This window comes from Crinia signifera, chromosome 6 (genome assembly GCF_055691185.1).
Source record: "Crinia signifera chromosome 6, ASM5569118v1, whole genome shotgun sequence".
In the NCBI taxonomy this organism is placed as follows: Eukaryota; Metazoa; Chordata; class Amphibia; order Anura; family Myobatrachidae; genus Crinia; species Crinia signifera.
This window is the reverse complement of record NC_139222.1, coordinates 215,461,509-215,726,863: the sequence shown is the minus strand read 5'-3', so window position 1 is coordinate 215,726,863 and position 265,355 is coordinate 215,461,509. Positions and strand designations below refer to the sequence as shown.

At 44.8% G+C, this 265,355-nt stretch overlaps 1 protein-coding gene and 1 pseudogene across 3 annotated transcripts; one reads left to right on the top strand and one right to left on the bottom strand.

Moving 5' to 3' along the window:
• Positions 1-105,299: 105,299 nt before the first annotated feature.
• CEP131 (centrosomal protein 131) lies at positions 105,300-245,263 on the bottom strand. Of its 3 annotated transcripts, none has more exons than XM_083148808.1 (27): positions 245,034-245,263; positions 226,004-226,183; positions 225,780-225,862; positions 221,789-221,900; positions 217,797-217,912; positions 217,547-217,660; positions 215,568-215,717; positions 214,154-214,271; positions 213,871-213,987; positions 200,764-200,926; positions 199,612-199,706; positions 199,361-199,528; positions 198,616-198,816; positions 196,658-196,795; positions 196,230-196,355; positions 193,294-193,410; positions 190,765-190,794; positions 179,973-180,075; positions 163,864-164,065; positions 159,545-159,652; positions 124,206-124,323; positions 123,884-123,958; positions 119,464-119,606; positions 112,435-112,612; positions 109,274-109,470; positions 107,100-107,160; positions 105,300-105,577 (listed from the first exon to the last, which is right to left on the bottom strand). In XM_083148808.1, exons 2-27 carry the CDS (start codon positions 226,175-226,177, stop codon positions 105,506-105,508), a joined length of 3,279 nt encoding a protein of 1,092 aa, XP_083004934.1. In that variant the 5' UTR covers positions 226,178-226,183; positions 245,034-245,263; the 3' UTR covers positions 105,300-105,505. The 3 variants fall into 3 exon arrangements, with proteins under 3 accessions (XP_083004934.1, XP_083004935.1, XP_083004937.1); XM_083148809.1 differs by lacking the exon at positions 245,034-245,263 and adding an exon at positions 244,564-244,583; XM_083148811.1 differs by lacking the exon at positions 190,765-190,794 and having other exon boundaries at positions 245,034-245,262.
• On the top strand, positions 182,894-183,011 carry LOC146011699 (5S ribosomal RNA; annotated as a pseudogene).
• Positions 245,264-265,355: the final 20,092 nt, after the last annotated feature.

The following is a 265,355-nucleotide window of genomic DNA, read 5'->3' as shown; positions in this document are numbered from 1 at the left end:
CCATAGGGAGACAGGGTTAGGCTACAGATATGTATATATATATATATATATATATATACAGAATCGTGAAACCTGGCACTCTGACACCCCCCCCCCCCCCCCTTCCCTCTGTGCAGGAATGATAGCTGCTCGGATGGACAGCGGCATATATATATATAATCTAAAAAATGGCAGTACTGTAGCTCAGGTACTCTAAAAGTAGTGTGCCCTATGTACTGTGGTTTAATGCTGGAAGAAGACGTTGAAAACAATATTTAAATATTTAAACATTGATGTGTCCGGAGAGCCACCGTTTGATTTGAGAGAGAGAAAGAGAGATGATATGGCAGCCACTGGTTGTGGTCCAATACATGGCACCCCAGAAGTTTTGAAATGAAGGTGAAAAATGTTATACGCATACATACACACATACATACAGTATATTGTACACAGTATGTGTGTGCGTCCGTATACATATATATATATATATATATATATATATATATGTATATATAATGTACATAGTGTCCACACTCTCAGAAAAATAAACAACAGCAGGGTGTATTTAACATCAAATATCCAAATAAACAAAGAAGAGGGCACTCGCCAAACTATCCAAATAGAAAATTTTTAATCCATAGTTCAGATTATCAGGTCCTGATTTGGATGATTTGGCGAGTGCCCTCTGTTCTTTGTTTATAATATATATATAATGTATATAATAATATATATATATTATATACACAGATAACCGGACCAGCACTCTCCTCAAATCTGGGCAATATAGGGCTGCATGCCTTTGCTAAGATAAATACCAATCTGGGTCTCCCCTCCAGCAGGAATGGAAATCTGTTTCCTGTACCTGTCGATCGAGCGGTAGTAGCAGCGTACATTTTTTGTGCACACCCCCATGTACGCCCATGTTTACGCCCAGTTTCCCTCATTATTTTGGCCGCTCCACTCAACACGCCCCTATGCCGCCCACAGTGACCGTACTCTTGCGGACAGGTTTTTTCGCACGGAAAGACCCATCCGTGAGCGTTGTGGAGTCGTCGCGCCTGCGCATTGCGGAAGGTACGCATACGCAGATAAAAAAAAAAAACAGGAACGTACGCTTACGGCCCAGCCGCCCGAACCAGAATAACCTCCTTAACCCCTTCCCGACATTTGACGTACATTTACGTCATGGTCGGGATGTACTTCCCGACACATGGCATAAATGTACGTCATGCCATTTAACTGTCACCGCGTCTATAGACGCGGTGACAGAGGGACGATGTCTGCTGTCCCTGACAGCAGACATCTTCCCTCATTGCCCAGGGGGGGCAGCGATGCCCCCACCCATCGGCGATCGATGTGATTGGCTGTTCAATGTGAACAGCCAATTACAGCGTTTTCTGTGTACCGGCGAATAACGTTCGCCGGTGACACAGGGATCGGTGGTGATTGGTGCTGTTAAGTACAGCACCAATCACCACCGGGTGTAAGGGTGTCACTGGTGGTCACCCCACCTCACCCCACCTGCCCCCAAAGGCTGTGATTGGTCCGTCGGACCGACGGACCAATCACAGCCATTACACCTCAAATAAGATAACGCAGACAGCCCTGCAGCCGCCATTCCGGTCAGGAACAGCGTGCAGAGCGGTCTCCGTGCCCATCTGTGCCCTATACTGACCTGATCAGCGTTGGTGGCATCCGTGCTGCCAGCTACTGGTTGCTTCCTGGTTGCTCTTGCTTCCTGTCTGCTTGTGCTGCTGCTGCAGCGTCATTGTGTCAGAGATATAGATATTGTGTGATATAATTTTGTATCTGCTGCCCCCTGCTGCCCCCCTTTTGTGCTGATCAGTATAAACTAACTGATCAGCACCTTTTTTGGGGTGCAGGGTTTATTTTTTTTATATATACCCTGTCAGGTTGCACCCCACAGTTGTGTGCCTGCTGCCTGCTGCCCCTCACTGCTAATCAGTGTTGCATCACTGATCAGCAGGTTTTTTTTTTTGGAGAGTGCTGTGGGTTTTTTTTTTTTGTTTTTACACCCACGGTGCTTTTGTGGGTGTTCTGTGGCCGCTGAGCGCTGATCAGTGACGTACATCACTGATCAGCATTTTTGGCACAGGGTTGATCTATTTTTTTTTTTTTTATCAAATTTCTGTTGCCTTTGACTCATCAGCAGTTATTTTTAATTTTTTTTTTTTGGAGAGTGCTGTGGGGTTTTTTTTTTAAATTGTTTTTACACCCACGGTGCTTTTGTGGGTGTCCTGTGCCCGCTGAGCGCTGATCAGTGACGGACGTTACTGACCAACATCTGTGCTCAATTTTTGGCGCAGGAGCTTTTTTTTTTCTTTTAACTTACACGTGTTAAAGCACTACATACACACTACATACCCCCCGTGTTGAAATAAAGTTTGTACCCCCCCCTACACTATACACGTGTTGAAACACTACACTTAAAAATAATAAAAATGTCCCAATCATCGCAAAGACTGTTTTCAGCGGAGGAGGCATATGCCCTTCTTGCCTCTGACACTGACACAGCCAGTGAAGTAAGCGATGAATTGGCATTTGTCTTAAGCTCCTCTTCCTCCTCTAGTGATGAGGGACCCCCTCAAAGACGCCCCCGTAGAGCAGCTGAGACCCCCCCCAATGATTGATCTCGTATGGACCCCACCACCAGACAATTTTGAGCCCCAGGTTCCTGAGTTTTTGGCCAACCCAGGAATCCAATTTGATAGTACAGGCCTCAAAGAAATTGACTTTTTCAAAGTCTTTTTCTCTGATGATTTTATAAATTTAATGGTGGACCAAAGTAATTTATATGCCCAGCAGTTTATTGCCCAAAACCCCACGTCATCATTTGCTAGGTGGACCCCTGTAGATGCAGTAGAGATGATGACGTTTTGGGGTCTGGTGTTACATATGGGCATAGTTAAAAAGCCAGAAATTAGGCAATATTGGAGTACAGATGTTCTGTACAGCACCCCACTTCATCGTATGGCCATGACCCGGACTCGTTTTGAGACGATCCTTAAATTTTTGCATTACAACGATAATGCACAGTGCCCACCCAGAGATGATCCCACCTTTGACCGGCTATTCAAAGTCAGGCCGGTCATTGATCATTTCAGCGCCAAATTTGCTGAGATGTACATCCCCCAAAAATTCATTTGTGTAGACGAGTCACTTATACATTTTAAAGGAAGGGTTAAATTCCGCCAGTACCTTCCCAATAAGAGGGCAAGGTATGGCATAAAAATGTATAAGCTGTGCGAAAGTACCTCAGGGTACACCCACAGGTTTAGGGTATATGAAGGGAAGGACACAAGAATTGAACCGCCAGAATGCCCCCCCTCCCTCGTAGGTGTTAGTGGAAAGATTGTCTGGGATTTAGTGCACCCCTTCCTGGATAAGGGTTATCACCTCTATGTGGATAGCTTTTACACCAGCATCCCCCTGTTTAAGGCCCTTGGTTCAAGAGGTACAGCAGCTTGCGGTACTGTGCGCAAGAACCAAAGAGGCTTCCCAAAAACGCACGTTGCTCAATTACTGAGAAAGGGTGAAAGCAGGGGAATATGCACCGAAAATATGTTGTTCGTCAAATATAAGGACAAGAGGGATGTCCTTATACTGACAACAATTCACGGAGACAGTACCACCTCCGTCCCTGTACGAGGTACCAGTACCCACACCTCAAAACCTATTTGTATCCTAGATTACAATAAGTACATGGGCGGAGTGGATCTTTCAGATCAGGTACTAAAGCCGTACAGTGACCTGCGGAAAACAAAAATATGGTATAAGAAGCTGGCCGTGTATATCATCCAGATGGCACTGTATAACGCTTACGTACTATTCCGTTCTACCAGCCAGACGGGGACATTTATGCACTTTCAAGAGGAAGTCATAAAGGGCCTAATATTTGGGAACCAGCAGGCAGAGGGCCCCAGTACTTCTAGTACTGGCCCCAGTACTTCTAGTACTGGCCCCCGTATTGTATCAGGGCAGCATTTTCCTAACGAAATCCCCTCCACTGGGAAAAAAGGGCAGGACACAAAAAAGGTGCAAAGTTTGCTATAAAAAGGGAATACGAAAGCAAACTATTTTCCACTGTGAAACTTGCCCCGACAAACCCGGCCTATGTATGAAGGAGTGCTTTAAAATATACCACACATCTATGGATTATTAGGTTCATCATTTCACCGTGCTTCGGGGGTCTTGCTAATGCGACATAGCACCCACCATTCATTCCACCAGAATGTGTGCTGCAAAATCCAAATATCACTCCTTCCCTTCTGAGTCCTGCCATGCACCCAAATGGTATTTTTTGGTCACATATGAGGCATTGCCGTACTCGGGAGAAATTGGGGCACAGATTTTGGGGTACTTTGTCTCCTTCATTCCTTGTGAAAATGAAAAATTTTGAGCCAGAACTGCATTTTTGTGTAAAAAATTTATTTTTTCATTTTCACAGCCCAATTGTACCAAAATTGGTGAAACCCCTGGGGGTTTGAAATGTACACTATACCCCTAGATGAATTCCCTGAGGGGTGTAGTTTGCAAAATGGGGTCACTTGTGGGGGGGTTCCACTGTATTGGTGCTTCGGGGGTCTTGCTAATGCGACATAGCACCCACCATTCATTCCACCAGAATCTGTGCTGCAAAATCCAAATATCACTCCTTCCCTTCTGAGTCCTGCCATGCACCCAAATGGTATTTTTTGGTCACATATGAGGCATTGCCGTACTCGGGAGAAATTGGGGCACAGATTTTGGGGTGCTTTGTCTACTTCATTCCTTTTGAAAATGAAAAATTTTGAGCCAGAACTGCATTTTTGTGTAAAAAATGTAATTTTTCATTTTCACAGCCCAGTTGTACCAAAATTGGTGAAACCCCTGGGGGTTTGAAATGTACACTATACCCCTAGATGAATTCCCTGAGGGGTGTAGTTTGCAAAATGGGGTCACTTGTGGGGGGGTTCCACTGTATTGGTGCTTCGGGGGTCTTGCTAATGCGACATAGCACCCACCATTCATTCCACCAGAATCTGTGCTGCAAAATCCAGATATCACTCCTTCCCTTCTGAGTCCTGCCATGCACCCAAATGGTATTTTTTGGTCACATATGAGGCATTGCCGTACTCGGGAGAAATTGGGGCACAGATTTTGGGGTGCTTTGTCTCCTTCATTCCTTGTGAAAATGAAAAATTTTGAGCCAGAACTGCATTTTTGTGTAAAAAATGTAATTTTTCATTTTCACAGCCCAGTTGTACCAAAATTGGTGAAACCCCTGGGGGTTTGAAATGTACACTATACCCCTAGATGAATTCCCTGAGGGGTGTAGTTTGCAAAATGGGGTCACTTGTGGGGGGGTTCCTAACTTTTAGCATCTTATGGTGCCTAGAAACCTACATGGTGCCTAAAAAATAATCTCATAAAAAGGAGGCTCCAAAATCAAGTAGGTGCTCCTTCTATTATGAAGCCTGTGGTTTGGTCAAGGTGCACACTAGGGCCACATATAGGATATTTATGAAAACAAAAGAATTGGGGGAATCAATTTTTAGTCACATTTCTCTAGTAAAATCTACTGTGTTCCTTAGAAAAATGTATTCAAATTGAAAATCTGCAAAAAAAATGAAATTTTGAAATTTTACCTACACTTTGTTTTAATTCCTGTGAAACACCTAAAGGGTTAACAAACTTCCAAAATGCTGTTTTGAATACTGTGAGGGGTGCAGTTTTTGAAATGGCATCATTTATGGGGGTGTCTCACATACAAGTCCCTCAAAGTCACATCAGAACTGAACTGGTCCCTAAAAAAATCAGTGTTTGAAATTTTCTTGAAAATTTGAGAATTTGCTATTCATATATTAAGCCTCCTAGTGTCCAAAAAAATTAAAAGGAGGTTGAAATAATGATGGAAACATAAAGTATACATATGGTCTATGTTAGTTATTAACTATTTTGAGTGGTATGATTATTTGTCTCACAAGCAGAAAATTTAACATTTTGCAAATTGCTAAATTTTCAATTTTTTTACGACATTTTGGTATTTTTCACAAAAAAACACAGACTGTATCGACCAAAATTTACCACTAACTTGAAGTACAATGTGTCACGAGAAAACAATCTCAAAATCACTGGGATAAGTAAAAGCAAAAAAAAGTTATCCCCACTTAAGTGATACATGTCAGATTTGAAAAAAAGGTCTCTGTCAGGAATGCAAAAACAGGCTGCGTCGGTAAGGGGTTAATTACTACAGTTCGTTCATTAGCTGGCATGGATGGTAATCAGTAACTTAAGGTATTTAAGTAACTTACGTAACCTATGGTGAACTGAATACCACCCAGGGCAGCTAATGAATGAACTGTGGTAACCAAATACCTTTAAAAAGCCTCCATACAGCTAAAAGGATTATATCAAGGCATTCATATTGCAATCAATAGCCAATCATATTATTTATCATTTTCTAATTTTATTTCTTATGATTGTATGTATATTTATGTTTGTTTATTCATTCGGGCTAATTAAGTAGCTTGTGGTAAACTGAATACCGTCCAGGTCAGCTAATGAATGAACTGTACTAATTAAATACCTTTAAAAAGCCTCCACACAGTTAAAAGGATTATATCAAGCCATTCATATTGCCAATAATAGCTAATCATATTGCTAATACCCCTTTCACACCGCACTTGTTAAACGGTATATTGCCATTTTTTTCCCATTTCAAAACATTTAAGTCTGAAGTGGGAAAGAGCCAGAGTTGATTTACCGGTTAAAGATAACCGGTATTTTAAAACGTTTAATAAGTAGAGTCCTACACGTTTCAGAGCCGTTTTTTTATGCAATGAGAATGGCTCTGAAACGGTATTTAGTAAAAACAACAGATTCCAGAACTGTGATAGTATGTCTCCTGCATTCTGCCTTGAAATGTATTCAGGGAATTAAACGGGTTTACTGATATGAATGGTACTTAAACGGTATTTAAAACGGTAATCTACTGCAATGTGAAGGCTCAGACCCGTTTTAAATACCGTTTAAAAATACCGGTTTTTGAAACGTTTTGGCAGTGTGAAAGCGGTATTATTGTTTTCTAATTTTATTTCTTATGATTGCATGTCTACTTATGCTTTTTTTTTTTTATAAGAATGGTTTTTTTTATATGTATTATTAAAAGGGAAATTTCCCAAAAGTAATAAACTGTTGTAAATAGTTTGATTGAGTAGCGCTTCGTTCATATGGTGGAGTAATCCACTATAATATTGTTCATCTTTTAACCATTTGCCTGTCAGCAGTGAATGAACAATGACAGTCCTTAGAACCGAAGCAAGTGTTAAAAAAGTTGTCCAGCATCTGTTTTAGCCCTTCTTATGACTGAAAGCAGTTGCAGGTCAATGAGACTCCTAAACCAATGAAAGTGTTTATAAAGTTGTCCTGCATCTGCTTTCAGACCTTCTAAGTGCTAAAAGCAGATGCAGGACAACTTTTCTTTTTGTTATAAAGTACTGTATAGTTCTTCTGACGCTAGGAGAATACCACTAGTATGTATCATCTTTAGAAATAAGTATCATGCAAGATGAGTCATCACTGACACAGTCATTGATTACACCTTTGATTAGTTCACTTAGGTGCACAGACCAATTCTTTCTTGTTGCAACCTTCAGATTACTCAAGAATGCAGGGTCATTCATGCTGCTTCCGCTAGGAAACATGCGTCAGAAGATGCAGACCCTGGCCTCATCACTTACAGAAAATGGGGAAGCATGCCCCCATTTTCAGGAATGCTGCCCAGCTCCACCCACACCCAAACCATGGCAGCCTTCCAATCAGGCTGCAGTTCTGGATGCACATCCTGTGTATACTCAGGAACCGTACTGCACATGCTCTTAGATGCCCCACGTCCAGTAATCCATTGAGTTTATGTACAACTCTGAATCAACAAGGAGTTTTAAGTCAATACACCTTACACAGTCAGATGCATTCAACCGCAAAGACAAGCACTGATTTTAAGAATTCTGCATCTGCTCTTACTGGGTAATTGGACAACCATGGGAGAATCATCCACAAATTAATAAGGGTGGGGGCCATATCCAACAGCTGAGCCGGGGAACTGCAACTTTGCCTAGCCGTGAATGCGTTGCCTGCCCCCCCCCCCCCCCCTTTGGTTTAGTGCAATCCTTCATGGTATGGCCACCTCCGCATCTAATGCAAAAATGTCAAAATCGAAACCTTGCTCCTAGATTACACTGCCCGTTGTTGAATACAAAGCATTTTCCGTGGCCGGGTCTGGATGACCAGCCTGATTCCCATAGGGGCGAGTAGCAGACAGCCTTGACCAGTTCTTGTTGTCCCCTTCCTTAACCGTACCCGCAGACTGAGTAACCTCGACATATAGCTCAACATCCTTTTTTCCCAAAGCCATAAATCTTCCGGCCATGCTGCTTCCTCCTGAATTCCTCGTCATAGCTTCGCCATGCGAAGCCTTTGTACGAGGTGAACAAATGATGAACCAGGAATTGGTAGCGAACCAAATTCATGTATTCATCAGGATGAGTTTTCAAATAGGGAGAGGGGCCCTAAACTGCACACCCTGGACATATGAGGTGCTACCTACTGAGACCTGTAGTGCAGCAAGCAGGAGGAGGAGTTTGCAGGTGCATACTAAATATAAATGCTAGACCTTTTAATATCATTGCTATATTGCATTTCTGAGGTTATTAGCATAATGGTGGCCATTATTATCGGCTTGTCCACCGCGTCCAGGTTACCTCAATAGGAGAAGTCCCTAACACTACTCTGAGACAGGTCCAGGGCACAGGACCCCCCAGGCCATCCCAGCAGAACCACCCCATGGCATCACATTAGTGTGAAATTGAAGTGATAGTAAAAGGGATAGGGGAAATTATATGTGATAAGACTTACTTAGGTAAGAGGTAATAATAAATGTGGAGGGTGCTACATATATACTAAACAAACTAAAGGGGTGATGGAAAATGTATGATATGATGCCATGGAGCAGCCCAGCAACAGCAGCCCAAAGAGCCCTGCGCCCCAAACACAGTCCCACAGACTAACACTCAGCATATATGTATAGTAGGACTTACCCTCATAGTGCTAAGCAGAAGTGTGCAGTCTTGAATGTTGGACTCCAACCTAATTAAAAACAATCTGGGACAGGTGGTTGGGGTGCTAGTTAAGGAGGAAGGCATCTCTAGTTCCTTTCAGTGTGTATGAATACACAATATATAGTACATAGGGAGAGGGGTCCTAAACTGCACACCCTGGACATATGAGGTGCTACCTGCTGCGACCTGAAGTGCAGCAAGCAGGAGGAGGAGTTTGCAGGTGCACACTAAATATAAATGCTGAGTTTTCAAATAACATGCTACAAATATTAGCATACACCTGCTTGTTATAAGAATGGAAACTATCATTACTAAAAGACCCTTTTTTCATTGCGGCCAACAAGGCCCTTCTATCCTTGCTGGTAAGGGCATATATGTTTATGTACCAGCCCTTACGAATTCTGTCCTGAGCATGAGGGCATAACCCTGGCTTCACAGCGGTATTTACATAGTGGACTGAATCGGATTCCATGGACACATTGGAAGAGCCGGAACTGGAAGATCTGTGCCACCTTCATTTTCTCCATTTTACTTTGTGAATAACACCATTGAGGAAAATTCCTCTGATGATGTAGACATCAAAGTTGTATCTGACCGGAGTGGCTCGTCAAACCACCAGCTTCCGCTCCACCAGCTTGTCTATGATCCACACTGAAATTTTCCCTGGTCATTCTAGAAGTCTGCCCAGGGTTGGACACCCCGACTATGGCAGCCAAGGCAGAAGCTAAAGCTGGTGAAATTGAGACAGCTAAAGCTACCGTGTCCGCAGGATCGTCAGTGCGACCCTGTCCACCTGGACTGGTGATTAACAAGGGGCACCACAGCAGATACTACTGCGGCAGGGTTGGGCTTCCCATGCCCCTGTCAGCATAAGACCAACCTTGTAATCTTCTCTTTTTATCAGCAGAAATGCTAGATGTCACGTTACCTTCCAGTGAACTGTGACCCGCAGCTAAGAGTCTCCTCTCTTGCCGCCTGCTTCTCACGTTACCCCTCACAGCTACCTCTTCATCCTGGGGTTGGTTTGCTTCGATGGGTACGTTGACGTGCTTTGCCTTGCCCCTTCTCTTACCCCCACATTCTGCTGGAGCCAAAACTTTAGCCAGACCCCCAGCAGGAACACCATGATAATCAGTGGGGACCCCCATGCTAGCAGCATCCTCACTACAACTGCTTTCACTGTGTGCCTCTGATGCTGCAGAATTTTCAGAACTTTTTTCTCAGCTCACCCTTGAAACATCCATTTCCTGACCCCCTGAGCCAATTGCAGCAGTTTCAGCGCTCAGAAAAGGACTGCCCCTGCCATGACCCCTGATCCTAAGCTGCTGCACTGCCATTTGCACCATAAAACAACCCCCCACAAGACGGCCCCACGGGCCTGTATCCCCTTGCGCCGCAAGGCACCCCCCCTATTTACCATATTACCATGGCCCTGACAGACCGGGCCATGACACTCAAAGTGCTGTTTTTGTTTTTGTTACACCTACAATTAAGAAGACTGATGTCTTTGTTTTATGTGAGCATAATACAAACAAAAGATATCGGGTCTGATTCAGCGGTGTACGTACTGCCAATGTTGGATGTCATGGAACAACTGTTTGCTACTAAGCATGTGTCCCATTGCAGAGTCGCAGTTGAGGAGTGGCCATTCCTGGGTGGTGATTAGCACACACATGGGGATGGATCTTCTTATAAATGTTGCAGGTGTGTCACTGGAAGTGATTGTGTACACAGATGCTCACATAGGAGACCATACATGGATGGAGAAACTTCACCTACCATAGGTCTGGTGCAAATTGTGATGGTGCCACTGATAGTGCCTTCTAAGGATGCACCAACCAGTAATACCGCATTACCGGTGCAGAACGTGGGAATCTCAGTACAACAAGGCTTTGTGACAGTATTTACCTGAAGTCACCTTGTACATGCGTGCATTATATGGGAGGGGGACATTGGGAGACCAAGGTCATGCCTACTCCACCCCCTTTTTGGTGTTCTATAGAGACTAAAATCAGGAGGTATGTACTGTAATTTAGATTTATAAAAGTTACTATAATTACAGCTTATTTTATTCATGTAATAACTTCAGCTGCAGGAATGACAAGTATATTAGTCATGGGTATTGCAAAATATGGAAAAAGGAGAAGTCGGAATAACAGCCCTTCAAACAATAGTAATAATTAGAATACATTTCAGTTAAGAATGTCTGATTGTGTAATGTAAAATAAAAACACAAGAGTAGATCACTATGAGCAATCACATTGATTCTTAAGCCCTGTACACACTAGATGACCCGATGCACCGCTGATATAGTAACGACATCAGAATCGATGTGGTTGAACGATATTGAGCATTCACACTGAACAATATGGTTCATGATGTCACCGGGAGTCCGAGGAACATGCAGGTCATTGGCTACATAGCCAAAATTGACCTTCAGGAGCGCACTTTATTAATGATATTGAGTATAACAGAATGGCCCTTCCGAGTGATCTGTAAAAAAAAATTGAGCAGTGTATATGGAGCTTTATATCTAGTAAAATTCTCAACAGCAAAAAATAAACATTTAAAATAACATATGATAGATCCATATCTGCTGGAACAGATTATGGGGGATATTTAATAGGATGAGAGATTCAGAAAGGGAGAGATTTGGTAAGAAATCTCCAGGTTTTTTAAAGCGGCAATCAATTACATGGCAAAATCAGTTTGATTTTGCAGCGTAAGTGATTGCCGCTTTTAAAAAAAAGGAGATTTCTAATAATTTTTAGAGTCCAAACTTTGGCTCATACTGGAGTATGTCAAGTTTGATTCCCGTGACCACATATCATAAATAATGGTCTCCAAGAGAGATTAACCCAGGATAGAATTTTTGAATGAAAAGCTTTCAATCTTATCATCTTTTTTTCAGTTATGTGGAAACTTGTATTGGTAAACCCCCTTTCCACTGATAGTCCTTTCCTAGAGCAGCCTCAGTCTAAGGACAGAGAAATGGATGTCATAACAGGAAACTAGTCGATTGAAAAAAGAAGCGCTATTAAAGTGAATATTATCTAGAGTGGATAAGTGGAGAAAATATATTGTGATTAGGTTATCGTCTAAAATAATAATGCTGGGATACTGAATATAAGAATAAATGTGAGTGGTACCTGTAATGAAAAAAGGGGGTGGTTAGTTACAATGTTTACACCCTTTTGGGGATTTTTGCGTTTTTTGTTGGTTTTAAGTTTTTGTTAAAATGAGGGAAATACTCCGTGCGGCACTGTCCCTAACTATCCCTAGGTACCTTCGTTCCGTGTTGTTATAGTCTGCGGGAGATGGAGATGAGTTGTTTGCAGAAGTCTGGCTAACCACGCGTCCGTGGTAGCCGCTGTGATGTTTCTCCGTCTCTACCGTCAGCCGGAAGTTGCCGGAAATCCTCGCGGCGTGTAGTACGATGTCACCGCGGGTAGTGGGATCAGAGTGCCGCTGGAGATGGAGGTGCAGGGATTGTTCTCCAACGCGTTTCATGCGTCTAGGCGCACTTTTTCAAGGATGTCTTCTTTCTTGAAAAAGTGCGCCTAGACGCATGAAACGCGTTGGAGAACAATCCCTGCACCTCCATCTCCAGCGGCACTCTGATCCCACTACCCGCGGTGACATCGTACTACACGCCGCGAGGACTTCCGGCAACTTCCGGCTGACGGTAGAGACGGAGAAACATCACAGCGGCTACCACGGACGCGTAGTTAGCCAGACTTCTGCAAACAACTCATCTCCATCTCCCGCAGACTATAACAACACGGAACGAAGGTACCTAGGGATAGTTAGGGACAGTGCCGCACGGAGTATTTCCCTCATTTTAACAAAAACTTAAAACCAACAAAAAACGCAAAAATCCCCAAAAGGGTGTAAACATTGTAACTAACCACCCCCTTTTTTCATTACAGGTACCACTCACATTTATTCTTATATTCAGTATCCCAGCATTATTATTTTAGACGATAACCTAATCACAATATATTTTCTCCACTTATCCACTCTAGATAATATTCACTTTAATAGCGCTTCTTTTTTCAATCGACTACTCAATTAATTTATAGGAGCTGCTGAAAAAATTAGGTTAGCGCGGAACCACTTAACCCATCTATAACAGGAAACTAATTTACATTGATACAGAAACAGTGGGGCAGATTTATTAAGCTTGGAGAAGAGATAAACTGGAGATAAAGCGGAGAAAAGGTAAATGGAGATAAAGCACCAGCCAATCAACTCCCAACTGTCTTTTTCAAACACAGCTGATTGGCTGTGTTTTATCTCCAGTTTATCTATTCTCCAAGTTTAATAAATCTGCCCCAGTGGGAGCTAGTAATGCCCCAGGGTACAGTGGAAGAACTCCCAAAGACCAGTGAAGCATTAACCTCCAGGTGCCAGCGCCACCACTAGGCAGCTTTAGGCATTTGCCTAGGGCGCCGGCCATTGGAGGGCGGTAGTGAGCAGCAGAAGCAGCAGCAGCAACAGAGCTCCCACCGGCGCCCGAGGAGATCAAGAAGGAGAGGAGCAAGAAGAAAGCAGCTGGGACTGGAGCAGGTGAGTGAGTCATACCCCCGCCCCTGGATAGCCCCCTCACTCCACTGACCCCCCTAGAGCCCGGGTGGAGCTGCGGCTGTTATCGCCGCATCTGTAACTGGCAACAACCCCCTGCAGCATCTCTGGCAACACCCCTTCCCCCCCCCCCCCCCCGAGTGAAGTGGCGGCCGCATCTGTAACCACCCCCCAGTGGAGCAGGACGCTGCTCCCTCACTCTCCCCCCCCCCCCCTGGGAAGTGATGCCACTGCCCCTCCTGGTGCCCGGCCGGAGCTGTGGCTATCACTGCATCTGTAACCAGCGGCATGTTGCTGCATCTCCGGCAACACCCCCCCCCCGGAGCGAAGTGGCGGCCGCGGTGGAGAGGGTGAGGGCCAGAGGGCAAGCGCCCCCCCCCCCCCCGCCTAGGGCACTTTGGCCCTCGGTATAAGTAGATCTATCGGCTGACCGATGAGTCTCTGACAGTCGGGATCCCGGCGGTCACATTGTCTGACACCAACATCTATTCAACTGCCCCAGTAGTCGCAATCCCGACCAACAGGGGCTATTCCTTTCTCTATGGAGGTCGATAACCCCCATAGAGGGAGAATAGAACCTGTGGTGAGCAAGGGGCTTTTTTTTGCGCCCCCCTGTCAGCATACCGGCAGCTGGGATTTCCAATGACGGTATATAGACCGTCGACAAACATGCAGAATCAGATTCCTCTATTACAATTTATTATTGATGGCTCTACCTGTGGTTTTAAGACAGCCGCAGTCACCGGAGGTGGAGGCACTAGGAGCCTGGTGATTAAAGGTGCCGGCTAATGAAATAGAAGGGGGGTTGTTTAGCTGATGAGACAGAAGGGGAGAAATGCATAACTGTGCTACTGCGCCAACCGGGGGAGTGGGGTTGGAGCACTTCTGAGCATCTGGGATGAACTTAGCATAAGACTCAAAGTAACCCAGAACCTACTGTGAGTTGTAAATTAAAGAGATTCCTTTTTATTTTTAAACCTATTTGCATATACCTGCATGCTATTTTGTATAATCATAATGTAACCTTTCAGCATTGGCATAATTGTGCTCAAATTAAAATAATGAATTTGAGCTAGCTCTCTGTGTTCTTTAAACAAATCCATAAGCCTGTAGGTACATGCTACATGTGTGGAAAATTATTGTCTGAGCAAGAATTGTAGTAATGGAAATGATGGGTAGAACTCAAGTGTAGTGAACCCATACTGAATTAACCCTTAACCCGAGTACACACTAGATTATATTTTAAACAAATTTGCTAATAACAACATATGGTTACGAAAATGTCTTAAAATGCCTACGTTGTTAGCGATGCTCGCTCCCACGTTTTGCTAGTGACATGCAGCTCAATCGGTGGATGTCACTAGTGATACCAGGCTGTGGAATGCAGTATGGTCCCGCTCATCCCTGCCTGCATCAGCAAGTGGGTATGCCCAGAGCCGGCCCTAGCCTAAATTACGCCCTAGGCAAGATTTTGACTGTTGCCCCCTAGCACCACCACTAGTTCCGTCTCTGACCCTGCTCCCCTTTCCCAGCACCATCAACCCTCATCATAGCAGTCATCATTTTGGTGCCCCTATCCGCAATATTTTAAATAGAAACAGTGCACCCATTCGGTGCGCAGCCCAAACAGGGGTGTGTTCTTGCTGGGAAGGGGCATGGTCACACAATAGTACCCCCAATTCAAATTATGCCACAGTAGTAGTACAACTTTATTCACCATCATGCAATGGTGTCCCTTATTCACGTTACATCACACAGTAGTAGCACTTTACCTTATGTACATTACTCCTCATATTATTCACATTATACCCTTAGAAAAAATCCTGAGAAAATATTGTATTTTAAGCACCTCCATGGCCACACTGCAACCCAGCACAAAGCAGTGTGTGCTGGGCAGAGGAGAAGAGCTGCAGCTGCTGCTGTCACTTAAGCGGACGGGGCCCGGGGCCCCCACTGGGCCCTTCCATCAGACTTTGGCCTGGGTAATTTGTACCCCCTACCCCTTTCTCTCGGCACCCCTGATAATACCACACAGTAATGCCCCTTACACATGACACACATTATTAATGTCCTTATAACCATAATGCCCCTTACACATTATGCCAACCTTTATTAATGCCCTTCATACACAAAATGACACACATAATGCCCCTTACACATATGTTGCACATTATTAATGCCCTTATACACATGACACACATAATGCCTGTTACACATTTGTCGCACATTAATAATGCGTTTATACATGACACACATAATGCCCCTTACACATATGCCGAACACTATTGCACAACCAAGCCACCCGCAGACAGCACTCGCACAGCCGCTAACACTGTGACCTCTGCCTCTGCTTGGATACAGATGTTTCCTCATACATCTTGCCTCAATAGGCCATGCAGCTCCTGGCCAGTTCTGCTAACGTTGGGTGCCTTTTTTGCTGAAAATTCGTCTTATTTGCATTGTTATGACCAGCACACACAAGGAGCTTTCCAATGATTAAAATGATATGCAGCATGCCTATATTCTGTGTGCGACTGTGGCTGTGCCTGCATACGGAATGCTATGTTACAGTGATTTCTATGAATACACTATTTCATATGCAGATACAGCCTCACTCACACACAGAATATAGGCATGCTGCATATCATTTTAATCAGCAGAAGCTGCTGATGCCCCTAGGCATTCCAAATGCCCTAGGCAATTGCCTAGTTGGCCTATGCCTAAGGCCGGCTCTGGGTATGCCGGTCTCCGTGGTGACTGGGTAAACAAATCATGTAGTGTATACCCAGCGTAGTGGTTGCCACTTGTGATATTCATTATGACCATTATCACAGACTACCTTTTCAGATTAATGTACACAGGAACTGGCTGATCATGACACATCTGTATGAAACTGTGTCAAAGTATCCTGAAACAGTTTTAACTTTAATAGCCAATGGGTAATGTACATATATATTTCTGGCCAGGTTTCAGCTTCCTTATGAATAAGGTATTATCAATAGATGCATGAAGAGCTCATCGCTTGCCTGGGAATGCCGGCCTTGCTAGACTGGCTTTGTTCCTTTTGGAAATATTATGTATGCTGTTGTTTTTTTGTGTTTTTTTTTAATTAACCTATTACCCCTGCAGCTAATTTCCTTCAATATTGGGTTTGTCAATCTCCTCACTTTGGAGGTTATTCTGGTTGGTGCGTAAATTTCCGAATTATTTCGGAGCGGACCGCACACCACGCTGTGCAGACATCGTACGAAGAAACGCCCACTGGTCCTCCGCATTCGGACGGACTCACACTTTAAGAAGAGGGCGTGTTTACGGACGACATCCAAACCTTGCGTGTGCGGTGGACTCACACATATTCTGCACGGTCTTACAGCGTCTGCACGGTCTTACAGCATCAGAACAGATGGGAACCTGCCCGTACGCACCGATGCGGTGTATTAACGCAAAACTCACAACTATTATCTGAACTGGCATGTGCCAAATAACATGCTCTTAAAATTTTATGTTTTCCCTAACTGTAATAAATTTTTAATTTTATCCCCAAATATGTGCTGTTATTGGTGAATGTAAAAGTGACATGGATATTTATATTAGTGATAGCAAGTTCTGTCCATTGCTTGCAGTGTAAATGTGTGTAACAAATGCAGCCGTGCTTTCAGCATAGATTTGTGTGTTTTGTAACGGTCCATTTAAGCTGCAATTGTTTCAATTGAAGCAATGAAAAGAGTGTAATTAATGAGTAATGAGTAAAGGAGTGGATTGTATTGTGTTCAGCTGACATTGGTTCAGGTGCGCCCGTACTTTGGGCGTTCCGAATGCCTAGCGCATGACCGAGTGGTGTCCGCAAAGCAATACTTGCTTATGGAGACCGCATATTTTCTGCCTTTCAGTTCGTTTGCAGTCGGTGTTCAGTCCGAATGCACGCCTACCAGAATTAGTGCACTCCCTCGTGTACGCCCATGTTTACGCCCAGTTTAGCCCACTTTGAAACTACGCCCCTGTGTACTTCTGAATGACGCCCATATTACGCTCATATTTCCTGAGTGAATGCGGTGCACTTTTCTGTACGGTATTAGTGAGAACGAGTACGGAGACCGTGCGTGGCACATGCGCATAGCGTTGCCCACGCATGCGCAGACGGCTAAAAAACGCCATCTGAAAGAATTCGGAAAATTACGCATCGACCAGAATAAGGCCCTATATGAGTGCCTTCACTGGAATACTTCTTTCACACCAAAATCCCAGGTCCAACCTAAGATTAGTAACACAGGGGTAGATGTATGAAGCAGTGATAAGGGAGGAGAAGTGATTATGTGCCTGGTACTTTATTACCGGCCAATCAGCTTCTAACTGTCCTTTTTTAAACCCAACCTGTAACTTAAGTCAGGAGCTGATTGGCTGGTTATAAGGTAGCAGGCACTTTATCACTTATCCTCCCTTATCACTGCTTCATACATCTAACCCACAGTTCCAATCTGGGTCAGCTCTAGGACAGATCCCATTCATGCCTCAGCTAGTCACATGTTGGCGCTCTTTACAATACACATGGGTATGGTAACGTGTTCTGCTGCTTGCAATTGATATCATCTCCAAGGGATACTTACGGATGACCGGCGCCAGTATCCCAATATAAGGAACCCTGACTGAGGTCTGGTAAGTACTTACCCTACCCCTGCCCCCTTACCCTCCCTTCTAGCAGCCAAACTCTAACTTCCTCACACCCGCATGCCTGACCCTAAACCTCCCCACTGGAGCCTAACCCTAACTCCTCCCCGTCCTCTGCTAGCAAGTCCCACATATTGTCTGGCGTTGGGATCCTGATTTATTCGGAGTGCTGATACACTAAAAACCACATAGTGGGCCTTATTTTGGTTCATTCTTTCTGACAAAATCCTTTTTAGATGGACAAAACCATGTGCACTGCAGGGGGGGGGGGGCAGATGTAACGTGCAGAGAGAATTAGATTTGGGTGAGTAATTTTGTTTCTGTGCAGGGAAAATACTGACTGCTTTATTTTTACACTGCAATATAGATCTCACTTTGAAGTAAAACCCCACCCTAATCTAATTCTCTTGGCACATGTTACATCTGCCCCACCTGCAGTGCACATGGTTTTGCCCATCTAAGAAGGATTTTGTCAGAAAGAATGAACCAAAATAAGCCCCAGTGTATTAATGGTGATATTTTCAGCTCAGTTCACATTTTACTATTCTTCTGAATCAGCTGGAGGCTCCCAAACATTGGGCAGTGCTAACAGCCACACTGAAGGGCAAACAAGTCTTATGGACCCAGTGTCACCCACCCCCATCTCCACCCCATAGTTCTCCTTGAATGTGGGAGGTCCAGGTAGGCCTATGATATTTTGAGCTGAATTGCATCATCGTAGACCCATCCCCCACCACTGAGTGCTAGTAAACAGGGCATTAAATATTGTGGGGACTACAATGATACGATCATGCATCCACACCCCCAAAATGCCCATCTATGTTAAGGCCATGCCACCACTATTACACCGACCTGTCTGAACCCTCCTGCACTGGGGGCATAGGCTGTCACTGCAGGACAATCTGGCAGCCAATGGGGGTAGAGTTTGCCAGCAGTTTCACTTGTGGGGGCCCCCACCAGTCTTGATCTGGCCCTGGGGCTCAGTCTGATTAACTGGCGCTCCCCCACTCCTGGAGCTCAGCTAGACAGCCATTTAGGTTGTTATTGTGTTCTCAGTACCTGGAGCAAAGGACAGGTATCCATATCATCAGCATAACAGTGGTAGACCAGGCCATGACGTATGATTGGTAGAATGTATACTGCAAAAATCATGCATGTGGGACACCATGTAACAGTGGCGCTGATGATGATGAGTATACTCCAAATGAAACTCTCTGTGACCAAATATACTGTTTTAATTCTCAGCAATAAATTGCTTAATCCAGTTACATAAAGTCCATAACGTTTATCATGTGAATTTAAAACTGCTTGATGTAACTTACAAAGCAGAACATGTAAAAGGTCTTTATGAAGTGCTGCATTATCATCTTACCTATCCAAATGAGGACCATATCCCAGGAACCCAAGGTCTGTCAGCACACACATCATATATGTAAGAAGGTACCTTTGTGTCTACCCTGCTGCCAGCAGAGATCAGAAGACAGTGATTAACCGAATATAGTTTTGTAGGAAACAAATGCATTTTCTCCTGATTTAAGTATTATTAGAAGATTTAGCCACAGAGGGGGTATGGATCATTGGACAGACAGCAACTAGGTCGACACCACTAGGTCGACATGACTGACGGTTGACATGCAGGAAGGTCGACATGGGTTAGGTCGACAGGGTCTATAGGTCGACATGGGGAAGGTCGACAGTCAAAAGGTTGACATGGGTTTTTTTCCCCACTTTTTCTTGTCTAGAATGTCAACACAGTCGACATGTACACTGAAACGTAACACCTTGTCCCCTCGCATGGCTTGCTGCGCTCTCCATGCTTCAGGCACTATTTTATTCTCCCACCATACGCTAGTGGATAGAAGGACATGAAATACCGCCTGTTGGCACATGTCGGCTCAAAAAAAAAGTGAAAGACCCATGTCGACCTTTTAACTGTAGACCTTCCCCATGTCGACCTAATGCATGTCAACCTAATGTCCTTTTCAACCTAACCCATGTTGATCTTTAGTCATGTCGACATTCAGTGATGTCAACCTTCATGCATGTCGACCTTGTGGTGTCGACCTAATGCTTGTAGACCTAGTGACCGTATCCCCACAGATAAGTGTCCACTCCTCCTCAGCCAGACAGACCCCCAGATTACTCTCTCAAGAAAGCTGAAATGGCTCATTCTCATCAGTGGGCTGGACAGCTACCATGGAATAAAGATTTGAAAAGATTTCAGTCATCTAAGTGTAGGCAATTTAATAAATAAAAGAAGTAATTACTACTGCTAAGCTAAATTTCTCACTATTCACTCACAGGCCTGTGAATAAGTGAGGTGTAAAGTCCTCGGATATGTGCAAAAATCTAGTGATTCTCGCAGCGACCCAATGCCGCATATAGAGCTACACAGATCCTAGTGGGAAATCATGGTTTTGGCAAATGGTTATAAAGGGGATGGATAGGGCACCAGATTTATGTACAGTATTTGTCACATTTCGCCAAAGTGAACCGTACACATAGAACCACATGGAGCAATGCTGTGGAGGCCATGTAGAGGAACCCAGCTTGCTGATTTCCTGTCACTGCATTTCCAATGCCCACCCATTTCTTCTTTTTTTTTTACATCCCAAGTAAGTATGTTTGATACAAATTTTAAAATAATATTTTAAACTTCCTCGCCCCTTTTTGAGACAATCTTGACTCAACCCACCCAGGCCTGTCTCCTGCCTAATCTGCCCCATCAATAATAACCGGAATATAATGTGATTCTGATCTCTGCTCTAATAATATTATTTTTTTAGCCAAATACAGCATTTCCTTAGGTCACTACCAATTTCAATCCCAACCTTCATATTTTATCCTTTTGACACCTGCCAGGGAATAAAGATGGTACTTGAATGTTAGTTGGGCGCCCACTATAGTTAGTACGCTCATACCCCCACTATCCATGTTGGTATGGAGATGACTTTATATAGTGTGGTGAGCCACCATGCCCGAAGCGTGGCGAGCGTTGCAAGCCCCACGAGGGGATGCGCAAAACTAAGCAAATAGCTTAGTGGGCGCCCAACTAACATACCATAAAGATTCTCTAATCTGATATCAGACCTACAGTAGGCTCACCCCAGAGGAAGATTATTGGGAACTTCCAGCTTTATATCTTCAGCAAAATAATGTCTATAAAGTGTACTTTCATATGTACTACACTACTCAAAGATTTACCAAAATGTATCATTATGCCGCCCAGCTCCTCCTGCTGGAGAAATTGTAGTTAGGGAGGAACATTTTTCCATATTTGCTGAACGTGTTCCATAATGTTCAGCTTCTAGGTTAAGGTTAGAGGGTTTCCGACTAAGGGATGGTGATTCAGGTTCATTCACAAAGCTCATTTGGTTTGCTAATGGACAAAACCATGGCCCTTATTCAGATCTGATCGCAGTACAAATTTGTTTGGAAAATGGGCAAAACCATGTGCACTGCAGGTGGGGCAGATGTAATATCTATAGAGAAAGTTGGATTTGTGTGACTTGTTTCTGTGCAGGGTAAATACTGGCTGCATTAGTTTTACACTGCAATTTAAGATTTCAGTTTTCAACACACCCCACCCAAATTTAACTCTCTCTGCACATGTTACATCTGCCCCACCTGCAGTGCACATGGTTTTGCCCATTTTCCGAACAAATTTGTACTGAGCTCAGATCTGAATAAGGTAGAGGGGCTGATGTAACATGTGGAGAGTGAGTTAGATTTGGGTGAGGTGTGCAGTGCACATGGTTTTATTCATTAGCAAACCAAATGTGCTTTGCGAATTAACCTGAATCAGGCCCTTAATGCCTTGAAGCAAAAGTCTTGTCTCCATGGGTCCTCTTCACCTTCCATCTTTCTTGATAACTGTGTTGAGAAAAACTCATTAAATTTAGTCTAATTTCCTTATGCTCGCCTCATGCAAATTTCATAGCAGGTCAGATGCCTACAAACTGCTCCCCCCCCCCCCCCCCCCTCCTCATTTCCTGATGAAAGTTTATTACATAAAGTGAAATGTTTAACAGTTTGTGAGGTATCTGTGACCCTTCTTTTCTCCCATGAGTGCCACCACTTGTCCACACTATATCGGAAAGGCACCCAAAAAGTTGCATTAAGTGCCGTGTTAAACACCACTTCTGCATTGTATCCGAATTCTGTTTAACGAAACAAAGAAATAAATAATATGTTCTGTAAAACAGGATTGGAGGGAGCAAATTTAGACAGTTTCTGGAAAGTATCTGGAAAATCTGGATAAAAAAATCCAAATACAGATTAGCCTAGTAATCCTGGTCTGGAAGCCATCTGGGTATACTGTTAAATAATATAGAAAAGGTTTGCCTAGCCCACCACCTTCTATACCAGGGCTGGGCAATAGCGGCCCTCCAGCTGATGATAAACTACACATCCCAGAATGCCTTGCATAAAATTCAGCATGGCCACATAGCAAAACTGATGCAGTTCTGTGTAGTTCATCAACAGCTGGAGGGCCACTATAGCCCAGCCCTGTTCTATACCTCTGTAGATTACAGGTGGTGAACAGCGGCGTAACTATAGCACCGCAGCCCCCGCCACCGCGGGGGGGCGCTGTGCATGTGGGGGCACCGGGGGCTGCGGTGCTAAAGTTACACCCCCCCCCCCCCCCCAATCCCCCGCAGACTTACCTATCTGGTCCCGGCGGCTCCGTTCTTCTGCTGAGGACCACCACAAAATGGCCGCCCCCATATAGCGCACAGTTCTCTGAAACTGTCTGCTGTATGGGGGTGGCCATTTTGTGGTGGTCCTCAGCAGAAGAAGAACGGAGCCGCCGGGACCAGCGCGATAGGTAAGGCTGCAGGGGATTGGGGGGGGGGGGGGGTTGCATGGGCGGCGGGGCGGCAGGGCATTGGGGGTGCTTGGCGGGGGGGCCCTAACAGCGGGGGGGCGCCCAAAACTTAGTTACGCCACTGGTGGTGCACCTATGTTTCCTATCTTACCTTCAGAACCTACTGTACAACATAATTTGGTGCCCTAGTATCAGATAGGGCTGGTAGGACCTGCTCATCTGCACGTAGCGTAGACTATAGCTGTAATCACTGCATTCCTGCATAATAATGACTAGGCAAGTTTATTCAATTTCCAATAATGCTTTCTGTTTTTGTATAATGGGAGAATAATTGATTGTAAATAAGTCAGCAAGCATTTATGAATTTTCTCTTAATATTTATGTTACTGTGGGTGTATATTAAATATATACATGTGTAGCCCACAGCGAGAACATGGCTGACCTGTTGCCAGCAAAGGAACCAAACAGATTTATCTCAAGTACAGTATAGCAGAAATGGCCATTTCCATATTCAAACATACCATCTGCAAACAATTCCTTCCTACCCAGATAGATACCCCTAATGCAGACAATTTATTAGTAGGACTGCCAGCTGAATTCTACACACAGGTTTTCAGATGGTAAACTTCATAAAAGGAAACTCACATATAGGGTCTGCTTCATGCCTGTATGCTTGGCTGCATACACCCGCAGCCCAGCGAACAGGTCAGCGCCACCCCGTTGAACGTTGGCAGCTTTCTAACTTTCCTGAAAAGACGTATTAGCAGAGTTTAACGGATCAGTGAAAATTTATTTTAAGATCCTCAGAATCTCCTTCCCATCACAGGTATATAACCTTGGGTATTTTGCAAGATGATACGACGACGACAACAAGAGGTCAATCCCTGAGTCTCAATTAAATAACTTTCTACCTGGCTTACTGCCAAATCTATAAAATGTATACTGATGGAATGTAAACTTTTGTCTCCTAATTGAGAGACGTGGTATTTAAAAAAGAACATACTTTGTGAGTTTATACAGTATGTCAGGCTTCTATAGAGGGATTACATGCATTAGTCATCTCCACCTTTACATCAACGTATAATTGTGAAACAGCTTCATTGTACTGATTCACCCTGTAATAAGCGCTTTTGTTGGTTGTTAGATAGGGATTTCAAAACAAATAATAAAATGCATGGAAAAGTGGCTTTTTCATACACATAGTGAAGTGTAACTTACAGAACAGTTATGTAAGTGTAACTTACAGTTACAATGTAAACCTTAGCTTATCTAATGTTTTATCAAGACTCCTTCCACATCTAGAAACTGGGAATTAATAATAATAATCTACTCTGAGTAAATCTAATAAAACTTCAAAAAATTAAGCTTCTCCTTCAGAGTTGCCGGTCTCTACTCATCCTGTAGTCCTAGATGTGATTGGTGGATGAAACACGTAGAGCAGTGGTTCTCCACAGTTCATATTTTCCAAGTCCAGTGCACTGTGAACCACCAACTGTCACATTTCAAAAATCCACAGTTGACCTGCAAAACGTGACTTATTTGGGGTACTTGAGGACCGTGGTTGGAAACCACTGCCATAGAGGAATTCACTGCTGTTCCTGATGTTCATATAAGCTCTCCGTTCTAAACTGAAATGTATGGTTTAATTTGCATGCAATAAATTATGTTTTAAAAGTTTATTAATCCCCTGCTATTTGTCTCATATTCAAGCCATTGTCACCATAGGTGGGCCGCCGTATTAACTTGCTAATTTGCGGCTGCAGCACCCACATTGCCGGACCCGCCGCCTGGGAAACAGTATGCCAGGACAGCGGGAAGAGTGTATTCTGTCTGCGGAGCAATACGTGGACGTGGGGCGGGCCAGCCTGTGCGTGCTGTGCGGTGCCAGCATCTGACATCAATGCGCATTGACTGAGTGGCTCAGCAGCAGCCCACCTGCCCATGTCCAACCGCACTCCGCCTCCATTTATGTATTTGGCACTGTGGGGGTATTTATATACTTGCCACTGTTGGGGCAATTATATATTTGGCCGTAATGTGTAGAAAGGGGGACTCTGCTGCTGTAATGTGTAAACAGGGGTACTCTGCTGCCATAATTTGAATATTGGAGACAACTGTGGTGCGTAATATAAATTGGTATTTTTTTGTGGCCATGCCCCTTCCCCATGAAGCCACTCCCCTATATTTTTGGCTTTAGCACCCACCAGCAAAAACATAAATCGGCACCTATGATTGTCACAGTATGCTACAGGGATTGGGGTTGCCTGTGATCTCTTACTAAAAGCTTTGTTGGGCAAAAGGGTAATCATTTTATTTATATTTTTTTATATATATATATATATATATATATATATATATATATATATACAAGCAGTTAACTCCCTTGATGTCAAGAAAAAAAAAGAACCAGCACACGCAGATAGATCAAAAAACAAAAGTGTATTAGCGGTACATTACATTACAGTTAGAACGAGGTACACAGCGGCTGTCCCGACAGCCGTTTCAACTGGCAGCCAGCCAGTTTTCCTCAGGGGTATATATATAAATATATATATGCATACATACTAACAAGCTTGCTTGAAGCAAATGCAAGAAATTAATAATGTATATGGGCAAAATTACCTGCAAACCTGTATTGCGTATATGTAAACCTAGGTGTACAAGCATGTATGCATTTACTGGAAACTATGGGGGAAATTTAGTAAAATTGAATGGGTAAGAAGGCACCCATTTGTAACCATTCGATGTGTAAAACGTCTGTTAGCCACGCACCGGCTAATTTACCAACCTATGGTTTTTTTGTACGCGTTGCCGTTTATGCGAATGTAAACTTCGTCCCTACAACATCGATAGAACTCGTTTGTATTTTACCACACACTGCAATAAGTACGGCTAATTTAAAATTGATTTGTATTTTTGTTGACGTAGGTATTTTGGGCCTGATTCTACATCACTCGGAAGAGGCCAAATTCAGCCCCGTTTGAATGGAGGGGGGCATGCACGTACTTGCGCATGTGGAGACCCCGGGAGCGAACGGCTCGGTAAGTTTCTCATTAACCGAACCGTTTGCTCCAGCTTGGCGGGGGTGGACAGTGGGACAGATGAGGGGAACGCCCAGCATTTTATGGACGTCCCCATGAAAACACTAGGCATTCCTCTGGGAACGAAGGCGGATAGATGCCTGCTTGGGGAGGGCTGATTATGTCACATGACGTCAGCGCCAGCCCCCTCTTCGGCGGACACTGAAGGAAATAAAAGTCAGTCTAGACTCTAGGCTTTTATTTCGGAAGGGGAGAGAAATCATTCTATCGTTGGCCCCACTTGCTAAGCAGCGAAAGCCGCTGCTTAGCGAGCGGTCCTGCATCAAGGATTTTGTCTCAATTTGCCAGGAAAACGGCCAAAATCGTAGGGAAACACGAATGTCAAGTAGAGCATATTTTTTAGGTGTATTTCACATGGGCAAGTATGAATTTCAATGTGCAGCCAATAAACTCACAATCCACATCCAAGTCCATTAACCACAAACATGCATTTATTTATTTTTATTTTTAAATCGTCGCTTACCTGCTGTATGTTGCAGTTGTGACATACCCGATGTTCTGCCAGCAGTACTAAAGAAGACTGAACCTGATCAGCATGTTGTGCCGGTACTGCCGCAGAGGAACTTTGAGAAATAAGCATAACATGTCATTTACATTTCTGATGGGATGTTGCCCATATCAACCATCCTAATTATGGGTATGGATCATTGGATAGACATGAACTAGGCCGACAAGCATTAGGTTGACACCACTAGGTCGACATGCAGGAAGGTCGACATGCAGGAAGGTTGACATGACTGTAGGTCAACATGGGTCAGGTCGACAGGGTCATTAGATAGACACAAGCATTAGTTTGACATGGGGAAGGTCAACAGTCAAAAAGGGGACATGTTTTTTTTTATTTATTTTTGTCCCGAATGTCGACACAGTCGACATGGACACTAAAACGTAGCACTGCGTCCGATCACCATGCTTCGGGCATGGTGCCTTGTTATGATAGGCACACTATTTTGTTCTGCCCCCATGCCCTAGTGGATGGCAGGGCATGAAATACCACCTGTCGGCATCAGTGGCGTAGGGTGAAGCCAGGGCACCTGGAGAAAGCTCATGTCACAGCGCCCCCTCCCCCCATATATACACACACACAAAGATTGAAGATTTGGAGTGCAAGGAACCAAAATATATGTTAATATAAAACATTAATAGAGGCCACCCTCACAAATAAATATATAAAATACACTCTATATATACTGTAGCTCCCATACCTGACCCCCTCTCTGTACAGCCTGTCGGCAGCTCCAGTTCAACCCCCCGGAGCCGAGGTTGGATAGACAAGCGGGCAGGCGGCTGCGGCGGGCGATGACTCCCTCCATGGGGATTGGGTGAAAACCGGACCGCTGGACCGGACCAGCTGTGTCTATCTCTCTGCAGCCAGTGGCTGCTCTCGCAGTCACTCAGTCTGGGAGCAGCAGCAGCAGCAGAAGACAGCACTAGTCCGGGAGCAGATCTCAATCCCGGTGCAGCTGCAGCTACGGGGAAGGGAGGCAGACACAGCTGGTCCGGTCCAGTGGTCCGGTTTTCACCCAATCCCCACTCCATGCTCTCCCTGACTGGCACTCTACACAGGACACAGCAGGGAAGCGCCCTGCAAACTTTTGGCACCCGGAGCATGAGCTCTGCCGGCGCCACCATAGCTACGCCTCTGGGCGGCATATGTCAGCTCAAAAAAAAGTGAAAAACACAATGTCGACCTTTTCATCATCGACCTACCCCCCCATCGACACAATGCTTGTGTTGACCTAACCCATGTCAACCTTCAGTCATGTCGACCTTCATGCATGTCAATCTAGTGGTGTCGACCTTATGCTTGTAGACCTAGTGACCGTATCCCCCTAATTATATCTATTAACTTTTTTAAAGTGGCTTTTTTGGGGGGGTTTTAATTTTTAGCCCAAAGCAACATCGCATGAGAACTTATCTTAATATATATGGCAAATGATGCAATATAGTTAATTACATGCTGCCCTACTAATTTGGTTTGTTTTTATATATTAACAACAATAATAATGTTTTAATCAATTTTACATTACATTACAAATGTCTGTTTTCACCATTCAAGACTGACAAGGATTCTATTGTTTGTATTCCAAACTTTTATTTTGCATATAAACAGATGATTTCATCATTTATTTGGATAACTTCAACTGTAAAACGGAAACATATTTGTTTTAGTCTAAACAGGCAACAATACCACTATTTATTGGGTCCTCCTGAGGTGGAAGGACCACTGGGAGGCTGTTGGTCTTTTCTTGGCCATGCTGATCTGCGTTGTGGGGATTGTACTGATGTGGAACTGGGTTTTGTAATTTCTGAATTTTGTGACCCACCAGACCCGCAAGATTAAAGAGGTAGAGATCACGTTGAATTTGTCATGCCTCTGGTCAAATCCTGGCTGGAAGTAACCACAGATGTGGGGGCTGGCTGGTATATGAACTGAGGTGCCTTGATAAGGCTGCTGTGCATAACCAGGAGGCACCCAGGATAGTTAGCATAGAACAGTGATTTTCAACCTTTTTACCTTGCAGCACACAAAATAAGATTTTAAAATTGCCAAGGCACACCATGAGATCCCCACAGGGCAAAAAAACATTGGCCCCCACAGGAAAAAAAACAAACCTATGGACCCCCATATAAAAAAAATTTACATGAAAAGAAGTAAAAAACAGTTGAACTAGTGGTGGCTGTAAACTGGTTTGGAAATCTCTAGATCTGGGGGCACACTTGAGAACTGCTTAAGGCACAATAGTGTGCCACATCACAGTGGTTGAAAAACACTGGGCTAGATGAAGGACCACAATTGTAAAAGCACAATTCTATATTAAGCTCACAGATGATACAGGGATGATGAATGATAAGACTTGAAGATATGATGATATCACAATGGCAATGATACTGACAGGATTCAGATACCACTGATAATAGCATAAGCGAGGAGACAATAGGTGCAGCGTAGGAACGCTGCTAAAGTCTATGGATGTGCAGAAGTACAGGTTGAGTATCCCGTATCCAAAATGCTCAGGACCAGGAGAATTTTGGATAACGGTGTATTCCGTATTTTGGAATATTTTAATATTTCAATGATGTATTTTGAAGTATCTTGCATGTATGCTGTATAAACACATAAAATAAACACAAATATATTTTATTACCACATAAAATACACACAAATATATTTTATTTGTTCAAAAAACAAGGTTTCAAAACATGAAACAAAATTTGTGTAGTATCTCAGATATTGAATTTGAATGCCAAGCAATCATTGTCTTGTACATATATAGTGCCAGTTACATATCATGTCCTCAGTAGTGCTGTTACATATGTCCCCAGTGAGTTTTTAGCTAAACAATTTTTTTTCCCACTTTCTGGAATGTATGGTTTTCGGAATAATTCGGATAACGGATATTCGGATACGGGATACTCAACCTGTAGTAGCAGTTGTAGTTGTGTACACACTGATGGAGTCCAGACAGTAATACCAACGGTAATAAGGTGATATATTGGTGCCGTCTAAGAACACTGATGAAGTCCACATAATAACACACTAAGTATAGCAAGTAACGGATGCAGTGTAGGCACACTGATGACTGTATATGCAAAGTCAGAAACTGCAGTATGATGAGGGTGACGAGGTGGTAGTGACCCTTGCGAACTTTGAAGAAGCCGTTGGAATTGCGTTCAGATGATGGAACCCCGATGATTAATATAGATGCTGGAAGAGCACCGATGGTGGAGCACCAATGAAGCCATCAGATGGCGTGGAAGCCAAGGGAGAAAGGGGCTGACAGACAGGCATGGACTGGTGTTCAGCTGCAGTAACTACAGCGCTGGGATACTGCTGGATTGCTGTGGATACAGGTGCACTAGGAGAGTGCTGGATCTCTGAGCTGCGGCTGAGTGCACACAGGGCCTTATTCTAGTTCACTCTTTCTGACAAAATCCTTCTCAAATGGACAAAACCATGTGCACTGCAGGGAGGCAGATGTAAAATGTGCAGAGAGAATTAGATTTGGGTGAGTTATTTTATTCTGTGCAGGGTAAATACTGGCTGCTTTATTTTTACACTGCAATATAGATCTTACTTTGAAGTAAAACCCCACCCAAATCTAATTCTCTCTGCACAAGTAACATCTGCCCCACCTGCAGTGCACATGGTTTTGTCCATCTAAGAAGGATTTTGTCAGAAAGAGTGAACTAGAATAAGGCCCACAGTACTGATGGAAGCATGCTTTGGAATGCAGGGACAGTCTTGCCATACACTTAGCTGGTAAATACACCTGTATTAATACTCGGCCCATGACAGAATTTAGTTCTCTCGTGGCCTGGGCCTGACTCTCCAAGAGATGGTTTTGGGTGGCATGATGTTACCGGCGAGATGTACTAAGCCTTAAAAATTTATAAAATGGAGAGTGATAAACCATCAACCAATCAGCTCCTACCTGTCATTTTTCAACACAGCCTGTGACATGGCAGGGAGGAGCTGATTGGTTGGTGGTTTATCACGCACTATTTTATCACTTTTTAATCTTAGTACATTTAGCCCTATATGAGGTGGTTCTGATTGGCTTGACTAGTCAATAGCGCCTCCATGAGGGTTAAAAGCCTTGGAACTGGGTAAAATTATTGCGCATATCCATTAAAGTATGTTGCATATTGCGCCTATGCCCACTGAGCCAGGTTGTTGTCTTGTGGATTCGGTACGTCTGATGAGCCAAACTTTGTGTATTGGCACATTGTTGCATGTGTCACCTGCTGGTGTTATCCCCAGTTTTGAAGAGACTCTGCCCCAATCATGCCCGGCCTCTGCTTGGAACTAAATTGGGATGTTGTGGTCGGCCAACGATGTGGTTCCCTGTGGGTCTGGAACGGAAGTCAGATTGAGAATGTATGTCTCCTCCTCAACTTGATGAGGCAGCCTTTCCTGCTCCACGTGTTGCTCCACTGTAGAGATGGGATTTTGAAAGTTAGTGATGCGCACATACATAAAGGTCACTATGTCGTTTTGGTTAGTAAGCATTTCCTAAATTTGTTTGTTTATGGAAAAAATCTTATTTTTTTACGTAAGTATATGTTGTTAAGAAGTGTTTCAGTTTTACATAATATTATATAGTACATTCTCATGATTACTATCTGTGTATCTCATCTTTATTTCCTGTATGTCCCTTTTTTTTATTAGTTTGCCAAAAAATACATTTTTGGGGATTAATACTAGACTTTTGTGGTTTAGATGTATTACCAATAATGTCTATTTATTGTCTATAATGTTAATTGGAACAAATATTTCTACATTTAAATAAATCTTGTATTTATATTGTATCAAAGTAGATTATTTATTCTCAAACATTGTTTTCACTAGAAAAAAAACTAATGACTGAAAAAATGAACTGGCAAACCCTCTTCCTCTACGTCTCTTGTTGCAGAGGGGCGCCGCTGCGTTGGTTTGGCTTCTGGTGGCGCTTAAATAGTAGTTACAAATTTATATGTATTACAAGTAGTTTTGACTCTTACTATTTTTGCATAACTAAAATGCATTTTACACTTCTATAAAAAAAAATTCATTATAAAAAGTGGTTAATTAGGGGGTTATTTTGGTTCACTCTTTCTGACAAATTCCTTCTTAGATGGACAAAACCATATGCACTGCAGGTGGGGCAGATGTTACTTGTGCAGAGGGAGTTAGATTTGAGTGAGATCTATATTGCAGTGTAAAATAAAGCAGTCCATATTTTCCCTGCACAGAAACAAAATAACTCACCCAAATCTAATTCTCTCTGCATATTTTACATCTGCCCCCCCCCCTTCCTGCAGTGCACATGGTTTTGTCCATCTAAGAAGGAATTTGTCAGAAAGAGTGAACCAAAATAACCCCCTTAGTGATGCTTGATTGCTCTTAAATTGGCAAATTGAATTTGGCAGTTGTTGGAGTTGGAGTTGTTTATTTATGCTGACAAGTATAACATAAGCCATATTTGCACATATTATGATTTTAATTGGAATTTCCAAAACCATGTGAAATAACATATTTTTACACAGGATTTCACTACCATTAGTGTAAATATAGTTTATTTATTAAAAAAATACCACTTATTATGAATTACTTTTCAAAGACTGAATCATGTTAAAGGAAAAAAATGTATTAAGATGGGATAAAGAATTCAAAGGTAATGTTGCTATGGGCAACAAACTAAACGAGAATATTTCATTGTTCAAGTTGTAACATAAATAATACATATTTGTAAATTGATGCGATTGGCAAAATTACATCTGGATATGAAATTACATATATGTTTCAAAGTAAAAACATGTGCACATGTGGAACATACTGTACATGTGCATGTCAAACTGACAAATCATTGCACACAAACACATTAACAATGTTGCACTTGTTAGCGAGGATGTCCTAAGAATATCTGAGATCACCACTATTTTGAAGCCTGGACTTTGATATACTTATCCAACATGTCCAAAGGTAAAATTAACATTTATTGCACATCTAACTAAGGCCAACAATACTTATGAGATTGCCAAGAAAAACAGTTTCTATGAATACACACAATGTAATACAGCAGCAACCACACACAAGTCCCTATGAAGACATACTGTAGCAAACACATATTTAAAGAACAACACAACACATTTATTGGCAAGTTGCTCAATCAGATTGTGATGTCAATCAGGTGCTAAAAGGGAGGGGTAATTCTGGTTAGGAAAAAAACATTTTGTATCCCAATTGCATACTCCGGGCCTGATCTATCAAGCTTCAAAAAGTGATCAAGTGGAGAGTGATAAACAGCCAGCCAATCAGCTCCTACCTGTCATTTTTAGCCGCAAATATTAGTGCGTCAAGGCGTCTCTGTGTCACTGGGGGTCCCTAATACTGGGTATGGGTCTGGGGTGCGGGCCCCCATCATGCCGGCACAGACCAACCACTCCAGGGCAGCACACAAATGAAAATTAGTAGGGGTTAATAGGAAGCACATAAGTGCTATTTTAGGAGGTGAAAGGTGTGATTAAAATAATACAAAATATATACAATGTTATAGGGAAAATTATAAGTGTTAATAAAGTGTTAGGGTGTGCTGACCTGATGCAGACCAGCCATACCAACACAGGGGGCACCACATCCCCAAACCCATCCCATAAACATTAACATATATGCCTGGGTCCAGTGGCATAAATTCATCCCAGTTGCCCAGAGGCAAGGTAAGTACTGGTGCCCCCTAAATAGCTCATTCAGTAAGGTGTCTGTCTCCAGTAAGGTCATGGGTTTAATACAGGGTGTGACACTTGCAAAAATGATGTTAGAAGGGGGAGTAAGCCACATTAGCAATATCAACTGCTTTCAATTAACTGATTCAAACTCAAAGGGAAGTAGAGGTGCCCACTTGGGAGCAGGAGCCCGGCAGCAGATGACTCCATTGCCTCCCAGAGTTCTGCCTCTGCCTGGGTCTAATAGCCCAGTGTAAGGCCACATGATAATGGATTACAACATCTGGGAGCCAGCTTACCTAGAGATACCCCTGTCGCATAATCATGACCCATTGGGGTTTATTCTAGTTCATTCTTTCTGACAAAATCCTTCTTAGATGGACAAAACCATGTGCACTGCAGGGGGGCAGATGTAACATGTGCAGATAGAATTAGATTTGGGTGGGTTATTTTGTTTCTGTGCAGGGAAAATACTGACTGCCTTATTTTACACTGCAATATAGATCTCACTTTGTAGAAAAACCCCACCCAAATCTAATTCTCTCTGCACAAGTTACTGCCCCACCCGCAGTGCACATGGGCCCTTATTCTGATCGGTGCGGATATTCCCGCATTCTTACGGAGCGGTCCGCACGCCACGCTGTTTTGCCGCATGCGGCCATCGTCCGTAGAAACGCCCACGTGTCCTCCGCATTCGGACGGACTCACTCTTTAAGAACAGGGCGTGTTTACGGACGACATACAAACCATGCGTGTGCGGGAGAAACACTCCGATTCGGCACGGTATTACAGAGTATTACAGAGTATGCTCGGAAATACCGCATCCGAACGGGAGCCAAGCGGTGCTACCGCCCGTAAGCGGAGTATTTACGCCAAACAACCCACTATGAAGTATCTTCTGCAATACATCACATGACCCACTTATTCAATTACCTATCCTCATAAAAAACAGCTTATTTGGAATTGGAATCAATTAGATGCCAATATATCCTTACAAGCATGCCTAACACATCCATTGCACACATTAACCCTTACAGCAATGTAAGTGCAATGGTTTGTATTACACCCTGTGTAAAAGATTATAAACAATCTACACATATACTGTTTCAAGTGCAAATAAAACCAACAACTGTGAACTTGCATAAAGAATTTATTTAAAATCACCATTAACATAAAAAATAAAATATAACATATAATAAATTAAAGCAGCAGATCGCGGATGTCCTGCAGGTCTGCTAGAAGGAGCCTTAAATGTTGCTCCGCTCGCAGGACGGCCCCACGCACCCCCTCATCTGCCGGTGTGGTGTCATCTGTGGGCATGTCAAAGGGGCAAAAATTAGTCATGTTATTCATGCATACATTTCACATACTGCGACATAAATTGCACAAATGCTAGGTGACATGTGTGTATATATATATATATCTATCTATGTAGAGAGATAGAGACACACATAGATAAATAGATATGACACATACATATATACATACATGCTAACTTATTTACTACATACTGTCTTTTTTGGCCTCTACCCTTTACTCTGCAGAAGACATAACAGTCATATTGTTTCTTCTCAGTCACAACCCACCCATGACTAACCAATGACAAGCATGTCATGGCCTCCGTCAATAAGAACTTGTCACAATCTGCTCAGTCTAAGTTCAGTGATGGTTCGTGGCATGGGAGTTATGCAAATGTCAGGAATGCACAGTACACATCCTCAAAATCATAATTCTGTCTAAACCAACCTACAATTCTGTGCGGGCAAAAAAACAATCTGAACTACAGGGGGTGTTTAGGTAGAGGAGGCTCCTGGGACACTGGCAACTTGTGACTCCATTCCAAGGTAGGCCGGCCCATACTCCATTTATAGCATACATCCTATAGTTTAGAAATAACATTCACCAACAATATAGATTCCACTATTTGATGGGTCATAATCAACACTTGCAGCAGGTGAATTTAATCCACAAATGATCCACTCATCCCTTTACTCCAGGATCCTGTTTAACTACAACGGTTATGTGGCAGTCAAAATGGAGCTCCAACCCATCCCACAAACCTGTGTAATTCAGAGGTGTCCTGGATGAAAGGGATGCCTTGGACACCCCATCTAAGCCGTACCTGTATCTGTAGCTACCCACTTTGGGGTCTATATGAATAGTATGGGCCAAAAATTTGTTATCACCAGTGCTACATAACAAATACCAGTACAACTACTTCATTAATGATGCATTATGTTAACATACCGATCTGCTGGTACTCCGGGGCCTGGCACGCCTCCTCCCCCTCGTCATCAGACTCCTCCGGGGCAACCGTGGCCTCCTCAGCCCCCTCCTCCGGCAGCTCCTCTGCCACAATAACCTCCTCCTCCAACTCCTCCTCCACCTCCTCCTCCTCCACCTCCTCCTCCTCCTCCTCCTCCTCCTCCTCCACCACCACCACCACCTCCTCCTCCACCTCCTCCTCCGCCACCAACACCTCCTCCTCCGCAACCAACTCCGCTTCCACATCCTCCTCCACCACCTCCTCACGCACCTCCTCCTCCTCCTCCACCACCATCTCCTCCTCCTCCACTTCCTCCTCCTCCACCCTTGCCGCCACCTCCTCCTCCGGGTCTTGGGCCTCCTCCTGGCCCAGGGCTGCCTCCGCCTCTTCACGGGCCTGTCGGGCTTGGGCTCGTGCTGTGTGGTAGAAAAAAACATCATGGTCAATGTCGGGTCATTGGGGCACATGTATTAATCCATAACAAGACATACATGGAAGGGTGATAATGATGGCAAACGATGCAGGAAAGTAGCTCCTTACTGTTAATGGATTCCAAATTGTGACATGTAAATATTATGTGATTGTTAGTAATTTGTTCACACATTACAACCCAGGCATTTATCAATGTGTAACACATATTAGATCTGGCACATTGTATGCATCAGAATCCTCAATGCTATGGCATTACATATAAAAGCCACATGACTGCATGTTAACCAGGAAGAAGCACACATAACAGTCTATGGACTTTTAAACCCATGGACACCCACTTATCATGAAACACATTTTATTGTTTATATATGCTATGTTGTAAGTGCGAAATTTCATAGCTAAAATACTCACAATCAGCAATTTCGCTCCTGAGTTGCTGGAGCAGCTGGGGCTGGCGCCTGCGGAGGTCCGACCACCGCCTCTCAAGCTGCCCGAGGGACCTCCGCACCCGAGTGCGGGCGTAAATTCGGCGCCCTGCCGCAGCATAGGCCCTCCGCTTATGGCGGTTTGTGATAAACGGCCCCGCACGGCCCAGCCTTGTCTCCATGACGGAGACAAGAACCCTCAGCTCCGCATGTGTGAAGGGTTCTGCCCTTCGTGTCTCCGCCATGTTGACAATGGCATCTATCAACCAATCAGGTGGTGGCATTGGTTGATCACAGTTATTTGTGTTAATAACTTTATTGTTCATCTTTACATGAACAGCGTCTCTGCGCCAACACAAATGGTGACAAATTCGCATGCCTTCAAAACAGTAGTGTTGATGTATGGCAATGAACAAATCTGATATATATAAAACACAGTGTGTATGCACTTAGCAAATCCAATGACGCCTCGCTCCGCCAAGCAACGCGTGCTATAGCTTAGCAACGCATAGCTGTACTTAGCATTATTTACTCTATGCATCTATGTGTATGCGTACATTTATGTGTAAAAGACACATACACACACTTGCAGGTATCCTGAGACCAGCATTATACACCAGCCCTGCCTGCCTGCCTGCCTGCCTGGCTGCCTGCTCCTTGAAATGTTGAAACATGTGAATAAATTCTAATATCATATATATAGATATATATATATATATATATATATATATATCTGCAAACAAATCAGACATCAACACATGAAAAAATCCCAAACACATTACAGAATAAATCAATGTACTCACCAGTCATCAGGGATAGTATCAACTACAATAATGAAGATATAACAAACACATAAGATCCCTTGAACAAGGTATAATAATTAGCACCTATATTTAACTTCCCCCAAAACTAAGCACATATGATAAATATCTCCTATTTCTTTGCCATTAGGAGGGCAGGCTGGCTAATTTTCGTGTTGTAACACTGACAACTAACACACTGTACTTATTTGAAGAGGTGATTTTTACAATAATTGGTGTGTTCTGTCAACTCGATAACATGTACCTGAAGTATCTTTGCGCCACAGAGTCCCGCAGCTGGTATCCCCTCCGGCATTCAGGGGCGCGGGATGGGCGCATGGGCGGATCTTGCGGCTCAGATGGTACCTCCCACTCATCAAAGGGTATCTCACGCCGCACAGCAATGTTGTGGAAAAATATACACAGGCCCACGATCCTCGACACCATTTCAGGCGCATATTGTAAGTCACCACCAGTGCGGTGGAGCACTCTAAATCGACCTTTTAAAAGGCCAATTGAGCGCTCCACCACTTGCCTGGTGGCAACATGCGCCCGATTGAATGCCTCCTGTGGGCCCGGTGCTGGGTAGCTGTACGGCGTAAGTAGCCAGGGCGTACATGGGTAACCGGAGTCACCCAGAACCCACGCATCACGGCCTTCCAGCTCTTGGAGTCTTTGCCATATCCCGGTTTGTCGGATGACATGAGAGTCATGGGCACTTCCGGGAAACTTCGAGTTGAAGGCGAGAATCTCCATGGATGGGCCACATACCACCATCACGTTCAGTGAGTGGAACAATTTGCGGTTCCTATATATCTTCTCACTTCGAGATGGAGGCACAAATGGTACATGGGTGCCATCCACAGCCCCTATCACATTAGGGAAGCCAGCAATTTGATGGAAGGCCTGCTGGCTTCTGCGCAGGGTCTCGGTGGCAAATGTCATGGCCATGAAGTGCCCCTTGCGCCTGAACATGGCCGACGTCACACGCCTCAGGATTCGGCAGAAGGCCGGCTGAGATATTCCAGCAAGTACTGCCACTACTTGTTGGAATGATCCTGAGGCGCAGAAATGCAACACCGCCAGCAGCTGTGTGTGAGGCGGAATTGCTGTCGTGATCCCGTGTAGAGGTTCCAGATCACTCTCAATTAAGGTGAGCAGATCCAGAATTACATGTGGCGGTAACCGGTACCTAGTAAGTACCTCATCATCGGGCATAGCAAACAGAGTCACCCGTGTGCGATAGATTCTAGCACGTCCTGGCCTCCTTGGCCGACGAGTGGGGAGAGCCGCAAGTGCCCTTAGCCTCCTCTCCATGTAGCGCATAATAGCTTCAGCAACCTATAAAGAAATGAACATAAATACTGATGCACCTATGCACATAATGGGCATATCCCACTACAAATAGATTTGTAGCCTTCAATACGTACAATAGATGGCCGCCCCGTGAAATCCCGCAGATCCATTTGACTCTCTAATGATGACACAATAATATGAACTCAATACACACCGTCCAAAACACACAGATAAAGGTGTCAGCATTTTTTGCCGACATCATGTACTATGACACATTTCATCTATTGCTGGGACATGTTGTCCTGCAATAGATGAACCCACACAGGTTTAAGACCTGTGAGTGAAATAGTGAACATGTGACATGTTGCAATAATGATACACCCACTTTGCTGGCCCAACAATCTGTAGTCAGTGAGGCAATGGTGCATACATTCATACACTTACATTGTTAATGGATATCATATCTACAAGGAGCATGGAAGAGCTTACCTTAGACCCTGACAAGTCCAGATCTGGAGACAAATGATTCTAGCAGGAAGTCACTATTTATAGGGCTCTCACATGTGTGGTCTATAACAGTAGAGATGAGTATTGCATGACTTGTGGCCTGGATTCTCTAAGGGATTGGGCTACTTTTAGCTTGCACTAAAACGCCACAATACCACAGTAGTCATGAATCAAATGTCATGTCATGCTAGCAAATAGCATGTGTATTGTGCAATAGTCACAGGTGTATCAGAAGATTCTATGCAATGTTAGCATTGGTGACCAGTATTTCATGTAGAACTTTCGCCAGGTTTTACACAATGGAATTTCCGCCACCGTATGCGGCGCGAAAAAACAGCGACGTACGCACACGCACGGAACGCAGCTGCCGCTGATGTCCGCCAAACAGGATACACAAACAGTATATAAAGGTGTATTAGAAGGTGACAATGTTGTTGCTAACATGTCTGGATCACAACCAGAGGTGGACCCAGTGCTGCAGCAACTATTTGACCAGATGGACTCCAGCACCACCTATGTGCCACTGCACATGCGGCCAGTGGGTAATGAGGAGGCTGCTGGCCCTTCTACAGCAGGGGAACCTGCACCTGACCATTCTACAGCAGGGCAACCTACACCTGGCCCTTCTGCAGCAGGCCAACCTGCAGCTGGCTCATATGCACCATCAGCAGAATTGTTTGGAACACAACCGGGGACTTCACAAGGTAGTACCATGGCCAGCACTTCAAGTGCAGCGACACGTGACAGGGGGCATGGCCAAGGACGTGGCAAGGGGAGAGCCAGGGCAACAGAGGAACCAACTACAAGAAATAAGGCATATGAAGCACAGGAGCTTGCCATCCTGGTTCCCCGAGCACGTGATTGGATTGAGTGTCCATCGGAGAAGCTGACACACACACGCAGATGGAAGATTTGGGAACAGATAACGGCAGAGATTAATGAAGTAGCGCCACAAGTTCGTGAGACGGACCATGTGAAGAAGAGGCAAGTTGTTTTGTGATACATGTGGCCAGTAATAGCCAAGTAATGATTGAATTGATGCTTAGATGCATTTAGCAAATGGGCCGTGAGGTTGTTACGATACACATACATTATTGCCATGTTATTTCGTTGAGAGTTAGAGTAGGGTGATTGTGAATGTGTATTGTAACGGTTGATATCATAGTTGCATGTAATATTATATATGGGACATTAATCACATGTTGTAATATGTAGCACAGAGCAATGGCTGCAACAGCTAACATTGGGAGTGACATGTATTAATATGTCAACTTACATTGCAGGTGGCAGGACTTCAAAACCAACCTGAAGAGGAAGATGACCAAGCGGTGGGAACACAGCCAGACATCTGGGGCCGGGCCCATGCCATCAGGGCTAGAGCTCACCCCCCTGGAGGTGATGGCCGAGAGCTGTATATCAGTTGAGGAGATCAGGGGGGTGAGCACGATGGATAGCGAGGCCCCAGCTGAAGTGTTTGCGTCTTTTCTGGAAGGTAAATATTGGTCATGCCATAAACTTGTGCAAGTAATTATCGTAGAATGTCTCCTAATTGGGTTTATCTTTTCCCACAGACACCCCACCGCTTGGTGACGACTCTGCTCAGGAGGTGGAGGAGTCCGTGCCACCTGGCCCCAGAGGTAGGCCTGTGCAGCAGCAGGCATCGGCCCAAGCCGATTTGGCCGCCTTGGCACAGGTGCTTGGGGACATCAACCAGCAGGGAGACTTGGCATCAGAACGGGTGCGTAGGACCGAGGAGATCCTGGCGAGCTTGGTCAGCACCCAGCAGTCCATGGCTGCGAGCATGCAGGCCATGGCTGCAAGTGCTCAGGTGCTGGCCGAGCAAGCCACCCGCCAAAATGATCTCCTCCTCCACCATAATGAGCTTATGGTGGAGCTGGTTACCAGCAACAGGGTCCTAATGTCATCCGTTTCTGGTGCATTACCACCGGCAACACTCCCTGCTGGCAGGAGGGGTAGACCAGCCAACCCCTCCACATCATCTGCTCCACCTGCCCCAGCATCTGGCCGTCCACGAAGAGCTGCTGCACAGGCCAAGGAGCCTACCAAGGCCAAACGTGGTCGGAAATGAACTTGTGGCTGCATTAATCTCCGCCGTTATGTGTTCCCAAATCTTCCATTGTGCTGTGTGTGTCAGCTTCTTGTGTCCAATCACGTGCTGAGGGTAACCAGATGAGCCCTTGCTTCATATGTCCTTTGTGGTTCCCCTGTTGCCCTCTTTTGCCTGCCATTACTGTCAGCTGTACTTGAAGTGATGGCCATGGTACTATCTTGTGAAGTCCCCGGTTGTGTTCCAAATGATTCTGCTGATGGTGCATATGAGCCAGCTGCAGGTTGGCCTGCTGCAGAAGGGCCAGGTGTAGGTTGCCCTGCTGTTGAATGGTCAGGTGCAGCTTGCCCTGCTGTAGAAGGGCCAGCAGCCTCCTCATTTCCCACTGGCTGCATGTGCAGTGGCACATAGGAGGTGCTGGAGTCCATCTGTGTGCAATTATATTTGTTTTGTATTATTATTTATTTTGCTGCATTCCTGCCATGTTGTTTATTGTTTGTATGTATTATTTTATGGTCATTGCATCACACTGGCATTGACTGTGACATGAATATAAATAAATGTGTTTACTTTACCCTAAATGTGTGGTTTCATGAGTACATGTCAAATACACATGTGTATTGATAGTATTAATATTCTGTCATGTCCATTGTTAGCAGTTTGAAAGTGTCTGACAAGTACAGCATATGTGGGGGACTAGTAAGGTTTCCTTGAAGCAGCAATGGTTTCAATTAAAGCACTGACAAGCGGCCTATTAGTGAGTAATGAGTAAAGGAGTAGATTCTATTGGGTTCAGGTGTTAATGGTTGTAGTCATTAGGCGTACGTTCGCCTACCGCATGAACGAGTGGTGTCCGCAAAGCAATAGTACACTTGTGGACACCGCACATTTCTGCCCTTTTTGATCGCGTGCATTCGGAGTGGTTTCCGAATGTACGCCCCCCAACATAAGTGTACTCCCCCGTGTCCGCCCATGTTTCCGCCCCGTTTTGCCCACTTTGAAACTACGCCCATGTGTCATTCCGCATGACGCCCATAATACGCCCCTATTTCCCGAATGATAGCGGAGAACAGTTCTGGACGGGATTTGGCCGAACTGGTACCGAGTCAAGGCGTGGCACATGCGCGTTGCGTTCTCCACGCATGCGCAGACGCCGTAAAGACGCGATCCGAAAGTATGCGGTAAAGTCCGCGTCAATCAGAATAAGGGCCATGGTTTTGTCCATCTAAGAAGGATTTTGTCAGAAAGAATGAACTAGAATAACCCCCATTGTTACTGACACCATCCTTGTACCAATCCCAGCACTCTAATTTCCAATTACACATGTAAAAAACAAATGACTTCTTGACCTCAAAGACAGCAAGTAGTAGTAGTAGTAGTAGTAGTACGTATATTTATAAGGCGCCGCAAAGTGTCCGCAGCGCCGTACATAGCAAACAAAAAACAAATGACAAGGTAACGTACAGGGTGTGTTGAAAAATACAGTATAAATAGGGGTATAGCTGGTAGAAATAAAATCAGCATCAGTTCAGAAGTAGGTGTCAAAATTGTCGAGGAGACTGAAGATGAAGTAGAGGAAGGGAAGAACAGGACAGGAGGACAGGTGAGGTAAAGAGGTAGGGTGAGTACGTGAGGCAGGAGGACCCTACTCATAAGAGTTAACATACTAAAAATAGGTGGGTGGACGAATGAAAAACAACAGGATAAGTAGGACCAGAGGGGAACGGAGGCAGGATAGGAGGATCAAAAGAGGTTAGGAGGAGGGATAGGCTAGTCGAAAAAAGTGGGTTTAGAGGGAGCGCTTGAAGGAGGTAAGGGAATCAGAAAGCCTGATGGGTGGCGGGAGGTTGTTCCAGTGCAGGGGGGCAGCGCGAGAGAAGTCTTGGACACGGGAGTGGGAGGAGGTGATTAGGTGAGAGGTCAGTCGGCAGTCAGCGATGGAGCGAAGAGGACGGGAGGGAGTGTGGATAGAGATCAGTGAAGAGAGGTAAGGAGCGGTGGAGGAGGAGAGAGCCTTATAGGTGGTGGTGAGGAGTTTAAAGAGAACTCGGAAAGGAATGGGGAGCCAGTGAAGAGATAGACAGAGGGGGGAGGCGGAGGTAGAGCGGCGGGAGAGGAAGATAAGCCTAGCAGCAGCGTTAAGAATGGTTTGGAGAGGTGCGAGGCGGGTGAGAGGTAGCCCAGAGAGAAGGATGTTGCAGTAGTCAAGGCGGGAGATGACAAGAGAGTGAATGAGAATTTTGGTCGCGTCAGTGGAGAGGAATGGTCTGATGCGTGAGATGTTGCGTAGGTGAAAGCGGCAAGACTGTGAGAGAGCACGAATGTGGGGGGTGAAAGAGAGGGAGGAGTCAATGATGACACCGAGGCAGCGCGTTTGGTCGGTGGAGGTGATCTCGGTTTCACCAATGCTGATGGAGATAGTGGGAGAAGAGGGGATGTTCGGGGGATGGAAGATTAGAAGTTCAGTTTTAGCCATGTTTAGTTTCAGGAAGCGTTGGGTCATCCAGGCTGAGATGGCCGTGAGGCATTCGGAGACCTTGGACAGGAGTGATGGGGATAGGTCGGGGGAGGAGAGATAGATTAGGGTATCATCAGCATAAAGATGGTAATGAAAACCATAGGAGCTGATGAGGGTGCCCAGAGAGGTGGTGTAGAGGGAGAAGAGGAGAGGGCCAAGGACTGACCCTTGGGGAACACCGACTGGCTGCGGGGTAGTAGGAGAGGAGGAGCTCGGAGTGGAGACGGAGAAGGAGCGATCGGAGAGGTATGAGGTGAACCAGGAGAAGACCGTGCCAGTGATGCCAAAGGAGCGGAGGGTGTTGAGCAGGAGAGGGTGGTCAACAGTGTCAAAGGCTGCCGACAGATCAAGCTGAGGATAGAGAAGAGGCCTTTGGATTTAGCCGATAGTAAATCGTTAGTGACTTTGGTCAGGGCAGTTTCAGTGGAATGTAAAGGTCGGAACCCAGATTGGAGGGGGTCTAGAATGGAGTTAGCAATAAGGTGGCTTAGGAGACGATTATAGGTCAGACGTTCTAGGAGCTTGGAGGCAAAAGGGAGGAGGGAGATGGGCCTGTAGTTGGATGGAGAGTTGGGGTCCAGATTTGTTTTTTTGAGAATTGGGGAGACAAGAGCGTGTTTGAAGGAGGAAGGGAAGATCCCAGAGAATAGGGAAAGATTAAAGAGGTGAGCCAGGTGAGAGCAGACTGACGAACTGAGACGATGGATAATATTGGAGGGGATAGGATCGAGCGGGCAGGTGGAGGGAGAAGCGGATTGAAGGATAGAGTGGACTTCAGCAGCAGTGGTGGGGTAAAATGAGGACAGGGACAGCAATTAGATATCATTTTCTGGAACAGCTTCCCCAGTAAGTGCTAACGTCAGTGTTTTTAGTTTGTGCCTTTTCTTACACCAGAAGTGGTAGAATCATGTAGTTTGCCTCCCCACATTGTCATTGTGCTTGCCATAAGACAGTACTACAGGGCTGGTTGAAGACAAGGAAATGTTACTGTGCTGTTTAACTTTATATTTAGTCAAATACTTTGTCAATACCTCACACAATAGGACTGTTAGAACATTTGTACATGTTATTTACTTACTTAATTAAATATATATATAGGTGTGTAGCACTTAAGTGATTCTAAGCCCATCTGCTCTGCCATATGACAGATCAAAGATCGTGCATTGTTTGTTTATCCGAGACTGAAGTAGGGTTACACCCAGAACAATTTGTCTAGATTAGTTCATATTTTTATTGCAGCATTACATACGTTCCGAGCTCTGGGAAATATCCTGGAGAAGCAGGGAATGTACCAGCAATATTGCAGAATTCTCACGATACAATTCCTTTTTTACACCAGTGGTGTAGCTACACATGTGGCAGACCCTGCGGCAGCTTGGGGGAGCGGCACCAGCGGGGTCTAGGTGGGCGCCGCTGGCTGAACTGACAGGCGACCCAGACAGCAGTGAGCGCTGAGCTGGTTCCGCCCTGTACATATGTAATGAGCAGCGGGTCAAGCTCATTAAATATGGACTGCGGTAGGTCCCCACTCATTAGATATGCATGGAGCCGGACCAGCTCAGTGCTCACTGCTGCCTGGGTCACCTGTCAGCTCAACCAGCGGCGCCCGTAGTCCATCACCTCGCCCTTCTTAGGGGTGAGGTGATGGGGGGGGGGGGGCATGGGGATGGGTTATAGGGGGATGGGTTATAGGGTCGACAAGAGGAAGGTTGACATGCATTAGGTTGACCACTGAAGTCTAGGTCGACATGTCTGAAGGTCGACATGGAGTTAGGTTGACAGTGTCAATAGGTTGACACAGGCATTGAGTCAACATGGGCATGGGGTTTTTTTTTCCCTCTTTTATCCCTAATTTCGACACTAAAATAGTGCACCACATCCCCTTTCATGGCTCGCTACGCTCACACACTATTCTATTTTCCCACCATGCCCTTGTGGATGGTAGGGCATTAAATACCGCCTGTCGGCACATGTTGGTTTAAATAAAGGTGAAAAACCCCATGTCAACGTTTTGACTGTTGACCTAGCACATGTCGACATAATGCATGTGTCGACCTAATGACCCTGTCGACCTAACCCCATGTCGACCTTCAGACATGCCGTCCTTCATGCATGTCGACCTTCAGTGGTCAACCTAATGCATGTCTACCTTCCTCTTGTCGACTTAGTACCCGTATCCAATCAGCATAGGCTGTGTATTTATGCTTTATTTATGCGTTCCACAGAAACCGGAAGTTGGACGCGGCGTGCGTTCCAACGGCTGGAAATGGAGGGAATATAATCTCATGACTGCTTTTCTATTGTATGCCTTAGATGCCTTAGATTTATAAAATTATTTCTGCATTATATACTGCCTCCTATTGGTTATTATTATCTATACTATAGGATATGACTGTTTTTATTTGATATATATATATATTTTTTACCAATGTTTGAACTGACCAATTCGGTAACTGGGTGAAATTTCAAATGTTTTACTTCCTGTATAGGGGTATATAAACCCTGATCAGACCTATGCCATTATACCTTTGAAAAAGTTGCCTGTGGGCAACGAAACGCGTCAGGAAAGATGTTACAGTCTGACTTATTGGGACTCCAGACAGAAACCACTCTCACTTGGACCAACTCCCCACCAATTTCCCCCTTCTCAAGTTTTCCATCTGGGACATTTATACTGGACATCGCAAGGGACACCACCACCTGCTACTCACCGGAGCTTCCTAACAAGGACTGAGACCAATATTCCTACAAAATCAGGATCAGGCGTCTTTCTCCAGTCAGGTTTATGGACACCCGCCAATCCAGTTTCCCCCCCCCCCCCTCCCCCAAAACCATCTGGGAGTTTGTGCTCAATTCCATCTGGGAGAGTAACCTCAGAAACAAGTGAGAAACTGTCTATTGTTCATTTCTGTACCCCAATCTATGTGATTTATATCAGGCTGTACACCAGTATTTATCACCTTTGATATTAATTACATGCAATTGCTTTGAAATCGGATATATATAAATTTTTTACCAGTGAGAATAAAATACATTGTAATACCCAATTGGTCATATTTTTCTATATCATTTAGCGCTCCACCACCCCCTGTGTATTTGCATCTCTGTGTTGCAATATGCTGGAAGCTTCACACTGCATTGTATTTTTGGAACAGATTATTTGGATGTATTTGCACCTTGGACGTAAGCAGCTTGAAAACGTGCATCTCTTTGCATGTTTAAATGTGTATTTACATACATATGTTTCCACAATGTGTCCAAGCTATACATTACTAGCATATATGCCAGGTGTACGGCAGGAGAAACTAGTCTGCACAATTACGCCCCACACTAGCATACAGACAGCAGCAGAGATATGGCTTGAAAATATTAGTAGAAACTAATGTAATGTAATGGATGTGAGTTACATTTGTCATAAAATATAATTACTACATTCTATAAACATATGAATCATCTTTCCTCTTGCAGCCCAATTTTAAAATGAATGCAAATAGGTGGCTGCGTCATCAAGTAAATTACCACTGGCTAAAGTAAATTGTCTGGATCCAATCTCAACTAATGGGAAACTGCCACCCTTATTGCACCAACACACAACACAGCTCCTGATAGGCAGACCTGGATACAGATGCAAGGATAGGGGAACACACTTATACAATGACTAGGTGATTCATCGCGCCCTACGGGCGCTCTTCACACCGTCGTAAGGGGCTGTGCCCCCTTAATTTGTGAACATTTGTATATGAGAAAGATGGTTAGAATTGTATGAAAGATGCCCTGTATTGCAACTTGAGTTATAGGTGAAATGTGTTTAATAGAGAGCATATGATTTGGAAGGGGGTGTGTATTGTTTTGTTTAATTAAAAAGTGGTTACAGAGTAAGATGTACATTGATAGTGTGGATGGTAAAAGCGGCGTAACCATAGCACCGCAGCCCCCGCCACCGCGGGGGGGCGCTGTGCAAGTGGGGGCGCCGGGGGCTGCGGTGCTATAGTTAAACCAAAATGGCCGCCCCCATATAGCACACAGTTCTCTAAAACTGTCTGCTGTATGGGGGCGGCCATTTTCTGTTGGTCCTCAGCAGAAGAACGGAGCCGCTGGGACCAGCGCGATAGGTAAGGCTGTGGGGGATTGAGGGGGCGTTTGCGGGGCGGGGAGGGGGTAGGGGTGCTTGCCGGGGCGGGAGGGCGCCCCCCCCTAACGGCGGGGGGGCGCCCAAAACGTAGCTACGCCACTGGATGGTACAGTGACATTTGTGGGTGTGGGGGGGGGGGGGCTGTGTGTGCATGTTGTTTAGGTGTGTGTGTGTGCAATGGTATAGTAGGGTGTTTTTTAGTCAGCAGCTCCCCACTTGCGGAGGTCACAACACAGGAAAACAGGAGGCTGGGTAGTGATAGCGGTGTGTGGGCATAAGGGGGACTAAAGAGGAGGGTGGGAGATACTGTGCAGCTTCTGCCAGTGGGTGAGGGTCCAGCGTGGCAGTACAGGAGTACAGGATGGTGGTCCTCAGTCAGTGTCTCCTCCTACTGGGTGGGAGTTCGGGTGCATGAGAGCAGGAGGCTGGGCTATGAGGCATGATAGGGGCATGTGGGCAAAACAGCGTCAGCGACTCCCCAGTGGTGGAAGTTACGGTTCAGGAGAGCAGGAAGCTGGGTAGTGATAGGGGTGTGTGAGTATACGGGGGACTAAAGAGGGGCTTAGGGGTGCCGTGAATTGCGGGAGGGGAGCGGGGGGGTGCCGTGAATCAAGGGAGGGAGGGGGCGCAGGTATCCGCGAATCGCTGGAGAGGGCTGGGGTCAGCAAACCGTGGGAGGGGGCATGAATTGCGCAAGGGGGGGTTGCGAATTGCGGGGGGGTGCGCGGGGGTGACGTGAATCGTGGGAGGGGGCGTGAATCGCGGGAGGGGGGGTGCGCGGGGGGTCCGTGAATTGCGGGAGGGGGGGGGGCACGGGGTGCGATGAATCACCTAGTTGGTTATATATTCTTGTAGAAGGATGGTAGGATGTTGCTGTCATTCAGAATGCATTTACATAAACAGTAATAGTAGCAGTAAAAGGTCTGACTTAAAACACCTACAGTAAAACAGAACAGGTGTTATATATTATACAAAGAATTGGTTGATGATGTGTAGGTTGACGTGCACATAGCTGTCACTGAAAAAAAATTGCTACAAGAAAAAATCAACACAGAAAGTTCAACACATGTAAATGTTGACATAAGTGTGGCACTTCATTGGTGTCCATGTCGACACATGAGAATGAATATGAAAACATTCAAAAAAAGAACAATAAATCTTCAAAAACTCATGTCAACCTTTTTCATTGTCGACCATAGCCGTGCCAGTGTTTTGCATGTGCCATTTAATCCTGGGGTTGCCGTGAATCGCGTGCGGGGGTGGGGGGGGGGGAGGAGGTGAGGGGTGTCCGCGAATCACGGGAGGAGGGGTCGTAGGTGGATGCCGTGAATTGCGGGAGGGGGGGTCGCGGGGGGGGTTTGCCGCAAGGAGGGGGGTCAGGGGTGGGGAATCACGGTAGGGGGGTTGTGGAGGGCACTGTGAACCGCGGGAGGGGGGGGTTGGCGCGAATCGTGGGAGGGGGGGTCGCGGGGTGCCGCGAATCGCAGGAGGCGGGGTGTCACGGGGGGGTGCCGCGAATCCCCAAAAGAAAAAAGGTACTCTTTACCTAGAAGGGCGCCCATCGCGGTAATCGCGGGCATCGCGGGCAGTACATTAACGGCCGCGACGCGATGCCCGCGATCACCGCGATTTCCCATAGGGGTCAATGTTAAATTTAGATGTGACCGCGATTTTACATTCAATGCTTCAATGGCCGCAATTTGGACATAGTAATCAATGTTAAATGGGCTACAGAGCCCAAATAGGCACAATTAACCCTTAAATGTCCCCCCAAATTTTTAACGCCACCCCACGATCCACGCCAACCCGAAGCGTGGCGAGCGCAGCGAGCCCGCGAGGGGCGGCGGTACGCATCCTCCGACCTTTTCATGCCCTACTATCCACGTCGGCGTGGAGTTGAGAATAGAATAGTGTGGCGAGCGCAGCGAGCCACGCGAGGGGACGCGGATACCTTCACAGTTATACGCGTCCCCTCGCGGGCTTCACAGGTGTCCGTGGCGACGCGGACACCTGTGAAGTCCGCGAAGGGACGCGTTTACCTGTGAAGGTATCCGCGTCCCCTCGCGGGGCTCGCTGCGCTCGCCACGCTTCGGGCCTCGGTGGCTCGCTGCGCTCGCCACACTATTCTATTCTCAACTCCACGCCGACGTGGATAGTAGGGCATGAAAAGGTCGGAGGACGCATACCGCCGCCCCTCGCGGGATCGCTGCGCTCGCCACGCTTCGGGTTGACGTGGATCGTGGGGTGGCGTTAAAAAATTGGGGGGACATTTAAGGGTTAATTGTGCCTATTTGGGCTCTGTAGCCCATTTAACATTGATTCCTATGTCCAAATCGCGGGCATTGAGGCATTTTACATTAAAATCGCGGTCAATCAGCCTTTTAACATTGTTCCCTATGGGAAAATCGCGGTCATCGCGGGCACCCGATTTTTATGTACCCGCGATGCCCGCGATGACCGCGATTTTTTACCCCCGACGCCCGCGATTCCAATCGCGGGCGCCGTTCTAGGTAAAGAGTACCAGAAAAAATCAACACAGAAAGGTCAACACATGTAAATGTTGACATAAGTGTGGCAATTCATTGGTGTCCATGTCGACACATGCGAATGAATATGAAAACTTTGAAAAAGTGAAAAATAAATCTTTTCAACCTTTTTCATTGTCGACCATAGCCATGTCAGTGTTTTGCATGTGCCATTTAATCGTGGGGTTGCCGTGAATGGGGGGGGGGGGTGGGAGGGAGGGAGGTGCACACCTCCCAACAGGGCCCTCTCCAGGGCCCTTATTCTGATTGATGCGGACTTTACCGCGTTCTTACGGATCGCGTCTTTACGGCGTCTGCGCATGCGTGGAGAACGCTACGCGCATGTGCCACGCCTTGACTCGGTACCAGTTCGGACAAAGCCCGTCCAAAACTGGTCACCGCAATCAGTCGGGAAATAGGGGCGTATTATGGGCGTCATGCGGAATGACACATGGGCGTAGTTTCAAAGTGGGCAAAACGGGGCGGAAACATGGGCGGACACGGGGGAGTACACTTATGTTGGGGGGCGTACATTCGGAAACCACTCCGAATGCACGCGAGCAAAAAGGGCTGAAATGTGCGGTGTCCACAAGTGTACTATTGCTTTGCGGACACCACTCGTTCATGCGGTAGGCGAACGTACGCCTAATGACTACAACCATTAACACCTGAACCCAATACAATCTACTCCTTTACTCATTACTCACTAATAGGACGCTTGTCAGTGCTTTAATTGAAACCATTGCTGCTTCAAGGAAACCTTAGTAATCCCCCACATATGCTGTACTTGTCCCACACTTAAAAACTGCTAACAATGGACATGACTGAATATTAATACTATCAATACACATGTGTATTAGACATGTATAATAAGTGGGTCATGTGATGTATTGCAGAAGATACTTCATAGTGGGTTGTTTGGCGTAAATACTCCGCTTACGGGCGGTAGCACCGCTTGGCTCCCGTTCGGATGCGGTATTTCCGAGCATACTCTGTAATACTCTGTAATACCGTGCAGAATCGGAGTGTTTCTCCCGCACACGCATGGTTTGTATGTCGTCCGTAAACACGCCCTGTTCTTAAAGAGTGAGTCCGTCCGAATGCGGAGGACCCGTGGGCGTTTCTACGGACGATGGCCGCATGCGGCAAAACACCGTGGCGTGCGGACCGCTCCGTAAGAATGCGGGAATATCCGCACCAACCAGAATAAGGGCCCAGGTGAGACACATTGCTCTGTTTCTGGACTTTCTTCTTAATTTATGGATTACCATCACCTGTGCTTAAACACCTTTCTTATCAATTACCCTGTTTAAAACAGGTGATGACAATCATAAATTATCAATCATGTGAGTCAGAGGCTCCACCCAGCGTTACAGCTTCAGACACACTTTGAGTGACAGATGTAGCCAAATATATAAGAGATTGCCCTCCCATCCTTTCTTTCTGATCTTTCATCCTCTACAGCTGCAAGGAACTGGCTGCAGACCATACTTTTCTACTTTTGAAAACTAGTTTCAGGGAGATTTTAGTTGGTAGTAAAATTCTGCGCAGCGCACCATTGAGGGGGCGTGTCATGCTCCACCCAAAGGCCGTGTCTAGTTCCATATATGGGGAGACTTAGATGCATTGGTGTGTACTGCTATATCTAAGAGGAATCTTTATATCCAATCGTAGATGAGCCTCAAAGCAGTTAATATGAGCTACTATACTTGCTAAAGAAAAGTTATTGACTCATGTCAAGGATTGTTCATCGTTTGTGTCTTACATGTGGTTTCAACTAAATGTCCACAATAAATGCATGTAGCCAGGGGGATCATTGTGTTTTATCACCAATGCTGGGAATTGGCGCTGATGATTCAATGTAAATGTATCTATCTTTCATTCCTTTTTTCTCCAAAAGTGTAACAGCTACCTGTACATAATGTGGGCTAGGTGAAATGAGGGAGATTGCTGCTATTTCAGGGAGTCTCCTGCACAATGCAGGAGGGTAGGTAACTACAGTATTCTGCAGACATATGCAGCGGTGTAACTATAGCACCGCAGCCCCTGTCACCGAGGGGGGGCGCTGTGCATGTGGGGGCGCCGGGGGCTGCGGTGCTATAGTTACACCCCCCCCCCCCCTTCAATCCCCCGCAGATTTACCTATCTCGCTGGTCCCGGCGCCTCCGTTCTTCTGCTGAGGACCACCACAAAATGGCCTTCCCCATATAGCACACTGTTCTCTAAAACTGTCTGCTGTATTGGGGGCGGCCATTTTGTGGTGGTCCTCAGCAGAAGAACGGAGCCACCGGGACCAGCGCAATAGGTAAGGCTGCGGGGGATTGGGGGGGGGGGGGTTGCATGGGCGGCGGGGGGCCCCCCTGACGGCGGGGGGCACCAAAAACTTAGCTACGCCACTGGACTGTAAGTATATTATTTAGCGCACATGTAGAACTGTGTATTCTTAACCAATAAAAGACAGACCCTAACTCTACATGAGGCCCTTTACATACATTAATGCCCTAATGGATCCATCCAGTCTTAATAGTAAAACTGAAGAAACTTAAGGTCCATACACACTGGGCGTCTATGCCCAGCATGTATGGACAGAGATGATCGCTATCACTGGATGGCTTTTCCCCTGCCCGGCGCTGTCAGCGGGGAGAGGATGGCTTTGCATAGCCGTCCTCAAAGCCTCTCAGATGAACAGCTTTCCCGTCGGTGATGCAGGAGCACACAGCAGCGCTCACCGCTCATTGCCCGAGCATACACACTGGGCGGCTTTGAGCTGAAAGACACTTTTTGAGCAGCTTTCAGCTCAAAGTCACCCAGTGTGTATGGGCCTTTACAGCTGCTTCTAATAAAAATGTTTACAATATGACAGTGATGGTACTTGTATGCTAAAATTAACATTATGTTCTAAAATAGGCATGTCTTATAGTGAAGAGAAATAGAAAATTCTCTGGTAAATAGTCTACAAATACTCTGCCCTTCCTTCTTCCATTCCATGTGTTTAATTCAGCGACTCACCAACATATCTTGGGGATGATTCACAACCGTTCGGAAGGGGCCAACCATGAAATGATTTCTCCTGTTACCGAACACATCCCCTTGCATGTTTCTGATCGCCTGGTTGTTGTTCATGTAAGACCAGGAGTACCCAGAAAGCTGCTGCTGCAGAACATCGCATCCCAACATATTGTGACATAGGGGGGTATAAAAAATAGAGCAGCCAGTATTTACCCTGCACGGAAACAATAAAACACCCAAATCTCACTCTCTCTTCACATGTTACATCAGCCCCACCTGCAATGCATATGGTTTTGTCCATCTGAGAGTAATTGTGCCTTTCCGAGTAAATCAGAATAACCCCCATAGTTTGACCAGAGACAAATGTTAAGTCTGTCAGGGAATGCTGAATGTGTACTTCCACAGCAGCAGGAAACCTGCTTATTATCCACCTTAGTAATATACTGTAAGCAAATCAAAGTTATGTCGGTACTCTTTACCTAGAACGGCGCCCATCGCGACCATCGCATGCACTAAAAAACGGGTGCGATGCGATGCCCGCGATGGCCGCGATTTCCCATAGGGATCAATGTTAAAAGTGTGATTGGACGCGATTTTAGTGTTCAATGGCTCAATGGCAGCGAGCCACCGAGCCCGAAGCGTGGCGAGTGCAGCGAGCCCCGCGAGGGGACTCGGATACCTTCACAGGTAAACGTGTCCCTTCGCGGGCTTCACAGGTATCCGCGTCCCCTCGCGGGGCATGCTGCGCTGGCCACGCTTTGGGCTCGGTGGCTCGCTACGCTCGCCACACTATTCTATTCTCAACTCCAAGCCGACGTGGATAGTGGGGTTATGAAAAGGTCGGAGGACGCGTACCGCCGCCGCTCGCCACGCTTCGGGTTCATGTTGATCGTAGGGTGGCGTTAAAAATTGTGGGGGCCATTTAAGACTTCAGGGGGACTATTAGGGCTCTGTGGCCCATTTAACATTGTTTCCTATGGAAAAATTGCGGGCATTGAGGCATTTAACACTAAAATCGCGTCCAATCACACTTTTAACATTGATCCCTATGGGAAAATCGCGGTCATCATGGGCATCGCGTCGCACCCGTTTTTTTAGTGCATGCGATGCCCGCGATTTTTTACCCCCGATGACCGCGATGGACATCGTGGGCGCCGTTCTAGGTAAAGAGTACCGTTATGTCATCTGATGATTGTGAGGTAGCCTAGCACAGTATCTTACAAGTGCACAGCGTACAGAATGGTCTAAAAATACAATAAACAGTTTAGTTGTCAATGAAAGACTATTATTAATTATGGTAGTTTATTAGTCGCATATAGCGCCAACTGTATTAGGGTCCGAGTTTTTTGTGCCGGACAAACTCACGCCTTTTTGCACATTTAAAGGTGCAGGATTGTGCCAAAACTTGCCCAATGTAATAGCCTGTGAGTTTTTAAGTTCACGGCTGCTACATTGCACAATTCTGTGCGATTTTATTCTGGTATACAAACATACACATTATAGCGTGAGCTGACATTACAAGGTGCGGTTTTCTAGACCTGACCTCTGATGTGCAATTTTGTTGAACCCTGAGATCAGTCTACGAATGGCTTGCGAAAATCACAATCGGCGGCCAGCTGCAAATCCATACGCAGCTCACTCACCAAAAAATGATTTCTCCAGTCTGTGCGTAACCCTGACCCTTTCACAGTTCTGCAATAGAAACAGGCTGATCAGGGCCAGAGCTGACATCACACACCCTCCCTGAAAACACTTGGGAACGCCTGTGTTTTTTATGACATTCCCAGAAAATGGCCAGGTCAGCAGCTTCCTGTCAATCAACTTGCAAATGGTTTGCGAAAAGAGTAATTTCTGATTTTTTCCTGCTGTTTGGCATCACACAAGTGTGCTACAATCTCTATGCATTCGCAGTCTATCGATAAACGGTCCCTCTGCAAATTCAAAAAGCAGTGATTAGGTCTGAGGAACTCCCATAGATCAGTGAGATCCGTGCGAACATTTAAAAAAATAATGTGTTACAGTATGTTTGGTAATGTTTTAGGTGCAAGTTTACAAGTCGTACTCTTTTACATTGCCTGAATTCTATGTGCTCAATCCAAAACATCAAGGGCAGTACGGATGGTGTAATGGTTAGCATTACTGCCTCACAGCGCTGAGGTCATGGGTTAAATTCCCACCATGGTCCTGACTGTGCGGAGTTTGTATATTCTCCCCGTACTTGCGTGGGTTTCCTCCGGGTTCTCTGATTTCCTCCCACAATCCCAAAATATACTGGTAGGTTAATTGGCTTTGAACAAAAATTATGAGAATGAATGTGTGTGCGTGTACATACGGTAGGGAACATAGATTGTAAGCTCCACTGGGGGCAGGGACTGATGTCAATGTTCAACTATTCTCTGTAAAGCGCTGCAGAATATTTATGTGCTATATAAGAAACTGGTAAATTGTATTTATTTATTACCAGTTATTTATATAGCGCACACATATATATAAGAGGAGGGTTGCAACTCCCCCATTTTTTGAGTTACTATCGTGCTGTACATATAGCTAAAATAGTAGAGATGTCCAGAATTCCTTTTACTAAACAGTGGACAAATGCGTCGGGAGGTCAAGACCCTGTCCGCCCGCCCCCCCGCTCTCCCATGTGTCCGGCCACCCGCCCTTCAGCTGCGGCTGCCCCTGCCTTCCCCTGTCTGTCCTTCCCCTGCACACGGAGAGACAGATGCTAGAATTCATAGTTCACCTCTAGCGTCTGACAGGAAACACAGCTCTGCACTTCCTGGTAACGCTGCAGAGCTGTGCTCCCTGTCAGAGACGCTGGAATAGGGATGGCCATCGTTGCCTTTGCCATCGATGGTTGCCATCAATGGCAAAAGTGCAACTGGCCATCGATAGTGTATAACTATTCAATGGATGACCATCGATGTTTTTGTATATCGATGGTCATCCATTTTCTGTGATTGAGTGGCCTGTGGGCCAATCAAAATGCGGGGGGCGGGGCTTCGCGGGTGTCGGGGGCGGAACTATGCTCCATGTCCCAGCACTTAAGGGAAAAAGCAAAAACGAAACTATTCGTTTAAGCTTTACATCGATGGTGGGAAACCATCTGGTTCTCCCCCATCGATGGCAAAACTATTCGACATCGGCCATAAACCATCGATGATTTCTAATCATTGATGGTCGATGGCCATCCCTACGCTGGAAGTGAAAAATGACTTCTAGCGTCTGTCTCTCTGTGCGCAGGGGAAGGCAGGGTAAAGCAGGGGGCAGCAGCAGCTGACGGGCGGGTGGCCGGGCACATATTAACCCCTTGGTAACGAGCTAGAACCCCTGGCAATGGAAATAAACCCCCCTTGGCAACGAGCAAGAACCCCTGGCAAAAAATATTAACCCCTTGGCAACATTTAAAAACCCCTTGGCAATGAGCAAGAACCCCTGGCAATGGACATTAACCCCCCTTGGCAACGAGCAAGGACCCCTGGCAACGGACAATAACCCCCCTCTTGGCAATGAGCAAGAACCCCTGGCAACGGACATTAACTCCCCTTGACAACAAGCAATAACCCCTGGCAATGCATATTAACCCCCTTGGCAACGGACATTAACTCCCTTGGCAACAATCAGGTAATTTATAATGTATTAGAAGCCTTACTGTGGGGGGCAACCTGGTGTGGCATAGTCAGTGTGTATTGATTTTTGTGTGACATCCCATTTTTTTGGGACGGTCCTGTGGGAATTAGACACTGGCCATGCCCTCACAGCGACAAAACGGCGCCCAAATATTTTTGGCGCGTGCCTGCGGCAAGCACATATATTCCTTTCTCCACTGCCGTAGTTGGGAGGTATGCATTAGGTGTGAGGGGTATTGCAATGTGTGGCATAATGTGTCAGGGGCATTACAGTGTGCAGCATAGTATCAGGCATTATGGTGTGCTGCATCATGTTTCAGAGAAATGGCGGTGTGTGGCATAATGTATCGGGCATTACAGTGTGCAGCATATTTCGCTGGGGCATTACGGTGTGCGGCATAGTATTAGGGGCATTGTTCAAATTTTAGTAGCTCTCTGGGACTTTTTTTTTTCTTTTCTTGTCACAAGTAGCTCTCGCTCAATTAAGGTTGGAGACCACTGGACTAGGAGAGCGGGCATGGGGTTAGCTGTGTCCATGCACCAACTCACGCATTGGCATGTGCAGTCTAATGCCGGGCAGAGTCTGAGCACTCACTCAGACACTGCCCGGCTGTTCCCGACCTGGCGTGCGGCCTGTGCTGTGTGATTCGGTCATAGGTCACGCTGCGCAGGCCACAGCGCTGACCACCAGTGCCGGAACCTGCTTGCCGCCGGGCCTCCCACATCATACCCGACACCGGAACCTGCTCGCCGCCGGGCCTCCCACATCATACCCTACGCCGTAACCTGCTGATATTGGTGTACCGGCCCCAAGATTTCTGTTGCCATCCTTTACATAGAAATGACCTTCTAGACCTACTTTGTCTCTGTCCCTGCATCCCCACCATCTCTGTCCCCACCGTCTGGTCCTTCGTCACCACCGTCTCTGTCCCTGCATCCCGCTCTATGCACCTTTGTCCCCGCCATCTCTCTCCCTGCATCCCCACCATTCCTCTCACTCTCCCTGAATTTTGCCTCAATCTGTGTGGAATAATTTGAATTTTGTGTCATTCCATGTGGCATAATGTGAATTTTAAGACATTCCATGTGAATTTTGGCTCATTCTGTGTAGCATAATGTGTAAGGGGCAAGTATAAGGGGTCTACTATTGTGTTGCATAAAGGGTATATGGTGTGGTACACACCCCTATATCCTTTAATGGCCACACCTCTTTTCTGTTGCTTGTCACTCCAGGGGGGCCCCGTGACGCTGTTGTACCGGGGCCCAGGATTTCTCTCGGCTGCCCTGTCAGTATTCATACTAGGTATGCAGTTATATTTTTTTGTGATCTATTGATATTTTCGGTACTTGTTTTCGAGCAGGGCGCCCAGATTTCTTACGTACGCAAACGTAGTGAAATCGCATCTCATCGCATCACATGGTAGGTTTTTACCATGCGATGTGTGCGATGCGACGCAATATTAGATTGTACAAGCACCCATGCCATGAGATGTGATGAGTGCTTACAATGAGATGTGATGGGTGCTTACAATGAGATGTGATGCTATGTGATGTGTGCATAGTATGTGATGTGATGGGTGCTTACAATTATAAGCACATGCACCTGCACCTATCGCATTGTTTAGAGTCAACCCCAGTATCCACACCTCCCCAAAGCGTGGCGAGCGCAGCGGAACACGTCCTCCGATCTTTTCATACCCCACTATCCACGTCGGCGTGGAGTCAACCCCAGTATCCACGCCACCCTGAAGCGTGGCGAGCGCAGCGAGCCCCACGAGGTGACGTGGAATACATGTAAAGTTATCCACGTCCACTCGCCACACTATCTAAAATCAACTCCACGCCGACGTGGACAGTGGGGGTATGAAAAGGTCGGAGGAAGCGTTCCGCTGCGCTCGCCACACTTTGGGGTGGGGTGGATACTGGGTTTGACGCTAAACAATGCGTAGGTGCAGGTGCTTACAATTGTAAGAACCCATCAAATCAGATACTAACCACACATCACATCACATAGCATCACATCTCATTGTAAGCATCCATCACATCTCATTGCATGTACAATCAATATCGCATCGCATTGCATTTGGTGCTATTGTATAATCACTTAATTTTGCGAGCAGTCATTTTCGCGATAATGAAGAAATCGGCGATTTCGCGAGCTAAAAATTTCGCAAATAACTACTGTACCTGCTGTAAATAGAACCCCCCGCATTAAATGAGAAGGGGGGGTGGATATTTTGCGCGGCTTAAATTTTAGTGATTACGGGAGGCTCGTGGCAGCTCATCCTCTCCTGTGTCTTCAGTCTTGCTCCCTCATAGCTCCGCCCCCTCCTCCCATGTAGCCCTGCCCTCTCTGCCCATGTAGCCACTCCCCTTTTCGTGTGTACTGCTGACCTGATGTTTAGGAGCCTGGAGGGAGCTCTGTGCCTCTGGCGCTGCTGCGTGCCCTGCAGGGTGATAGGCGCAGCAGCAGCCGGCAGCCACAGAGGACAGCAGGGGATGCAGAGCAGGGACAGCGCCACTCCTGCTCAGCGCCTACCTACTTTGCATCCTCTGCTGAGCGGGTAGCACCAGCCCTGCCATGGCGGGCTGAGCAGGGTAACATCTGCTCCCCGCTCCGATACAATTGACAGCTTTCGAGCAACGCTGTCAGAGAGCAGGGTGCTGCTGCTTTGGCATACATGCAGCAGCAGATGTGTGATGCTCTCAGCCTCTCCTTCCTCCCCGGGAGCTAGGACTCCTCTCCTTCCCATTATTTGCTGGAACTGCAGAGTAATGGGGGCTGCTCCTCGGGAACGATCAGGCCAGGGCGCTCCCACATCATCGCCGGGAAAGCCACTCATCTGTGGTAATACCAGCAGATAAGTGGCTTTGAGGACGGCTTTGCATAGTGCTGCGCTATGCAAAGCCGTCCTCCCCCCCCGCTGACGGCGCCGGGCTGGGGGAAAGCGGCTCTGTCTGTAGCTTAGCGGCTTTCCCCCCAGCAATGATAGCGATCATCGATGCCCATACACCTTTAGAGTGCTGGGGCAATACATTAGAGATGCCCCCTCTCTCCTGCTCTCCCGTCTTCCGCTATTCCTCCACTGTCCCGTCTCCCGCTATTCCTCCTCTCTCCTGCTATCCCATCCCCCACTATTCCTCCTCTCTTCTGCTCTCCCACCCTTTCTTCTGCCACAGTGCAGCCCACCTTCCCATCTAACTTGAATAATCCCTCCCGTTCGGAGGACGAGACCCATCCCAGGTCTGCCCGGCTGCCATATTCTGTGTTACAGGGGGAATGGAGCTCTGGGCAAGGCCAGCAGAGAAATGATGAGGGAAATTTACTAAAAATATCGTATTCGTATTCTTATATACGGCCGCTAATACGAATTTGTACAGGCAGTCTGCGCGGATCGTGCAGGCTGCAGTGTGTAAAAAAAATGGTAAAATAAATAAGTAAACCGGCGTGGGGGTCCCCCCCACAGCCGTAACAAGCACCAGGCTGTAAGAGCCGGGGCTGGTATTAAAAAATCAGGAAACCCGGCAAATAGGGCTTCGCTGATTTTTTAAAACCGGCCCCAGGTCCGGGGCTGGTTCCCAAAATATGGGGGACAAAATGAGTAGCGGTTCCCCATATTTTTAGGACCAGCCCCAGGCCACACCAGCCAGCAGGGTAATGTCACAGCCAGGGGACACTTATTAGATAAGGTCCCGCAGCCAAAACATCAATCTACTGACCAGTCAGCCTGGCCAGGGGCCCTGGGGGAGTGGGTCCCCCCCCAATAAAGGGATCCCCCCCTCCAGGACTTACCTGACCAGGCTGAAGCCTGGTGCTGTCCCCGGTGAACCTGTGCGGTGGTCACCGGGCTGATCTTTGTGTAAAAATAAGAATAAACTATTGTTTAATACTGTGGAACTGTGAGTCCCAGCAAGCCTCCCCCCCGTGAGCTGGGACTTGGAGAACCACAAGTCCCAGCATGCGGGGCAATAAAGGGCCCGCTGGTAGTTCCACAGTAGTAAAAATAGTCAAATAAACACACACTGACACACACGAAAAATAAAGCTTTATTACATCCATTGCCCATACATACTGATACTTACCTTTCTTGAGCCCGTAGGTAGATCCCTGGGTCCGGGGCTCCATGGTCCAGGGGTCCGGCTCCAGGGTCCAGGGATCCGTCGAAATCCATAGGGGACCTGTGAAAGGAAATTCTACTCACGGGTCTCCTCCGGCGTCAATCGGTCCTCTTCTCTCCTCAGTAGTCCACGGCACTTGGCAAAATAACTAAACGATCAGCCGGTACCAGCGAACAGGAGAAGCGCAGATTGTTCATCTTCCGCGCCTCTCCTCCGAATGATTCTATTGGCCGCCTAGCGGCCAATCAGGAGCCGACTTTCTCGGCTCCTGAGACAGCGAAAAGATCCCTTTCCTGCACAAACTGTAATGTTTATGTAGTGTAGTGATGTCTTGCAGCATAGTGTGGTGATGTTGTCTACTGATGCAGAATTTATGGGGATGTAGTGTAGTGATGTAGGGAGTGAGGAACATGTTACTGTGGATGGGGCATGTTAGTAAAAGATTTGGGGCACGTTAGTAAGAAATTTGGGGCACACGAGGGGTCATGTGGGGAAAACGCTGTTAGGTGAGCACAGCCATTAGCAATAAGGTACTAAATGCTTTGTTTTTCTTTAGTGGGGGAGGGGGCCCAAAGCATATGCTTGCACGTGGGCCTACCAACCGCTAGTTCTGCCACTGATAGAAGAATAGGTACAGCCACTCCCCAGCTGTACTCCACGTCTACTGTATGATCTGCTTGTCCTTGGCCAGCTCTGCCTCGGAGTCCTGCCCCAGCAAGATAACGAACAACTACAATAAATGCAAAAATGGTAGAGAAACTGGATGACCTCAGGATGTTTTATTATGTATAGAAGGGTATATATGTGTAAACTGCACTACAGGGGGCATTAGAAGTGTAAACAGCAATAGTGGGGGCATTTTTTGTGTAAGAGGCACTACAGGGGGCATTATGTGTATAAGCATCACTACAGGGGGCATTATTTGTGTAAGCAGCATCACAGGGAGTAATATATGTGTAAGCGGCACTACAGGTGGTATTATATATGTAAGCAGCAATAGTGGGGCTATGATTGTAAGCAGCAGTACAGGGAGATATTATGTGTGTAAGCGCCACAACAGGGATAATAGTCTATACCACTTATTAGGTATTTGCCTCACCTGACAGGGGGTGACACCATGAGTTACTACACCAGGTGACACCAACCCTGGTGATGCCTTTGCACCAACAAACAGCACAGCTCCTGATAAGCAGACCAGGATGCAGATACATAGATAGGGGAACACACTAATACCATGCTCACCATCCCATCCTTTCCTTCCAATTCTTCCCCCTCTCTAGCTGCAAGGAACTGGCTGTATACTGGAGTATATTATTTAGTGCACATGTAGAACTGTGTATCTTTCACCATTAAGAGACAGACGCTAACTCTGCATAAGGCCAGGGCCGGCGCCACCACTAGACAGTTTTAGGCATTCTCCTGTGGGTACTGGAGCAGGTCAGCGGCGGCCACACCCTCCCCCCTGTCACGGTTTTTGACTCGGACGGGTGAATGCCAGACAGGAAATTGGCTTGACCTGACTCAGGGGAGCGGAGTCTAACCATACCGGTGGTTTTCGCCAGTGACCCATCCAAGCGGGATTTGGGCTTCGCTGCACTCGGTACGCCGGTCGCGGTCCCCTGGTCAGGTTTCCCACATGGTGCTGGTAAACACTGGGCGTAAGGCAGGGTAAGCTCTGGAATACTCATGGTCAGATTTGCCGGGTCAGGAACTTGTAGACAGATACAGGTACTGTAGGAGTAGGCTTGAACAAGAGTCCAAGTACGAGCCGGGTCATACACTGGGAGTCACAGGATGCAGTACACATGGAGCGGGCAGGAGAATGGTTACAGAACTAGCCAAGGTCATACACAGGATGTCACGGATGCAGTACACAGGGAGCAGGCAGGAGAATGGTCACAGAACAAGCCAAGTTCATACACTGGATGTCACGGATGTACACAGGGAGCAGGCAGGAGAATAGTCAGGAGAATAGCCGGAATCATACACTGGTAACACTGGATTTCAGACCAAGCACTGGGAACGCTGGAGCAGGTTAGTGAACCTTTACTCTGGCAGCTTCTGTCTGCCAGAGACTGCCTTTTTATAGGAAGCACAATTAGCTGGATACTCACAGGTGCTTTAATCAACGAGGGCTGATCATGGTCAGTTTACACAGAACTTCCTTGCAGGAGAGATTCACCAGGTGTTGTAACTAATTAGCAGAGCTCAGATCACACAGACTTTCCTGCAGCATGGAGTGGACCAGAAGCTGTAATCAGCATGTGATGTTCAACTATACAGAGCTGTCAGCAGCATGAGACAAAGCCAGCAGGTTTTTACAAGCAGGTAACACTGAAATACTTGCATATTGTGACATTACCCTCCCCTCTAGGGGTAGGCTCCGAACACCCCACATGGAAATTTTTAAGGTCGCTTGCGGCGCTTCTTTTTCTTAGAAGAACACTTAGATCCCTTCAAGGCTGGTGACACCTCTGGCTCTTCAAAATGGGCTCTGGCCAACACTAGACCACCCAGAAAAGGAGCGGCATCGTGTTCAGAATCATAATCTGAGTTGGAGTCTAGTTCTGGGGTGCAGATCAAAGATTTTTTAGCAGATGATTCTTTGAGACCATGAAGTGCTAAAGAGCCGACACAAATGCCCCTAACTGTTGAGTTCTTTGATTCAGATCTTGGCAAAAATTTTTTTGCAGAAGCTCTAGTACTCTCGGAATGCCATCTAGATGACCCATGGTTTTGAAGAGGCATGGGCAGACTTTTAACCAAGGAAGATGATGTTATGATGCCTACTATGGCACAATGACCTATGGCAGGTGGATGGGTGCAGGTGGTCAGGCGTGAGCCCGTAGCCGGGACCGCCGGTTAGGACGGCCACAGCGGAAGCTACTCTAACTCTATTGAGTCCCTGAGGCAGATGATAAACCCCTGCAGAGCTAGGCTTCACCTGTGGCCGCCGCGTCTGAAGGAGCGAGTTAGGCCCGCTCCGACCCCAATGCAGCCAGGTCTTATGTATGGACAAAGGGTAAACGATCGCCACAGGGTACCCAAGAGGACTGCTAACTACAGGGCCTATCTGGGAGTAAACCCCTGACTGCCGGCACCAGGCCAAACCGGGATGCGACCAAGTCGCAGGCACAATGAAATGGGAAGGAGGAGTCCCCAGCAGGCTACGACCAGGAACGGCGACTCCTCAAAACCAGGATAACAAACAGGGAATACTTCCTACCTGAAAGGATGCTAAGAAAGATAAGAAGGGTACAAGAAAGAGGGCAAAGAATAAGCCCACAGGAGGACACAGCCACGGCGGGCTACAGGGAGAAAGAGGAAGGTAAATACAGAATCCACGGAGGGGTACGGCCACGTCGGCCACGGGAGGTGTATGGAAATGGACAACGATAACCCACGGAGGGGCACGGCCACGGCGGGCCACTCACGGAAGAAGATAGACCGAGGCTCCACTGGAGCACTTACGTGACCCACGAGAAGGTGGAGACAGTGGGCCAAACGCAGGCTCAGACTGAAGCAGGTAGCTGACAGGACACTCCAGGGAAGGCTGGGAGAACCAGGCACTGAAGACACCAGGAGCTGGAACGCAGGACTGTGGGCTGGAAACCACAGGGACCGGAAAGCATGGGCTGAGGTAAGCAAAAGCTATAACCGGCGTCTGTGCCCAGCAGACGCCGGCTATTTTTTTGAATCTCGCGCCGCCTGACTGACGTCAGGCGCGCGCGTCATCTGCCGCCGGGCGGAAGCTCGGGGACGTTGCCTAGCAACGTCCCGACGCTCCGCATCAAAGGGAGGCTTGAGACGCTGCCGGGCAACGTCCCCGGCCGCGTCAGAGGGAGGAACATCCGCCGTTCGTCCGGGTGCATCGCAGCCCGGACGGCGGCGTGCAACAGTACCCCCCCCTTGAGGAAGGGTTAACAACCCTTTACCACCGGGTTTATTGGGAAATTGCCGGAAAAAAACCCTTTTCAGGTTGGGAGAATGCAAATCCCTATTGGAAACCCAAGACCTTTCCTCGGGACCAAACCCCCTCCAGTGTACCAGAAACTGCAGAGAACCTCTTATGAGTCTGGAATCGACGATTTTTTCCACACAGAACTCTTGCTGCCCCTGCACCATCACCGGAGCGGAGCCATTCCTCAGTCTGCGAGGAAATTTTTGAGAAAATACGACTGGCTTGAGAAGCGAAGCATGGAAGGTACTTGCAATTTTGAGGGACTTAGGTAGGGAAAGACGGAACGCTACCGGATTAACCCTCCTGACAATCTGGAAAGGACCAATGAACCGAGGCCCAAATCTTGCTGATGGTTGGTGAAGCTTTATATTACGGGTGGATAGCCACACCCAGTCACCAACCTTAAAACGGCAAGGACGTCTAGATTTGTCAGCAAATACCTTCTCTCTGAAAGAAGCTTCCTTAAGAGCCAAATGGACCTTTTTCCATATGACTCTGAGTCGAGAGGCAGCTGATGAAGAAGAACCGGGGGTATTAGGTCCCAAGGAGTTGGCTCGAGGATGGAATCCATAGACTGTAAAGAAGGGTGAATTTTTCGAGGCTGAATGATACGCGTTATTATACGCAAATTCAGCTAACGGCAGGAAACTGACCCAATCATTCTGCAACTTGGAAACAAAGACCCTTAAGTACTGTTTAAGAGACGGATTGAGACGTTCCGTTTGCCCATTGGCCTGTGGATGAAACGCGGACGTGAGACTGGTTTTAACTTTTAAGGTCGCACAGAACAGTCTTCAGAATTGTGCCACAAACTGTGGACCACGGTCAGAAACTATGTCACTGGGAAGTCCATGTAACCGAAAGATGTGTTGGAGAAACAACGTGGCCAATTCCCTAGCTGAGGGTAATTGTCTCAAGGCCACAAAGTGTGCCATTTTGGAAAATCTATCGATGACTACCCAGATGACCTGACACTGGGAAGAGATCGGCAGCCCAACAATAAAATCCATGGCCAGATGAGACCAGGGCCTGCAGGGAACAGACAGAGGCAACAATTCTCCTAAGGGTCGAGAACGCGGAACCTTATGTCGGGCACAATCTGGACAAGACAGTACAAACTCCTTGCTGTCCCTGCCCATACCTGGCCACCAGACCACACGAGACAGAAGAGCAAGGGTTTTATAAACTCCTGGATGACCCGCAATCTTGGAGTCATGGCATTCTGCCAAGACTCTGCGTCTTAGAGATGGAGGAACGAACAACTTGTTTTCTGGTGTTTGGGCTGGAGCTTTTCCTTGAGCTTGGCGGAGAAGGCCCTCCAAGGTTTGACTCACACCAGCGTGAATACAGGAAGTGGCAACGATGGGCCCTGACTTAATTCTACTCTCTTGTTGAGGGAGAAAACACCTAGAAAGAGCGTCTGCTCTGATGTTTTTAGATCCAGGTCTATATGAGATGATGAAGTTAAATCGCATAAAGAAGAGAGCCCACCGGGCTTGGCGAGAATTCAGTCTTTTGGCTGACTCAATGTATTGCAAGTTCTTATGGTCAGTCAAGACAAGAATCTGATGGGCCGCACCTTCCAGCCATTGTCGCCACTCATCAAATGCCCATTTAATGGCAAGTAATTCTCTGTTGCCTACGTCATAATTGGACTCCGCTTGAGAAAATTTTCGGGACATATAGGCACAAGGGTGGAACTGTAGTGTTTCTGGATCTCTCTGCGAGAGGACCGCCCCGGCCCCTACTTCAGAGGCGTCAACTTCTACCACAAATGGTAGATCGGGATTGGGGTGCTTAAGAACTGGAGCAGAAACAAAGGCCTGCTTCAACATCTCAAAGGCCTGTTCTACTTGAGGACTCCATAATGATGGATCCGCCCCTTTTTTGGTCAAAGCCACCAAGGGTGCCACAATGGACGAAAAGGCATGAATGAAACGCCTATAATAATTTGCGAACCCAAGGAACCGCTGGATCGCTTTTAAATTAGTGGGCCGAACCCAATCCACAATGGCTTGTAATTTCTTGGGGTCCATTTGGAACCCACGAGAAGAAATTATATACCCCAAAAAAGAAACCTGGGTCACCTCAAATTCGCATTTTTCAAGCTTAGCGAATAGCTGATTTTCCCGCAACTTCTGCAAAACCTGGCGTACTTGTGTCCTATGTGAGTCCAAGTCTCGGGAAAAAATTCAAATATCGTCCAAATAGACCACTACAAATTTACCCAAGAATTTCCGAAGGACGTCATTGATAAAATCCTGAAAAACGGCTGGGGCATTGGAGAGGCCGAACGGCATTACCAGGTACTCATAGTGCCCCGTCTGAGTACTGAACGCCGTTTTCCACTCGTCCCCTTCCTTGATTCTAATGAGGTTATAAGCCCCCCTAAGATCGATTTTTGAAAAAATGGTAGCAGATCGAAGTTGGTCAAAAAGAACTGTAATCAAAGGAAGGGGATAGGTGTTTTTCACCGTAATCTTGTTGAGAGCACGGAAATCTATGCATGGCCGCAGGGAACCGTCTTTTTTTCCACAAAAAAGAAACCGGCACTGAGAGGTGATTTAGAGGGCCGAATAAAACCCTTTGAAAGACTCTCTCTGATGTACTCATCCATAGCCTTTTAGTCTCCGGGACTGATAAGGCATAAAGCCTGCACTTGGGTAATGAAGCGTTGGGAACCAACTGGATGGCACAGTCGTATGGACGGTGTGGCGGCAAACTGTCGGCCTTGCCCTTAGAAAAAACGTCTAAAAAATCTTGGTAAGGGACGGGGACCCCTTCTAAAGAGGTGGATCTTACAGGGAGTGCAATCTGAAGGCACTGTTGCTGGCAAGTGGGACCCCAATGGGTAATTTCCCCCAGATGCCAATCAATGATGGGATTGTGTTTTCTCAACCAGGGAAAGCCTAACACGATGGGCACAGGAGGACAAGAAGTTATCAGGAAAGTAATCTCCTCCTGGTGAAAAATACCAATGGTCAACTGCAGAGGAGGAGTCTGGAATAAAATAGCCCCATTGGAGAGCACCCCCCCATCTAAACCCCGTAGGGTAATGGGAACAGGAAGCCGAAGTTGGGGAATCCCCAAACTCTGGGCGGTGGCAGCATCAAGAAAGTTACCAGCCGCACCACTATCAATGAAAACTGACCCAGCAAAATTGCATCCTTGAAAGGATATGTAGCCAGGAACTAATAAAGAATCTAGAGAGGAAAATAGCTGAAGGCCGAAGTGAACCCTCTCTTCGTTCACTTGGCCCGGCCTTTTACTGGCCTATTGGGACAATTTTTCAGAATATGACCCTTGCACCCACAGTATAGGCAAAGTCCTGAACTCAGTCGGCGAGCTCTTTCCTCCGGGGAAATGCGAGCTGCCCCAAGTTGCATTGGCTCCTCACTTTCCTCAGGGGTCACCGATACAAAGGGAACCACCCGGGTGAGAGAGCCCCGTTCAGACCTCACGGAGGCGACGATCAATTTTAATGGCTAATTCCATTAATTTGTCCAGAGTTTTAGGAGCGGGGTATTGAATGAGACAATCCTTAATTTCGTTGGCCAGACCACAACGAAATTGGCTGCGTAATGCGGGATCATTCCATCCGCAGTCATTTGCCCATCGGCGGAACTCTGTACAATAAGCCTCAGCTGGGTCTTTCCCTTGTTTAAGGGCCCTGAGATGAGTCTCTGCTGAGGCTTCCCGATCGGGGTCATCATATAACAACCCAAGGGAACTAAAAAAACTGTCAAGCGAAGACAAAGCTGGGCTGTCAGAAGGCAGTCCAAAGGCCCAGGTCTGGGGGTCACCCTGCAGTAAAGATATTACTAAACTGATACGCTGGGCCTCGGACGAGAAAGAGCGCGGTTTGAGCTTAAAATACAATTTGCAGCTCTCCCTGAAGTTAAAGAAAGTTTTGCGATCCCCAGAGAACCGATCAGGTAGGTTCATCTTGGGGTCTGAACCTCCTGACTCTGGGGGCCTCATCCTTTGCTCTTGTGAAGCCACCTTTAACGACAATTCCCGCACCATCTGAGTAAGCCTCTGGAGCTGATCAGAGAAAGTCTGGGGAGTGGTACTCATAATACGAAATCACCCAGAAAACAACAGGAGGACATATAAGACCAAATATAGCCTGTCTTTTAATTTTATGGCCGGTTATAATGTTATGATGCCTACTATGGCACAATGACCTATGGCAGGTGGATGGGTGCAGGTGGTCAGGCGTGAGCCCGTAGCCAGGACCGCCGGTGAGGACGGCCACAGCGGAAGCTACTCTAACTCTATTGAGTCCCTGAGGCAGATGATAAACCCCTGCAGAGCTAGGCTTCACCTGTGGCCGCCGCGTCCGAAGGAGCGAGTTAGGCCCGCTCCGACCCCAATGCAGCCAGGTCTTATGTATGGACAAAGGGTAAACGATCGCCACAGGGTACCCAAGAGGACTGCTAACTACAGGGCCTATCTGGGAGTAAACCCCTGACTGCCGGCACCAGGCCAAACCGGGATGCGACCAAGTCGCAGGCACAATGAAATGGGAAGGAGGAGTCCCCAGCAGGCTACGACCAGGAACGGCGACTCCTCAAAACCAGGATAACAAACAGGGAATACTTCCTTCCTGAAAGGATGCTAAGAAAGATAAGAAGGGTACAAGAAAGAGGGCAAAGAATAAGCCCACAGGAGGACACAGCCACGGCGGGCTACAGGGAGAAAGAGGAAGGTAAATACAGAATCCACGGAGGGGTACGGCCACGGGAGGTGTATGGAAATGGACAACGATAACCCACGAAGGGGCACGGCCACGGCGGGCCACTCACGGAAGAAGATAGACCGAGGCTCCACTGGAGCACTTACATGACCCACGAGAAGGTGGAGACAGTGGGCCAAACGCAGGCTCAGACTGAAGCAGGTAGCTGACAGGACACTCCAGGGAAGGCTGGGAGAACCAGGCACTGAAGACACCAGGAGCTGGAACGCAGGACTGTGGGCTGGAAACCACAGGGACCGGAAAGCATGGGCTGAGGTAAGCAAAAGCTATAACCGGCGTCTGTGCCCAGCAGACGCCGGCTATTTATTTTGAATTTTGCGCCGCCTGACTGACGTCAGGCGCGCGCGTCATCTGCCGCCGGGCGGAAGCTCGGGGACGTTGCCTAGCAACGTCCCGATGCTCCGCATCAAAGGGAGGCTTGAGATGCTGCCGGGCAACGTCCCCGGCCGCGTCAGAGGGAGGAACATCCGCCGTCCGTCCGGGTGCATCGCAGCCCGGACGGCGGTGTGCAACAGATGAAGGAGTCTTTAATCCAAATTTGTCAGAATGATATCAGATCTCGCAGTCGAGGATCATTGGCTTCAGCAAGTGGATTGACCCATTCTAGTGCTTCTCCTCGGAAGGATAAGATCATAAATTTTACAATATTAGCCATATTGACTCCGGAAGAGGGAACATGATTCATGGCGTCTAGGTAGTAATCTGCTAGAACCTGGTAATGGGAAAGATTACCATCAAAAGAAATGTCTTCAGATGACTCCTCAGCTGGCTTTTGTATCACAGACAACCCTGCTGGAACCTTAGACACAATGGATGTCTCTTGAACTTGAGGCAGGACTGAAGCCTCAGATAGGACAGCCACCTCCGATGAAATGGACAACTCTCGAACACCGGGTATGGCAGGCGAACCCTCTCGGATGTCCATTACAGTAGGCATTGGCACACTAAAAAAAAATTCTTGGTTGACATGTTTAGGCCCAGGAGTCATGGAAGCAGACCTGGAGACCACAGAGGTAATGGAGACAGGCCCGGAGGCAGCGGAGGAAGGCCCGGAGGCCATGGAAGTGGATCTGGAGACAACGGAGGCAGGCCCGGAGGCCACGGGGACTGGTCCGAAGGCCAAGGAGATTTGCCCGGAGGCTACAGAGACTGGCCTGGAGGCCACAACACACAAGTCCTCATGCCCAGGGGCAAGGGCAGGGTATGACCCTCCGAGACCCCTTCTGAGGTGAAGGACTCTGAAACCCTTCTTGGGGCTCGCCATTCTGAGACCCCTCTCGGAACTCGACACTGTAAGAGTCCACATGGGGTGAAACACTTTGATGCCCCTCTTCGGGCAAGACACTCGGAAGCCCTTCCTTGGGCAAGACACGAGGAAGCTCCTCCTGGAGCACAATACTCGGAAGACCCTCCTTGGGCAAGACACTAGGAAGCTCCTCCTGGAGCACAATACTCGGAAGCCCCTCCTTGGGCTGGACTGACAGGACCCCCATCTGGGGCTGGCTGGACAGAACCCCATTTTGGGGTTTGATACTCAAACTCCCCTCCTGGGGCTTGTGACCATGAACCCCCTCCTGGGGCTGGATGGACAGGACCCCTTCCTGGGGTTGGACTAATGGGACCCCCTCTTGGGGTGAGACTGAATGGACCCCCTCTTGGGGTGAGACTGAATGGACCCCCTCTTGGGGTGAGACTGAATGGACCCCCTCTTGGGGTGAGACTGAATGGACCCCCTCTTGGGTTTGGACCAACAGGGGCCCCTCTTGGGGTTGGACACCCAGACTCCCCTCTTGGAACTTGACACTCAGGTTCCCCTCTTGCGGTTTGACCAAAATGTTACTGTTTTTAGGCAAGAGGATCTTAGTTCTGGGTCCCCAGTGATAGCCACGAAACTCTTCCTGAGTGGGCACAGAAGCAATAATCTTATTCCTGGCCTCAGGGAGAGAGCAATCCCCAATCAAATGGTCCTGTACTCCACAATAAAAACATAAATTTAAGGACCTGCGCCGCTGGTGTTCCTCATCTGACAACTGGGAACGAGGCCGACTCAGGTACCTGTCCTTACAGGGCACAGATGCTGATGCCACTGGAATGCACGGAATGGCATCAGAGGGTCTTGCAGGCACCGGACCTGGAGTGGTAGGTACCTTGCTCCTGGAAAAGCTGTCCAGCAAACAGATTATTAGGGACAAGTTTTTTGTAAAAATTTCTTGTAACTGCTGGATCAGCTGCACAAGCTCCTTTAAAGTTCCTGAATCACATTCCACAGGGGTTATAGGAGTTGGAACAACGTTCTTCTGCTGTAACAGGGTCTGTAAAAGCTGAATTATCATAGCTTGATCCAGCTCTTGCTTGCTAACCCCAGCAAACGGTTGCTCCAATAGCTCCTTGGTTGGGCCAGAGTATTCTGTCACGGTTTTTGACTCGGACGGGTGAATGCCAGACCGGGAATTAGCTTGACCTGACTCTAACTGAGTCTAACCGTACCGGTGGTTTTCGCCAGTGACCCCTCCAAGCGGGATTTGGGCTTCGCTGCACTCAGTACGCCGGTCGCGGTCCCCTGGTCAGGTTTCCCACATGGTGCTGGTAAACACTGGGCGTAAGGCAGGGTAAGCTCTGGAATACTCATGGTCAGACTTTCCGGGTCAGGAACTTGTAGACAGATACAGGTACTATAGGAGTAGGCTTGAGCAAGAGTCCAAGTACTAGCCGGGTCATACACTGGGAGTCACAGGATGCAGTACACAGGGAACAGGCAGGAGAATGGTCACAGAACTAGCCAAGGTCATACACTGGATGTCACGATGTAGTACACAGGGAGCAGGCAGGAGAATAGTCAGGAGAATAGCCGGAATCATACACTGGTAACACTGGATTTCAGACCAAGCACTGGGAACGCTGGAGCAGATTAGTGAACCTATACTCTGGCAGCTTCTGTCTGCCAGAGACTGCCTTTTTATAGGAAGCACAATTAGCTGGATACTCACAGGTGCTTTAATCAACGAGGGCTGATCATGGTCAGTTTACACAGAACTTCCTTGCAGGAGAGATTCACCAGGTGTTGTAACTAATTAGCAGAGCTCAGATCACACAGACTTTCCTGCAGCATGGAGTGGACCAGAAGCTGTAATCAGCATGTGATGTTCAACTATACAGAGCTGTCAGCAGCATGAGACAAAGCCAGCAGGTTTTTACAAGCAGGTAACACTGAAATACTTGCATCTTGTGACACCCCCTTGGAGCCGGGTGAGTGGCGCCTGCCCCCCCCCCCCGCGCGCGCAGCCCCCCGTGGGGCTGGTTGGTGTCGGCTGCACCCCCTCACACCGTGGAGGTCGGCGGCGGACGCACCCCCATCTCCCGTGACCCATCCAGTATTAATAGCAAAACTGAAGAAACTTACAGCTGCTTCTAAAAAGTAAAATCTTACAATATGACAGTTATGATACTTGTATGCTAAACAACTTGTATGCTATGTTAAAAAAAAACATAGCAGTCAAGCAATAGTGCAGCAAATGCTGTGTGTTCTGGTCTGTGGAATGCACCACGGCAAATGGAACGCATAACGCCACTTCCAGCAAAAAATGGAAGTGCTCGCAACAACAATGAAATGCAAATTGATATTATGACAACAGAGCCTGAACCTCTACTTCCGGTAAGTCATGAACCGCCCGCGTAATGCATAATACTGTATACTCTGTATGTTACAGGGCGGCCATCAGGGGGATGCTATGGGGACAACTGTCCCAGGCCTGGCTGCCTTGACAGAGGGCAGAGCCTGGGCTACTCTGTCCCCACAGCCCGCCAGCACCCCCGCAACAGCCCCCTCAACAGCGATGTATCACACTGTGTGGCAGACTTCTGTGAGGAGCTCTGCTGTCCTGCTGTGCTTCCATGCAGGGAGGGAACATTGTGTGGCTGGCCACCTCTCCAACTGTGGAAGGTACAGAGCCAAATAATTATTATAATACACCAGGAACTGGGGGGGGGGGGGCATCTCTGGCTGTAGCCTGGAAAATAGTGTTGGCTGCTGCTAGCTCAGGATTGAGAGAGAGTGTGTGTGTGTGTGTGTGTGTGGCCTGCAGGCTCAAGCAGCTTCTGGTGAGATTAACATTTGCACATGCAGAGGAGGAAGGGGCCACTGATCTATCTATCTATAAATATATAGATGCAATGCTATATGTACAATGCAAATACAAATTTACTAGGCTTCTATGAGGATGTTAGCAAAAACCTTGATAACGCTGTAGATGTGGTCTTCCTAGATTTTGCTAAAGTTTTTGACACAGTTCCACACAAGAGGTTGATAAATAAAATGGAGGACCTGGGATTAGGGACAAGATTCTGTAGATTGGTAGGGAACTGGCTGTGTAATAGGAAACAAAGAGTGGTTGTGAACAGTGTCGTATCAAATATGATACCAGTACTAAGTGGAGTGCCACAGGGTTCAGCACTAGAGCACATTTTATTTAACATATTTATTAACGATATTGGGATGGGGTTACTCAGCAATGTATCCATCTTTGCTGATGACACAAAACTGAGTAGTGTTATTAAATCAACTGAGGATGTCTCTACGCTTCAAAATGATCTTGACAATCTAGATGAGTGTGAAAAAAGTGGAAGATGAGGTTCAATGTGGATAAATGCAAGGTCATGCACCTTGGGAGACATAACCAGTGTGCTAGTTATAACCTAAGCGGGGAGGTATTGGGTAATTCAGTACTTGAAAAGGATCTAGGAGTCTAAATAGATAACATACTGGGGTGTAGTGCTCAATGTCACATAGCAACAAAAAAGGCCAACAGAATTCTAGCATGTATTAAAAGGGGCATGGAAACTAAGGGCTCAAAAGTAATTATGCCACTGTACAAAGCATTGGTTAGACCTTACCTTGAATATGGAGTAAAATTCTGGGCCCAACAATATAAAAAGGACATCATAGAACTAGAAAAAACCCAAAGAAGACCAACAAAGCTAATTAGGGGAATGGAGAATTTAAGCTACGAGGAGAGATTGAGCAATTTTGGACTATTTACACTAAAGAAGAGACGTTTAAGGGGGGACATGCTCAATATGTATAAATATATCAAGGGCCAATATAAGGAACTGTCAAGCACTCTTTTTACTGCAAGAAAGGAATCTAGGACACAAGTTTAGATGAGAAGAAAGAAGATTTTGTTCCCTTAGAAGGAAAAATGTCTTCACGGTCAGAGCAGTCAAACTGTGGAACTCTCTTCCTAAAGAAGTGGTGTCGGCACACACAATAAATAAGTTTAAAATAAGGTTGGACATAGATTTATTGGTTAAAAACATCCAAGGGTACAAATAAGAATCATAGTCTGTCTTTAAAAATATCAGAATATACTATATAACAAGGAATAAGCTATAAAACCTAGGTTGAACTCGATGGAGGAAAGTCTTTATTCAGCCTTATCTTCTATGTAACTATTTAAGTTTACATCTTCCTGTCAAGTTCTTTCAAAAACCGTATGCAAGTGTACCTAGAAAAATTGATGCTGTTTTGACGGTAAAGAGTGGTCACTCCAAATATTGGGCCTAATTCTATATGACTTGCACTAGACTGCAGTTGAGAAAGCCGCCACCCAGACAGAAAGTGAAAATGCACCTTGTTAAATTGCAAGAGAATTGCAAATTCATCACTAATTTCGGTACTTATAATTTCTGTCACATTCCAGACCTCCTGAAGCACTTTCCTACCTTTTTAAGGTTTTCCTTCAGACCTATTCCAATGTGCACCTTTGCTGTATTCACACAGATCTGATTGCAGTACAAATTTGTTTGGAATATGGGCAAAACTATGTGCACTACAGGTGGGGCAGATGTAACATCTTGGGTTGCTGCTTCTGCCATCTCTTATGGGAGTGCAGAAGTTTGCAGAGATTCTGGAAAGGAATTGGGAGAATTTTGGTGGCATTGGGGCTCTCAGCTCAATATCTCTTCCCCCTGGCGCTTATTCTTGGGGTCTGGCCTACTGGTAAGGATTCATGAATGGATTTGTTTAGTTAATTGTAATATGGAGCACGAGAAATACATACATCTCTCTAGAAAGTCAATTGATAAATTTTTTGACACTTGGGATAAGTGGTACTACTCAAAATACCATAATCACTAACTTGCACTTGAAGTTTTGTTTATTTTTGGTTATTCACTCACTGATGTGATTGACTAACATTACACTTTTGCTTAAATTGCACTTTAATATACAAATTGTTACTATGAGGTTTGAAACGAATAAGGAAACAGGTTAAGAGTTAGTACTTAATAGAACTGTGAGTGGACACGACATTGATAAATATTGAGGTTTTTTTTCTTTTTCCCTCTATTTTAATTCCTCACATTTTTTAGCACTAGTATATCCACTATGTTCTGTTTCTTTTTACGACACATTATATAGTGTTGCCATTGGTCACTTTTAAACACTTTTATCCCCTTGGGGACGAGAGCCTGAGCCACCCAGGATCGCGCTCGGACTCTATTACCAGCACCGATCCACGGTGCCCTATTGAGGTTAGCCACCTGGGTATGCAATGAGAATGTAAACATTTTGGGAGAATGAAGCCTAAAGGGTATGCCACAAGAAAAAGGGAAGGATTAAGTTATGTCAAGGCGAAAGAATTAAGAGGCAAAGTGCTAATCGGTTGCTAGTGGGAAGGGATAACCTGAAATAAACTAGGAGAAATGTCTAATATATGTTCAACTGTATGTCTTGTCTAGTTGGTAATGTTTGTATTGTTTATATGTTCATTTATAAAACTTCCAATAAAGTTGAATATTAAAAAAAAAAAATTCAAGGATGTTTATGAGGATCTACTTAATGCAGGTGGCGGCTGTGGAACCTCACACCTTCATACTTTCCCTTTAGGCATACTTCCCTACTTTGCTGCCTCCTCCTGCTTGTGGATGGCAAAGGGGGGCCTCCAGGGAAAGCAGGGGACTTGCCCACCTTCCCAGGAGGCTGGGTGGACCATATCATTTTTGGGAGCATCCATGCCATACCAGATTATTAGGAAATTATGCCTTAAGGGGTTGCAAAGTGGGTATTGGTGGCAGTATGGGGGGGGGGGGGTGTACGTTGAAGTTTTGCCTAGGGTGCTGAGAAGCCTTCCACCGGCCCAGACTACATGATAAAAGAATTCAGAGATATTGGTTACATATATTTGCGCAAATTTATGTGTGAGCCATCGTCAAGGCTACTCTGTATATTGGGGGTCCCTAGCACTATATCTAGGTGCAGGGTGCAGCACCCCAAAAAAACAGCATAAGCTAGAAAGGGATTCAGTATTAAATCCCGGCGGTCGGGATCCCGGCGTTCAGAATCCCGATGCTGGAATCTCAACCGCCGAAATCCCGACAAGGGGGGGACGTGGATCGTCCCTTTCTTGCGGGCTCGCTGCGATCGCCACGCAGCGGGCCCAGTGCCTCACTACGCTTAGCACGCTAATTTATTCTCCCTCCGGGGGTGTCGTGGACACCCCCGGAGGGAGAAAGTGTCAGGATTTCGGCGGTCGGGATTCCAGCGTCGGGATTCTGAACGCCGGGATCCCGACCGCTGGGATTTACACTGCATCCCCTAAAAAGTCCAGAGCAGCACACCAGTGAATATACTTGATGACAACTTGAGGGCTTACACATATACTGTATTTGCGTAAATATATATAACCAATATCTCTGAATTTTATTATTATGTAGTGTTCAAGACTGGTTATTAATACCATTCAGCTGAGGGAAACCATGTATTACTTACTTTTAAAAAAAAATCTATTTATTGAGATTTTTTCAATCGTAAACAAACACATGGATACAAGGGAGAATTATGCCATGGACAGTAAAAGCATAATGTTCGTCAATGCAACAATAAAGTATTTTAAGTGCATACAGTACAAGTATGTCAAAACTAGATAAGGTTGCTATAAGAAAGGCACAAATACAAATAATACTGAAGAATAGTAAACCTTGCATACAGAAATAATGGACTGCTGATATAGCCGATATGAGAAAATCTATAAATGACATACAGTAGCTAGTATATAACATAATACATAGAACATAGAAGGGAAACTAATAAGGGAAAAGAAGGGAGAAGTGGGGGGGAGGGGGGGAGTAATGCGGAGTTCTTTCTAAAAAGAATTGTCGGCGCAAAAGGAATAGTATTGTGCAGGATTGCCATCATCCTTATAATTCCATCTTTTCTTTTTTACCATCAACAATACGACTAAGGTGTATCAGGTCGAGGACTTCACGCATGAAGAATAGTTTCTTTCCGGTGGCGACTATCGGTTTCTGTTGTTCTACAATGACAATAAATTATTGTCTTATTATCTTATCTTAAAAGAATAGAATATGCCGTGGGAACAACCTGTCAGCCAACATGAATCTTACATAAGGTTAAGTAAATTCCTGTGTATAGCCTATTTGGAAGTATCAAAAATACAGAAAATCTGGCGTTGAGTGTCATGGTCCAGTATGTCAATAAATCTGCCCCATTTGGTAGAAAATTTGATTAAACCATGTTCAGTATTAGCTGTGGAGGTCGTTTTTCTATCAAAATAGAGTAATTGTTACAATGACCTATGTAATTCCCAAAAAGTTGGGGAGGAATGCGAAATCCCATGTTTCAGGGTGGTTTTCTTTGCTACTGTAATGATTAATGTGAGTAACGGCAATAATTATTTGCGGTTTATACCAATATACCAAATGCAGAATTTGGCACATAGACAAGCTAGTGGGTCAGATGAGACATGGAGATGAAACATGGAATTAATGGTGTTTGATAATTTGTTCCAGAAGTAACGTATTTTACGACATTCCCCAAAAAAAGTGAAAAAGGAAGCTTTGGAAATAGGACATTTGGAACATTCATCTGTGACTGATATGTAGTGATACGTAGTGAGAAAGGTATGCTGGTGAGATATAGGCACGTTGGATGGTCTTAATGTGGACCTCCTGGAGGTAGGAAGAGCTTAGGATTTTTAAAGTAGATTCATAAATGAGAGCTTAAACAATTGGGAGAGGTCAACTGTGGGTTGTCAGACAACCATTGGTTGTATAGGTATTCCCATCTGGTTTGCAAGATTTCTGGAGTAAAAGAAGATACCATGGCTTCAGCCGGAAGGTAAGATGTCTGCATTTAGTAAGGAGTTGTTGGGTCAGAGATTAATAATGCAGTGACACAGGTCCAATGGGGTTGTAGGGAGTATAAATAGAGACAAACTTCTAGGTACATTAAAAAAAAGTGTGTGTGTGGCAGGGAGCATTCCTCACGGAGTTGGTAGAATGATTTGAGATGGCCTCTGGGGTCAAACACTTTTGTGGATTCGTAGAAGCCCTTGTCTCTCCATAGATAGAAGGTCACATTAGACAAGGAGGGGGGGGGGGGGTCGGTAAGTGATTTACTATTGGTTCCAGACAATCTCCTGAGCCTTCCTATAGCTTCCTAGCTTTTCCAGTGATCATACACAAGTCTCCAACTCACCATCGATTCACCATTGGTTCATTGTTTGATTCAATCTTCATGGCTTACTTATTTGCGTTACCAGTCATCACCCAAGTGCCACTCGCTTTTACCAGTCACCAGTCAGAGAGCATCCTTGATATTAGCCACAATCGGTGCCTCAACATCAATACTCTGTCATCATCGGCGAACTCCCATTGTGCCTGTGTTAGTGGTATCTCCAGTGATCTTTTATCTACTTACCTGCAGTATTCCTCTCATCATCTTATTATCCATCGTTGGTCTATATTAGAGACTTCTAGCTTTCATTCCAGTGATATACTGTCTCATTTCATTCGGTTCTAGATGATTCTTGCTCTAACCTTCGGTTCTAGTCAGGGCCGGCTCTACCACTAGGCAGCTTTAGGCAGTTTCCTAGGGCGCCGGGATCTAGGGGGGCGCCACCAAGTCTGCCTATCAAAAAATCAAGAATGCCTGTGAGGATCCTTGTTGCACTGTACTTAATTCAGGTGGTTGCTGTGGAACCTCTACGACCTCACCTCCATACTTTCTCTTGAGGTATACTTCCCTATTTTGCTGCCCTCTCTTCCTGTACTCTGTTGTGGGTGGCAAAGGGGAGGGTGCAGGGGGGGTCTCCAGAGAAAGCAGGGGTATTGCCCATCTACCTGAGGGGCTGGGAGGACCACTTAATTTTGGGAGGCTCCCTGCCATTCCAGAATGTTAGTCAAGTATGCATTAAGGGATTGGTTAATTGTTATTGGTGGCAGTATGGGTGTGTGTGTGGTGGGGGGCAGTAGGTTGAAGTTTTGCCTAGGGTGCTGAGAAGCCTTACACCGGCCCTGGTTCTAGTTCGACCACAGGCTCCTTAGGGCCCTGCTGATTCATAAACTTAGCCCTGGTCCCTGTTGACCAATATCTACTTGCTCTGTACTTCAGTTATCTAGCCAGGCACTTCGTCTCCCACTCCATGGTCCTATCATCTTTGAGGATGAGCCATAACAAGCCTCCTAATTTTATTTTCACACTGGCCCAAAAGCAAGGCACTTGAACAGGTCAAGTTTAACCCACAGGCGTAATAATTACTAACCTCTGAACCATTGAAGAGTTTTTGCCGTCTGTGGATAGGTCTGAGGCTTCTACTAATCTGGGACTAAGACAGCTGGAAGGTGTTATCGCTGGTGTCACAAACCCTTCTCAAAAACACCCGTGAATGCCTGTGGTTTTTTTTTTAAACGCACCCAGAAAAACACTGTTTTCCATCCCCAAAAGTCACTGTCAGCCAAACTCCGGTCACATTGCGTTTTAGATCCTTATGCAATTATAGTAGCTAAATCTTCTCATGCGTGCTCAATGTAGTCATTTGATAATCACTCAATTTGCAAATTCTCTGATTAGCAATGTTCTGAATTAGGCCCATTGTTTGATTTAGATTTCTTTTCTGTTCTTTCACTTTGTATTTTGTTATTTGAAAAAAAAAAAAAAATAAGCCATTAACACTTCTATTTTTAAAAGCAATCTTACTTTGCAGGATTTTTTTGCACATCCACCTAAAACTTTTGCACAGTACAGAATATAGCAATGCATATATTGTTTTTCAGTAAAACCTAAATAAAATACTTTGAAAAAAGAAAAAGAAAAAGCTGTGTCCTTGTGGTGCTTTTCAACTGTTATTATTGCCGCCTGGCATCACAGACGCTACCAGCACTGCTGTAAAGTGAGCTGCCGCCTTATGTATGGGTTACATAAACCCTGTGATTACATCAGCTGAACCTGGCTTACTTATCCCAGGGCTCACCGCAGTATTTTTTACAGGATTATTTTCAGTAATTTTAGTCAGATCGCATTTCCCATTACAGGTACGAAAAAGGGAATCAGGTTACTAAAAAATTAAATTGACCGGGTTTTTCACGAAAACTAGTCCAATAGAGTGTGAAAACACCCTAAAAACAATTGCAGGATAGCTGCCACAAACATTATATGCAGTATTGGCCCTTGCGTTTTCTCGGGCCCTACCTAGGCATTTAAATAGACCACCATATGTGCACAGGCTGTGCTGGGGGGAGGTGGTAGGTGGTGCCATTTGTGATCAGGGCTGCCGCTAGGAATTTTGGGGGCAGAGACTGATTTTTAGTCCTGGCCTGCCCCCTCTCACTTAACGCCCGGCTCTGAGTCTCAACCCCCTTCTGCCCTTCTCCCGGAGTGCAGGTTTCTTTGCCTCCAGATGCCGGTAGCCAATTAAAATGTGGCTAGTAAGCCAATCAGAGCTTGCGTACTGTTAACTGTACTGTCAGAGTGGCTGCCAGCGGTACATGAGCTCTGATTGGCTGCCGGGGTCTGGAAGTGAAGAAGCCTCTGGGACTCTGCAGGGGGAGAGCACAGGCAGCACAGCGGAGGTAGTGGCGGGGGTGCGGTGGGCAAAATGAGTTGCCTGGGCCCTTCCCTTTCTCTCAGAGAGGCTGGGCCCAGGACAGATTTACCCACAGCACGGCGGCCCTGCATGTGGTCACAAGCCTCTGCACCCCATCCTGGGAATGGTGAGTGCTGTTTGCACCCCATTCATAGGAATGGCAAGTGTGGTGGTGTCCTGTATCTACAGTATATATGTGGGTTAATTTGGATTGCACAGTGCCTACATATCCTTCAAAAAGTATATGTAGGCACTGTGCTATCCAAATTTGCCTCATTAACCTCAACAATCAGCCTAAATGTTATCTAATATCAGACACATTGGGCCTTTTTTTAGTTCACTCTTTGTGACAAAATCCTTTTTAGATGGACAAAACCATGTGCACTGAAGGGGGGCAGATGTAAAATGTGCAGAGAGATTTAGATCTGAGTTATTATTTTGTTTCTGTGCAGGGAAAATACTGGCTGCTTTATTTTTACACTGCAATATAGATCTCACTTTGGAGTCAAACCCCACCCAAATCTAATTCTCTCTGCACCAGTAACATCTGCCCCACCTGCAGTGCACATGGTTGGTCCATCTAAGAAGGATTTTTTCAGAAAGAGTGAACCAAAATAACCCCCATTGTTTCTATTGCATAAACCTTGTGGAGGCTGGTTCTGAAACAATCTTTATCTTTCCCAGGTTAAGCTACATACCTACATACTCTGTCTCCAGTAATAGACTGTGTTACTGGAGACAGGAGGCATTGCACACATACCAAAGAAAAATAGTATATTTATTTATTATTTATTTATTAGCAGTTTCTTATATAGCGCACACAGACACCATCCATACTGCCCCTTGTGTCACTAACACGATTTGTGGTGCATTACCCTAACAGGTGTTATTTGCTATACCATATGTTTGTTTGTGAGTCTATGTCTATGTGTATGTCTAGTGCTTGCTTTAAATGAATTATTAAAAGTTATATTTTAGTACACTCCTCTCAAACAGGGGCACATCCCTACTATCAGTGATGTTATTACTAGCACTCCATCTACGCAAACTAGGGCCATTTACGAGTTGGCTGTTTGTATTGTCCTACTCATCACCGCAATTTCATACATTAAATATAGAGATTATGTTACATAATCTTTACTAAAGAGTGCCCCCGAAAAAAAGAGTCTTTTTAAATATTTACCGTGGGTGCTCAGGCCCGGGAGCACCCACGGAATTGGCGCCTATGCTCAGAACTCCTCTGAGGACAGAAGCCAGATTCATGCCGGATGTCCGCGAACCAAACATATACACACATTATATATTTATGATAACAGGTGATGGGGGTTCCCCTGCGGTGAAAAACTACTGCTTGACGCTTTTGGCAGTATTGGGGGATGCAGGACCAGAAAGGGGAGGGGAGGTACCAGCCGCATCTCCACTCCAATCACAGCGGCTGCTATTTTTCAAAAAATGCAAGTAACAATGGCTGACCCCCCCTCTCATCCCTCGGAACTGCCACTGAAAAATTCTAGAATTTTTCTGTGATATACTTATGTGCTTTGTTTTTATGAACTGTGGTTAATTACTTGTGCTATTAGTGTTCATCTCTGCATTTTTCCAACAAAACATTTTTTTATTAGAGAAACAGTTTTATATGGGGTACAGAAGTAATAAAAAAAAGGGAACATTGGTAAAAAAGGGGGTGGGGGTAGGGATGGAGTGCATCCAGAAACTAGCAGTTAACATATTACTTTTTTTTCCCATCAATAATTTTTTTTATTAGAGAAACAGTTTTATATGGGGTACAGAAGTATAAAAAAAAAAAAAAAGGTGAACATTGGATCTCTGCATTTTTCTTGCCTTTGTGTCATACAATAGTTTGTTTGGAGGTGATAAATAAGGGTTCCAACAAGACAATACATGATTGGGTATATTCTGCAAAACTGTACTCATTAAAATCAGAAAAACGTTAAAAGACTATAGAGTATTATTTTAATCTTTGCTCCACTGCCATAATCCCATACATTTTATTATATCCTGTAAATGATATCCTGCAAGGTAGCAATAAAACACATCATTCATGTCAGGCAACTGGTTATCACAATGAACCTTTAACCCTGTAAAAACACTTATCTTAGAGATACAAAATAAGCACAGTAACATTTTGCAGAGATCAAAGGTTCCCTTTCCTCATTTTTTATTGTCAAACTCTACTATGCTTGTGGCTGTAATACAAAAATTCATAAGGGTATGCAAAAACTAGTTATATCGGTGTTAAAGATAGGGGTATTTAGGTATTTAAAAAAAAATTAAGGTTTTTATCATATTCACATTTGAGAGTGCAGAAAAAAATATTTTGGTCTATAGTGGAAAAAAAAGAAGTTTCATTTTTATTTACCTTTAGCAACATAAAATGTTATTCATTGATGGATCCGACAAAGCATGAATACAAGATAAACACTATAAAAAGGGTATACCGCGCCCTGGAACTGCAGCACAGTGTAAAACTCTGTTTACCACTCCAAACACATACAGTATATATTACGCCCTACAGGTGCTCTGCACACCGTCGTAAGGGGCTCCGCCCCTGTAACCTGTGAATGCCTTTATTGCGTGAAATATAGTTTGTGCAGGAGGGGCGGGTGGGGTGTTTTCTGTGGTGGATGTGGGGGTGCTGTGGGGTGGGTGGGAGAGGGCTAGGTGCGAGGGTGTTGTGGGTGGTGGAGGTTGATTGGGTGTGGTGTGGGAGTTGCAGATGGATTGGGTGTGGTGTGGGAGTTGCAGGTGGGTGGTATGGGTTGGTGGGGTGCACTGGTTAAGTGAGGGGCAGTTGCGGGGTGCTGTGCGATCAGGTCTGAATGGGGCTAATTGTCTGCTGTCCTATAGTGTACAATTCTGTAATGCACACTGCCAAGTAAATGTATATGTTATGTTGCATAGGCTGCAATGTTTATCATAACAGCAAGTTATATTGGTTGTACTGTGCAGCTTAGAAATATATAATTACCAGTGTTTGAAACACATATTAGAATAGACATGAATCCCTACAACCACGGAAAGGGCATATAACATATAAGCAAAGATAAGAGTACAGGAGGAAGAGATTGTTATAATGGGGTTATAACAAAGCATTAACCAGGCAGATTATGACAGCATTGAAGCTGGCATAGGAAAGAAGACAAAAAGCCTATGGGGGGCCCTCCAGATAATGTACTTTGCAGGAAGGCGGAAAAAAACAGGGAAATAAACACTTGGAAGGGGAAGAAGTGACTCAGAAGAGTGAATATTGGACCTGTCACCTGCAGGGGCAACCAGCCAGGTAATGATTCCTGTTGCATGCAGCGGCCATTGTTCCTGCGCAGAACAGTGTATGTGTTTTACTGTGCTGCCGCTGTGCTGGTTACCATCTGAGCTGAGGGAACTTGGAAGTAGTGGCACACGTGACTTGGCCGATGCCTTATTGTGAACAGCAGCCTTGGCTTGTGTGTCTCCATTCAGAGCCGGCGAGAAGGTAGAGGTGCGGGTAGGGAAACACACACACATACCCAGCTGGGTCAGCTGTTTAGCGGCAGCAGTGGGAGACTGGGGCTAGGTGGGGACTTGGTCAGCATAAAGGTTCTTGGAGCCCTGGACTGATGAGGCAGCACCGGCGGCTCTCTTGGTAAAAGCCACATTGTTCTTGGCTGCAGGATGGGGACGGGGGAGGAGGGGGTGGGTGGGCTGTCCTGGGTGGGGAGTGGCAGCGGGACTCTGATATTAACCGCCGCCAGCCAGCACTATAGTGCCTCTCAGTCATTCTGTGTGTGGGGGCGGAGTCAGAGGCTCTGATAGGCTATTAGCCTATGACTCTGCCCAGCGTTATACACACACTCACATAATGATTGATAGATGTAACTATATAAGAGATGGTGAACACTTATGCCCTGTTCCTGGATTTAGGAGATAATATAGCTACAGATGGCGCCGGCCTTATTATTGCCGCCTATGGCGATGTTTCCGACACACGCCATGGCGCATACATGTAGCGAATCGCCGTGGCGCTTCACGACGAGTGCAATATCACAGACCAACCACCAGATGTCACTTTTAAAAACCTCATTTGCGCATGCGTAAGATTTGTGCTTCAGCGCGTGCATGATGCGCAGGAATTACATGAACTTTATTATACGATGAGCACCTCTCTAATGCCGCTGGCACGAGCGTGATCCAGTCTCTTCAGCCGAGAGTGCATCATGCTGATGCGGACAGAGAGTGTCGTACATGTACGTCATGGCCGGGAGGTACTTCCCGACACATGACGTACATGTACGTCATGGCTTCTAACTGTCACTGCGTCTATAGACGCAGTGACAGTTAGGAGATGTAGCCGCACAGAGGCTAATGCGTAACATCAAACACCGTACTGTAGTTCTAAAGGTTGTACGACACGGACGCTATGCGTCTCAGTATACAGTACAGTATTGTTCTAAAGGCGGTCACAATATTGGAAACTTGGTCACAATATGGTTTTGCAGCATTACGCATGACGCTCGAGCTAACGGGACGCTCGAGCTAATGAGACGCTCGAGCTAATGAGACGCTCGAGCAGCAACGACGGTATCCGCTCCCCGTCGCTAGGCCCTGCTTTCCCCGTCAGCTCCTGACTGTTAAGCTACAGGCTGGGTGTAGAATCAGTCATGGTAGTATAGTAGTCATTACACTGTACAGTTCTTGGCTGTAGTGTAGTGGTTATCTGCATGGTGTTTCACGCCGGAGACCCGTGTTCGATTACGGCGTTAAACCTTTAATATTATAGTATCAAATTTTACAGTTTTAACTAAGATATAATTATTGACAATATACTGTGTGATTAAAATATAATTATTTATATTTACAGTATAGTATTACATTTTACAGTATATTGTATAAGTAATTTATTACAGTATATAAAAACTACTGATAAACTACTGATAAACTACTGTACCCACTACTCAGCGGCGGGCGCACAGAATGGGACGCTGTTCCGCACAGGACGCACGGCGCATAGCACGCACGGCGCATAGCACGCACGGCGCATAGGACGCACGGCGCACACGCTAATGCAGTGTACTGTAGGCGCCATTATCTGTATCGCTAGTATCTGTTCAGTACAGTATGTCGGACACTGGCAGAGTCAGGAGGGCAAGGCCCTTTGGCAGAGGGGAGCTCCTCACCCTGGTGGCTTGGCGGGACAGGCTCCTGGTCTCTAATCGGGAGATTGTGGAGGCCTACCAGGGGGCCCGTCAAGCCATCAGGGTGAGGTTCCATAGAGACAGGCCAGTTAGGAGCCTCCAGAGGAGATGGTCCGACCTGGTCCGTCGGGACCCTCAACTGCTGCACTCCCTCAGGCAAAGTAAGTACTGTACATACTGTACCTGTACAATGTTGAGTGCTATTGTATACAGTATTTTTTTACTTGTTGCCATGGTGGATTTTACAGTATACTGTACCTGTATTTTTTTTTAATGTGCTGATTGCTGTACAACTGTTCAGGTAGATTTTACAGAACTTGCTATTAGAATTAGAATTTAGAATTAGGGGGTGTGTCATTCTCCACCTGAAGGGTGTGTCTACAGTACTTCCATACAGTACACTACTGTACTGTACATGGAGATACTGTATTGTGTGGGGGGGGGGGGGCGCTGACCTGGACAGAGAGGTTTTTTGGACCGGGTCTGAGAGCGCCAGAGTCAGCTGTTCAGCAGTGGTATTGATACAGATTTGGGGGGAGCAGTATTAGACAGGTCCTTCTGAGCATTGTTCCGCTCTCCAACTCCAGGGCCTGGACCCCACTTCTTACATTCCCATTCCTGCAGCCACCAGACCTGGTTTCCAGCCCATGGTTGGGGTGATGTCAACATGTTAACCCCCGGAATCCATGGCAGATCATGTACTGTACAGTAAATTCTTTGCAATGAGCATGTTAATCCCTTCCATAGTGTGCAACACCTGGAAGACCAGGTTCATCCCATGGCAACGAGCATGTTAACCCCCTAATATGCAATGAGCATTATAGTGTGTGTAGTAATGGGTAATGGACATTATGGAATGTGGTAAAATACTGTACATACTGTACTGTAATACAGTAGGTACTGTACAGTATTTTGGTGTACAGTATGGCATAATGTGTAGGACTAATGAGAGAGAGATGGAGATTGCTGCTACAGTACTGTGCAGTATTTCAGGGAGTCTCCTGCTGAAGAGGGAAGGCAACTACTGTATGCTGTACAGTACATGCTTGTTGCCATGGGTGATTTCCTACAGCATTGGTTTTCATGACATACTGTACAGTACTGTACAGTAAATTGTGGGCCCTTACAAACTTTTGATATGGGGCCTACAAATACTGTATCTGCAGTAATTACAGTATGCCTTACGCACTGTATTTCTTATTTTTCCAGGTATCAGCAGGATGACGCTGCGGGAGAGACAGCACCGCCACTGTAAGTACAGTACAGTATACTGTATACAGTACAGAGCGGAACATTGCATATTGACTTTCAAACATGTGGGATACTGTACAGGACCACAGCATTTCATCCCTCCTGGAATGGGTCATTTTGGCAGGTACTGTACTGTACTGTACTGTACTGTTATGTACTGCACAGTACAGTATGTACTGTAGTGTTGATACAGTACCTTAACACATTGTACTTTATAGTAGTTTTTTTGTGTGCTTTTCCGCAGTCCCAGTGGATGTCGCAGCTCCAGAAAGCCTCCCAGCCGCCACCCAGGAGGAGAGGGCCACCTCTGCCCCCACCCAGCTGGAGGAGGAGTCTCTGAGCGCGGTTGGTAAGTATTGTACAGTATAACACCAGGGCTCTCACCATCTGTACCGGAAAAGTATTTTTGAACAGGCTCCAGCATGTACTGAGGCCCTTGTTCTTCTTCACTCTCTGACAAAATCCTTCTTGGATGGACAAACCCATGTGCACTGCAGGTGAGGCCGGTGTTACTGGACTTGCGCAGAGAGAATTACAGTATCTACTGTACAGTAGATTTGGGTGTGTCATTTTGCACTGCCTCGCCTGCTGTGCACATGGGTTTGTCCATCTACTGTGGGGAGGATTTTGTCAGAGAGTGAAGCAGAGTAAGGGCATCAGTTCCTGCTGGAGCCTGTTCAAAAATACCCCTGCTTGCACGATACACCCTCTTTATTTTGTCCTTTTTTTTTTTTGACATTTGCAGCTCCAGAAAGCCTCCCAGCCGCCACCCAGGAGGAGAGGGCCACCTCTGCCCCCACCCAGCTGGAGGAGGAGTCTCTGAGCGCGGTTGGTAAGTATTGTACAGTATAACACCAGGGCTCTCACCATCTGTACCGGAAAAGTATTTTTGAACAGGCTCCAGCATGTACTGAGGCCCTTGTTCTTCTTCACTCTCTGACAAAATCCTTCTTGGATGGACAAACCCATGTGCACTGCAGGTGAGGCCGGTGTTACTGGACTTGCGCAGAGAGAATTACAGTATCTACTGTACAGTAGATTTGGGTGTGTCATTTTGCACTGCCTCGCCTGCTGTGCACATGGGTTTGTCCATCTACTGTGGGGAGGATTTTGTCAGAGAGTGAAGCAGAGTAAGGGCATCAGTTCCTGCTGGAGCCTGTTCAAAAATACCCCTGCTTGCACGATACACCCTCTTTATTTTGTCCTTTTTTTTTTTTGACATTTGCAGCTCCAGAAAGCCTCCCAGCCGCCACCCAGGAGGAGAGGGCCACCTCTGCCCCCACCCAGCTGGAGGAGGAGTCTCTGAGCGCGGTTGGTAAGTATTGTACAGTATAACACCAGGGCTCTCACCATCTGTACCGGAAAAGTATTTTTGAACAGGCTCCAGCATGTACTGAGGCCCTTGTTCTTCTTCACTCTCTGACAAAATCCTTCTTGGATGGACAAACCCATGTGCACTGCAGGTGAGGCCGGTGTTACTGGACTTGCGCAGAGAGAATTACAGTATCTACTGTACAGTAGATTTGGGTGTGTCATTTTGCACTGCCTCGCCTGCTGTGCACATGGGTTTGTCCATCTACTGTGGGGAGGATTTTGTCAGAGAGTGAAGCAGAGTAAGGGCATCAGTTCCTGCTGGAGCCTGTTCAAAAATACCCCTGCTTGCACGATACACCCTCTTTATTTTGTCCTTTTTTTTTTTTGACATTTGCAGCTCCAGAAAGCCTCCCAGCCGCCACCCAGGAGGAGAGGGCCACCTCTGCCCCCACCCAGCTGGAGGAGGAGTCTCTGAGCGCGGTTGGTAAGTATTGTACAGTATAACACCAGGGCTCTCACCATCTGTACCGGAAAAGTATTTTTGAACAGGCTCCAGCATGTACTGAGGCCCTTGTTCTTCTTCACTCTCTGACAAAATCCTTCTTGGATGGACAAACCCATGTGCACTGCAGGTGAGGCCGGTGTTACTGGACTTGCGCAGAGAGAATTACAGTATCTACTGTACAGTAGATTTGGGTGTGTCATTTTGCACTGCCTCGCCTGCTGTGCACATGGGTTTGTCCATCTACTGTGGGGAGGATTTTGTCAGAGAGTGAAGCAGAGTAAGGGCATCAGTTCCTGCTGGAGCCTGTTCAAAAATACCCCTGCTTGCACGATACACCCTCTTTATTTTGTCCTTTTTTTTTTTGACATTTGCAGCTCCAGAAAGCCTCCCAGCCGCCACCCAGGAGGAGAGGGCCACCTCTGCCCCCACCCAGCTGGAGGAGGAGTCTCTGAGCGCGGTTGGTAAGTATTGTACAGTATAACACCAGGGCTCTCACCATCTGTAAAAAAAACATCATTTGCCTACTTACAGGTACTGTACTGAACATGTACTGTACAGTACAACTCCATAGAAGAAGGTCCTAATGGTGTAGATTGAAATGTCTACACACCATCTCCAAGCGGGCACCACCCACCTACAGTAGTGTACTGTACAAACAGGCAAGGCCCAAAGTCTGCGTGACACCCAGCGCAGAGCCCCCCCAAAGTGAAGTCCTACACCAAAGGCATTGTCAGTTCCTCCAGAACCACCTGCACTTCCAACCACTTCAACAGCTGACCCCCACCTCCGCATCCCACAAAGCACCCCCTCCACCGGACCACTGTACTCACTGCCTGGCTCCTGGTCCTCCTGCTGCTCCACCTCCTCCTCCTGTTCCTTCTCGGTGTCGAGGAGAACCGCCTCTTCTACCCGGGTGTGGCCTAGTGATGCTGCATTAAAAATAAAAAAAAATAAAAACATTGTAAACGTACTGTACTGTAAAGTAAATTCCCTTCTACTTTTAGAACTCCATAGAACGGTTGTGTCAAAGTCATGGCCCTCCAATTGTTGTGGAAGTACTGTACACATCCCACCCAGCATGCCATGCCACAGTTTTAACAATCCATCATACTGTACTGTATACAAAAAGTGGCATGCTGGGATGTGTACATATGTACTGTACAACCAGCAAAGGCCCAAAGGCTGCGTGACACTCAATGCAGTGCACCCCAAAGTGAATGCCTTCGCTGAACGGCATCTTCAGTTCCTCCAGAACCACCTGCACTTCCAACCACTTCAACAGCCAACCCCCACCTCCGCATCCCACAAAGCACCCCCTCCACCGGACCACTGTACTCACTGCCTGGCTCCTGGTCCTCCTGCTGCTCCACCTCCTCCTCCTGTTCCTTCTCGGTGTCGAGGAGAACCGCCTCTTCTACCCGGGTGTGGCCTAGTGATGCTGCATTAAAAATAAAAAAAAATAAAAACATTGTAAACGTACTGTACTGTAAAGTAAATTCCCTTCTACTTTTAGAACTCCATAGAACGGTTGTGTCAAAGTCATGGCCCTCCAATTGTTGTGGAAGTACTGTACACATCCCACCCAGCATGCCATGCCACAGTTTTAACAATCCATCATACTGTACTGTATACAAAAAGTGGCATGCTGGGATGTGTACATATGTACTGTACAACCAGCAAAGGCCCAAAGGCTGCGTGACACTCAATGCAGTGCACCCCAAAGTGAATGCCTTCGCTGAACGGCATCTTCAGTTCCTCCAGAACCACCTGCACTTCCAACCACTTCAACAGCCAACCCCCACCTCCGCATCCCACAAAGCACCCCCTCCACCGGACCACTGTACTCACTGCCTGGCTCCTGGTCCTCCTGCTGCTCCACCTCCTCCTCCTGTTCCTTCTCGGTGTCGAGGAGAACCGCCTCTTCTACCCGGGTGTGGCCTAGTGATGCTGCATTAAAAATAAAAAAAAATAAAAACATTGTAAACGTACTGTACTGTAAAGTAAATTCCCTTCTACTTTTAGAACTCCATAGAACGGTTGTGTCAAAGTCATGGCCCTCCAATTGTTGTGGAAGTACTGTACACATCCCACCCAGCATGCCATGCCACAGTTTTAACAATCCATCATACTGTACTGTATACAAAAAGTGGCATGCTGGGATGTGTACATATGTACTGTACAACCAGCAAAGGCCCAAAGGCTGCGTGACACTCAATGCAGTGCACCCCAAAGTGAATGCCTTCGCTGAACGGCATCTTCAGTTCCTCCAGAACCACCTGCACTTCCAACCACTTCAACAGCCAACCCCCACCTCCGCATCCCACAAAGCACCCCCTCCACCGGACCACTGTACTCACTGCCTGGCTCCTGGTCCTCCTGCTGCTCCACCTCATCCTCCTCTTCCTCCTCGGTGTCGAGGAGAACCGCCTCTTCTTCCCGGGTGTGGCCTAGTGATGCTGCATTAAAAAAAAAAAAAAAACATTGTAAACGTACTGTACTGTACAGTAAATTCCCTTCTACTTTTAGAACTCCATAGAACGGTTGTGTCAAAGTCATGGCCCTCCAATTGTTGTGGAAGTACTGTACACATCCCACCCAGCATGCCATGCCACAGTTTTAACAATCCATCATACTGTACTGTATACAAAAAGTGGCATGCTGGGATGTGTACATATGTACTGTACAACCAGCAAAGGCCCAAAGGCTGCGTGACACTCAATGCAGTGCACCCCAAAGTGAATGCCTTCGCTGAACGGCATCTTCAGTTCCTCCAGAACCACCTGCACTTCCAACCACTTCAACAGCCAACCCCCACCTCCGCATCCCACAAAGCACCCCCTCCACCGGACCACTGTACTCACTGCCTGGCTCCTGGTCCTCCTGCTGCTCCACCTCATCCTCCTCTTCCTCCTCGGTGTCGAGGGGAACCGCCTCTTCTTCCCGGGTGTGGCCTAGTAATGCTGCATTAAAAAAAAAAAAAAAAAACATTGTAAACGTACTGTACTGTACAGTAAATTCCCTTCTACTTTTAGAACTCCATAGAACGGTTGTGTCAAAGTCATGGCCCTCCAATTGTTGTGGAAGTACTGTACACATCCCACCCAGCATGCCATGCCACAGTTTTAACAATCCATCATACTGTACTGTATACAAAAAGTGGCATGCTGGGATGTGTACATATGTACTGTACAACCAGCAAAGGCCCAAAGGCTGCGTGACACTCAATGCAGTGCACCCCAAAGTGAATGCCTTCGCTGAACGGCATCTTCAGTTCCTCCAGAACCACCTGCACTTCCAACCACTTCAACAGCCAACCCCCACCTCCGCATCCATAGGCGTGCGCAAGGGGGGTGCCGGGGGTGCACAGGCACCTCCTAATCATAGCTGAGGGATGGGGCTTTCCAACGAGCCCAGCCCCGTGTCTCTAGCCCCCTGGGAACCGGAGATACTGCCAGGCAAAGCTGGAACGTTTTCCCTATAGGATAACATGGGACCCGCTAATTCCGACCCCCACCCAGTTCAATGGCTGCCAATTCCCCCTTCGGCATCACTGAAGCTCGAGGTTGATTTCAGTCGAACCCAAATCGCTGGGCCTTCAATCTGATACCAGGCGGATCCATATGGATTATTTGATTCCAGGGATATTGAGGTTAAACCGTTTTTTTTTGTTTGTTTGTATGTGTGTGTGTGTGTGTGTGTACACTATGTGTGCGGGCGGGCATTTGCCCCTGGGCACTTGGGGTACAAGTGTCCCGTGCCCGCTACAGCCTCCTTCCCTTTTGAGCGGCTGACCAGATGCTGCCTGCCGCTGACAGGTAAAGTAGCTTCAGTGTGCGGCGTGCAGCATCCGGCCAGCGGCTCAAAAGGGAAGGAGGCTGCGGCTCCGGTGGGCATCTTATAAGAAGAGTGCACAGCGCTACCCGTAAGTGCGGATTCACGGGAGCACTGGTGTGCAATGCGCACCCCCAGCAATGAGCATGAAACTCCCCTTGTCAATGAGCATTTAACCACCCCCTTCCCAGGGAGCATGTGACTTCTGGCAAAGAACATTTCACATCCCCCCCCATGGCATAATCTGTAATGGCCATCACAGTCTGAGGCGTAACGTGTAATGGGCATCATGGTGTGAGGCGTAACATGTAATGGGAATTACACGTACAACGTGTAATGGGCATTATGGAATGTGGTATACTATGTACAGTAATGGCTGTGTGATGTGTAATATGCATGTAAGTATGTGTTAATTTTTGGCGCGCGCCTTCGACGTGCACAGTCCCTATTGTCCCTGTTTTAATAATATTTTTTTTTAAGCCCTAACATAATGTGTAATGGGCATTACGGTGTGTGGCATGTGTGATGGGCATTATTGTGCGTGACATTATATCTAGTGTGTTTCATTATGTGTAATAATAGGAGATGATGAACACGCCCAGTAGATAGTGATGGACACGCCCCCTCCAATGGTGCACCCCCTAATAAAACGGGCTGCGCACGCCTATGTCCGCATCCCACAAAGCACCCCCTCCACCGGACCACTGTACTCACTGCCTGGCTCCTGGTCCTCCTGCTGCTCCACCTCATCCTCCTCTTCCTTCCTACAGTACACCGCATTGTTGATCCCTATTCACACACAGCCCCAATTGTTTATGGTGTACTGTACAGTACATGTACTGTAGGGTGTGGATTGAAATGTCGAATGACATAATGTCGAATGTCAAAATGTCGACACCACAATGTCAAATGTGTAAAAATGTCGACATGGGTTAATGTCGACATTTCAAAAATGTCGACTGCCATAATGTTGACTGGGGTTATGTCGAATTGCTCTTTTGGGTTTTTTTTGGCCCGAAATGTCAACAGTGTCGACATGGACACTATTGACATAGTGAATCGGACCCTCGCATCGCTCGCTTCGCTCGCGATGCTTAGGGCATTTTTACACATTTGACATTGTGGTGTCGACATTTTGACATTCGACATTATGTCATTCGACATTATGACCGCATCCCGTACTGTGAAAGTGCGCCGTTGATATGGTCTGCTGCCCAGGGCCCACACAGACCATATCGACGGTGCTCTCTAGAGCCGCCAACCCCCCCTCCCTGTACCCCCCTCGGTACAGTACTGTGCTTACAGCGCCTGATGGCCTGAAGTCTCTCAGGATCCCTCCTGACCAGGTCACTCCAGCGCCGCTCTAAGGAGCGGATAGACCGCTGACGGCCAGTGTCCCTAAGGATAGCCCTGCGGGTCTTTCTGTAGGCCTTCATTTTCTCCTTGTTGCTGGAGAGAGTCCTGTCTCTCCAGCGCACAAGGTGCCTCAGCTCCCGGGTGCTGTACGGGCCCTCTCTGCGCTCCGCCATTGTACTGTACAATGCAGTGGTGCACAGCATACAGTACAATAAAGCACAGGTGACGCAAAATTTCGGCGCGGGGGTCCTAGACACATGACTTTCATCATGCGCCCAAAACTTTATTTAAAAGAGTTTGGAGATACTAAATCGCTAGGACATACTGTACTGTATAGTTTTATTAAATATCATTCTACAAAATACTGTACACACTGTATTCCAATAGAAAAAACCCTGAGGATGGCCCGCCAGCTCTGGAAGCACGTCTGGCACGGCCCGCCCCTTCGTGGATTCTTTGCTCTGCAGGAGATGTTGAAGTGTAATGACCTGTATTAGCCGACCCCCTCCACCCCTGGGGGGAGGGGAGGAGGCGCTTGACTTCATTACTCCTTGCAAGAGACAATACAGTATTGCAGCGTGTGAAATAGGGCTTTCTTAAACCAGTCACCCCCGGCAAACCTCGCACTGGACGCTTCAACTCATACTGTAACTCTTGGTCCTCGCGGAGGTTCAGTCGCATTAGCGGCTAAATCTCCCGAGTGTACTATCTAGATTCGGACGCAGATGCGCCTGAACCTCCGTGAAGTCTGGTCTGTCAGGACTCGGCTTGTGAATCCTTCAGTACACATTTAGTGGTCTACGCTAGCTTTATTGATTACTGTGCATTTATAAATAAATAAATGAATGAATGAATAAATAAATAAACATCAAAATTATCTTACAACCCCCTCCCCTCCGTAATCGAACTCGGGCCTCCTGCTTGGATTGCCGCGCAGCTAACCACTAGACTACTGCACGGTCATGTAAACCGTGGCAGGAGGAGGAGGAGCAGCAGTTGTGATGGCAAAACCAGTACCCCTGCAGCCTCTGAGACGCCCCCCTGGCGAGAACCCCGAGGACGGCACGGCCCGCCCCTTCGTGGATTCTTTGCTCTGCAGGAGATGTTGAAGTGTAATGACCTGTATTAGCCGACCCCCTCCACCCCTGGGGGGAGGGGAGGAGGCGCTTGACTTCATTACTCCTTGCAAGAGACACAATACAGTATTGCAGCGTGTGAAATAGGGCTTTCTTAAACCAGTCACCCCCGGCAAACCTCGCACTGGACGCTTCAACTCATACTGTAACTCTTGGTCCTCGCGGAGGTTCAGTCGCATTAGCGGCTAAATCTCCCGAGTGTACTATCTAGATTCGGACGCAGATGCGCCTGAACCTCCGTGAAGTCTGGTCTGTCAGGACTCGGCTTGTGAATCCTTCAGTACACATTTAGTGGTCTACGCTAGCTTTATTGATTACTGTGCATTTATAAATAAATAAATAAATAAATAAATAAATAAATGAATGAATAAATGAATAAATAAATAAATAAATAAACATCAAAATTATCTTACAACCCCCTCCCCTCCGTAATCGAACTCGGGCCTCCTGCTTGGTTTGCCGCGCAGCTAACCACTAGACTACTGTACTGTCATGTAATCCGTGGCAGGATGTGATGGCAAAACCAGTACCCCTGCAGCCTCTGAGACGCCCCCCTTGCGAGAACCCCGAGGACGGCCCGCCAGCGTCTGATACCTGTAGTTCTTTCATGGATTGTCTGAGTTTGTCCTTTCATAGATTAGTGCTGTCATGTACTGTAGTACTGTACTTTATTTTAGCGCAAGTCGATACCGTCCAACTCTGGAAAGGCAGGAGGCACTTTGACTTCAGCGCCTCCTCCATTTGCTCACTTGTACTGTATTGTACGTTCACTAGTGTCTCATTTTAATTTACTTTACTGTACTGTACTGTACTTTATCATTTCCCACGAGCACCTCATCGTGCATGAGCGTCTAATCGCGCACGAGCTTCTCATACAGTATAGTAATACGGCGAATGGAGGAATCACTCCGACTGTATCTTGATGGAGCATTAGCCACCCAGTGGTGGCAGATTGTATTACATGGCGAGCAACCATGTCGCTTGGCGGACGCCAGCGCCATAAAAATATCGATGCGCCAGAACCTCCGCCATGGCGTCCAGGCGGCAATAATAAGGCCGGCGCCATCTGTATATCCCTTGTCAATTTTGATGCTCACTTCCGGGATGGATGAATCCACATCAGACTGGAGAAGGGGAGAAAAAAATAAACCAGTAAGAGGCACAGTCTTAAATATTGCTTTTGTACTGTGATGTATGACCTCCTTACTGACCTTTCCTTACACAGGGTTAGGGTTAAGTGTCTCATTACCAAAGACATGGCTAAAAGGAACTGTTATGGGAATATAGGGCCCTGCCTTAAGGTGAGATGCTTTCCTTATGTGTACAGAAACAACTAAGATCAAGTTGAAAGATACCTTTATATGCACATAGGGAGCTAAACAAAGTTCAGTAAGGAGGTCATACATCACAGGTCAAAAGCAGTAGACTGTGCCTCTTAATGATTCCAGGATATTTAAGAGAATAAAGGTAACATTGGGTGCCATGTGTGGTCATTTCCAACAATTCCTAACTTTTATTTTTTCCCTCAGGTGGAAAGCTCCATCAGTAGCATGTGCAGAGTCAGACTACTTGTAACCCTACTCTTCCGGACTATTGATGTTCTGATGACTATTTTGAACATTGTGGCACTTGGGTATATGATAGTACACTATCTGTGACATATAATCTCTGCAGTATATAGAGCCGTTTACTACTTTTCCCCCAGTTCAACGGATCCCTCTGCAATCATGGTTATGGTGGTATCATGAGTTACTGTGAAAAGTCAGACAAATAGTATTCCTTCGACTTCTTCTCCACCAGACACATCAGTGAGATATGCTGGGCTGAATGGTCTGATATGTTTTACGCTGATGGCAGTGTCTGCACTAAAATATTTGAAAATTAAAGTTTCCTAAAAAGTGCACCACAGTGAGTAATGATTGAAATCATGGTGTGTCTGTTTGTTGTATCATGAATCTCAAAGATTCGTATAGTCTTCTTTCAATGTTTACACCATGTTATTCTTGGTCAAATGAAAAATAAATAAATTATGAAAAATAAATGTAAAAATAAAGCGAAGGGAAATTAGGCATAATTAGGCAAGAGTGCATGTCCAAGATGTCGTGCGGAAGCACTTCTGTATTTGTTGTTTAGTTTCCTTTGGTAATGTGTCTATGTAACTTTCCCATATCCAGAAACAGTTTTGTTTGAGTTTCCAAATGGAAAGTTGTTTCAATCCATTCAAGTTTAAATATTTGAAATCATTTCTCTTTAAACATAAAAAATGAAGGGGGTGTGGCAGATATCCACTGCTGTAAGGAATTTATAATTAAAAAAAATTTAATTGTGCACATAATGTAACAAAATAAACATATAATAATACAACATTAATATTGCCCAGTAGGTGCCACTTGCATTAATGAAGATTTATGGATCCGCTCCTATGTGTACCACCATTCAAATAATGCAGAATGCAGGAAAGACCATTGTGTCATATTGACAAGATTTCCAACAGAGTGCAGAATGTTAGAATATGGCATATTTACAGATGCAGTTCACCTGGGGATTTTATCCAATTGTGGATTGCATTGCAGCAATATCCTCCTTTAGGTGGTTAAAACAAACCAAGTGTCCTGTTGGGTGACTTGAAACAAAGGGCGAATAGTCCTCCAAGATTCCAGCGGTTGGTAGGATCCAATTAAAGTGCTGAGTGCAGAAGTGGCAGTTATGGGCAAGGAATACTCAGCTCTTTTACGCGTTTCGCTGTCATGCAGGGCAGCTTTTTCAAAAGGTATGGAGCTGCTTGTCTGGTAGGGGTTTTTATACAATCTTGTCAATGTGACATAAATCCTCCATTCTGCATTATTTCAGTGGCAGTACACATACTGTAGGAGCAGATTCATAAATGTAATGCAAAATGGCACCTACTGGGCAATATCAATGTTGTTTTATTATATTTTATTGTTACATTATGTGCACTATTAAATAATCAATTTTTTAATTATACATTCCTACTCCTCATTGGTTAGCGCTACTTTCTTTCTTCTTCCTAGCTGCAAATAATGTATGCTTAGCAAATATACAGTATACTTGTTATATCTATACATTTTAACAGCATACCCTTGTTAAAGTGCGAAAGGCAGACAAAGTATAGGTAATAAATCTTTCAAATGATATCTCTTTGTTCCTTGAGTGTAATATAGTTACAAGAGTTTCCGTCTCCTAGTCTATCTATTTCCCGAGCTCACATGGAGCATAGTTTTTGTGTTATGCACTTTAAAAAGTAATCTGAATTAGGAGGATTCTACTGATGAATATCCTCCTGAAGTAATAAAGTTAATTAATTAATAGAAAAGAATGGGCGCAATGATTATTGGACTAATCCCGAGAGGAATTATATACAAGCTGCTCCACCCAGGTAATACTGGAATACTAAAAGACCAACATAATTAGGCAAGAGTGTGAATAAAATCCTAATTAGGAGCTCATATCTATTATAAAACATCAATCACAGTAATTATTATAAAATATCAAACAGCAACTGTATGGTATCCGGATGACAGGTTGACAGTGTCTTAGTCGACAGTCGAAAGGTTGACACTATATGGTTGATATGCTCTAGGTCAACATTGTTAAATGGTGGACATGTACTAGCCCAGCACTGACAAAGGGTAGACATGCCATTGGTTGACACATGTTTTCCCCTTTTTTTCTGGACCTTTTCATGCTTTACAATCCAGATGGTGTAACGGTTATGGGTTCTGATGGTGTCGTGCGGTTCTCTGGAAGCGAGGCGGGACCAGCAGGAGGTGGCATAAAATGAGCAGGTTTAATAAATGAACTCATACAAAGAATAATATAACTGGCATCAATACTTCTTAAATAGATGAATGATAAAAAAATAGCAAAGAGTCTCTGGTATATGGCAATAAACACAATAACAGTCTTTTGCATTGAAAGAAGTAAACAAGATGGCAGTCTTTGTAAAATAAGATAATCAGGATTGCAGTCCTTTGTATAAATAATGATACAGACACTTGAGTTAAATGATGAAGAATACCTGAAGACTGGATACTTGCAAGATTGGATGCTTGGATGATTGATGACTGAAAGAAGTGAAGCTTGGATGATTGAAGATGGGATGATTGAAGATGGGATGATTGAAGATGGGATGGTTGCAGATTACCCAGTAGGGTATGAGGATGAGCTGAGGAATAACCAGAAGGAAAGGCAACTGAAGTGTGTGGCTCACCGGAGACAGCAACCATGGGATCAGAGACCAGCAGGGACAACCAGCTGGAGAGCACAGTGCATAGGCACTAGGCTGGCCAGGAACTTCCCCTTGCTTGCAGGCTAAGGAAACAAGTTGTACTGACACAGATGGACCTAGGCAGCTCCCCTTTATACCAAGGGAAGGACTGCCATAGGCCAACTCGTCAGAATGGGAGGAGAAGCCCTGACCTGGCCAATACTGTTTACGCCCTCAACCAAGATGGCGGCACCGCACTCGGTGCCAGCCTCCTGACAGTCGGACTGCCGCGCCTCCGTTTGAATCCCTGCGCACCACTCACAGCTACACAACACCATCAATGCCCATCCGACCAGGACCCCAGCGGACACATGCCAGCCATCGGTGGGCACGGACGGGTGAGTATTGTACCCGACGTGCTAAGTCGCGGCGGCGCATGACAGTACCCCCTCCTTTCAGAGTGGACCCAGGACACTTACGAGTCTCGTGAGGATTTCTCTGGAAGAAAGAAGCAACAAGTTTGGGTGTGTAGATCTCTCTCACCTACCCACGAATTCTCCTCAGGACCATAACCGGACCACTCTACTTGAATTGAAGACGAGAGTTTCCATGGTGGCAATCTATGATTCTTTTAACCTCGAATTCAGCATCCGCCTTGGCTTTAACCAATGGAGGTTTGGGAACATGCTTCTGATATTTATTTAGCCGCAATGGTTTCAGGAGGGAGATGTGAAAAGAGTTAGAGGATGGCAGTTTCAGATGATAGGCCACTGGATTAATGACCTGGATGATGGGATAAGGACCAATAAATCGTGGAGCTAATTTCAGGGATGGCAGACGGAGTCGCAGATTTCAGGTAGATAACCAGACTTGATCTCCAACTTTAAAACCAGGAGTAGCACATCTCTTTCTATCTGCAGAACTTTTGTACCGCACTGAAGCTTTGAGAAGAGATTCATGCACATTTGACCAGATCTTATAAAACCGATGAAGAGAGGATGTCACAGCAGGCACTTCAACAGGAGGTAGATCAGTGAAATCTGGAGAACGAATATGTTTCCCATACACAGTGAAGAACGGAGTGGTACCTGAAGAAGAATGATAAGAGCTGTTCTGGGCGTACTCTGCCCAAGGAAGCAGTTCCAGCCAGTCGTCCTGTGAAGAAGATACAAAAAGACGGATGAAGGCTTCCAGATCTTGGTTTACCCGTTCAGTTTGCCCGTTGGTCTGAGGGTGATATGCAGTGGAAAACTTGAGTTTAATCTGGACTGCGGCATATAGGGATCTCCAGAACTTGGCAACAAACTGTACCCCTCGATCCGAGATGATCTCTTTTGGAAGTCCATGTAATTTAAAGATTGTTTTAATGAAAAGTTGTGCTAAGACTGGCGCTGAAGGAAGAGATTTTAATGGAAAGAAATGAGCCATTTTGGAAAATCTGTCCACGACAACCCAGATGACTAAATGTCCCTTAGAAGGAGGTAATTCGGAGATGAAGTCCATGGTTCTGCGGGTACTGGCAGTGGACGGAGTGACCCTGAAGGAGAAGAACGAGGTGTCTTGTGTTGATAACAATTCTCATGCAGGAGGTGACTAAATTGGTTACATCTGCTTGGATTGTAGTCCACCAATAGGAACGAAGAAGAAATTACAGTACTTGTGTAGTTTCACGGTGCCACTAGATAGGATAGATAGGATACTAGATCGTATAAGATTTAGTATGCGATTTGACATAAGATATCGCATAAGATATAGTATAAGATTTACTATCCATTTCATTACCCCACTATCCACTAGGGCGTGGAGTTAATGTTATATAGCGTGGCGAGTGCAGCGAGCCCGAAGCGTGGCGAGCGCAGCGAGCCCCGCGCGGGTACACGGAATGTTTTTTATGGAATTGCATGCAAATGGCATGCGATATTGGTGACTTGCTTTGAAACAACATCCGTGTCCCCTCGCGGAATCCCCTGAGAAAGAATAGCCGCTACCCCTTCAGAAGAGGCATCCACTTCCAGCTGGAAGGGTTTGGTGACATCAGGCTGCAATAGAATTGGAGCAGAGATAAAGGATTGCTTGAGTAGTTGAAACGCTTGGAGTGCCTCAGGTGGCCAATGGGCTGGATCTGCTCCTTTTTGGGTAAGAGCTGTGAATGGTGCTGCAATGGTAGAAAAGTCTCTGATGAATCGTCTATAATAGTTGGAGAAGCCTAAAAAACACTGGATTCCTTTGAGAGTGCTGGGAGCCGTCCAATCAACAACAGCTTTCACCTTTTCAGGATCCATTTCCAAGCCGGTACTGGACAGGATATGTCCCAGGAAAGGAATGGAGGAGACTTCAAAAACACATTTTTCCAATTTGCAAATTCGGAAGGCGACATAATACCTCTCTCACTGTACTTCTATGCTGAAGTAGATTGGAAGAAAAGATGAGGATGTCGTCCAAGTAAACCACCACAGAGGAATACATCATGTCTCGGAAGATGTAATTTACGAACTGCTGAAATATGGCAGGGGCATTACAGAGGCCAAAGGGCATTACAAAGTACTCATAATGTCCATCACGAGTGTTAAAAGCCGTTTTCCACTCGTCTCCTTGTCGAACGCGAATCAAATTACCTCGTAGATCAAATTTAGTGAACATGGTGGAACCCTTAACTTTGTCGAACAACTAAGTGATGAGTGGACGAGGTTATCGATTTTTAATTGTAATGTAATTTAAGCCACAATAGTCTATGCATGGTCTCAAGGACCCACCTTTCTTTTTGACAAAAAAGAAACCTGCTCCTGCTGACGAGGTGGGAGGTCTAATGAACCCTTTTTCAAGATTCTCCTTGATATAATCTGACATGGCTTTGGTCTCTGGGAGAAACAGAGGGTAAACACGACCCCTGGGAGGAGTTTTCTCAGGAATAAACTCGATGGGACAGTCCCACTGTCGATGAGGGGGAAGAGTATCGGCTCCACCTTTGCTGGGGACATCAGAGAATTGCTAATACTGTGGAGGTAACAATGACAAAGAAGATGATGACGAAGTAGATGATGACAAGGAAGAAGATGAAGGTGCTGAAGAAAGAACTTGCCGCAAAAGAATTGTTTGAGGAAGGCAGGAGGAGCAATGTGAACCCCATGCTTTGATTTTCATAGTAGACCTGATTACAATAAATTAATAATAAATATATGTTCCTGCTATCAGTATGTCTGATCGAAACTGTCTAGTAAGCTGTTTGGGCTATTGTGTCCATAACTCTGAACGGGAATCTTGTCATTTTGGGATAATTTATATCATGTGAACAGACTGCTACATCCAGAAAGCTATATCTTTTAAGACAATACTAGGATATTTCCTGCAGGATGGATATAAAGCCTAGAGACCTATACATAGTGGCAGTTCCTGAAGCTAGGTCTGTCTGCAGCAGACATAGATTTCTAATCCACCTCAGTGTAATAACTCAGTAGAGGACGTCTGGACTTTTATTCTTTAAACTACTTATCTGATGATAACCATCCGGGACAGATCTTAAAACATCTGAGATAAAAGCGAAGTATAACTTTTTACTTATTTGCATGTTTTTTTATTATTGTAACTTAGATGAATAAATCTTTGTTTTGAAATGTCCTGTGTCAGTCTCCATATTTAACACATTGTATCCTGGAACCTGGTCGCTTGAGTTATTATTTTCAACCGACAACACTGGATAAAAGGGAAACACCTAACAAAATTATCCAAAAGTCCCCATCTGAGGAAATCTAGCATCTCCACCACGCCTTTCTACTCACATATCCTCTGTATGGTCCAGTGCAAGTTTCTAAACCACTCTCCAAAAGCCAGGGTCTTCCCTCTATTCTCTGATGTACTAAACTCCTCTGAGTTCCACCAGTACCAGCAGATTAGACATTTTCTCCACTTGGTTGAATGCCTCTAGTAACTCGTCTAAGGGCCTCACATCAACATTTTATTCCACTCTGCCACTTGAGGTCATACTGTATTTTCAATCTCAATGAGATACTCAGAGGAAAGGGATGACATTGTTTAAGGGCATGGCTAAATCCTCAATTAATATCTTCATTACGGAGAATACCTACAAATTACTGTATCAACAGTATTAATTTCCCACCAGTGCATCAACCCAGGTGCCTATTGGAGGAACCGTACACAACTTGGGTCTTTTCTCATGTCTGGTGGTGCTGCCCTTAATTTCAACCTTTCTGGAAAGCCCTTTTATCATTGGTTTCACAAATCTTTAACTTCAGGATTCCCTAGCACCCAAAATACATCTTTCTTTATCAGCCTATTTCCATATAAAAAGCGCCATATAGTATGTGCTGCGACTGTCCACTTGCATCTTCTTGGAGAAGCCACCCCCTCCCTATATTTCTTCTGTATGTAATAAGTTATGGTATATTTAGAGAGTGGAGTATATTACAATATAATTTCACAAGGCATGGACCCCTTGGACATTGTGGTTTAACCAATCTCTTCTCAACATACTTATAATGATGTTTTTCTATGGTGCTTTTCTACAATTGGAGCCTTTAGGCTTCGGTAGCTTAGTTCTCGCATGCATGGCTAAAACCCTCTCAACACCTACCTACCCTCCCCCAATTTTCTTTTTTAAATCACCCTCCACAAGATTTTAATGAAAGACACTAGTCTAATCGTAAAAAAAACACATTATTTATTTTTAGTCGGAAACAAGAGGCACAAACAGAATGCACAGGCATTGGAACTGGGGTACAGCACAAACTGAAAATCCAGCAGTAGTGTCAGAGGGAAGCTCACACGGGCACACCAGGGAACTGGACCAGGGAACTGGGCCAGGGGACTGGGCCAGGGGACTGGGCCAGGGGACTGGGCCAGGGGACTGGGAGATTATCCACAAAAATTACTACTTTGCCAATAGCTGCTTTCGTTGCTGTTCCAGGAGAGATTCTAAATGATCTGCTCTCTTGACTGCCGCCTGCAAGACAAAAAGAGATTGTAAAACAAATTAGACGTCTGCACCTCCGCTCATAAGGCTGATTGCGTAATTCATGTGCCTGCAATAAGTATTTTTCAGAAGTTTCGTAAGTGGCATGGCGGGGGCCATTGGTGTGTTATTATGCTGCATGCCTGACTACACACCTAGTAAATACTCACAACCTCCTGGTATTGGAAGGTATTTTTATCTTGCCCCCTGGAGCAAGTAAAATCACTGTGGCATGAGGCACAAAGTCCTTTGTTAGCTGTACACAAAACAATAGAATATGAAAAAATGTATTCTATTTTTTTTAATGCAACTTATGGCATATAAGTGCTGTTTCTAATATATATATTTATAATGTGTAAGGTGCTAATTTTTATTGCTGTACAATCTTTTAGGATTGACCAATCGGGTGTGGTATAGCTCAGACACTGGGAGGAATGGAGGAATGCAGGAATACAAAAATGCATTATTCGGGTTTTTACTGCATTTCCGTATGTTCTACGCCAGAACAGCGCTGCGGAGGGTATACCCTTAGAGGCCTATAAGCTTCTCTCCGCAGCGCTGTATGAGGAATCTGGCATGGATCTCTCCCATCATGCCCTGCGGCTGGGGCTGTCACTCTGCGCCGCATCGCAAAGGACAGCTCTTATCGCAAGACCTGTCCTTTGCCTCACTAATAGCTTATGTTAGTGTATATGCAATTAGTAAGAATGCGGTAGCTGGCAGAGACAGGTGGCGGATGTTAGAACATCCCACCCAATGTCTAGTCAGTCAGTCAATAAGTCGACACCAAAATTTAGACATAATAATAATTTCTCCCAATAGAACTCAAAGCTTTGCATTTACCTTTACAGCACATAAAACAAAACAAGCTTAAAAGTAGATATTAGTGAAATGTTGAGAGAACATTTTCAGACTATTTTTGAAGAATTCTACAGTGGGGGCCACTCGCAATGCAGATCACAGTAATTTAAAGGTTTAGTTAGACGTGTAAAGATAGTTGGCGGCCGCTAGAGCAGAAGTAATGCTACTTAGACAATGCCGGCTGATCGGCGGGACCATAGTCTACTGACACATGGTCAAAGAGTTTTTCAGGATTTTTGGCGCCAGTCCACTTGGATCATTCTTTACTATCCAAGTGGACACAGAGTTAGAATAGAATAGAGTGCAGAGCATAGCGAGGCACTGTACCCGAAGCATGGCGAGTGCAGCGAACCATGCGAGGGGGACACTCTGCCTGGGGAGCCCTGTGGCATTCGGCACCAAAAAAAACTCAAAAAGTCCTGTCGACCATGTGTCAATTGGCCATGGTCCCGCCGATCAGCTGCCTGTGTCTAACTAGCGGCTGCCAACTATCTTTATGCATCTAACTAAACCGGGTCTACTAAGGATGGTCCATCACACCACGGTTGATCTAACCCCCGTCAACCCTACCACAACCGAAATCTAAAGCAATATGTTTCGATTCAAATTTCTGTGTAGCTCAGGACATTTATTATTCTAGATTTCCACTTACCTCACACTGCTTCCGCAAACTGTTCATTGTCTCTTCTTTCTTCACGATTGCAGACTTTACCCTGAACAAAAACAATATAACAAACACAGTCATCATGATGATTCATTTCACCCCTTGTTAAACTTCAAGTCTCTGAACAATTTCCTCAGGGTGCCCAGGAATCATTCACCCCCTGGAAAGAGGAGACTACATTACATCTCTGATCTGGAGAGATGCGTATTTCCATAGTTGATCTGTAGATTCAGCCAGGAGGAGCTGTGCACTTTAAATACTCAAAGCGTTCATATATCTAAGAGTTTATGGTTCATTTATCTCACCTTGTCTGGGAACATTATACAAACAATTTCTTATTTAGATACATTTGTAATATCCGAATTAGTTTGCAATTTGAAATACCTGTGTTCAAGGCCTTAGGGTGCCTAAGACAGGAGGTGTGGTGGTTTATATTAGATTGTGCATAGCTCCAAACGAGACCCATTCCAGGAGGGACAAAAGACCCTTCTTAGATGGACAAAACCATGTGCACTGCAGGGGGGCAGATGTAACATGTGCAGAGAGAATTAGATTTGGTGAGTTTTTTTGTTTCTGTGCAGGGAAAATACTGACTGCATGATTTTACACTGCAATATAGATCTCACTTTGAAGAAAAACCCCACCCAAATCTAATTCTCTCTGCACAAGTTACATCTGCCCCACCCGCAGTGCACATGGTTTTGTCCATCTAAGAAGGATTTTGTCAGAAAGAGTGAACTAGAATAAGGTTCATTACACTTGGTTGATGGGAACCTCCTGGACAGCTCAATGGGATGTTTCTGCATGGCATCTCCCTGTTCTTCAGCACATACCTTTGTGAAGTCTATAGCTTGGACACATTCACCTATAAAAGGGAGCTAGATTTGGGTGAATGGTGCTATGTACAGCATGGGAGCATTCCTTCCTTTAGGGACATCCCCATTGTCTGCATTGTCCCTAAGCCTTTTCTCTGATTACATGGGAGACATTGGACACCCTACCTGATGCATCCCTCAGCTCTTGCTCTTTTCCTCCCTAGTTGTTCCAGGTGATGTGTGGGTACTTGTGTATTATGAAGGCGACCCCGATTGCCATCGTAGGGCATTGTACGATGAAAAATCACGTCGCGATTGCACACGATTTTTCATTGTACAGGCACCCAGATGCCTGATTACCATGTTAAATGCCACCCCAGACCCGATTTTTAATTGTATACCCACCCTCATGGGTCAGGAGTATGTGAAATGCCCCAAATTGTTAACGCCACCCCACTATGAACGCCAACCCGAAGCGTGGCGAGAGCAGCGAGCCCACGAGGGGCGGCGGTACGCGTCTTCCAACCTTTTCATACCCCCACTATCATACCCCCACTACACGTGGATAGTGGGGATATGAAAAGGTCGGAGGACGCGTACCGCCGCCGTCGCTCGCCACGCTTCGGGTTGGCGTTGATAGTGGGGGGCCGTTAACAATGTGGGGGCATTTTACATATTTATTACCCATCAGGGTGGGTATACAAATAAAAATCGTGTCTTGAGGTGCCATTTAACATGGGACTCAATGGCAAATTGCGTTGCATCGCATCGCATGCCATTGTAATGGCATGAGATGTGACCCGATTTTAAAATTGTATACTCAGCCCGGAAAAAAGGCTGAAATTGGGTCCTTGGCATGCCATCGCCTACCTTAATTAGTGGTATGCGATGCAATGCGATGGGCGCCGTGATAATACACAAGTACCGATGTGTGCATGTGTGTCTCTTCTATTGTCTTCTTCTTCCGCTACTGTCCCTGGCTAGTCATTGAATGGGGTTGGGTGGGTTAGAAAGGGGTAAGAGCTTGTTCTATCAGAACTGAAACCATTTAAGTGCCCAGATTTCTCTAGCACATCTATATCCCAATAATTTTCTTAGTTCAAAATCACATTTCATAGGTTTTCTGTAGAATGATCTTATGATTCATTTTGATAAGTTGATGTATGCACTTCTTCTACTAAACAGAACCATTCTTTCATTGTGAAAAGCACAATACAACTTCATCAGTATGGTTTATTTACAGAGGGATTGTGTATAATTTGGAACTAACAATCCCACCAGGGATCTCTTTTAAAGTATGAATCCATCACTTCAGAAGTTAGGATTGTGATTGGATCTTATATTCACCTCTTGTGGACCTCCTCAAGCTCCTCCTCCTTTTCACGAGCCACCCTTTCTAGTTCCAGGCGATGTCGTGCATTTGCCTCAGATGACTCAATTTTTAAACGCTTATTTTCTTCCTCTGTCACTACAAGTCTGTCTGCAAACTCCTGACGGATCACGTCAGAAAGGCTCTTCCTTTCCTCATTCAATCGGTCAGTGATCTGTAAGCAAAAAATACATGAAATGCAGGTTTTTTTTAGAAACCTTAGTTATTTTATGCCCTAGCCTAGAACGCTGTTCTTTATATGTTTTTAATTTAAGGGAAAAGGGGTGCAGTATTGGTACATATGACCTGTAGAGTTGTTCAAGAAAAATATTCGGTACTTATGTAATATCTGGGCGCCCGATTTTTTCATCGCATCGCATGCAATATAGTGGCATACAATTCATGCGATGCGAATTTTCATTGTAAAGACCCGATTTTTAATTGTATAGTCACCCATGGGTGATTTCATACCCCCACTATCCAACTATGCATGGAGTTGATTTTATATAGTGTGGTGAGCGCAGCGAGCCACCGAGCCCGAAGCGCTGCGAGCCCCGCGAGGGGATGCAGAATACATGTAAAGTAATCCGCGTCTGCTCGCCACGCTTCGGGCTCGGTGGCTCGCTGCGCTCGCCACACTATACAAAATCAACTCCATGCGTAGTTGGATAGTGGGGGTATGAAATCACCCATGGTTGACTATACAATTAAAAATTGGGTCTTTACAATGAAAAATCGCATTGCATGCCTTAAGCAGTGGCATGAGATGAAAAAATCGGGCGCCCAGATAATACATAAGTACCAAAGATTCTGTATTGACTGATCATATTCCAACTGGCCCATATCATAAATGTGGTTAGAACATGCCTATATTTATGGGACCAATGTTTTCTCTTTATAAAGATTGTGCTATTGTCTCTTGCTTCTACAGATATTTGCAGCATTGACACCATACAGCCCCTCTCAGCACGCTAGCAGTGGGCATCTTTCTCTATTATATAGAATTTTTGTTTACCAAAAATCCATCTTCACAACACAATGCAACTAGGATGCACAAGACTGTGCTGTTTAATTCAATACATGACACTTGTATATCTGTGTGTGACCGAGTCTCTGAAGCTGTATACAAGTAATGTTCTGCTTAGTACACATACTCCGTCACATACAATATACAAGGGTTATATCAAATTAATAAGCACAATATCCTTGTGCGTCCTAGCCGCACTATGTTGGGGCTAACACTATTTTGTTTTGGTGGAAAAAAGACTACCCCCGATGCTAGCAGAGTTGCACGGTTCACTCACACCAGGCATTTTGTGCTACACGGTGTATTTAGGCTAGATGTAGCAGGACAGAGTACATACATCTTTTTCCCCTTTCACTTTCTTTCATATATTTATAAAGTCATTGGCATCCCCGCTGACCTGCACGGCAAACCAGCCTGGCGGACCATTGGAGGTTGTTCGAGTAGACACCGTTCCTGTGATGTGAGCAGCTTTGCCTTTGGCTTAATTGTCATATCTTGTGGTACCCAGTCCACAGCGATTATTTATTTGGTACGAGGCTCTTTTGATGTGTACCTGGGATACTGTGTTTTATCCTGATTAAAACTCCTTTTAATGCACTATGAAGCGCACCTTTCTTCTCATCTTTGCCTAGATATATATATATATATAAAACCAGAACTATTTGTTTACCCATCCATCTACTGTAACTGCACATACTGTAGGTGTAAAAGTGCAATAAGGGGCAAAAAAAAAATATGTAGCAGCTTTATTTGATAAAAGTCCCACCAATCCAACTTGTTCATGCTGGTCATTTAGTGGCTATAATTCTGAGCTCATGTGTTAAATTCCATATGATGGAATGCATGTAAAATGGTGGAGGTATTGTTCAAACTCCTAATTTGCAGCTCTGGGTGCCACTATTTTAACTGGTGTGTCATGTTTATGCTATGCTCAAGTGTGCTTGGGTGGAATAAGGATGTTGATTGCAAAGCAAAGTGTGGGCACTAGCAAGTTTATTCAAACAATCAGATTAAGAAGGTGCAATGATATGCAGCCATGGTAAGTGAGGAAGAAAAGTTGCATACTATACATTTGGCAACAGAGTAGAAGGACATTTTTTGATGATAAAATTAAAAAAACACACAAAAATGCAATAAGTGATATACACAGTTCAAATGTACTACTAATTGACAAATACAAGCTATAAAGAAGGCTAACATGAGCAGTATTTTAGATTACTGGAAGGTTGGCTCCCATTCAGATAGGCTGTTCTGATACCATAGGAATATTCAGAGGGCTATGTTTTTAGCGCTGTATGATTTATTTTTCCTTTCTATTATTAGACAACTGTAAATATTTCCATATTTTCTTAACTACTTAACTGGCAATTGTTTCTTATAAAAAAAAATCTTTAAAAGTTTTTTTTTTATGAATTAATTGAATTATATCTGTTTATATTTTGCCACAAATATTTATTACGATTATTTATTTACAGTTTTAATAGTTTCTTATATAGCGCACACATATTCTGCAGCGCTTTACAGAGAATATTTGAACATTTACATCAGTCCCTGCCCCAGTGGAGCTTCTATATTTCCTACCATATGTGCATGAACACACATTCACTCTAGGGTTCATTTTGTTGTAAGCCAATTAGCCTACCAGAATATTTTTGGATTGTGGGAGAAAACCAGAGTACCTAAAGTAAACCTACGCAAGCATGGGGAGAATATACAAACTCCGCACAGTTGGGGCCATGGTGGTAATCTTACCCATGACCTCAGCGCTGTGAGGCAGTAATACTAACAATTACACCATCCATGGTGTTATAGAAATCTGTTATCCCACTAAGCTCTCAGACAAGCGTCCCCCGCTCGGCTCTCCCCCTGCAGCTCCCCAGCGTCCCTCGCCCACTGACCCAGCCCACATCTCCCACTGTAGCTCCACGGGAGTTGCATATGATAAGTCACATGGCGATTTATCATATGCAAAACTTGGCACATCAAGTGCCTAATCATGTGTGACCCCTCCTGGGGAGCTGCTGGGGAAATCCGGTCCGACAAGTCGGGCTAATGTATGGGGGCCCTTACAGTGCATATGCGACCATTTAGGATATTGATCAATTTCCTCACCTTTCTGATGTCTTCCACTTCCTGTTCTCTCTGCTTCAGGAGTCCCTGAAGTCTGATCTGTCCTCCTTCCAGCTCGGCAACTCGCTCCTTTAATTGGTTGCAGCGTTCTTGTTGCTTCCTCTCAGATCGCTCCAACTCCTGCAGCTCAGACTCGTACTTTTCACGGATTCTTTTAACCCTGCAAGAAATTACACTTGTCTAAATTAGTCAGATTTGACTTGAAATGTTCTGTCAGTTATATAGTTTCTTTTGACTGACATTATGTACAGTTCAAGGTATCAAATGATTTCAGAAGCATATAAACTGTGTAAATAGATATTGAATAGAAGCCTTAAGACATCATTTTTATTCTTGTTCTGGTTAGAATATTATATCTATAGAACTCTGATTAACTCAGTATGGGCCAGAGAAGCCACTATAGCAGAACAATGTTTTCCACCAAACAGAAGGTGTAACCAGCAGAGTTGATATAATCTATAATATGGCATTTATAGGTTGAAGGGAGTTCTGAAAGAAAACAATGCCTCTGGATGCGGAGGGGATATGGGGCCAGATTCTCTATGCTTCAAAAGTGATAAAATGGAGAGTGATAAACAACCAGCCAATCAGCTCCTACCTGCCATGTCACAGACTGTGTTTGAAAAATGTCAGACAGGAGCTGATTGGCTGGCTGTTTATCACTGTCCATTTTATCACTTTTGAAGCTTAGAGAATCTGGCCCATGGTCATTGGGTCACCAGCAAGTTGTTAGACAGTCATTAGATTGACACCATTAGGTCAACATGCATTTAGGTCAACATGCGTCTAGGTCGACATTCAGGAAGGTCGTCATGAGTCTAGGTCGACAGGGTCATTAGGTCGACAGTCAAAAGGTCGACATGGGGTTTTTCGCAGTTTTTTTTTTAGCCGACATGTGCCGACAGGCGGTATTTCATGCCCTACCATCCACTAGGGCGTGGTGGGAGAATAAAATAATGTGCCGAGTGTAGCGAGGCATTGAGCCCGAAGCATGGCGAGCACAGCGAGCCATGCGATGGGACGCGGTGCACTTTAACCTGTGTCCATGTCAACTGTGTCGACTTTTGGGTAAAAAAACCATTGAAAAACCTTATGTCGAGCTTTTGACTGTTGACCTAACCCATGTCAACCTAATGACCCTGTTGACCTTCCTGCATGTCGACATTCCCGCATGTCGACCTAATGCTTGTCAACCTTGTTGCTGTCTATCCAATGATCCAAGAGCTGCAATGCATAAGCACCAGCAGCCGGGTGTTAGCATGGAGAGAAAACAGAGCACTGCAGCCACCATCAAATGATGTGGAAGGTCCACACATATTTAAGGTTACTCTCAGGTAACCTTAGATATGCGTGGACATTCGGCAGGAAGTGGGCTGCAGCTGACATCTGGTGAGGTCATCTGTCCGCCCCCCCACATCAAGGGCCGATTACCATAGGAACGCCCATGAAATGTTGGGCGTTCCCATGGGCGCGACTATCCGCCGCCACCACACACCCCCTGCTTCAGTCTTGGAAGCGTGCACCCAGCGCACAGTGTGTTGGCCATGGCCGCACGCACCCGGTGTATGCACAGGTGCAGAAATGCTAAAACCGGCGTAAGCACAGGTGCAGAAATGCTAAACCATATATTTTGCCATTACTTAGAGCCCCATTAAATTTACCAGTGTCGTCATTGTGATACACGTAAACACGCAATGGGTCATAAAGAATTAATAGGTCTTTTCTTTCCAAACATATAAGTAAACAAATAAAAAAGGAATAGGTAAAAATAAAAGTAGTGGTAATAAAAAGCAGTACTTTATGCCCAAATCTTTTGGTTTTTGAACATAACCAACAAGCATTCATTTTGGAAGGCCTATTCTATATTACATTTTGGACAAGGATAAAATAATGTTTGAGAACGATTAGTATATTATTGGAAAGCCCAGATGCAGGGTGTATTCAATCCGGTGTGACGACTGTCGGGCTAGCTCGACAGCCGTGACCCGGTCCGGTTTTCGGCCGGCTCAATGTCTGCTCGCATGTGGGATTCAATGTCCCGCCTGCCGATCGCCAAAAAGGGGGAGTGGCTACGAGATGCGGCTGAAAATTGTAGAGCTGCGGCCAGGAGCCCGCCAATTGCCGGCCGTTCTCGGCAGAACGTGCCTGACTGCTTGTAAAGTCGGGCACGTTCTGCCGAGAGCCCAGTTAAATGCTGTCGGGGAAGACAGATTACCCCCACAGTATGCAAAATATAAAAACAAGTAAAATGCTGCATTATCAAAACACACATTTATGTAACATTTACTTACAAATATAAAATACAATTAAGATTAAAACACATGGCTGCTGTTGAAATAAAAAATTACACAATATATAAAGCTCTCCAGCTATACAACACAATAGGTTATCATTTCAAGTTAATAGTTAGCCTTGTAATTGGCCAGCAATAAAATTAGTAATGCATGCCTAATCAGGTAAGGAATTAATGGTACAAATCTTCCAATGAGATGAGATATTTATTTAAAATAGATAATTAAAGTGATTTTGGCAGGCCTTTTTCACTGTGACATATGTAGATGGAACACTTGCATGGGAAATAATAATATTCAATGAGGCCTAACTCCCAAACTACAGATATTATAGGTTAGCCGGTTTAGTGCATTTAGTCCTTGCAGCAAAAGGCTGTACAACATAAAAAGAGGTTAGCAAAAAGCTTGTTTCCAAATAGCATAAGAAAAGTTGATTGATTGAAAGCCTTGCATGAATAACTAGCAGAAATAACTAGGTTACAATAGGTCTATATTATTACTTGTGGGAGAGTGTATCCCTTTCAGCCCACATAGTACTAACGTATCAGGTCAGTGTGTTCCTCCAGGCAATGTCTTTAAACGGGTTTCTCAGACGCTGGCATAATTGGTGGCTTCCTCAGAAAGCTTCATTGAATATTGCTTATTTAAATTTGTGCAAACTACATATGGCACATCAAAAAAAGGGCTGACAAACGTCTTCCTGGAAAATCTCCCTAGAAGACATTTAGGGGGAAATTTACTAAGATGCTTATTCTACTTCACATGTGATGTTGCTATAGGCAACCAATCAGATCCTGTTTACTATCTTCTAGAGGGTGCTAAATAAATAAGAAGTAGATTCTGATTGGTTGCCCATAACAACATCACATGTGAAGTAGAATACACATCTTAGTAAATTTTCCCCTTAATATCTTGCCAGATTAGGAATGCATTCTTTATTTTATAGCCAGCTAATTACAGAGGTGCTTAATGATTAGGTTGAGGTAATAAGTCTACTGAGATTTATTGTTGAAGAGCTTTTATATTACATCATGTTCATTTTTTTCAGTTGCGTATTTTAATCAGAATTGTATTGCATTAATTGAGAGTAGTTAAACGTGTATTTGACAGCCCTTCATTTTACATACTGTTTTTCTGTCATGTTAACCATGGGGTACTAGTATTCCCCACATTGGTATTAGAAGCTGTAGTCAAACATTGGGCATAATCGATGTTTTACGCAACGAGCGATAATCATGTAATGGAGCGTTTGTCAGCAGACTGTGTATTGCAATGATGATTTCATAAAAAAGTAATTGACAGGAAGTGACCATTTGGAGGTTTTATTGGGGGGTTTATGGGAAGTGGTTGGGAAAATGCAGTCTCCTTTTTGGGGCATATCATTGAAGACAGGTGTGCTTGTACATGCAAAAACATCACTAAGTCGCTAGTGCGGTGTCCAGCCTGCATAGCCACAGACCAACCATTAGGCCCCTACGTTCCGCGTTGATACATGTAGGTTGTGAATATGTACGCAATTGTGAATTCATTTGTGATGGGTATTTCTGTGTGGCAGCTTTGCTTGCTAGCCTTAGAAGCTCCAAGGCCTAGAAAATCACAATTGCAACTGTATTTGCATACAAACATAAATTATGATAATTGTGTATAAATGTTAATAGGTTCTGTCATTTACTTGCGAGGTTAGCAACAGATTATTTCTACTATTCTTCAATCAGATATGTACCTAAAAAATTAATAGTAGCATTGTTTGTAGGTTGAAATAGACAATTTATTTAAAATTTCTATAGACAATTATAATAAGGAATAAAAAATATATAATAAAAAAACAATGTGTGGTGAATTTCCCCATCAGAAAAAGTCCCTCAATAATTTAGGAGTCGGCACCTCAATAATAGGGGGTCCTCAAATGTTAATTGATAACAAAATCAGGCATTCGTCAGATGTGAAGCTCACTACTGTGGAAAGGTGGAATATGGCTGTATCAGAGGCCAGTTGTCTTCACAGATGTGCGGTTTCCAGTGCTGTATGGAGCTGCCACTAGAGGAATTTCTCTTAGGACTTTCAAAGTGTAGCCTTTAGAGGTCCACTCTGGAATGGTATAGAGGATTCCGAGGAGTGTCCTTGGGTGCTTGCTCCTATGCCCACGAACGCATTTCGCTGATTATTTTCACCCAAACTTTCATCGCTATTCTTTGACACTCAGCTACATTGGACGCTAACCACTGTTGACCTTGCGGTTTATCCCATTGTAGCAACATGTAAACTGGTAATGACACCAAATTTTTCGGAAGAGATGCTACCACAGCCGTATACACAGTGAGCTTAGTCCAGAACATGTTCAGCACCTCCTTATGGTAAATATTTATGGTAAATATTTCAATGGACAAAATTAGTGTAAAACCAGCTTTGGAAAACACAGTTTCTCTATGGTAGATTCTAAATGTTGATCTCATTATGCTGGTTTAACCCATGCAACTATGTGTTTTTACTGGTTATGAAGGGCTTGTGCGGCTCTGAAATGCTAGGAACATCTGTATCCTTTGAAATTCCTAGACACTTTTTAAAAGACATATTACTGGAACGCACAGAAAACTTCCAATTCCTAAAGACAGTATTAAAAGTCCGTAACCTGTGGTTACTAGAAGAGAAAATGCGGTACTTGTGTATTTTAGCGGCGCCCATCGCATCGCATACCATAAGGCATACGATGGTATGCGATGCGACGCGATATTGCGCGATGCTGTACAATGTCATACAATTTTTAAATTGTATGACATTGTACATGGCATACAATGCCATACAATGCGATGCGACGCGATTATACACTGTATAAGCACCCTAATGGGTGCTTACAATGTGAAATGCACCCCCACGCCACCCCCCCCCCCTATAAACGTGAACCCGAAGCGTGGCGTGCGCAGCGAGCCCGCGAGGGGCGGCGTTACGCGTCCTCCGACCTTTTTATACCCCCACTATCCACGTCAGCGTGGAGTTGAGAATAGAAAGTGTGGCGAGCGCAGCGAGCCACCGAGCCCCGCGGATACCTGTGAAGCCCGCGAGGGGACTCCGATACCTGTGAAGGTATCAGCGTCCGCTCGCCACGCTTCGGGCTCGGTGGCTCGCTGCGCTCGCCACACTTTCTATTCTCAACTCTACGCCTACGTGGATAATGGGGGTATGAAAAGGTTGGGGGACGCGTACCGCTGCGCTCGCCACGCTTCGGGTTCACGTTTATAGTGGGGGGGGGTGGCGTGGGGGTGCATTTCACATTGTAAGCACCCATTAGGGTGCTTTAAAGCACCCTTTATGGTGCTTATACGATCTTTCATCGCATAGGGGGCAAAAATTGCGTCGCATCGCATGCCATGCGACCCGATATAAACATCACGCGATGCACATCGGGGGCGCCGCTATAATACACAAGTACCAAAAATGCTTATAAATGAGTACAGAAGCAAGCCTACACAGTTTTCTCAAGGAAGAATTACTTCCTCAAAATGTTAGCAGCCAGTGGAGTAAACAGTTGACCATATAGGAGTCAATTTAGAAAAAATAAAAGCTGTCATTATAATTGTGCATTTTCAGCTAGGTACAGGAAATTTGCAAAGAGTATTTCCATGAAAGGAGTGTAAATGTGCACCAAACGCCAACAGTTCATGTTTTCAGGCAACCTTTGGATCTAGAAAATGTGTGTTAAAAATGAATGCAGCATGTTTCTAAGGGGGGTATTCAAAGTATTCAGGTATTCAGCATTGAATAGGGCCTGGGGAGATGGTCACTGGCGATTGAATACCACCCTAAATGTGACAGTTGGAATTGCTACAGCTGTGCAGCAGCTAGGTGATTTGGAAACCATGGACCGTTGGTAGATTTCGAGAACCGGTTTGGCCAGCCACGATTTAGGCAGCAAAACTTATGGAATTCGCCTTTGAGTATTAAAGAGACAAATAAGTGAATGTGCATGAAGCCTCGTGTTAGCATTTATACACATTTCTGAGGTTTAGATTATTTCTAAATGCCTTACAGACCATTTAAAAAAAAACTGCAATTTCAATCCTTTCTGGAATATTAATATGTTTTACTAATACAGGTTGAGTATCCCGTATCCGAATATACGTTATCCAAATTATTCCGAAAACCATACATTTCTAGAAAGTGAAAAAAAAAAAAATTGCTAAAAACTCACTGGGGACATTTATAACAGCCCCACTGAGGACATGATATGTAACTGGCACTATATATGTACAAGAAAATGATTGCTTGGCATTCAAATTCAATATCTGAGATGGTACACAAATTTTGTTTCATGTTTTGAAACCTTGTTTTTTGAACAAATAAAATATATATTTGTGTGAATTTCATGTGTTTGATGTGTTTATACAGCATAAATGCAAGATACTTCAAAATACATCATTGAAATATTAAAATATTCCGAAATACGGAATAATCCGTTATCCAAAATTCTCCTGGTCCCGAGCATTTTTAATACGGGATACTCAACCTGTATATATAAAAAGGTATGGGCACTTGTGGTTTCACTCTGACTCCAATTTGATTCTAAACCTAATTCGTTCTGCTGCTCCATATGTTGGAATCAGAGTGGAACAGTCAATATGGCCTATGTAAGATAAATTGGCACTTGACCCAAGCTTATGTACAGTAGATATACGTTTTTCTGCAATATGCTGTTTAACCCACTTTGCTGCAATAAATTAAGCACCTGTTTTCAGCAACCCGTTCACATTCTTCCCTTGCTGTTGACATCTCAGACTCTAGGCGCTGAATCACCAGTTCAATCTCTTTATCTCTACCCTTCCGGACTTCTTCTTTCAGATCTCTTTCTCTTGTAAGAAGCCAGGTCTCCTATAGGCAGAAGCCATGTAAAAGAAAAATGGTCTTTTTTTATACAATGAAATATTATAAATCACTAACAAACAGGAAACTAACATTTCAGAAATGAACCTTTCGGAAAGGGACATAATTTATACAACTTTGTGTGTATATGTATTCTTTGGGTATAGTGGGAATACCCATCCTTCACCTTGGTACACACCTGCCGACTCTGCTGTGTGCGCACTGTATAGGAGCTCAATTCATTCTTACCATGAACAAGCTATATGTATCTCACCTATATTTTCTTTCAGTGTCCGATACAGACAGCAATTTGTCCTATTAAACATTTTGTTATGACTGTCCTAATGCTGTGATTGGCTGCAGGTTGGAGTGTCATACACATTTTTTCACCACACTTTTAACCCAGGCTATTGCCAGGATAACCTGAATCAAGGTTTGGTGTTAAAGGGTCAGATAAAAATTGAACAGTGAAAAACAAATTTTGTGCGTGACTGAAAGTTTGCGCTAAAGATAAAAATGACCTTGGTTGAGTTATCTGGGAATCGGAAATACTGTGGTGTGAATGGTGCAACCCAGGTCATGCTAAAAAATATACAAAGAGCTGGATCACTGGTGCTTGAAGATGATGCAATCTCCAATTGCTGGTAGAACAGGCTAAATATATACAAGTGCAGACTGAGATGTCTACCAGCCAATATGCTGGTTTGTTTAACCTTGTGTGTGTTCTATTCCTAGAATTGACAGCATTTTTGGCACCATCCAAATATGGATTCCTGATAATACCCAGGGGTATTCCATACCAAAATTAACAGGAAGCAAAACAGAACAGATCAAGAGATCTATAGGGACAGACTTCAGCAATAGTTGCAGAGTAGCCTTAGCTGTGGAGTAGGGGGGCATGTGAAAAATTAAGGACCATGTTTGCCTGGGACGGAAAATTGGCAATGGTCAGCACTAAGAAATGGTGGGGGTGTGGCCAATGTTATGTGGGCATGGCTAGTGCATGTGGATGTGTGTGATGCAATAAAAAAGCATCATTTGGAGGGGGTCTGAATCTAAATAAGGGGCATGTGGTAGAATCAGCTGGCATATAACAGACATGTGAAGTAGGTCTGACGGCATGTGGGTAGGTTGGTGTGGCATTTAAGGGGAATGGAAAGGTCTGATAATTTGGGGAGGTCAGAGGGGCATTTAATGGGTATGTGGTAATGTAAAAAAGCATTTTTGGAGGTAGGATAGTATAACAAATATGTTATGTGCGTTCACTAAACAAAATTGATAAAAATTACAAAACTCGGTCATACAAAGGTACACAAAACAAATGCCAACATACTGTTATAAGGGTTAAGAAGGCCTACCAAGCAGAGATGACACATGAGGGCTGAGTGGGATAGTAATGTGGGTATAGCAGTGTAACTTGTACAGATGAGAACAGGATATGTTAGAATTCCAGATGTCTAAAAACGGAAAGGCTTGCGAAAGTGGGTGGGTGGGTAGATGCACAGCAGAATGATTATACACTGTTCAAAAAAATAAAGGTAACACGAACTAACTAAAACATCCTAGATCTGAATGAATGAAATATTATTATTAAATACTTTGCACTTGTAATACATTAATAATATAATAACTTTAATACTTTACATAGTTGAATGTTGAAGACAACAAAATCACACAAAAATGATCAATGAAAATCAAATTTATTAACCCATGGGAGGTCTGGATTTGGAGTCACACTCAAAATTGTGGAAAACACACTACAGGCTGATCCAACTTTGATGTAATGTCCATAAAACAAGTCAAAATGAGGCTCAGTAGTGTGTGTGGCCTCCACATGCCTGTATGACCTCCCAACAAGCCTGGGCATGCTCCTGATGAGGTGGCGGATGGTGTCCTGAGGGATCTCCTCCCAGACCTGGACTAAAGCATCCGCCAACTCCTGGACAGTCAGTGGTGCAACGCAGCGTTGGTGGATGGAGCGAGACATGATGTCCCAGATGTGCACAATTGGATTCAGGTCTGGGGAACGGGAGGCCAGTGCATAGCATCAATGCCTTCGTCTTGCAGGAACTGCTGACACACACCAGCCACATGAGGTCTAGCATTGTCTTGCATTAGTAGGAACCCAGGGCCAACTGCACCAGCATATGGTCTCACAAGGGGTCTGAGGATCTCATCTCGGTACCTAATGGCAGTCAGGCTACCTTTGGTGAGCACATGTAGGGCTGTGCGGCCCCCCAAAGAAATGCCACCCACACTATTACTGATCCACTCCCATACCAGTCATGCTGGAGGATGTTGCAGGCAGCAGAATATTCCCCTTGGTGTCTCCAGACTCTGTCCCGTGCTCAGTGTGAACCTGCTTTCATCTGTGAAGAGCACAGGGCGCCAGTGGGGAATTTGCCAATCTTGGTGTTCTCTGGCAAATGCCAAACGTCCTGCACAGTGTTGGTCTGAAAGAACAAGCCCCACCTGTGGACATCGGGCCCTCATACCACCCTCATGGAGTCCTTTTCTGACCGTTTGAGTAGACACATGCATATTTGTTCCCTTCTGGAGGTCATTTAGCAGGGCTCCGGCAGTGGTTCTCCTGTTCCTCCTTGCACAAAGGCAGAGGTAGCGGTCCTGCTGATGGGTGGTTACCCTCCTACATCTCCTGATGTACTGGCTACAGGAGAGCCCTGCTTGCAAGCTACAGATTATTTTAGAGTTTTGACCCTAAAACTTAACACAGCAATAATATCAAACATAAATACCAAGCATCTTGTACAATCCCTACTATTGGCATTTTAAATTCTGGGTTAATATTCACATCTAACTGTCACTTGCAAAATTAGCTATTTAGCTAGTCTAGCTTTACATTTGAGATATTTAAAGCACCAATGCCTTTGAGAGTTTTGTATTGTAGAGAGAGTATTGTGAAATGGATTCTTGGGGATATGGGGCAGCCAGTGTAGGGATTTGTAGAGTGTTGCATGGAATGTGAACTAGCAAGAGATGCGTATCGGTTGTGTGACGATGCCTAGCAGGGAAAATTGTAGATACTGTAGAAGGAAGTTGCAACAGCGGATATGATGAAAGAGTTTTAACTGCATCTTAATTACAACAAGGGTGCATTCTTATTTTAGCAATACTACGAAAGGGAATTGATAGTGGTAGGGCTTTACACGATGAGCTTTTGTTTGCCAGTTTGGATTTTTTAACCACATTGACCTTCCTAAAGAGAACTCCTTACAATCAAAACAGGACTAGAGAATTAAAAATGTGTTGGCAGATTACCCAATCTGCAGCATGTGCGAGATCACCAGTTGACATGAATGTGATTTGTGCAATAAGTGCACATGCAAGAGTGACGTCTACGAACTTATTTGAAAAGAATTGCATGAAAATGGTGAATAAATAAGACAATATTATAGAGCCCAAAATCCCATTAATATCTATGGGAAGATGCAGGTGCAGTGCACATGGCTAGGATTCCAAAGATGAAAAAACAAAGACAGAGAAGTAGAACATGTTCTACCTTTCCCCATTCCTGCTCCATCCTCCACTACTGTATACGTGCATCAGTGTCTCCCCATAGGGATCCATGATCTGTTAGCTTCCACCTCCCTATTCACATTCAAAATAGATTGGATGAAAGGTGGAATTAATGTCAGTGGGTCTGATTTAGAGTTGCACGCAATTCCGTCTGCTTATGGATCTCAAGTCTCAGCAGGGCTTGCATATGCATTTAAGAGCAATGACAGGCTATGGATCTCCTGACCGGGTGTATCCGGATGATCGTGGCCATTTAACAAGAGGATGGATGGAGGCGGTGTGGTCGGACATCGCATTTATATCTGAACATGTAACTGAATTATGCCCCATGTGGACAACCCATAAATTATTCCACAAAACTTAAGTATAGTAAACAAATACTGGACCTAAATTCAGCATAAACAACCGTAATCCTTAAATAAGCCTTATTCAGCTTCAATTGCTGATTAATGAAAATCGCTAATCGGCCATTTTCATCAATGCGCACATGCGCGCACGCCGTAGTGCACATGCCTGTAGTGATAATGCAGGTGTGTCCGGACCATTTGTGAGGTGTGCCACAATTGTAGTGCGATGTCACACACACCACCTGACACCCTAAACATATTTTGGTTAAAGCGCTAACCAGGAGAAAAAAAACCAGAAGACATCAGGTATCTAGGTTAGACATTTCACATTCTGGGAGCCACTATGAACAGGTTTTTAAGTACAAGTGCATGTCCATCACTTAATAAGATATGAGTATTTACCTCCTTCTTTCTATAGTTCTGTTCCCATGCCTGCTTCTCAATCTCTAAACGCTCTTTAATGGCATTAAGCTCTACCTGCAAAAGCACAATAAAAAAATGCACTGCTTTTAGGCGAGATAAGAACAGAATTTTTGTGGCAAGTTCAATACATTAAAGCTGTGGCTTCAAGCAAGAGTATCGGTATAGAGATTAATCCAGTGACACACTAGTTTGTCTGCACTCGGTCTCACTTTACAGTACGCAGCCTCTCTACTTTTTAATGGTTTATGACAACCGAGTGGATTCAGCTATAAGTGTATGCACTGGGAGAACGGTCAATAACCTGGTGCCTCCGTTCTTGTTCCTCTTTACTTTTCTCATATTCCTCCTTTAGCACTCTAGTGGCCAGAGCACAGTTGTCCTCCAGCTGTTTTCTTAATTCATCCAGTTCTGCTCTCTGCCTGTGTGATGAAACCAATGAAAAAATGTTACATATCTACTACTTATTTGGTGAATACATCATTTTATAGGCAAGGGGGTTGCCACCTTTCTAGAAATGAAATGAAATCGGGCGCAAACAAAATAAATCACATAGGTAATAAATTGTAAGTAGACTAATTATGAATAACTACTACCAATATATAGAAAGTCTCAATATAGAAAGTTAGATTGAATAAAATTGTATAAATATTTATTTTATTTATTAACAGTTTCTTATATAGCGCATACATATTACGCAGCGCTTTACAGAGAATATTTGAACATTCACATCAGTCCCTGCCCCAGTGGAGCTTACAATCTACAGTATATTCCCTACCACATGTACACGATAAATATGCACTTCTTTATGTGTGTTGCAGCTCCGAAAAGGTATTCTGGTAACCTCGGTAGACCATAAAAGGTAGCAATAACAGAGAGCGTCTCTCATAAATAAGTAATGCTTATTTTATTAGCATAAAACATTCATTTATAAAAATGTTTTACATAAATGTAAACATAAGCCACAGAATAACACCAGAATAAACACCAGAAAGGGATAATATATCTGCAGTCCTTTATGCCAACATAATAAGTTGTTATAAAAGGGGAGTGGTTTGGCATGCTAGGAGATGAGACATGTTCTGCCAGGTCTCCCAAGTTGTCGCTCTAACCTAACTCCTCTACGCCTGACAGGGCCCCTATTTCACCTCCATCTGTCCTACCTTGCCACCCTAGGTGGGTGGGTGTGAGCTGCAGAGCCAGGGGGATGAGTTTTTCCTCTCCCTGTGGAGTGCTGCCTGCATTCCCCCCCTTAAGGCAGGACCTCAATTACCGCAGCTCGTGAATCAGGGCCCACACACCAGTGCGGAGGCCCTCTCCACTTTACCAGTCCTCTCTGCCTGCCGGGGATGCAGGCCATCTTGGATGGATGCTTACTGCATCTCCAGTCCTTACTGCTCCCCTCAAGTCGGCTACCACAGCACATGAAGTTTTGCCCCTGCAGTCTCTGCCTGCCTCCTAATATAGGACTGGGCCATACAGCACAACTGACACCCAGGACATCCATCTGCTGTCTTTTGGTCTGCCTCTGGAGTTTGACAGGCCCGCCTACCAGGTGTTCGTCTGCCGCAACTGGTTACCTAGCTCTCAAGGCCTTACTCCTAATTTAAACCACCATGGGCAGTGCATCAGATGCGGATTCTGATGCTGAAGACTTGGCGGCTTCCTCTATAAAAGCTTACATTGCAGCTATCCTAGCTGAGATGTGGGGTATATGCCAGGCCACACAGGAGGAGGTACACAAAGCCATTTCTGGTCTTCAATCAGAGGTTTAGAACCTTTCTACTTAGGTTGATGCTTTGGAAAGGAAACAGGAGGAGATGTCCAGTTACCAACAGATGTACAGGATAACATACACCTTAGCCATGACTGTGTTATTGGCCGATAAGCAAGAGGATCTCGACAACAGGGGGTGTGGAAAAAAATATTCGGATACGCGACATTCCAGAATCTGTTGATACTTCTCACCTTGAGGATTTATTTATTGTGACTCTTACGTACTCTAGCTCATGCTGTACCCGATGATATGCTTCTTCTAGATAGGGCACATCGAGCCATTAAACCACGTTCTCAAGCCCCTGACAATCGAACAGATGTGATTATCTGTTTCCACTACTTTTGGGCGAAGGATCAGGTTTCCTCCCAAGCTTGTCGATTATCTGATATTGCTTATGAGGGGGCAAATTTTATTGTTTTCCTGCTTATTTTCCAGGATCTGTCACCCCTTACTTTGACTAACTGAAAAACAATAAAAGGACATTACTAAAATGCTGTGAGACCATAATGTTCAATACCACTGGGGTTTCCCTTTAGCTTACAAGTGAGATGGGATGGCAAAATGCTTACGGCAAACACTCCTGATGAGAGCCTTCGCTTGCTCACTCAACTACATCTCTCGACCCCTCCACCTGCTACCATCTCTGGGCCACCAGCAGTCAGCCCCAAACTTCAACCACAAAGAGCCCCACGGAGGGAAAGGCAGACAGCTGGCTCCCATTCCTCTCTAATGGCAGCGATCTGAATATCCTAAAAGCTCCAAGTTTTGGCTCTAACATACCAAAGTAAGACGTTTATGTTTTTTGGACCTATAGTCCATGTTAAGTTCTCTGTGTGGATACTAGAGATGTGCACCGGCCACTTTTCGGGTTTTGGGTTCTGATTACCTTGAGGTTTTGGGTTCTAATGGGTTTTGGCAAAACACCTCCTAAGTGTTTTGTGTTTGGATTTATTTGGGTTTTGGGTTCTGATTTTTTTGTTAAAAAAGCCTAAAAACAGCAAAAATTGCAGAATTTTGTGTTTTTTTTGCTCCTACACTATATTGACCTCAATAACATTCATTTACACTCATTTCCAGTGTATTCTGAACACCTCACACCTCACAATATTGTTTTTATTGCCAAAGTTTGCACTGAGGTAGCTGGATAACTATGCTAAGCCACACAAGTGTGCGGCACAAACACGTGGCTCATGTAAGAGTGGCACTGCAGCGGCAGACATGATGGCAGTTTAAAAAAATAGGCCCATAAAAGATACCTATCTGGCTTGATCATGCACTGTTTACCATGTGCAGCCAAGGAGCGGTGGGCATTTTGTGCAGCACAGAGTTTGTCTGCAAGTGTGTAACTGTTTCGATCACTTTAACATCCAACAAGACCCCTATCTGGCTTGATTGTGTGATAATGTAATCTGATTGTTTAATTTTGTGATTATTATTCATTTATTATTACCAGTCGTCTCTTAAATCATTGCCTAATGGGTGTAGGGGAGTGGGCTAATCAATTTTAAGGTGGCAGATGGAAGATGTAATGTAATGTAAACCATCACTAGCATTGGTTGCAGCAGTGGCAGTAACTAACGGACCCGGCTGTGCAGATAAGGAGGAAGCTGACAGCGATGATGTCAAAGGGAGAGCCAGCGAACTGTTGCTCCATGCAGCGCTGGAAAACTTCGCTGCCCGTCGTGATGCCATAGGGCATGCGTAACCATCACTAGCATTGGTTGCAGCAGTGGCAGTAACTAATGGACCCGGCTGTGCAGATAAGGAGGATGCAGACAGCGATGATGTCAAAGGGAGAGCCAGCGAACTGTTGCTCCATGCAGCGCTGGAAAACTTCGCTGCCCGTGGTGATGCCATAGGGCATGCGTAGGAAGACGTAGCACCCAATAGGGGTCATGAAGGCAGTAAGCATGGAAGAGGCTCTGTCCAGAGGGATCTGCCAAAACCCACACTTGGCAGAGAGGGACATTGCCGCCCATCTGGGAGTCACCCAGAGGACCACACAGCACCCAAGACAGGCAGTGGCCAGCCAGGAGTCGTGACCAGCAGGAGCTGGCAACTGCAGCTGATTGTTCAGGTACTGGGGTGTTGGATACCCCCACTAACAGGACTGCCTGTTTGCCTCTGATACAGGAGATTGCCCTAAGGGATGGGAATCTGCCTGCCCCTCTTAGAGAGGATTTTTGATCACTTTTGTTATACATAAAAGTAGTGTGCACACTAAGTTATGGCCTAATCACCTTGTGAGGATTTCCTTCGCGGGACCGTTATTCAAATTCAGGAACTGTGTTGTTTTGCACCAGGGACTACCGCGCAGTGTATATAGGGTGCATAGCGCCACTTGGCGGACATGTTGTGACGTAATATTATTCTGTCATATTGTTATTGTTGTGATGTAATTTATTGCGTAATCGTTCTCTCTTTAATCTGGTCATTGATTAGTTATAGCTTTAATTACTGAATGATATAAAGTGACTGTTTTGCATAAGTACGTGAGTGTATTGCAGCAACCCATTTACATATCTCCTTTAAATAAATATTTGTTGCTGCTAGCCGTAGTAGCCTTGTCTTTTGTGGGTTCTCCTTGGGTTGTGCCATTCCCTGCCACAGGTTCTCCGGAAGAAGCCGTGAGGAATCCAGAAGCTGCTGCCGTAATCAGCTCCAGATTCAGGTACTATTTTGCACCACACCGTTACAGGGGCACTGGCACAGGAGCGCAAAAGGAGAGGTCAGAGGTGAAATGAAACTGTGCCGGAGGAGGGTTTGCAGCAGCGTGAGAGAGGATGACACGTGCTTAGAGAGAGAAGACAGGCTGGGCACCCTAAAGATCCACAGAGAGGAGAGCAGCAGAGTGCGCAGCCTGGAAGCGTGCAGAAGTGAGACCCGCTAGAGAGGAGAGAGCCGGGCAGCGTTTCCTCCTTTAAATAAATATTTGTTGCTGCTAGCCGTAGTAGCCTTGTCTTTTGTGGGTTCTCCTTGGGTTGTGCCATTCCCTGCCACAGGTTCTCCGGAAGAAGCCGTGAGGAATCCAGAAGCTGCCGCCGTAATCAGCTCCAGATTCAGGTACTATTTTGCACCACACCGTTACAGGGGCACTGGCACAGGAGCGCAAAAGGAGAGGTCAGAGGTGAAATGAAACTGTGCCGGAGGAGGGTTTGCAGCAGCGTGAGAGAGGATGACACGTGCTTAGAGAGAGAAGACAGGCTGGGCACCCTAAAGATCCACAGAGAGGAGAGCAGCAGAGTGCGCAGCCTGGAAGCGTGCAGAAGTGAGACCCGCTAGAGAGGAGAGAGCCGGGCAGCGTTTCCTCCTTTAAATAAATATTTGTTGCTGCTAGCCGTAGTAGCCTTGTCTTTTGTGGGTTCTCCTTGGGTTGTGCCATTCCCTGCCACAGGTTCTCCGGAAGAAGCCGTGAGGAATCCAGAAGCTGCCGCCGTAATCAGCTCCAGATTCAGGTACTATTTTGCACCACACCGTTACAGGGGCACTGGCACAGGAGCGCAAAAGGAGAGGTCAGAGGTGAAATGAAACTGTGCCGGAGGAGGGTTTGCAGTAGCGTGAGAGAGGATGACACGTGCTTAGAGAGAGAAGACAGGCTGGGCACCCTAAAGATCCACAGAGAGGAGAGCAGCAGAGTGCGCAGCCTGGAAGCGTGCAGAAGTGAGACCCGCTAGAGAGGAGAGAGCCGGGCAGCGTTTCCGTGCAGGAGACCCGGCAGTGATGGACAGCAGCGCACACAGAGAGAGCCAGCAGCCAGCATCATGAGGAAGGCAAGAGGGAGGCCCTGCAGAGTGCCAGCCGTGACACCAGGGAGACGCTACCGGCCGGAGCCGGCAAAAGCAGCAGAGTACAAGGGTGCCCTACCCCCACTCAGCCTGTACCCTTCCTGCCCCAGCCCTGACTCCCCCAAGTCAGGGAGATCACATTCTCACCCATGAAGATGGTGACACAATTTTAAAAGAGGACAGAGAACAATCTCATGCACATGAGACCACTGTGCTTGATACAAGACAGACCAGAGTCCACCTAAAGGTGTCGGCTAGTACAGCATCCCTAAAAGTCTCAAGGCTCCAAAAAAAATTAGGCAGTGAGCCCCTGACCAGACAGGTACAGCAGTATTAGGCAGTGAGCCCCAGATCAGACAGGTAGATACGGCAGTATTAGGCAGTGAGCCCCAGACCAGACGGTAGATATGGCAGTACTAGGCACCAGACAGGTAGATAAGACAGTAGTACTAGGCACAAGACAGGTAGATACGTCAGCAATACTAGTATTGTGCACCAGCAGAATTTATAATAATTAATTTTCTTATTAGGTACTGCTTGGCCGTGGCACTCAGTGGCAGACGTCAGTGCACAAGCAGCATGGAATTCTTTTTTACAGTCCCACACAGCACAAGTATTATTTTTATTTTTATCAAATTAGATATAGCAGCTGTGTGGTTGGAGGAATATGGCCGACGTGTCGCTGGATGAACTGATCAGGAAACGGGGAATGTCCGTGGGCACCGGGATGTACCGCAGGGTCAGTAACAGGGGAGGTATAGGAAACGTGAGATCCAGACTTCAACCATCTGTGAACAATCGTCCACTTGCCACCAGTTTTCAGAGAACATTTGATGCTCGTCAGAAAATTGGTGTGACTGATGCACGCCAAAAACTAGGGATAAAAGATGCCCGTGAAAAGTTGGTGGCCAAAGATGCTCGCTTCCGCATAAGGGGTAAAGTGCAGGACGCCCGTGAAATGCTGAATTCGAATAAGCAACAGATCATGGCAGGAGACAAGCCTATCAAAGTGATGGACGCTCGTGAAAAGATTACTTTAAGAGGAGTGCTCCAACAGTGGTCGAAACCCCGTTTAACAACCTGGCTGATCCTGACCCTGATGTGCAGTTTGTCTCTGTGCTGAAAGATCCATATTTAAAAAAATGTGTGGCAGCCTACTACAGGATACCCCCTGTGCCCCAAAGAAGTTTAATTGCAGCCGCCCCCAAAGAAGTTTAAATGCAGCCTCCCCCAAAAAAGTTTAGCCGCCCAAAAAGATGTGTAACTAATTGTACCCAACTGGTCATCAAAAATAAATCAATCTTTATTGTGAAAACAAGGTATCAAGTGGCAAAGAAAAGGAAGCCAGTGATGAGAATTTTGTGAGCTGTGAAAGTATTATCAAGGAAACATAACTTTACTTAAGTTTTGAGGAAAGGCTTTATCGGACCATTTCATGAATAAAGAACAGTTGATGAAGAAATTAAAGAAGTATTCATCGTTCTTGTCATTAAATAAAAAGGAGAGAGATGCGAAGGTCAAATCATTACAAAGGTTATCTGATGAGGAAAAAGCAGTTCTCTCTAAAAGGCTATGCACATATGACAAATACTACAAAATGTTTGCAAATCAATTAAAAATTGAAAAGGGGGGCCAGAAGGTTTGTACAGCTTTATCTCCTAAAAAATTTCCAACAACTTGTTCCGAAGCAACTGTGTCTGTTAGTAGGTCAGCCTGTACAACTAACGGCAAAGAAAGTGACTATCTTCAAAACAAAAGGATTTTTGCCGCTTCAGAAACTGATCATGCTCAAGGTGAAGGCAGTCAGTGTACACCTCAGAATGCTAACCAAATACACAAAGTCCATGCAAAGATAAAGGATATTGTAAAAGAAAATTGCACTGACAAGTCTTCAACTTACAAAAACCAAGCTATGTATAAAACTGCAGTAACTGGAAAACTAAAAAAAACTTTAGCCGCCCACAAAGAACTTTAATTGCAGCCGCCCAGGCTTGATTCTGATTATGATTGATTGATTGATTATGATTGATTGATTAATTATTAATTATGATGTGCCTGATCCTGACCCTGATGTGCATTAAAAATGACTCTCAGCAGTGGGCACCAGACCAGACAGGTAAAAAAAGGTTAGCCGCCCAAAAAAAGAAGTGTAATTGAGCCTTCCTGCCCCAGCCCTGAGTCCCCCAGGTCAGGGAGATCACATTCTCACCCATGAAGGTGCAGCAATCAAGTGGAATGCAAACAGTTGTATGCATTGAAAAGACAAGTCCCACATATGAATGACTCTCAGCAGTAGGAATAATGAATGGTGATGCAAGATGGAATTGTCCTTGGGCCCTCCCACCCACCCTTATGTTGCGAAAATAGGACATGCACACTTTAACAAACCAAACATTTCAGCGACAGGGCCTACAAAACTGTGGCTGAAATGATTGGTTTGTTTGGGCCCCCACAAAAAATAAAACAATTCATAATATCTCCCTGTATAAACTGGCTCTACAGTAACAAGATGTCATCGTCACTCATCATCATCATCATCATCATCCTCCTCCTCCTCTGATTCCTCGCCCCCTTCAGTGTGTACTTCCTCATTCTCAGAGATTATCAATTCGTCCCCGCTGGACTCCACAATCACAGGTCCAGTTATAATCTCTGGAGGCAATTCCTGCTCTTCATTGAATAAGTGATAATTCATTTTTATAAACATCATTTTCTCAACATTTTTCGGGAGCAACCTCCTTCGCCGCTCACTGACCAGGTTCCCCGCCGCACTGAATACTCTTTCGGAGTACACACTGGAGGGGGGACAACTCAGGTAAAATAGAGCCAGTTTGTACAGGGGTTTCCAAACTGCCTTTTTTTCCTGCCAGTACAGGTAAGGACTGTCTGACATGTCTACTTGGATGCTGTCACCAAAGTAATCATCCACCATTTTTTCAATGTTGACAGCATCCAATGCACCGACAGTAGACATGTCAGCAATCGTTGGCAGGTCCTTGAGTCCAGACCAGATGTCCAAACTCCCTTCTGCCTGCCCTGCATCCCCGCCAGCGGGTTGTGTGGGAAATCGCAGCTGTTTCCTCACTGGCACAGGTGTGGGAGAAAATGAAGGAGGAGCTGGGGCCGTGTCACGGTCCCCGTCAGATGACAATCTCCTGACCAGCAGGTCTTTGCACCTTTGTAGACTTGTGTCCGCCGGAAACAGAGACACAACATACGCTTTAAACCGAGGATCGAGCACTGTGGCCAAAATGTATTCCTCTGCCTATGTCGTAGGTGGCTGTGTAGGCTTGAATGGCCTTTTGCTGCTCCTCCATCCTCTGCAGCATATAGAGGGTGGAGTTCCAGCGCGTCACCACCTCTTGTTTCAGCTGATGGCAGGGCAGGTTGCGGAGTTTTTGCTCCCGCTCCAGCCTTCGGCAGGCTGTGGCAGAATGCCGAAAGTGTCCGCAAATTTTGCGTGCCACCGCAAGCATCTCCTGCACACTCCTGTCATTTTTTATGAAATGCTGCACCACCAAATTTATTGTGTGGGCAAAACATGGCACGTGCTGGAAATTGCCCATGTTTAATGCCCGCACAATGTTACTGGCGTTGTCCGACACCACAAATCCCCAGGAGAGTCTAAGGGGGGTAAGCCACAGGGAGATGATTTCCCTCAGTTTCTCTAAGAGGTTGTCGGCGTTGTGCCTCTTCTTGAAACCGGTGATACACAGCGTAGCCTGCCTAAGAAGGAGCTGGCATGCAGGAGATGCTGCTGCTGCTGCGGAAGGTGATGCATCTACCCAGTGGGCTGTCACAGTCATATAGTCCTTAGTTTGCCCTGATCCACTTGTCCACATGTCTGTAGTTAAGTGTACAGTGGGTACAGCCGCATTTTTCAGGGCACTGAGGACACTTTTTCTGACCTCACTGTACATCGCGGGTATCGCCTGCCTAGTGAAGTGGAATCTAGACGGGATTTGGTACCGGGGACACAATACCTGCATCAACCGTTTAAATCCCACTCCATTGATGGCGGACACCGGACGCACGTCTAACACCAACATAGCTGTCAAGGCCGCAGTTATCCGCTTTGCCATAGGATGACTGCTGTCGTATTTCATCCTCATGGAAAATGACTGTTGGACGGTCAATTGCTTAGTGAAAGACGTAGCGGTCTTACGACTTCCCCTCTGGGATGATGACTGACTTCCAGGAGCAGCAGCAGCAGCGGCAGTAGTAGTAGGCGTAGTGCTGCACGATCCTCCGGAGGAATCTATGGAGTCATTCATGCAGGTGAGATGGACTGCAGGACTCCCCCCTATCCGGATCGAGGAGGAATTTGTCGAGGAGGGAGTTGGTGGTGTGCTTTTCAGGCATTTGGCTCCAAAAGGAGGACCAAGTGATTTAGGTGTCGCTGGACTGCTAGCCGCACTTTCTGGACTAAACACTGAACCATGACGCGTCTTTAGGTGACGTTGAAGGGAGGTTGTCCCTAGGTGGGCAAGATCCTTACCCCTGCTTATTGGAGTTTTACATAAGCTACAAATGGCAATACTTTTGTTGTCCGGATGCGGATAAAAAAAATTCCAGACCGCAGAGGTGGATTTATTGGTCCTTTGTCCAGGCATGACGATGGACTTTTTCATCCCATGGACAACAACTTTTTCCCCCAAAGGTGCCTCATTCCCCCCGGTGCGTCATTTAAGCAAACCAAGTCTCCATCCTCCTCGACAACTTCCTCCTCAGTGCCAGCTACATCAATATCCTCCTCCTGGTGTACAACATCACCTTCACTGATAAAATCTGGAACTAGACTGTGGGTGATCCTTCCAGCATATGCAGAGGGCGTACTGCAAATGGTGGAAGGAGCCACCTCTTCACGTACAGTGATGGGAAGGTCCGGCATCACAACCACCGCCACCCTCGAACTCTCCGTGGGGATTTGGGATATGTCTTTAGAAGGATGAGTTTTTTCCAGATTTATTTTCTGAATTTTTTTCTGAAATTTTTTCAGACTTTTTTGAGTCGGTGTCAGCCTAACTCTCTTTGATTTCCTATTGGGCGGGGAGAGCGGAGGAGGAGGACTTTCCTCGTCATCTGAAGCTGCACCACTAGTCATGAAGTTAGGCCATGGCCTTAGCCGTTCCTTGCCACTCCGTGTCGTAAATGGCATATTGCCAAGTTTAAGTTTCTCTTCCAACGATTTACATTTCATATTTTTATTCCTTTTACGGAAGTTTGGTTTCAATTGTACATGCCCTCTGCTTTCACACTGGGCATCGGCCGTGGCAGACGACGTTGTTGGCATTTCATCGTCTATGTCATGACTAGTGGCAGCAGCTTCAGAACTATGAGGAAGTGCATCTTCATCTTTCCTTTGTTTGTTAACCTCCATATTTTGGATCTCCATTATTATTGTGGAGTTATGTCACAGAACAGAACCACTGGAGTGCAATTATATATATGTCAGTGAGTATGCACCAGCAGGCAGTTATACAGATACAGCAGTATTAGGCAGTGAGCCACACACCAGACAGGTACGGCAGTATTAGGCAGAGAGCCCCAGACCAGACAGGTAGATAATGGTATACGGCAGTATTTAGGCAGTGAGCCCCAGACCAGAGGGTAGATACGGCAGTATTGGGCAGTGAGCCACACACCAGACAGGTACGGCAGTATTAGGCAGAGAGCCCCAGACCAGACAGGTAGATAATGATATACGGCAGTATTTAGGCAGTGAGCCCCAGACCAGAGGGTAGATACCGCAGTATTGGGCAGTGAGCCACACACCACACAGGTACGGCAGTATTAGGCAGAGTGCCCCAGACCAGACAGGTAGATAATGATATACGGCAGTATTTAGACAGTGAGCCCCAGACCAGAGGGTAGATACGGCAGTATTGGGCAGTGAGCCACACACCACACAGGTACGGCAGTATTAGGCAGAGAGCCCCAGACCAGACGGTACATACGGCAGTATAGCCAGTGAGCCCCAGACCACAAAGGTAGAGATATACGGCAGTATTTAATTATTTATTAGGCAGGCAGTATTTAATTATTTATTAGCCAGTGAGCCCCAGACCAGACGGTACATACGGCAGTATAGCCAGTGAGCCCCAGACCACAAAGGTAGAGATATACGGCAGTATTTAATTATTTATTAGCCAGTGAGCCCCAGACCAGACGGTACATACGGCAGTATAGCCAGTGAGCCCCAGACCACAAAGGTAGAGATATACGGCAGTATTTAATTATTTATTAGCCAGTGAGCCCCAGACCAGACGGTACATACGGCAGTATAGCCAGTGAGCCCCAGACCACAAAGGTAGAGATATACGGCAGTATTTAATTATTTATTAGCCAGTGAGCCCCAGACCAGACGGTACATACGGCAGTATAGCCAGTGAGCCCCAGACCACAAAGGTAGAGATATACGGCAGTATTTAATTATTTATTAGGCAGGCAGTATTTAATTATTTATTAGCCAGTGAGCCCCAGACCAGACGGTACATACGGCAGTATAGCCAGTGAGCCCCAGACCACAAAGGTAGAGATATACGGCAGTATTTAATTATTTATTAGCCAGTGAGCCCCAGACCAGACGGTACATACGGCAGTATAGCCAATGAGCCCCAGACCACAAAGGTAGAGATATACGGCAGTATTTAATTATTTATTAGCCAGTGAGCCCCAGACCAGACGGTACATACGGCAGTATAGCCAGTGAGCCCCAGACCACAAAGGTAGAGATATACGGCAGTATTTAATTATTTATTAGCCAGTGAGCCCCAGACCAGACGGTACATACGGCAGTATAGCCAGTGAGCCCCAGTCCACAAAGGTAGAGATATACGGCAGTATTTAATTATTTATTAGCCAGTGAGCCCCAGACCAGACGGTACATACGGCAGTATAGCCAGTGAGCCCCAGACCACAAAGGTAGAGATATACGGCAGTATTTAATTATTTATTAGGCAGGCAGTATTTAATTATTTATTAGCCAGTGAGCCCCAGACCAGACGGTACATACGGCAGTATAGCCAGTGAGCCCCAGACCACAAAGGTAGAGATATACGGCAGTATTTAATTATTTATTAGCCAGTGAGCCCCAGACCAGACGGTACATACGGCAGTATAGCCAGTGAGCCCCAGACCACAAAGGTAGAGATATACGGCAGTATTTAATTATTTATTAGCCAGTGAGCCCCAGACCAGACGGTACATACGGCAGTATAGCCAGTGAGCCCCAGACCACAAAGGTAGAGATATACGGCAGTATTTAATTATTTATTAGGCAGGCAGTATTTAATTATTTATTAGCCAGTGAGCCCCAGACCAGACGGTACATACGGCAGTATAGCCAGTGAGCCCCAGACCACAAAGGTAGAGATATACGGCAGTATTTAATTATTTATTAGCCAGTGAGCCCCAGACCAGACGGTACATACGGCAGTATAGCCAGTGAGCCCCAGACCACAAAGGTAGAGATATACGGCAGTATTTAATTATTTATTAGGCAGGCAGTATTTAATTATTTATTAGCCAGTGAGCCCCAGACCAGACGGTACATACGGCAGTATAGCCAGTGAGCCCCAGACCACAGACCGCCAGACTGGCAGATTCAGTGCAGGCAGCAGTGCAGCACCAGTGGACTATATATATTTATATTTATTTTAATATAATTAATAATTATATATATAATAAATGGCACAGCACAGCACCAGATGTATGCCCCAGCACAGAGGAGACAGTAGTACTACAGGCAGGTACACAGTTAGACTGTTCTTCTAAGCAGAGGAGAACATAGTATAGTACACAGCAGCACTGAGGGAGACAGCCCTAGCAAATAAAATAATTAATTACAGCACAGCTCACCAGAGGTAGACCGCACAGAGGAGACAGTAGTACTACAAGTACACAGTTAGACTGTTGTCCTAAGCTGAGAACAGAGTACACAGCAGCACTGAGGGAGACAGCCCCAGCAAATAAAATAATCAATTACAGGCAGCACAGCACACCAGAGGTAGACCGCACAGAGGAGACAGTAGTACTACAAGTACACAGTTAGACTACTACACAGCAGCACTGAGAGACAGCACCAGCGATTGCAAAAGCTCAAGGTCAAGCTCAAGTTTAAGCCCCAGCAGCAGCACCAACACACCCTCTCCCAACCCACTACTTGACTGGAGTGAAGATGGCGGGGCGCGGCAGCTGCTTATAAAGCCTCGCGAAATCCGACGCCGGGAGATGACGTTCTAATCACGCGGACGGACCGAGTCAGGCGGGAATCTCCGAGCGCTGCTCGGAATCGGGCTCGGAATGATGACGTCCGTGGGGGCTCGGATCTCTGAAATCCGAGCCCGCACATCTCTAGTGGATACTACTTAATGCTAACTTTTGTGTACTTGTCTACTACAAGTCAGATTCACACTGCAATAATTTTTTTAGCAGCTAATCTAGGTTATTGTTCACGTAATACTTGAAGTTATCTAAAGCTCTCTATACTTGTTGTCCCTTTTTTCCTCCCCATTCCCCCTCCTTTCCTTATGTGTAGAGAGAGATATTTTTTTTATTGGTGTTTTTTTTAAATGTATTTTTTTTTTTATTATACTTTAGTTTTCCTTCCCTCACCCTCAGTCTTTCCTGATAACTTCTTGTCATTATACCCTCTTCAATCTCTGTTTCTCATGCTGCAGCAGGACTTGGTCCTTTTATTTGTGCTACTTTCTTGACTAGTTCTCCCTTTCCTTGACTGTCTAACCGCACGCCCCTACACGGTCAATATGGCAGTCATCGGACAACCCTGGATACCATGCCAACTCTTTCCATGGGTCAGAAAAGTGAACGGTGCTCCTTCCAGTTCACAGACCATCTGTGGTTGATGTCCAGATTTTCTTGCACTGTGTGCCCTTCCCCTTATTTGTTTACATACCACTATTTGCTCTTTCCCATGCTCTATGGCTCCTGAAATCAAATCTTTTATGTTAAAAGTCGAGAACTCCCCACAACGACGTTCAACCCTATTTCATATCCTTCGTCATCTTAAAGGTGATATTATGTTCCTCCAGAAGAACCACCTCGCTGGCCCGTCACCCTCTGCTCTAAATACTTTACCTGGACATGCCACACTTGCGACTCATCTCGTAAAAAAAAAGGGGGGGGGGGGGGGAGACAGGAGACATAGGGAGGGCAGAGTAGGTGGAGATTTTAATACCACTTTAGATTCCCACCTGGACCCCCCCATCTGCTAGTATAATACGAGCTAACCCCACTGCTCACCAGATGTTTCTCTCTCAAAATCTTCTTTTTGATGCATGATGGGTGAAAGAACCTACAGCCAAAATATTTTACTTTTTGCATTCTCACATACATTAAGTATGCACTAGAGTGGATATGGTCTTCCCGAGGGCTGAATCTGCACAATTAATTTTGGGCGTTAAAATACCCCCAAGCACATGGTCAGATCATTGTCCATTTGTTTTTATCAAAAGTTTTGGCTCCCACGATGTGCATCGTACAGGGAAAAATCGAATCGCATCGCATGCGATCTGATGCGATGCGATGTCATTTTTCACAGAAATTATGGACATGAGTTGAAATCATGTAAAATGCACCCCAAATGTCATTTTTCGCACTGTACAACCCCCCTTATCAACGCCAACCCGAAGCGTGGCGAGCGCAGCGAGCCCGCGAGGGGCGGCGGTACGCGTCCTACGACCTTTTCATACCCCCACTATCCACGTCGGCGTGGAGTTGAGAATAGAAAGTGTGGCGAGCGCAGCGAGCCTGAAGCGTGGCAAGCGCAGCAAGCCCCGCGAGGGGACACGGATAACTGTAAAGGTATCCGCGTGCGCTCGCCACGCTTCGGGCTCGGTGGCTCGCTGCGCTCGGCACACTTTCTATTCTCAACTCCACGCCGACGTGGATAGTGGGGGTATGAAAAGGTCGTAGGACGCGTACCGCCGCCCCTCGCGGGCTCGCTGCGCTCGCCATGCTTCGGGTTGGCGTTGATAGTGGAGGTGGTACAGTGTGAAAAATGACACTTGGGGTGCATTTTACATGATGTCAACTCATGTCCATTATTTCTGTGAAAAATGACATCGCATCGCATCAGATCGCATGCGATCTCATGAGATTTTATAAAAAATGCATAAAAACACGGGAAAATCGCATCCCATCACATGCCATTACATATGGCATGCGATGGGAGCCGTGAAAGTACACAAGTAAAAAAGTTTTTATTGGAAAACTGAAGTAATAGTTCAAAGTACACAGTTCCAAAAGCAGTAAGCAATGAAAGACTACATATACCAGGTTATAGGAGGTAAACTATGGTATACATTGGTGTGCACCATACAAAGATTTAAGGACACGTCTCTCGAAGCCCAAACAGTGTGTCAACTAAATTGGTGGGTCATTAGCTATCAGTCGCGTTAGGTACCAGGATGTTGCTTAGAAGCATTTAGTAATTAATAGTTTTGTTGGGACAAGAAGGGTTGAGACTCTTTATGAAGGGAAGTTTCCATCCAGTCCAGTTTGCGACCACCTCGTGAGATTCTTTGGCCTTTAGGTATCATTCCGAAAATAGTCCAACTTTTTGGCACAATCACAGACAACGAAATAAGTCTGCATTGTCCACCTAACATTTAGGGCACCCATGACTTTGCGATGAACCCATCATGAAACTATGATGTGGACTAATATAAGTTCTATAGTGAATGTTAAAAAATAGTTCCCTATATGAACTTGCTGGGACAATATGCCAGGAGTCACAGATTTTTCAACAAAAAGTCTATGTTGACATCAGGAAAATGAGGCTTCCATTGGGGTATACCCAAGCTCAAGGGACTGTAATCTATTATTTATTATATTAGCAAAAAATGTTATAATGGTCTTGAAATCTCTTTACAGTCTGGGTTAAGATCAATCAAAACCAAGCCAAGGGTATTATTCCAATCTTTGTCTGTAAATTTGTGGACAACCTGACCCATGTAGTGCTGTGATTGGTAATATGCTAAAGGAAAAGGAATGAAAAAATCTAATTTTTCAGCTGCCTGAGTAAATGTAAACATTTTTTTAGAGAATTTATCTGTTAACTGGTAGAGGTTATGGGGGGAAATTTACTAAGAATACGAATACAAATAATTGTATTCGTATTCTTGCTATGAATGAATACGACTGCATACCTCGTATGCAAAGTCGTGTTCTGGAGGGGGATTTACAAAGCAGTCATATACGACTGCTTTGTAACCCTCCGATGTCGTATTAATTCGTATTAGCTGGCCGTATATACGGCCGCTAATATGAATTCCTACATGCAGTCTGCACGGATCAGTCAAATCCGTGCAGGCTGCAAGGTGTAAAAAAAAAAATAGAAATAAAAATAAATAAATAAATAAAAAAAACAGCAAGGGGTCCCCCCCACAGCTGTAACCAGCACCAGGCTGAAAGAGCCGGGGCCGGTAATTAAAAATCAGGGAACCCGACAAATAGGGGTTCCCCGACTTAACAACCAGCCCCAGGCTCCAGGTCCGGGGCTGGTTCCCAAAATACGGGGGACAAAATGAGTAGGGGTCCCCCGTATTTTAAGAACCAGCCCCAGGCACAACCTGCCAGCAGGGTAATGCCACAGCCGGGGGACACTTATTATATAAGGTCCCACGACCAAAGCATTAACCCCCTGACTGGTCAGCCTGGCCAGGGGTCCTGGGGACCCCCCCAATAAAGGGGTTCCCCCCTCCAGAACTTACCTGACCAGGCTGAAGCCTGGTGCTGTCCCCGGTGGCCCTGTGCGGTGGCCCTGTGCGGTGGCCACTGGGCTGATAAAATGGTGTTAAAAAAAAAGATTAAAAACTATTGTCCTATACCGTGGAACTATCAGTCCCAGCAAGCCTCCCCCGCATGCTGGGACTTGGAGAACCACAAGTCCCAGCATGCGGGGCATTAAAGGGCCCGCTGGGTCTTGAAGTTCCACAGTACAAGAAATAGTTAAATAAACACACTGACACCCCAGAAAAATAAAAGTTTAATACATACATTACACAAACACACTGATACTTACCTATCTTGTGCCCGTCGGTAGGTCCCTGGGTCCAGTCCGGTGGCTTGTTTCCGGGGCTGGTCCGGGGCTCCAGGGCTGAAGAGTCCAGGGTCCAGGATCCGTTGTAATCCAAAGGGGTACCTGTGGAAGGAAATCCTACTCACCTGGTCCTCTGGCGACCATCCCGGCATCTTCTGTTCAAGTCGCGCTGCTTCCGGCTGCAGTGGTACCCGCTACGCTCGGACACTTAGACTCAGGGATATTCATATTTCCCTGCCTCTACTCAGAATGATTTCTATTGGCCGCCTAGCGGCCAATCAGGAACCGACTTTCTCGGTTCCATAATAAACCAAGGTACTTATGTAGTAACTGGGCTGCCGATTTTGAAATCGGGTCCATCGCATCGCATCGCACCCGACCAAATCGCATGCGATGCGATGCGATGCGATGGACCCGATTTTTCCATAGGATTCAATGTTAAAATGGACTGAGTCCATTTTAACATGGAATTCAATGGGAAAAAGGGGTCCTTTTCATACCCCTACTATCCAAGTGGGCATGGAGTTGGATATAAACCTGTGGCGAGCGTAGCGAGCCACCGAGCCCGAAGCGTGGCGAGCGTAGCGAGCCCCGCGAGGGGACACAGAATACCGTCCCCTCGCGGGGCTCGCTTCGCTCGCCACGCTTCGGGCTCGGTGGCTCGCTACGCTCGCCACAGGTTTATATCCAACTCCATGCCCACTTGGATAGTAGGGGTATGAAAAGGACCCCTTTTTCCCATTGAATTCCATGTTAAAATGGACTCAGTCCATTTTAACATTGAATCCTATGGAAAAATCGGGTCATCGCATCGCATCGTATGCGATGCGATGCGATATCGCATCGCATCTGATTGTATGCCTTAACTTAAGGCATACAATCAAAAAATCGGCAGCCCAGATACTACATAAGTACCTAAACCAATTCTATGAAGTTTGTGATTCCAAACAAATTTAATAAAGCATGAGTTAATATTTTTAGATCATTGTCCATCTAATATAGACATCAAATCTCCTTACCTGTGTAGTGGCGTTTAGATGAGAATTTCTTTTTAACCCATCTCTTCGCTCGCAAATAAACTTTGACATAAGGAGCAATTTTATTCTCAACGCTAGACCCACTATCGCTCCCCAACTACTCTGGGAAGCCCACAAGGCGGTGATACACGGAGCCATTATCAGATCTACAGACCAAAGTCTGGTTCCGCTGGGGATCACTGCAAACTTGCGGAAGCCAGAGGTGAACTAAAGGTCCATACACACTGGGCGACTATGCCCAGCGTGTATGGACAGCAATGATGTCAATCACCGCTGCGGGGAAAGATGCTCAGTGCATACACACTGAGCAGCTTTCCCCCTGCCCGGCGCCAACGGAGGGGGAGAACGGAGTTGCATAGCGCAGAGTCATGCAAAGCCGTCCTCAACGCCGCTTATCTGCTGGTATAACCAGCAGATGAACAGCTTTCCCGGCGATGATGCAGGCGTGTGCAGCAGCGCTCACCGCTCATCGCTGGGGCATACACACTGGGCAGCTTTGAGCTGAAAGCCGCTCAAACAGGCTGTTTTGAGCGACTTTCAGCTCAAAGTCGCCCAGTGTGTATGGGCCTTAAGCCTCTTGCTCAAGGTAAAAGCAGTAACATCTCTCAGGTGGCTCGACCAAGGTTTTTATGAAAAGGTGAAAAAGCCGATAATTTAGAATGTAGTCTAGATGCCAGTAATCAATCACAGAATAATGTTTTAATGCTCAAATCATGCTCGGGGTAGGTCTGTCCAAGATCTTACTTGTATCTCAGAGGAATTTAGGAAATTTATGCTCAATTATACACTCTCTCTTCTTTGACCAGCCCTCCTCCCACTGAAGACATGTATACAGACTTTATTAGCCCACTGCCATTTCCCTAAACTTTCTCCCTCAGTACTAAACTTACCTTGCGCTAAAATAGAAGTTTCAGAAATATAGTATCTTCTGAGATCAAGAACTTTAAATCCAACAAGGTCCCAGGCCCTAATGGCTCTACAGCTAACTATTATAAAACATTTAATTCCATCCTCTTCCCCCATCTTGTGGAGGTGTTCAATGGTTTGATGTCTGGTAATTCCTTCTCTAAAGCGGCCTTTGAAGCCAGAATTATTGTTATAATAATATAATATACTAATTGTAGGCCCATCTCGCTGTTGAACTCAGATATCAAGTTATATGCAAAGTTACTTTCTAACTGTCAAAATGTGGTTCTTCCTGGCTTGATTCACTGTGACCAAGTAGGCATTATACCTGGGAAGCAAACCAGAGATAACACTAAGTGCCTGATTAGCCTCGTTCATTCACTTAAGTTTCCATACCCTGACGTGCTTTCATTAAACACTGAGAAAGCATTCGATTGGGTTAGCTGGCCCTTTAGGATACCTACTCTATGCGCCTCTGGCCTCCACTGTGACATCCTTTGCAGAGTTCAAGCTCTGTGCTCTTCCCCTTCAGCTAGAGTCTCAGTTAATGAGACTCTCTCACCTCTGTTTCGCATAACCAATAGTACAAGATCACCCCTTATATTGATACTGGTTATCGACCGGCTCGCTGCCCATATAAGCCTTAACAAATATATCAGAGGGGTGCAACTAGGTACTGAAATGTATAAAATACAGGTACACCACTGATTTTCCGGCAACCTTGCAACATGCCGGATTATCGATTTTACCGGATTAACGGTGGAAACGTTTATATGACTAATTTTTACTAATTTTGCACCTTCAGCACATTTCTAAATCGACAAATAGTAAACTATGCTACAGTATACAGTATAATATCACTTAATGAATAAAGACAGTAGTATATGCAAAGCTGTTTATTACAGTGTACTGCACACATCAGGTATGTTTTGAACAAACATTAACAGTAAGTGCAGTATGAATGAAACCGCTGTCTCTTGACAGCGGCTATCCCTAAACCTCCGGTAACATGACAGTACCTCTAACCCTCCCGAAACCCAACTCCCACTACAACCTAATCCTATACCTCACACAGCCCAATTGTAAACCTTCTACAGCCAAACTCCTATTACAACCTACCCTATACCTCCAAAGCCTAACTCTAAACCTCTCACAGCCCAACTCCTATTACAACCTACCATATACCTCCAGAGCCTAACTGTAATCATTCCACAGCCAAACTCCAACTACAACCTAATCATAAGTTTGGGAGAACAAGTAGTGCTCTAAGGCACATTCTTGGATAGCTTAAACAGAACATCAAGGCGAGGTTGTTTCAGAGTTTTTGACCTTTCCCTGTGGAGTTTATCTTTCATGAAGTGATAATGCATTTGTTCTTGTTTTGTCACAAAGTTATGTTGCTCTAGTCCATTGAATAGCTTACTTGTCATTGCCAGTGGGGATTTCAATAGTACTTTCTTCTTTACTGTAACCATAGTCACTTTCAGTGATTTTTACCGGAATCAGTACAGTGACAAACAGGTGTTTCAACTTCAGCCTCCATTCACTCTGCAGGATTTTCTTTGTTCAGCCTTCTTGACAGATTGTTGGCAGCAGTTCAAGTAATTTTTTGCATATTTAAGTAAATCAAGAACACAATGGCCCGTATTCAATGTGGCCGATGAGGGGGGTTAAACAGCGGGGAATCGCCGAAAACAAGCGACCCTCGCTATATATAAAAGGTATATGAAAGGGTTAACTGCAGCACTCCAAAAATATGTTTAAAGATATGTAGGATATATTTAGGATTGTTCCTTAAAACTCCCAAGGGATAACTTCAGAATTATGCAATTTCCACAACTTCCTTTTTAAAAGTCAAGACAGTCTTTTTATTTCCATATAGAAAAACAACACAAAATAATAAAAATGAACAAGTAAAAATAAAAAAATCATCAACCAGTTCCTTATTAGCAGAAAAAACTGTTAGCTCACCGGACCTCCTGGGGACGTGCTTTTAACCTTTAATCCACTGATTGTTATATATATCAGCGCTGCAGATAACCCTTTCATATACCTTTTATGTTGCATTTGGAAATATTATAGGATTGAACTTTTCTTTTGGGGCTCAGCAGCAGCAGAAAAAAAGAGCGCTTGAGACGGTTTGGACTGATCTTTTTTCTCAAGCGACCCTCGCTGTTTAACCCCTGTCCTGGCTGGTCACCCTATTTTACATTCCAGGGGAATCCTCACTGTCAGAGGACAACAAGGATTCCCCCAAATAGCGAGGCTTGCAGCTAATGCAGGGAGCCTGATGCATTTAGCCACAAGCCTCGCTGTTTTAGCAGCCTCACACCTTGTTTCCCTGTTGCTACAGTTGAATAATGACCATGTGAGCTGTGATATCGGCACTGCTCGATGTCACAGCTTGCAAAAATCATTGAATATACAGCATTCTTTGCCATTTGCTACCATGGCAGGCCACAACTTATACCACCCATTCTTCAGTGTTAACGAATTTACATTCTCTCAGGCACTAGCAACAAACCAAACTACATATTTCATGTTTAAGTCTTTGATCAACGACTCTATAGGCTTGCCTGAATTCACCACATCTAGCATGCATTTCATGAAAAGTGTGCAATGCTTGTCCTTCATAGAGTGCAATATTCCTTGATCTTGTGGTTGGATAAGAGATGAATAGTTTGGTGTAAACACGTTATTCTGGTGCAGCAGTTCAGTTATAGGGTGAGCTGAACAGTTGTCCAGTAGAAGAAGGATTTTACAGTCCTCTCGTAGTTCTACAGATGTGCAGTGTGCTCTAGCTTCTGCCACCAAATACTTTTCAAACCACTCTAGCATTAACTAGGTGGTATTCCATCCATTTTATTTGCACAATAAATTACAGGATACGCTTTAACATCTTATGAAGCCCTAGGACATTTACTTTTTCCAATCAACTCGGTGAGTTCCAGCAGCAGTGGAGCAACCTAGGACAGTTACTCTGTCCTTAGATTTTTTTTTTAAACCCTGTGAAAGCTTCTTCATCCTCCATTGGTAAAGTTTTCCTTTTCCCATCACCAATGCAGTGCAGTTTCATCAGCATTATACACTTGTTAGTCAGCCACAAGCTTTGCGAACTCAACCACATACTCTTTTCTGAAGTTTTGAAAAATACTTCCTAGTGCTCCTATCTAGTGCTGCCTTGGTGCCTTAATTTTGGTGTCCCTTACACCAATGGAATACGTGGATTTATGTGATTATAAAAAGGTACCAATGGCACACAAGTTTTTCTTAATTTTAAAAACAATTTTATTAGTATACAATATGAGCATAATCTGAATGGGGAATATGGCAGTCCCCTATAATTAAAATGTTATATGAAAAAAAAAAAAACACATCAGAGGGTTAGACATAGGATACAATCTTACCCAGGCTGGTTTGGAGCCAGAGGTGGTGAAAATCAAGGTACCTCCGGAAGTGAAGCACCACTGGCACACACCTATGTGCAGCAAGCAGCAGGTCTGTGTGGAGGTGGCGGGCAGTGGGGCAACTGGGGCGGGCAGCTCCTAGTGGCAGTCAGCAGGGTCCGTGTGGCGTGTTTCGAACAGCTGGTAGTGCCGGGCAGCGGGGTCCGGGACATCCAAGCAGTGGCAGCGGCTGGAAGCTGCCTTGTAGTGGCAATTTGCTAGGCTTCAGGGCGGGATGCGGCTGCTGAATATTTTGAATTGACTGGCCGGACGTTGATTGGCTGAGAGAATACTCAGTGACCTTCCATTTGATTGGTTGAAAGAATTCTTTCAGCCAATCAACGTCCGGCAAGCCAATTAAAAATATTCAGCAGCCGCATCCGGCCCTGAAGTGCAGCAAAATGTCGCTATACAGCAGCTCCCAGCCACCGGCGCTGCCCGCAACTATGAGCTGCCCACCCCCTGCCACTGCCAGCTCCCTGGGAGTTTTTGTGCATGCAATAAATTGCAGGCGATTTGTTGCATGTAAAAATGGCACATCAAGTGCCAGATCGCACGCGAGCCTCCTGGGGAGCTGCCAGATTAGGACAATTCGGGCCAGTGTATGGGGGCCTTTAGGCTGGGCAAGTTGCTAGTCCTTTTGAATAAAAGGCTGACACGTTTTGGGACAAACATTGGCTTTTTTCAAGGCAAGTGTCCTCATGACTTTAATGTATCCCAACACATCCCTCCCTACTCTCTTTCAGTCCTTAGAGGACTATGGCGCCCTATCAGGTTACAGGATAAATTTCTATAATATATATACACACACACACACACACACACACACACACACACATACAGCTAGCCACAGCAGGGTGCTGCGCTTCTATTGCACATTCCAAATTTGGCCTTATGACACAGCCTCTGGGAAGTGAAAGCTGTTTCCCCCCCCATTTGCCACGTAGCACCACAGGCCGACCTATTGCAGCTGTAGCGGCTCCAGCTATCTATTTGTCCTCTTTATTAAGGAGGACCTGGACTCTCTTTGCGTGAGATTATACAATGACACTGAAGCTCCATTGCTATATGTGAACTTTGTTCCCCCACTAAATACATACTGATGACATCCTAATCACGGGAGGTAAGAGCGTATCGCTTACCCAATCAAAAAGAATTGCTGGGGGCGTGGCCTGGCAGGCTCTAGGTTCGGACGTGTGTAGCTGGAGCTCCGGAGACGGCCTTCCAAAAAAAGCCCTTTTCCAGCACCATCCCCACTCCACCTGCACCTACCCTTACCCTATCCCCATCCCCCCGTGTCCTGACCGCTGCTGACCTTTGCCGCGGAGCCGGGGAGCACTTTTCAGTGCTCTTGCAGGTTGCGGCCTGGTCCTGCAGCTGAAGCCGGGACCTAGATTTCGGCGGAGGGGCGCGGCGACGAGCGCCCGGGGACCAGCGAATCGCGGCTCTGCCGCGGCGGCGACTCGCCACACCACTTCACCCCACCTGCACCTCCCGCCAGACTTGACCCGGGAAGGCTGGGGCCGCACTCGTGCCGCACCGGAGCCCCGTGCGCAGCCGGGACCGAACAGAGGGAGGCGGAGCCCTCACCCGACGCCCGCCACATCCACACGGGGAGACACAGCAGGTCCCCCGCAACAGCAGTGAGTACCAGAGGGGTGACTCCACGGCGGGTAGGCCCCGCGGGAGAGACTCCCACTACGCCACCACCGCCATATTGTAAATGGTGTCCCCCGGAGATCTGTGACTTCAAGGTCTGGGGCCACGATACCTCCCTGCCCAAACCCCCCTGGGAGAGACTTTCCCTGCAGACGCTCCACAAAGATCCAGCCCTGCTCTGATTTGTCTATAAGACATAGAGACTGCAACTGGGACATTACAACACCCTGTGAAGAAGTGGGAACTGCAGCTCTCATACTCCCTGCACCTCTAACCCACATGCTTGTGTGGGACAGACATCTTGCCTGAAACCTCTGGTCCCCTGGGGTGAGGTGCTTCCCCTGTCCAGATCTGGCAGGCATCCACTCTTATACAGACCGCACATCACCTCAACTACAAGTGCCCCTGGCTCATAGCCCCATTGCACCCACTGAACATAGGTGACTTGTGGACTTTGTTCCTAATAACATTAATACAAGTGCAGCACATACCCCATCTCCTGGGTGCTGAATCCTCCATAGCTAGAACTGATCCCATTTGTTATATATGACTGCCCTCTAGTGTCTGCTGACCTAACTACAGACAGCTTATTTAACCAAACCTAGCAGACCAGGCAGACAATTCACATTCTACTCAACTGAAGTGCCAGAAGAGCGCCCTACAACCCACAGTCACTGACAAATAGGCGCAGACCTGTGCTTAGTTGAAAATCGTGGAAGGCCTCCCCTAAACATGTTTCATCTCGATTGAAGATGCCTTCTTGAAGCCAGGCCCATGGGAGTCACCGCCCAATGTGATAATGCTAATTTGATATAATCGCAGTCGCAATCTGAGACCACCCAGCCAGACCCAAGAATTCTCTTCATTGCATTCGCATGCTAATTATGGTCAAAAACAAAAAAGCTGCTCAGAAAGGTACTACTCCTCTCCCTAAAGAAAACATGTCTCAGACAGATATGAGACCGTTCCTGCAATCTACCCCCTCCAGACAAGCAGATGAATCACCAAACCCCGAGTCACTTGACCCCCCACCAGCTACCCCGGCCTCTTTGCTGTTAACGGAATTATCCGAAATCAGAGACGCCCTGTCTTACATGAAGACCCTACCAACGAAGCAAGACATTCAACACACCTTCCGTCAAGAAATAGCCTCCATCCGACAAGATCTTACCCAACTCTCCCATCGTACATCCACCCTGGAAGTACGCCAAGATGAAACATACACCTTTTGTAACTCCCTCTCGGAGATTGTTACCGCCCAATCCGCAGAGATCCGTGCTCTTCAAATGCACCTGACGGACTTGGACAACAGAGGGAGGAGAAACAATCTCCGCATACGAGGCCTCCCTGAAGATATCACCCAGGATGGCTTACCAGATGCCCTCACTAAGATATTCAATGAGATACTGGGAAATGACCCCTCTGAGAACATTCTCTTCGACAGAGCACACCGAGCACTTAGACCCCGAGGCTCCCCAGCAGACCGCCCGCGGGATGTGATCTGTCGATTACACTACTACACACAAAAAGAGAATATTGTACGCAAGATTCGTCAACTAGACGGGGTAAACTTCAACGGCTCCACTGTACAAATCTACCAAGATCTGTCTTGGCATACCCTTCAACAGCGGAAGATACTAAGACCTCTTACATCAGAACTTCGCAAGCGGCAATTGAAATACAAATGGGGCTTCCCCTTCAACCTCCAGGTGACCTCCGCCGGGAAACTGCACTCTCTACATTCCCTCTCCGACCTCCCCTCGTTTTGCACAGCATTAGGCCTCCCCAATCTTGATATACCCAACTGGGAATTCACACATCCTGAACTCCCCCCCCTTCGACGACCAGAGCAAGACCAGCCCTGGCAAGAAGTGCGCCACTCCAAGAAGAGACAAGGACAAGATTCCAATGCTCCAGAGGCCAGCCCCACCTGAACACCTGCGAAGATGTCCCTGCTGGGACCGCTCTCAACGCTTTGTTCAAAACAGGGACTGGTGAATATACCACTATATTTGATTACTGAGTTAACTGTTCAAATGTTATAACACATTTCCCCTACACGTCCCTAACTGGAGGGACGTAGTTTACTTATGCCTTTTAGTACCTTTATAAATGTATTTTGTTTAGGATATTTTTATAGAATGTCTCATTTTGACTGCATTCACTTTAATATTTTTCTAACTATATTATATATATATACTATATATATTCTGTTTATTGCGGTGACTCCCTCACCCCATACCCGCCTTAGGCTATACTGCCTTCTGGGTCGCTGGCCGGCCTTACCGCCAGTCGCCCCACAGCGGGAGTTTTTTCATTAGTACTGTTGTTGTTTATTATGTTTCCATGTATACCTTTCCCTCATGTTTCCCTCTCTCTCCAAATCCCTCCCGCCCACCTGACCTTTCCCGAAACCGTGACAATGCCATCACATCTCACCACATATGACCACATCAGGTAAACTTAAGATCCTTTCGATCAATGCAAAGGGCCTTAACACCCCAGAGAAGCGTTCTAGCCTACTCAGGACCCTCTGGGCTGAAAGGGCAGACATCGCCATGATTCAGGAAACCCATTTTAGGCTGTCTTCCCAAAACCCATCGATTTCCAACCGCCGCTTCCCCCTCGCCTACTATTGCAACACACCCAACAGCAAATCTAAAGGAGTAGCCATCCTGTTCTCTAAAAACCTTCAACTCTCCGATATTTTTGTACAGAAAATAGTCCCAGGTAGAATTCTCCTTATCAAATGTAAGATCTCTACACAACCCTACACATTTGTAGTAGTCTATGCCCCTAATCAGGATCAGTATGCATTTTTTCAATCACATATCACACGCTTAGATTCCTTTTTTGAGGGCACGATAGTTGTGGGGGGAGACTTTAATTGGACCATAGACCCAAGCATAGATACATCCACCAGCTCCCGGCGATTCTCCACCCGCAAATATCAAAGAGTCCACAAGATTCTTCATGACCTCCAGTTGGCTGACTCCTGGAGAGTTCTTAACCCAACCGGCAGGGACTACTCGTTCTATTCCCATCCCCACCAGACCTACTCCCGCCTGGACTATTTATTCCTAAGCCACAGACACCTCCCTCAGCTCTTAGACGCATCCGTGGGCTCCATTACCTGGTCGGACCATGCCCCAATCTCATTGACTCTAGCGATCCCCCAACATGCCCCCGGCCAGTGGACATGGAGGCTAAATGAATCTTTATTGCAGGAGGTGTACTGCAAATCGGAACTTGACAAAGCACTCTCAGATTATTTCAGTCTGAATGACACTGCAGACATCTCCGCAATAACCCTATGGGAGGCACACAAATGCGTCATTAGGGGCAAACTGATACAGCTGGGCTCATACACTAAGAAACAAAAATCTGATAGAGTACTGGCACTACTGAACACTATCCATAATCTTGAAACCATGCACAAATCTAACGCTTTGCCATCGACACTCGCAGAATTAGTTGAAGCCCGTTCTAAATTGAATAGAATTCTCACCGAACGCACCAAGTTAGAAATCCGCAAATGTAAGAGTAGATATTACCAGTGGGGTAACAAACCAGGCCGTCTCCTCGCACAAGCCATCAAAGCCCAAAGGTCTGCCTCTTTCATTAATGCGATAAAGAAGGACGCAAACTCTCTCTGTTACAAAACCCCGGAGATTGCAGCATGCTTCCAAAACTATTACTCCGCATTATACAACCTGCATGAACATACCACCCCCACAGACCACATGCACAAAATACTTCAGGCCAAGGAATACTTATCCTCAGTAGCTTTCCCTACTCTACCCCTGTCAGATAGAGACCTACTGGATAAACCTTTTTCCCAGTTAGAATTGGATTTAGCTATTTCCTCTATGCCCTCTGGCAAAAGCCCAGGCCCAGACGGCTTCACAGCCATATATTATAAAACATTTAAAGACCTACTAGCTCCTAAACTGCTCCACGCTTTCAACACCATCTCTGCAGATTCCCACTTCTCCAAACAGTCGCTAGAGGCGCACATTACGGTCATCCCAAAACCCGGAAAGGACCCCTCGGTATGCTCTAGCTATAGACCCATATCTCTCTTAAACATTGATGTTAAGCTGTTTGCTAAATTAATGGCAAACAGGCTGAACAAACTTCTCCCCGCATTGATCCACAACGACCAGGTGGGATTTGTTCCTGGTCGTGAAGCGAAGGACAATACCACCAAGGTCCTTAACCTGATCCATCTCGCCTCTCAGCATCGGATCCCCACTATTTTGATCTCTACAGATGCTGAGAAGGCCTTCGACAGGGTCAGTTGGAGTTTCATGCGGTCTGTGCTGGAGCATATCGGCTTGGGTACACAAGCACTCCATAGAATCATGGCCTTATACCACATGCCCACAGCGAGAGTAAGGACAAACGGCTTCCTTTCCGACCCCTTCCCAATTAGTAATGGAACAAGGCAGGGCTGCCCCCTATCACCGTTGATTTTTGTCCTATGCATGGAGGCCCTGGCGAGAGCCATAAGACTCAACAAAAGTATCTCTGGTATACGAATCGGAGAGGCAGATTACAAGTTGGCACTATTCGCCGACGACCTGCTGGCCATAATTACATACCCAGAGACATCACTCCCCCATTTTGTACAAGAGCTAGATCGCTTCAGCTCCATCTCCAACTTCAAAGTTAACATGTCCAAATCAAGCATCCTTAACATCTCAGTGCCCCCCACGGAGGTCCCTCAATTGAGGAATGCCTTCTCATTCACATGGCAACCCTCCCACATAACATACTTAGGCATTAACCTACCCAGCAACCTCACCCGACTATACTCTCTGAACTACCAACCCTTACTTAAATCCCTCCGTGCAGACTATAGCAGATGGCATAACAAACAGTTATCTTGGCTAGGCAGAATCAACGTCACCAAAATGAATTCCCTACCTAAATTGCTCTACATACTTCAGACCCTACCCATCTCTGTGCCAGAAATCTGGTTTAGATCTATCCGAACCCTGACCCAACAATTTATATGGTCTCGTAAAAAACCCAGAATTAAACGAGAAGTTCTAACGAGAAGCACCCAAAAAGGGGGATTTCAGCTGCCAGACATAAAAAATTACTACCATGCTATACATCTCAATAGGGTACTAGACTGGACTAGAAGCCGACGCAACAAACAATGGGTAGAATTGGAGGGAGTTTGCGCCCACCAATACCCTGAAATATTTCCCTGGCTTCCTAAGCTCCCGAAACCGACACCTTCCCACCCGACTATTCCCCCTACCCTAGCCGTATGGAAATGTCTACGACGCAACCCTATCATCTCTTCTGTATTTGGCCCATTGACCTCTTTCTTGCACAACCCAGACTTCCAACCGGGGCTAAACATTCCCGATTTCTCCCAATGGGCACTAGAAGGACTTTTTAGAGTAGGTCAGCTGATGGTTGGTTCAGGCATGCGTTCGTTTTCAGATATACAGGCGAAATGGGAAGTCCCTCCTAGAGACTTCTGGAAGTTCCTCCAGGTTCGACACTTCCTGCAAACAAGCTCTAGAACCACACTTTCTTCCCGAGAACTGACCTCCTTCGAAAGACTCTGCGTAGCTGCATGCGACCCTACCCACACAATCTCACTGTTATACAAACTCCTTCAAAACTCAAGTAACGACACTTCCTCAACATTCACCCGGGCTTGGGAACGGGATTTAGGCCTAACCATTTCTAACAAAGAATGGGAATCCATCTTCCTAAAAGCACACGCCAGTTCTGTTTGCATCCAAACAAGGGAAACCCAATATAAAATAATTATGCGTTGGTATAGACACCCATCTATCTTGCATGCCATGAACCCGAGCATCTCGGCAAACTGTTGGAGGTGCGGAAAGGCCACTGGAACACTCCTACACATATGGTGGGAATGCCCGCTAATTACCCACTTTTGGACCGATGTTATTAAGACTTCACAAAAAATAATCCATATCTCCCTTCCCGCAACACCTGCCTTCTGGTTGCTGAACCTGTCCCCCACCCCGCTTTCCTCCTACAAAACTTCATTGCTCAGACACCTTGGTAACGCTGCAAGAGCTGCCATACCAGTCCTGTGGAAATCCACGATCCCTCCCACACGCAAATCCTGGTTCACCAAAATTGATCACTACATGTCCATGAAAGATGTCTTATTATCATCAGTGGATAAACACTCAGACTTTGCAGCCATATGGCTTCCCTGGCTGGACTATAAATCTTCACAGGAATACAAAGATTCTATTTGCAGGTAAATCAGCTGGATCCAGTTTCGGACTATAGTAGCCTCAATTTGCCTCTACCACCCCATTCTCGGGAAAGGTCAGACCCCTCCCCCCCTCGTTATCCCCCTCTTTCCTCTCCCCTTTTCTCCCCCCTCTCACCAGATATCCCCCCCCTCCCAACTTCATGTACCCCAATCTGTCCACACTAATGTGAACATCCACATCACACTCCTCTTTTTGTGCCCCAAACTATTATTTCTAAACGATTTCATAGACTTTTGAGGACCTTATTATGTACAGTTATACGATTGTTTACTGTTGACGACTATATGTCTCGCTGCGCCGAGATGAGCAGACTGTTCGCATAATTCAATGTTTCAAGGTTTGCATCCCCTGTTATTTCTTATAATAATCAATAAAAACTGATTATACAAAAAGAATTGCTAGAGACATTGTTTCTTTTATAACAAATGTTATTATATTGGCACAAAGCACTAGAGGTTACCATCTATACATACATATATATTCTCTTTCTGGGGTTTATTCTGAGGCATTATTCTGTGGTTTATGTTTACATTTCTGTCAATGTTTTATGAATCTGCTAATGAAATAAGCATTACTTTAATTTATGTGAGGCGCTCTCTGTTGTTGCTACTTTCATTTTAGTTACCGCCTTTAGCTTATCCCTTAGTTTAAGAATTATTGAAGATGTCCCCACTCAAAACTCCATTATTTCCAAGAATCCAGTGGCTTAACACTATTGAACAAAATACATTTGCCAGGAAAACCAACCATTGAAACAGATCTCCTGGCTGGCGGGTCGCCAGAACGTCCGCGCTGGCGACCCGCCAGCAGCCGCGCCAGCGAATACACTGAGACGCGCGTGCGTCTCACGCGCACGCGCGTCTCAGTCTCCGTCGCCAGCGAGACGGAAACCCTGTCCGTCTCCGCCTCAGGGAGACGGACAGGGTTAGGGGGGGTTAGGGGGGGGATGCGGGCAGGCGGCGGGGACCCGGGGGAACGGATGGAAGCGCCGTCGGAAGGGGACGCGCGCGCCTCTCGTGCGCGCGCGTCCCCTTCACACCATCGCCATGGCGCTGGCGGGGGATGGCGGCTGGCGACGCCAGCGCCATCCCCTGCCAAGATGGGACCTGACCCATCTGTACTGTCAAGTTTAGAAAGCAGACTGAAAATAAACAATAACAAAACATGTCCAAAGACTACAGAGAGGTTTGATTTTGTTTTTAAAATAATCATGGTGGAATACCATGGGCTGTACTCAATGTGGCCGGTGAGGGGGTTGAATGGTGGGGATCGCCACAAACAAGCAATTCTCACCTGTTAACCCCTGCGCTGGCCGCTCACCCTATTCTACATTCCAGGGGAATTCTCACTGTCAGAGGATGGTGAGGATTCCCCCAAACAGCGAGGCTCGCAGCTAATGCAGGGAGCCTGCTGCATTTAGCCACGAGCCTTGCTGTTTTGGCAGCTGCACATGCCGTTTCGACATCGCTACAAAAGCGTGGGAGAAACGGAGTGTGCATGGGGGGTCTGTTGAATACGGACCCTGCGAGCTGTGACAGCGAGCAGTCAGCACTGCTCGCTGTCACAGTTCACAAAAAACCTTTGAATACATCTGCCTGTGTTAAAGTTATTTCATACTATGTAGAGATTGATATTATATCTATCTATAGATTGATAACTATCTCAACATAAATATTAAAATTGTAGTGCTACTTGGGAATGGAAAGTAATAATATGCAAATGTGGTAATTCACATTTGCATACAAAGCAGCGCTAAGACAAATTTAATATATTGAAACAATTTTTTATATAAACATAGGAAAATATAAAAACAATAATTGGCAAAATGCAACAAATGATAAATTGTCTGCCTAAAGTGCTGTTAGCAACGTTTGTTCCTAGTTTGCCTGGGGGCAGATGGTATTGCCATACATGTTCGTGGTGTATGTGGGGGTAACTGGTCGCCACAAGTTAAATTAATGACCTTTTAGATCACTCTTTCTTGTAAATAATCCGCAATCAGTTGACTTGGTAAACTGTGATCCCTCTAAAATTTCCACCTTAATAGGTATATGTCCTCCCACAGTGTATGGATAACCCGGCTGGTCCAAACAGCTTTATGCAAGTTAGTAAGGCACCTGACACATGTCCCTGCCTAGGTGGCAGCTTTATGAAACTGTTGGGCCAATTATTATTTTTATTCCTTTTTATATTTTCCCATGTTTATATAAAAAAACTGATTTAATACAATAAATTTGTCTTACCGTTGCTTTGTATGCAAATGTACATCCCACATTTGCATATTATTACTTTCGTTGTTTTTCGTGAGGATTGACTACCTTCACTTCCAGAACAGCTGCAACTGGTTTAACATCTCGGGGGAAATTTACTAAAGGAAATTTGTAAAAAAAAATAGGTGTATTTGTATCCAGAAATACACTCATTTTTTACATTTACTATCCCGAAAATACGGCAATTCGTATTGATGTGCTATCAATACGAATAGCCGTATTTTTGGGAATGTAAATGTCAAAAATGAGTGTATTTCTGGATACAAATACATCTATTTTTTACAAATTTCCTTTAGTAAATTCCCCCCCTCACGTCAGGCGCTCAATTGTACTTTCGTTACTTCATTTTGTGCTACTTGGGCGTGTCATATAATTTAATAAATCTACTGACAAATAAGTATACACATTTTTAAATCCATATATTACATAAAGAGGTGGAGACCTAATAGGGAGTGATGGCCCTGTAATTGTGAAGAATCCAGCTGTAATCCATCATTTACATTTAATTACACACACACACACACACACACACACACACACACATCTGCTCAGGTTATTACCATTACTGCTAGCACAATAAGAGCTTATAATGCTCTACGAGGACAGCAGACATTTGAAAAATGCAGCCAATGATAGCAATATTTGGTAATTAAAACACAACTAGTTTATTAACTATAATGATTGCTTATACATAACAATATTCTTAAAGCCAACCAAATGCCATCTTTAATTTTCTATACAAATGTAGCAACAACTAAGCAACTATTGAGAAAACAATAAAGAGAGAAAGAGACAGACTAGATGGGCAAAGTGGTTCTAATTTGCCATCACTTTTGCCAATCCACTCTTCCCTTTTCTACAAGTGCTGGACTATTTAAATAAAATATTAGGACTCCTGATTTATGGCGATAAGCAGTGTAATTAAAACAGAATCCTTTTCTTCCTTCTCTATATTCAAATGTTTACATATCCTACAATAACTATACAAAAATATTTTTGGTAACCTGTCCAAATGGAAGGTGTTTTTCACAAATTTTGATCCATGAAACCGTTTAATCCTTTGAGTGCCAAGTGAATTTGTTAAAACAGGCATGAAAATTGGCAAGCAGAAATTTTTATTCATCATAATGACCTGTAATGTTTACCTTATATCATAGGTGCCGATTTATGTTTTTGCTGGTGGGTGCTGAAGCCAAAAATATAGGGGAGTGGCTTTATGGGAAAGGGGCGTGGCCACAAAATAATACCGATTTATATTACGCAGCACAGTTGTCTCCAATATTCAAATTATGGCAACAGTGGCAAATACATAAATGCCCACACAGTGGCAAATACATAAATGCCCACACAGTGCAGGTACAAAAATCCCCCCACAGTGCCAAATACATAAATGCACCCACAGTGCAGGTACATAAATGCCCACACAGTACCTGTGCCAGTGATGAGGGAGGGGGAGTGCAGTGGGACACGGGCAAGTGGGCCGCTGCTGAGCGGGTGGGTGCTCAGGCCCTCAAGCACCCACAGAATTGGCACCTATGCCTTATAAAGAAAATATAATCCTTTTTTACACAACATTTTTAGTTTGAATTTATATAACAAATGTAAGCGACGCTGGCATTTTTAGCAGATATTTTGAACATCTCTCAGAGATGTTGGCACTCAAAGGCTTAATAGGGATTTGATTTCTGCTTTTTACGCAGAATTAAATTACAAACTTTTACATAGGGCCTACTAAACCCCCATATTAAAGTATTTGATAGGTCAATCTGATCATTCAAACTGCTACAAATGTGGCTCACAAAAGTAAATATATATTATTGTCTCTGATCCTACCCTAAAGTCACTAAATTCTTGGACAGGTATATTGATATAATATATACTCTCTACACATTAATATTCCCATGCTACCTAAGTGGGTTTTCTATGCTAAATTCTCTCTGGAAGCATCCCATACTATACTTAAAAGGTAAGTAGTTTTATATATTTAGCACACTTTCTCCAACAGGACTCAACGTAGCAGATTACCGTATATACTCAAGTATACGTCGACCCGAATATAAGCCGAGGCACCTAATTTTACAACAAAAAACTGGGAAAACTCATTCACTCAAGCGGGACCCTCACTCGGGTATAAGCCGAGGGGGGCTTTTTCAGCATAAAAAATGTTCTGAAAAAGTAGGCTTATACTCGAGAATATATGGTACTTTAAACAAAAATAGCCAGTGCTACAAAAATGACAATCCTGTCACAGTGGATCGAACCAACAACCCCACTCTAACCTTCTTGTTACCCCGGCTCTCCTATTTGTAGGAGTCCTAAAGGTAGAATATGTTTTCAACAGATCTCCCAATAACGCCTAGTCTGGCACGCATACAACTGTAATATACAGGTAGGTATGACACTGTTATTAGCGCTCACCTGGACGCTTGCTGGTTCAAACGCTCCTTTTCCTCTGATACCTCGCTGTACAGGCGCCTGCGCTGTTCCTGCAGTGACTGCTCCTCTTGCACAAGCTGATTCTCATACCTGCGCACACACACACACACAGCTTCAGTAATTGCAGGGCCATTTACAACCCACTGCAATAGCCATTAAAACAACTAAAAAAAATGTATTTAGACATTTGCGATTTTTTGTAAAAAAAACAGCGGAAATCGCACGTTTTCCAAAAATCGCACATGTAATAGTGCACATTTTGAAGTGGCGATTATTATTTACACTTCAATTCGCATCCAGATGTTTTCCCATTAAAAACTATCTAACTCGCACATGTAATAGGGTGCGATTTTGGTAGATGTTATCAAAAATCACCAAAAAATTAGACCAGGTTCTGACTGGCGAATTTGACAGAACCATGCACAGATCATTGTGATCTGTGCATGGTTCTGTCCAAAAAAAAGGGTTAAATCCAAAAAATTGGGGGAAAACGGCGTGGGGTCCTCCCTCCTGAGCACAACCAGCCCCGGGCTTCCTGGTTTCATAAAATCACAGGGACAAACAAGTTGGGGTTCCCTTGATTTTACAAAACCAGCACCAGGCTCAAGGGCCGGTCCTGGTTCCCAAAATATGGGGGACAAAATGACTAGGGGTCCCACGTATTTCAAGAACCAGCACCGGGCCCAACCAGCCAGCAGGGTAATGCAACAGCCGGGGGGAGACTTTTTATACAAGTCGGGGGGGACGTGTATAAAAAGTCTCTTCCCGGCTGTGACATTACCTTGCCCCAGGACCCCTGCCCATGTTGATCGGTCAGAGGGATGAATGCTTTGGCCGAGGGGGGGCCAAAGCATTTATCCCTCTAACCGGTCAACATGGGCAGGGGTCCTGGGGAAGTGGGGACCCCCAAAGAAGGGGTCCTCCCCTCCAGAACTTACCTGTCCATGTTGAAGCCCGGGGCTGTCCCCGATGCCCCTGGGCGGTGGGCATCCAGCTGATAAAATGTTGTAAAAAATAGAAAGAATCCTATTGTATATTGCTGTGGAACTAGGAGTCCCAGCAAGCCTGCACCGCATGCAGGGACTTGGAGAACCACAAGTGCCATCATGAGGGACTTGTATAAAAAGTATTCCCCCGGCTGTGGCATTACCCTGCTGGCTGGTTGGGCCCGGTGCTGGTTCGGACCCCTAGGCATTTTGTCCCCCGCATATTGGGAACCAGGACCGGCCTTTGAGTTTGGTGCTGGTTCTGTAAAATCAAGGGAACCCCAACTTGTTTGTCCCTGTGATTTTATGAAACCAGGACTGGCTCTTTGAGCCCGGGGCTGGTTATGCTCAGGCGGGGGGACCCCACGCCGGTTTTTTTGTTTTTGTTTTACACAAAATCTCATCACTGAAAATGCGCACATTTTCATGACTCAAAATGCGCACATTTTCAAGTCTAAAAATCGCACTATATCGCACTTTTTTGCCACAAATTCTCATCTCATTACATATGCAAATTCACGACAAAAAATGCGATTTTCAAAGGTGCGATTTGGTGCGATTTTAAAAAACATGACCAAAAATCGCCACCTATTACATTTCGCCCTAAATGTCCAACACTTACAAGAGGTATCTGCTGTATGGTCTTTAAATTTTAAAACAAATATATTGTCAATATTATATAAAGAGCTTAGTGAAGGGTGGGGCGTGGCTTGGCCGAGCGTGCGGTGAGACGTGAGGAGTGTGAACTCCGTCAAAAATCCTGATTTTATCCTGCTTTCTGCGGTGGTGGACGCTTTTAAGTGTACCCACCCTGTTGCCTGTGCCACTGAGTCCCGTTTGAGCCACCCCTGGAAGCTGAAGTTTACCTGCGGCAGCCTTATTTTCTGTTGGGTCCTGGGGTGCGCGGCGTGCAGGAAGTGAGGCGCAATATTGACCGCTGGCGTCTCCGGCTGGAGGCGCGCTGCTCTGAGTCCCTACTGAGAAGCAGGGGGAGTCGAGACTCACCGCTGCTGCAGTCTACCCTGGTATCCTGATCCGAGCGCCGTGACTTGTGACCAGTTCTGCTCACAGCAGTGTGCGGCTCTCAGCTCCGGCCCTGCACGCCGGGGGACCTGCCGGGAGGGGGGGGGGGGGGGTTGTAGCTGCGGCTGAGACATCTAATGTGCAGGTGTGTGGGGTGAGACTCTGCCCTGTAGATAAGGGATCTGGTTGGAGGCAAGATACATTTATAACACGCTACTTGCTGGGACTCTTTACTGAAATGATTTGCCCTGTGGCATACTCTCTTCCTGCATTGAGTAGGCTGCTGGAGACGGGACGCTGCAGCACAAGCACTATTATAAATGGGCCTCTGCTGGGCTGTACTCAGCACTATAGCTTTAAAGAGGTACTGGTTTCAGCTTGCTATATACCGACGGGGATCCACTCATTGGCAGTGCGTGGTGTGCTAGCCACCACTATCTTGCCCTTACTATATACCTGCAGTATATCTTGCACATACTGCATTGGGGATGTCTGGCCCTTTGCACCTAATCCCTGAGGCCATTAGTGCCTCTACACAGAGGATTCCTGATACACTTGGAGAAATAAATATTACTTCTACAAATCCTGAGCTTGTGACGGATGTGTCATCTACATCTATGCCCTCTCTGGATCTACCCTGCCAAATATAGATGCCCCCAGCTAACTCTAATATGGTTTCATCTGCTGATATTGGGGTCTCTACAAAGCTCCGTCCTACGGCTCCAGTGGCTGTGTTGCCTACTACTTCACTGGGCGGTATTCAATGTGAATACCGGCGACGTGCAGCGAATCCTGTTTAGGATTCGCTGTACATTCGCCACTGCTCGCTGCGTTCCGGAGCCTCGCCGGCTCCGGTATTCAACGAGTCAGGGGCTCGCTGCCCCTGACTGGCGAATTTGAGCTCCTGCGGCGGATGCCGCAGGGAGCCTGGGGACAGTGGCAGACAGGGAGATAGAAGTCTCCCTGCCTGCCCCAGAACGTTTGTGGGGGGGAGGTGGGCTCCCCGGGTGCCAGGCAGCACAGGCTGCCCCCCGGGGGTGCCAGCAGGGGACCGGGTATATTCACTACACCCGATCAGGCATATGTAATGCTCGGGTGAAGTGAATATATGAATATCTAATGAGCGGCTCGGCTCCGGCCCCCTGCTGTGTAAAAAAAAATAAAAAATTTAAATTAAATATATATTCATGTGCTTACAGCACATGAATAAAAATAGCATGCCCCTCCTCAGAATAAAATTCCAGATTTTTTGACACCAATTGTAAAAAACAAAACACTTTATTTTAAAAGTTCACCTTCCACTTCACCATAAAAAGATAGCGATTGCTACTCAGTGAATCATGGCGAAAAAAACCTTGAAATGTATTCGCCATCTGGTCATTGAATAGGGTGATTCACCGTTTTAGTCAGAAATTCGCCTTACAGCACAAAATCGCCATAAAAACCTGGCGAATCAGCCTCATTGAATACCGCCCTATGTGTTTTCCTATCCTTGGCTGGATGGGATAGCCCTGGAACTTTTATCCCAGTACTACAGACTGCTCTGTGTGTGTTCTAGGGCATACGATGGACGGGTTGCTGCCTGTATGGCTTCACATGGGAAGAGTGCCTGGCCAGACTAAATATTTTTAGCTCCTATGCTCTACTGGTCTGCTGGTATAATGGCACTTTTATATGATTCTACTGTTTTGATACTCTCTCTGCAATGTCTGTACAATATAACCCAAAAACTGGTGCGTGAACCTGCCTTGTTTTGGTTTTACAATCATTCATTTGCCACTGCACACACTAGAAACATCAGCGATCTTAAGATGTGCGCATAAATTAGCCTTGAAATATTTTGTCCGTCCTGGACATAAGATTTCAGGTAAGAGCAAATCGTCACCAAAGATTAATCTTATGATCTGATATGTGTTCCTTTAGATTTTTTGCTAAATCTTCTGATCTTTCATGCAGCATGTAAGTTCAGAACATTTAGCAAAAGATCCGCGGGAGTGCACATCCGATCGAGAACGGCCCATTTTCAGTAAAAACATCGGATTTTCAGAAATTGGCGAAAAATTTGTTCTAGTGTCTGGGCACCTTTACATTGTAAGTTCTGTAGGAGCAGGGGTCAGTGTTCCAGTATTTTCTCTCTATTTTACAGCACTGGAACATTAGTGGTTATTACTGTACACAAATGCTAACAAATAGTAATAATATTGTGGACATTAGAAAATGTATTCTAGCATAAATTAAACCTTAAACACAGAAAACCGTCTTGTAAAAAAATAAAATAAGCTTTAGGATTACCTCTGCTTCGCTATCTCCCGCTCTCTCTGGCTCACTTCTTCCTTCTCGCGCTCCAGGTTCTGACGCAGCTCTTCTGCTTGGCGCACATATCGTAACGCTGCTCTCTCATCAGACTGCAGAAGCTCTGCTTCATGTAGCGCCTTTAACTTGCGGATCTCCTGTTTGTGCTTGGAAATTAGTCTTTGGATTTCGGGCTCCAGACCTGTTAGAGATGATATAATGTATTTATAAATAATAGAATGCATTATTATGTATGTATATCATTATTCATACTGTATATAGTGTTTAATGTCCAACCATAATTACTCCTCATAGCATTCATAACTTTAAACATCAGGAAGTGTTTAAAAACGGAGTGTTAAAAACATTTATTTTGATCACTCTACTAACACTCATCTCTTACTCATAATTTCACTAACACTATTACTTTTATATTTTAATTCCATTTCTCGCTTTCTGTACATATCTCTGGCTTCTTGACACTAACAATTTCTAGCACTTTAGTTTTTTCACTGGTGTGCTGCTTTGGGCTTTCTGGCTTATGATGATTTTTGGGGTTTCATTCCCTTACCTAGAAATATAGGGACCCCCAATACTCAGAGAGGCCTTGCCGATTGGGTTGGGGGCTTCCCATATATTTTAAAATATATGTAATCAAGCTCTCTGAATTATATTATCATGTAGATTTAAATCTGGTTACCGATATCACACAGTGTGCTGAGGGAAACCAAGTGTGCTTTTCTTTTCTCAATATTACCCCTCCCTTGCAAGCACCTGCGTGATATCACTTAACTAATTGAACATCTGCCAGAATATACGGAAGCATCTGAAGGAGCAGCATTAAGGAAAGATGGGGACAGGGGCATATGTGAAAGGACAAGCTGTAATGATTTTCTGAATCCCTCTGTGAGAGCACTACTGCAGTACTACTCTTGTTCATTGTTTATACTGTAAAACACTGCAATTCTTCTCTTGCTGAAATGGTCACTGGTGCCCAAACACCAGGGCAATATTGCATACAAGCCTTCAATTCTGACTGAATCTGTGCGATAATTCAAAGGATTTATGTATGCACGTTGAATAAGTCACACGGGGTGATGCTTGTGCCCTCTGATCGAATGTTGCATTGATAGATATTATGTGCTGCACATAATATTTATTGAATTGCATGAGCGACTGCATGTGTTTTTTAATCACATGCTAAGGCTCACAATGCGATCGGTGGGGGTCAGTGGCAGAATTTGGAAAAACAAACTGGACGGCCCTCTGATTGGCTGAGAGAGCAGGGCCGCCCAGTGTTTTAAAAAAGTTTTTTCAAACTCTGCCGCCTCCCCTGACTTCAGCCACCCCTCCTGCACAGCGCTGTGCTACACAGATGCCCGCCGCCAGCCCTCTTCCAGCCTCCGTTGTGGCATCACAGATGACATGTGACATGAGTTGCTGGAAAACAAGCACTTGGGCACCATAAGTTATATTAATGTTTCCTTTGTTTAGCAATATCTGCTGCACCTCAACAGGAAATCTCTGTGTATTAGTGGGTTGTCGCCTTGATGAAACCTTTTGTTGTGGGTGGAGTTTTACGTGGTGGGGAGTACTACCATCTAACTTTCTACATAAACAATACCTCTGTGGCTTGGAAATCTGTTAGCTGGGAAGTATGGCAATGTTAAGTATGAGGATTAGATTGATATGAACAGATAAAACAAGACAGAGAACCATTCAACCTCCACCAAAGTTCATCAATTAACACACTGCAATGAAATTACCTAATCCACCAACACCTGCAGACTGCACAACCTGTCTTATGCTGTGTACACATGGTGAGATTTGACATTAGATTTTGACTATATAGTCAAAATCTCCTGCAGATCGCACAGGTTTTTTACCTTGTGATCCCAATGCGCACTCCGTGGCAGCACAAATCGAAACCCAGATAGACAGGGCAGCAATGACTATACAGTGCCAATCTAATGTAGATTGTATGAATTGTATGTAAATAGTACAGAGGTAGCAAAGATTGTATAGCACTCGCATCTTAAGTCAATAACAAGGGAAGCTCACCATGTGTACACACCATAATAAATGTTGCTCAACCTAATATCACTAGTCACTTTTTCTCTGTAATCATTTCCGTGTGCTAGATTCCACATGAGTTGTCTCTGCACGGAATATGTCCCTCTACACCCGATTCTCACACTACTTACCCTAAATGTATTTATTTTTCTTCTCTCCATTTTGACACTATCTTTCTGAGCTACACTATTGTACCAGAGCCATGGTTCCTCAATCCTGTGCTATACCTATATACTCTGCATGCTTTCTGCCCCCTAGCAGGGTATGTTGTGGCATGGGCTACTATGCAGGGCTGTTAGGGGTGCATGCAGAACGGGAGAATAGGATAGGAGGAGGGAGAGGACTACTCATTTCCTGACTATCCTTACCATGCTCATTTCTTGCCTTCAGATCTCCTTACCTGCACCTTATGTTACCTGTCTATCTCCCCCTCCCTCTAGAATGTGAGCTCCTTGGAGCGCTCTCCTGTTCTCACAGCACTCTTCTTGCATTTCAATTACAGCTCACTTACTCACCTACTATCTATACCTGCATCTCTGCTGACTCACTTCCCTTCATCTCAGCTGTATTGTGTACTACGAATTGTGCTGCTAATTGTTACCTATGCTCTGTTTTAGTTCTTCTGCTGCTGTTATGTTTAGTTCTGTGTACCCTGTACTGTTCTAATGTGTGCTATATGTATGGCGCTGCGTACCACTTGTGGTGCCTTATAAAGAAAAATTGGTAATTATGTAGTAGCCGGGCACCCAATTTGCATATGTACGGAACCGTAGTGAAATCGCATTGCATGCGATGCGATTTTCCTATGTAATTTATTCACTGCTCTCTATAGGGTGCGATGCCATTTAATGTACTATACACTTGTATGACATTCAATGGGATTTAGGCACCCCCCGAAGCATGGCGAGCACAGGCAGAACTCGTCAACTCCCGAACTTTTCATTCCCCCACTGAGCCCGAAGCGTGGCGAGCCCCGCGAGGAGACGCGGAATCCATGTAACATAATTTGTGTGCGCCACGCTTTGGGCTCGGTGGCTCGCTGCGTTTGCCACACTATATAAAATCAATTCCGTGGATAGTGGGGGTATGAAAAGGTCGGGAGGACGTGTTCCGCTGCTGCTCGCCATGCTTCGGGGTGGCGTGGATAGTGGGGGGTGCCTAAGTTCCATTGGATGTCATACAAGTGTATACTACATTAAATGGCATCGCACCCTATAAAATCGCGATTTTGCAGGAGGTGCGATGCGATCTCATCGCACCACCCAAGGCCAGAGAGCAGTGAATAAATTACATAGGAAAATCGCTTTGCATGCAAAAAAACGCATGAGATGCGATGCGATTTTCTTTCGCAGAATCGCCCACTAAGCTATTTGCTTAGTGGGCGTCTGGCTACTACATAAGTACCGAAAAATGTAATAAATAATAAAACACCTAAACATCCAGCTCGAATAGACAGACCTTTGCCAGGGACTATATAAAATAGTATATAGCAGTGTTTCCAAACTTGGTCATCAGGGCACTCTGACCATTGCAGATTTAAGGATACCAATTGCTTAAAGCACAAGTGACTTAATTGATTTGTGCTGAAGCATGATTTGTTATAAAACCAGAACTTGAGGAGAGAGTTTGGGAAACCTGGTCCGCAGGACAGAACAGAAACAATATTACCAGGTAAGACCTTGTATAAAGAAAAAAGCCTGTGCCATAAATAAGAAGGGCAGTAAGTAGTGGAGTACATAAGAGATAGTGTAATTTGACACAACATATAGAGACGCCAACTGGGTGAGGTTTTGTCGCACTTCAATGCTTTTTAAAGAAATATTCTCAGTTTACGACTATTTGCCTGCAGATATAAACGGTCAACATGAATATGTACAGAAGCGGCCACAGGAAAAAAGAAAATATAAATAGTTTGATGGGAGGGGCTGGGAATTTGTGCTTTATAGGTTATACAAGTGCAGTGCACATAACAAACACCACTATCTGCAAGCTACAGTATTAGCAATTAATAGAAATGTCTGTGTTTGTGTGCAGTGAGAAGTGTAGGAATTGTGCATAATTGTTAAAAACTTGGTAAAAAAACAAATTTTAAATATACTCTCATGAAAGTGATAACACCTTAGGCAAAACATTCTCATAAGCAAATAATATATATATATTTTTGGTACTTGTTTCCTATCTGGGCGCCCACGATCAAAATCGCGGTGATCGGGGGTAAAAATCGCGGTGATCGCGGTCATCGCGGGCATCGCGGGTAAAATTGGATGGTCGCGATGCCCGCGATGACCGCGATCACCGCGATTTTCCCATAGGGAACAATGTTAAAAAGGCTGATTGACCGCGATTTCACTGTTAAATGGCTCAATTGACCCGATTTGGCCATATTAACCCTGAATTAGGCCCAATTAACCCTTAAATGTCCCCCCCAATTTTTGACGCCACCCCACGATCCACGGCAACCCGAAGCGTGGCGAGCGCAGCGAGCCCGCGAGGGGCGGCGGTACGCGTCCTCCGACCTTTTCATGCCCTACTATCCACTAGGGCGTGGTGTGAGAATATAATAGTGTGGCGAGCGCAGCGAGCCACCGAGCCCGAAGCGTGGCGAGCGCAGCGAGCCCCGCGAGGGGACGCAGATACCTTCACTGTGAAGGCCGCGAGGGGACGCGCATAATTGTGAAGGTATCCGCGTCCCCTCGCGGGGCTCGCTGCGCTCGCCACGCTTCGGGCTCGGTGGCTCGCTGCGCTCGCCACACTATTATATTCTCACACCACGCCCTAGTGGATAGTAGGGCATGAAAAGGTCGGAGGACGCGTACCGCCGCCCCTCGCGGGCTCGCTGCGCTCGCCACGCTTCGGGTTGGCGTCAATCGTGGGGTGGCGTCAAAAATTTGGGGGGACATTTAAGGGTTAATGGGCTCTGTGGCCCATTTAACATTGATTCCTATGGCCAAATCGGGTGGATTGAGGCATTTAACAGTAAAATCGGGTCCATCGCGGCTTTTAACATTGATTCCTATGGGAAATCGTGAGCATCGCGTCGCGGGCATCGCGGGTACATTTATGGCCGGCCGCGACGCGACCGACGCGATTTTTCAGGTTTAACATGGTTTTCAATGGGAAAATCGCGGGCATCGCGTCGGTCGCGTCGCGGGCAGGCATAAATGTACCCGCGATGCCCGCGACGGGCGCCCAGATAGGAAACAAGTACCATATTTTTTTATTAGTTATTATATAAGAGATACGTCTATGACGTATTAATACTTTGGCAGATTAAAATGATCCAAATCAAAAAATAAAAAGGTAATAATGGTTGAGTCTTAAGGCCCCCATACACATGTGAGATTTGACACAATTGAGACTTCATACTCATGTGCGCATTAGGTCTGACCCAAGAGATTGATCCTCCTGCACATAGGATCTACTTTCAGATGCAACCGCATTAGATTTTTGTTTTGGCGTATTGTAATAATTTTAAACTAGTCGTGCTATTAAAGCCTAATTATTATTTTTTTTTGTATGATACTATGAATATTGTTTCAATAGTCATTTATGCGATATTGTCACAATCACTGTACAACAGTGTACTTAGAGGATATTCACCATCTGTAATCGGTCCAGGACTAATACTGACATTTTACGAAAAAAAAATGTTTTCCATAAATATAGCTCACTTATATCGGAGTAAAAATGTATCCTCTTTTTGGTTTGTTCTGGCACAGCCAGAGAACCTCATTTTGAGTATACATTCTGTTTGGAACAAATAGGGAAGCTTTCTTTTATCTTAGGCAGGAGTCCAGGAATAACTTAGATATGCCTAATACAGGGCTCCACAAACCCTGGGTGGCCAGGTCGACCAGATTCTTCTTCCTGGCAACCAGATTTGCCAGGAAGCAGATCACGCGGGGTAGAGTGGTGCAACAGCGGTGGACAAACCACCCGGCTCTGGCTATTTCAAAACTCGAGGCGGCTCACAAGCCAATCGGACCTTGAGGTTCGGCAGCCAATTAGGAGCATCAATGGTTGCCGGACAGCAAGCTCCGATTGGCTTGCGAGCATCCTTATGTTTTGAAATAGCCATGCAGCGGACTTGATCTGATACAGCAGGGTGAGATGTCTACCACTCTGCCCAGCTGTTGCCAATATCGTGCATGGTAATGTTAGGGAGGAGGGGTAATCCCCCAAGGCAACAAGCATGTTACCCCTGGAATCAAGTGTATGACCCCTGGCATCAACCGTGAAGCCCGTAGCATTGAGCATGTAGGTAAGCGCCATTTACGTGGCATAATAGGCATTACGGTGTGTGGTATTATATGTAATGGGCATTACAGTGTGTGGCATAACGTGTAGTTTCATAGGGATGCTAGCAGGAATAAAACAAGCGATATGTTCACCATCCTCGTATGAAGTCCTGTATTTTGCCTTTTCTGTTGCAGTTATTGACTCCACTACATTTCAACTATTAAGGGGCCTACATATGGGCAGATGTTGCTAAGAAATTGCCCTGTGTGTAGGCCCCATAAGGGGATTAGTTATCAAAACTTGAAGAGAGATAAAATAATGAGAAATAAAAGTACCAATCCGCTTCTGCCTTACTTATATTCTGTGTTTTAAAAATGAGTGGAGCCAATTGGTTGGTACTTTACCTCTCACAATTTTAGCTCCCTCAAAGCTTTGATAAATACCCCCATAAATGATAGAGGATTACATGGTTTTACGGACACAAAAGCAGAGGGGACAATATGAGTGCAATGTTACAAAGCAATTATACACCATGCACGTGAACTTCATACCTTGGGGCCAAAATCACTGAGCAAGTCTCTTCCCCCCCCCCCCCCCCCCTTTAAGGCTGTGTACACGCTACGTGATGTACAACTAGGATTGTATGACATGTATGAATATCATGCTTCTACGGTGAATATGGTGTATTACAACTTGCATCTACAGCCAAAATCATTCCATTTGAATAAGGGTTGCCAAGGATCTCACAAGTAGGCAGCTCTTGAGATTTCTAGACAAGCCCATCAACCATTTGCCAAAAAACAGCACATCCGACAGATCAACAATCAAATCTGTATTCTGCTATCAAAATGTAAAGATCTTGAAATACGATAATTCAGTTACAAAATACTTACAAAAATGCATTTTAGAAGCAGCAGTATTGCTTCATATAGACTACTTGAGGGTGATACAAATGATACCCAAGGATACAGAACCAAATTGCCATTGCAAAGGTCTTGGATATGGTAACATAGTGCCATGTACAGTAGCATTTAAGCCACAGATAATTGATAGGCAGATATAGTCAAGTAGACACAGGCTTGGACAAATCACTTTAACAAACGATAATGGGCTGGGAAAATGCAGACTAATTGCACAACTTTGCAATGTTGAAATGATCATTAATTATTTTTAAGTTCACATCTCAACAGCCAGGAAATGTTGAGTTGGATTTATTCCTAAGAAGGGTGTGGAGGGAAATCCTTACTATAAGATAAAAGAATAGCAACTAGTTTGTAAAACTGCTTTACTAATAAATCGAGATTCCAAAAAGTTTCTTCATTACATTCACTGAGTTGAAGCAAAGGTATCAGAACACGCAAGAATCCAAAACATATGACTACAGTACTTAATAAGATTAATTTATATAGCATCAGTATACTTTGCCATGCTTCACAATCAACATCAATCACATTAATAAAAAAAAGTTTGAGCGGGGGCACGGCTTGGCAAGTAGGAGGATGTTTGCCCAAGGAGCTCCGTTAATATCCTGCCTGAATCTCCTGTCCCTGGGGCCGGTGATCATCCACCCCTCTCCACTCACCCTTCGGAGCATCTCCTGCACGCCGTGCACCGCCGGCTGCTTCTCTGTGTGGCTTTTGTGGGATGGCCGGGCTCTCTGTGTGCTGATCTCCTGGGCGCCATCTTGGAATCCTCCCTTTTGGCGGCTCTAGCTGCACCACTGTCTGGCGGCTGCGGCGGTCGTTGGTGTTCAAGCTGCAGGGCCGGGCCTCCCGGGATCTCTGCAGTGGCAGATGCTTGACACCGGAGGGCAATAGCGCCGGTGTCCTGTCCTGTCAGTGTGGCCGCCCCTGAGCACCGGGTGCCATCTTGGATCCTCCCTTCCTTCATCTACAGCTCTGCTTGGGGCCTGGAGGCTGCAGCAGCTGGGACAATTGCTGGAAACAATCTTGGGTGGGGTGAGTGTGGCTCAATAGCCTGTATCCTCAATCTCCTGCACCTGTATTTCTGCACTTATCAAGCGGCTGGGCTGTGGTCACTCTGTACACGAAAGTGCACCATAAGCACAAAATTCAGGTACTACACTCCTACTCCAGACTACACTTTACATTGGACGGCCACGATTAATTTGCCTCCCTGCAGGTCATTGCAGCATTGAACACTCCTGCCAATAGCTGTGTGTAAATTGGGCCGCTCCATCCAGCCATTTATCTGTAAACTCCGTTGTTGAGGCAGTGCGTGGTGTGCTAGCCACCGCAATCTAGCCTCTACTATCTGTCTGAACTTTATCTTGGATACAATACATCGGGGATGTCCGGCCCCTTGTGCCTAATCCTTGAGGCCATTAGTGCCTCTACAAAAAGAGGGATTCTTGCTAACCTTGGAGATGTACACATTACTTCTAAAAATCCTGTACCTGTGACTGATGTGTCACCTGCATCTATACCCGCTCTGGTTCTATCCTGCCAAATAGAGCCGCCCCCCAGCTGCCTCTACTGCGGTCTTAACTCATGATATTGGGGACTTTACAAAGATCCGTCCTATGGCTCCAGCGGCTGGGTTGATGATAAAAAATCTCCCTCTCTGCCTACTTCTTCTATGTGTTTCCACATCCTTGGCTAGATGGGATAGACTTGGAACGTTTATCCCTGTACTGCTGACTGCTTTGTGTGAGATCAACAATGTATGATAGACGAATTGCTACCTATATGGCGCTGCATGAGAAGAGGGCATGGCCGGACTAAATATTTATGGCTCCTCAAGGTTGGTTTTGTGATACTACGTTGCCACAAGTTCACTGCCCCGTTAGAGCATACAGCAGTTACCCTTCATTCCTGAGCTAACTCCGCTCTATAAAGTGATTGTCAGCTGGCCGGACTAATGTTCTCCGTGATATTATAAACCCTCTATGCCTGTTGTGTATTTTTTTGATATTTTCACAATGCCGTGCATTTATACATTCTGCTCCAAATATGTTTTATTTGTCACATCTGCTATTCTGCTGGTTACAAATGCACTATATAATGACTTAGATAGTTCCTGGCTTTGTATACTAAATGACCACTGTCACTGTTATATCCTGATAATACTTATTCAGTGTTTTATACAGGCTAACGCCCTGTCTGTCCATGTGTCTCGTATCCGTTTTATTTTATATATGGGGGGAGGAAGGGGTGAATTAGGTTTCTGGGCTAGTTTAGCTAATATAAGCTAGAGGCCACTAATTTATCCCTTCCTAGAATAGTTAACATAGATAGATATGGGGGGGGGGGGGCTGTTAGGGATCCAGGTATTCCTAGGTTGGGGATAGGTCATACAGGGTGGGTTTTTTTGGGGGGAGGTTTGTTTTGGGTCCTTCTGGGGGTTTTGCTTTGGGTAGTATAGGTAGCATATTATAGATAGTGGGTTTTGTAGTTTCACAGTGGTGTTTTTTGGCCGATGACTGTTTAGTATTGTAATCTGATGGTGCGTAATGATTAGTCTAGAGATATGATGTTATCCTTGTACCTCTTTTCAAATTGTTGATCACGGAGGCCCGGATGGCGCCTCCGGGTGTTGGTGCACTTCTCTTTGCTTTGGATATCCGATGTGTATAACCTTTACACTTGTTAACGTGACTATATGTATGTTCCTACGATTTTCCTCTGCGCATCTGTTCTCAGATATGCCATATTTGAGTTATGTACCCTATGTAACACCACTGTTGTAAGGTTCTGTTTGTCTTGTCTGTAAAACCAATAAAAAAAACACTCAAATTAAACAGAGGGATATAAAAAATGAATATAGTCCTGCTGGCAATCGAACAATGTTTTAATGAACCCATGCTACCAAATTAATTAGTACTGCAAAGTTGGGTCCACAAGATACGCTCCCGAGCGTCCCCAAACACACCGGAAACACACACACGCCCAACTACCCAAGCGCCCAAACGCGCTCGGGCACCCAAACTCCTAAATACTCGAGAGCCTGAGTATTTGTGATATTACCTGCATCTTCAGGGTAGATCAGAAGATGCAGCGAAAGATCCTGCACACACATTGGAACGCATTTGTTTACGATTGCAAACATTTTGCAGTAAAATTGGCAGATAAATTAGGCCAAAAATCGCTGTAGTGTGTGAGCACCTTTAAGCCCCATGCATGATAAACGAGTGTCCGCCGATGCCGGGGGGGGGGGGGGGGGGGGGGGGAGTAAAGGGACCGACGATGGGGGAAGTGACGGCCGTGCGGCACCGTCATTAACAAAGACTCCCTCAGCTGAACATTTCAGACGAGTGAGGGGGCCGTTAATGATGCTTGGGAATGCACATTGTTAACGACAATGAGTTTACACACTAGGTGGTATTGTTCACAATATCGCTCAGAAAGCCCTTTTTGAGCGATATTGTGAACAATATCGCCTAGTGTGTATGGGGTTTAGACTTTCCAGCTAAGATTTGTGGTGTAGCCCATACATCATTTTAGTTGCCTTTCCTTGTACAGTCTCTAAAATATTAATATTCTTTTGGAGATACTGTAAGGCACCCAGAATTGGACACCATATTCTAGATGAGGTCATACCAATGACCTATACAGTGCCATTAATACATCTTCATTTCTGCTGATTCCTCACCCTATGCAACCAAGCATCTGACTTGCCTTCCTTATTGCTTTGTTATATTGCTTATCCGCTTTTTTTTCCCCATTTTCCCTCCTCTTCTCTTGCTTGATCTCTACCACCCTCCCGCACCTCCGTTCCCTCCCCCCACTCCTGACCCCCTGTAGGGTAATGGGTTTGCAATAAATACAATTACCACAAAGACGTACAAAACTAACAAACACCCCTCCCCCACCCTGTACCACCTGGAACTCCTGGCGTACCTAAATCCCATCCCTTAACCCTTCTATCCCAAGGACAATTAATAAATGGCCACCATTTGCGTGGCCGACTCTCCACTGGTTACCCCGAAACAGTTACCAAATATTTTCATGACCCCCCCCCCCCCCCTGCACGTATCACCTTTCAGCCTGGCCTAGCCATTATTGCTAACATATCTTCAAAAAACATAAACGCCAACAGACCACCTGGCATGGCAATTGTTACTGACATGTTACTAACATAACTAAGAATTAGCCAGCTGTATTTTTCGCTGGGTGGTGCCCCTCCAGCCAGCCAGCGACGTCACTTAGTGAGCATATAACATCACAAAAATGAAGAACAAGAAACAGAACAACAACATGCGGCCTGGCATTGTCATAATTACTAACTTATAGTCACCGCAAGAAAATGCCAGCAAGCCACCTGGCTTAGCAGTTGTTACTAACATATTTCTAACATAGCTCTAAGGATTTACCAGCTGTTTTGTCCCTGGATGGGACCCATCCAGCCAGACAGCGACATCACCTGGTGAGAAAAATAATTTAGTAGTCCCGTTCACTTCGACTCTTAATTTGGAGGGATAAAGCATCAAATATTTTAGGCCTAGCTCTCTAAGTCTAGCTTTGACCTCCCTGAATTTAGTCCGGGAAGGCGGATATTTTTCTTTCCGCTATAACCAAAATCTTCTTTATTCCTTATCAATTGAAGCAAACAGTCTCGATCTTTATAGTTCAAGAATTTAGCTCTCTATTGCGAATTGCTGAGAGAAAGGCTCTCTACCGAAGGCCTATATAAGCCAGTCCTCCAGAAATTTCTCTGGATGGCTCCCCTCTGCCCGTTCTCCCAGACCAATAAATCTGACATTATTCCGGCGAAGTCTCCCCTCGAAATCCGACATTTTAAGTCGCATGTCGGCCATCTGGCCAGACATCACCTAAACTTGCTCTTGTATCAGGGTAACCACATCTTCCAGGGAAGAGACCCGATTTTCGACTTCCGTGACTCTTTCTCTGATTTTTTGGGTGTCACTTCTCAGCAGCGTTATATCAGATTGGATTTTGTTAATTTGCTCTAGCAAACGGGATTCGCATGTATTAACAGCCTCTAATACCTGCTGGATAGTTACCTCAGTGGGACGCGGCTCACCAGACCCCTTTGAGGGAGTAGATTGCGGGGTATTGGGCTGGGAGTTAGAAGCTGTATTTCCCTGCGTTCGAGCATATTTCTCTAAACGAGCTGCAGCAGCATTTTGCCCGGTCTTGCCCATTATCCTTAATGAGGCTCTCACAGACGCCAGAGATAGCTTTTGTAATATCAATTTAGCAGTATTACTGTGGTGATAGGGGCAGGAGCCACCGGGCCCTTTTAGGCAGGAGAGAGTTAAAGCGAGTAATCACAAGAAGAAAGTCAGGGGTCTGTAGGCTAAACTTGCCAATATGTTAGCTCCCCTGTATCTGGATGTACCCGGCATATAAATCAGAGTCAATGCGGGGGATTTATCACCACCTGTTATATCCCCTAATGCTGAGACGACATGCACATGAATACAGCCAATTTCTTTTCTGTGCGGGCGCAGCCAGAGTTTGTTTGTCTGGTACATTTGTTTAATGTTGCCAATACTGCACCTGCCCCACGTGAAGACAGGATCCACTGTTCACCCTGGTGAGTGATCGAATTTCTTGATCTTGTGGTTCTGTATAAGGGACCATAAGCTGTCTTATGCACCCTCCTCCTCCACTGGACTCTGGAGTCACCCGCCAGCCGGGATTCGCTACCTCCAATCTGGAGCTGGCCCGGTGGTGGAGGTTTACACGCTCCTGCACACCACAGCCCGGGTAGATGTATCGGCTCTTGGCGTCCGTGCCGCTTGATCCCCTCTCATTTCTCACTCCAGCGGCACTGGAGAGATGGCCAGAAGTCACGCCGGAAGCCAGCCTCCTCTGGATCAAAAGCACGCCAGGCGATAAAGAACCAACCGGGTGGAAACGCTGGCTAGTTTAGATGGCTGTACCGGCACCCATACGTGCATGTGGGGTCGGGAAGGGTCATAGCCACAGGATCACGGTAGAGCCGGTCCTTCCTCCCTCACTCACACGCCGCCGTGGCCACGCACTCCTGAGCTCCTATTGCTTTGTTATATTGCTTACCCGCCTTTAAGTAATCTGAAATAGTGACTCCTACTGTACAACACATTAATACTATATGCCTTTGGTTTTTTGAGACCCAAGTGCATGATTTTGCATTTTTTACTACTAAATAGTAATTGCCATGCTCTTCATCACCGAAATCATCAAGCTTTTGTTTTACCCCTGAATGTGGTGTATGGTCTTTATCCCAATCAAGGGGTTAGTTTGCACCCCCTCCTTCCCTGTTCCTTGACTTTGTGTCAATGAAAACTAGTCAAGACCCTGCTGGTCACCACAATGTTTCTTTGGTGGTGGTGGTGATGACCTACCCTTCACCCTCAGGCCAACCTTATGTTGGTGAGAAGAGCAAGCATGGAATGTATGAGTCCATAATGTTACCATTAGCCCTGATAAAATATAAAATATTGGGAGTGAAAACTTCAAGCAATTTACATGATAATTTAACTTTTTTTTTTTTTTAAATCAGGTTTTACATTGTACGTCCGGGATCAAATACAGGTCATTCTACTAGTAATTAAAATACACTTATTAACCAAAAAGGACTATACAATATGTTGCCAAATATCTTATGATCCATTACAAAATCATCACAACCTGTATATCAGGTCTCTTATAAAGTGGATGAGAAAAGTGTCAGTTTGTACAGAAGTTGATTTATATGGTTTTATAGTATTGTGCCAAAACAGTTGTGTAGCTAATACATATGAATGTATATAGCTAAAATAACTTGCTTTAGGCTTTCATATTATTATTGTGAATTTGTAAACCATCAGTATATGCATTATGACACTGAAACATTATAAATGTTCATGCAGACAACGGAAACAGTAATGAAGGCTCTGCTTAAGGAACTTACACCTAAATGAAACTGCCATTATTGTGAAACTGACCGTTAAAATGACGTAATAATAAAGCATATTTTGTACTTTCAAATATTTGAAGCATGTCATTTTAAGGTAGTGTCATTTTAAAAGACACCTAGTGGCCAATGCATATGTTTTCTAGGTGGCTTTGACCTTAAAAAAAAGAAGTAAAGTTAATTTCATAGGTGGGCCCATGGGTAACGACTACTGATCCCTCTTTACTTTGAAGATTCCACCTCCATGTTGCGGTCTTTACCCTTTCCAATACTATTTTGTGCCCTTCCCCTTTTCTAAGCTGGCCTAGAAATCCGATCACCATTGAATAACCCCTATGTCTCCCAAAGCCAACCTATAATTTACTGAAACAGGAGTCCTGAAATGTGTTTCAGATCTGCAAGTGTAGAGAAGCCCAGACAGAAAGAATAGTGATGCTCAGTACAATGCAGAGAGATGACCATGACACCACACGGTTATGCTCCAACCAAGGCTGGCTTTACTTCTCTTGAACCAAAACTTCTAGCACCCTTGTCTATTAATTGATGAACACTGTTATAGAGATAGAGTTATAGCAATCTCTCAATGCTATTTGTCTCTGCACATCTCAAATCAGTCATACCGCTAATACAATAATGGAGAAAAAGGCACCAAAGCAGCAATTGCTATACGATTGATAGGTCTGCACTAATTACATTGACAGTCAAAAGGTCAACCCAATATGGTCGCCATGGTCAGTAGACCACCATGTAAAGGCCGACAGTGCTTAAGGTCAACAGGTTCAAATGTTCGACACACATCTGTTCTGCTTTTTTCCAACTATTTCATCCTTTACTATCTACGTGAACTGTGATTGGGAATAGTAAAGTGTGCAGAGGCAGCGGATCGAGGCACCATTTTGCTCACCATGCGAGGAGGCGAGATAGTATAATTGGGTCTGCATGTGGATTAAAATGGTAGATGCCCCCCCCCCCCCCCCAAAAAAAAGAGCGGAAAATTAGATTATTGTTACAAATACCATGAGAAATGCATTTTATTTATTAAAATATATTTAACTTTACCATTGGCAACAACTTACTAAAATAAGACTATTAATAGACAGAGATGTAAGCCTGTGCGCTTACATTATGACAGTACAATAATGGCATGGGATGCGACCGACGCGATCAACGCGATTTTACATAGGGTACAATGTTAAATGGCCCCCAGACCCCATTTTTCATTGTATGCCCCCCCATTGTTAACGCCACCCCACTATTGACGCCAACCTGAAGCGTGGCGAGCGGCAGCGGTACGCGTCCTCCAACCTTTTCATACCCCCACTATCCACATCGGCGTGGAGTTGATTTAATATAGTGTGGCGAGCGTAGTGATACCTGTGAAGTAATGCGCGTCCCCTCACGGGGCACGCTGTGCTCGCCACGCTTCGGGCTCGGAGGCTCGCTGCGCTCGCCACACTTCGGGTTGGCGTCAATAGTGGGGTGGCGTTAACAATGGGGGGCCATTTCACCCATATGGGGGGGGGTCTGCAATAAAAATTGGGGTGAACGGTGTGTTTTACATTGGGACCAATGTAAAATTGGGCCTCAGGGACCATTTTACATTGATTATGATGTAAAAATCGCGTCGATCGCATCGGATGCGATTTTTTAGGTCCCGATCAATACAATTAAAATCGCTGGCGCCGTGCTAGGAAACAAGTACTGAACCAGCATATGAAATGTCTAAATCCACTGAGAGGCGAGGAAGCTTCGCCTAACATGGTTAAATATATGTATATTGTTGTTACCCAGCAATAACATCAGTCCCATTTTTGTAATTCCGGGATTTGCGATTGACTTTCTCTGAGAGCATAACCAATAATAAGAATCTCTAAAGTAAGACTGTAACATAAGGCCTTTGAAGCTAAACTGTATTAAGTAAAGCTTAATTTTACCTTTTACTGTGATCTCTTTAATTTTCTTAGTCTTCTCGTCAATCCATTTCTCCCTACGCACTTTTTCTGTAGCGCTCATGAGTTCCTGCAGCTTCTTCATCTCCTAGATGATCAGAATAGATGGCATTTCAATAAAGTTTATTATGATTTTTTCTAATACAATTTGGTAAGCAACATTCTTATCTTCAACTATAAGGCTGCGTCTACACATTGTGTCTTAGCAGGATGCAGTTGAACAGGATCCTGTTCAGCAGAAGGCAGTTTCTTGTGTCTACACATTGCCTTTTAGCAGGATGCAGCAGGCGCGTGTGTGTGTAATATATATATATATAGGCAGGAATGGGCGGCACTCGTAGGTAACTTCCAGTGATTTATTGAGGTGCGGCAAACACCAACGTTTCGGGGTGCGGTAACCCCTTTGTCAAGGTGCTCAAAGATAAGGTTTATCTTTGAGCACCTTGACAAAGGGGTTACCGCACCCCGAAATGTTGGTTTTTGCCGCACCTCAATAAATCACTGGAAGTTACCTACGAGTGCCACCCATTCCTGCCCATCTACACATACTCATCCGGGAGGGCACCGGGGCCTGTTGAACATTTGGGGAGAGTGCCGGGCTGCCAGAAGCAAATTATATATATATATATATATATATATATATATATATATATATATATATATATATATATATATATATAGGGTGTAGGAAGCAGGCGGCACTCTCGGATTTGGTGAAGCAAAAAGTGAGTTTAATCCTTTTACTTTTTGCTTCACCAAATCCGAGAGTGCCGCCTGCTTCCTACACCCTGTATTGGGGCCGCAAGGTCCACACTGGAAGGCACCGGGTCAGTAAACGACTGGACCTACTATTGGGAGTGACGGCCACCACGCAAACTATATATATATATATATATATATATATATATATATATATATATATATATATATATATATATATATATATATATATATATATATATATGTACACAAAAGAAAGAGAAGGTTTCAGCGTCAAGATATATTTAAATACACAGAAGGATGCTTTTGAGTTAATCAAGATATAATATTTTATATATCCTGAATGTGATAAATGAGTAAAACACTCCCCATTAAAAATGGGTGTCAGCACGAGCCCAAGGCCAGACGTTGGTGAACCGTCTGTACAGGAAAGTATTTTTGGGGGACTATAGTTATGGAACTCGGCGATCGGTTTTACTTTGTAAAATAAAATAAGAAATAGTTTTGAATAAAAAATCGTCAGAAATTTATTATATAAAAAGAAGAAAAAGGGGGGAGGAGTTTTTGATACAGCACAATAAATAACATAAGCGGTGTGACAGTAAGGTTATATGCTGTACAGAGTGTCTATACGTGATGAGCAGATAATAAAACAATTTAAAAATGCTGCAAACACAGTAAAAGACCACAACTGGGCTAAGTAAAAGTACTGCCTATATAGTCATATAATCATAAAAAGCGGGACCATAAACATAAACATAATTATTTTAAATTCCTGGACAGTTTTTATTTACAAATCTGTGGCACCGCAATGGGCACTATCTTTGCCCCAAGTTTTGCCAACTTGCTGATGGGCCATTGGGAAAGGAAATTAATTTACAATGATCATCAATTTAAAGACAATATTATTCTTTTTAAAAGGTATATTGACGACATTTTAATCGTTTGGAACGGGACCCAAACTGATTTTAATGAATTTCTTGGATATATCGGTAATAATAATCTGAACCTAGCCTTTACCTCCAATGTCAACAGTGAACAGGTGGAATTCCTGGACCTGGTCCTGATGAAGAATGGGGAATCAGTCAGCACCAAAAACTTCATCAAAAAAGTTGATACAAACAGCTATGTGCATTATGGAAGCAGCCATCTTAAGAAATGGAAGGACAACATACCATTTTCACAGTTTCACAGGATAACACGCAACTGTAAATCAGAGACAGAGAGGAATACACAACTAAACACATACACCGACAGGTTCAGAGAGAAAGGCTACCCAGAACACATCCTCACCAATGCCAAACAACGGGCAGACGAACTTGATCGGAACACAATTTTACAGTACAACAGAAGGGAACAGAAAAAACCCGAAATTAAGTTCGTCACTACATATAATAGCCATGAGAAAAACATCAAAATGGCACTCGAAAAACACTGGGGCATCCTAATGATGGACCCGGTCCTCAAGGAGCACCTACCCACCCACCCACAGGTGGTGTACCGAAAGTCAAAAAATCTAAAAGACATGTTGGCACCCAGCATGCTGCGTGAAGAAAGTACCACATTAAATACAATGCCCAAATGTGTGGGGAGTTTCAAGTGCGGCCATTGCAATATCTGTAAATTGCTTCATCCAAACAGAAGAATATTCCAAAACAAAGAAAAAACGAAAGACTATAAAATTAAACATTTTATCAACTGCATGACCACATCAGTAATATATATGTTGGAATGCCCGTGCGGGACCCAATATATCGGAAAGACCAAGAGATTACTAAAGACCAGGATCCAAGAACATGTAAGAAACATAAAAAACAAGGTTCAAACACACATCATCTCACAGCATTTCCTGGAATATCACAACTCCGACCCAGATAAACTGGTCTACAAGGGAATTGAACATGTTACACTGGGAGAAAGAGGGGGAGATCTGTCCAATCTGCTCTCCCGCAGAGAAATGTTCTGGATCTTTGAATTAAATACACTCAACCCTGACGGATTCAATGACAATTACGAAATAGCACCGTTCCTGTGAAATGCCTTGGATATGTATAAGTGTGGTGATTACTTATCCCACTGCCTATAAAAGGTTCGTCATGCCATCCAATACTATAAATAATATACAGTAATAAGTTCCAATAAAGAGGAAAATTACATGACCCTCCAGTGCCCACAACAACTCACCTCTATACAGCCATACTACACTGGGACGCCCAACCACGTCCGATCTTGGAAGCTAAGCAGTGTTAGGCCTGGCCAGTACTTGGAAGGGGTACCTCCAAAGAAGACCAGGTGCTGTAGTTTAAGGTCGAATAGGGACACATCTATGGAGGTTATCATGGAATATACCTCACCAAGATCTCATTTGTAACTATATATAGAAATTCCGCATGTTACTGGATTATTTCCCAGAAGTTTTTAATTAGATTGTATAATAACGCTATTTAGTATGCCGATATAGCATAATTCCATTTAACATTCCTTTGAACTAATATACCCCTTCGCTAATATTATTTGCTACATAAGCATGTTTACCTGGGAGTACTTTGCCTCCATACATTTATATATAGTATGTATACAATTTATCCCACTGGATGCGCCGATTCTTCTAAACAACATTATTGCTTTGCGTATTATCCAGCTTCGTTTTCTAAAATCAGTAATGCACTACAATTATGTCTCCCTCTCCATATGTCGATGGTACAAACACTCACACACGTGAGAGACTTTAAGAGGGTGAGATACACGAGAGATATTGTCATATCCACAAACGGTCACCATAGCAACGATCCAACTACGCTGCGGCGAATCAAGAGCGAGCACATGACCTCTTACAAGCAGCTCAAAGACCAATCAGGACGTAACAGGCGGCTAACTGCATCAATGAAGACATCGCGTAGACGCACTGTCCCTCCCGATGACGACTGATGTGGGGCGGAAATGACGTCCCGCCTCTCTGCTCCGTACCCTCGTACAATTATTGGACTAATCTAACCGCAATTAACTTATTTACACTCACAGGACAGCGCGATAAATAGCCTTTAACCATATATCACTGTTTATAACTATTAATTTATGTAAGTTCTACTTCCGCAATATATTTATTCACTCGCTTACTGCTACATTGTCTTAATTGAGGGACAGGAAGTGATGTTAGCTTGTCTCATACTATAAATACTCGCTCCTACCAGTTTGTCCACACCCCCTGAGGAAGTCTTTTAAGACGAAACATGTTGGGCAGCTTTTAATCCTGTTTCCTCACTAAGCTAAGCGATTTTCTATTTCTTTTATCTGAAATTTTATGGTCCCGCTTTTTATGATTATATGACTATATAGGCAGTACTTTTACTTAGCCCAGTTGTGGTCTTTTACTGTGTTGGCAGCATTTTTAAATTGTTTTATTATCTGCTCATCACGTATAGACACTCTGTACAGCATATAACCTTACTGTCACACCGCTTATGTTATCTATTGTGCTGTATCAAAAACTCCTCCCCCCTTTTTCTTCTTTTTATATAATAAATTTCTGACGATTTTTTATTCAAAACTATTTCTTATTTTATTTTACAAAGTAAAACCGATCGCCGAGTTCCATAACTATAGTCCCCCATATATATATATATATATATATATATATATTTATATTTTTTCTTGAGTAAGCATCCTGCTAAACAGCTCCTGTGCGACTGTATCCTGCTAAAATGCAATGTGTAGACGCAGCTATAAATGTGCAGGCTTCTTTCTGTCAAACAAAAACACAATGTGTAGAGCCTTACGGAGCTACAAATCCAAGCATATCCTGCAAAATGTATTATTCTAAAGGTGTATTAAAAGCAGGTTCGCTGCTATCCTATGAACAGCACTTAAAACAATAAAATGTGGGCGCTTGAAATAATATTGGTGTATTAAAAAAGTGCAACTGTATCAGCTGCCTCTACAATACAAGCCTGGATAAGTATCACAAACTCACTGAACAGGGATTAGCTGCTGGTTTGAAAATCTGACAGAGCACTTATAACATTATGGCCACAGACACATATTTAAAGATCTATCCTTATAGGACCTACACACATGCCGATATTAAGGCATTTTTCTAAGCAACTTTGCCAAACTAAGCAAAGTTGCTTAGAAAAATGCCTTACATCGGGTGTGTGTGTGTGTGTGTGTAGGGGCTGTAGCAGCAGCAATGCGTTTCACTGGCCTGAGATTGATGGTCAGTGACCATCAATCTCGCTGATCGCCAGTGTTCTCCACTGACTATGTCAGCTTGATCAGTGCTGTGTGTGGGCTGTCAGTGCTGCAGCAGAGGCCGACCTAGCATAGCTATGTGTGTAGGGCCCATTAGCTCCTACTGTCTGTTGCTGGTAGAGAAGAAGTAGGGGCTAGGAGAGCCATTGCGTGTGCTGGTTCCTCATATTAGGTGGCATATGCAACTATAGTCTTCTACGGCACCTTATATCGTACGGTGATGGAAGTATCAACTAATTCACTGGTTTCAAGAGGAACCTGCAAACAGGAGAAATTTCAGGGCTACAGAAGGAGATCTGGCTTTACCTTACAGTATATTGGGTTTTCATTATTAAAACTAAACATTTATCGGGGTGTATATAATATTATTATCAGGCATATTTTATAACGTACAGTAAGTGATGTATAAATGCACTGGGCTTTAATTGTATATGTATATGTGTTACAGACAAAGGGTTCTCGGTCTAGTACTAAACGTTCAGAAGATAGAATATAATGCAAAAAAACATCTGAATATTAAGCAATGGCATTCCTGAAAAAAAAAAAAAACGCATTTGCTAAAAAGTTACAAGCAAAGTGATGCACTGTAATACGGACATTGATGTATATTGCACAAAAGTCATGCAATTATAATTGCAATAACAAGGGACTCCACTGTATAATGCGATATAAAAAGTTTTTAAATAATTAGAAACATAATTTTGAGCAAATGCTCCCATTACTTTGCATTATTACAGCTGTATGAAGACAACCATGTAATTTTGCATGCATAACTGATTACAATGACAGCGATGCTATAAAATAATATGCAGTAATGTCATTCAGTGATTGTATCATGCAAGGAAAAATGTCAGCCAAGCTTTTGTTAAATCAGGAAAAATACAGAAATAGAACAGAGCTTTTGCATCAAACAAGAATAAAAAGATTTTTTTTTTTTTTTTTTTCAATCTATGACATGCATTAGCTATATCTGGCCGGTATAGAACAATTTAAATCATAATACTGTATAACAATCAGCATATATTAAAAAAAACGCTGTAGATTTTTCTTACGCAGCAGTTAGACTTCACAATTTCTCAGACAGCAGCATATGGGTTAATAGCCAGAAATGACTGTGCCTTTCTCTCTCGCTATCAACAATAGCTGTGCTTTAGGGATATTCAAGCAAGTATTATCTTTCACAGCTTCTCATTAGCAGCATGGAAATTAGTAGCCAAAGCAAGCAGATTTGCATTTTGTTAGTTCCACTTTTGTTAGTATAGTTCTGCAGAGAGGATTAGTAGTCAGTTTATAGCACAGATAAGTGGAGAATAAAAGCAATACTTAAGTCTCAATCCTTGTCCCAAATGGGCATTTGTAATCCACACGCTGGGTGGCAACCGGCGTCTCACAGTAACGTTCCTGGCTACTGGTGCCTCCGTATTTCATGCAGCCTTATCTGGAATGTGAAGCCTGGATATAGCGTCCCCCGGTCTGTGTTTAGCTGGTGGTACAGGTTCAGATATGTATAATGTGTTTCATCGCCTCTGTCAGTTAGTAGCTTCCTCAGATACATAAAACACCTCTCCTTCTATGGGTGTGTAGACTTTCGTTAGACAAGCCTCTCTTTTGGGTACGTGCTGTTCAGCGCATGCGCCGTTTCTTTTGCGTTCCAAGGCTCTTTGTGGATTTATCTCCGATTTCCTTAACTGATTGTGGTTGGGGCCTACAGTATGTGGGCCGCACCACAAGAGGTCTACATACACAATGTATGGAACACAGGAGAAATATATTGGAAGGTGTTAGAACACACCCTTTATCTAAGCACATTGCCATGTGCCAGAAGCAATGTATGAAGAATGTGAGTATAAAAGGTAATAGAGCACATTAAACCAACAAAAAGAGGAGGAGACCGGTTTGGTACCCTCTGTAGGAGGGAAGCCTACTGGATTTTCCTGTTAGGCACAATGATTCCGAATATTTAGATCAACTACAGTACCTTCTTAAACAGTACGGTGGCTGGATAAAAAGAGTTATAATCATTTCTACCCATCACCATAATAGCCTTCCTCTTTTTTCTGTTTGTACACTCAAGCTATATATGCCCCCTTCCCTTCATAGGGTCCCATATGACTGCCCATTAATGTAAAAATCTGTCTGGAAACCATAGTACAGTATGTGGAAGTGTCAAGGTCTAATGTCTGTCCTCATTTTTTAGATAGGGCCAATATAGGATGACAAAATTGTGCTAAATGCAATCATAAGTATTATGCTATATATTAAGTATGTTACTGTAAGTTGTATTAATATATATTTTTTTTTTTTCATATATTTTTTATTATTTACTACTATTATTTATGATCTTTTATTATCCTTTATTATTTCATTCTTATTTTTATATTTAATTTGAATCCATAATTTATTATTTATTCACCTTGTTATATATGTGCATATAATATTTAGCAACAATATACAGAGCATATGTGATCTTCTATGATCCGATATATGATTATTTATATGCATCCACACACCCTTAGATATAGGGAACTAAAAGTTAAAGATGGGGTTAATACTTCAAAATCCCTGTATGCATAGAAATAAACTAAATAAAAATGTGTGTTATATTTAAAGTTCAACAATGGCGACATATAATAAATATTGTGATGTATAATAATTGCATATACTCTCTCATAGTCAGCTACTATTTCCTATGAGCATATTTATATGTATTATTTGCCGAAAATATATTATCTCACGATGTGCCGCAGTGTTAGCCAGCTGGGCTATAATTGAAAACGAGGTCTGGCGTACATCTATTTACTTAAGGAAATGAGAGATAAACCCACAAAAAGGCTTGGAACGCAAAAGAAACGGCGCATGCCCAAAATAGAGGCTTGTCTAACGAAAGTCTACAAGCACATAGAAGGCGGTACATACTCCAGAGTGAAAAAGGTTTTTTATGTATCTGAGGAAGCCACTGATTGACAAAGAGGTGGAGAACCACGTTATACATATCTGAACCTGTAACACCAGCTAATCACCGACCAGGAGACGCTATATCCAGGCTTGACATTCCAGATAAGTCTGCATGATATCCGGAGGCACCAGCAGCTGGGAACATGCCTGTGAGACGCCTGCTGCCACCCAGCGTGAGGCTACAGAATTTTTTTAATGTATGCCGATTGTTATATTATGTTTTAAATTGTTTTATACCGGCCATATATAGCTAGTGTATGTCCTTAATTGAAAGTAAAAAATATATTTTTTTATTATTGTTTGGTCCAAAAGTGCTTTTATTTCTGTATTTTTTCTGTGTTGGACAAAAGGGTTGAGTATCCCTTTAAACAGCAGCAAGTTGGACTCAAACTAGTGTGATTGCGCTCAGCCTTAAATCTTTGTCAGCTTTTTTTTGTTAAATCAGACTGAGACATAGAAGAAAAATAGGACGAATAAGGGTGAAAGGAGATGAAAGGAGAAAAAAAGAAAGGAACACTGTGAAGATATTCTAGGAGACGCTGGGGACCGTGACTCCTAGCCACTAGGTTTACCTACATATTTTCCCTTAAAAAATTAAAGCAAGTACACAATTAGATGTTATAGGTAGGGATGGACATCGATGATTGCCATCGATGGCAATTCTGCAACTGGCCATCGATAGTGCTTAACTATGCAATGGATGACCATAGCTATTTTTACATATCAATGGTCATCCATTGTGTTTGAATGATTGGCCTTTGGACCAATAAAAACACGGGGGCGGGGCTTCACTGGTGTTGGGGGCAGAGCTATGCTCCATGTCCCGGCACTTTGAAGAAAAAAAAAAAAGAAAAACATAGTTTTGCTGTTCCATCGATGGAGGAAAACCATCTGGTTTTCCCCCATCGATGGCAACAGAATTCGACATCGGCCATGAACCATTGATGATTTCAAATCATCGATGGTCGATGGCCATCCCTAGTTATAGGTTATAACACTCAGATTTGCATATTTAATTGTGTACTAGTATAAATGTCACAGAGAATGAGGTGTAGATAAAGGGGTAAGAAGAAAGGGCCCAAAACTTACCAAACAAGTCTCCTATTAGAAATGTCAGTATCAGAATAGATACTGTAGCTCTTTATGGGGCTGAATTGCCAGGAGCAATGACAAATTGCTAATGTTTTATTAAGAGCATTTAACACATAGTCGTAATGATAGAACACATTTAAATTATTTTTCTGCTTTGAACACTTCTTTATCTGAACTGCTTCAGTAGATGATGAGTTGAAGGGCTGCTATGATGAAATGAGGGAAGGAAGGGATACTGGCCTGTTCTTTATACATATTAGACTTTGGGGGAAGAGAATAAGGCAAGTAATGGCCATCTTCAAACCACAGTATATCACAGCAAATATGGGCAAAGCTGTAGATAGAGAATTATTGCGCCCACCCTGTCCCAGTGGGAGGGAATACTTTACATTCAGTAGAGCTAGAGTGGAACTTCAGGTTAACACTTCTATTTAATTTACGTTCACACTTCGAAAGTGAAATTTCAGTAGTGGTCTTATAATATTACTGGACATGATGCATTGGTTCTTTGAGGAGGAGTGTTCACATGATGTCGTTTATGAAACAAACAGTGTGTCTAAGGAGACTGCCCCACTGCTCTTAGGACAGACTTCTGCCAATTATCCGCCCAGCGCAATGAGAGGTACAGACTGGGAAAAAAGTCAAAATTGTTGTCATTTCAGAACCATGTTTATCATTAAAAGAATACTTTGTTAGTTTGGCCTCAATGACTGTTTAAACATCACGTGAGCGGGCAATGGAACTATTTTATGCCACTTTTACAAGTGTGTATAGGTTTTTGTTTAGAATTTCAGTAGTGAGGAAGTAAGCACTTCCATGATGAAGTGCAACATAGAGGTGCAAAAATAAGTAAAAAAATGATCTGTGCTCCAAGCCACAACAGTCCCGGACCAATTTTTCGCCAGGTGAAAAAATCTGCCATGTTTATGGCAAATCAACTCGCCCCCTCTCCTGGGCATCTGTGAAAACCGGATAAATCGGCAAATTTTACACAAATTTGTGCCGTTTCACAAATAAAAAAAAAAGTGAAATGGCATGGTCGAAAATGTACTAAAAACAAGCGAACGCGCCCATGCTTGAATACCAATAGGGGAATCTTTGCAGTTATGTTTTGGCCTGACGAAAAACTCGTCCAGGATTGAATACTCCTCCTAGTCATAAACACTAAACAATGCAAAATGAGGTCTCTCTGGGTCCATATGCCCTTTGGTGGCAATTCATGTGTTCCTGATTAAAGGGATATTGTAGCAATCCTAGTGTAAGTGTGCTCGCACAAAAAGACGCACTGTAGAACTGAAACTGGTTTTGTCATGTAGCCATTTTTCCCTTTCCTACGAAAGACCAGATAATACTGTATGAAAGCTAATCTGATGATATTGATTTCTGCAGACGAGCAGAGATAACCCCAACATTCATATCTGGATTATCTCCTGGGAAAATCCAGAAACTAGTGATGGGTTGACAGCCTGGCATTACTTTAACTAGCTGCTGTCATTCATTGTTCAGTTAATAACAGTTAGCTCATTGGCGTTATGGTAAAATGCCTGGGATACACAAACATGCTAAGTTTATGATGGCTGTGAGATATCCTAAGAGGTTAATGATGGCTATTAACATATATACACACAGATTGTTATACTGTACATCATCTCTATAAAATCACAAGTACAGACAACAGGGCTTCCTGTTAGGAGAGGGATGGAAGGTATATAGGAAGATGAATGTGCTAATAAGGTGCATCTAGCACACTCAGGTCTATTACCTCACACAGGGGGCCAAGAGTTTGCCAAACCTGGGGAAAAAGAAAAGAAGAAGAAAAGGGGGAGAAAGAGGTAACCAATCAACAAACCCATACAGTAAGTAACATAGTAAATTACTCCAGTACAAGTTTTGAGATCTGTTTGTGCAAGTTGCAGAAGTCTCTCTATAAATACAGAAGCTGGATCATTTCATGTGCAATTCAACTGTAGCATTTGCCCAGTGGAGGAAGCCACTTATCATGGTGATGTTTTTACTAATAGAAGAGCTGAAGAATGGCTAGAACAACAAACTGGCTACCTGCACTGTGTGCCATAGGAAAGGATTAGAAGGTGAAAGACTACCTGGCATCACAGTGCGATGAGAAGAGTAAAGGAGATTATATACAGGACACAAGGAATTCCAGTATATCAATTTACTTGTCCACATACAGGTAATAGATCACAGGATCATAACCTATGTGGCCACTGTACTACTTTAGTAATAGATCTCAGGATCGAGCATAACCTGTGTGGCCACTGTACTACTTTAGTAATAGATCACAGGATCATAACCTATGTGGCCACTGTACTACTTTAGTAATAGATCTCAGGACCATAACCTGTGTGGCCACTGTACTACTTTAGTAATAGATCACAGGATCATAACCTATGTGGCCACTGTACTACTTTAGTAATAGATCTCAGGATCGAGCATAACCTATGTGGCCACTGTACTACTTTAGTAATAGATCACAGGATCATAACCTATGTGGCCACTGTACTAATTTAGTAATAGATCACAGGACCATAACCTCTGTGGCCACTGTACTACTTTAGTAATAGATCTCAGGATCATAACCTATGTGGCCACTGTACTACTTTAGTAATAGATCTCAGGATCGAGCTCAGCATCGGTTTGTCAAAAATAGATCATGTCAGACTAATTTAATTAGCTTCTATAAGGAAGCCAGTAGGGGGCTGGACTTAGGGAAATCTGTTGATGTAATACTGCTTGATTTCGCTATAGCTTTTGACATGGTGCCTCATAAAAGGTTATTAATGAAACTAGGCAATTTAGGGTTAGTAGATAAAATTTGTAATTGGATTAAAAACTGGTTGCACAATCGGGGACAGAGAGTGGTGGTAAATGGCATAGATTCCAGCTGGGGTAAGGTCCAAAGTGGAGTCCCGCAAGGATCAATATTGGGACCCACCTTGTTTAATATATTTATTAATGATATTGAAAGTGACAGTGAGTAAAATTGCAATATTTGCGGAGGATACGAAATTGAGTAAGGAAATTAACTCAGGAGAGGATGTGGAAACACTACAAAGTTACTTAAATAAACTGGAAAGGTGGACGGAAAGGTGGAAAATGCAGTTTAATGTTGATAAATGTAAAGTAATTCATTATGGGAACAAAAATGAACAAGCTACTTATAGGCTAAATGGAGTTATTATAGGGAATTCTGCTGTAGAGAAGGACTTGGGGGTCATCATAGATTTAAAATTGAATAATAGTGCACACTGCTCAAGTGCAGCAGCAAAAGCAAACCAGACACTGGCATGCATTAAAAGGGGTATGGATTCAAGGGATGCCAATGTGATAGTGCCTCTTTACAAGGCATTGGTGAGACTATAATTGGAATATTGTGTAATTATATGAATATAAATGAATTGGAACAGGTACAGCGAAGGGCGACGAAGCTAGTCTAGAATCACTACAATACAAAGATAGGTTAACCAGGCTGAATATGTTTTCATTGGAGAAACGGAGGTTGAGAGGTGCTATGATTAGTATGTTCAAATAGAGGATTGGGAATCATATGGAACTGGGACATGATTTGTTCACTAACAGGCCTATACTTAGGACACACGGGTATGTACTGAGGCTCGAGGAAAAGAAATTCCGTACTGAATTAAGAAGAGGATTCTTCACCATTAGAGCAGTAAAATTCGGGAACTCATTGCCGGAGGGGGTGGTTACAGCAGCTACTGTTAATGAATTTAAATCAGAACTGGATACATTTTTGGCCACGAAGGGAATCCTATAGATAGGACTTACTCAAGTCAGTAGTTACAAGTTAGGTTGAACTCGATGGATTAACGTCTTTTTTTTCAGCCTTAATTGCTATGTATGTTACTATGTACAGTATGTTACTATGTAATATATCACAGGATCATAACCTAAGTGGCCACTGTACTACTCTAGTAATACTGTAGATCACAGGATTATAACCTATGTGGCCACTGTACTACTTTAAATATAGTATTAATTACTATACCCAATTCAAGAGCCATAGAATATTTGTAATTTTTACATTTTTGAAGAACAGGGACGGAAACACTCCTGCACGCTTTTTTAAACAGGCACATTTAGGTTGTCACTTTATGATCTAGTTCTTTATTACTAACATCCCGAAAAAGCAAAAAGACTCCTGCCATTATTAATAATAGCAAGCAACACAACATTAAATACATCAATGCGTCTGGTTACCTCCAATAGAACTAATGGTCATCACTCTACTGACAATGACAAGAGTGTCACTCACCATTTCATGCTGATCCTGCATCTGGTTGATTTTGTTGGCATACTTCTGATCCACCTGCTTCAGCTCATTGACCAGTGACTCACACCTCTCACCCAGGGATTTCTTGTCATCGATAAGCTGTGGAAAAGGTCAAGCATATTTGGCTACCTTAAGTGAATTAGTTGAGGAAAACACTGGCAACCCCTAGATGAGCCCAGAAGACAATGCATGGTACTTGGGGATGCAGTTTAAATCCCGGCGGTCGGGATCCCGGTGTTCAAAATCCAGACGCCGGAATCCCGAACGCAGAAATCCCGACACTTTCTCCCCCGTGGGTGTCCACAACACCCTCGGAGGGAGAATAAATTAGTGTGCCTAGCATAGCGAGGCACCGGGCCCCCTGCGTGGCGATCCACGTCCCCCCATTGTCGGGGTTTCAGCGTTCGGTATTCCGGCGTCGGGATTTTGAATGCCGGGATCCCGACCGCCGGCTTTTGATGCCGAATCCGGTACTTGCGTAGTTTCACAGCGGTAGTTACGTAGTAAGCGTAGCGTCCCTGTCAGAATGAGCGTAGTGTTCCCGCAGCCAGCGTAGTCAGTCAGCAGTACATTGTGTCAGTTATGGCTGCCGACAAATTAACTATTTTTAACCTGCCGCAGACGGCGGAGGAGTCAGAAAATTTCTTGTAGCTTCGCCACTTTCTTCCTGAGACCAAGATGTGTCCTAGCGGCTATCCAATGCTACTCAACGTGAAGGAGCGTATGTGGTGCTGCCACATAAGAAGCTGCGGCAAAAAGTTTAGCGTCCGGGCCACACTGGTTCCGTGGATGCCATCTCATGTTCATGACACTCATACACTTCGTGTTTTTTTGGGCGGAGGAGCTAACCAGCATCAAGTTTTGTAAGCGTCATCTCTAAAAAAAAAAAAAAACACTGTGCAGTATAAAAACCTTATGTGGGAGGCCTGCACCGTGGACCTAATGTCGCAGCCCCAACGCCAGATTGGCGGTCCAGCAAAAATAGTTGAGGTGGACGAGAGCCTCTTTGTACAGAGGAAAAGTCATGTGGGACGCATTTTGCCTCAACAGTGGTTGTTCAGGGGCATTTCCAGAGACACCGGTGAGTGCTTCGTGACACCTGTTGAAAGACGTGACGCCAGTACCCTGATGGCACCCATCAACAAATTAATCGAACTGGGGAAGACTATATACTCTGATTGCTGGAGTGCATATAACACTAAGCAGCTGGAGCAGGCAGGGTACCACCATGCACGGGTGAACCACCGCTACAATTTTGTTGATCCGGACACAGGGGTTCACACCCAAAACATTGAACGCCTTTGGGGATCGTGTAAGTGGCGTAACAAACATCAAAGGGGCACTGCACGCCAGAATCTGGACTACTACCTACAGGAATTTATTTGGCGAAAGACTGTTGGCGCAGAAAACGCGTTCCATGGTATACTTTATGCCTTAACTCTGCTCCCACAGGCTGAGAAATTTGACGACACAGATGCAGAAACAACTGCATCCACTTCAGCTGCAGTTTCTGTGAATGCAGATTCAGAAGAATAACTGTTTAATTTTTTCTTTCTTCTTGATAATTTCGATATTATTGTACTTTGTTAAGTTGCTTTCTTATTATTATTATTATCTAAAATCCAGTTACCAGTTAACACATGTACTCATTACTGTCTCAGATGTATGATATGGCAGGTGTGAATGTGTTCCTGAAACATCCACGCCAGCCCAAAGCATGGTGAGTGCAGCGAGCCCCGCGAGGGTATGCGCTACGCGTCCTCCTGATGTTTTCATACCCCCACTATCCACGTCGTCGTGGAGTTGATTTTATAAAGTGTGGCGAGTCACCAAGCCCGAAGCGTGGCGAGCTCCGTGAGGGGACGCGGATCACTTTACATGTATTCCATGTCCCCTCGCTGCGCTCGCCACACTTTATAAAATCAACTACATGCCAATGTGGATAGTGGGGGTATGGAAAGGCCGGGAGGACGCTTAATGCGTGCGCTCGCCACGCTTCGTGCTGGCGTGGATAGTGGGGGTTTCAAATGGAGGCATTTGCCAGTATGTAACATGGAGCACTGGCAAATGCCTCCTTTATTGTGCATGAGACGCACTTGCATCCGCACCCCCTCTTTGTGCAGGAGACGCACACGCTACCGAACCCCTTACCCTGACGGCAGGGTTGCTGTAGTCTGCCGCAATAGTTACTCAGACACTCCTGCGTCTCAGACAGATGAAGCGCCTCTCCACCGGCACCCACATGATTCCTTCTCCGCCGGAGAGGGGATCATGCCGGCGCTGTGTGAAAGGTGCTCACTAGGCATGCCAGGTACACCGGGAACAGAGAGGCATTTCCCGGCAACAGTACGGTAATTACTTGTGTAGTTTCACGACGTAGCTTAGGATGTCACTGTGAAACTACACAAGTAAGGCAGCCGCTGGGCTACGCTAATAACGCAGCTTCAAACGTAGCGTAAGCTGCCTCCATGAAACTACACAAGTACCCAATACATTTAGAAGACTGTAACCCACAAATTCACTAGGTACCAGTGACATCACTGGTTCATGATTATAAAATGTCCTGTACCGAGACCCCACTAAGGTCTTGCACAATGAGTGGAATACAATCTACACTAATTGGCTGCAATATGTGTTAAAGTGACAGTTGCATGATGGGAGCAGCACTTATTGTACTGCATTACACAAACTGGTACCTATACCCAGCCAGGGACTTTCACAAGTAGGACACTGCTTTGTCTCTTGAGGTTTTTCATCATCATTGGAAAGGGAAAGTTATTAAACTTTAAAGCAATTTGGCCTGAAAATGGTTCTTCCGCAGTGACCTGTAACTGTACTTTCACGGCACTGCTTACTTTTGACAGGACATTCGTTTTCTCCCATTACCTCCTCCATCATTCACTATATAACAAGAGTACCTGGTCTATGAATGTCAAGTGTCTCTGTATTGTGGCTTCATACTGCTCGCTCTGCTGTTTCAGCTGATATCCCAGCTCTTTTTCAGTTTGCTTCACATGTCGCACAGTTAGCTCACGCTGCTGGGCCTGTGAAGAGAAATGTGGGAATATTTTCAGATCTGATTTTACATAAAGAGACCTGTATAAGATGTACTGTATGCGTAAAATCACATGCACTTACTGGGAGTATGGCCGTGATACAGCATCAATATACTTCCTGACCACCAACATTACCAATTCTCTTTTGCACCCCATAATGGTGTGCAGAAAAATCGGTGATGTTGAGGCATCATATGTTACTGTGGTAAGTTCAGCAGCAATTCCCAGAGAACTGAATATAGGCCTCCTAGTACCACGATAAAGCGATGTGGCACAGAAGAGATACCTACTAATGCAGTCTGAAGGAGACTTGTTGCTTTCCTCTTCTCTTCCAGTTCCAGTCGCATCTTCAGCATAGAACTCGTCACCTCTGTGGCGACAGCTGATGCCTGTTCTAGATGTGTCAATTCTTCCTCAGATAGCAAAGCCTTTTGACCAAGACAAAAAAAGAAAAGTGATTTTAAACATGGATATTGCATTAAATGACTACTTGTTTAAAGATATATTGTGTAGTGCTGGTTTTGATAAATTAAACAGGTCCTACACCTGATGTTTTTATTTTGCAACCAACACTTTGGGACATCTACAGGGGTTTCCAGGATAATCTGATCCTACAGCCAAATGTGGTTTCTGTGCTTAACAAAGAGACAACAGATTGTCCAAGTATGAGACGCCCTTGGTTCTGGACTGAAACACCCACAAATAGAGAACCATATTAACAGACAAGCATTATGATGATTGGAATATAATGATGCAACACCAATTTCTGGCTGATGTAGAACCAGCAAACTACCTTTGGTTGGACGGAAGTCCACCGGGGAAACATGGTTTGAAGCTTGCAAGAATGCCTAGTACTGTGGCATTAATAGAAACCACCGACCAAACCTGACCTTCCTGAAGGAAGATATGGGTTGAAAATCTTTTGGATGGAGTTTGGGTTCCTCCAACAATATAGGGTTTCCATACCCTGGGGTAAACATGGTAAGTGTGAGGGTTGTGTACCACTAGACACTGTGGAGAACACCAGTAGTGTCATGCTATGCAACAGATACCACAGATTTAACAGCAATCCAATGGGAGAGAAACAAGGTGCTGTAAAAATAGGCTGCAGTGGTGTGACCGGGTGCTACTGTCTCATGAGTAAAACCGCATTGGCCTGTCATATACACACTGTGATAACCGCTGGTCTCTGCATTATTACCCCTCAAGAAAATCTTGGCATTCTGAAAGCAATCCAGATGGTCACTTGGGGAAGGGAATGTAATTTCTGGGGTACTGGTCACTGGGTCAACCAAATTATGGGTCGACAACTGAAGGTCGAAGGTTTAGGTCGACACATGGGTAAGGTTGACAGGATCAAAAGGTCAACACAAGCATTAGTTCAACAATGGGAAAGTCAACAGCCAAAAAGGTCGACATAAGTTTTCACTTTTCCCCCCTCAAATGTCAACACAGTTGACATGGAAACCGGAAAAGTCCTCTGTGTCTCCTCATATGGCTATATGAGCTCGCCATCTTCAGGCGTGGTGCTTCGCTATGCTCGGCACACTATTATATTCTCCCTCCTGTGGATAGTAGGCCATGAAATACCGCCTGTCGGCACAAAAAAAAAAAAAAGGTGATGTCGACTGCTGACCTTCCCATTGTAGACCTAATGCTTGAGTCAACCTTCTAACCCTGTCAACCTTTTTTATGTGTCGAACTAAGCCCTGTCGACCTTCAGTGGTCCACCCAATGCATTTCGGTCTTAATAATGTCGACCTAACGACTGCATACCAGTTGTTGTCAGCCTTCCCTGTCCATGGCTCTACAGTGACAGAGACAGGATGGCGAAGGATGCTACTTGTGTCGCACTGATAGCATCACCTACGTAGTCTAGGCAACCGATGGGACAGAGGTCAGGGAGACCATCTTTGGGAGTTAGCAGATGTGTAAGTTGCAATGCCTGTAACCCTCCTGAGAATATCCCCTCAGTATGCAGCAAGAAAATTAATAGAAACAAACAATGCACCAGATCTGTGTCCAATTAGCTGTGCAGGGAATGTACATGAACAAAAGTGCAGCAGAAGATTATAAAGGAGAGAGGAGGAGGAGGGAATGTATTTGTCCAATACCCTGTCTATTAGATGGAGGAATATAATTGATCATCTGTGTCCTATTACTGCAGATTAATAAATATTGGGGGCAAAAACATCTGTTACGTTTCAGGACCCTGTAAGTGAGCATACAATAAAGGATATGTATTCACCCCTCTATGAGTATTGGAAGCAGAAGATCGAGGCCTTTCCTGTTCAGCCTTTTCCATCTCATCCAAAAAACTAATGATGTTCTGGAGCTTGGCCTCTGAAAGCAAAGTCCTGTCCTGGACTTCCTTCTGCTCACCCTCACCAATGCGCATCATGTGACTAAGGCGCTCCAAGTTATCAGCCGTCAGGGATGTGTCATCATCCTAGGAGAGAGAGAGAAGTCTAGAAGCACTACAATGTAAAAACAAAAATCCACAGACAAAAGGTCCTGTCCTTAATTGTCATCTTTAACCTTTATATGGCACCACATGTGGTCTGTAGAGCAATACAGAGGGCATACAACATGACCATACATGGTAAAAGTACAATACAGTAAGCAAGCCTTACAAGGAATATCCCTAATCTAACACAGCTACGGAGAGCCTGCATGGGTAAAGGGTTTGCAGGATGAGTATATAGCCCAAACAGAAACTGTGTTGATTAACGTGGGCGAGACTAACATGTTCAGAATGACTGAAAGGTGGTGCACAAAGTGAGCATAGTCATGGAGTAGACAGCTCAATGAGGTATAGATGGTGAGCAAGAGTTGTAGGTAAAAGGAAACCGGATGAAGGAGGGAATAGGGTGAATTGGTTAAGCAGAGAACTAATATGATTTTACGAACAGTAAGGTTTTCAATTCAACTATTCAGGCTAGGGGATAACATGATAGGATGACTGATAATTCCCAGTCACTACTCATTCTTACCCCATCGATCCAGTGAAACTTGTCCTTGGTCTCAGTTTTAATCTGAAGCAAAGGTTCTGGCTCTTCCAGCTGTTTTAGTGTGTCCAGCAGATCTGTCAGGGTGGTTTTAGACTGTGCAGAGGCTGCAACATCCCCGCCCCCCAGTATTTGGTCTGGAAGAGGGAGTGCCTGAAGAATAGGTAATGGTGTGAAAAAAGGGTATGTTCAACAAAACATAACGGTAAAGCAGACCATTCACCCTAAGAACAAACCTGTACACTTTTCTCACTGTTTGCGCTGTCCGCTGCTGGCCTGAAGAGCGGAACCCCAGAATTGTCATTCTCCAACATTTCCTGCGCTCTGGACTCTAGGCAGACCAAGTGAAGAACACTGTGTTAAAGAATAACAGGGTTTCTAAACTTGTTTTAAAATGTGTTTGTCTGAATCCACTGGGGAACACTAGGTATACATTGGCACTTTATATAAATGTAAGGCTTTTATGTTCCCCCTTATATACAGTACATGCAGCAGAGTTATTCCTCTAACCAAGCTGCACATGGGGTTGCAACCCCATGCTGAGAAGGTCTGGACCCACTTTGGGGTCAGGACCCACAGTTTGAGAACTGCTGGGCTAGGGAAATAGCCAAAAGAAGAAAAAATAAATAAAGTAACAAAGACTCTTTAATTCCAATGTCAGAATTGTGGGAGGAGGCATCTCCACACCTAATGGTGCCCATACACTTGGCTATTGGGGGTATAAAAACTGACAGATAGCACATTGTATTGTGATAAATCGCAAGTGTTTAAAAATCACATGTGGTCACACATGCGATGTGATAAATATTATGTGCAGCACATACTATATTTAGATGCGTCGAGTGCCCATGGGTTGCGTCGGGTGACACATGCAATTGGTGTGCGATCCAAGAGATTTGTCGCTGCGATTTATTGAAATTGCACGATTGTACACTATATCTCACAATTGTATAGGCTGCACTACTGCAGAGAACCCAGAGTTCAATTCAACCTAACTCAAAATGCAAGATTTAGGCTGCTGCTGAGGTATTTCAAGAAATTGTGTGGCACAATTAATAATAATAATAAAAAAAAGCAAGCAAACATCTGTTCCATATGGGACGGCAATATATGAGGAGGGGCATAATTGAAATGATTTACATTTCTTGCTCTATACCACAGGGTCCAGTGTTCCCCATAGGATTAGAGAGAAACAGAAATGCCTTTATCTTCCAGCATTGAATTGTTCCTACTTCTTTCTTAAGCAAATGAAAGCAAAGCTAAAAAGATCACAAGGCTATAGCATGTGCATAGGTGTATTTTACTATTCCCTGAAAAGGGTAGATACGCTTAGGCAAACATTCTAGATCCTGATGTACAATTCTCTGGACTTCTGTAACATATCTTACCGGCATTATTGTTGGACTTGGTATTTCGCCCCAATGGTGAATTTGCCAGATTCCTAGTAGCTTTCTTCTTGCCCACCTTCCCGCTCTGTGCCAGTAGGGTCAACTCCTCCTCTGCTACTTTCTTATTTTCTAGTACTTTTTGTGTCCTCTTTAGCTGCAGTTCCTGCAGAGCCAGGACATAATTAAACAAAGTTTTGAAAAAGGGACCTTTCTAATGATATAATTTCTTCATCATCAACAATACAAGCAGCGGCTGATTTTATTTTTTTCAAATAGTATACTGCAGGGATTAAAATAGGATTTGGGGTATTAGGCTTTATATCCATTTGGGGGAACATTGATCACAGGAGTGTAAAGAGGAGTTGGCACATGAAAACTACACTTGTTTGTAAGATCATTATTTTGTATATGCAGGATCATCTTGACACAAACTCAGGTTTCAACATTTCTCATGGAAAATCTGTCCTCGCTGGAATGCGACCTTTGTCATTAAGGGCAGTATTCAATGAGAAAGTTCTCCGTGTTTTATGGAGAATTTTTGCTTTTTTCGCCTTGGACGGAGCATTTTGCTCTCCAAAAGCGAGCAACCCTATTCAATGTGAAATATTCGCCGTCTTTCTAAGTGATTTTCTCCGTGTCTCTCCGTGTAGCAATTCTCCATATTTTGATGGGGAGCTGGAATGTGAACTTTTAAACTAAAAGGTTTTTTTTTTAAATTTTGGTGTAAAAAAAATCAGGGTTTTTTTTCTGTGAAGGGGCATGTTATTTTTATTTATGTGCTTATAGCACATGAATATATATTTAATTTAAAAAAAAATATATTTAATTTTTTTTTATATATTTTTTTTTACACAGTGCAGCCAGCAGGGGGCCGGAGCGCTCGAGCCGCTCATTAGATATTCATATATTCACTGCACCCGATCGTTAATATGCACAATCGGGTGCAGTGAATACTGGGTCCCCCGCTGGCTATAGGGGGGGGGCAGCCTGTGCTGCCTGGGTCCTGGGGAGCCCCCCTCCCCACCACATTCCTCTGGAGCAGCCAGGGAGACTTTAATCTCTCTGGCTGCTTCCGTCCCCCGGCTCCCTGCCAGCTCCCTGCCGCGGACGCTCGTCCGCGGCAGGGGTTAAGACTCGCCGCGAGTGGCGGCGAGCATCAGCCACATTGAATAGTGGGTAAAGTGCCGTGACGGAGAATCTCCAAACATGGAGAATCTCCGCTAAAACACGGAGAGTGCATGGAGAGCGAAATAAAACGCTCTCCATGCACGGAGAACTTTCTCATTGAATACTGCCCTAAGAATATAGAGTGGTGCAGTGGAAATTTCCTACAATTATACATGTTTCAATCAGTCTGAGACCAGCTATTATCCATTCTCTGGAAGCCTATTGTACTAATTCAGGTGAGAACTGTAATAAAGTGGCCATTAATGGTCATTTAAAAGCAGAAGTCTGAATTCATTTAATTTCTTACTGTATGTATTTTGCTTAGTACAATAGTGCCCCCTGGCTGTAATATTTTAGATGTACAAACATTGCTAGATACTCGAATAATTAGATATGCGGCCGTAGAAGAGTTATCATTGGACATCTGCCAATGTGAAGGGTTGTCCATGATCATTTACATGATGATAATGGAATGTTTTTGAATACATAATTACTTTGAAACAAACTTGTGTTTGTTTCTTGGGTTGTCAAACCACCTGGTGATGATCATTAGTGTAGGGCAGGGCTGGGCAACACCGGCCCTCCAGATGTTAGTGAACTACACATCCCAGGATGCTTTGCATTAGTTTTGCTATGTGGCCATGCTGAAACTGATGCAAGGCATGCTGGGATGTGTAGTTCATCAACATCTGGAGGGCCGGTGTTGCCCAGCCCTGGTGTAGGGTAAAGTCTTGCGTTAGAGCGCAAGGAAAGACTGAGTGTGTCTTTTCTGGGGCACGCTTTGTAGTGCAATGATATGCTTATTAGGTTTAAAATATAAATTTCATTGGTTGTACCTTTAAAAAGGGGGAGTGACGTATGTCACAAAAAGTTCAACCATGCATCTTTTTGATATTCCATTTCATTTATGTGTCAATACAATGTTCCACAGCAAATAAAATCATGTATAAAACTATAATAAAGATTTAGCATATAGAAACTCTTTAGTGCTATAAAACACGGTTTTATCATCCAGTTTTTGACATTAGCATATGAAATAAAAGCACACTATATTATTTTCTGCCTATCTCGGCCTAAACAGACATGAGATCAATGAGCCAAGAGTAACATTTCAGACCCTTTGTAGAGCTAAACAATTACAAAGTATCAAATGAGAATGCACTTCTAAGTTTTGCTACATCTGACACATAGGCACAAATATAGAAGTGTGAGGAGGGAGCAGCCAGGACAGTCCCACTAACCTGCTAAAACAAATACTAACGCTCAATAAAAATTGGCAGCAGGAAAGGGTACCTGTCTATCTTCTTGTAACCTTCGCAGCTGGAGTTAAACATCAAATTAATCTTTATTATTTTTTGATACATGATTTTATTTGCTGTGGAACATTGTATTGATACATAAATGAACTGGAATATCAATAAGATACATATTTGAACTTTTTAAAGTTACAACCAATAAAATTTAGATTTGAAACCTAATAAACATATCATTTCACTACAAAGCGTGCTCTAACGCAAGAGCGTTAGTTACGTTTTCTGAACTTATTCTGGGAGCACCACCAACCAATCATTCTACAGATTTGCTCTTCTCTGGATGTAATTCATGTTTGTTTTCTCTATCATAGCTATTACCTTAATTTTATGCGGACTCACAAAAACCTGTGGCCAATGATCATTACTGGTAAGGCATTAAGGATCGTATAACTTACTGGAATTAGTGACAATTAGGGGAACAACCGCAGGAACATTGTTGTCATGAGTGTTAAGAAGAGGGGAGTGAATAATGGAAGGATAAATGTGCACAGAGTGGATAGTTGTAGGGGCAGTGTAGGGTAGTGTAGGGTGAATAGATTAGGAAAAGAATTCCATGACACAATATGAAAAAGTAGTTTGGTGAGCATGCCGTCAGTTATAAAGCTAAAGTTGATGTCAGAAGGCAAAAGTAATATTAGTTCATTACCTTTCCTTAATGTTGTCTACAGCAAAATGACTTGTGGGTATTATGTGCAATGAAAGGGTTGTACAGAATAAATACCAACAATTGCAGGACACTTGGAAAGTTACTGATGGATCAGATCTAGTGCTGAGGGTCCAGGTTACACAGTCAGGAGATGCATGTTGAGATATATATATATATATATATATATATATATATATATATATATATATATGCCAGAAACTGGTCCCTCTCTATTACAGCAATCTCAGACTGAAGGAAAACCATGCAGAATGTTGCAGAAATTTGTTCAGAGACTTTAGATCTAGAATAAACCGAAAATACTTTTCTCCATTCTGAACTAAAGATGGCCATTCACGGAGCGTTGTGCTCTATACTTTTTGTACTATATTGCATCACATCTAGTACATAAAGCAGGCAATGTGCTACAGCAGCATGCTTTTTGTAATAGATGTGATGCAATCTAGTATAAACAGTACCTGCACATACTATTAGTGCTGTGCAATGTGCATGGCAGCACGCAACGCACGGGAATAACGCTGCATGTATGGGCACCATAGGAAAATATTTGAATAAAAGCCGAAGCCTTTCTGTTTATCCAGTACTAGAAAAATAACAACTGGCTGCTGTAGGCTGTGAACAGGCCCGTCCTAATGTATGTTAGCAGCTTTAGACCAGGGGTGTTTATCACACTCAGCAATATCCATGGGAGACACAAGAATATGTTCTGGACGGAGCTACCTTGGATTTCCGAAAGGATTAAAATTGGGAATGGTGTGGCTTGGATGCGGTCACGGGATGGAAGGCCTTCCTTATGGCAGTTACATCTGTAAAAATGGGATCCAACTGTGAACAAACACTGTCCACCCCTCCAGCTGTCCTCCAAACCAGTTCCTTCGACAATTTAAATTGCAAACGGCCACTGGAGGGGGGAGGCAACTACATGCCCCTCTCAATCACTGTGAGAGATGAGGCTGTGGAGGCCTTCTCTGAATTCTGGTGAGCGGCCTCAGGCACAGATGTGTGTCTGAGACCAGCTGCATCTGCCCAGTGAAGCCTGATCCTTAAAAAGTCTGGGACACCACGTCAGAGACCTATTCAAATGGGATCAGACATAGCTTAAAGGAATGCATAGCACTCACATTTGCCCCCTTCACCTAAATAACTTCCATTACAGCTCCTGCAGCAAGCTTTCTGTGCCTGCTCCACAGACACATGGGTAGATGGAGTCCTGTTAGCTCCAGTGTGACTTATGTGATGTTAAGGGAGGGGTTATCTTAAAAACAAGTGTAGTTTAATCTGTAGACTTCTAACAACCCCCTCTGCACCCCCATGGTAAGCAGTGCCCACCGAGACTGGATGTAAGAGAAAACTAAACAGTATTTTAATAAAAGTATTATGAAGAGGTGCATAAAACTGCCTACCGCGGGGGCGTGGCCTAGCAGCCATAACGAAAAGACGTGCTTTTACAGAGCTCCGTCTGAACCCACTGCAAAACCCCAAACCTACACCCTGCTTCCCCTATCGGAGTCTCAGATCTGCCCTACCTGATCACCGGAGACCGCCTGGACACCGACTGCGGAGCCGGGGAGGGCCTCCTGCCTTCCTGCGGGTTGCGGCCTGGTGCACCACAGAAGCCGGGACCTAAATTTTGGAGCGGACGGCGGGGACACGCTGGCGCGCATCGTCTAACCCACCTGACGGAGGCTGAGTGGAAGGAGAACAGGTCGGCTGGCCTGCGGGGGGATCAGGAGGCAGGAAAACAGCGCGCAGGAGTGAAGCTGGGACCCCACCGCTACCAGAGAGCCGCGGCCGCCATTACAGGAGGGCGCGCTGACACATCGTTATAAGGAGAGGTAAGGTGTCGCTGAAAAGCGCAGCATCCCCTCTCCCTAGCCCTATAACTGGGACCAGCCGCAGCCTGACCACAACAGAGCCCCACACACCCGGGCTGTGAGCCTTCCCACCCTCAGAAGAGGAATAGAGTGGGCAAGTCACATCCCTGCCTACCTCCCCAGCCAGAAATAGCCCTGCTGCCGGGTGCCCCACAGCCCACCTGCCGTGACCATCAGGGAGCCAGAGGGAGGCATATCAAAAAGGTGACCCTGTACCTACCTCACAGCGTAGGGTCCGAACACTACCCTGGCCTGGACATAATATATAAGCAGTGAGCACTGTGGGACCCAGGGAATAGCTTCTTAAAGACCTCAGGACTCATACTAAACTCTGAACCACAAAATCCTCCAGCTAAACAAGGGTTAAGAGGAATACTGTCCTATCCAGAGCATAATCAGAGCTCTAGCTACCTTTGAAGATAATTGATCCTGGAGCTCCATCTAGTGGATCAAATAAACAACTGCATCACCAGGAAAATTAGAAACCAGGACAGTTAAATAACAACGCCCAAAAGGTGCCCCAACACTTGGTGACATACCCTCACGGCTCAGAGCTACTTACCCGCCGCACAATACTACTATCAGTAAACAGAAAAAAATCAACCATATTGGTGCCGCGGGATACTGCGACTCCAGTTATCACACATACGAGACTTTCTCTGAAATACGCTGATCAAAACACAAACATGAAGTAACTGTGTAAGTTCGCCTCTGTCATTATATAAAACAAAGATAGTGCATACAGTGATTTCCACATTGGTAACAAGATCACGAGGACACCAACACTACAATTACCTACCTCAAGTGAACCCCAAGGCTCAGCATGCCAGCTAAACGGCAAAAAGACGCCCCGGGCACTTCACAAGTGAGTTTCTTCAAGGCTCAAGCTTCCCCGACAACCACTAAGCTATCAGCCCCATCCGCGGCAGCAAACCAAAAGCAACTTTCAGCTCTCTCATCCCCGTTTGACCCCAAACAGCATTCACAAACAGACGACTCGGATATGGGAGACAATGCCCCTCTGACGGTGGGCCTAATGAAGCAACTCCTTGCCTCCTTTAAGACAGACATCTCGGCAGAATTTAGAACAGCTCTGCAGACATGCCAACAATCCATTGATGATATCGGGCAAAGAACAGACCATCTGGAGACCAAATGTGAAGAAATAGTCTGCTCCCACAATGACCTCCTCACCTCACATGACGAACTGCAAGCTGAGGTGACATCATTACGGAATAAAATGGGGGAACTTGAGGACCGATCTAGACGGAATAACGTCAAAATAAGAGGGATTCCGGAATCAGTGTCCAACTTAGAACTAGAGGATTATGTAACAAAGATATTCAAACGGCTACTACCAGAAGCAACCAGCCAGGACTTGCTATTGGACCGTGTGCATAGACTCCCTAAACCCAGATCAGCCCCACAAGAGGCAACAAGGGACACTATAATGCGTTTCCACTTTTACCATATCAAAGAAAAAATACTGCGGGCAACGAGATCCAAAGATCTAGCAGAACCAATACTGGGTCCCCTTCAAATCTTCGGCGATCTATCAGCTGCTACCATAGCCCATCGACGCACTTTCCTACCAGTGACCAGAGCTCTACAAAAAGCCGAGATTCAATACAGGTGGGGCTTCCCCACCAAGCTGATCATACGGCGCAATGGCTCTACAGACGTAGTGACGACACCAGAAGATGGCATAAAGCTCCTCGTCAAATGGAACTTAGATGGCATCGCAGCAGCGACCTCAAAACCCCCCAGACTGAGCAATGACTGGCTCACGCCGAAATAAGCTGGGAACACCATTGGACACAACATATCCTTTGAATTTAGCCATACTTGAACGTTGAAAGTTTGGCAGTTTATGCCTAAGAGATATGTGAGGTGTCTGCGCAACTGGCCTGCACCCGATGAGAACGCGGGAATCTCCCCTGACTACCCCATTTCATGATGGGTTAGCAACAGAAAGGGGCGGGCTGGCGGCTCAGATATCTCTCCCTGTTATGTTTCCCTATCACTGTACTCATCGTCCATGGCGATGCCTGGAAAGTTACCCAGGAGTATTATTGTTACAGAATTGTTATACTACTGTTATATAGATAGTATGTTATACTAAAGTTGCTTAGATATTTGCTAAAACTAGTTTGCACTAATCTTATCCAACACAATCTCATTAACCAGAGAATGACAGAGGCGCATATTCTCTCCGCGCCCCCTAAATGTGCCACCGTCTAAGGTGGCCTTGTCTAGTAGTACCTAATTGGTACTCTCAAACCCCCCCGTACTACCCCTGTGTTTTCCCCCCACCTAACCAAAGGGTACGGTCCATATTATGCCTCATTAAACAAACCCCTCCTTTGAATCTGCAAAGGAATGTTCTTACACCAAACTCCAGACTAGCAGCATGTCAAATCCAACTAAAAAATGGTTAATGTTTTGTCTTTAAATGTTAAGGGTCTTAACTCACCGAACAAAAGGAAACTGGCACTACACCACTTCGCTAAAATGAAGGCGCACGTGGTGGCGGTCCAGGAAACTCACTTTATGGCCTCTTCTGCGCCCAAATTCACTAACTTTAAATTCCCGACTACCTACACCTCCAATGGCCCCCAAAAAAAAGCAGGAGTAGCGATCTTAATATCCTCAGCATGCAAATTCGTACTAGAAAAACAAACGACAGATTCAGAGGGTCGTTACCTAATTCTAAACGGGCAATTGGAAAATAAACAAGTCACTATAGCAAATGTATATGTACCTAACTCCAAACAGATTCCCTTTATACGAAAATTCTGCACAGCACTGCAAGCTAACTGCTCGGGAAGCCTACTACTCCTAGGCGACTTTAACCAGGTATTAGACGCCCATATGGATAAGTCAACTCCACTTCGAACTCTAACCAAACCCACCCCTAAAGATCAATCCAATCAATTTAGGAAGATACTAAACGAATATGCCCTATATGATATCTGGAGGGCAAAGAATCCCTCATGCAGAGACTATACCTATTATTCCCCAGTGCATAATTCATATTCTAGAATTGATTTAGCCCTCTCGGACAAATGGACACTCCAGCAAATCAAAAAAGCTAACATAATCCCCATACCCTGGTCCGATCACTCGGCCTTGTCACTTAAGTGGGACTTAAACTATTACCACCCTGGCTCGAGACAGTGGCGCCTTGGCAACTACCTCCTAGACATCCCAAGTGTTAAGGAGGCTATACAAAAAAATCTACAACTGTTTCTAGACACAAATGATCCAACAGATACAGACACCTTTAACTACTGGTGCACCTTGAAAGCAGTGGTCAGAGGGTCAATAATACAAGCAGCAGCCAGGCACCGCACCACTCAAAATAAACTGATGAAAGATGTAGAAACCCGCTTAGCTGAACTAGAATCCAAACTTAAACTCTCCCCCACGGACAAATCAATATACAAAAATCTACTTAAAACTAGGGAAGAATGGAACGTGCTCTCCCTTCAGGAGGTGCACAGAAACCTCTTTAAATTGAAACAAAAATTTTATGTCCATGGCGATAAAGCCGGTAAGCTATTAGCTCGGAAACTTAGGGGCAAAGTAGCACAGGAGAGAGTAAAGGGGGTGGTAAACCTGAAAGGTACGAAAGTTACGGATCCGTCCGAGATTGCGAATGCCTTCGCCGAATATTATTCCTCACTATATAATTTAAAAGACGACCCTGAGACCCCCCAACCCACTACGGAAGGCATAACCTCCTTTTTAGAAAATATCTCTCTACCCTCCCTGGACCCGACCGCTCTTGCTACTCTGGAGAGCCCCTGGTCGATAGATGAGATTGAGAAGGCCATATCTGACCTGCCACTAGAAAAAGCACCAGGCCCCGACGGCTACACTAATAAATTCTACAAAACCTTCAAAAACTCACTATCCCGCCCAATGCAACAAGTATATGAGGAGGCTTCCGCAAAAGGATCCTTTCCAACAGAAATGTTAGAAGCACGAATAGTCGCATTCCCCAAACCGGGGAAGAACCCTACTAGTCTTGCCAATTTTCGTCCCATTGCACTTCTAAACACTGATGTGAAAATTTACGCAAAGCTCATTGCCAATAGACTTGCGCCGCTGCTCCCATCCCTCATCGGTCACGACCAGGTGGGATTTGTGAGCGGCCGCCAAGCATCAGATAACACTAGAAGACTGGTTGATGTCTTGGATGCCTTCTCCGTGTCCCCGGAGCCGCTGCTTCTGCTCTCGCTGGACGCGGAGAAGGCGTTTGATCGCCTGCACTGGGGGTATTTGCGGGAAGTGCTGATTAAATTTGGTATTAAGGACAGGGCCCTATCATCAATATTAGCCCTATACTCGAACCCATCGGCAAAAGTCTTCATAAATGGAATGCTATCAGCTGCCTTTGTTATATCTAATGGCACACGCCAGGGCTGCCCCCTATCCCCCCTAATGTTCGCCCTAGCAATTGAGCCACTGGCCGAAACTATCAGGACCACAACTACAATAACAGGCCCCTCACTGTTTGATCACTCGCAGAAAATATGCTTATTTGCGGATGATGTACTGTTGACTATTACAAACCCCAACACCTCCCTGCGGAGCCTACACAAGGTACTAAAGATATATTCATCAGTATCCTTTTATAAATTAAATTGCTCCAAAACGGAAGCCCTCCCGATTCACTTCACCCCCACCCTACTAGAACAACTTAAATCTAAATATTCATACGCATGGCAGGATAATAGCATCAAATACCTGGGCATACATGTCCCGGCAAAGACCCAAAATATTCTTTCATATAACTACCTCCCACTATTAGCTAATCTTAAAAAATTAACACAGGAATGGATGATGCAACACGTGTCATGGATGGGCCGAATAGCGGCTTTAAAAATGGTGCTGCTTCCAAAACTGTTGTATTTATTTAGAACAATACCCATATTACTACCGGACTCCCTACTCGCAAAATTCGACAAATTATTTATAGCATACGTATGGAAAGGTAAAAAGCCAAGGCTGGCAAAAAAGATTATGGCTCAACCCAAAGCCTATGGAGGCCTGGCGTATCCAGACCTCCAAGCGTACCAAAGAGCCTCGCTGCTAGCCTCTATAGGGGCATGGATGACAACTGATGAACCCAAACCCTGGGTCATAGTGGAAAGAGGTCTAGTATCTCAATTTCCCCTTGGGGATCTACTTTGGCTACCTCCATCGGAGGTAAAACAAATTGTCCATCCCTCTGTAGTGGTGCAGGCGATATGTAAAACATGGAACACATTGAGGATCCGTATGCTGGGAGGGCCACAACCCACACTAGAATTGTCATTGAGGGGACTAGCACGCCTGATCCCAGACCTGTCCCTCGACCTATGGATAGCTAACAATATTATCACATTGAAAGATTTGACAGAATCAGGAACAATACTTTCCTTCACCCAAATCCAAGAAAAGTTCTCCATACCCTGGAAGGAGTTCTATAAATATTTACAGGTGCGACACTGGCTACAAACTGTCTCCCCACCCCCCCGGGCCTTGAAACCAATACCCAATACAGTATTGGCATTACTCCAAAAGACAAACAATAAAGGGGCAATATCTAGGTGGTACAACACTCTAGTCACACCTCAACAATACTCAAAATTTCCCTCTCAAGTCAAATGGGAAACAGATATGGGTCTGCCTATGACAGAAGAAGAATGGCAATCCGTGTTTCAGATGTGCTTTAAAATGTCTAAGTGTATATCCCACATAGAACAATTTTTTAAACTAATACATAGGCTGTATATGACCCCCGCCCTCCTCCACAAAATAAGCGCTACGAACCCAAGATCCTGCTGGCGCAACTGTGGCGGGGTGGGATCAATATACCACATATTTTGGACTTGCCCTCTAGTGGCTGACCTCTGGAGGAGAATATTCCGATTAACCTCTAAAATACTTCACCATACTATAGACCCACAGCCGAAAGTTGCACTGTTTCATATCCTCCCAGACATAGCCTCATACTCTGATAAATATGTCGTCGGCCACATATTGGCCTCAACCAAACGTCTCCTAGCCCGCAACTGGAGGACAACTAACATACCTAACCTTAAAGAAATAGAAGAGGCAGTACAATCACACTTTGAATTTGAAACAGCTGGCACATTCTATAACTCAACGCCATCAACTTCTGCAACTAGGCTATGGCAGACTTGGGTGGAATATAAATCAGAACTAGCAATGAAAGGTTGAACAATGTATGTACTTGTTAACTCCGACCATTCTCATATGTTGTATCACTGTACTTCTGCACTATATTATTACACTATGGAACTGTAACCGTACCCCCCCCCCCCCCTTTTTCCCTCCCTCCCCCACCCCTATCTTTGTTCTGTACCACATCCCCAAAAAATAGAAAACTCAAAGACATGAGACACGCTTGAAATGTTTTATTGTATATTTGAATTTGTGACATTCAATAAAAATTTAAATTTGAAAAACTGCCTACCGCAAAAATTGTTCATATGCATTTTGAAAACACACAATCAGCCAATACTGGTTGGATTTGGAACAATAGGACACAGGAAAAGATAACCATCAGACTGTGAATGAGACACGGTGCTGGGCTTACTATGTTTAATGCAATGAGCCAAGCAAAGCTTTGCTGACTCCTTCAAGATGAAGTCCACCCTTAAATAAGTACTTTCAAGAAAGCATTGATCTAATTATCCCAGGTCACAAGTATATATTAATACCTTGCATTTTATAGAGTGTGTATACTTAACATATTCAGCCTATACAACAATGCAACAAGGCCCTAAACATGCATCACAAAAGTATAAAGAGAAACAAAAAGGTAAAATAATTTCTACCACTAAAGCTACTGGTACTTATGTAGTATCTGGGCGCCCGATTTAGAAATCGGGTCGGATCGGGCACATCGCATCGCATGCGACCAAATCGGATGCGATGCGATAGACCCGATTTTTCCATAGGATTCAATGTTAAAATGGACTGAGTCCATTTTAACATGGAATTCAATGGGAAAAGGGGTCCTTTTCATACCCCTACTATCCAAGTGGGCATGGAGTTGGATATAAACCTGTGGCGAGCGTAGCGAGCCACCGAGCCCGAAGCGTGGTGAGCGTAGCGAGCCCCGCGAGGGAACACAGAATACCGTCCGCTCGCCACGCTTCGGGCTCGGTGGCTCGCTACAGGTTTATATCCAACTCCATGCCCACTTGGATAGTAGGGGTATGAAAAGGACCCCTTTTTCCCATTGAATTCCATGTTAAAATGGACTCAGTCCATTTTAACATTGAATCCTATGGAAAAATCGGGTTATCGCATTGCATGCGATATGGTCGTATGCGATGCGATGCGATGCGATATCGCATCGCATCTGATTGTATGCCTTAAGTTAAGGCATACAATCAAAAAATCGGGCGCCCAGATAATACATAAGTACCAAGCTACTCATCCCAGCACTGACCCTCCCATTTTCCCCTCTCTAGTCAATGTTCAATCTTGCTGGGTACAATGGTAATTATTTATGATTTTCAGTGACTGGCAGCGGAGCCCAACTGCTGTGAAGTCCATCGGCACATTCAGCCATCCCCTTCTAAGGGGCGTATTCGATCCCGGGTCACGACTGTCGTGACGTACCTGCCCTGTTTTCGCTTTGCTCGCCTGTTTTTCAGCAGGTGGGATTCAATGTCCTGCCTGTCGATCAGCAAAAAGGGGGCGTGTCTGTGGAAACGGCCCTGATGTCGAAAATCCATGGCCGTTCCCGGCAAAGCAGGCCCGACAGCTTTTAAAGTCGGGTCCATTCTGATGAGACGCATCTTCAATGCTGTCGGGAAAGACAGCATTGAATAGGTGCCCGCCGCTATTGAATTATGTATGTCAATTACATTTCTGCATATTAACAGCACAGTTCATTAATACAGCATTTTCATCAATTTGCCACTGCCACATGGTATCTGTTAACTCAATCATCCTAGTTAATGCTAGACTGTTAAATCGTCTTCACTCTCCATGGATACAGTGCAGACATGGTAGCTAATTTGATTGACAAGTACCATCTAAACTCAAAGATTCGCTCTCCTACCTGAATAGCTGCCCGTCTAGCTTGCCGTGCTTTTTCCTCTCGGATTCTCCGACGTTCATCCTCCTTGGCTTCCTGAGAACTCAAGAAAATGCCTTCACCCACTTGCTGCTGCCTCACCTTAAACAAGCAGAAACCCTGATCATCTCCAGGCAATAGGTAGGAATTTAAGTTAAAGAGATGTTGGAATCAAGTCTGCTCATACAGCAAAACAAATGTATTGTGTACATGGGTGGAATGCTACACATCACTTCCAATTACTTAAAAATACATTTTTGCCATTTACCTCCTTTTTAGAAGCTAGCATGTGTCGTAAAGCCATCTCCCCCGATCTGCGCTTCTGACGTTGGCGCCTATACCAGCGCTGAATGGTGACTGCTGCGCTGTTCACTTGCAGAATAAATCTGTACAGATAAGATGTATTCAGCGCAGGTTTACTCAATTACTGATCCCATCTATAAAGTGGTTTGCATACAGAACACAAACAGTTTCTATTATCTATGGCAAGATGTATCTTCCTGCAAATAGCACTAAGGGGTCTTCTTCTGTAACAGTGATCATGTAACACTAGACATGCAGACCATACGGATTACAGGCTGTAACCCCTTAATGGATGGGAACCTTCTTGACAGACATTTCTTGACTAACGGGATGATTCTGATTAGCTCGGTAAGCTCCTAAATTCACAGCTTACCGAGCACCTGTGTCACTGCCCCGCCGAATCCCCCCGCCCGCTGCCGAATCCCCGTGTTATAATGCGAGGGGATGTGTAACGCAGACACATCCTCTCGCATGTCTCCGCTGCCGCAAATAAAAGTCAGGGCCCGATTCTAATTGGTTCGGTCCCCAGCATGATCGCACTGGGGACCATACACATAAGCACATATTCACAAATATGCCGGGGACCAAACCGATTAGAATCAGGCCCTGACTTATGTGTGGCAGCGGAGGCATAAGAGGGGAGGTGTCTTCGTTACACATTCCCTCGCATGAGAACATGAGGATGTGTACGCGGCCGCTTTCTGCGACTTCCATAGTTGCTGTGGCACTCGCATTGGGGGGGTATGAATAGTGCAGGGGGTGTTCGCATACCCACAAAAATGGTGGGTGTACCCAGGAAAATGCTGTGCGTCCCCATGCAAACGCAGATGCGGCGGGCGGCTGATGTCAGTGTACGCTGGGTGTTCCCATAGCCCAGCATCGCCACCTCCCCTGTCCCTCCCTCCCCACTGCAAATGGCCTGGCATCTGTGTAACTCGCCACGGCAGTTCAGATTGGGGCCTGGGTATATATATATATATATATATATATATATATATATATATAACACAAGCTCTTACTCTAACTACTCTGTCTCCAGCTTAGATATGAAGTTTGGAGTCATAAATAATGAAATAACTTTTGTACCAAGCACCATCTTCAGTTTACCGTTTGTGAATTCTTACTGACCGTTCCACTAACAGAGCATTTGGCTATCCTAGGGGTAGCAATCTCTCATGTGCCTAACTGATTCAGAGATGTATTTTTTTGCCAATTAACCAAAAGAACATGTAAGTAATAAACTGTCTGATACATACTCATTTTGTGTAAACTTATTTTTGTCTGCTTGGTAGAACACAGAAGTTCTCTGTGGGAGTAATGAATAAGTACACAGAACACTAGGCACAGAGATACTAAATTCACCCAAAGATGGTACTGACCGTTCTGCTTCCTCAGCGGTAACCTCCTTCCTCTTTGGTGGTGTGCTCCCTCCTGTATTATTACGCCCCAGGTTGTTAGTGCTTGATAGGTTTTTCTGAGATTTCTGAAAGCTGGTCCCGGATTCTTCACCACTAGGGGTTCTCTGGTTACTGTAGAGAGTGCATGGGTTCCAAAGCACATTAAAATAAAGTATTACAAGGAATAGCTAAAAAGAGCATGATTCACCAAGGTTTATTTTGCTTTTCTTGTCAAGTGCAATGAGCTCACTTATGCCATCTGTGGTGATATCCGACTTCCTCACAGGTTTAGGTTCCATATGCGGCAAATACCACAAATAAAAAGTGATTTTTACTGGAAGTTCTCGGTCTCTAAAAATGAGTGCTTTGGCCATGCTTGGAATTAATATAAGGACACTGAGATTTCCTTAGCTTAATCCACGTAAATGTCAAGATGGAAATGGATAGAAGCAAGGGACAAACAAAAGGTTTCTCCCCATTCAGTCCTGGGTACAAAATCTGTTTCTGCTCTGCAGGAGGAGTGATTGAACTGCAGGAGGAATTCCTACCCAGGGACGTTTTTTTCCATCAGGCTCAATGGGCAGTTGCCCAAGGGCCCCAGGATTCAGAGGGCCAGAGAATTGTCCCAATCTATCGTAGATGTTTTCGAGCTTAAACTTGCGACAAACTTCAGGCTGTGACTGCTGCAGCTCTCTGCATAGAGTGCAGCAGCGACACCTAGTGGTCACTGTGTAATTAGCAAAATTGGTATGTGCTAATTTTCCATGAGAGTCATTCCCTGTGACAGCCAATAAATTATTTTGCCATGGGGCCCACGCTGCTGTTAAGATGTCCCTGTTCCTACCTGCTTCATGTGGACGACAAAGAAATATGAACCATTAGCATTTTATTATTTTCCTATATATAATGCTTTATGAAGTTAACACATGTTATGGCTGATGCAGAGTCTATTTATTTACTTGTGTCTTCTATTATAAAGCATCTTTATATAATATAAGTAAGGTGTATAATAGAGTGCCTGTAGCATGCAGGACGGGAGAGCGCATTGGATTGAATCTGCATCGAATGCAGAAAAACCATTTGATGCCTATGCAATTCTCTGTACGATTTTGCTTCTATAAGCAAAATCAAATAGAAAAATAGGTGCATATCCCACCGTTTGTATGCTCTAAGCACAGCTTAAGCAAAAATAACAGCCAAGGAGAATGTGATTCCTGTGCTATGAACTACAGAACCACCCACAATGTGCCCCTGATAGGGCTGTTTTCTCTATCATACATATGTGCTCTTTGTACTACTACTCCTCTTCTTCTCCCAAACTGCCACTACTACCCTTAACCCTTTGAGTGCCAACATCTCTGTGAGAGATGCCCAAAATATCGGCTAAAAATGCCAGCGTCGCTCACATTTGTTATATAAATTCTAATTAAAAAAATGTTGTGTAAAATAAGATTATATTTCCTATATAAGGTAAACATTACAGGACACTATGATGAATAACAATGTTTGCTTGGCAATTTTAACACCAATTTTAACAAATTCAATTGGCACTCAAAGGGTTAACAGACTATTTGAATAACTGCCGTTCCCGCAAAGCGAGACAGAAGTAACCTTGTTTGTGTCACCCATCTACTACCATAGCTCACCTGCTTAGTTTTGCTTCCCACTACAGTACAGGGTTTATCATTTTTTCGGGTGTCCTAGTCTCACTACAGCACAAAACATGCCCTTATCGTACTTACTCTACATTAGACTATCCCTTTTTCCCCAAGCCCTCATTTCCCTCTCTGCAAAAGCGGATGTAAGTGCCATGATCACTAAATTCTACATAGGAGCATATATGTGCACAGTACGTTCTCCGCACCAGCGCCAAAGTGTGTGCTAAATTCATAGCTCTCAATAGGCAGAAAGCGAATGAGTGTTATTCGACACTATTTAAACACTGACTAATAATTGCTTACTTGAGTGATGGTGGCTTCTGGTTTGAACTTTTGGCGCTGAGTCCTCTCTCTCCAGACGAATAATTATTGTGCACCATGGTAGTAACCGTATTTCCTACTGTTCCTTTAATGCTCCTAAAAAGGAACAAAAAAACTTGTTTATGAACAAAAAAAATCTATATCAATAAAATACTTAATACATGTTGGGAAAACGATGATGTGTTCTAACCCAAATATTGTATTACTGAAGAATTAGTAGGTAACATCTCACCTGTTGTTAGCTGGAAAGCTGGGGGCAAGAGCAGGCATCTCTCTCTTCTTCATGCTCTGCACAGAGCTAGCACTACGGGCACTTGAGGGTATGGGAAAAGCTCTGTGTTGTTCATCCTGTGAAAGGGACAGCAATAAAGTCATTTATGCCAGCTAAGAATGTCCCATCAAATCCTATGGGTGAGATGTAGTCATAATCTATGCACCTGCAACACATAGACATATTCATAATGTTGATATGTGAAATGCTGACATTCTGCACGGACTGGAAGCAGAGGGTTACTGTTAGGCTATGGGAGGTACAGTTGGACACTAGGAGGGTCAAACTTGGTCAAACTTGCGACCGGTGGTGAAACAGAAGCCACCAGAAATCATCCTGACATCACTGGCAGACAAACAAGACACTTCTGGAGCTGCAGTATTAGGTAAGTGACCACTAGGCCACCAGAAACCTTATATCGGCCGTGTAGTCATCGAACAATTTCCCCGGCAGCTTCCCAGACACATGATAGATGTTATGTGTGTAACTTCTCATAAGATCTATTGTAATATATGCAACTGCCAGCATACTGGTCATTAGTCAGATCTTACTGTATGTGCAGTATCGGGAGGTTGAAACAAAACACGACCCGCAGCGCCGTGCATCATACCTAAACACCTCACGATGTGCCCTTCAAAACACACACACACACACAAACACAGTGCATTGCACAACCCATCTGAATTTGCACGTTAGGGCCTGAAATCTTCTGAGGTATGAACAGCTTAACAGAGAAGCCCTTAGCATGGGATCCTCCTGTAATAGTAGGTCAGTATGCATTTTAGCTCTATAGCAGAGTGCTGGTTGAGGATTTTGAGGGTAGAGGTAATGTTCTTTATGTATTCACCAGCAACATCTAGGACTATTAAATTGAATGAGAACTAATTAGAGTAAAAAAGAAAAAAGAAAAGAAAAAGGCATAAAATAAGCACTTGTTTTAGCAGAGTAGAGAATTAAGTTTATGGATTTAGTGTTTTTTGCTTCTAGCAACCAAATTGGATTATTGATATGCTTTTTAGGTCATTTCTTCGGGACACGGTTTGCTAGGTTGACATACATTAGGTCGACCACTAAAGGTCGTCAGGGCAGAACAGGTGGTATTTCATACCCTAGCTCCCATTAGGGCATGGAGGGAAAATATAATAGTGTGCCGAGTGCAGCGAGGGCGAGCTCAGCGGTACATTGATATGGTGTCCATGTCGACTTGCGCCAAAATTTGGGACAGAAAAACAGTGAAAAAACTCATTTCGACCTTTTAACCGTCAACCTACCCATTGTCAACCTAAATATATTTGTAATACTTGGGCAGCATGGATGGTGTAATGGTTAGCATTACTACCTCACAGCACTGAGCTTATAGGTTAGATTACCACCATGGCCCTAACTGTGTGGAGTTTGTATGTGCTCCCCGTACTTGCGTGGGTATCCTCCGGGTACTCCGGTTTCCTCCCACAATCCAAAAATATACAGGTAGGCTAATTGGCTCCCAACAAAATTAACCCTAGAATGTCTGTGTGTGCGTGTACATGTGGTAGGGAATATAGATTGTAAGCTCCACTGGGGCAGGGACTGATGCGAGTGTTCAACTATTCTGTGTAAAGCGCTGCGGAATATGTATGCGCTATATAAATAACTATTAATAATACTACAGTGGTAAAAGTAGGTTTTGGGGCAGCTCATTTTTAAATAAAAACTGTTTTTAACCTTGAAGTGTTTTGCAAATGAAGACCTTTTCTTTTTTTTTTTTTTTTTTAAACACTATTACCTCAGCACACAAAACATAGTACACTACTGCAAGTTCTCTGAGGGGTGAGGGCTGTGCACAACCAGTAGATTTGTATACGGCAGCCCATCCATAGGAGTCTTTAACTGACCACCAGGCTGGGTGTTTCTCATCATTAAAGGTAGATGTAAAACTCTGTTTAGTTTGACACCACAGTATTTTGTACTGTAACCGGGACATCTGGTGGTAGTAAAGGGGTACTACAGGTAAAAAAAGAGCCATGATGCATTACATCAATGTTAGCAATAAGAATATTTCTTCTGTAATATAAACTCAAAGTGACAGTTCATATACACACTAAGGGGGTGATTAAACATCATTCAGTCCCCAGTGTATTCGCGCGTGGGACGGATGGTGTGGCTCTACGCATGCGTGTAGGCAATTATATGCATGTGCATAAATGTGCAGTCACTGAGGCATTTGCATGGGTGGGGAAGAGAGGATGGTGGGCAGGGGCCGCAGAATAGGAATACCCAGCATTTTATGGGTGTCCCTATGAAAACGCTGGGTGTTTCCCTGGAAATGCAGGCGGGCCAATGCCTGCTGGGGGCAGGCAGCTGACATCACATGATGACATGATGTCAGCAGGCGCCTCCTCTTTGGCAGACTCCGACAGAAATAAAAGTCAGTTTATACTGACTTATTTCCCAAGGGGAGAGAAATCATTTCTCTCCCCTTCGGCTGCATGCAAGGAAATGTGTTTTCCAGACACATCCACTCGCATGTTACTGAGGGGTTTCAGCGGCGCCGTTAAGCCTCTTACTAAGCAGCGAGCGGTGCTGAATCAGGCCCTAAACTATATTATTCCTTACATTAGATAAGCATTCTAATGGAGCACAGAGGTGATAAAACATCATAGTGCTCTAGAGTTTTAATTGGCAGATCCATGGAACATTCCTAACAGCCACAAACAGCTGGAGGGGTTGTAACATCATAAATTAATCTGAAGGGTTAACATGAGGGACCTATTATTATTATCAGTGGCGCCGGAACGGGGGGGGGCGAGGGGGCAGCTTGCCCCCCCCCAAAATTACTGAGGCGCTAAAGCAGCTGTGCGGGCGGGCGGCTGATTAATCAGTAATATAGGCGGGCGGGCGGTGGGCTGATTAAGCTTGATCCAGCCTCCCGCCCGTCCGCCTATATTACTGATTAATCGCAGCCGCCCGCCCGCACAGCTGCTTTAGCGCCTCAGCAAGAATCCGATTCCTATTCGCAGCCGTCCGCCCACATGGATGACTGCTGCGGGGAGATGTTGAGAACCAGCGCCCGCCAATCACAGTGGCTGTGGATGTGATGCGTCCACAGTGATTGGCGGGCGTGATGCGGGCCGTAGGGAGGGAGACTGGTCGCGTGGATCAGTGCATGGGCGGGAGCCGCGGGAGCATCCTACAACAGCCACAGCAGCAGCCATCACGCTGTGCTGCCACAACTAAAACTTAAAGGTAAATGCTGCTCCTCTCACCCTCCCATCCCCAGTGACTGACAGATCCAGGGGTTGTCATTTACCCCTGGATTCACACCCAAACAGGTTTATGTAATTATGTCTGATTATCATAATCAGACATAATCACATAAATCTGTTTGGGGGTGACACTGCCACTTTTTCCACTTTTTACGAGTAAATGACAACCACTGGATTAATGTCAGTCCTGGTGTCTCTGGCCACATGTATATGCCGCTGCCCGGTGTATAATGCCCACGTGTATATGCTGCTGCCCTGTGTATAATGCCCATGCGTAAATGCCGCTGCCTTGTGTATAATGCCCACGCATATATGCCGCTGCCCTGTGTATAATGCCCATGCATATATGCCGCTGCCCTGTGTATAATGCCCACGTGTATATGCCGCTGCCAGTGTGTATAGTGCCCGGGGGTAACATAGCAATTTAGGGGGCGCCAAAATGAGATTATATCTTGCCCCCCCCAACCTAAAAACGTTCCAGCGCCCCTGATTATTATTATTATTATTGTTATATGTACTCACTACATCAGCATCAGTCTGTATTGTGCCACCAATGTATTTCATGGGGGAATAGGGAAGACCTGACCAGTACAACTTTTATCATGGCTGGAGAATCTTGAATAGAAGTTCATCATACTGATAGTTCAAATGCACATTATACCATGGATTTTGAAGGTACTAAAAAAGGTACAGTAAACTGGGACTTACCAGAATATTCCAAGTGGTCTTCTTCTCTGGGGGGGTTTTGGCCAGACCATGCAATTTTTTCCGTCCAATGGAACTGCTATCAAAAAAGGCCATGAAATCCCCATGAGCATCACTGCGAATGAGATTAAATAATGATAATTAAAAAAAAAAAACAGAGTGCAGCAAACTCATTTTAATGTTAGGTCAGACGTGGATTATCCATCATATCTCACTAAAATTCTATCAGGTAATTCACATATTTATTTACAGTATCTTATATAGCGCAGCAGATTCCGTTGCGCTTTACAATTATAGACAGTGATAGAACAAACTGAGTAACAACAGACAGACTTGGAGGTAAGAGAGCCCTGCTGCAAGCTTACAATCTATAGGGATATGTCACAAGAACGCGCATGCACCTAAGAAATGCAGGTTACCATTACAAATGACTGTACTCATAGTTCGTTTTGGGGCACTACGGATAGTGTAAAGGTTAGCATTACTGCCTCATAGTACTGAGGTCATGGTTTCGATTCCCACCATGGCCCTAACTGTGCGGAGTTTGTATATTCTCCCCGTACCTGCGTGGGTTTCCTCCGGGTGCTCCGGTTTCCTCCTACAATCCAAAAATATACTGGTAGGCTGATTGGCTCCCAACAAAATTAATCCTAAAATGAATGTGTGTGCGTGTACATGTGGTAGGGAATATAGATTATAAGCTCCACTGCGGCAGGGACTGATGTGAATGTTCAAATATTCTCTGTAAAGTGCTGCGGAATATGTATGCGCTATAAAATAAACAGTTAATAAATAAATAAATAATAGTTTTGGACCTTTCTACATAGTTCTGACTGCTGGCATCCCAACAGCGGGGATGCTAACTGCATCCTGTACAGAAGTGTTCTAATACATAATTGCTGCAGTCACACCAAACAGCCTCCAGGTCCCATGAGATCTGCTAGCACCACTCCTGGTGCATCCTAATCCCATCTTGTTGACACATTTTTGTTAAGAAAGAGGGCCAGCGTTGCACAGGACATGGTGGCTAATGCTGGCCACACATCAGACCAACTTTCCTCCAACCATCCAACTAGTTGGTTGGTTGGACTGAGAATCTGGTTCTGAATGGGGGCAAATGGCAATAAGCAATTTGCTCACAAACTCAGGAGAATGGACAAAAACCTTCAGTGAAATTGTTTAAATCAAAAAGGGTCAAACTACAGTACATTGTCCGAGTGACAGTTGTAGTCCATTTTCAGATTTGGGAAACAAATCACTAATGCTGGCCACACATCAGACCAACTTTCCTCCAACCATCCAACTAGTTGGTTGGTTGGACTGAGAATCTGGTTCTGTATGGGGGAAAATGGCAATAAGCAATTTGCTCACAAACTCAGGAGAATGGACAAAAACATTCAGTGAAATTGTTTAAATCAAATAGGTCCAACTACAGTACATTGTCCGAGTGACAGTTGTTACAGTTTGCAATTACAAATTACATTTGCTCCTATCCAGTACCAGGTTTTTATTCCATCCAACCAACTAGTTGTATGGTTGGAGGAAAATTGGTCTGATGTGTGGCCAGCATAACTTGCATCAGGCATCTTAAGCTACAGTAAATAGTGTATTGAGGCAAGATGTATGAGGATTATGCTATTTAACCCCTCCAAGTGCATAAGTATTCAATGGGGGGGGGGCAGAGATGCTGCATTTTTACCTTATAATAAGGTATTTTTACCTTATAATAAAGATTTCTTCTGCCTTTTGCTGCGCAGCAGGGTGCACAGCAAAAGAGTGAATTAAGTCGAGTTTGGAACTGAACTGCAAATTAACTTAGCAAAGCAATGTCACTTTCGTCTAGCCAGCTGTACTATTCTGTAAAATGTTAGCAACAGTTGATGCCTCAATAACAATAATCCACATCACTTATATTTAACAATGCTCTTGCAGATTTAAAAGCATTATTTGAAAGAAGGAATAAACCCTAAATGATTAATACATATTATGGAGCCAAATATAAATGCATGGAATGTTTTTAGGGTAACTGTATCTACCCAGCATGCTACTAATCCCATGCAACTGCTGAATGAACAAGATCCACTGTTCCTTTGCCCTGTGGAGGCAGCCTATCAGTTCCTGAGGAAGTGGTGACATCACTCAGACACTTCACAACCAATATCCATTAGGCACTTGATCTTGGTAAATTGATAGGCTGCATCCTCATAACTGCTTCTATTGTATGTGTGGTGTGCACCGCTCACTTCAAAGGACATGAACATTTTCATATATGAAGCATGGAAATATAATGAAATATTCATGTTAACTTCAAAGTAATGTGTGATAGTATATAATGAAGGAGAGGTAAGCATACAAACAAAAAACACCTTCCCCGGTCAGTAATTTAATGCTAAAACACATGCTAAATAGTTTTAAAAACTGATATAGAAAAGGATGAAACTACCCAGCTGAGAGGGATAAAGGCACTAGTGTTACTATCCAGTGTTTTTATTTTGTTATAGGGGTTAATAGGGTGGGCATAATGTGAAAAAAAACAAAATTATAATTTGAATTTAATATATTTCCATATTAAGGTCTGTTAAAAAGTCTCCCATTTTTCTTATTGTGCCAGCAACAAACTATTAAATAGAGCACAGGTTCTCAAAGTCGGTCCTCAGGACCCCACACAGTGCATGTTTTGCATGTCTCCTCACAGAATCAAGTGAATTAGCTCCATCTGTGGATCTTTTACAATGTGTCAGCCAGTAATGAGTGCACCTGTCAGGTGACCTGCAAAATGTGACCTGTGTGGGGTCCTGATGACAGATTTTGAGAACCACTGTAATAGTGGAAATACGGGGCCAGATTAATATTCGATACTTCAGGAATTCCCAGTTGTGTTACCGATAACAGCTCTCAGAACAAGGCACATTTGACACATTATTGTTATCAGTTTTAATAGGATGTGTCAATGATCCCCGAGATTTGGGATGGTTTAGTCGACCATAACTACGAGGTCGACAAACATTAAGTCGACACCACTAGGTCGACATGAGGCAAGGTCGACATTGGTTAATGTCAACATGGGTCAAGGTTGACATGAGTCTAGGTCGACATGACATTAGGTCGACACTAGCGTTAGGTCAACATGGGCTAGGTCGACAGTCAAAATGTCGACATGGAGTTTTTTTATCCGAACGTCGACACAGTCGACATGGACACAGTTTGAAGTGCAACGCATCCCCTTGCATCGCTCTGCACACTATTTCATTCTCCCACCACGCCCTAGTGGATGGTAGGGCATGAAATACTGCCTGTCGGCACAAAATACACTGAAAAACCCCATGTGGACCTTTTGACTGTCTACCTAATGTCATGTCGACCTAACGCTAGTGTCGACCTAATGTCATATCGACCTAATGTCATCTCAAAATTTGTCGACCTAGTTACTGTAGACCGAATGACCGTATCCCCACAGTGCACACACACATATGAATACCCTGCACTTTCAACTATTAGACAGATCTAATCTTTAACTGCAGACTTGGCCAACAGACCCAATCCTAGGCTCGATAGTCGCAAGTCGCCAGAACCAATGCTAAGGACTACTGAAGGTTTTATCCATTTGTGATGCTGACATAGCATTTCAAAGGGGTTTAGAGGGGAGGAGAGCTAAGCCCAGAGGTATACCTTTCATGCTCTCCTCATCTTTTTGTTATAGAGCAGTAGGACAATCCTTCAATGTATGGAATGAAAAGGGATAATCCACAGGGCCTGATAAAGAGTAACTGGATCTCCCCTCCACCCAGCAAACATCTGCTACATTCCAGTAGAGATGAGAAGCCTGGAAACCCCACCCACTGCTCTTGCATTTTGCCCCCTCAGGGAGCAGCAGCTGGAAACACAAAGGTCAGAATATGAAAAGACTGCAGAGATTTATCTGTCTTACTTGGCAACATATGCATCACATTCAGGCAGCAGAAAGTACTGTCACTTTCCTGTCACACTGCATTACCTGAGTGCCGAGCTGTTCTCTGGAGTTACTTGAGTTGTACTGTTGGACCTGCGAAGGTTATTGATAGCTCGGGGCGAGTCCCGCTGTTCAGGAGACATAAAACACAATAATAGGTTGATGAAGGTCAGAGGAATAGCCAGACATTGCAGGTTACAGAACAAGGATACTAGACATGCACAAGGCATGGTAAGGTGACAGAACTCTGGAGCGATTTGTCATCTTACCATTGAGTTTCCTTTACTCCTGGTGTCGGTGACGACAGAGATGGAACGTGAAATGTGTTTGGTGCTGGCGGCGCTGCTTGGACGCTTGGTCACAGAGACCTGAGAGCCTGTGAGTGCAAGCTCACCATTATTCTCCCCACCCTGGCGGGAGGGGGTGCCAAGTGAGCTGTGCATGGGCACCTGTTGGAGACACAAGACAAAGACATCACTTAGTAGACTTTCCTCACAGCTTTATCACGTCTTGGTAAGGAATAAACCACAGCAAAAGACACACACAGCACTAGACCGTAACAGGATTATGTATAGTATGCACACACCTTTTGGCATAGGCCCCAATTCAGACCTGATCCCTGGGATACAGGATTTCAGAGTCCAGAGATCCCCGACGCGCAACCACTTCTACCCACAAATGGGCACAAGGTATCACTCACCCTTCTGATTAAGAGTCAGAGGAACAGTTTGCGCATGCATACTGTGGGCCTTCCACACGCGCGGTCATTCGATAATAGTCAGGGCTGAGAAAACGTAGCTCTGGGAACTAATCTGAATCGGGCCCATAAAGCAGTGGTTCCCAACCCTGGTCCTCAAGTGCCCTAACAGTGCATGTTTTCCAGGTCTCCACACAGAATTACAAGTGAAATAATTAGCTCCACCTGTGTATGAATAATGTGCAACCTGAAAAGCGGGCACTGTTGGGGGTACTTGAGCACCAGACTTGGAAACCACGCTCATAGTGCATCGTGCGGACAACTAAACTGCACATTCTCCAAAAATATGAAAGTGCAAATTAGAAAGCTGAATTTAAACTTTTGATCACAACTACACTTCCCATCAGAGAGGTGAGAAGGGGCATTCTCACCCAGGTCAAGTTTAATATTAGCATACTCATGCATACGCGGCCCATGCGGACAAGCCATACGTATATGCCTGTCAGTATAGGGCAGGTGTAAGTGCATGTTAATGACTGCCAGTACAGCAGGCATGCATGCTGACAATGCAGAGATGTGGGTACTTATATGTTAGTTGGGCACCCACTAAGCTATTTGCTTAGTTTTCCGCGTCCCCTCGCGGGGCTCGGTGGCTCGCTACGCTTTGGGCTCGGTGGCTCGCTACACTGGCCACGCTTTGGGCTCGGTGGCTCGCTACACTGGCCACGCTTTGGGCTCGGTGGCTTGCTACACTGGCCATGCTTTGGGCTCGGTGGCTCGCTACACTCGCCACGCTTTGGGCTCGGTGGCTTGCTACACTGGCCATGCTTTGGGCTCGGTTGCTCGCTACACTCGCCACGCTTCGGGCTCGGTGGCTTGCTACACTGGCCATGCTTTGGGCTCGGTGGCTCGCTACACTCGCCACGCTTCGGGCTCGGTGGCTTGCTACACTGGCCATGCTTCGGGCTCGGTGGCTCGCTACACTCGCCACGCTTCGGGCTCGGTGCGCTCACCACGCTATATAAAATCAACTCCATGCCGACATGGGTAGTGGGGGTATGAGCGTACGGTACTTATGTAGTATCTGGGCTGCCGATTTCTAAATCGGGTCGAATCGGGCACATCGCATCGCATCGCATGCGACCATCGATGCGATGCGATGCGATGCGATGACCCGATTTTTCCATAGGAATCAATGTTAAAATGGACTGAGTCCATTTTAACATGGAATTCAATGGGAAAAAGGGGTCCTTTTCATACCCCTACTATCCAAGTGGGCATGGAGTTGGATATAAACCTGTGGCGAGCGTAGCGAGCCACCGAGCCCGAAGCGTGGCGAGCGTAGCGAGCCCCGCGAGGGGACACAGAATACCGGCCCCTCGCGGGGCTCGCTTCGCTCGCCACGCTTCGGGCTCGGTGGCTCGCTACGCTCGCCACAGGTTTATATCCAACTCCATGCCCACTTGGATAGTAGGGGTATGAAAAGGACCCCTTTTTCCCATTGAATTCCATGTTAAAATGGACTCAGTCCATTTTAACATTGATTCCTATGGAAAAATCGGGTCATCGCATCCGATGGTCGCATGCGATGCGATGCGATATCGCATCTCATCGCATCTGATTGTATGCCTTAACTTAAGGCATACAATCAAAAAATCGGCAGCCCAGATACTACATAAGTACCGAGCGTACTAACTATAGTGGGCGCCCAACTAACATATAAGTACCGAGATGTGCAGCATACATAGGCAATCATACTGTTTGTAATATACACCCCATTTTACAGCCTTTGCATCAACCCCAAATTTACAAAGCCAAAAAAGATAAAGAAAGCTTGTCGAGGCCATCTGCAGTGTAATGGGGAAAAAAAATGAATTTTTAGAAATTAAATTTCAATAAAGCGAACTGCATAATCACAAAAAAAAAAAAATGCTACAAGGAAATCAGTTTTACTGAAAGAATACAAGACATGATTCATATTTGCAAGGAATTGCCCCAGCACAAGGAAGCAACTTTGATTAAAATGAAAATGCCGGAGGTGGTGCCTGTAGGAGAGAGACACCTGCTGCATGCAATTTTGAGATCAGAGAGCTTCGTCTGAAGAAGCAGCCTCAGATCACCATCCGGGATTTGCAATGTTTTTAGGCAATAGTCAATCTCCATAAACTGAAGCTTACTCAGGCTGGCCGCTGGACCCGGATCAACTTAGTCTGCATCTAGCAATGCAGACCCCGGGCCCATCACACCTATAAAACGGGGGCAACACGCCCCATTCTGTAGAATAGTGCCGGGTGCTGTCACTGATCCACCTCAAATGTCAGGGGACTAGGAGCAATGGTAGCGGTTATACTATTCAATGGTGAGTGTCCAATGACAGCAAAAACCTATATGAATACTATGATCATTGGGTTTAATAATACAGCGGTATTCAGTTTTTTTTTACATTGAGAATGGCTGCTGGTCACTATTGTGCAAACATGGGGTATTATTCTGGTTCACTCTTAATGGCACAATCACTCTCTAATGGACAAAACCTTGTGCACTGCAGGTGGGGCAGATGTAACATATGCAGAGAGAGCTACGTTTGGTTGAGTTATATTGTTTCTGTGCAGGGTAAATACTGGCTGCTTTATTTTTACACCGCAATATAGATATCAGTTTGAAGTACAAACCCCACCCAAACCTAACTCCCTCTGCATATGTTACATCTGCCCTACCTGCAGTGCACATGGTTTTGTCCATTAGAGAGTGATTGTGTCTTTACGAGTAAACCAGAATAAATACCCCATGTTTGCACAATAGTGACCAGCAGCCATTAAAAAACCTACCTTGTAGGTTTTTATTGAAATCTTATTTCATTGATAATGGATTTCTTACTACATGGCCTCCCATAACTGTGGGTAGAACTCACTCTAATTCTGGCAATTAGGTTGGTACTGTTCATAACACTGTGGGCAAGATACCACTATTAAGTATTCTACCACTAATGTGTGATTTAATCCCATTTGTAGGACTCACTATCTAATATCTTACAGTCATACCATAGGATCACTAAGATTTGTGATACACTTCAAAAGGTATAAAATATGTCGGTACTTGTTTCCTAGCACAGCGCCCAATATTTTCATCTTATGCGATCGCATCGCATGCCATATAGCCGCATACAATGCATGCGATGTGATGTGATGGTATACGATTTTTTATTGTACAACCACCCTGATGGGTCCTTACAATGTTAAATGGCCCCCCATACTCCACGCCACCCCCACGATCAATGCCAACCCGAAGTGTGGCAAAATCCGGCGGTACGCGTCCTCCGACCTTTTCATACCCCCCACTATCCACGTCGGCGTGGAGTTGATTGTAGATAGTGTGGCGAGCGCAGCGAGCCACCGAGTCCGAAGCGTGGCGAGCCCCACGAGGGGACACGGATTACTTTACATGTATAGCTCGCCACGCTTCGGGCTCGTATTCCGCGTCCGCTCGCCACGCTTCGGGCTCGTATTCCGCGTCCGCTCGCCACGCTTCGGGCTCGCCACACTATCTAAAATCAACTCCAAGCCGACGTGGATAGTGGAGGTATGAAAAGGTCGGAGGACACGTTGAGTGGCGTTGAGTATGGGGGGCCATTTAACATTGTAAGGTATGCCCATACCCATCAGGTATGGCATACGATGCAATACAATATTTTATTGTACAACATCGCATCGCATCCCATCATATACGTTATTTAGTGTAATGGTATGTGATGCGATGGGCGCCGTACTAGGAAACAAGTACCAATATTTCTATTAGCTCACTAATAAAATAGATTCACTATATAGCTCCTCCACTCTCACCACCACACTTCTATTTTTCTATTCTATTTCTCTTTCTTGAAAATAGGTCATATGTGAATAAAATCCCTTGTTCCATTTTTATGTATATTGAAACAATGTTTGTACTTGTAGATTGTAAACTGTTTCCCCTGATAAAGTCTTTGTAAGACGAAACGCGTTGGGTCACTCTTACATACTACTATTGAAGAACCGAATAAAATACAATATTGGAAAATCATTACTTTATTCATTATTTGGATCTATATGGAACTTGTGGATAATCTAATGTTATAGACGCTACACCACTATTGGGGATTGTGAAGATATATACACGCCCTCTGACGAAGTCTTATGACGAAACGCGTCAGGGCGTGGCTTACTACTCTCTCCGTGGCTGTCTCCCTCTCCGGTGATTTCAACCAGGCTGTTCCCTCCAGGCATTGGCATCGCAATCCAGCCCTGCGGCTTCCAGTGAGTTGAACCAGCTATTTCCCGGCTTGATCGTGAGCAGCTTTGCCGTTTGGCTTGTTTTATATTTATATCGTGTGGTATCCAGCCCACAGCTGTTATTCACTTGGTACGAGTCCCAATTATTTGTACCTTGGAATTTTATCTTTTTTTAACATTAAAGTACCTTGGGTAATACACCATGAAGCGCATCTTTTCTGTTCTTGCCTAGATGATAGAGATATAGAGATATAGAGTGGCTGGAAATAATGGGCACTCAGGGACTACCAAAGCAGGTGAACGTAGGACTGTTTTATTCCTAGAGGTCTACGTTTCGGCGTCTCCCCCCGTCGTCAGGACAAACAATAGTGTGTGAACTATCAAACGTCAGTTTGTCCTGACGACGGGGGAGACGCCGAAACGTAGACCTCTAGGAATAAACCAGTCCTACGTTCACCTGCTTTGGTAGTCCCTGAGTGCCCATTATTTCCAGCCACTATCTACTAAGGGCTGCAAGGCCCTTTTGGTAGGCACCAGGGCAAGCTACATCACTTGGGCTCCATCCAAGTCCTGAGTGCCGGTCCAGCCCTTTTGAATATAGATAGAATATATATATATATTACGATCCTTGTACTCCCGGCACTCCAGCCCCCCTTGGGGTTAACTTGCTCTGGTGCCCGAAACAGGGTAAATGATTCCATATGTAGAAACAGCAAAAAGTAACGGCACCCAGAGACTGACACGCTGAATTTCAAAAGGTGGAAACGGTGAGGTTTTATTCCATCAAATATCGACGTTTCGGGGACAGTGCAGCTTTTATGCTTTCATGCCAAGTTCTGTTGTGCTTCATATACAGATTCAGACTCACACTCAGATAATGCAATCTGATGAAGTGGTCTGGTTGTACCCCATTGTAATTAAGCTCCCGCACACATCACATCGTACGGTCCAAAAAGTATGTGCTGCCCAGCACTACCTGGGTGCGCTACTATAAATGTCACCCCGGAAACTCGGTAGGAAATATTGGTTCTGCTCAACTATCCTGATTATTTATGCCCTAGCATGGATGGGGTTAAAAGTCAGGTTTGAAAACCTGATGAGCCAGCATGCTGCCTGTGTTACATTGCAGAGGATCAGTCTGTATTATCCAGCAAGATGGATCTGCCGTCTTTCCATAAGCCGGATAATACACCTTTGAGGAAGCGAAGGCACGCGTGCACTTACACCCCTTCTGCCACTACACCACACAGCGTGCATCCGCGGCTTCCAGCGCTCCCTGTCAGGAGGCCCCCGCTCCCGCCGCAGTTTCCCGGAGCCATAGCACAGCCTCTGCTAGCTGCCGGAGCCAGGATGACTCCCACAGCCACCCGCAGGCTAACGGTGCACTCACAGTGCCCAGCATTATAACTAAAGGTAATGCTTTATCATGGTCAGTTAAAAGGCAGGAAACATCTTTAAAGTGCAAGAGGCAGGAATCTTTAAAAAGGTCACACTCCTCTTTACACTCTTTTCTCCCCGGGGAGCCACCCAAGCCAGCTCCTGCTGGATCAAGGAAACCCTGATTGAAATAAAAGTAAAACCTACACTGTCCTAACTAGAAACGGAGACAGGAGAAAAAGTCACAGGGTAGAAGGAGGAGGCTATTATAGCCAAGTTGGGCGGTCCCAGAAAAAATCCTGTCTAAAATAGGAGGAGGGGAATATCCCAGTGTCATGCTGCCATGGGGATCGTAGAAGAAACAAAGAAGGATGCAAGACAACCATAGCACTTTAAATAAAGAACATGTTCATAAAGACAAAAAACACAGAACCCAAGACTAAATTAGATACATTGTAACCAAGGTTTTAATAACCTAGGAAACCTGGAACAAGTGTATGACCAATTCATTAGAAAGAAATGTTTATTATACAATATGAACATGGCTTCCTTGTGTCTTGAACAGTTTCAGCTGATTATATAAAGATGCACATGGGTACTAATCTATTACTGAAAAACTAATCTATCCCAGATCCATTGAGTATCAGGAACTACTACTCTGTTTAATTAAATCTTACATAACAAGTGGAATTTTAAGAAGCAGAATAAAAGTATAGCTTAATTTTTAAGTTACCTCTATCAATATATGTACAGTATGGGTTTATCACTGGTGGCAGTATTAGCCATGCAAAGTATAATTTGTTATTGCTACATACAGTATAGTGCATCAGTAAAGTATTCACAGCACTTCACTTTTTCCACAATTGTGTTCTGTTACGGCCTCATTTCAAAATGGAATAAATGCATTTCCCCCTCAAAATTCTACACACAATGGGGCAGATGTATTAAGCCTTAACAGGAGATAAATTCAAGTGTGATAAGGAGAGATAAACGTCCAGCCAATCAGCTCCTTACTGACTTTTTTCAAACACAGCCTGTAACATGGCAGTTGGCAGGTGATTGGCTGGACCTTTATCTCTCCTTATCACACTTGCATTTAACTCTTGTTAAGGCTTAATACATCTGCCTCAATGTACCATAATTACAACATGCAAAAAGTTTTTATAAGACTTTTGCTAATTTATTAAAAATAAAGAAAAACTAAGAAATCACATGCACATAAGTATTTATAGCATTTGCTCAATACTTTGTTGATGTACCTTTGGCAGCAAATCCAGCCTTAATTTTTTTTTTTTAATATGATGCCACAAGCTTGGCACACCTATCTTTGGGCAGTTTTACTCATTCCTCTTTGCAGCACCTTTCAAGCTTTAGCAAGTTGGATGGGAAGCCTCTGTATTATGATTAACCCCTGTTCTATAAGGATTAGAGCAATAAGGTACCTGGAGCAGTTGCAGGATGATCAGAATTAACAAACAAGTAAACTAAACTGAATACAGGACTGCCAAAAGTAAAGCTGACCATACATCTACAGATCAATTGTCAGATTGGGCTGGTTGGAACAAAATCCTGGTAATGGATGAGGGCAAATAACAGTTGACCATTTGCTTTGAAATGCTGGAAAACTGCCAAAAACTGTCATTCAAATATTACCAGGTTTTTGTTCCAACCAGCCCAATCTGACAAATCGATCTGTAGATGTATGGCCACCTTAACTTACAGAAACCAGGAGCATAGAGGTGAGGATTCAGATCACATGACCAGGGTATGGATGTATTAATGCAATATGGGAACAACAAAAAAAAAGATAATACCAATGTAAGAAAAAAGGTCTCATCACCTAACAGCTAACTATTATTTTCTCTAGAAACCACTGGATACCTGCGGTTCTAAGACTGCGCCTTTAACAGCCATGTCTCAATGGGTGAATTAAGTCCACCCCAACTCTGGTGCCACCAGGTCTTACAGGGAGACAAGGCACCAGTGCAATCTAAGGGAAGACAAGAGGAAAACTAACTAAATAACACTTGAAGGCTATCTGAGAAACTAATGAAAAGTGAGCAATAACAAAAGCACACAAAAACCAGAAACGACCTTGTCAGACACACACACACACACACGAATAATAGTGACCTAGTCGCACATAAGAACCAGAGGCAGCCCTGCCACTAATAAGCAAGCACCAGAAGCAACCTTGTTGCATACAAAGGAACATTAGCGATCCCGACGCAAATAAGAACCAAATGGTGGCCTTGCCACTAATATGCTAGCAAACAAAATAAGTAAACCAGAAGCAAAATAGGTACTTGTTTCCTAGCACGGCCACAATCTTATGGATCGTGTACCTTTAAGTTAAGGTACACGTTCCATACGATGGACCCGATTTCCTTTGAAATCAGGTCCATTTTGCCGGCTAGGACACAATATCGGGGGCATCGCGTCGGTCGGGACCATTAACATTGGTCCCGACGCGATGCCCCCGATATTTCCATAGGCTTCAATGTTAAAAAATATTTTAACATTGAAATCGTGTCGGCAAAGGTAAAATATCGGGGGCATCGCGTCGGTCGGGACCATTAACATTGGTCCCGACGCGATGCCCCCGATTTTTCCATAGGCTTCAATGTTAAAATATTTTTTAACATTGAAATCGTGAGAAAATGTGAAAAATGTGAAATGGGCCAATATGACCCATTTCACATTATAGATGTCCCCGTCGTCACCCCACGATAGACGCCAACCCGAAGCGTGGCGAGCGCAGCGAGCCCGCGAGGGGCGGCGGTGCGCGTCCTCCAACCTTTTCATTCCCCTACTATCCACGTCGGCGTGGAGTTGAGAATAGAATAGCGAGCCCCGCGAGGGGACGCGTATAACTTCACAGGTAGGCGTCTATCGTGGGGTGGGGTGTACGCCGTTAAATTTGGGGGGGGTTGGGAATATTTTTACATTGAATCCAATGTAAAATCGGGTCCCAGGGACCCGATTTACATTTCATTCAATCAAAAAAATCGGGACGAAAATCGGTCGGTCGCATCGCATGCGACCAAATCGCATGCGATGCGATCGACCCGATTTTTCCGACACGACCACCCCGATGTAAATCGGTGTGGCCGTGCTAGGAAACAAGTACCGCAAAATATACATAATACAGTATATAAACAGAGGACCAAGCTGCAATGTGCAGAAGGCCTGCAGGACTCACGATACCCTAAATAAGTGGCAGCTTGCTGTAGTGGATTTCAACTGGAGGTGTAGAAACTCCAGACTAGGAACTCAGAAATGCAGGCTGAGGTATGCTGGAGACGGGAGGCTGGGCCACAGACACACAGCTTGGAGCTCAAGCTGGGAAGTGTACAAGTGAACGCACGGTGTGCAGCTTAATGCTGACACTCACTAGGAGCTCAAGCAGGAAAGTATACCAAGGAGCTAAACACTGTGCAGCTAATTCTGAACACATCCCCACAGGATGATGCTGCCACCACCATGTATCACCGCAGGGATGGTATTGGCCTGGTTTCCTGCAAACATGATGCCTGGCATTCACGCCAAAGAGAAACTTTGTCTCCTTAGACCAGAGAATTTAGTTTCTCATAGTCTGAGAGTCCTCCAGGTGCAATTTGGCAAACTGCAGGAGGGCTGTTATGTGCTTTTTTTGGAGAAGTGGCTTCCATATGGCTACTCTACCACAGAGGTCTGATTCATGGATTACTGCAGATATGGTTGTCCTTCTCGAAGGTTCTCCTCTCTCCATAGAGGAATGCTGTGGCTCTGGCAGGCTGAGATGACTAGGTTTTGGTCATCATCCTGATTAGGGCCCTTCTCCCCTGATCACTTAGTTTAGATGGCCAGCCAGCTCTAGAAAGAGCTTCGGTGGTTCTGAACTTCTTCCATTTACAGATGATGGAGGCCACTGTGCTTATTGGGACTTTCAAAGCGACACATTTTTCTGTACCCTTCCCTAGATTTGTGACAATTCTGTCTCGGAGGTCTACAGACAATTCCATTGACTTCGTGCTTGGTTTGTGCTCTGACATTCACTGTCAAGTGTATGACCTTATATAGACAGGTGAGTGCCCTTCCAAATCCAGTCAACTGCACTTACCACAGGTGGACTCCAATTAAGCTGTAGAAATAGCTCAAGGGTGATCAGTGAAAACACGAAGCTCAATTTTGAACTTCGTGGCAAAGGCTGTGAATCCTTATGTACATGCCATTTCTTAGTTTTTTTATTTTTAATAAATTTGCAAAAATCTCCAAAAAAAAAAAGGTTTTTCATGTTGTCATTATGGGGTATTGTGTGTAGAATTTTGAGGGGAAAATGACTATATACCATTTTTAAATAAGGCTATAACATAACAAAAAGTGGAAAAAGTGAAGCACTGTGAATACTTTCCGGATACACTGTATCACATTGCCAAGCACTGCAGAGCTATATATACGCAGGAGCGTTACTCAATAAATGTCTTCAAAACGCACCAGCAACTATGTCCGACCCAATATGTGTGCTCTCAACAAAAGCAATGTGTGGTTTTATGAAAGCACACACTGAGCTAAAAGTAGGTCAGTGTGTATGGGGTGCACACTGATCAGATAATCGCCCTGAGGATGGGAGCGTTTATCCCACCAGCACAGTGATCTGCCCAATAATCTGCACAGTGTGAACCAGGATTAACACTTTTCTGAGGTGGCTTAAGCGAAGCTAAACAGGAGGAAACTATTGGTGAAGCCATGAGCTTAGGAAATAGGAAATAGGAATCATGTAACATTTAACTCAAATAACAGTTTCTAACATTTACAAATAATAAATTACATTTCTGTTATTTTCATTTGTTTATTTCTGTAACTATATAAAGGTCACCTGCTGGACACTAAATACAGAGAAACGTAAATGCTGTTATATTTACGTTTAGATTACAGGTTGCTGCTGAACTGCAAATAATACACCCTGAAGGTTGGAGGAGCTACAGTATAAGAAATATCAGCTGCATAGTGATGTATTAAGGGGTTACTTGGCTTCAAACATTTAGGCTTCAATTTCGAAAATGCAAATACTATAGTGGAGATGTTGCCCATGGCGACCACACAAGTTTTAGCGGTCATTTTCTACAATGTGCTAAATAAAGGTTAGCTGGAATGTAACTGGTTGCTATGACAACACCTCTACATTCCCTTTTAGACATAGGGGGTTATTCTGATTCACTCAGAAATGCACAATCACTCTCTAATGGACAAACCCATATGCACTACGGGTGGGGTTGATGTAACATGTGCAGAGAGAGTTAGATCTGGGTGTTTTATTGTTTCTTGCAGGGTAAATACTGGCTGCTTTATTTTTACACTGCAATATAGATATCAGTTTGAAGTACAAACCTCACCCAAATCTAACTCTCTGCACATGTTACATCAACCCCACCTGCAGTGCATATGGTTTTGTCCATTAGAGAGTGATTGTGCCTTTGTGAGTGAATCAGAATAACCCCCATCGTACTGAATCTGCTCCTTCATGTCACTGATGCAGCAGTCTATCTATGGCTCAGAACAGATGAAAGTAAATTGACTGAGGTACCAATTAAGCCACATTTGGTCAAGCATGGATATACCTAAAACCTGGATTTGAGGACCACATCTCTGCCCATTGTCCATTCTTTACTGGGTGTGTGACACATACATTTTCACTGACAACTACTTTTCCTGAGTGGCTGGCCACACTATAACGAAATGATGGGGACCAATATGAATAATCATTTTAACATAATTTTTCATACACAACATATAAGGGCCGTATTCAATGCTCCCATTTCGCTTTTTAGGCAAACCTCCCAGCTTGGTCATCGCTGTTGTTCTCAGTTGCTTTCTTATGGGAAATTTTTTGTACCTCACAGTTTGTGAATTTAATGCAAAATGGAGAACGCTACTCACCTCTTTTTTTTTTTTTTGGTATTGCTCTCCGTTTTGCTTTTGGCATCTTTTTTAGGCTATCTCAACTTACGTACTGTTTTTTTTTTTGGTGTCTACAAGTCTATTTTTTTAAATTATTTTTTATTTAGAGGCACAACATTAATATATTTTTATTTTTTGTGTTAATTTTTTTTTTTCCCCCATGATTTTTTTCTGACTGATTATTCACCTCAGTTATTACCCTGATTCACCTCTTCTTCCTCCTCACACCTTTTCACATTTTTCTGCATATCTCTGCAATATTTGAACACTGCATACAAATGGAGTCATTAACTCCTCGTACGCCGCTGTCTTCTGTAGTGTTTCTAGCACAGGTCTGGTTTGCATATCAGCACTGATATGCAAACCAGACCTGTGCTAGAAACACCACAGCAGACAGTGACACCCCAGGTAGTGAACAGGAACTGCATGGGTTTTCAAAGATGGCGGGTGCTAGAATGAACACTACAGGAGGCATGGCGAGGGGGTAGGAAACAAATGGAGAATGCACAGCAAACGAGAAATGGAGAACACTGTAATGTGCACGCCGGAGCATTAAATACACCCCTAAATCGCAAGGACGTTTCATTGCTTTCTCTGAAATCATTTCTCACTGGCAGATCTCAAAATACATACAGATGTGTCCTTAAACACCTAAACTCATTTATTCATGCAGAGCCAGAGGATTGGTGTGAGGAAGAAAAAAGGTATATTTTTGCTGCCAATATGTGATGGCTGCAAGTTAGGGGGAAATTTACTAAAGGAAATTTGTAAAAAAAAAATAGGTGTATTTGTATCCAGAAATACACTTATTTTTGACATTTACTATCCCGAAAATACGTCAATTCGTAGTCGTATTGATGTGCTATCAATACGAATAGCCGTATTTTCGGGATAGTAAATGTCAAAAATAAGTGTATTTCTGGATACAAATACACCTATTTTTTACAAATTTCCTTTAGTAAATTTCCCCCTTAATGTAACAAAACCACTTCAGACTGCACTGATTAATTTGATATGTCTGAATCTGCTTAGCATACACCAGGCATTCCCAACCACGGTCCTCAAGGCACACTGACAGTACAGGTTTTAGTGATCACAGGCTGCAGCACAGATGGTTTAATCAGAATCACTCAGGTACTAATTAAGTCACCTGTGCTCAAGCCTGGATATCCCTAAAACCTGCACTGTTGGTGTGCCTTTAGGACCGTGGTTGGGAATGCATGGCATACACAATGGAACTTGGTGTGGTTGCTGCATCAGAACACTTCGTATATACTTGCTCAAAGAGAGACAACTTGAGCAACTTAGGTCACAAAGCATATGCCAGACTGAAAAGGGATGTGTGCAGTGTCAGCAGGAATAGAGTATGGGGACAAATCTGTACAAGCCCAATACACCCAACAATGCAACTTTCAGTACTATCATTTACTGCATTCAATAATAGCAACTAATTTTTTTTTTTTTTTGCATGAAACTTTTAATTAAAAAATTGTAATCCTGTTATAATAATACTGTGGGACATTGCTTGTATTGTTTGTATTACAATCATTGATCAACCACCTTTTAATGCTTTCTAATACTGCTTTCACATTGCAGAAACGTGTATTGACCCTATATTCTTAAATGGGACTTTAAAACGGGTCTGAACCAGTGTTCCCTCTAAGCTGTGCGCACGTGCGCGCGCACACACCTTGACGGGCGTGCGCACAGACATTACAACTGAGCGCACAAAGCAGCAGTGGTCCCTTTTTGCAGTTGTGGACTCAATTAATGTGTGTTTCACCCATTTACTACATTGTGTACTGTATTTTGAATGTTTAAATGTTTAATATCATTTTGAAGTAAAGTTAACACAAATGCTGAACGTCATTTTCCAGTTATATATAAGTGACGCACAAAAATGTAAATTTCATTCCAAAGTTGCACAGCCAAAATCTTTAGCCGCACACAGCCTTCGTAAAATTAGAGGGAACATTGGTCTGAACCTTAAGACCTTTCAAATTGCAGGTGAAAACCGTTTTAAAAAGCATTTAATACCATTCACACATTCAACCTGTTTAACCCCCAAGGGACACGTTTCAAGCCATAGAAATAGAGCCATTCACACTGCCTAAAAAACGGCTTTGAAACGTGTAGGACTCTGCTTTTTAAACGTGTTGAAATACCAGTTAACTTTAACCGGTAAATCAACTCTGGCACCTTCACACTGCAGCCTTAAATGTTTTAAAATGGAAAAAAATGGCAATACAGGTCGAGTATCCCGTATCCGAATATCCGTTATCCGAATTATTCCGAAAACCAGACATTCCAGAAAGTGAAAACATTTTTTTTTTTTTGCTAAAAACTCACTGGGGACATCTGTAACAGCCCTACTGGGGACATGATATGTAATTGGCACTATATATGTGCAAGACAATGATTGCTTGGCATTCAAATTCAGTGCTGAGATAGTACACACATTTTGTTTCAAGTTTTGAAACCTTGTTTTTTTAACAAATAAAATATATTTGTGTGTATTTTATGTGGTAATAACATATATTTGTGTGTATATTATGTGTTTATACAGCATAAATGCAAGATACTTCAAAATATATCATTGAAATACTAAAATATTCCGAAATACGGAATAATCCGTTATCCAACATTCTCCTGGTCCCGAGCATTTTGGATAAGGGATACTCAACCTGTATATCGTTTTAAAAGTGCAGTTAATCAGGCTTTGATATAATTTAATTTAAAATCTTTCAATAAAACCAAATATAGAATAAACAAAATTCAAACATGCAAAAGTACTTATTCAGAGAACGCATAAACACAAAAAAGGAGTTAAGCATTAGCACCGGATATGTCACAAGGTTTTTAATTGAAGTAAACAAAGCTTAAACCATGAGGTGTTTCTCTGTGTATTGCCTGTTCATATGTTGGTGTTTTCTTTTAAGGATTATGGGTGTTAACTGTGTTTTTTTTTAATGTCCTATGGGAATGTTGGGGGGAGAAATTTGATTCTAGGCAGATTTAGCACCTCTCATCTGATTCACCTCCCCATGGGGCCAGTTTAATATTACATATTTGCGACTAATTCACCCCAAAAAAAATCTCCAATCCCTGCTGCGATCCCTCCTGGCCCGCTTGCAGCTGCATCCTCTATAGCAGGGGTGGCCAACCCGCAGCTCTCCCCCTGTTAAAGTGCGGCTCCCTCTCATACATTAGTGCAGCTCCCGGCAGCCTCCCCCACAGCAGCGGCAGCAGCCCATTACGGCGACTCCGCTATGCACGATGTGAAGTCAGGACATCATATCGCGTACGAGAGGCGGGAGGTGCTGCCGCATGACAGGAGGAGAGGACGCGTCGCGGGCCTTGAGGACGCCATCGAGTGGTAAGTATTCCTCTGCCTCTTAAGTCCATGCCGCAGCGGGGGGCAGGATGAGCAGTAGCGGGGGGGGAGTGGGCCCTGCCGCATATGGAACTGACAGCTCCTCGGTTAGGGGGGACGCCACAGCGGGCAGGATGTACTTACACTGACCCTCCACGGTATTTTCACAGCACTATACTCCCCGATTCCTCCTTCCCTGTTCTGAATATAATAAAAAAAAAATATATATATATATATATATATATATATATATATATATATATATATATATATATATATATATATATATATATATATATATATATATATATATATATATATATATATATATATATAAGCAAGCAGAATGGGCGGCACTCCCCGGCGTTTTTTTAGAATAAGCACACTAGGCTTTATTCTAGTTCACTCTTTCTGACAAAATCCTTCTTAGATGGACAAAACCATGTGCACTGCAGGGGGGCAGATGTAACATGTGCAGAGAGAGTTAGATTTGGGTGAGTTATTTTGTTTCTGTGTAGGGCAAATACTGGCTGCTTTATTTTTACAATGCAATATAGATCTCACTTTGAAGTAAACCCCCACACAAATCTGATTCTCTCTGCACAAGTAACATCTGCCCCACCTGCAGTGCACATGGTTTTGTCCATCTAAGAAGCAATATGTCAGAAAGAGTGAACCAAAATAACCCCCACTGTCACAGCAGCATGTGAATTATCAACGTATCAGGTGCATTTATTGAAGCACCTTTCGTCAGGATACAAAAACTAAAGGTAAATAAATGCACATGAAACGTTGATAAGTGGATCTGGCATGTTTCAGTGTATTTTATGTGAATCTGGCATGTTTCAGTGTATTTTATGTGGCTTTGACTTGTTTCAGTGTATTTTATGTGGATGTGGCTTATTTCAGTGTATTTCATGTGGATCTAGCTTGTTTCAGTGTTTTTTTGTGTGGATCTGGCTTGGCATAGACCCAAAAATGGGGCCAAATAGACCACGCCCCTTTTTGGCATGCGCGCACATGTTGTTGACTCTTTAGCTTGGCTACAGATATTTTTCAGCTCTTTACCTCTGACTGGTTGGCCACCCCTGCTCTATAGGTTTCTTTAGGGAATGCAATGCTGCCCGATGTATCAATATCAGGCAGCATCGCATCAGGTCCCTGGGTTACTGCCATTCTGAGATGGCAGTAGCCCATTGTAGCGGCACTGCCAGTGGGACAGTTTGGTCAGTAATAACCCCTCAGCACCTGGTGAAGCATATCACAGGGACAGGCTCCTTTCAGACACCTTTATTTGCTAATACGCCAGCAAAATTATTTATCCGCACACTGACATATTTGGATAATCTTTATGTGGTGCAAATGATATGCCTGCGATAGCCATATCTACCCTTCTGTCCAACTCTAAATTTAGGGGACAATTCAGAGCTGTTCGCACAGGTCCAAATTCGGCAGCTGTCCACAATGCGAAAGCGCTAGGTCAGGTTGCGAGCGTCTTCAGCAAATTGTTCTACTTGCAAGGCGCTCGCAACCTGATTGACAAGGAGTGGGCGTGTTGGGGTAGATCCCCAGCGTTTCATGGGATGTGCTTGCAAAAACAGTGGGCACGCCCAAGGAAACGCAAGGAGTGCCCAGCAAAACGCAAGCGTGTTATTGCCTGCTAGGGGCGGACACATGACCTCAGCTGCCACCCGGAAATGGCTGTTTTGCTCGCAGCCGCCGAGTGAGTCCTGGGCTATGTGGCGGGAGCAAACACCAGGGAGAAGAGGAGAAATCATTTGATGGTAAGTAAAAATTGTATGGTTTTTCCTCTGAGTGGCAGCATGCAAATGGGTTTTTGCCTGTATATATCCATTCACAGCCCTGCAAACCCCTTCTTAAGGCAGGTTTTGCATGCCCATAGTCTGCCACTCTATCTACATACCACAGAACATTACCTATCCGAGCACAACCCCACTACAACCCCATTAATCCCATCATTCACCAGTGATGATGCCATTGAAGTAAGTACAGCTCTGTATTACTTGTAATTATGCACAATTAGTTCTGAGTATGTACAGTTAATAAAAAAAGCATTATATGCTCCACAAAGATACATATCCAACTTAGCATCAGGCCCTATGTAAACACTGTGAAATTATTTTGTGAATTTAAGACTGTAGGCGTAAAATAATTATTATCCTGAAAGACACAAGACAGAGGCAATTTGAAAAGATGGGTTCTTAGGATTATGCTTTTCTGTACTATGAGAAGTGCATTAGAAACCACAAATAGGCAAATTTCAATCAGTCCAGACCACAATAAAGGGACCAGTGTGATAAGATCAGCATACGGAGTATGTCGAGAAGTGTGTGAGCAACTCAGCAGGTTACCACATGGCTATGACATCTCATTCTGAACGAGAATCAGGCCCTTACTAAAAGGTGCATACACACCTATACAATTGTCATCCCATTCTCCCAATATCAAAATAACGGGCTGACTATTGTATCATAGGCACAGAAGCAGATATACTGGGTTGAATACCATCCTCAACCCTGTATATATCAGGTACTGCTTCATGGAAATAAATACCAGCCATGCTCTGTGTGAGAGATTTCAACTTGGGAAAAAGTAGCAGGATATGCCCAATGTGTGTGTGTGGGCGTCAGGTTCTATGTAGAGCTGCCATGTTATGCCAGTATAGAAGGCTCAGCCTCTTGGGAAAAGTAGGTACCTATTCCCAGTGTATAAAAAGGCTCATCGTCCCAGGAAGAAGTACCACAGTTTGAGCAAGGCGTGCAATGGACATCCTTCTGGGAAGAAGTTCCAAAGTTTTCCCAATGTTTGTTAGGGACTCAACCTCCTGAGAAGTACCAGGCTATGTGCAATGTGAGAGACCTCCTAGGAATAAGTGCCAAGTCTTGCCCAATGTGCATGAGGGGCTTATCCTCCTGGGAAGAAGTATCAGAGTCCTCCTGGGAAGAAGTATCAGAGTTACTCGATTTACGTAAAAAACTCATCCTCCTAGAAAGACACACCCCAGAGTCCTCAAAAGAAGTTCAAGGCTATGCCTACTGTATAAAAGACTCATCCTCCTAGGAAGAAGTACCAGGGGCACACATACTACATCCATGACAGTATTAATCTCCTGTCGCTATAATCTTAAGGTACTTGGGGTTAGCCTCCATTAATTACCTAAAGTATTAGGAGGTTCAGCCTTCTGCAGAGAGATCCTAGGTTAGTAGGTTGTGCCCAGTCGATTCGCCTACTGATGAAAGCTACCAGACTATATGGCCAGTGTGAATCCATCCACCTAGGTGCCTATATGTTCAGTCTTCCTCTAGCTAGAGGCTGTATACCAAGTAGTGTAGCCTGAGGAGACTCACTCTCCTGGGGAAGATGTCAGCCAATGCCCAGTGTGTGAGAGGAACAGCCTCCTCATCTGTGGAGGTGCCAGTATGTGCCCAGTGTGAGAGCCCTTACGCCTCGCTAGAGGTGCCAGTATGTGCCCAAAGTCTGTGCGCTCAGGCTCCTGGGATGCTAGGTGGTATGAAGTTGCAGGAGACTACCCTATAGTGTAAGCTGCCTGTGCCTTCACATCCCCGGGTGCACAACGCTGCAGTGTGCAGCATCCGTCCACAGTGATAATAACGATTTGTCCCAACCTGCTCTGACGGTCTGGCCCCGGTGAAGAAGCGCCCTGTGCGGCGGGTGTCCGGCCCGGAGTCACCCCAGCAATCCCTGTGTAGCGGCGGCTGGAATGTAACTGACAAAACAACGTTACATACAGAAGTCGGATACACTATAATTCCATGGCAGCAACATACAACAACCTAACTGCGAGCATGACTGTGCCTGTTGTTCATTGGCTGAAAGAAAGTCTCTCAGGCAAACTACAGGCCCTGCTGCTATCACTTAAACCAGGGGAGGCGGGACCCTGAGCAGCAGTTTGGTGGAGAATGCAAAGGAGGCGTGGCCTGGTCACTCATTATGTGTGAGGCTGAAAGGACATCATCCTTCTCTGTCTCATGTTATTTATATGACAGTATTCACTAAAAGATTCTGAAATTTGTTAAAGGTTTATTATACGTATTTACTAAATAACAATAAAAGGTCCAAATTGAGACCTTGTTGAATCCTATTGTATAGTAACTTTACATTTATTTTATAGTTCATTTCTTCATAAAGCACATCCGTCTAATGGACGAAAAATTCTGCTTTATATAGTAGTAAAGACATAAGAGGTCATTTGCGATTGGGAAATTCTGCAAAATAGAAAATCTTCAAAGTATGTGCGGTTAGGACTAGGGATGCCAATCTCGGGGCATTTTTTTTCAATCCTGGATTCCAGGATTGAGCATTTTTCAATCCCGGAATCCAGGATTGAAAAAATCTCGGGATCCCGGGATTGGCATCTCTAAAAGAAAAACATGCCCTGTCCACCCCTACATTGGCGGGCGGGAGTGGGGCAGACAGCAGCGCTGCGGTGGTGCTTGCCTGGTGCCTCCGGGCAAGTAGCAGCAGCACTAGCTGGGCAGGAGGAAAGGCTAAGAGCGGTCATCTGCAGCAGGACGCTGCGCAGGCCGCACACCGGGGTCAGGAACAGCCAGGCAGCTTCTTAGCAGGTGCTCAGAAGCTGCCCGGCATTAGACTGCGCAATCCCGAAATCCCGGATTGAAATCTCGGACATTTTGGGGCCAAATCCCGGGATCCCGCCGATCCCGGGATTGGCCACCCTAATTAGGATTTATTTACTAACAAAACTACCACTATCTATAGATTGTAAGTATGCAGCAGGGCCCTCCTACCTCCAAGTCTGTCTGTTTGTTTTCTCACTGTCTACTTTTGTAAAATGCAACAGAATCTGCTGCACTATATAAGAAACTGTAAATAAATAAAAAATAAATAAATACCACAATCTACAATGACAGCTCCAGTTTTTAAGGATATGGGGTATATTTACGAAAGTTTCTAATACAGACAAGGGGAGATGCGTAAGCGGGCAATCCGATTCTATCATTTTCTAGAAAGCAACAGAGAAATTACAGTGTCTGATTGGTTGCTATGGGCAACACCACCACCACCAAGTTTTAGAAAATCTATCCCTTGCTCAGTACTGGTAAAACTAATCTTTTTCAGCACATTGTGTGTTCTTGGCATACCTCCCAACTGTTGCTCTGCAGGGAATAGAGCGCTGGCAATGTCTTCACAGTGTTGAAGACATATGCAGTCAAATGTGACAGTATATATACTGTATATATCAAAAAACGCATGTTCAGCGGGGGCTCAGGTGACGACATTGAACGCTATCGTCCAGTGTGTATGTACTAGATTGTGTGTCCGGGAGTGCCGCCGATATCATTAGCGACATCGGCAGTGCTGCAAATCACATAGGGCCTTATTCTGGTTCATTTGCTTGGATACGTGCATGCACCCTTGTGAATGACCCAAACCCCGCCTTGCAAATGTTTAGCCCGCACCAGCCATTCGCACACCGAATTCATTCGCAAGGCTTGCGAACTGATGTTTTACATGGACATTTATTTGCATGCCAGTGGGAACCTCCCCCATCTTTCGGTGGTCGCGTGCGAAGACGTGTACATATGTAAGGGTGGCCCAGACCACTCGTACATATAAGCGAAGAAATGCAGGGCTTTGGGCGGGCAGCTGACATCCGGCTATGTCAGCTGTCCGCCCCCTGCACGTGCGTCATGACCGCATTAGCATATGTACACCCAGCGTTTTAATGGGAACACCCATGAAATGCAGGGCGTACACATATGCTAATGTCCCAGCACCCCTCTGCCCCTCTCTACACCCCGCTCACAAGGCTGGGAGTGTGCACTCAGCAACCAGACTTCTCGCCGAGTTCGCACCCGAGTTTGTGCATGCGCAAAACATCGGTCCCTGTTGCAAATTCGAATCCGAGCCAATGAACCAGAATAAGGCCCATAGTGTGTACCTAGCTTTACACTCTAGGCATTGTAGTTACTCCAGAAGAGAGCTTAAAATTATATTAAAGAGCACTATAGTCAAGTTCTGTTAACATGATATGATGGGGATCTGAATTAAATTGATGGGCCCGGACAGCTTCATGGAGCAATTTGGCCTGAATCATAGTCCTTCCCCACTTCACAGTGCACGAAATATAGAGTGTGTGTGTGCGTTCTTTTAAAAAAAAAACACGTAAAGATAGCTTAATTGAATTCTGACAAGGGATGCTATACTTCCTGGATTTGCTGGGAATCTACTGGAATTAAGATGTGCATTAATTCAGTGTCCAAACATTGGCCCTTATTCTGATCAGTGCGGCCGGATCCGATTATGCGGCCAGGACCGTGCGTGCGAAACCCCGCCTTCCATACGGATCGCCAACTCCGTCCGTACGCGGTAAGAAGCTGGCCGAACGGACCGCACGTGTATTTTTCACGGAATACGCCTCCCCCATCTAAGGGAACCTCCCCCATCATTCGATGGTCGCAGACCATCGAATGCAGGGCCGAGTGCTCCACCAGCACCCGCAACCTCAGACCACACGGGCATTTTTCCGTGCAAAAGCAGGGATCTGGGCGGGCAGCTGACATCCGGCGATGTCATATGTCCGCCCCCTACACGTGCATCACGGCCGCATTACCATACGTACGCCCAGCGTTTTCATGGGAACTCCCATGAAACGCGGGGCGTATGCATATGGTAATGAGCCCAAATAGCCCTTCACGCCCCTCTCCACCCCCTGTTCGGAGTGTTCACATTTCATGCGGGATTTGGCCGTACGCCCCGCTCGCACATGCGCAGAGACACCGCTGCACATGCGCAGACACAAAACATCGGCGGCCCGAACGCACGCGGATATATCCGCACCAACCAGAATAAGGGCCATTGTGCTTGGGATGTCTGCAGGAGAAAGTCGCAGCGGATTACTGCGGGGGTAGGGATGGACATCAGATAAAAAGCATTGATGTTTCAAACCATCACGTTCTGATATTCATGTTTTTGCCATTCCATGGTGCCATTCGGATCTTTGCCGCCATTCAGTGGTAAACATTCAATGGTGTTTCAGATGTTTGCACTGGGTCCCTTCCACATTTCTATCCGTGGCCAGCCACACTGCAAAGGGTTTGCACAAGTGCAAACTGTTTCTGTCAAATTAATTACTTTTTCTATCAAATTCTTTTGATGTGATGGTTAGTTACCATCACATTGAAAAGTTTGATGGTGGAAGCCCAGCCATCATGCGATGATGGGCTTCCAATGTCCTCCATTCCTATTGTGGGGGCCACTAGGAAACAGGAGCAGCTACAGACAGCAACTGGGACTACAACTCCAACAACTTTGCTGGAACAGCAGATGGAGTATCCTGGTAGTCTGCTAAGAACCGCATTCCTATTGGATGTGTGCCTTGAGTAGGTGTGTCTTCGGCAGGGAAGTTGGAACCAGTGGTGTGTTTATAATAGGTGCAATGTGCGCCATGTACACAGGTCCAACGGGGGCCAACACCAACCATGCTGCAACCATTTTCTTTTATACTTACCCTCCAGAGAACAATGGTGGTGGCAGGAGCGCTGCCCAAATCTCAAGAAAAAATGGTGCAGCGGACATTTTTCCAGATATATGAGTGGAGCATTCTTGTGCACAGAACCCACAATTCTGGCAGTAGCAGTGATGTGAAAATCATCTGTAAAATTACCAGCGCTAATATTTCTAGAGATTTGCCCAGTAGGGTCTGAGTAGGGTCATGCTGCGGTGGTGCTTGCCTGGTGCCTCCGGGCAAGTAGCAGCAGCACTAGCTGGGCAGGAGGAAAGGCTAAGAGCGGTCATCTGCAGCAGGACGCTGCGCAGGCCGCACACCGGGGTCGGGAACAGCCAGGCAGCTTCTTAGCAGGTGCATTAGACTGCGCAATCCCGAAATCCCGGATTGAAATCTCGGACATTTTGGGGCCAAATCCCAGGATCCCGCCGATCCCGGGATTGGCCACCCTAATTAGGACTTATTTACTAACAAAACTACCACTATCTATAGATTGTAAGTTTGCAGCAGGGCCCTCCTACCTCCAAGTCTGTCTGTTTGTTTTATCACTGTCTACTATTGTAAAGTGCAACAGAATCTGCTGCGCTATATAAGAAACTGTAAATAAATAAAAAAAAAAAAACCACCACAATCTACAATGACAGCTCCAGTTTTTAAGGATATGGGGTATATTTACTAAAGTTTCTAATACAGACAAGGGGAGATGCGTAAGCGGGCAATCCGATTCTATCATTTTCTAGAAAGCAACAGAGAAATTACAGTGTCTGATTGGTTGCTATGGGCAACACCACCACCACCACCACCAAGTTTTAGAAAATCTATCCCTTGCTCAGTACTGGTAAAACTAATGTTTTCAGCACATTGTGTGTTCTTGGCATACCTCCCAAATGTTGCTCTGCAGGGAATAGAGCGCTGGCAATGTCTTCACAGTGTTGAAGACATATGCAGTCAAATGTGACCGTATATATACTGTATATATCAAAAAACGCATGTTCAGCGGGGGCTCAGGTGACGACATTGAACGCTATCGTCCAGTGTGTACTAGATTGTGTGTCCGGGAGTGCCACCGATATCATTAGCGACATCGGCTGTGCTGCAAATCACATAGGGCCTTATTCTGGTTCATTTGCTTGGATACGTGCATGCACCCTTGTGAATGACCCAAACCCCGCCTTGCAAATGTTTAGCCCGCACCAGCCATTCGCACACCGAATTCATTCGCAAGGCTTGCGAACGGATGTTTTACATGGACATTTATTTGCATGCCAGTGGGAACCTCCCCCATCTTTCGGTGGTCGCGTGCGAAGACGCATGCATATGTAAGGGTGGCCCAGACCACTCGTACATATGAGCGAAGAAATGCAGGGCTTTGGGCGGGCAGCGGACATCCGGCTATGGGCCTTATTCTGGTCTGTGCGGACGGAGCCGAATATGCGGCCAGGACCGTGCGTCCTAAACCCCACCTTTTGTACGGATCGCTCACTCCGTCCGAATGCGGTAAGAAGCTGTCCGAACGGACCGCAAGTGTATTTCTCATGAATACGCCTCCTCCATCTCAGGGAACCTCCCCCATCATTCGATGGTCTGCGACCATCGAATGCAGAACCGAGTGGCCAGGCAGCTCCCGCAACCTCAGACCACATGGGCATTTCTCCGTGCAAAAGCAGGGATCTGGGCGGGCAGCTGACATCCGGCAATGTCATATGTCCGCCCCCTACACGTGCGTCACGACCGCATTACCATACGTACGCCCAGCGTTTTCATGGGAACGCCCATGAAACGCGGGGTGTAAACATATGGTAATGAGCCCAAACAGCCCTTCGCGCCCCTCTCCACCCCCTGTTCGTAGTGTACACATTTCTTGCGGAATTTGGACGTGCGTCCCGTTCGCACATGCGCAGAGACGCCTCTGCACATGCGCAGACACAAAACTTCGGCGGACCGACCGCGCGCGGATATTACCGCACCAACCAGAATAATTAATGGGAACACCCATGAAATGCAGGGCGTACACATATGCTAATGTTCCAGCACCCCTCTGCCCCTCTCCACACCCCGCTCACAAGGCTGGGAGTGTGCACTCAGCAACCAGACTTCTCGCCGAGTTTGCACCCAGCATATACACATGCGCAAAAATGCTGCTGTGCATGCGCAAAACATCGGTCCCTGTTGCAAATTCGAATCCGAGCCAATGAACCAGAATAAGGCCCATAGTGTGTACCTAGCTTTACACTCTAGGCATTGTAGTTACTCCAGAAGAGAGCTTAAAATTAAATATTAAAAAGCGCTATAGCCAAGTTCTGTTAACATGATATGATGGGGATCTGAATTAAATTGATGGGCCCGGACAGCTTCATGGAGCAATTTGGCCTGAATCATAGTCCTTCCCCACTTCACAGTGCACGAAATACAGAGTGTGTGTGTGTGCGTTCTTTTAAAAAAAAACACGTAAAGATAGCTTAATTGAATTCTGACAAGGGATACTATACTTCCTGGATTTGCTGGGAATCTACTGGAATTAAGATGTGCATTAATTCAGTGTCCAAATATTGTGCTTGGGATGTCTGCAGGAGAAAGTCGCAGCGGGTTACTGTGGGGTAGGGGATGGACATCAGATAAAAAGCATTGATGTTTCAAACCATCACGTTCTGATATTCATGTTTTTGCCATTCCATGGTGCCATTCTGATCTTTGCCGCCATTCAGTGGTAAACATTCAATGGTGTTTCAGATGTTTGCACTAGGTCCCTTCCACATTTCTATCCGTGGCCAGCCACACTGCAAAGGGTTTGCACAAGTGCAAACTGTTTCTGTCAAATTAATTACTTTTTCTATCAAATTCTTTTGATGTGATGGTTAGTTACTATCACATTGAAAAGTTTGATGGTGGAAGCCCAGCCATCATGTGATGATGGGCTTCCAATGTCCTCCATTCCTATTGTGGGGGCCAATAGGAAACAGGAGCAGCTACAGTCAGCAACTGGGACTACAACTCCAACAACTTTGCTGGAACAGCAGATGGAGTATCCTGGTAGTCTGCTAAGAACCGCATTCCTATTGGATGTGTGCCTTGAGTAGGTGTGTCTTCGGCAGGGAAGTTGGAACCAGTGGTGTGTTTATAATAGGTGCAATGTGCGCCATGTACACAGGTCCAACGGGGGCCAACACCAACCACGCTGCAACCATTTTCTTTTATACTTACCCTCCAGAGAACAATGGTGGTGGCAGGAGCGCTGCCCAAATCTCAAGAAAAATGGTGCAGCGGACATTTTTCCAGATGTATGAGTGGAGCATTCTTGTGCACAGAACCCACAATTCTGGCAGTAGCAGTGATGTGAAAATCATCTGAAAAATTACCACCGCTAATATTTCTAGAGATTTGCCCAGTAGGGTCTGAGTAGGGTCATGCACAGAAGGGTCAGAGTAGAGTCATGCATAGTAGGAGATGAGACCCTACAACACACTGCGTGGCAGAGAGGAGGCTGCACATGGGGCCTCCTCTTCTCTTAAAATGCCAGGCAAACTGCAGGGAGCCATGTACGGAGAATTGTGCATGCAGCGTTGGACTGGGACATGAAAGGTCCACCAGGGAAACGCAGTGATAGTGACCCATAATTAGGGGTCTGGCCAGCCACCATAAAGTCTTGGCTAGCAATTAGAGTGTGCACTGTGCATGGTCTCAGTCTCTTGATAAATATAGATAGTAAATATTGCTAGTGCATTCTTGATAATGTGCTAGATTATTGTACCAGATGAATAACAGCAATGCACTGTAGTGAGTACACCATAGTTCTGTGCAGTATAAGGTAACATGTATAATAATTATATTGCACAGTCTGCAACCTAATCCCTAGAGGAGGGGAGGCTCCTCAGGCAGTGTGGCCCACAGTCGTTTCTACAGTAGCCCTGTGGGTTGATACAATTTGGAGTGTTTACTATTTAACCATGAACTATATAGGACTATATAAATATATATATATATATATATATATATACATACATACATATATATATATATATACACACACACACACACACACACACACACACACACACACACACATACACATATATATATATATATATATATATATACATATATATATATACACACACACACACATATATATATATATATATACACATATACACATACATACATACACACACACACACACACACACACACACACACACACACACCCTTCCCAAATGTGGTTCAGCGCCCTTTACTCAATTGATAGTCCATACGTCATTTCTCCAAGATAACAATTTATTAAAAGACGTTTTTACTTTCCTTCCCTGCAAGAGATAGAGGTCCTTGAGAGAGACTGTAACAGGCCGAGCTCTTTTCAGAACAAACTAATCTCTACCAGTGCAATTGGTTAGCCTCATAGGGCTTACAAGAAAAGGACAGGAGACATATCATATATTATTTTTGGTGTAATAATTTTTCACCGACATCGCATCTCCTAATCGTTTCAATAAGAAATTTAATATTCGGACTGTATACAATCCCCTGATGAAGTCTTAGGACGAAACGCGTTGGAATTCTGTTGTACGGCCAGACGGTCAATAAAACTTTGAAGATTTTAATAAATTGTTATCTTGGAGAAATGACGTATGGACTATCAATTGAGTAAAGGGCGCTGAACCACATTTGGGAAGTGTATGTTGTATGTAAGTTACCTGGCCCTCGGGTAACATTGTGGTATAGCAGCCTCAGTATAAATTGTTAAAAGAAAGTTCTTCTGTTTGATATTGTTAAGCGCGTCGTGGAGTATTGTGTTATATATATATTGAGCAGTGCAAGGGTGAGAGATGGAAGGCGGTAGAGATAGGGAGGGAAGAAGAGGTGTATGGTTTATAGAGGAGGAAGTGAGAGCTGGAGTGTTGAAAGGAGAGGTGAAGGTGTGAGAAGTGGAAGGAGGGAGTATATAGTCCAAATCAACATGAAAATGACACTTAATCAAACAGTGTTAGCTGCATGTGACACAGGTTCAAGCCACACTGAAGACTCTGCTGATCTGAAAAAGGGACAGGGCTTCAATGCTGGTGAATAATAACAGGGTTAGAGCGCTAGGGACAAGTGTGCTGTGCTTTGTACAGATTGCTGCCCTCTGGTAGAGGGATGCCGCCCTCAATAGGAATACTTTACAAAGAAAAAGGACCAGTGGGCGCCTTCTGTACACTAAAACAATTTAATAAACAAAAAACAAAAAAAGGGTATAAAACAATAAATTTGCATGCATGCAAAACCACAGTTAAATATTAAAAAGCCATTTCAATGCAATTGCATAGTGGTAAGGTTGTAACTTATAGTTACCAAGTCCTGATTGGACAGATTGGTTGCTGGAATTGGACAGATGTTTCAGTCACACGATTGGAGGGATATTTTCCCAAAACACAATTGTAGGGTGGGTGATAATTAGTAAGTCCTCCCAAACAGAGTTGAAGATAGGCAAATGGATCCCTTACTCACTGTCAAATGTGAAGTGACCAATATTGGTTAGTAGTGTTGGTCATTTGATGATGATCGGCACTATCTCCCACGATCACTATAGCCTGTGCCAAATTGCTTATTGTGTACACTCTTCCAATCGCCTTGCGGCGTCAAGTGCTCATCCAGCTGCTGCACCAACCAGCGAGCCGACTGCAGGCTGAAATGCACAAGCTCCGGTGGGTGTAAACTCCTTGTTGGAGTGCAGGTGTACTCTGCTCCTGTATGCAATGCCGTTAAAGCACAGTCCTCCATGTATGCGGCGTCTGCTGGGGAGCGCTCTGTGCCTACTGTGGGTACCTGCTGCAGGGACCAAGCTCCCGGGGGAAAGATTCAGCCAAATATCAAATTGATGTCACTGGTCTAATGCCGTTGGTATACCCCTCAGGTCCTCAGCTACCGGTATTCATAAAAACTCCTCACAAGACGCGTTTCGCCGCGCTCAGGCCGCTTTTTCAATTTAGGAAATCCTAAATGCTAACCCAAAATGCTGGTGGGCGGTTCTTCAGATAGAGGTGTGGCCTATTGTCACAACCACCTTTTTGTAAATTTGGGGCCATGCACAGCGGCCCCCTGGCTTCCTCCCTGTGTTGTTGAGATGCTGTGTAAGTGTGCATGTAATTCATGAGTGTGCCAGTTTATAGGGATAGAATGGTAAGCCTTTATTTTGGCACATTAAAGTGTTGGAAAATCATCCTTTGGTCATCTTAAATTGGAATATGCAATCCCTAACACTGCATTTTATCACTACTTTTACAGCTAATACTGCTTTCACATTGCAGAAATGGGTAATGACACGGTATTCTTAAATGGGACTTTAAAACGGGTCTGAGCCTTGAGACCTTTCACATTGCAGGTGAAAACCGTTTTAACAATCATTTAATACCATTCAAACATTCAACCCGTTTAACCCCCAAGGGACACGTTTCAAGCCATTGAAATAGAGCTGTTCAAACTGCCAAAAAACATCTTTAAAACGTGTAGGACTCTGCTTTTTAACCTTGTTGAAATACCGGTTAACTTTAACCGGTAAATCAACTCTGGCACTTTCACATTGCAGCCTTAAACGTTTTAAAATGTGAAAAAACGGCAATATACCGTTTTAAAAGTGCGATGTGAACGGGGTATCAGATACACCCTGTTGCCACAGTTTGGGGCCTCTCCCCCAGTGCATTTCCTGTTAGATTTTTCGGTACTTGTTTCCTAGCACGGCCACAACGATCATAATCGCGGTCATCGGGGGTAAAATCGGGGCCATCGCGGGCATCGCATGCGCAAAAAAATCGGGTGCGATGAGCCACACGCGATGCCCGCGATTTCCCCATAGAGAACAATGTTAAATGCCTCAATTTACCCGCGATGACCACGATTTCCCATAGGAAACAATGTGAAATGGCTCAATTTACCCAAATTATCATAGGAACAATGGTAAATGGGCCAAAAACACCCCTGAACATTGAAATGTCCCCCCAAAAGTAGTTGACGCCACCACGTGATCAACGTGAACCCGAAGCGTGGCGAGCGCAGCGAGCCCGCGAGGGGCGGCGGTACGCGTCCTCCGACCTTTTCATACCCCTACTATCCACTAGGGCGTGGAGTGAGAATAGAATAGTGTGGCGAGCGCAGCGAGCCACCGCGCCCGAAGCATGGCGAGCCCCGCGAGGGGACACGGATAACTGTGAAGCCCGCGAAGGGACGCGTTTACCTGTGAAGGTATCCGCGTCCCCTCGCCACGCTTCGGGCTCGGTGGCTCGCTGCGCTCGCCACACTATTCTATTCTCACTCCACGCCCTAGTGGATAGTGGGGGTATGAAAAGGTCGGAAGACCCGTTTAAAAAAAACGGGTCATTACCCGTGTAGGCAGTGGGAAAGCAGCATAAGTATCAGTGTGTCAGTATCAGTATCAGTGTAATGTATGTATTAAACTTTTATTTTTCACGTGTGTCAGTGTGTTTATTGTACTATTTCTTTTACTGTGGAACTAGTGCCAGCGGGCCCTTTAATGCCCCGCAGGCTGGGACTTGTGGTTCTCCAAGTCCCAGCTTGCGGGGGAGGCTTGCTGGGACTCATAGTTCACCAGTAAAAGACAATAGTTTTTATTCTATTTTTTACACCATTCCATCAGCCCGATGCCCACCGCCCAGGGGCATCGGGGACAGCACCAGGCTTTAGCCTGGTCAGGTAAGTCTTGGAGGGGGGGACCCCTTCATTGGGGGGGTCCAGACTCCCCCAGGGCCCCTGGCCAGGCTGACTGGTCGGTAGGGTTAATGCTTTGGCCGCGGGAACTTATATAATAAGTGTCCCCCGGCTGTGGCATTACCCTGCTGGCTGGTTTAGCCTGGGGCTGGTTCTTAAAATACGGGGGACCCCTAGTCATTTTGTCCCCCGTATTTTGGGAACCAGCCCCGGACCTGGAGCCTAGGCTGGTTGTAAAAAATCAGGGAACCCCTATTTGTCGGGTTTCCTGATTTTTTTTAATACCAGCCCCGGCTCCTTCAGCCTGGTGCTGGTTACGGCATTTTTAACAGGTAAAGGGCTAACCCTTTCCCACTGCCGCAAAAACGGCTTTTAAGCGGGTAAAACACTGCTTTTTACCCTTTTAAAAAAACACGGTATTTTTAAACGGGTACAGCAACCTGGAGCTTTCCCACTGCAGCTGTACCCGTTTAAAAAGGCTAAAAAAACGGCATTTTACCGTGTAAAGCCTTCAGTGGGAAAGGGGCATTAGTGTCCCAGAGTTAAATATAATATATGTATTTTGACTGGTGACTTTGGGGAAAGTTATTATTGCCAGGTCTTGTATGGTGAGTAAAAATGGAAATAAGAGAAAGACTGTGATAAAAATCAGGTGCAGTGCTACTGTTAAAAATGGATAATTCATTTAATAAACAATGTACAATAATATAGGATCAACAACATTCAAAAAAGTGCAAAAATAGTCCATACAGTACTGTATTTTCGTTTGAATTGGTGAATTTGTGAGTGACCCTAGTCCTCGAGAGCTACCAACAGTGCATGTTTTGCAGGTCTCCTCACAGAATCACAAGTGAGCTAATTAGTTCCATCTGTGTATCTTTTAAAATGTGTCAGTGATTAATGATTGCAGCTGTGCAGCAGCTAGGTTGTCTGGAACATGTGCACTGTTGGTAACTCTTGAGGGCTAGGGTTGGCTACCACTGGACTACAGCCTACATTATGCAAATACTCAATTTCTTCACTGAATGACCAGACCAGCATCTGAAATCTTTTGCTGTAAGCTTGGGAATATACATTCTCTTCAGTGCACTCTCATTTCCATCACATTGGCTACAAACAGCAGGAGGACAGCATCATCCCCCCCCCCATAGAGCCAGTATAGAGAGACTCCCTATGTCAACAATAGCACTCAAACATCGCAATAGACCAGAGAGTAGCTGCTAGGAGGAACAGACAGGAGCCTTAACTTGAGGTGGGAGAATGTGATCTTGGAAAGTGCAGTACTGGTCTATTATGTCTGTGTATTTATTTATTATATGTTTAACCTTTTCCTGACAACTTAATGTAAATGTTTGTAACAGCCTATACTATAGACTATCTGTACTGTTAAATGTTAATACTGTATTCCATACCGTATCTAGTGTATAAAAAGACCAATTTCCAGGGCTCTTACCATTCCACCAAACTCCCATACTTACTCCAATGCACTGCAGAGTGGGAAACCCCCCTCTAAAAACCCTGGAATCCTATATATATATATTTTTTTTTATATCAATTCTTTATTTTGAAAAGTTGACAACCTCCACAACACGTCCAGTGACAGTGAACAATCAACGACTCCACTGCTTTATCCAAGACATTGCAAAAGGTATACATGCAAAATGGACATACAAATGCAATCAGGGTGAACTTCATATCTGGAATCTTACTGTTGTGTGAGAAAAGAGCAATTGGTAGTGGGCAGTCATCAACATTTTATATTTTATAACAATAAACGGTACTTGTTTCCTAGCACGGCCACACCGATTTCCATCGGGGTGGTCGTGTCGGAAAAATCGCGTCGGTCGCATCGCATGCGATTTTGTCGCATGCGATGCGACCGACCCGATTTTTTAATTGAATCAAATGTGAATAGGGTCCCTGGGACCCGATTTTACATTGGATTCAATGTAAAATATTCCCTAGACCCCCAATTTTACACCGTAAACCCCACGATTGACGCCAACCCGAAGCGTGGCGAGCGGCCGCGGTGCGCGTCCTCCGACCTTTTCATTCCCCTACTATCCACGTCGGCGTGGAGTTGAGAATATAAAGTATACGCGTCCGCTCGCCGCGCTTCGGGCTCGGTGGCTCGCCACACTTTATATTCTCAACTCCACGCCGACGTGGATAGTAGGGGAATGAAAAGGTCGGAGGACGCGCACCGCCGCTGCGCTCGCCACGCTTTGGGTTCACATCAATTGTGGGGTGACTACGGGGCCATATATAATGTGAAATGGGTCATATTGGCCCATTTCACATTTTTTACTATGTGAGATGGACTTAATCAAGTCCATCTCATCTTGTGCCATTATAATGGCACAAGACCGACGCGATGCTCCCGATTTCAATGTTAAAATTTTTTAACATTGAAGCCTATGGCAAAATCGCGGGCATCGCGTCGGGGCCAATGTTAATGGTCGTGACCGACGCGATGCCCGCGATTTTCCCTTTGCCGATTTCAAAGGAAATCGGGTCCATCGTGTACCTTAACTTAAAGGTACACAATGCCCGCGATTGTGGCCGTGCTAGGAAACAAGTACCCAATAAACAAATAGCCTAACAACAACTACAAGAATCCTATATTGTTTTATATGGTTTATTAAAAGTATTATCAATTTTTTAAATTATCGCAGCACCTGATTTTTAGCAGTCTTTCTCTTATTTTTAGTTTTATTCTTGTTTGGGAGTGACATCCCTACTTTATGTACTGTGGCTTGGCATCACCGCTCTACATCCAGCACACTCTCTTTGCTAATTTGTTAACAATTTTCTTCTTGTATAGCAAGTGCAGCCCCATAGGTGAATCAGTGGAAAATATCTGTTAATACCCTGCATAGGCGTGCCCACAGGGGGTGCCAGGGGTGCACAGGCACCTCCTAATGACTGGCACCCCCCGCACAATTGCAGCACCTCCTAATGACCGGCAGCGGCAGTGCCCCCTCCCCCGGCCGGCTAGCAGTACCTGCGCTGGGTTGCTGGCCTGGCTGGGCTCCTTCAGCAGCAGTCAGCACGAGTCGAGTGTTCAAAAGGGGGCGTGGCCACGGGGGTCCGTGATTAGGCCACGCCCCTGCCTTTTTTCTGTGCCCGGGTAGACCACACTGCAGCTGCAGCGGCCCTGCCTACTGTTCTGTCACTGTGGCAGGCTCCCAGGCTGGCTCCTGGCTGAAGCCTGAAGGTAATGTGTGCACTGCAGAGACTGGGGAGTGTGACATTTATTGTGTGGGAGTGGGCTGTGTGTGAGAATGTAGTGAGGGGAACAGGGGGCCTGATTCAGGATCACTCACTAAGCAACATTCTTTTGCTGCTTAGCAAATAGAACACCGCCCGCAAATAACTGTGAAAACTGTAATGTCCCTGCTGTATTGTTACCTGCATGGCTGATGCGGTGACCAGTGGCGCCGCTGATGGCTGCCTAGGCACTGTGCAGCTCAGCACGTATGTGTACCCTGTGTGATAACCGTACTGTCCCTGCTGTATTAACCATACTGTCCCTGCTGTATTATCTTCTTATCTTCCTGCTGTATTCTTATCCACGGCGCCACTGGTCGCCGCAACAGCCAGGCAGGGCTGTTGCGGCGACCAGTGACGCCGTGGATAAGAATTTTTTTTCTTTGGTTGCCTAGGCTCTGTGCTGCTCGACAGGTACGTGTTCCCTGTGTGATAACTGTACCGTCTCAGCCTATATTGTTACCCACCTGGGGGTCCAGTGGCGCAGCGAATATATGTTCCCTGTGTCTACATCCCTCAGGGTACATCTAGCGTTTACATATAATACATATATTAGTCACTATGCACTGTGTAATATGAATATGGGTCACTATGTGCTAATATTAGTCACTATGCACTGTGTAATGTGAATATTGGTCACTACGTGTGAATATTGGTCACTGCGCGCTGTATAATATGAATATGGGTCACTATGCACTATGTAATGTGACTATGGGTCACTATGTGTGAATATTAGTCACTTTGCGCTGTGTAATGTGACTATGGGTCACTATGTGCGAATAATGGTCACTGTGCTGTGTAATGTGAAAATGGGTCACTACGTGCGAATATTGGTCACTGCGCGCTCTATAATGTGAATATTAGTCACTACGCGCTCTATAATGTGAATATTAGTCACTGCGCGCTGTATAATGTGAATATGGGTCACTGCGCGCTGTATAATATGAATATGGGTCACTACGCGCTGTGTAATGTGAATATCGGTCACTAATGCGAATATTGGTCAGTACATGCTGTGTAATGTGAATTTGGGTCACTACATACTGTGTAATGTGAATATGGGTCACTGCACGCTGTGTATAGTGATTATGGGTCACTACACGCTGTGTAATGTGAATATCGGTCACTAAGTGCGAATATTGGTCAGTACATGCTGTGTAATGTGAATTTGGATCACTACATACTGTGTAATGTGAATATGGGTCACTGTATGCTGTGTATTGTGATTATTGGTCACCACGTTGCCATTTCCCCAGTGGTCTTTACCGCTGCTCTGCCGGACCGATGATGAGGTGAGTAGAATTAAATGGGTGAAGGGTGTACAGCGTGTGGGGCCCCCAGCGACACTTATGTGGCATCATATGTAATAGCTATTATTACAATGTGTGGTATAATATGTAATGGGCATTATGGAATGTGTACTGGGCATTATTGCATAATGTGCAATGGGCATCACAGTGTCAGGCGTAATGTGTAATGGGCATTACGGTGTAAGATGTAATGGGGTCTGGGTCAATGTGTAAGGGGCATCATGGTGTGAGGTATAATGTGTAATGGGCAGAACAGTGTGAGGTGCAACATGTAATGGGCATCACAGTGTGAGGCGCAACGTGTAACGGGCTTCACAGTGTGAGGTGTAATGGGCATGATGGTGTGAGTCACAACGTGTAATGGGCATTACGGTGTGTGGCGTAATATGTAAAGGGCCTTACAGTTTGTGGTGTAATGGAAATTACAGTGTTTGGTATAATGTGTGTGACATATCGTGTATTGGTCATTATGGCATGTGGGTGTGTGACGTGTATTAGGCATTACAGTGTGAGTTTTTGGCACGCGCCTTCAGCGCACACTGTCCCTATTATCCCTATTTTACAAAAATTCGTCAAGCCCTGGCATAATGTGGAATGTCCATTACTGTGTGTGGCATTATGTTTGATGGGCATTATGGTCTGTGGTATTATGTGTATTGGGCATTATGCTGGGTGGCATTAGGTGTAATGGGCATTACTGTGTGCGGCATTATGTGTGATAGGCATTATGGTGTGTGGCATTATGTGTAATGGGCATTACGGTGAGTGGCATTATGTGTAATGGGCATTATGGGGTGTGGCATTATGTGTAATGGCCAATACAGTGTAAATTTTTGCAGCGCACCTTTGGCGCGCACTGTCCCTGTTTCTCGTGTGTGATATGGGAATGATTAATTCTGAAGCCCATATACATAAATAAGTCACCTTCTATTTAGTTTGCATTGATGCCCAGTAGGCGTGATGGACATGCCCAGTAGGCTTTGATGGACATGCCCAGTAGGTGTGATGAACACGCCCCTCCAATGGTGCACCCCCTAATAAAATGGGCTGCGCACGCCTATGATACCCTGCAGCATGAGAGGGTAATGTAAACATGGGGCAAGGCTCCGCTCAAGTTTTACAGGGTGTCCTGGTATACTTCCAGGTATGTGCTTTCCACCAATCAAGAGGTTGGCAGCTATCCTATTATCTACATTTGATAATTCTCTAGAGTTTAGCATAAATTTTACTTAATCTACTCAGAGCAGATGAAAAGTTGTGGAGAATCCATATTTTGGTTAAATATTTTGGGACTTTTTTCAGAACCTATTGGTGACCCTCTTAATGACTAATTAGGCACTTTAAAAAGTTTTTAAGGTACTCTTTACTTAGAACGGCGCCCACGATTTTGATCGTGGGCATCGTTAGTAAAAAATCGTGGCCATCTCGGGCATTGAATGCACTAAAAAATCGGGTGCGATTCAACCGACGAGATGCCCGAGATTTCCCATAGGGAACAATGTTAAATGTCTCAATTGACCCAATTTTCCTGTTCAATGCCTCAATTGACCCGATTTTTCCATAGGAAACAATGTTAAATGGCCCACAGAGGCGAAATAGGCACCCTGAAGTGTGAAATGGCCCCCACAATTGTTAACGCCACCCCACGTTTAACGTGAACCCGAAGCGTGGCGAGCGCAGCGAGCCCGCGAGGGGTGGCGGTACGCGTCTTACGACCTTTTCATACCCCCACTATCCACGTCGGCGTGGAGTTGAGAATAGAAAGTGTGGCGAGCGCAGCGAGCCACCGAGCCCGAAGCGTGGCGAGCGCAGCGAGCCCCGCGAGGGGACGCGGACAGCTGTGAAGCCCACGAGGGGACGCGGATACCTGTGAAGGTATCCGCGTCCCCTCGCCACGCTTCGGGCTCGGTGGCTCGCTGCGCTCGCCACACTTCCTATTCTCAACTCCACGCCGACGTGGATAGTGGGGGTAAAAAAAGGTCGTAGGACGCGTATCGCCGCCGCTCGCCACGCTTCGGGTTGACGTTGATCGTGGGGTGGCGTTAACAATTGGGGTGGCCATTTCACACTTCAGGGTGCCTATTTGGCCTCTGTGGCCCATTTAACATTGTTTCCTATGGAAAAATCGGGTCAATTGAGGCATTGAACAGGAAAATTGGGTCAATTGAGACATTTAACATTGTTCCCTATGGGAAATCTCGGGCATCTCGTCGGTTGAATCGCACCTGATTTTTTAGTGCATTCAATGCCCGAGATGGCCACGATGGGCGCCCTTCTAGGTAAAGAGTACCGTTTTTAATTTTTAATTAGTCAATAATGAGATGTCATTTTAGGGGCGAGAAGTGCAAAACTGATGGAAATGGTGACACAAAGCTATGGGGCAGGTATACTGGGGTGCGGGACAGTTTGTAGGCTTGGTGGGCCTGTGATAAGCAGCTCTTTTGGTTGAGAAGTCCGATAATTTTTTTCTGGTAGAGTTATCAACACTAACAAGTTATCACAATCATTGTAATTTGATTCTAATCTGTTTATTATGTACATCTTTTTGTTGCTTTGTGTTTGTTTTTCTCATCTTATGTGTAAACAATAAAAACTCACTTGATAATAAATAAGAAGAAATCAGTGCTTTTCAAATCCAGGACATTACAAGAGAAATAATTAAAACCACCTATGTATCTTTTAAAGTGTCAGTCAGTATTGCATACACCTGTACTCCAGCAAGGATACACAGAAAACATGCACAAGGGAGGGGCTTTGTACTAAATGGGACTTTAATAACAATTGGTTCTCTTCAATTTTTTTCTGTTTATTCAAGATTGGATATTTGAGTGTTTCGCCCCAGACACATGGGGTGACGCTGGCCTCCATGCTGAGTGACCAGCTTAAGAACAATTGCTCAGCACACATCGCAGTACACCTGTGATGCACGCTGCGATGTCTACTGGGCAATCGGTGCAGAGTGGGATTTTGCCTATTGTTCATAGGCAAAGTCCCGCGATCTAGCAGGAAAGCCAATGCAAGCACTGTATTTTTCTACAGGCTATCACATTGCCTTCCCCCGGGGCTATACAAACAGAATGATCAGTGCTCTATTTCTAAGCGATGTCGTCAGTTCTCTTAGAAATGGGGCTGAAATCACCCCGTGTGCATGCCGATTTGGATTTTCACTCTCTCTTGGCGCAATACTGAGAAAAGTAGCATGTGAGTCACAGCAGCTGCAGGAGAGATCTATGAAATTGCAGGCAAGCCAGACAGGCTTGGCTCTGATTGCATTCAATATATTATATGTAAAAGGACCGCAAACAATATGTCACATGCGGTCCTGCAACCGGGAGATTCCCAGGGCGATTCAAGGGGGATCACCGGCAATTTCACCCTAGTGTATGGGGGCCTTAAAAGAGGTTTCCCTTTACAAAACATTTGTTATGGCAAGTATAAAATCTTATATCTTCAATAACTCTTATTCTCTCATCAATAATATTTGCAATAGGCAAGATACTGTTACATTCATTAGAGGACTAGATATAAGAGATACACACACACACTCACGTGGTGGACAGGCATGTAATTCTCAGAAGATGGATATTATTGTCCCATTTGGCAGCATCAGAATTCTATGTAAGGATGAGGAAACAGACTTCGGTGCAATTGAAGTCCTATGTGTTTATGATCAGGAGTACAAGCAGGGCTGGTGTATAGTTTCTCAGCACCCTAGGCCTAACGTCAGAGTACTGGTCCCTTCCAATGTCACCAATATCCAGCCCCTCACTACCTTATGGAAGAGCCGTCCCAAGATAGTGCAAGATATGTAGAGCTAATATTTGCTTCACTAATGGCCTTTCCTTTTTCTGGTTTGTATTGGCATTAAAATATATACAAAAACTTAAAGCTTAACTTTTTATAGGACCACATAACATACATAAGGGAGGAGATTCTGTATATATGTCCAATTGGCTTCTCTAAAGCCCCGTACACACGGGGGAGATATATTGCTGAGAAATATATGTCTGAGCAATATATTGCTCAGTTTCTCCTTTTCATCAGCGACCAGAGATGGTCGTTGATTAAAGGGAACCTCAGCCGAGCGGTGCCACAGAGGTAATCAGCTGGTCGCAGCGATCAATCGGGAGCGCGCACCCGGCGATTTATCGCTGGTGCGCACTCCCATCACTGGCAATATGGTCG

Coding starts and splice junctions, on each gene's coding strand:
- CEP131 (XM_083148808.1), bottom strand. CDS start 226,177: ATGCACAGCTCACTTGGCACCCCCTCCCGCCAGGGTGGGGAGAATAAT. Junction 213,988..214,153: donor TGCTAGCTTCTAAAAAGGAG/GTAAATGGCAAA, acceptor TGCTTGTTTAAG/GTGAGGCAGCAGCAAGTGGG. Junction 164,066..179,972: donor TAAAGAGATCACAGTAAAAG/GTAAAATTAAGC, acceptor CATCTCTAACAG/GTCTGGAGCCCGAAATCCAA.